Genomic DNA, 288,358 nt, shown 5'->3' on the forward strand with positions numbered 1-288,358 from the left:
ATCATTTTAGTTCACTTAATCCCACTTCAAAGGTTCACCTGATATGCATCTATTTTGATTTAACATCTCCTTTACCTCCCTTCTCATCCAAAAATGTTTGTCTTTCCCACCCTTTGCTACAAATGTACTGAACTGTAATGTCTTCTTTAAAATATAGTCATTGTTCAGATGTGGGTACATTTTCCCATCTAGCTATATTTCCATTTTACCTAAGTTAGACACAAAATGCTGGAGTAACTCAGCAGGACAAGCAGCATCTCTGGAGAGAAGGAATGGGTGACGTTTTGGGTCGAGACCCTTCTTCAGACTGGTCCGGCAGCATCTGAGGAGGGAATGGACAGACAACATTTTGGATCAGAGTCCTTCTACAAAACATATAAGAGTGGGGGGGAGAAAGCTGGGAAAGAGAGGTGGAGGTGGGCAAGGCCTGGCAAGTGATAGGTGGATACAGGTGAGGAGGTTTGTTTGGCAGATGAGTGGAGTAAGTGATAAAGCTTTGAGATGAACAGGAGACAAATTGGTATCAGATAAGGAGAGGAGGTGTGAAATGTAAAGCCGTAGGAATGGATGTGGGAGGAAGGCGGCAGAGATAAAACGATGGGATATGAGTGTACAAAGGAGTGGAAAGGATCAAGGTGATGGTGGGGGTGGGGTAGGGATGAGGGGTGGAGTAGACACAAAATGCTGGAGAAGCTCAGCGAGTGAGGCAGCATCTATGGAGACTCGCTAGAATTTAGAAGATTGAGGGGGGATCTTATAGAAACTTACAAAATTCTTAAGGGGTTGGACAGGCTAGATGTAGGAAGATTGTTCCCGATGTTGGGGAAGTCCAGAACAAGGGGTCACAGTTTAAGGATAAGGGGGAAATATTTTAGGACCGAGATGAGAAAAACATTTTTCACACAGAGAGTGGTGAATCTCTGGAATTCTCTGCCACAGAACATAGTTGAGGCCAGTTCATTGGCTATATTTAAGAGGGAGTTAGATGTGGCCCTTGTGGCTAAAGGGATATGGAGAGAAGGCAGGTACAGGATACTGAGTTGGATGATCAGCCATGATCATATTGAATGGCGGTGCAGGCTCCAAGGGCCGAATGGCCTACTCCTGCACCTATTTTCTATGTTTCTATGTTTCTATGAGAGAAGGAATTGGTGACGTTTCGGGTCGAGACCCTTCTTCAGGGTGGGGGTTGGGAGATGGTGGGAAAAATGAGAGTGTGTCAGAGTTGGGTGAGGTGCATGGGAAAGAAAAAGGGGCTAGTGGAGGTTTTACTTGAAGTTAGTGAATTCAACATTCACATTGCTGGGTTGTAATGTAAGCTACCTAAACATGATGTTGAGGTGGTGTTCCTCGAGTTTGACCTCCCACTGGCAATGGTGGAGGCTGAGAACAGAAAGGTCAGGATGGGGAGTTAAAATGGTTAGCAAACAAGAGATCCAGAAGGCCTTGGTGAATATATTGCAAGTAGTCAGTGAAATGTTTGCCTAGTCTAGGCTTGATCTCATTGTGGTAAAGGAGACAACAACAGGAACACCAAATGCAGTACACAAGGTTTGAAGATCAGAAATTTATCCCCTCTTTTTCCTTTATTCTAACAATATTCCAACAGATATTTGGGTAATTAAACTATCATCCCCACTATAATTAGTGCACATTTTGTACTTTCATTTGCTTAGATTTGTTTCTCTGTCGGTCTTTCACTATTGGGACCTACCCATGTAATGCAAACATGTTACAGTATATTTAAACTTTAACCAAATAGACTCTGCCCTTTCTCTCTCAAGAGAATCCTCCTCCACTCCTCCTAACACTGCAATAACATTTCCACTCAGTACAGCTGCAACATTCTTGTTTCATCTTTCCTTATCTTATCTGCACAATTTGTGACTGTAAATTTTAAATCAACATGCCCATCAATTTGTAAGCTACATTTCCGACCTTGCCATATAGCAATTTGTGTTTATAGTCACTAATCTTATTCACCACACTGAGCATGCATACTTCCAACTTACCATTTTAGTCCTCTTGTAATGTACAAGATATTGTAAATGTTATAACAAAAAATGATATAAAACAGATTTACATCAAGAAATTCATTGCTGAGGGAATTTGCATCTGCTGAAATTGATTTTCAAGATAAAATCCCAGGACTAAAGCAAAAGGCATTGTGAGAAAAATTATGTATTTCATTAGATACATATTTTGAGAAATTATTGTTAATGTAAGAAATAATTATCCCGGCTTGGAAACCACGTCCAGCATACAATTGCAGGTAGAATACTTTGGTTTGAAAATCTTCACAACTCTAAAGGAAGAATCTTTTCTTACACTTATGCTGCAATTTCCTGAATGTAAATGTCACCACAAAAACAATGTGAGGAACTCCATGTAAGTGCTCTGCTTAAAGCTTTATGTCTGTAAATCATAATCTTTGAAATTATCAAAGTGTTTGCTTGTCTTCCAAAATGCATTCGTCTGCACCATTGACTGAATTTTGTGGAATTTGTTCCTTGGCTTCCAACGCATCTTGCATATGCTCAATTAAGTGCTCACTATATCAATCAATGTTATTTTGAAGGAGGCCATTCTGTTTATTGCATTTCTGACAGCTTTTGGAAAGAGTATTTAATTAATCCTACAGGCCTTGTTCTTCCCCTGCAGCTATGGCATTTTTCTCTTCAAATATTTATTCAATTCTCTGTAAGTTACAATTGAATCTGTTTCCGCTACGTATTGAGCCAGAATGTTTCTGATTATAACTGCCGTTTTAAACAATTTTTGCCTCAAGTTATTTCTGTTCTTTTGTAATTTTTATTTTATTTGCATTCTTTGGATATTAACTTTCCTGCAATATCAACAATTTCTCCTGATTTACTCTAAACACGTTTTATTTTGGATTATTAATAGATCACCCCTTAACATTTTCTGTTTTACTGAGGACAACCCTAATTACTCTTATCTCTGCTTCTTAAGAAGTCCTTCACCCTCCTGTCCCATTGTAATAAATCTCGATAGAGTTTAATTTAGAGATACAGCATGGAAACAGACCCAGTCTGAAGAAGGGTTTCGGCCCGAAACGTTGCCATCAGTCTGAAGAAGTGTTTCGGCCCGAAACGTTGCCTATTTCCTTCGCTCCATAGATGCTGCTGCACCCGCTGAATTTCTCCATCACTTTCGTCTACCATGGAAACAGACCCTTCGGCCTAGCGAGTCCATGCTGACCATCTATCTCCCATTCATGCAAGTTCCATGTTATCCCACACCCTACACCATAAGGGCAATTTACAATGGCCAATTAACCTACAAACCCACCTGCCTTTGGGATGTGGGAGGAAAACCGGAGGAAACCAATACTCTCGCAGGGAAAATGTACAAACTCCATACAGACAGCACTCATTGTCAGGATTGAACCTAGGTCTCGGGCACTGTGAGGCAGCAGCTCTACCAGCTGTGCCATTGCCACACAGTCTCTTTGGCCTTAATGTCATTTAAAAATTGTAACACCCAACATTCACCCCAATAGGTGATTTACCATTTATAAAACCAAAGACACATATTTATATTGAAGAGTCTCAAAATATGTGACGACTTTGAAGATTTTATAATTATCTCTTCAGGACTCTTGAGTTCAAGAGTGAAGAGTCAAGAGTGTTTTATTGTCATATGTCCCGGACGGGACAATGAAATTCTTACTTGCTGCAGCACAACCGAATATGTGAATATGTAAACATTGTAGATAACGGGGAAAAAAAGAAAAAGTTCAATAAATATCAAGTATAGTGCAAATAACAAATAATAATATAGTCTTTTGCAGTTCAGAGCTCATAGCTTATTTGTTGTGTCGTCCTGATGGCTGTGGGGAAGTAGCTGTTCCTGAACCTGGACATTACAGTCTTCAGGCTCCTTTACCTTCTTCCTGATGGCAGTGGTGAGATAAGTGTGTGGCCAGGATGGTGTGGGTCCTTGATGATTTTGGCTGCCTTTTTGAGGCAGCGACTACGATAGGTCCCTTCGACGGTGGGGAGGTCAAAGCCGGTGATGGACTGGGCAGTGGTCACAACATTTTGTAGTCTTTTTTCGCTCCTGGACGTTCAAGTTGCCGAACCAGGCCACGATGCAACCAGTCAGAATGCTCTCTACCGTGCACCTGTAGAAGTTTTGGAGAATCCTCTTCGACATGCCGAATCTCCGTAATCTTCTCAGGAAGTAGAGTGTACAATTGCATCGTTGTGCTGGGTCCAGGAAAGATCTTCTGATATATGCACGCCCAGGAATTTGAAGTTATTGACTCTCTCCACCATCGTCTCATTGACATAAACAGGATTGTGGGTCCTTATCTTTCCCCTACTAAAGTCCACAATCAGTACATTGGTCTTACTGATGTTGAGAGCCAGATTGTTGTGCTGGCACCATTTGGTCAGTCGGTCGATCTCACTTCTATACTCTGAATCTTCCCCATCTGCGATTTGTCCAACCACAGTGGTGTCATCGGAGAACTTGATGATGGAGTTCGCACTATGACCAGCTACGCAGTCATGGGTATAGAATGAGTAAAGCAGGGGGCTGAGCACGCAGCCTTGAGGTGCTCCCATACTAATTGTTACTGAGGATGAAGTGGTTCCTCCAATTCGAACAAACTATGGTCTGTGGATGAGGAAGTCAAGGATCCAATTGCAGAGGGATGCGCAGAGGCCCAGTTCCGTAAGTTTGGTAACCGGCTTAGAAGGGTTGATGGTATTAAATGCCGAGCTGTAGTCTATAAACAACAGCCTGACGTAGGTGTTTTTATTGTCCAAGTGGTCCAGGGCGGAGTGGAGAGCCAGTGAAATTGCATCTACCGTTGACCTGTTGTGACGGTAAGCGAACTGTAGTGGGTCGAGGTTCTTGTCGAGGTAGGAGTTGATGTGCACCATAACCAACCTCTCAAAGCACTTCATCACCACAGACGTTAGTGCCACTGGTCGATAGTCATTGAGGCACGTCATCTTACTCTTCTTGGGCACCGGTATTATTGATGCCCTCTTAAAGCAGGTGGGAACTTCATACCTCAGAAGTGAGAGGTTGAAAATGTCCGCAAAAACTCCCGCCAGTTGGTCCGCACAGGTCTTGAGAACTCGACCGGGTATACCATCAGTTCCAGATGCTTTCCGAGGGTTCACCCCCCCTGAAGGATCTTCTGACGTCGGCCTCTGTGACTATGACTGTAACACAGTCAGGGCAAATAGGGTCTCGGGAAGGTACATCAGTGTTCTGCCTATCGAACCATGCGTAGCACGCATTGAGCTCGTCAGGGAGTGATGCTTCACTGTGATTTGAGCTGCCTCCTGATTTTGCCTTGTAGGAGGTGATGGTATTCAAGCTAGAGCAGAAGTCCTTTTTAATGGCCCTACAAAGGTTCTATCTGGACTTCTTATAGACTTCTGCATCGCCAGACCTGAATGCCCGGGATCTTGCCTTCAGAAGAATGCGGATCTCATGGTTCATCCAAGGTTTCTGGTTAGGAAACACTCGGAAGGTTTTTGTTGGAACGCAGTCCTCCACACATTTCCTTATGATGTCTGTAACAACTGTGGCGTATTCATTCAGGTTCATTGCCGAGTCCCTGAATATTGCCCAGTCTACCGACTCCAAGCAATCCTGGAGTTGTTCCTCTGCGAGTCCCATACGCATCAGTCTTACTTGCGGTCCTGCCCAACGACCACATTTCCGTACTCCATGAAGCCTTCTTGGTGTTTAAAGGTACAGTACTTGCGAGTCTCCTTGAGGTCGGGGATTCCCCTGAGGTCGGGGATTCCCTTACAGTTGGCACCTCCAGCTCCGTTGTTGCTGGGAGATCCTGCCCGACACCCTCGATTGCAGACTCCATGAAGGCCTCCCCGGTGTTTACAGGTACAGTACCTGCTGTACCTGCGTGCCTCCGCAAGGTTGGGAATTCCCCTCCGATCTGGGATTCCCTTACAATCGCTATCTTCGGGAGTTCGTAGTAGCGCTAATGCATGTAAATGCGTTAGCAGCTCGCTACTTACATCGTTGATTTCTGCAGATTCTGCCCTCAGTTCCTGCCCTTTTTTGAAATGGTGACATTTAATGTATTTTGCTTCTCCTGAGACCTTACACTCTGAATGAATCAAATCATTACTCCATTCAGTTAAGTTTCATTTTGCAAATATTTGGCATTTTATCAATGTGCCTACATCTTCCTAAATTCTGCAGCCATTGCGGTAAATGTTTGAAGTCATGGCCTGTGCACTCAACTCCTATATATTAATACTTATCCAAAGTGGCAGTGGTCCCAACCTTAACCTATGAAAGTTTCCTGAAGAATTGTTCACCTCTGCACTGAGTATTCTGTTCCTTGGCTGTTTCCTTCCCAGCTAATCACAGCTCCCACAGGCTTCAATGTTGCTGGCAATGCTTTACTTTGGTACATTATACTGTAAATGCCTTTTGAAAGTTCACGTATACTTCAACCATATTTTCCTCATCAACGCTGTCATTTGTCCTCAGAACATAGCTGATAAGTGAATGTTCACTGATTGATGGGTTTATTCCTTTCGCTCATGCCCAAAGTGTTATTTACTGATATTTTTTTTAATCAAAGTCCAATTACTGTTGACATCTTGATTGGAGTTTGCTTCAGTATAAAATGAAATTTAATTAAAATTAAGATCTGGTGGTGCTGATCCCCCACCTTTTAGACTTTGGACTTTGGAGATACGAAGTGGAAACAGGCCTTTCAGCTCAACGAGTCCATGCCGACCAATGCTCCCCATACACTAGCACTATCCTACACACAAGGGACAATTCCAATCTTACCAAAGCCAAGTAACCTACAAACCTGTACATCTTTGGAGTGTGGGAGAAAACGGGAGCACCTGGAGAAAATCCACAGGGAGAACGTACAAACTCCATACAGACAGCACTTGTAGTCAGGATCGAATCCGGGTATTTGGTGCTGCATGGCAGCGACTCTACCACTGCGCCACTGTGTTGCCCTGTGAATGACGGTGAATTTAATTTAATTGTTCTTTGTCCACCACTGGTGTAGCTTCTGTGGTTCAATAGGTCTTGCAATTCTCAGGTTAAGAACAATTATACTGGTGTTAAAAAAAACAAATAAATGACAACAGAAACACTGCAGAATGTTGCTATTTATTATTGAGTTTTATTATTTACTATTATTGAGGTTTACTCGGGGTGGGGGGGGGGGGGGGGGGGGGGGGGGTGGGGGGGGGGGGGGGGGGGGGGGGGGGGGTGGGTTGGCAGTCAATGAAGCTTGGTAGGGCCATAAACATGGTTGCAGACACCATCCTGTCAACTGGTTGAAAAGTACTCCACAAATAAAAATCAAAGAGCTACAGTCATTAGTTTAAATTTAAAAAATTAATTGCGACAAACTCTTTCAATTTTTAATACTAGATTTTCCACATATCTATATTACTAAAACTCTGTTCTTGACCGTTTTTGGCTTTCTGTGCTGCGGTTTCCGAGAGTACGCCGCCACCTACGGCCGTCATTTTTGGCCACTTCGCTCAGAGCCCCCCTCCGCCACATGTATGCCGAGGATTTTTCCCGTCGATGAAAATTGACAGAGATATTAATGTTTTTACAACATTCCCCATTCTCTCTGCTGTCCCTGCTGGAGGGAAGGGGAGGGACCAGGAAGTGGTGTGCCTCAATCCGTCTCTGCAAGTGGTGTGCCTCAATCAGAGCTTTGAATGACACTGACAAATTTCTACAGCACTGTGAGTACCCTTAATTTGGTTTGAAAATGAAAATATGGTTAGAGGTAAAAAAGCACTGCCTGCAAATGGTGGTTTGGGTTTGGGTTGAAGTAAAAAGGCACTCTCTCTCCCCCCCTTCCCTCTCCTCTCCCCCCACCCCCCTCCCTCTCCTCACCCCCCCCCCCCTCTCCTCTCCCCCCCTCTCCTCTCCCCCCCTCCCTCTCCTCCTCTCCTCTCCCCCCCTCTCCTCTCCCCCCCTCTCCCCTCCTCCCCTCTCCTCCCCCCTCTCCTCTCCCCCCTCTCCTCTTCCCTCCCCCTCTCCTCTCCCCCCTCTCCTCTTCCCCCCTCTCCTCGCCCCCCCTCTCCTCTCCCCCCCCCCTCCTCTCCCCTCTCGCACTCCCCCTCTCCTCTCCCCCCCTCTCTCTCCTCTCCCCCTCGTCGCCCCTCTCCTCTCCTCCCCCTCTCCTCTCCTCCCCCCTCTCCCCCCTCTCCGCGCCCCGCCCTCTCCTCTCCCACTCTCCTCTCCTCTCCTCCCCCCTGCTCCCCCCCTCTCCACCCCCCCGTCTCCTCCCCACCCCTCTAGATCCCCCCCTCTCCTCCAATCCCCCTCCTCCTCCCCCCCCTTCTCCTCCCCCCTGTCCTTCCCCCCTGTCCTTCCCCCCTCTCCTCCCCCCTTTCCTATCCCCCCTCTCCTCTCCCCCTCCCCCTCCCCCCCTCCATCCCCTCCCCCACTGTCCCTCCCCTAAACCCCCTCCCCTCCACACACCCCTACCCCCTCCCTGCTCCCCACCTCTCCCCTGCCCCTCATCTCACCCCCTCTCAGCACTCCCCCTCTCAGCACTCCCCCTCTCTCCCCCCCCTCTCCCTCCCCCTTTCTTCTCCCCCCCCCCTTCCTCCCCCCCTTTCTCCCCCCCCCTCCCCCCCCTCCCACCCCTCCCCCCCCTCTCTCCCCCCTCTCCGTCCCCCCTCTTCTCCCCCCCTCTTCCCCCCCGCTCTCCCCCCCCCTCTCTCCCCCCCTCTCTCCCCCCCTCTCTCCCCCCCCTCTCCCCCCCCCTCTCTCCCCCCCTCTCCCGCCCCCCTCAGTCTCCCCCCCCTCATCGCCCCCCCCTCTCTCCTCCCCCCTCATCTCCCCCCCTCTCCTCCCCCCCCGCTCCCCCCCCCTCCCTCCCCCCCTCATTCCTCCCCCTCTCCTCCCCCCCCTCTTCCTCCCCCCCTCTCCTCCCCCCTCTCCTCCCCCCCTCTCCTCCCCACCCTTTCCTCTCCCCCCCTCCCCCTCCTCCCCTCCATCCCCTCCCCCCCGTCGCTCCCCCTAAAACCCCCCTCCCCCTCCCCAACCGTCGCTCCCCTAAACCCCCCTCCCCTCCCCTCCACACACCCCGACCCCCTCCCTGGCTCCCCACCTCTCCCCTGCCCCTCATCGCACCCCCCTCTCAGCACTCCCTCTCTCTCCCCCCCTCTCCTCCCCCTCTCTCCTCCCCCCTCTCTCCTCCCCCCCTCTCTCTCTCTCTCTCTCTCTCCCCCCTCCTCCCCTCCATTAGCATGAGTGCGGGAGGGGGGGGTAGTTAGTGTGTGATGCTGCATGCCGCCTCCCCCCCCACAACCGCACGTTGGGGGAACAGACCCAACGGGTCTGCACTTGATCTAGTTATCTAATTATTAAAATTAGGGAAGTCATTTGCATTCAAATAGCGTCTTAAATTTCCAAATCACTCTACATCACATAAATTACAATCAATGTAGAGATCACTGAATTAATCAGAATATCCACTTTCGGTGATGAGAGTTAAAGAAGTGAAAATTGTTATTCTTTTACATGTTGTGCCATGGCTGTATATTTTTTTCCAGCCATTACGAACAGGTAGACAAAGCTCGGCTTGAGATTCTATCTGAAGACAGCATCTACAATACAGAAGCCTAGATGGTTGCTCAAGCTGAACAGCAAAAAACTGCAGGCATGGTGGCACAGCGGTAGAGTTGCTGCCTTATGGCACTTGCAGTGCCGGAGACCTGGGTTCAACCCCGACTACAGGTGCTATCTGTATGGAGTTTGTACGTTCTCCCCGTGACCACATGGGTTTTCTTTGAGATCTTCGGTTTCCTCCCACATTCCAGCGATGTACAGGTTTTCAGATGTATAATTAGGCTTGGTGTATGTGTAAATTTGTAAATTTGTCCCTAGTGTGTGTAGGATCATGTTAATGTGTGTGTGGATCGCTGGTCGGTGCGGACTCGGTGAGCCGAAGGGCCTGTTCTCTAAACTAAACTAAGATGCTTAAAATCTAAAGTTAAACCAGAAAATGCTGGAAATGTTTAGTAGGTCAGGTTGCATCTGTGGCGAGAGAAGCAAGTTGCCATTTCACACAATCTGATGACCTGCTGAGCATTTCCAGCTATTTCTATTTTTATTTTTTGTGTGCTCCTCTCTCAGTGTGACTTGCAGTCACAACCTTTTGACTAGTGGGAAGAATGTAACAGCAGAGTCAAGCTGATTTAGCTTCCTCTCCTGCTCGCTTTAACATATGGCCTACCCCTCCGTCTCAGCTATGTGACTCATGCTAGCCTGCTGGTAAATGTAAACTAGTTCAATAGTAAGAACTGCCATCATCATGTGCAAACAAACGGAACCATCTGCTCTGCAATGTACAAATGACAAAGATTGAATACAGAAATCTGGTTCATATGCCTGTGGCTTTTCCATTGTCTGATATCCAAGAATTCTAAGCCACATATTTTAAAATGGCTTGCAGTATTTAATGGAGGGGTTTCTTTCATTATTTCTCACTTGTATTAGTGAAGAGGACCTCCAGATTGATGCCACAGAGCAGTTGACGTAAAGGAGGAGAGAAATTAACATTTAATAAAATGAAGGGAGAACTTAGATTTCAAAGAAGACAATTTCCCAAAGCAAATTGAAACAGTAAAATAATTTAGTTTAGTTCAGTTAATAACACAACAGTGCACTTTTTCGCAAATAGCAATTCAGGTTGCACAAAGGTGAGTGCAGAAAGCTGAGCCAATATTACATACGGATAAATGGCAATTCCACCTTATCTCAGACTGAAGAAAGGTCTTGACCCGAACCGATCACCTATTCCTACCCTCCAGAGATGCTGTCTGACCCACTGAGTTACTCCAGCGTTTTTTTACCATAAACATAATTACATAACTCATCTCCTTCTGCCTTGGCAGGGAGCACCAGCCAGGAAGTGCACACAAATTTACCCCCAAAAAAAACATTTTAGATTCCTGCTGGTGCAGGTTTACACTGACTCACATCCTGTGTAATATTGGTTGTTAACAACCAATGCTCTTTTTAGACTGTGCGTTTTTAAGGACTGTTGTGTTATAAAATGCTCTCTGTCGCAAAAGATGTTTAATGTGGAACATTGTAAATTCTGTATCTTTCTGTGCAGAAAGCCACAGGAAGAAATGCTGTATCTTTGTTGTTAAGGTCAGGTCAGGTCAGATCGGGGGGAGTTCCCCCCGCCACGGATACCATGTAATCCCGTGCTACTTGCTCCATGGTCAGATCGTCGGCGACTAAACCGTCTCCCCCACCTGGTTTGCCAGGTGAGGAGGGGGCTGTGGATCCCCAGCAGGACCAGAAACAAGACCTGTCAAAGGGTGGATGAGCTCCTAGCCAGCCAACGGCCATCCACACTTCAAGTTGCGATCATTGTGGTACTGTACATAGCATTGTAAGCAATGCCCGTTGAAACGAGCACCACTGCCTCGCTAATGTTTTCAATGATTTAATAAATAAACAATTGTTGTTAAAACGCAATTACTGACTATTTTTCACCAACTCAGAGATATTGAGATCACAGGAGTAAAATTGTCCCTAGTGTGTGTAGATAAGTTAATGTGTGGGAATTGCTGGTCGGCATAGACTTGGCGGGCCGAATGGCCTGTTTCTGCACTGTATCTCTAAACTAAGCGAAACTAAAGAAACAACCTGCAGTTCTGCCTCAAATGCAAACAGTAAATGCCAAATCCTTCAGCAGATCAGGCAGCTTACAGAATCAATGAACTTTGCTGGTCTGAACTAACCGGCCTATAGATTCCCCTCTTTTGCTTTGCTCCCTTCATGAACAGCGGAGTAACATTTGAACATTTCCATTCCTCTGAGACCACTCCTGACCCTTGTGATCCTTGAAAGATCACCACTAATCCCTCAACAATCTCTAAAGCAATTTATTTGGGTACTCTGGAGTGTGGCCTATCTGGTCCACCTTTGCAGTGTTTGGTGGAAATTAAGGTGGAAATTAAGATGATATTGGCCAATGATCAAGTTGCCAGTATTTCATGCAAAATAGTTTGAATTGATTTGCTGGGAACTGCAGCCATTATCTCTGGTTTACACCTCAGGGATGCCATTTCATTGAAATTGCCCTTTGAGGACCTCATTGACTTTTGATGAAGGAGTTTTCTAAGTCGCTCCCAGAATGTTGTAATCAAGTCACCTGCTATCTCCTTCCATCCACAGTTGCCTTGTCTTTCACCTGCCTGGATGAAAGTGATGTCAGTCAAACACGTACACATTCCCTGATCTCCCTGTTTATCCCCCTCGCCCGCAGGTTGTTTCTCTCACTGTGCAGGGGTAAGAATTCATTTCCGGAGGCGAGGAGTGAAGAAGTTTGATCTCGTCGTCTCTTTGTGGCTTGTGGAACAATTACCATTTTGCCTCTGAAGTTCCAATGACTCAAGTTGAGTTTATTATCGCGTGCATCAAGGCACGGGGGCAATGTAAATCTTGCTCGCAGCTGCACCACAGGTACATAGACAACACCCAAACCCATAAATTATACATAGATTCTACAATATAATGGGCAGAAAAAGTCTGTTCAAAAAGCAAAACATTTGTGTAAAACACAATTGGAAAGTCGGTAGTGCAAGGAGTGGTCTGGAGGCTTTTGCTGCCAATGTTAGATTGAGGTTGTGCATGTTGGTTCAAGAACCTGATGGCTTTATGAAATTAGCTACTCTTGAACCTGGTGGTGTGGGACTTCTGTGCCTCCTGCATGACAATATCAGTGAGAAGAGGGCTTAGCTCAAATGGTAGGGTTCCCTAACAATAGATGCTGCCTCCTTCAGGCAGCACCTCGTGTAGATGTGTACAATGGTGATGAGGGCTGTGGCCATGATGGACTGGGCTGAGTCCATCACTCTTTGCAGCCTCTAGCATTCCTGTATATATATCTTTTTTTAACTTCAAAATATACTTAATTCGAGAAATAAATATATGCAATTCATGATCATTAGAAAACTCCATCCGACATTCTTGCATTCCTGTATGTTGATATTGCCGTACCAGGCCGCGATCACCTGTCTTGTGAAAGTTTGATCTACAACGAGGTCCAGGCTCACGCTGTGTCTCTTTCCATCCAGGCTGAGTCACATGATTCAGCAAATGCAGCAAATCATCTTGTCTCGTAAGCTCCTTAAATTCCTTCAATAGGCTAAAGGGCCTGTCCCACGAGCATGCGACTCCATGCGACAAGCGCGACCTAAAGGGTCGGTCCCACCAGCATGCGCCTGCATGCGGCAAGCACGACCTAACCAGAAGCGGGGCCGCGCGGAGGTCGGGTGAGAGACATGAAGTTCGAGCGAAGTCTGCGGGAAGTTCGCACGTGACGTACGGCGTCGAGGCGGCAAGCCGTAGCCGCGCAGAATTTTTGAACATGGTCAGTTTTTCGGAGCGCCGCGCGATGTCGGGACCAGCTCCGCACAACTCCATACGGCTCCGGCGATCGAAGTGAGACTGGCCCCGTGAGGCCGTATGGCTAAAGCGACCACGTTAGGTCGCGCTTGCCGCATGCAGGCACATGCTGGTGGGACCGGCCCTTTAGGTTGCGCTTGCCGCATGGAGGCGCATGCCCGTGGGACAGGCCCTTTAGAGAGTGGACTTTTTTCGGGATGCTGATAGTCTCAAGCGGAGTAAATCAGCTTTTTTTGGGGGGGGCTCGGCTAATCCCATCAGTTACATGCATATCTTTGGCCAGACAGTACTGAATCTTTAATGTAATTTACCCGAATCCTTATCAGCAACCTCTGCACCTTCTATTGTGCTTACTGAAAAACATCCAACCTTTAAATATGTTAGGGTAGCACAATGGTGCAGCGGTAGAATTGCTGCCTTACAGTGTCAGAGACCCAGGTTGGATCGTGAGTACCCCTTGCTGTCTGTATGTGGTTTGTACATTCTCCCTGTGACTGCGTGGGTTTTTGAAGGGTGTTCCGGTTGCTCCCCCACTTCAAAGACGTGCAGGTTTGTAGGTTAATTGGCTTCTATGAATCATCCTAGTGTGTAGCATAGAACTAGTGTTTGTTGGTCGGCGTGGACTTGGTGAGCCGCCGAAGAGTTTGTTTCCATGCTGTGTCTCCAAATCAAAACTTAATTGAAAGTGCAGACCAGCTTGTTCCAGTGCTGGCTACTTGTAGGATTGGGTTGTGTGGTGATGTGTTAAGGCAATAAACAGCATAGTCAGTGTTGCCTGATTGCTGAAAGCGTGATCAAGAACAGACAGTAACTTGTGTACACATCAACAGGCACAGATTCATTGCACATTACAAACCCAACGTTTTCCATTATCCAATGTATTCCCTTTCATGTTTGATTACCTAATTTGTTGGGGAGATTCATGATTCAGCCAAATGGATTACAAAAGTACCAGTTAACTCATGATAGAAACATAGAAAATAGGTGCAAGAGGAGGCCATTTGGCCCTTTGAGCCTGTACCGCCATTTATTGTGATCATGGCTGATCATCCGCAATCAGTAACCCTTCTCCCCATATCCCTTGATTCTGCTAGACTCAAGAGCTCTATCTAACTCACTTTTAAATTCATCCAGTGATTCGTCCTCCACTGCCTTCTGTGGCAGAGATTCCACAAATTCACAACTCACTGGGTGAAAAAGTTTTTTCTCATCTCAATTTTAAATGGCCTCCCCTTTATTCTTAGACTATGGCCTCTGGTTCTGGATTCCCCCAACATTGGGAACATTTTTCCTGCATCCTGCTTGACCAGTCCTTTTATAATTTTAAGTTTCTGTAAGATCTCCTTTCATCCTTCTAAATTTCACTGAATTTCAGCCTTTCCAATCTTTCTGACAGTCCCGCCATCCCAGGGATTAACCTCGTGAACCAACGCTGCACTCCCTCAATAGCAAGGATGCCGTCCTCAAATTAGGAGACCAAAACTGGACACGATACTCCAGATGTGGTCTCACCAGGGCACTGTACAACTGCAGAAGGACCTCTTTACTCCTATACTCAAATCCTCTCGTTATGAAGGCCAACATGCCATTAGCTTTCTTCACTGCCTGCTGTACCTGCATGTTTACTTTCAGTGACTGGTGCACAAGGACACCCAGGTCTCATTGCACTTCCCTTTTTCCTAATCTGACACTATTGAGATAATAATCTCCCTCCTTGTTCTTGCCGCCAAAGTGGATAACCTCACATTTATCTACATTGTACTGCATCTGCCATGCATCTGCCCACTCACTCAACCTGTCCAAGTCACTCTGCAACCTCCTAGCATCCTCTCCGCAGTTTACACTGCCACCCAAATTTGCTAGTGTTACTTTTAATTCAACATGTAAATCATTAATATATTTTAGCGGTGCAGAGACGACGACCAGTTTATTTAAACAGATTTTATTACGAAATCGTTTTATGGTCAAACAGGTCCACACACATGCGATTGGCCACCACGGTGGTCAGTGCTGAACTGCTGCGCGAAAGCGAAACCGCCGAAAACAATAGCCCCTCCCGAGTCACGTGACCGCGGCTTTCGAACGGCGGGTTCGATACCTGCATGCACCTACATGCCCCCCCCCCTCAGAATCCGCGGTACGGAAACGCACGGGTAATCGGACGGTTCAACCGGAACGCGTAGTCCGAGGTTGCGGGGCGAGCGTAACATTCGGAGCAGGCAGAACAGAACCGGAGGGGTGCGAAAAACCGAAAGAGGGACGGGCGTAATAACGGGGACCGGTGAAACAAAACCGGGAGTAACAGGCCCTCTACGCCGTGGGGTAGCCACAGTCACCGGGCTATCCTCGTCCATGTAGGCTGGCTTAAGGCGGCTGACAGAGACGAGCTCCTCCCTGCCACCCATGTCCAATGTGAACGTCGAGGTAGCAGTCTCTAACACCCTGTACAGTCCTTCGTACACCCGCTGTAACGGCGAGCGGTGAGCGACCCTACGAAGGAAAACATAAGCACAATCCCGTAGCATAGTAGACCCATGTCTGGAAGTAGAGACCGGGACCAACGCGCGCGCCCGCTCGCGAAGTTCAGCCGGGACCTCCTGATTGTGGGTGGCGGGTATAAAATCCCCTGGTACTCGCAAAACCGAGCCGTAAACCTGCTTGGCTGAGGAGGCGTCGAGGTCTTCCTTAGGCGTAGTTCTGATGCCTAGGAGAACCCAGGGCAACTGGTCAACCCAATCGGGGCCGGTGAGCCAGGCCTTCAACGCCGACTGAAGGTGTCTGTGAAACCGCTCGACTAAACCATTCGCCTCCGGATGATACGCGGTGGTCTGGTGCAGCTTTGCACCGTACAGCTGCGCCATACCACACCACATGGAGGAAGTGAACTGGACCCCACGGTCAGTAGTGATATCTGATATGTAGGTGAGGTGCCGTTGTTGCCTGGCAGACCAGGTGTCGGTTACTTTATTAAAAGTGAACGTGAGCGGCTTGTGGTCCATGAATGCGGCGAACACGCAGCCCTCGAGGAAGTAGCAGAAATGCCTGATCGCTAGGTAAAGCGCGAGGAGTTCCCGATCGAAAGCGCTGTACTTAATCTCCGGGGCCCATAGCTGCCTGCTGAAAAATGCCAGTGGCTGCCAGCGGTTATCTATCCGCTGCTCGAGGACAGCACCAACCGCGACGCATCCATGGTGAGAGCCGTGGGGGCGGATGCCCTCGGGTGTACCAGCATGGTGGCATTGGGCAGCGTGGTCTTAACCCCCTCTAAAGCTACGTTAGCATCATGGGACCAAACCAGGTCCTTGGGCTTGCCTTCCACGCATTGAAACAGCGGTCGCATAATGGCGGCCGCCGACGGGACGAATCGTTGGTAGAAATTGACCATGCCGATGAATTCCTGCAGGCACTTGACGGATTGTGGCCTTGGGAAGCGACGGATTACGTCGACCTTCTCAGGGAGCGGTTGTGCGCCTTGGCAGGCTATCCTGTGACCTAAAAAGGAGATGGAGCGCAACCCGAACTGGCACTTCGCCAATCCGTGCTTGTGCAGCCATTCGAAGAGCAGGCGGAAACTGCGAGCTGCTTTCCACCAGAATATCATCGAGGTAGATGAATATGAATGGCAAACCCCGCCCGACCTGATCCATTAACCTATGGAACGCTTGAGCAGCGTTCTTCAGGCTCAAAGGCATTCTTAGCCATTCAAAAAGGGTGATGGTGGCCGTCTTAGGGGCGTCATCCGAATGGACCGGGCTCTGATTATACCCCCAGACCAGGTCGACCTTCGAGAAGAAGGTAGCGCCCTCCAAATGAGCCGAGAAATCCTGGATGTTTGGGACTGGGTACCGATCTGCTGTGGTTACCGCGTTTAGACGCCTGTAATCACTGCATGGTCTCCAACCCCCAGACGCTTTGGGCACCATATGCAACGAGGAAGCCCAAGGGTTATCCGACCGCCGGACAATCGCCATGTCTTCCTTAAGCTGGAACTCGTCTCGTGCGATGCACAGTTTATCAGGCGGGAGGCGCCGCGTGCGGGCGTGAACTGGTGAGTCCTCGGTGGGAATGTGGTGGACCGTGCCATGACGGGGTGCGGCTCCGTCGAACCGGGGCATGAGCAACCCTGGGAATTTAGCGAGAAGAGCTGTGAAAGGTTGTTGGATCTCAGCTACCTCGTCGAGTTGCTGTTGGGGCGTGAACGGATTATGCGGCTTAGGCAGGGCACAGGTCCGACAACGGGACCATTCGCCTACCCCGCACATCTACTAACAGGGAGAACGCGCGCAAGAAATCGCCCCCAATATCGACTGAGCGACGTCAGCAACGGTAAATTTCCACCTATACGGGTGGGGGTCGAAATTTAAGTCCAGGGTCCGCGCACTGTAAGTGCGAATGTCGCTCCCGTTAACGGTCAAGAGGACGGGTCCTACTTTTCCGACGCGGGTATCTCGGGCGGTTGGTGGCAGGATGTTGGCTATGGCACCGGAATCGACCAGGAAACGGTGGCCGGAGTGGCGATCACGGACGGAGAGGCGTTCGTTCAGGCCGATCGCGTTCGCCTTTGTGGCCGATCAGCCGAGGCATTTCCCTAAAACGAACAGGGAATGCAACATATTCAGGCTGGGCGATTTCTCCTAGGCTGCACCCTGGCCATGGCAGCGGGGTGGGTGAAGGAGCAAACGTCTCGTCGTCTGGTGTTCCATAGCTCATCGGCTCTCTCCGCGAGGTGCTGGGGATCGCTGATTCATGTGAAAGATCTTCGCCGCCCTGCCTCGGCGGCTGAGCCTGAAGGTGTGTAACAGGACAGCCCTCAATCCCTCGTATTTGGTGTTGCCGGCAGGTCTCTTATGTAAGGCAAGAGCCTCGAGGCATAGTCCTGTGGTAGAGCTGTGATCGCAATGCCCAGAACAGTGCCATGTTTATAATGTCCTGCGCGGGGATTGTAATGTCGGACAGTTAGTAAAGACCAATGCGGTAATTGTAATGCCCAGCACAGTGATTATAATGCCCACTGATTGTGATGTCCAGTGTGGTGATTGTGATGTCCAGTGACGTGTGATTGTGATGCGTAGTGATGTGTGATTGTGATGTCAGTGTGGTGATTGTGATGTCCAGTGACGTGTGTTTGTGATGTCCAGTGATGTGTGATTGTGATGTCCAGTGATGTGTGTTTGTGATGTCCAGGGACGTGTACATCAGGGATGTCCCACGTCCGGCTAGCTGTATTCCATCTGTGTAGAGCCATTCCTCTGCCTTCTCTGGAGGATGACTACAGGGTGGCGCCGTGAGCCGGCAGCTTCGCCAGCAGCTGTTCGTCCTTTCAACTTTTTTTTGTTTTTAGTATGTCTAAGGTGCGTTTAGTGTGTTCCCGGCAGCGGGCATCAGTCGACACGCTAGGTGGGAGTTGCCTGGCTTTTATTGTGATCTACTTTTATCTGGTCACCTTCAGCCAGGGTGCTGCTCCTCAGGGGGAGGGGGATGTTGTGGCTGCGAGGGTGGCCGGTCCTCATCCTGTCAAGGTAGAGATCGAGGAGTGTCATGTGTGTGGAGCGATTCTGGCTGAGATTACCCCAGCTCCATCGGAATTGTTCATAGGACCGACAGCCCGGGTTCCTTCCCGAGAGCCGGCCCCACGCAACATGAACCGGTTCACGGATTCACCAGGCGCCTGTCACTTCTGCGGGGAGGAAGAGACCATGTTCCATATGTACATGCAGTGTGAGAGGTTGCAGCCCCTGTTTAAGTATTGGCTACATGTTAGTCCCACGTTCCTGATATTTGGGCACCGACCAGGAACCTCGGTACAGAGGGGGAGGGTCAGGAGGGAGAGGGGGATCTCCCCTGTCGGTCTGCTCCTGGGCCTGGCCAAGATGGTCCAGGCAGCGGGGGGTCGACGGCCGCTCCAGGGTTGACTGCCTGCCCCTTTTCCGGGCCTACGTCCGTGCCCGCATGTCCCTGGAGAGGGAACACACGGGGACTTTGCAGGCCTTCCGTGAACGCTGGTCACCGTGGAAGGCCAAGTGTATTGTTATTAAAGTTGGCGATATATTAATTTGATGATTGTTTGTTTGTAAACTCAATATAGGCAGCGTTTGATCCTATTAATACCGTTGGTTTTTATTTCCTGAATAAAAGTGTTTGTATATAAAAAGAGAAAAAGTGCAGTGATAGTGACGTCACTGACGTGTGATTGTGACGTCCAGTGACGTGTGATTGTGATGTCCAGTGACGTGTGACGTGTGATTGTGATGTCCAGTGACGTGTTTTGTGACGTCACTGACGGCAACAGCCTCCGATTGGCCGGTGAGCGGGCGCTTTTTTGTGACGCGGAGGGACGCCGACGTCACGACCTGCGACCACGCGTGGCCGATGCATGAACGCCGGTAAGTGGAGATAACGGGCACGGATCACACGTGGGGTGGAGGGGAGAGAGGAGAGGGGAGAGAGGGGAGAGGGGAGAGAGGGGGGAGAGGGGAGAGGGGAGAGGGGAGAGGAGAGGAGAGAGAGGAGAGAGGGGGAAGGGAGAGGAGAGGAGGGAGGGAGGGAGTGGGGAGAGGAGAGGAGGGGGAAGGAGAGGAGAGGAGGGAGAGACGCATGGGGACAAGGAGACACGGACACAACAGGGACCGGCTGCCGGTCACCCTGCGCACCTGGATGCCTGAGCTTCTTTTCCCCCGGCTGAGCTTTCTGCTTCTTCCGCATGGACCCGGCCGCTAGCTGTACGTGGCAAAGCCGTTGCTGTGAACGCGGGCCAGGCACTGGGTTTACAGCGCACGATGCTCTGGCTCCCATCAAATAAACAAAACTTGAGTGCACGTTGTCCAGTAAATCTTCCTGTACATGAATACAATCAGCCAATGAACAGGTAGTACAGGTGGTGCAAAGAGAAACGTCCCAGAACACAGAATATAGTGTTACAACATTATGCCATTGCAATTAGAGTTAAAAAGTGCAATATCTGCAATGATATAGGTTGGAAGATCGAGTCTATACTGTAGCTTAAGGGAGGACCGTTCAGTAGTCTGATAACAATGGGGAAGAACTGTTTCTGTATCTGGAGGCATGTGTAACTCCTGCCCGGTTTGAATGAGGAGGAGGATATTCAAGTTTTGGGTTGAGGCCCCGCTTCAAAACTGGGAGTGTAAAGAGATACCATTATTTTCACTCTACAGATACTGTCCTACTGAATTAATCCAGCCATTTGTTCTGTTTAGCTCCTGCATTTTTGTCATAGAGCCAAACATCTCCGATAAAGATCCTTTGGCCCACCGTGTTCTTGCTTGCGTGTTGTGAGTTACGTATCCACTAATGCTAACGGGGCCAGGTTACCTGAGGACGGTCTAGACCTTCCTGATGTTGGATAGCTACTAATATTTATTTTTGTTGATTGCTATCAAATCTAGATGCAATATAATCCTATGTAGTGCTGTGGGATGTATAATATATATGGCACAGCATACATCAAAAGTGCTGATTGTATTTTTAAAACCTTTCTCTTTGCCTTTAAGGTTTGGCTCTGAATAAAATATGGCTGACCACAGCGAAAATAATGATATTCAACTACACGAAAAGACAGATGAAAATGACGAAGGAATAATTTGGCAAAGCAGTTTGCCAACGGAAGACAGTACTGATCTAGCTGTTGAACAGTCTAAACCATCTGAAGGAGAATTTTGTCATCAAGCCTTTGAAGGGGAATCTCTTGTGGCTGAGTCTGACGTTGGTGTGGTAAAGCAGACAGATTCTCAAATTCAGCAAGAGCTTTGTCCTCGTTCTCCACAAGGCGATGGAAGTGAAGTTAACGGCAAAGCAATGCCCTGTGTTATCGCGACGACACTTGATGCTGGAAGTAATTTGGATGCCAGGAATCCATCCGAATTCAGGGCTACTGAGAAGGGTGATGCATTAGTCAGTTCTCCCACGTTCACGGATAATCAAGAGATGGAGTTATCGGTATCTGCTCAGCTAGAGATTTTATCTTTTGGAAGATTGCAGAACATGAGCCAAAACCCAGAAGATGAACCAGGCCAACAATCAGACCGTTGCAGTGATTTACCCCAGGTAGATGCTGCAGCTGAGGTACAAGACAGCGAAGGTGATAGCTCTTCATCTGAAGACACTTCATCAGAAAGGTGAGCATTTATTGACAGTAATGACTATATGACGAAGGATAAAGTTGGTATAGCAATAGAATATTAAGTTTGTTTATAGTGAAGAATCTTACAGGACATCTATAATAATCGATAACCAACGATAAATTGTGATCTGTCATTACTATTTGAGGATCCGTTTCTCTAAATAATGTGTAGAAGGAACTGCAGATGCTGGTTTACACCGAATTGCTGGAGTAACTCAGTGGGTCAGGCAGCATCCCAGGATAGAAGGAATGGGTGATGTTTCGGGTCTAGACTCTTCTTCAGACTGAGAGTCAGGGGAGATCGATATGGAGCGATACAAAGAGCATGTAAGGTGTGAAAAGAACAGATCAAAGCGGACGATGATCAAGGAAGTGTATGATGGTTCATTGTTGGATGAGGGGGAAGATGACAACGAGGCATACAAACAGTAAAATTAACCAGGAGGACAGTGAAACTAGTAGAACTAGGGTGGGGGAAGGGTACAGGGAGAGAGGGAAAACAAGGGTTAAGTTAGTTACAATTGAAAGTACAGAAATCAATGTTCATACTGCTGCCCAAGTGAAATATGAGGTGCTGTTCCTCCAATTTGCATTTGGCCTCTCTCTGAAGGGGGCGTAAAATGCTTTTTAAAAAAGGGTATGAAGTATCATGTAGTTAAAGTTGTTTCTCTCCAGAAACATATTTGCTTGCAGATTCATTATATTTCTGCAATTTTGCCTGTCATGTCTGAAACTCTATTGCATAATTCATGCTGTAATTAAAGTGGTATCTTGTAATTGATTCATAGATGTAAAATAATAGTTGTGGGAGATTTTAATAACCCTAACATATAGTAGCAAGAGATGATGGTGAAAGATATTTTATATAAAATCATTTTTTTCTCTCCTTAAGCAGCTTTGAACTTGGCTGGTAGATCCATTGGAGGATCTAATTATCCGATAATGGGTTCAGAAAAAAAAAAAATAGGGATGTCAAGGATTATTGAAATTCCCCTGCAATTGCAGGAGATGTGACAATTGTCCCAACATATCTTTCACTTCCATCCAGGGGTCACGTCACAGCAGGTGAGAAAGGACTATGAGGTCCCTAGATAGAGGTGAGGGAGGAGGTATAGAGATGGGTGTTTTGACCTGGGTTTTTGTCCCTCGCAAATTGGAGGAACACGCATTGGGTAGCCTAGACATGCCCCCTCCTCCCCCTCCCCACACACACATGCACACAGATTTCTCCCACCACCTCCTTACCCAGTTCCTTTCCTCTTGCTGTGGGCTCAGCTTCCACCCCGCTCGTATTCATCCCCGATTTCCCTTTAATCCTACCTCCTTTTCGTCCCTCTATCCCCTTCCACCCACATTCCTCCCTCCGGCCTTACATTTAATTCCTCCTCCTATTCCCTAATATTTAGTTTAGTTTTGAACTACAGCATGGAAACAGGTTCTTCGGTCCACCAAGTCCATGCCGACCATTGATTACCCATTTCACACTAGTTCTATGTCATCTCACCTTCATGTCCACTTCCTACAAATTAAGGGGAATTTACCGAGGCCAAACTAGCTTAGATGAGGCATCTTGATTTTTGATAGAGTATTAACATAGAGTTTGATTCACTTCACACTTCTGCAGAAGGCTCAATATGGAGTAATCAAAAACAGAAACGTTCCTACTTTTTGGAATATAAGGTTGCAGTGATATCTCGAGAGTGGGCACAAACAAGGTCAACTAATTGTTTGTAGGTTGAAGCTCAGTTCTTTTCTCATTTTGCATGGCTCAGCTGCTTACTGGGAAAAATTCCAGTATCAGCTAAGTTTCTGTGCATCTGGTTTATGCTGGCTGATCTGTTTTTCCTGTTGTATATATCACAATGAGTGTTGTTTTGAAATTGTTAAACAATGCCACATGGATTGTTCAGAGGTTCGTAAGTTATAAGAGCATAATCGGCCCGTCAAATCTACTCCGCCATTCAATCATTGCTGATCTAACTTTCCCTTTAAACCCCATTCTCCTGCCTTCTCTCTTGGTGTGGGAGATTGAAACCTTCACGTGGTCCGCCCTGTTTCAACAAATGCAATCAACCTGGCGTGCACAATCAAATAAGATCAAATAGAACAAGTTGTCCTACAACTTTAGGTTGTGCACGCCATACGCAAGAAGAAGAAGAAGATGAAGATGCCTTCTGTCCATAACCCCTGACACCCGAACCAATCAAGAATCTGCCAATCTCCGCCTTAAAATTATCCATTAACTTGGCCTCCACAGCCGTCTATGGCAATTAATTCCATAGGTTCACCATTACGAAAGAAATGCCACCTCCTCTTCTTTTAAAAGGTACGTCTTTTTATTCTGAGGCTATGGCCTCTGGTATGAGACTCTCTCACGAGTGAAAGCCTCTCCACATCCACTCTATCCAGGCCTTCTCTCAGGCATACAATAGATGGTCAAAGCTCTGTATCTATTTTGATGGTTTGGAACAAGATTGACCAACAAGCACTGAGCACGTATACCTGCAATTAAATTGGTTCATATTAGGACTTCTTTACACTTGTTGAATTACTTGGCTCCAACTTGTCCTGATTCCTAAATGCTCTTGATTCCACAGTTGAATTCCAATAGCTGGGATCTGGCTAAAGACCTACGTTGTCATAATCAGCTACTCTCATAGATCAATTGTCTGGGGTGTAAAGAAAAGAGTATTTGTGCCTTTGGTCGGTCAAAAATCTATTGTTAATTATTGCATCTAATAACTAACAACCGAACATGCGGATTGCTTGGTGCGTAGTAGTTTGAACTTCTTTATCCAAACCGACTGGCTAGTTCTGCCAACGTAATACTGGAATCTTTGCAAAAATATATATTTTAAGGCTAAAATTTAGTAGAATGGGTCTGCAACTTGGCCTGATTCACACTCGCATGTAGTGAGGTAAATTATTACTTTGGCTAACAGCCTCTTGCATCAGACAACCCCGACCAACTGCTTTTATGTTTTCTGATCGAAACAATTTTACATATCCATCGTCTGCATTGATCAGGTTTAAATCAGAATCAATTTGATACGTGTACAACCCTGCTTGGCCAAGATGACAAGGTGTAGAAATGAACTGCAGATGCTAATTTAAACTGAAGATAGACACAAAATGCTGGAGTAACTCTGCAGGACAGGCAGCATCTCTGGAGAGAAGGGATGGTGATGTTTTGGGTCGTGACCCTTCTTCAGACTGCGAGTCAGGGGAAAAGGAAATGATATAAAGATGGGGGATGTAAAGAGATATAGAACAAATGAATGAAAGATATGCAATGATAAAGGGAACAGGTCACTGTTGGCTGTTTGCTAAGTGAAAACGAGAAGCATATCTTATTCATCAATATTCAGTGGTATGAATATTGATTGCGCTAACTTCAAGAAACCCCTGCATTCCCTCTGTCTCCATCCCTCCCCCATCCAAGTCGCACCAGCTTCTCGTTCTCACCTAACAAACAACTAACAATGGCCTGTATCCTTTATCATCATTACTTTATAGCATTTCTTTCATTCATTTGTTCTATATCTCTCTATATCCACACCCGTATCTCTTGTTTCCCTTTCCCCCCCCCGACTCTCAGTCTGAAGAAGGATCTCGACCCGAAATATCACCGATTCCTGCTCCCCAGAGATGCTGTCTGTCCCGCTGAGTTCAGCATTTTGTGTCTATCTAAGACTAAGAAGGTCTTGGTAAAGCAGTAAGAGTGACAACTCTTTGCTGTTAACTCGTGACAAAATTACCGATACATTTGTCTTCAACTATCATTAAAGGCCTCACTAAAGGGTCTGCCCCATTTGGCATTTTATTTCAGCGACTGCCGGCGTCATATCAGAGTCGCCAAAAGATTTTGAACATTTCACAATCCAGCGGCGACGAAACAAAATGTTGCGACACTTGAGGAAACACCATACGTCAATACGCCATCATCACGCTGCGTTACGCCGCATCACGCTGTGACTTTTTCAGTGACCTGCTACATCAGTCAATGATGCAGGCAGTCGCCGAAAAAATCGCCAAGTGGGACAGGCCCTTAAGAGTTCTACAGTCATAGCGTTGTGTTTGAAATTAAGATTTCCCTTTGTGAATGCAGAGTCAGTTTTATAAAGTGTCCGCTGTGTGCGTCAGTTGTTTATTGTCAGATGCAATAATTAAATATTGATTTTTGACAGCCCAAGGCACAAATAAGCTCTTCCATGTTCTGAGCAATCAGTCTGTGCGAACAGCTTCTTTTGGTGCAGAATTCAGATTTGAAGCTTAATTTTAATTGACAAATTTGTTTGCGTTTTAGAATCATATATAAATTAGAATATTTTTTAAAGTTTTGCATTAGAAATTGGATACTTTAGTTGCAAACGTTGTCTATATTGTTGAAAGGGGCTTGGTGCTACACAGTATTGCATTATAGTGGTTTTGAAATGAACTGAAAGGTACAAGTGCCATGGCATTGTTTTTAAATATAAAGGCTAATGGTCAGCGCATATGATAAAGTTTCACAAATCCAGGCTTGCAATTTATATCAGGAAAATCCATGGCATGTTTATTTCTGTGTTGAATCTGACAGTATTCTGAGTTACTCTAGCATTTTGTGTCTATGATTGGTTTAAACCACCATCTCAGTTCCTTCCTACACAGTTTTGTGAAACATGCCTTTCAGATTTGGATTTATCTATTAGATTTGCTGATGTCTATCCTTTTTTTCTGGATCTGAAGAAATTTTGCATGAACTGTGTTTCTGATTGTTTATCTGATGCGTGACCTTGAAAATTAATTGTTTTGCTAGGTGGATGAAGGTATCATGCTCTTGAATATAATTTACAATTCATGCCATCTGTTATGTTTCTGATGTCTGAGGCCAGAGGAAAGAGCTTATCTAATTTTTATTTGTAATTTAGTATCTTGCAAGATACGTTCAGTTTGATCACACAGGAGAGTATTTCATTTCCCTATTTCAATCTCCGAGCAGAATCTGTTACCAACTAGGTTGGTGATTGATAAATTTTGCTTGTTCTTGATTGATCTTCAAACAAATTGATTTTTTCTTTAGCTTTCTGTGCTGATTTATTTTCGAATCCCACTGTTGCATGACCTGTGCATAAGTACTTGAGCATTTAGTTTGACACGGTGCCTTCTTTCAAAGTTATTATGTGATTGCATCTACCACGAATGGTATTGAACTCTTATTGCTTGAGACCGTGATAATTGGAAGCTTCTCTTGTTTTTTTCACTGTTGGTTCAACAAGATGCCTTGACTTGTGCCCTTATTCCTGGATTCTTCTTCTTATGCCTGGATCTTTTGTGGCTGACGGAGATTGACATGAATATTAAATACGTAGCATCATTATTGTTGCATGTACCCCCAAATTGGTAAAAAATTTCGTCTTGGGTCACACATAAAAGGTCTCGGAAAATGTTTGGTCTTTAAAACAAATATCTTTTAGTTTTCGCTGGTTTCGCCAGCTTGATTGTAATAAGCCATGTTGTTACAAATTGTGGTGGAATACAATTTTTCTGCTACTTGCCCTCAAGACTTTAGAGCTGCTCGATCCACTGTGAATGCACTCCATATAGCATGGTGATTGTGTAACAATGACTTCCAAACTGTCTTGACATAATGGTTGAAAAGATGACATTGGTTTGTATAGATGAAACGAATAGATTTTTATCAATGTGTTGGTTTTCTTAATACCACAAAATATGCTTGGTAGTGGTAGTTACTTATTTAAGACTTGGCCACCTCTGACAATGGTGGTGGTACCATTGAATCACATTCCCATCCCCTGCATATTCATTTTATGTATCGCATCATCTTGCCTTGAAAATATTTTGGCATTCCTACATCATTAGACTAAGTTTCTGGAGCTCCCCAGGCTTTTGAAAAACACTAAGTCTTTTTCTTTATAAATACGTCATTGAATATGTTATAGAAAAAGGATAAACATTTGCGAATCATTAATTTGCCCTCAGCTAGAATGTGATTATTAGCACTGCATTTCACAAATACAGTGTTGGAGATTGAGTAGATGCTGCAGAGATTTACTGGCATGAAGTGTGGATGAAAATTGCAGGTGTATATTAGAATAGAACAGAGTGTAGGAAGGAACTGCAGATGATGCTTCAAACCGAAGATAGACACAAAAGGCTGGAGTAACTCAGCGGGTCAGACAACATCTCTGGATAAAAGGACTGGGTGATGTTTCGGGTTGAGATTCCTTCAGACTGAGAGTCAAGGGAAAGGGAAACGAGAGTTATAGATGATGTCTAGAGATATTGAACAAATGGATGAAAGATATGCAAAAAATTGGCTGTAGTAGCATATCTGGGTTAAAACGTGATCGGAGAGCAGGAGGAATCACAGAGGGTGAGCAGCAAGAGAGGATGTTACAGAACTCTTGTTTGGCCTACAATATCTGTGCTGAACACTATAAGCAATCTTATCTACCTGCACATGGATCCATATGTCTCCATTCCATGCATCTATCTGTCTATCTATCTAAAAGCCTCTTAAATGCCACTACGTCCACCACCACCACCCCTGGCAGTTGGTCCATGGTATCCACCACGCTCTGAAACAAAAAAGGAAAACAAAACTTACCCCGAACATTTATTTTAAACTTTGCCTGTCTCAACTATATCAAGGGACGAGAGAAGATGACATTTTTGGATTGGAGATTAAAGATAAATTGGAAGAAATTGCAGCATTAGATAGTATTTTTAAACCGAATTTAAGATTACTTGTGTCTGAAGTAGGGTCTTGACCCGAAACGTCACCCATTTCTTCTCCAGAGATGCTGCCTGCCCCGCTGAGTTACTCCAGCATTTTGTGTTTACCTTTGAGATGACTTGAATGGCAATAATTACACGGCTGTGGCAAAACAGAGGAGTGGGACTCATTAGATAACTTTTCCAAAGAGCCAGCCTCAACACAGTGTAGATCCCTACAGATATTTTGACTTGACGAATTAGAGAAGGTAACACAATGAAATAGTCGGTTGGAATTCTGCAATATCCGGACCCAATGAAGTTTCATTACCTTGTACCAAATACAGGTTAGAAACCCTCGTGCTGATTGCCACTTACTCCCCTATTCAATTCGTGAACCCACACTCCTTCATATTGAATACCATTGTGGCTGGCAAGGCAAACATACCGGCAGTTCTTTTATAACATGCGTGTCCACTATTCATGTTGGATTTAACACGATTGATGAATTAAGAAGCACTATTTATTATGTGGACCTAATTGAGGATTGTGATGGGGAACTAGAGATCCACTTAAAAGTTACTATGGAAAATGACAAGTAGAAAACAAAACCGTCTTGAAAGAAACCTGTTTCCATGTTGCACCACTGCATTAATCAGACACCATTGTCTCTTATGAACATAATTGCTACTTTCACAGTGGGAGGCTATTAAAATTGACAAGTGATCTTTCTATTTGTCGTTAGTGCAATTGTACTCTATTAAATAATGTGGCTTATAGCTGCAGGTAATAGAAATGTTGTTATTGCAATCTTAAACTTCTCTAGTCCCTAACCCCCTTTTCCCATTGACGCGCTTTTCTGTAACACAAGGTCTCTTAGGAACACAACAATCACGTGATAGTGGAACTGCTTCTAATCTAAGCAGACTGCAGTGGCTGGATTCTTGAGCAAAACACAATGTGCTGGAGAAACTTAGCGGGTCAGTCAGCATCTAGGGAAATATGGCTGGTGACTTTGCAGATCTGGACCTTCAGACTGATATTGGGGGGTGGGGGCCGGGCAGAGAAAGTTGGAAAAGAGAGGTGGGGGCAGGACAAAGCCTGGCAAATAATAGGTGATACAGGTGAGGGGTTGGCGGGTGGGGAGAATAAGTGATAGAGGTTAAAGGTGAAAAGGACCGAAAACTTCACTTGTCCAATCCCTCCCCATATGTTGCCTGGCCCGCTGAGTTTCTCTGGATTTATTTGTGATACAATATGAATGTAGACTTATTTGTATTATTCACTGACAGATCCAGCATGACAAGGACAATATTCATTTCATGCTGGCATCCTTCAGTGACCTACATGTCTGAATTGCAAGGGTAATCTTCTTGCATTTGTCTTGGAATTATTACATTTTAAATTGCATTAGCTCTCTTCATGTTTCCTTCCAAAATGCGTCACTTTGCATTCCTTTGCATGAACTGAATTGTCACATTAACCACTGGTCATCCCATCTGTGATAAAATTCATATTTTGTTATATTACAAAGAACAGTCCCATCTTCTTTTCTGAGGGTCATTACTGTATACATTCTACCAATCTAATAAGCACATTTTCATTGGTACTCTGCCTTCTGTTCCATGGGTCCTTTAGTATCCAGGTTTCTGCTGTTAATTTACCCCCAACTTCAATTTTGTATGTGGCTTTCATGGGTATCTTAGTCAGATACATTTTAGAAGTCCAAAAGCACATCTTCCAATCATCAGCTCTTCCTAATATATCAAAAGAACTGAGTGTAATTGTATTTTAATAGTTTTATGATGTCTAGAAAATTCCCTCCATTGACCTCAGGTTTGTTTGCATCCATTTTTTTCTAATTTTATTTTACACAGTGAAAACATTTGTAGATTGCCAGTTCTTTGGCACCATTTTCCTACCAAATGGCAAATGGTGTCCACATGTACTGATAAGTTTATTTTTCTATAATGTCCGTTACTTGTCCCAACACCTCACCTCATCTCTAAGACAATGAATCTGACATCAAACTAATAATACACCTTTGTCTTAAGTAGACACTGTAAATGTCCATTCTGTTACCTTGACTTTCGTGCTCTTCTGTTTGAGATAGACGCAGCATACAGGAAAGGTACATTTTTCTGAATGATAGGAAGGGCAACGTTTCAATTTTTGAAGCCTGGTTTTTTAATATTAGTTTTTCTGTAAATCTGCAATAATTGCTACTGCCAATTCCAAGCTAAAGCTGAATTGTTTTAATTTTTCACTGACTTGCTCTAATTTTGGTGCTAAAAAACAATAATATGCCATTCAGTGCAGTTCCTGTATTTATTATAATTCAATGGGATTTTCATTGTGGGTTATGCTAAAGTGAAGTAGCACCAATAGTTCCGCATGCAATAATATTTGATAAATTGTAAATATTTGTTGGGGTTCTTGGTATTGTGATGTTCAATTTGAATTGTATTTTACACAGCGATTCAGATTCTACCTCGTCTTCCTCTTCCTCGTTATTATTGGCCATTATATCTGAGGCTGAAGATGACGACCAGGAACCAGGAGAAAAGAAAAAGCCCCATCCAATAAAAACCAAAGATGAGCTTATGTTGGAGGCAAGTACAACTCTCATGTTTTGTTGACGGTTATATTAAGACATAATCAATGACAAAAGTAATGATCAGAGCCAATGAGATTCCAAATTGTACTTCAATACATTGTTGACTTACCTCTTGAAGTTGAGGCTTGGTCATTGTATGCGTGGGGTTAGTTAAATTATCGAAACTTTTCATTCTTGGTACTCTTTGACCCATGCTTTTAAACACCCAATGCACCTTATAATGATGATGTGAGTGGAATTTTACAAGTGGATAGTTTGTTTGCCAATAAGTTGTCACTGTAGCCCACCAAGGAAGTTGGACTACATTAAATGTGAGGGTATTGGTTACTGTAATTCTGTTTTAACTTTCTTTTGCAAGCTTTTATCTCAATGCAGGGACCAAATTTCCCTGCATTGTTTTGTATGTTGAATATCCTGCAGTATTTGTAATCGTGCCAGAGAGACAGGTTCGATCCCCATCTCTGGGACTATCTGTGTGGATTTGCACATTCTCCTTGTGACTGTGATGTGGGGTTTCCTTCCACATCTCAAAAGACATGTAGGTTAATTGGCCTCTAAATCTCCCTGCGTGTGTGTAACATAGCACTAGCGTCAATGGGCGATCAGTTTGTCTACGTGGACTCGGTGGCCGAAGGTCCTGTTTAAGGCAACAGTACAGCATATAAGATTTGGAATCACATGATGGCCATTTGCTGAGATCTAGAAAATTATATGATGGGAGATAAGACAAATATTTAATGGCAGTTGTGCTTTGTTGGATGATGTGCTGCCAGAATTCTTAAATATCTCTTGGCAATGGTCCAGACATATAACCTCAGCAGTGTCTGTACAGGTTTTATTTCATTCTATTTTAAAACTGCTTGTTGAACACCTTTAATAGACGCAAAATGCTGAAGTAACTCAGCGGGACAGGCAGCATACCTGGAGAGAAGTAATGGGTGATGTTTTGTATCGAGACCCTTCTTCAGACTGAGTCAGGGGAGAGGAAGTCTAGAGATATGGAAGGGTGAGGTTATTGATAACTGAGGGGAAGGTGACAAGAAGGCATACAATCAGTAAAATTAATCAGGACAGTGAAACTAGTTGGAGAACTAGGGTGGGGGAGGGATGGAGGGAGGGAAAGCAAGGGTTACTTGAAGTTCATACTGCTGGATTGTAAACTAGGCCTCATTGATGAACATTTCGCCATACCATGAAATATTTTATCATTTACACATTTATTGGCGTAGTTGTTCCCATTATGTCACTTTATGACTTGGTTTATTGTGTGTCTTCACTGCCAACGTTCTATAAATGAGGGAGGTCCTGTACTTTGAGGTCTTTGTTCTACCATTCTTAATTGGCATAAAGTTATCAAGTCCTTTTGCACAAACAAGTTGAGATATGGGTGGAGACGTTAATATAATTATCTTCACACATAAATATCTTTACAACTAAAATGTCAAGAAAAACATCACTGTACGTTTGGGATGGAACATTTTAGAGGGATTTTGGTATATCTTTAATATAGATATAGGCTTTAATATATAGAGTGGGTGAACAGCAGTTTGATCTTTACTGAACCAAAAAGGTAATGATTTAAGATAGGTGGCCAGAAGTCAGTAAATGATAAAGACATCAATAAAGAAATAAATGGCCAGGTACTGTGGAACTGCTGAAATTTTACCACGTAGAACTGTCAATGTTTCCCTATGTAGGTGATAGTGGAACCATGATTTCTGTGTGTGGGTGAGCAAACGTGGAAGTCCTGAAATGACTCTTTCTATTTCTGGCAAATATCCTGTTTGCACTCTGATTGATGCCAGACTTGTCGTGACAGAGAAGTCTAGTGGAAGAATATGAAGTTGTCGCAGCTGATCAGCTAGGGATTCTGCAGTCAAAATCTCGCTCGTATTCACCAGCTTGAACTTGGCACAGGGATCATGGGATGTGGGATTTAAGACATTGATATTATTTTTAATTTAATTGATTTCTCCGATAAAAAAAATGTTGACAGCCCTCTGATTAATGACAAAATATCCTTGAATGTTCCTTATGATCAGAGGCAAATACTGACGACTGTTTGTTAGTAGGTGTTTGCCAGGGATTACTCGTTTTCCTTTTAACTATTTAATTTGGGTATTGTACTGTGCATATTCTTCAAATTAAAAATGTTACTAAAATGGCAGCAGTAGAATTGTTTTACAATTGCTACTATATTATACATAAATAAGACCTTTGGTTACCTGCTGATGCACAGGTTACGTTTCACCAATGGATCATCTCTGTGACAGAGTAATTGTTTCAATTCCCACAAAATTTTCATCACATTTCATTGGAGTACTGAGATTGCTGTTCAGATGTCAAATTGATAAGGTAGATGCAAAAGATTTGATAATACCATTTTGAAAAAGGTTAAGAATTATATCCGCGGTTTTGACCAGTGCTTATGCCTGCTTGAACCTTATGAAAGTAGATTATCTGGCCATTTTCACTAATGATGCTGTTTATATATGATGTGGTCTCGTTTCCACACCTTACCCTTCCATATCTCTATGTCTCTCTCTCCCCTGACTCTCAGTCTGAAGAAGGGTCTCGACCCAAAACATCACTCATTCCGTTTCTCTCAAGAGATGCTGCCTGTCTCATTGAGTTACGCCAGCATTTTGTGTTTATGCACCTGTCCAAATGCCTGAGCAAACTCACAAGTAATTTATTTAGTCCATTTTCAGAAGCTGCTTGGAGAGTAACCTAAACCAAAACAAACTTTGGTTGGAATAGCTGGTGAAAGTTACAAATGGTAATTAAATGATAGAAAGTGGCATGTTGGAGACCATTCATATAATTATTTTTAGGTTTATTAGCAACTTTATTGTGCTTAATGTGAGGAGAACAAGGAATTTATCAGTGCATCGTGATCCAGATAATTTTCCTACAATAGATGTTTGACATCTGGTATATCTAGAAGTGAAACTCAAAAATCAGACTTTTATGTTTTCGCTGATGGGTTATTTCACAGGTTTACAATACTCTGAGGATAAACCTTCAGCTGTTCATGCTGTTGAAACACCTACGTGACACCCTGGGGGAGACTCGTAACCTGTCCCTTTCCTTCATAAATGACACTGGAGATATCAGAAAAAAAAAAGATCATTTTGTTAATGTTATTATCTTTGACAAATTAGTTCCCCTCTTGTTATCACCAGCACTGAACAGACACTCACTCACCAGCATAAACAACATTGCTGTAGTAAATAGGGGTACAAACTCTCAATTGTACTGGGGATGCAGGGGAACACAATATTAAAATATTTTCACGTGAACTAGACTATACAGTGACTTAACATTAAATGCAGCTAAAGTGATGAATGATTTAAACAAGAATTGGTCAAAAACAATCAAGAGGAAAGGGATAGTGTTCAGAGCAAAGGAATGAAATATCAAATGACAGTAAGATTTTGAAAACTGCTATGCAATTTTAAAAATACTGAATTGTGCAGATTTCAATACTGAGAATATTCAATACTCAGTTTTTGATCTAATGCTTATTTTCTACATGGTAACAAGTTGCCTTACCAAATATAGACACAATATGCTGGAGTAACTCAGCGGATCAGGCAGCATTGACTCGCTTGTATCAGGTGTCCGAGGAACTCGGGCTGCACGGTGGTGCAGCGGTAGAGTTGCTGGCTTACAGCGCTTATAACGCCGGAGTCCCGGGTTCGATCCCGACTACGGGTGCTGTCTGTATGCAGTTTGTATGTTTTCCCCATGACCGCGTGGGTTTTCTCCAAGACCTTCGGTTTCCTCCCCCACTCCAAAGACGCACAGGTTTGTAGATAAATTGGCTTGGTGTATGTGTAAATTGTCCCTAGTGTGTGTAGGATAGTGTTAATGTGCGGGGATCGCTGGTCGGCGCAGACTCGAGCTGAAGGGTCTGTTTCTGCGCAGTATCTCTAAAACTAAAAAACTAAAACTATTGCGCTACAATGCTGAGAACTATATTCTGCACTCTGTATCTTCCAGTTTGACTACCCGTTGTACTTGAGTTTGACAAGATTGTATTTGTGGATAGAATTATCTGATCCGATTGGATAGCATGCAAAGCAAAGCTTTTCAATGTACCTTGTTACACGTGACAATAATGAACCTCAACCTTAGCAATGGGTTTATATATACTTACTGATAGCTGGGAGTTCTAGAGATGGTTTTCAGGTGTCATGTCTTAGGACATTGAAGACATGTACCAAGAGCAAGAAGTCTTAGATGTCTTTAAAGTTGGGCGTCAGCACATCTGATTGTCCACACCACCATTAATTCCAACAGTGTCTCTTTAAAAGGGGATCTAGATGCACACCAGCCCTTGGTTTCATGCTATGGAGCATCAGTGAACAGTTGGGACGCAAGAGCTGCTTACTGTTGAAAAAGATAAAGCAAGTGTGTATTTGTTTTAATAGTTCAAATTATTTTTTTGTATTTTTCTGTGCTTTGAATTTGAAGCAAAATAACATAGCTCTTAGGGCTAGCGGAATCAATGGATATGGGGGGAAAAAGCAGGAACAGGGTACCGATTCTAGATGATCAGCTTTGATCATATTGAATGGCATTGCTGGCTCAAAGGGCCGAATGGCCTACTCCTGCACCTACTTTCTATGTTTCCATAATCTGTTTAAATATTTTTAAAATATCTCTGCCTTCTGGAAAGAGTTATTGTTAAAATACCTTTGACGTGTTGGTAGATTGATTGGTCGATTCTGCTTCACCGGTGACTGGAAGCTGGTATATTGTAAGCATGGTGTGTGTGCCTCCATGACAGTGAGTTCAGTTTCTGGACTGGACTCAGGGTGATGCAGCCCGAGATATGCCAACTCTAAAATGATGAGGCACATGAGTTGTTTAACATTCCATTTCAGTGCTCATCTTAAGAAATGGCAAAAAATGAACCTTCAAATCCTCCATTAGTAAGCCATTTCCATCTTTAGAAGAGACACAAGAAACTGCAGACGCAGGAATCTAAACCAAAACCCAAAGTGCTGGAGTAACCCAATGAGTCGGCCAGCATCTGTCGAGGGAATGGACGTTTCGGGTGAAGAAGGGTCCTAACTCAAAAAAAGTAATCTGTCCATTCCCTCCACAGATGCCACCTGACTCGCTGAATTACTCCAGCATTTAGTGTTTTCCTATCATTAGGATATGTATTTGCATACAACAATATTAAAACTCAAACTAAAAAGATTCATTATGTCAGGCAGAAAAACTGTTAAAGTTTCAGGCTGATTGTCTTTCATCGGAACAAGAAATGTTGTGGACAGATACAAAATGCTGGAGTAAATCAGCGGGCCAGGCAGCATCTCTGGATAGAAGGAATCCGTGACATTTTGGGTCGAGACCCTTCTTTTATCCAGAGATACTGAGCTACTCCAGCATTCCAGGTGTGGACTCCTGTATATCAGCGTGACTAAGTGCAGGCTCGGCGATCATTTCGCTGAACACTTCCGCTCAGACTGCCTGAACCTACCTGATCTCCCGTTTGCTGAACACTTTAACTCCCCCTCCCATTCCCACACTGACCTTTCTGTCTTGGGCCTCCTCCATTGTCAGAGTGAGGCCCAGTGCAAATTGGAGGAACAGCACCTCATATCTCGCTTGGGCAGCTTACACCCCAACAGTAGGAACTTCTCTAATTTCAAGTAACCCTTATTTTCCATCTCTCTCCATCCCTCCCCCTTCCCAGTTTTCCGACCAGTCTTACTGTCTTCGACTACATTTTATCTCTGTATGCTTTCTCCCAGATAACAATGATCTATTCGACATTTTCCTTGATCCCTATTCCCTTTGCCCTGTTTTCACACCTTCACGCTTCCTTATCTGTTTATCTCCCTCCCCCCCCCCCCCCGACGTCTGTCTGAAGAAGGGTCTCGACCCGAAATGTCACCCATTTTTCTCTTCACAGTTGCTGCCTAAGTCTAAGTCACTCCAGTATTTTGCGTCTATCTTCGGTTGAAACCAACGTCTGCAGTTCCTTCATACACATTGGGATGAACAAAAGATGTGCTACCAGGGTAAAATAGGATTGAGGGTAAAATAATGGGAAAGTTATGCTCTCAGGAAAAAGGGGAGTGGAGGGGTGAACAAAAGGGCTCACAAGCAAAAGGCAGGTGTAATAAAGAAACATTTAAGATACTTGTCCAAAAACAAAAACTGAATGGTAATGATATAAATGATGAGTCCAAAGGGGGTAAATGATATGTCTTAATCATTAGCAGCAATTAATTACTAATATGATAGGTTATAATGTACTTATTCAAATAATATATTATTTCCTGAGCCCTCCCTCCCCCCCCCCCCCCCCCCCCCCCCCCCCCCACCCCCCCCCCCCCCTCCCCCCCTGTTTGTCAATGGAGCCTTGATCTGAGGAATGCAGGAAAGATGCCCGAGAGTTGGTGTCAGCCTCTGCAAATAGAGATCTCTTTTATCACTCAAGAACAACACTGACCCTTTCAGCAACATAAATTCAATCTGATGTTTTTATCCAGGTTTAGTGTAGTGTCATTTGCTTTTTTATATGTATAACACTTTCCACTTCGATGTGCCTCGACAATCCAACTATTTGAATTTACACAATTAATTAATTGCTTGAAAATGTATAAATACAAAAACAGCGCGAAACTTTGCACCCTGTCACCGACAACAAATCACAGGAAGTTTATATCTCGAGCATTGGATAATTGTTCATCCTGTTATAATGACAGATTAGATCTTAATTTCCAATCATTGTAATGAAGTAACAGCTTGCATTTTGAGCAGCTCCTGTAATGTTCCAGGAAAAATTCCAAGGATGAAACAAAAGAGAACGGTAACAGGTCCAGAGAGACAATGTCTAACCAACAGTTCTGAGAGATGAAGCCAACAGATTAATCGAATTTCAGTTGGGATTAGGTGTGAGAAGTAGGGGGTGCAAATCTGGGGGAAATTTCAAGGATAGTAAGCTTTCGATGTGATTTAATGTGTTAAATTTGCTACTTTGCAAGTCATTAGACCAGATATTTGGAAGTCATTAGACCAGAATTAATTAGGTTTATGGAGGGTTCTTCATTCAGAGCCAGCAAGGATGATATTTGGAAAAAAATTAAGTGTCTTATCATTAGAGCATGTAAAGGAAATTGTGGGAAGAGGAACCAAGCTTGTGTATTGTTGGACACAATTGTTGAGAAACAAATAGGTTTTTATGCCAGAGTGAATTTACTGTTGGAGCAGGATTTAAGGTTTTAATTTCATGCCAACTTTTTAAAGGAATTGGTGTTGATGGAGTCAACAAACAGCAACTTGAATTCATAAAACAGCTAAATGTCCCAAGAAGCTTTATGAACAGAATTTGAAAATTCCACAAATTGGACTATAAGGACAGATGGCCAGTAGTTCAGACGGAGACGGGTTCTAAGAATTAAGGAGGAGAGGTTTAAGGAGGGAGTTGCAGAGCATGGGCTACATTTACTGGAAGTGAGGCAGTTAAATTCCATGGTGGTTATTGTGATATTTTTGAAATGTATATATTTTTAAAGAGCATGAAGGAATTTGGATGTAGATTTTGAACATATGGAGGCCAGAAAGAAGCAAGCTGGCCAGGCAGGCTTTGCTGCAGTCAAGTCGAGATGCGATAAAAGTGTGGATTTTCAAAACCATTCTAACACCAGTTATGTCCCCAAGGATTTGTCCTTGGCTCTTCTGGTTTGTCATCTACATTCTGTTCGGCATTACATTCAGAAACATGTTGTCAAATTCTATTGTAGGGTGACATCACCAAGTTTGACTTCAATGGCACTTCTCCATACCCTTCTGTTCCCTCTAAATTGTCAGACCATTTGACCCATGTTCAAAAAAATGACACATTGCTGGATTAACAGTGGGTGAGGGAGCATCTCTGGAGAACATGGATAGGTGACATTTCTTGTCCTCACCTATCCATATTCTCCAGAGATGCTGCCTGATCCCCTGAGTTCCCCCAGCGACATGTGTCTTTTGTTTTGTAAACCAGCATCAGGCAGAGTAGCTGCCCTACAGCGCCAGAGACCCGGATTCGATCTTGACTACGGGTGCTGTCTGTATGGTGTTTGCACGTTCTCCCTATGACCGAGTGAGTTTTCTCTGGGTGATCTGGTTCCCCCCCACATTCCAAAGACGTACAAATTTGTAGGTCAATTGACTTCTATACGTACAAGTTTCTAGGTTAATTGACTTCTATAAATTCTCACTAGTGTAGATAGAACTAGTGTGCGAGGTTATGGTTGGTCAGCATGGATTTGGTTGGCCGAAGGACCTGTTTCAAGTCAAGTTTCACATTAATTGTCCCATGTTATATCTCTAAACTAAACAGCTTCTACAGTTCCTTGTAGTCAGATTTTACTGGTTAAATTTTTATCAAACTAAATATCACAAAGACCAGTGCTAGTATCTTTGGGCTCCATAATAAACTCTATTCTGCACCCACTGACTCTCCTGGGTCCTCAGTTTGAAACTTTGATCAGATTTTTTGAAACCTTAAGGCCACATTTCTGCATAAGAAGAAGGTTATAAGGAAGACTAGCAATTCCAACTGCCCGAAGTTGCCTGAAACCCAGCTTCTATCCCCATTGGGAAAATAGTTCAAGTTCAAGTTTATTGTCATGTGTCCCTGATAGGACAATGAAATTCTTGCTTTGCTTCAGCACAGAACATAATAGGCATTGACTACAAAACACATGAATAAATAAACTGATAAAGTGCAAATAACAAATAATGGGTTATTAATGTTTATAATGTATATTAAAGTTTTGTCCGAGCCAGGTTTAATAGCCTGATGGCTGTGGGGAAGTAGCTATTCCTGAACCTGGTCGTTGCAGTCTTCAGGCTCCTGTACCTTCTACCTGAAGGTAGCAGGGAGATGAGTGTGTGGCCAGGATGGTGTGGGTCTTTGATGATACTGCCAGCCTTTTTGAGGCAGCGACTTCGATAAATCCCCTCGATGGAAGGAAGGTCAGAGCCGATGATGGACTGGGCAGTGTTTACTACTTTTTGTAGTCTCTTCCTCTCCAGGGCGCTCAAGTTGCCGAACCAAGCCACGATGCAACCGGTCAACATGCTCTACTGTGCACCTGTAGAAGTTAGAGAGAGTCCTCCTTGACTAACCGACTCTCCGTAATCTTCTCAGGAAGTAGAGGCGCTGATGTGCTTTCTTGATAATTGCATCAGTGTTCTCGAACCAGGAAAGATCTTCAGAGATGTGCACGCCCAGGAATTTGAAGCTCTTGACCCTTTCAACCATTGACCCGTTGATATAAACGGGACTGTGGGTCCCCATCCTACTCCTTCCAAAGTCCACAATCAGTTCCTTGGTTTTGCTGGTGTTGAGGGCCAGGTTATTGTGCTGGCACCATATGGACAGTTGCTCAATCTCTCTTCTATACTCGAACTCATCCCCATCAGTGCTACGTCCCACAACAGTGGTGTCGTCAGCGAACTTGATGATGGAGTTCGCACTATGACCGGCTACGCAGTCATGAGTATAGAGTGAGTACAGCAGGGGGTTGAGCACGCAGCCTTGAGGTGCTCCCGTGTTGATTGTTATCGAGTCTGACACATTTCCACCAATACGAACAGACTGTGGTCTGTGGATGAGGAAACATAGAAACATAGAAAATAGGTGCAGGAGTAGGCCATTCGGCCCTTCGAGCTTGCACCGCCATTCAATATGATCATGGCTGATCATCCAACTCAGTATCTTGTACCTGCCTTCTCTCCATACCCCCTGATCCCTTTAGCCACAAGGGCCACATCTAACTCCCTCTTAAATATAGCCAATAAACTGGCCTCAACTACCTTCTGTGACAGAGAATTCCTGAGATTCATCACTCTCTGTGTGAAAAATGTTTTCCTCATCTCGGTCCTAAAAGATTTCCCCCTTATCCTTAAACTGTGACCCCTTGTTCTGGACTTCCCCAACATCGGAAACTTCCTGCATCTAGGAAGTCGAGGATCCAATTGCAGAGGGATGCGCAGAGACCCAGTTCTGCGAGTTTGGTAACCAGCTTGGAGGGGATGATAGTATTAAATGCCGAGCTGTAATCAATGAATAACAGCCTGACATATGAGTTTTTGTTGTCCAAGTGGTCCAGAGTGGAGTGGCGGGCCAGCGAGATCGCATCCACCGTTGATCTGCTGTGGCGGTAAGCAAACTGCAGTGGGTCCAGGTTTTTGTCGAGGTAGGAGTTGATTTGCGCCATGATCAACCTCTCGAAGCACTTCATCACCACCGGCGTTAGTGCCACAGGTCGGTGGTCATTGAGGCACGTCACCTTGCTCTTCTTGGGCACTGGTATAATTGATGCCCTTTTAAAGCAGGTGGGGACCTCATACCTCAGTAGTGACAGGTTGAAAATGTCCGTTAAAACTCCAGCCAGTTGGTCCGCACAGGTTTTTAGAACTCGACCGGGTATACCATCAGGTATTACGTTGGTGCCAAATGGATGGTCTCAATTCTCCTTTTTCAATTAGAAGTAGTTTTGACTCATTGATATTAATATGTCTTTCTGAAGCAAGAACATACCGTATTTCCCGGCAATGAAGACGTTATTTTTCACCCAAAAATAAGGCACAAAAATTTACCTGCGTCTTGGAGGCCGAAGGTTAGGTTGTTAGCCAAGAAAGATAGATTTGGTTATCCCTCAGTACAGCAACATCAAGAACGATGTTGTTGTACTGAGGGATAGCCAAGTTTATCCCTCATTGCTGGCAGCTGATGGGAAGTGGTTCTACAGTGGGAAGCGGCTGTAAAAGGACAGCGCCGCTGGGGGGAGGGGGGGGGGAGAGTTCCTTTCACCGCATGCGGGGAGTCTGGCCTGGGTCAGCATGGGCAGGAACGTTGAGAAGGAGGGGGTCGAGGATCATGCCAGCAACTCACTCACTCTCTGCTTGCAGCGGAACTCTAGGCACGGAGCCACCGCATTGTGGCCGGGGAGGAAAGTAGCTCGGATGGCTGCGAGCAGCCGCCAGGACCTCAACACCTTCTGCCGGCCCGCTCACCTCTGGCAGTGCTCTCCGTCTGAACAACTCTCCCCTGCTGCTCGCCGGCCTCGCTCATGTCAGCTGCTCCCGCAAATCCTTAAATTCTGACTGCCGCCGGGAGCAGGACATGGCCTCACTTGCTGCACTTGCTGGGTGACACTGCACGGCATTCATTGCCCGCTCAATGTCTTTCAATGTAGACCAGACAGTGAGGGGACCAGCTCAAGAGCAAAGATCATAGAGGGTCAGCGGGCGATGGATAATAGGACAGCTGGTGGTGGAGCATACTCCTGTGTCAGCGTGAGTAACCTCAATTGGCCCCGTGATTGCGCTGACAAAGGAGTAAGCTCCACGTCCCGCTGTCTTATTATCCATCGCCCTCTGACACGATTTACTTACAGCATTTTGATTTCTTCATTGATTCTAGTTTTGTTTCTCTCATCTTATGTGGAAGACTATCCTTATGATCAGGTTTTTCATAACAAGATCTGAATTTGCCATCTACCTGTAGGCGCTTTAGACTTTTATCCTATTCATCAAATGTGCAGGTTTTGTTTGTAATAATGCTCAGAGCTAGACTTTCCCTATTCCATTTGGTATCTCTTATGTATTTTTCATAAGTTGGACGTATCAGAAATCTTCTGGCATTTACTGCAGTATGTCTGCTTTTAGTAACTTGAATTGGATGTGGTGTTCAAAGTTTGACCTGTATGGTTCCTGATTGAAAACATCAAATCTGTACTGATATTCCTTTCTTTTTTTTTTGGCTGGTCTTCAGTGCCTTAATTAATCCTGTGCTACTGACCCATCTCCAATTCTTTATTGTTAATATAGTTCAACTATAGATCGTCCTGTTGCCAAACACTTTAACTACCCTTCCCACTCCCATGCTGACATTTCTGTCCTGGGCCTCCTCCATTGTCAGAGTGAGGCCAAATGCAAATCGGAGGAAGGGCGCCTAATATTTCACTGGGGCAGCTTACAACCCAGCGGTATAAATATTAATTTCTCTAACTTCAATAAACCGTTGTATCCTTTTGCTGTCCGTCCCTCCCCCACCCTAATCGTTGTACTTGTTTCAGTATCTGTATGACTCGATATCACCTACCCCACAGCCAACAAAGGACCGTTGTGGGCTCCACACTTCCTTGATCATCCTTGCTTTGTGTATACCTTTCATTCATTTGTCCTATGTACCTTCTATATCTCTCGTTTCTCTTTCCCCAGACTCTGTCTGAAGAAGGGTCCCAACCCGAAACATCACCTATTCCTTTTATCCAGAGCTGCTGCCTGACCCGCGGCGTTACTCCAGCTTTTTGTGTCTATCAACTAATCCAAAGCTGCATTGCCTGCACCAATTCTTGATTGTCCCAGTGCTCGAAGGCAGACACAAAATGCTGGAGTAACTCAGCGGGACAGGCAGCATCTCTGGAGAGAAGTAATGGGTGACGTTTTGGGTCGAGACCCTTCTGCAGTTCTTTCCTACACATTTTGTCATGGTGCTCATTGGATCCCAAATCCTGTTATTATTTCCTAAATTAATCTGTTCTTATCACTTTGTTTATTCCTTTCCATCCATAAACTTCCAGAACCATCTGAGCTTTCTCTTCCTTTAGCTTCATCTTCCTGCTCATCCTCAACATTTTCATCAGATGTCTATTACCCAGGCTCTGCAGTTTCCTCTCTAGACCTCTCCTTTTCTTTTGTCTTTTTTTGGTTTTCTTAAAATTCTTTTTCCGATAAAGGCTTTTAGCCATCCTTTCTGATATCTTCTCCATGCTTCAATCCTAGTCTTTATCTCATTGTGCTTCTCTCCATGCACCCTCTCATTTTTTAAATATTCTAGAAATGTTAATCCAATATACAAGTCCTACTCCAATTTATTATTATTTTTTTAATTACTTTTCATAAAAATGAATAGTGCTGTTACTGTTGGAAAGACCCCCTGTACTCCTCCAGGAACTTGTCTGTACATTACATTTATTCTTGAAAGGTTTTTTACAATACAATACAATACCGTTTATTGTCATTTGAACCTCAAATGAATTTCAAACAAAATCTGGTTTCTGCAGTTATACAAGAAAAAAGCCAAGACACACAATTTACACAAACATCCATCACAGTCAATCTCCTCCTCACTGTGATGGAAGGCAAAGTCATTGTCTCTTCCCTGTTTTCCATTCTTCTCCCGATGTTAAAGCCACCGGCGGGCGATGGCAAGTCCCGCGGGCGTTAAGGCCGCGCTGGGCGATGTAAGGCCTTACTCCGGGTCTTGATGTTAGAGCCCCTGGTGGGCGATGGCAAGTCCCGCGGCCTTGAAAGCTGCGCCGGGCGATGTAAGGCCCCGCTCTGGGTCGTTTTCAACCCCACACTTCGGGCGGGAGAAGTTGCCATTGCGGGAGCTCCGAAAAGCGGTCTCCCACCAGGGACCCTCGAACTCCCGATGTCACCGTCCACCGGGCCTGTTGCTGGAGCCTCCGAAGCTCCGAAGTCGGGTCGCAGCCGCGCACCACTACAGCTCTCCACACTCCGAAGTCGGCCAGCTTCACGATGGTGAGTCTGTAGGCTCCGCGACTGGAGCCCCCAGGTTGTTCCGGTTGGAGGCCGCTCCACGGTGCTGGGCCCTAACGACAACGGAGACCCGACAGGGAAAAGGTCGGGTCCCCGTACAGGGATAAGATTTAAAAGTTTCTCACCCCCCCGCCCCCCACATATTCATAGCTAGAAACAATATATAAACTACAACTAAACTATGCACTCAACAGGACAAAAAAAAAAAGACCGACGAACAGCAATGGCCGCTGTCGCGCGGCACCGCCATCTTTACACCAACAGTTTCATCCCATTCACAACAAAAGTCGTCACAGCTATCTTTGTTTATGACTACACATGTGATTTCCCATCACTGTCGTAAAGTACTGATCAGGAGTGAGGAACTTGGCCAGTTTGCCTTTACCTTAAATTAAACTGAAACCAAAAAAACCATCAAGCTGAAGAGACAAGGTTAACAAATTCCACCCCACCCCCCCTTCCTCCCACATCCTACTGCCCCCCTCCCTTGCTAGTTTAACATGTGTGAAAGGGATTTGTAATTATTACTGACCAAACAAACTTGGCTTCTAGTGTAGGAATTTGACTCGTGGCATCAGCAAGCCAGCTGTTGAATTTAATGAATAAAAACCTTGTTTTTGTAAACAAGAAATTTCTGTGCTGTGAACTATTCATTTTTATTCTATTGACATCATCAGCTTTTTCTTTCCCTTTTTTAACTCCGGTATATACCAAAGATCTTATAGCGAGCGTTGGTATATACTGATTTGGAAACGGATCAGTATAAAGGACACTTACATGAGAACCCAATTTATCTCACTACACTAAGGAAGAGTTTTTTTTGTAAGGGACTGCGTTTTTCTGAAGTTAAAACAATTTTTAAATGACATTTGAACAGACACATGGGTAGGAAAGGTTCAGAAGGATATGTGATAAACGCTGTGTGTGGGACTAGTGTAGATGGAGCATCATAGTCGGCGTGGGCAAGTTGGGCTGAAGGGCCTGTTTCTGTGCTGTAGGACTCTGATGAAATTCCGGATTAGCCATTACTAATGAAAGTTGATCTTTGTATCTTTGTCCTGGGTCCTGAACTGAGCTGATAATGCGAAATGTTAAATGAAATATGATTGATTGTTTTCTAATTTTCAGAAACACTGAGAGAAACAAGAAAGCAACAATAAGAATCTCTCTGATAGTTTAGATATTGCTATGGTTTGGCATCTATGTCATTCGAGTCTGATTTTCAATGCTGACTTAAACTCTTTGGGACTTCATTTTCTGTGCTCCTTTAAGCTCGCCTAGCTCATTGAGACATAGAAACATAGAAAATAGGTGCAGGAGTAGGCCATTCGGCCCTTTGAGCCAGCACCGGCATTCAATATGATCATGGCTGATTATCCAGAATCAGTATTTAGATTAGATTAGATTAGATTCCTTTATTTGTCATTCAGACCTTTCTGTCTGAAAGAAATTTCATTGCCTGCAGTCATACATATAATAATAAATAACAAAACACACAATAAACACAAATTAACATCCACCACAGTGAGTTCACCAGGCACCTCCTCACTGTGATGGAGGCAAAAGTCTTAAAGTCACTGTCTCTTCCCTCCTTATTCTCCCTCTGCGCTGAGGCGATCCAGGCCTCTGATGTTGTTACCCCACCGGGTGATGGTAAATCAGTCCCGCGGCTCAACCGAGCTCCGCGAACGGGCCGGTTCAAGCTCCGCGGCCCGGGGTGGTCGAAGTTGCCGAAGTTGCCGCCCTCCAGTCCAGCAGACGCAACCGTAGTTGTGGGAGCTCCGTAAAAACAGGTCACCAACCTGTGACCTGCGAGCTCCCGACGATGTCGTCCACTGGCCCGCGGCCGAACCCCGGATTCAGGTCGCCGCCGCCGGTACGCCGCCTTAGCCACCGGAACGCCGTCTCAGCCCCGAGTCGGGTCGCCGCCACCGGAACGCCGTCTCAGCCCCGAGTCGGGCCGCCACCACCGGAACGCCGTCTCAGCCCCGAGTCGGGCCGCCGGAACGCCGCCACATCTCCGAATTCGGCCAGCCTTGCGTAGTCCTGGCTGGCTCTGCTTCCGGAGCCTCGAGGTCGGTCGCAGTTGGAGGCCGCCAGCTCCGCCATTAGGCCTCAGTGCAGACGGAGGCAGAGAAGGGGGATACGACAAGAAGAGTCGCATTCCCCCGAAGGAAGAGACAAGAAAACATGTTTCACCCACCCCCCCCCACACATAACACACCTAATAAACTAAAATTTAACTAAAACAAGACAAAAAAAAACAACAAAAAAAGTAAAAACAGACGGACTGCAGGCGAGCCGCAGCTGTTCAACAGCGCCACCACTTCCGCCACTTTAAGAAGCAACTGCAGATGCTGGAAAATCGAAGGTACACAAAAATGCTGGAGAAACTCGGCGGGTGCAACAGCGTCTATGGAGCGAAAGAAACGGGCAACGTTTCGGGCCGAAACCCTTCTTCAGACTATGGAGCGAAGGAAATAGGCAACGTTTCGGGCCGAAACCCTTCTTCAGACTGAAGAAGGGTTTCGGCCCGAAACGTTGCCTATTTCCTTCGCTCCATAGATGCTGCTGCACCCGCTAAGTTTCGCCAGCATTTTTGTGTACTATCCAGAATCAGTACCCTGTGCCAACTTAACCCTCGAGCTGTCTCCTCCCATCCCCCCGCCCTCGGGCTCCTCCTCCTCCCTTTTTCCTTCCTTCTCCCCCCCACCCCCCATCAGTCTGAAGAAGGGTTTTGGCCCGAAACATCGCCTATTTCCTTCGCTCCATAGATGCTGCTGCACCCGCAGAGTTTCTCCAGCATTTTTGTGTACCTTCTCCCCATATCCGTTGATTCCATTAGCCTTAAGAGCTATATCTAACTCTCTCTTTAATGCACCCAGTGAATTGGCCTCCACTGCCTCCTGTGGCAGAGAATTCCACAGATTCACAACTCTGGCTGAAAAAGTTTTTCCTCGTCTCAGTCCTAAATGGCCTACCCCTTATTCTTCAACTGTTCTGGACTCCCCCAACATGGGAACATTTTTCCTACATCTAGCCTGTCCAATTCCTTAAGAATGTTATATGTTTCTAAAAGATCCCCTCTCATCCGTCTAAGCCCAGTCCATCCATTCTTTCATCATATGTCAGTCCCGCCATCCCGGGAATCAACCTGGTGAACCTATGTTGCACTCCCTCAATAGCAAGAATGTCCTTCCTCAAATTAGGAGAACAAAACTGCACAAAATACTCCAGGTGCAGTCTCACCAGGGCCTGTACAACTGTAGTAGGACATCTGTGCTCCTATGTTCAAATCATCTAGCTATGAAGGCTATAATGCTATTAGCTTTCTTCACTGCCTGCTGTACCTTTCAGTTACTGTTGTACAAGGACACCTAGGTCTTGTTGCACCTCACCTTTTCCTAATCTGACACCATTCGGATAATAATCTGCGTCTTGTTCTTGCTACCAAAGTGGATAACCTCACATTTATCCACACTATACTGCATCTGCCATGCATCTGCCCACTCACCCAATCCATCCAAGTCACCCTGCAGCCTCGTAGCATCTTCCTCGCAGCTCACTCTGTTACCCAGCTTAGCAAACTTGAAGATTAATTACTTTGTCTAAATAGTTAATATATATTGTAAATAACTGGGGTCCCAGCACTGACCCACTAGTCACCGCCAAAGATCCTATAGCAAGCAAGATAGACCACTCCTTCTAAATGCAATGGGCGTGTAGTACAAAACGGAGCAGAACGTGTGCCTTTTTTTCATCCATTTCAGTAACCCGACCCGCTGTGTAATCATCGTTGCGGGGGAACAGTTTGTGTTAATAAATTATTATTCTGAAAATGAGGAGAAGATTTTTACCAAATAACTTTTCTGTTTACGAGGATGTTTCCGTAACCGGCTTCCGTCTCCGCACTAGTTTCTTTGGGATCTTTGGTGCGGAGACGGAAGCCGGTTACGGAAATGGGGCCGAAAATTATCCATAAATCTGCCCATGACCGTACTACGTCTTTTTCGTCGAGTGATCTATCTTGTTTGCCATAGGATCTTTGGTCACTGCCTGCCATTCTGAAATGGACCCGTTAATTCAAACTCTTTGCTTCCTGTCTGCAAACCAGTTCTCTATCCATGTCAATACCCTACCCCCACTACCATGTGCTCTAATTTTTGCACACTCTTGTATGGGACCTTGTCAAAGGCTTTTTGAAAGTCCAGATACACCACATCCACTGGCTCTCTGTTGTGGGCCTGTCCCACTTACGCAACTTTTTCATCGACTGCCGGTACCCTCCGTAGGTCGTTACAAGTCCTCGAAAATTTTCAACATGTTGAAAATCCAGCGGCGACCACGACTCTTTGTGCCCTGCGACATGTCGCCAGGGTGTTGCCTGTATGGTCGTGAGTAGTCTCCTCGGTCACCCAAAGAGGCGTAGCGTCCTTCTGGACGTCGCTGAATCTTCAACATGTTGAACATTTTTGGCGACCTGCAATGGCCTATGACGGGTGCCGGCAGTCGCCGATAAAGTTGCGTAAGTGGGACAGGCCCATTATCCATTCTACTTGTTACATCATCAAAAAAATTCCAGAAGATTAGTCAAGCATGATTTTTTACACAACATCCGATAAATAGATTATACAAAGTGTTTTGAGGTATTATGGGAGTAATTCTGGAAAATCTACTAGTCTGGCAACCACCAACACCTCAAGTGTGCTGGGCAAGGTGCTAATCTGCACCTATTGAAAAGGCAGTGTTTGAGAATACCATTTGTGAAAGAATTCTCCTGAAAAGATGAATTTGCATTCCTTGGTTTCCTTAAGAGGAAACAAACTCTGTTGCCTAGAATTGGTGCATGATAATGGCATAGACATGCCCATTTGTTGTAAGCACTTTGCATAAAATGTTATAGTCATGCAACACAGTTCTTTATCCCCTCCAATTGTTCTTATTTGCTAGCATTTGGAATACTGCCACCTTCATATTCTCGGGCAGTACATTTCTGATTCAATTCAACCTTTGGTTGGAATAAATTCCACCTCACATCCTCTCTAAACCTCATATCCCTTAATTTAAACCTATGTCCTCTAGTTTAAGACACCTCTGTTTTTGTTAAAACTTAAAGCTCAGTGTGTTGGATAGATGTTCCAAGGGTTTAATCCTGTACGAGTCAGAAATGGGTGAGGTGACAGCAAAGACAATGTTAGAATTGAGTGTGCATTGGCGTTGGTGTGGTGTTTGGGAAGGGATCAGAATCCTAGACCAGATCAGAATTGTTGGTGACTAGGAAGGGTGGGGGTGCAGGAGCTGATGAGGATTTAGATTGCATAGCATTTTTATGTGGACGAGAGATATTAAGATTCAAATTGCACCAACATTGTTGAAGTATTTTCCTTTTCAGTAGTCTCCAGCATAGACACCTAGATCACTTTCAGCCACATTGTATATGTGCTTGGTGCCAGAGTGCCAAATCACTCTGTCCTGAGTTCCGTCGTGACGAGATGTCCATGAATTCAAAATGCTTCAAGAGTGTTCTCCGTCTCCTTGCGGGAGAAAATACTAGTTCTCACCAACTGATGGGACTAATTGTTGCTGGAGAGGAGCATCCATGGAAACACAGCATAATTATTTCTCCATGACCAAGCACATTGAGGCCATGCATAACCAATGAGAGGAGCACATAACATTCCAATTAACTTACCCATCCACCCCTTCAAGCGTAATCTGCCCCATCAGTCCCAGAATCTGCAGATTCAGCTTCAGACTATTCATCTATTTCTGAATCCATGGAACTGAAGTTGGAAGCAAGTTATCCCAAGAGGTTGCTGCAGAAAAAAGATAAATTCAAGTATTTAATTTTTCATAAGGTCATGAGTTCATAATTCATAGGAGCAGAATTACACCATTCAGCCCATCGAGTCTATTCCGCCATTCAATCCATTCAATCTATCTTTCCCTCTCAACCACATTCTCCTGCCTTCTACCCATAACCTTTGACACCCTTACTAATCAGGTACCTGTCAATCTCTGCTTTAACATTGTCCAAAAACTTGGCTTCCAAAGCTGTTTATCGCAATGGATTCCACAGATTCACAACCGGATGGCTAAAGAAATTCCTCCTCATCTCCTTTTAAAGGTACACTCTTTTATTCTGACGCTGTGGCCTCTGATCCTAGATTCTCCCACGAGTGGAAACATCCTCTCCACATTCACTCTATCCTTTCATCATTTGGTAATTTTCAATGGGATTCCCCCTCATCCTAAACTCAGATGCGGCACCTTATCAAAGGGCTTCTGAAAATCCAAGTAAACACCATCCACAGACTCTCCTTTGTCTATCCTGCTATTTACTTCCTCAAAGAATTCCTACAGATTTGTCAGGCAAGATCTCCCCTTCACAAAACTATACTGACTTTGGCCTATTTTATCATGTGCTTCTAAGTACCCGGCAGGTTACAATGAAAGTTGTGGTCTTGCTACAGAGCTTTGTTATTTAAAAAATGCCCTAGTTCTTTATGAAGTAAGTAATTCCAAATGATTGCTTAAGGAATGATACATTTTCATTGGAAGGTGCTCCCCAGAATTAAACCTGAACTTGCTAAAAGGCTGTACAAATTCAGGTGAATTTCCTTGAAGCCCAATGTAATCAAGATGCCTCCTTAATGAATGCATTTGAACAGAATCATAAAAGAAAACCGCATTGTCTTCCGGCAGGAATGTTCAGTGGAAGAGAATTTAAGTAATTGGAATTTTCTACTCATAAATCTTCCACATTGATTTTAACAATAAGCAGGGCTGCCAACTCTCACGCTTTGAGCGTGAGACTCACGCCCTCAAGCAAACTCTCACGCCCTCACGCTCATCAGAAATTTCTCACGCTCAGTGGTGAGAAATTTTGTGATCAACGAAAATTAAAAAACTCGGATAAACTGCATGGTCCACGGGTGTTGGAGAGCCGGGGCTGCGGGAGGGATGGAAGCAGAACCAGCGGCGGGAACAGATGCGGGGAGCCGGGACGGACGAGTGTTTGCCGGGGCCGGCGTGTCGCTCGCTGCAGCTCTGGCTATGGAGCACTCTGGACAGTGCATGTCCCAGGCTTCGGAGGCGTCGGAAGCGTCGCTCCGCTGACGCGAGAGTCTCTGTGCCGAAGGGACAGACTCTCAAAGGGAGGTGGCGAGAGAGAGAGGGGAAGGAGACAGGGAGACAGTGGGGGGAGAGAGAGGGGGGGTGAGAGGAGAGAGAGGGGAGAGACGGGGGGAGTGAATGGAGAGAGAGAAGAGGGAGGGGGGGAGAGAGAGGTAGGGAGAGAGCGAGGTGGGGGGGGATGTGAGAGAGGGAAGAAAGAGGGAAGAGAGAGAGGGGGTGGAGAGGGAGGAGAGGGTAGGAGAGAATGGGAGAGAGCAGTGGAAGAGAGAGGGGTGGTAAAAGAGAGGGGGAAGAGGGGGAGCGGGGGGAAGAGAAACGGGGGGGGCAAAGAAAAAGAGATAGAGAGAGGAGAAAGAGGGGAGAGAGGGCAAGGGGAAGAGTGAGGTAGGAGGGATAAATGGGGAAGAGAGGAGGAGAGGGGGGAAAGAGAGAGGTGAGAGGAGAGACAGAGAGAGGTGAAAGAGAGAGGGGAGAGTGTGTGGAGAGAGGGGAGATAGAGAGGGAGGTAGAAAGAGGTTGGGGGGAAGCAAGGGGGAGAGAGAGGAGAGAGAGGGGAAGAGAGAGAAGAAAGAGAGGGGGAGAGAGAGTTGGGGGAAAGAGGGGAGAGAGAGTTAGGAGAGGGAGAGGGGGGAGAGAGAGGGGGGAAGAGAAGGGGAGAGAGAGAGGGGGGGAGAAAGGGTAGAGAGGGGGAGACGAGAGAGAGGGGGTGAGAGGAGAGACAGAGAGGGAGAGAGAGGGGAAAGAGAGGGGGAGGGGAAAGATAGAGGGGGGGAGAGAGAGAGGGGGGGGGTTGAGAGGAGAGAGAGCGGAAGAGAGGGGGGAGAGAGAGAGAGTCTCTGTGTCGAATTTGCCCAGGTGACCGGCATGGATCAGGCTGTGGCTCTGTGCATCCTGGAGGACAACCAGTGGCTGCAGGAAGTAAGTACCAAGCACTGGGAAGAAACGGTGGAAGGTAGTGGACTTCAAATGGGGGTGGTTGGTGAAAGCATCCTGCTTGCCTGCTAGATTTTCACTTACTTTAATTGCAGGAAAAATGTTCCCGATGTTGGGGGCGTTCAGAACCATGGGTCACAGTTTAAGAATAAAGGGGGGGGGCAGTTAGGACTGAGATGAGGACAAACTTTCTTCACGTAGAGAGTTGTGAATCTGTGGAATTCTCTGCCACAGAAGGCAGTGCAGGCCAATTCACTGGATGTTTTCAAGAGAGAGTTACATTTAGTTCTTGGGGCTAACGACATCAAGGGATATGGGGAAAAAACAGTAAAGAGGTACTGATTTTAGATGAATAGCCATGATCATATTGAATGGCAGTGCTGGCTCGAAGGGCCGAATGGCCTATTCCTGCACCTATTTTCTATGTTTCTATGCTTGAGTATATGGCAATAAAACTCGATCACTTGATTTTGAAGCATTCATGCATGGTGGAGGTATAATGTAGTCATAGAGTGATACAGTGTGAAAACAGGCCCTTCGGCGCAACTTGCCCACACCCGCCAACATGTCCCAGCTACGCCACCTGCTTTTGGTCCATACCTCCAAACCTGTCCTATCCATGTAGCAGTCTAACTTATTCTTAAATGTTGGGATGGTCCCTGCCTCAACTACCTCCTCTGGCAGCTTGTTCCATACACCCTTCACCCTTTGTGTGGATAAAGTTACCCCGTACAAAGTTACCTCTTAAAAAGACTTCATACAAAAAACATTGAAATCATACTTCTACAGTGCACTAAAACATGATTTAATACATCATTTAATACACCCCCCCCCCCCCCCCCCCGGTCGCGATGCTCCCTCGGGCTTGGTCTCTCGCAAATTTCTCACTCCCAACTCTCACCCAATGTTGGCAGCCCTGCAATAAGTTACATCAGTAAACTTGTAAACGAGGAATCCTTTTGACGGCCATTTGATTTAAAATAAAAGTGGGATGTAATAGAAATGAAAGCATTCTGCTTCAGATATTATCAGTATCCTAATGATCACCAATGGACGACAGTGTTGTGGATTAGTTTTTAAAACAAAAGGTTATTTTTGAAACCTTTTTATTCCTCTTCATGAAGCTTTCACAAGGTAATTAGTTCATCCTGCAACCAATGATCATAATATTGTTTTTTGAAACAAGAGAATGATATTCTTGATGGGCTTAAATGTTGTATAATGATATTGCAATTGAGTAGTTGATTGGTAATTGATTGAACAATTGATGGAGTAATAGCATTATAATTAGATAATTATTCAACTTCACTTTGCCAAATGTTCATTTTAATTGTAATCAGCTCTTCAGATTTCTTCGTTGCGATGTTTTTTGTGGATGTCATTAATGATTTTTGGCAAAATTAGATAAGATTGTCTGAGATTTTCTTTAAAATAATTTCTTCCACCAGTAGCAAATGTTTTCATTGTTGATGTTTTACCAAACATATCTCTTTGGTATTTCTGCAAACATGCCATTTTCATGAAGGCAGCCTTATAAAAACATAGAAACATAGAAAATAGGTACAGGAGTAGGCCATTCGGCCCTTTGAGCCTGCACCGCCATTCAATATGATCATGGCTGATCATCCAATTCAGTATCCTGTACCTGCCTTGTCTCCATACCCCCTGATCCCTTTAGCCACAAGGGCCACATCTAACTCCCTCTTAAATATAGCCAATGAACTGGCCTCAACTACCTTCTGTGGCAGAGAATTCCAAAGAGATTCACCACTCTCTGTGTGAAAAATGTTTTTCTCATCTCGGTCCTAAAAGATTTCCCCCTTATCCTTAAACTATGACCCCTTGTTCTGGACTTCTCCAACATCGGGAACAATCTTCCTGCATCTAGCCTGTCCAACCCCTTAAGAATTTTGTAAGTTTCTATAAGATCCCCCTCAATCTTCTAAATTCTAGTGAGTACAAGCCGAGTCTATCCAGTCTTTCTTCATATGAAAGTCCTGACATCCCTGGAATCAGTCTGGTACTCTCTGTACCCCCTCTATGGCAAGAATGTATTTCCACAGATTAGGAGACCAAAACTGCACGCAATACTCCAGGTGTGGTCTCACCAAGACCCTGTACAACTGCAGTAAAACCTCCCTGCTCTAGGTCCTATGCTAGGTGGCACCTGGCTTAATTTGTATCTAACAGCTTATACTCCTGGACCTTGCTGGCAACACTGTTGGATCCAGGTTTTCGACAGACTGCATGGACTTGTTCACTGAGCATCTGGGTTTGTGACCTGTGCTATTAAGTTTACAGAGTGAATTGAGCTACATGTCTGAAGAAGGACCTGACCTGACATTTTATCTATCCATGACCTCCAGAGATGCTGTCTGACCCACTGAGTTACTCCAGGAGTTTTTTTTTAAAACTCGTATATCAGCAGTTTCTTGTGTTAACATTCGCTGTATATTTTTCATTCAGGGGGATGTTAAGGCTGCAGATTGGTGACAGAATGGCCCACAAGAGGAATAGCTGTACAGATTTACTCTCATTATCTTGCTGTGCTTATTTTCTTTAATTCTTGACTAATTAATGTCCAGACTGATTTAAATAGGAGGTTTTCTGTGTGCTTACAATCTCCACATTAATTGTCATATTACATCCCCCAATGGATACAACAAACATTTCAGCTTATCAACCAGTTATGATAGTGATTCAGTCTTAATTTGAACATGAATTAATTAAAAATATGTTGTTTATATTGAAATTTTGTGGCAAAAGCATACGGTGCTGTTTTATTAAACGGGTTAATTTTATACTGTTGCATAATTTGAGTATGAAACAACCGTGTTAATAAGAGTAGCCTGTTTACTAAAAATAATCTTTTGGTGTCTAGATTTTGCTGATTAAATTTACTCTACAGTACCAATCAGTAATACGTATCATTTTCAGGTATCATTTAAAGGATAACTAGCTATGTAGTTATCATGTGCCTCGTTTTATATTTCAATATTAAAAAACAATTATTACAAACAATGTTTTCTGATTCATAGTAACAAAAACTCATTATTTGCGAATATGCATTTGAGCCAGTAAATTGTGAATTCAAGCCCCCCCATTTGATAGATACATCATTTTACTTCAGGGCAGATCGTGGCCAATCACCCAGCTACTTTACACGGAGCTGAACTAAGCGTGTATAAATTCCTTTTGGCAGTTCAAATGAACTTGAGGCTTTATTACTGTGGCAGGCCTCTACCATGTAAAGCTCTACTCGTAGTCTACCCTGCTGGCCCTTTGACAAACATCTTTGCTTTGTGACGTTGATAGCTAGTTTAAAATATTTTATTCACATCTATATTTTAAAATACATTTATTTCATGTGAATTCATTAAACCCTGAATATTTATTTAATATAACATTTAGCTTTCCCACCAACAATGTCAATCCCTTCAGATACAAGCTAGTATTTGCCAGCCATGGCATAAAGTTGAGAGGTCAGATCTGCTGAGTATCCAGTCCCTCAACTTAGGTTGTTCAGGAACAGCTTCTGGCCTTTGTGATGAGTCCAGAGGTCAAATGTGCGGGGTATCGGACCTTGAGTATGTTAGTTGTCGACATTCCATGGAATCATCTACAGACCTCAAATACGACATTATCTTTTGTTCCAAAATAATTCATCCAATAACCTTGTCAATGCATTTCAGTCCTGAATCCATGTAAGAAGCTTTATGACAAATGAACATCCTACAATTTTTCCAAGCTCAAATGTATTCAATATGATTATATATATATATTGGTATATATTGGTATGCAAACATGTTTAAAGGAAGTGGCGGCGCTGCCTTGCAGCTGCGGCTCGCCTGCAGTCCGTTTGTCTTTTCTGTTTTTTGTTTCTCTTGTCCTGTTTTTACAGTTTATTTCGGTTTATTTAGTTGTGTGTGTGTGGGGTGGGTGGGTGTAACATGTTTTTTGACTCTTCCTTCGGGGGGGATGCGACCTTTCCTGCCGTATCCCCCGTCTCTGTGTCCGTCTGCGCTGAGGCCTATCGCGGAGCTGGCGGCCTCCAACTGCGACCGACCTCGAGGCTGCGGAGGCAGAGCCAGGACTTACCAACGCGAGGCTGGCCGACTTCGGGGCTGTGGTTGTGGTGCGACCCGACTTTGGAGCCTCGGAGGCTCGGCCACGGGCCAGTGGACGACATCATCGGGAGCTCGAGTTCTGTTTTCCGGAGCTCCCGCAACTACAGTGCGTCCGCTGGACTGGAGGACGGCAGCTTCGGCAGCTTCGACCGCCCCGGGCCACGGAGTTTGAACCGGCCCGTTTGCGGAGCACGGATTCAGCTGCGGGACTTACTTACCATCACCTGGCGGGGTCGCAACATCGGAGGCTTGGATTGCCTCAGCGCAGAGGGAGAGCAAGGAGGGAAGAGACAATGACTTTGGGACTTTAAACTGTGTTGAGTGTTTTGTTATTTATTCTATGCTATGACTGCAGGATAAACCATTTTGTTGCACTGAAAAGTGCAATGACAATAAATTGAATCCAATCCAATCAAATAAAACATGCATTAAGAAAAAAATATTGGGATAACTCAGCAGGTCAGGTAGCATCTCTGGAGAACAAGGCCAGAGATGAAAAGAAAGAAGGTGTTTCATTAGGACGTTGTGAATTATGAAGCCAGAGGAAGATATGCAGGTGGAAGGGAGAAATAGGGCATTGTGGGGAGAAGGGGTGATGGTTGGTTTATCCATTTCCTTAAATGAGCCCAGGGCAAAAAGGTCAGAATGGGGCTTACTTTACTTAGAATTGGTTCTTCCCACACTGTTGAGTGCATTGGGCAGCAAGCTTTCGCCATCTTCCACCCTTGATAGGTTTGCGATAGGAATGGGAAGGTGACTTAAAATGGTGAGCAACCAAGCGATCCAGTAAACCATGACAGAGCGAGCGCAAGTGTTCGGTGAAACATTTGCCAAGTCTACACTTGGCCTCGCTGACGTACAGGAGGCCACAACGAGAACACTGGATGCAGTAGATACGGTTAGAACATCTGTCTCACCAGGAAGGACTGATATCTTCAGGACCACACTGTCGCAGACATCCAGCCAGAATGATACACTTCCAACGCTACCCTCTGCCTTCTATGGGCAAGCCAGTTTTGAATCCAAACTAGCAAGCCACAGAGGATCCCATGCATTTTAATCTTCTCGATCAATCTGCCATGAGTAATCTTGTCAATTACCATACTAAGTACATGTAGGCAAGAACCACTTAAATAAAACTCATTCCAGTTTGTAAGATGACCTGCCTTGGACAAAGCCAGGAGACCAAAGAAGACAGCATACTATTGGGTTGCATCACAACTTGGTTTGGGACTGGTTTTGCACAAGACTGTGAGAAATTTCAGAGTTGTGTATGTTGCCCAGTCCATCACACAGATCAGCCTCCCCACTATCGACTCCATCTACACTTCACACTGCCTCGGGAAAGCAGTCAACATTATCAATGATCTTTTCTACCCATTCTTCTCCCCGCTCCCGTCAGGTCAAAGATACAAAAACTTGAAGGCATGTCCCACCATATTCAGGAACAGCTTATTCCCTGCCATTATCAGTTTACTGAATAATCCTCCCATAAACTGAGGGGTATAGTAGTATAGTCCTGATCTTCCAACCTAACTCATCGCAGACTGTACTGTTTTGTTTCTCCGTAACTGTAATGATATAACACTATATTCTGCACTCAGTTATTTTTTGTTTTGCACTACCTGTTGTATTGTGCACGGGTTGCCTGTGCTCGTGTGTAGTATGATTTGATCTGACTGGATAGCAGACCAAAACAAGCCCTACATAGTTTTTTAGGTACATGTGACATTAATAAACCAATACAAATCATGTGAAGACAAGTGAGGAATGACAGTGCCACCTGTTTAACTGGTCCGATATGAGGACAAATCCAGATTGTGAGTTGTCAGATCATCGTCCATACAGTGAGCATACTATGCCCTCGAGGTGCATTTCAGTGACAGCACAGCGATTCGCACCTCCTCTCTAAATTGTTAAATGGATTTCTAACCTTGTGGTCAGACCGAGTGTTCACTGTTGTCTTGTAGACAAAGGAAAACAAGGTCCTATAAATTGAAATATTGTGCTAAATTTCATTGATGTGTGATCAATGCTAATTAGAACAGCTGTCCTGCTCTTTAAATAGTGACGTGGCCAATTAAATGTGCAGCTTTTGGTCAATGTGTAAGTGATGAAGAAAGGGAAAAGAATTACATCCAGAAATGTTTTAAGATCAATAGAATTGTTTTGACATCTATTCTGCACAGCCTGAGCTATATAATAACAATACTGAACACTTTCGCTCAGTCCGCCTCGGCCTATGTGATTCCCCCAGTTGCCAAACACTTTAACTCCCCTTCCCATTCCCACACTGACCTGTCCGGGGCTGCCTCCATTGTTAAAGTGAGGCCAAACGTAAATTGGAGGAACAGCACCTCATATTGCACTTGGGCACCTTACAACCCAGTGGTATGAATATTGATTTCTCTAACTTCAAGTAGCCATTGCATTCCCTCTCTCTCCGTCCATCCTCCACCATAGCCATCGTACTGGCTTTACTATCCTGTTAAGTTCCACTGTCTGTGTTAACTCATTATCACTTATCCCACAGCCAACAATGAACCATTGTGGGCACATTTTCTTGATTATTGTTGCTTTCTGCTTATCTTCCATTCATTTGTCCTAGGTATTGTTTATATCTCTTGTTCCCCTTTCACCTGACACTCAGTCTGAGGAAGGGTCTCAACCCGAAACGTTGCTTATTCCTTTTCACCAGAGATGCTGCCTGACCCGCTGAGTTACTCCTGCTTTTTGTGTCTGTCTTCGGTTTAAACCAGCATCTGCAGTTCCTCCCTACACAATGAAGTAACAAGTAAGGTAATCTCTTTGGCATGTGATGTTCAGCCCACCGGGTCCAAGCCGACCAGCAAGCACACTCCTACACACTAGGACTAAGTTAGTTTTTAATGAAGCCAATGAACCTACAAACAAAACCTGTACGTTCTTGGAATATGGGAGGGAACCAGAGCACCCGGAGAAAACCCAGGTGATCACAGGGAGAACGTACAAACTCCATACAGACATCACCCGTAGTCAGGCTTAAACCCGGATCCCTGGCGCTGTAAGGCAGCAACTACCGCTGCGCCACTGTGCCGCCCCGATTGAAGGATGAATGGGACGGTGGGGATGGCGGGAGGGGAATCTTTTGTTGCTCTGAATAGACCAATAATTTTATCTACACCGGAAGAAGGATAGGGCATTGGTTTAATGCTTTGTTCAGAAAAATGGTACCTGAATGATGCAGCACTCTCTCAGTACTGCAAATGTTTCTTTCATGTTGATCACATTCCTGAGGGGTGCTGAATGTTTCAGAAATAATTATTTTTGACGTGGGGAGTCACCATTGTAGACAGTTATGCAAAAAGCATGGTTTCAGACAGCAATAAGAGGAACAACATTTATCATTGTGTAAGATTAGGCCAAAGGGTGGCACAGTGCTGCTGCTGGTAGGGTTGTTGCCTCACAGTGCCTGAGACCCATGTTCAACACTGACCTCAGGTGCTACAGCATGTGTGGAGTTTGCATGTTCTCCCTCTGACCACGTGGGTTTCCTCCGGATACTCCGGTGTCCTCCCACGTCCCAAAGACGTGCATGTTAGTAGGTAATTGTTCTCTGTAAGTTAGCCCTTGTGTGTAGGGGAGTGGATTAGAACATGGGATGATATAGACCTAGTGTGCACAGGTGATTGATGGACAGTGGACTAAAGGGCATGTTTCTATGTTGTATGACTCTGTCTCTATGAAAATTATGATGTTATTAATGAACTATTTTCCTACCTCATTTCAGAAGTCCCAGAATAGTAATGAAAAGAAAGCTATTGAGTTTCTATAACTGTTTTGTTTCTTCACATGAAAGAAGGTTGAGATTTTAATGATTTTTTTTCCTTCGGCTCTGGAAACAGACTAATTAATAAACATGGCCTTTCTCATCGATTTAGAGAATATAAATTGAAGATACAGATGAAGATCTAGGCAGTTTCATGAATGTGTTTGTAGAATGTGGCAAAAAAAGCTGACTGCTTTTGTCCATTTCACCATTTAATCTTTAGCCATGTCTATCTGTCCAATTATTCACATTTCTGAATAGTAAACAGCCTCCATCAGGATGCAAGGGGTTGAAAAGGTGAAGAGGTTTGAGCATGAACTAGTAGTAAGAAGCTATTTATTTTCATGAGACAATGTTCTTGTTTCATAGATACACAGACAATAGGTGCAGGAGTAGGCCATTCAGCCCTTCGAGCTAGCTCCGCCATTCAATGTGATCATGGCTGATTGTCCGCAATCAGTACCCCGCTCCTGCCTTCTCCCATACCCCTTGATTGCACTAGCCCTAAGAGTATCTAACTCTCTTTTGAATGCATCCAATTAATCGGCCTGCGCTGCCTTCTGAGGCATAGAATTCCACAAATTCACAACTCTCTGTATGAAAAGGTTTTTCCTCATCTCAGTTCTAAATGGCCTATCCCTTATTTCTTAACCCTGGTTCTTGACTCCCCCAAAATTGGGACCATGTTTCATGCATCAAGCGTGGCCAAGCCCTTAATAATTTTATATGTATCTACAAGATCCTCTCTCATCCTTCAAAATTCCGGTGAATACAAGCCCATTCGCTCCATTCTTTAATCATATGGCAGTCCTACGCTGTACTCACGCAATAGCAAGAATGCCCTTCCTCAAATCAGCAGACCAAAACTGCACACAATACTCCAGGTGTGGTCTCACCAGGACCCTGTACAACTGCAGAAGGACCTCTTTACTCCTATACTTAACTCCTCGTTATGAAGGTCAACATGCCATTAGCTTTCTTCACTGCCTGCTGTACCTGTATGCTTACTTTCAGTGACTGATGTACTAGGACACCCAGGTTTTGTTGTACTTTCCCTTTTCCTAACCTGACACCATTCAGATAATAATCTGCCTTCCCGTTCTTCCCTCCAAAGTGGATAACCTCACATTTATCCACATTCTACTGCATCTGCCATGCATCTGCCCACTCACCCAATCTGTCCAAGTCACTCTGCATCCTCATAACATCCTCTTCACAGTTCACACTGCCACCCAGCTTTGTGTCATCTGCAAATTTGCTAATGTTACTTTTAATTCCTTCATCTAAATCATTAATATGTTGTAAATAGCTGAGGTCCCAGTACCGAGCCTTGCGGCACCCCAATAGTCACTGCCTGCCATTCTGAAAGGGACCCGTTAATCCCTACTCTTTGTTTCCTGTCAGCCAACCAATTTCCTATCCATGTCAATACCCTACCTCCAATACCATGTGCTCTAATTTTGCCCACTAATCAATTGTGCGGGCCTTTCTGAAAGTCCAGGTACACTACATCCACTGGTTCTCTTGTCCATTTTACTTGCTACATCTTAAAAAATTCTAGAAGATTTGTCAAGCATGATTTCCCCTTAGTAAATCCATCCTGACTTGAACCGATCATGTTACTACTATCCATCTGCGCCGTTATTACATCTTTGATAATCAACTCCAGCATCTTCCCCACCACCGAGGTCAGCCTAACTGGTCTATAATTCCCTGCTTTCTCTCTCCTTCTTTTCTTGAGCCGCGCCGCCTAGTGGCGGCGTGGCTCTGGCTGCAGCGGCTCTCCGGCAGTCCTGTTTGTTTTGTGTTTTTTGGGTTGTTTATTTTCGTTTTGGTTAGTCTAGTTTTGGTTTTTAGTTTGTGTTTTTGGGGGGGGGGGGGGGTTGAAACGGGGCTTGCTGTCTCTCCCTGCGGGGGAATGCGACTTTTTTGTCGTATTCCCCTTCTCTGCCTCCGTCTGCGCTGAGGCCTGATGGCGGAGCTGGCGACCTCGAGGCTCAGGAGGCAGAGCCCGCCAGGACTCGCACTGAGCTCGCTCCCGTGAGGACGGCCCGGCCCGGGGCTGGAACAGGGCTTTCGTGAGGGGCTGTGACGGCCGGCCCGAGGAAGGAACGGTGCTCCCGTCGGAGTGGCCGAGCTCGGGGAGGTACGGCGTTCCCAGCCCGAGGGAGGAGAGGAGCCCGGTCGGGGAGGGCCCAGAAGAGGGGGAGCGGCGCTGGTCGGGGAGGCAAAGACGAGGGAGGAGAGGGCGAAGGTAGGGGCGGAACAGCCGAGGGAGGAGCGGAGCCCGGTGAGGGGCGCCCAGCCCGAGGGAGAGAAGCGGCCTTGGGAGGGGGGCCCAGAAGAGGGAGGAGAGGAACAGGTAGGGGAGGCCAGGCCGATGGAGGAGAGGAGACCGGTCGGGGCGGCCCAGCCGAGGGAGGAGCGGCGCCCAGTCGGGGCGGCCCAGCCCGAGGGAGGAGCGGCGCCCGGTCGGGGCGGCCCAGCCCGAGGGAGGAGCGGCGCCCAGTCGGGGCGGCCTAGCGCGAGGGAGGAGCGGCGCCCGGTCGGGGCGGCCTGGCGCGAGGGAGGAGCGGCGGCCTGGCGCGAGGCTGAGACGGTGGCAGTACTCACGTGAGGGCGATCCGGCTCGGGGCTGGAACGATGCTCCGGGGGCTGGGACGGCAGTTCTGGTGGCGGTGGCCTGAGACCGGGGTTCGGCCGCGGGCCAGCGGCTGCGTCAGCAGGTCTGGTGAGCGGCAGCTACGACCACCCCGGGCCGCGGTGTTTGAGCCGCAGGACAGGTTTTAACATCGCCCGGGGGGTATCGCCTCAGCGCAGAAGGAGAAGAGGAGGGAAGAGACTGCAGCCCTAAGACTTTTGCCTCCATCACAGTGAGGAGATGTTGGGTGGACTCACTGTGGTGGATGTTAATATGTGTTTATTGTTGTTTTTTATTGTATTGTATTGTATGTATGACTGCTTAAATTTCGTTCAGACTTCGGTCTGGATGACAATAAAAGGCTATTCTATTCTATTCTATTCTATTCTATAACATTAGCTACCCTCCAATCCACAGGAACTGATCCAGAATCTATAAAACACTAGACTAAGTGGGACCCGTTGGGTCCCATGTACACACGGGAGGGCTGGTCCCCCGACGCAATATTCCACCTCTCCACCAATTCCAATATTGGTGGCCAGTGGGAGTGGGGGGGGGGGGGGGGGGGGGGGGGATCTACTGATCTCCAGAGGGCTAGTATGGAAATTGTGGGCCAAATGGATTCTTGGGGTGGCAGCTCAGTCCCTCAATCCTGATGTGCTGGCAGCTCACTCACGGCTGGTGGGCTGGCAGTTGACTCACGGCCATTCCTTGAAATTCCATTTCAAGCAGAGTGCAAGGCCACCAAATTCAAATCCATTTTCCTACCATTTCAAGCAGGGTGCAAGGCCACCAAATTCATGTGCAGTTTCTTACCTCTTCGAGCAGGGTGCAAGACCACAAAATTCAAGTGCAGTTTCATACCACCTCAAGCAGGGTGCAAGGCCACCGAATTCAGGTTCAGTTTCCTACCACTTCAAGCAGGGTGCAAGGCCACCGAATTCAAGTGCAGTATCCAACCACTTCAAGCAGGGTACAAGGCCACCAAATTCAAGTGCAGTTTCATACCACTTTAAGCAGGGTGCAAGGCCACCGAATTCAAGTGCAGTTTCCAACCACTTCTAGCTGGGTGCAAGGCCACCAAATTCAAATGCAGTTTCATACCATTTCATGCAGGGTGCAACGACAACACATTCAAATGCAGTTTCATACCATTTCAAGCAAGGTGAAACCACCATAAAACCACACAAAACACCACACTCACAGTTCAGTAGACATTCAGTGTGTTCAGTTGATTCACAGCTCAGACAGAGTTGTGACCTCTCCCTCCCCCATCATGCAGAGACTGTGCCACACCCACACTTCCGGGTTTTATAATCACCCCCCCTTCCATCGGAAAAGGTGTGGCCTTCATGGCGTGATTGACAGGAGAGAGATTCTCAACATTTTTTAAAGACTAATAACACTTTTATTTTTCATTGATGGGAAGAATCCTCTGCACCTGATCAGCGGAGGGGGACTGAGTAAGATGGGCAAAAATCACAGCCGCAAGTGGTAGCGTCAAACAGTAAGTTGTCAAGTTTAGACAAACAACCCTTTGCAGTGCCTTTTCACTTCAGCCCAAACAACCCTTTGCAGTGCCTTTTCACTTCAGCCCAAACAACCATTTGCAGTGCATTTTCACTTCAGCCCAAACAACCATTTGCAGTGCATTTTTACTTCAACCCAAACAGCCATTTGCAGTGCATTTTTACTTCAACCAAACAACCATTTGCAGTGCATTTTTACTTCAACCCAAACATCATTTGCAGTGCATTTTTACTTCAACCCAAACAACCATTTGTAGTGCATTTTTACTTCAAACCAACCATATTTTCATTTTCAAACCACATTAAGGGCACTCACAGTTGAGTAGACATGTGTTCAGTGTTATTCAGAGCTCAGAGAGACGTGACCCTCTGGCTTCCTCCATCTTGCAGAGACTGAGTGAGGCACACCACTTCCTGGTTTTATAGTCCCTCCCCCTCCCTCCAGCAGGGGCAGCAGAGAGAATGGCAATTAAAAAAAAAACATTAATATCTCTCTGATTTTTCATCGATGGAAAAAATCCTCTGGTCCAGGAAGGCGGAAGGGGGCTCTGAGCGAGGTGGCCAAAAATGACGGCCGTAGGTGGCGGCGTTTTCTCGGAAATCGCAGCACAGTGAGCCAAAAGCGGTCAAGATCAGACTTAGTAATATAGATTGCTCAGATAATAACCTTCGTGTGAGGAACCTATCCCACAGTTATCCCACAGTTGCAAGAGAAGGGCTTCGAGTTGAGGTTTTCAGAAATACATGTTCCCAGGACATAGGCACCATTGTTCTTTCTTTGTGACACATCTCTGAGCTCTGGTGTGTCACAAAGAGGGTTTATGGTTGTTTATATGGGTCTTAGACAGCAAGGCTAGATAATAGAGTCTGTGATTTGGTTTGTGCTATGTTTTAAATGTACTTATGTTGAGATAAGGCATAGGTGATGGTTATGTGACCTTTGTATAAGGGTGATTTCTTATGTTTATAGAAAACTGAGAAAGTAACTCTGTTTTGATCTAAGCCAAACGATTGGGGCCTGCATATAGTAATCTTCCATTTGCTGTGGAATGTTATTAGTGAGGAGTCGTAAAAAGGCCTTACATTCCTCTCCTCTAGAGATAGTAGGGGAGGTTGTAATTCAGAATGAAACTAGACCTGAGCTTGGTAAGAAGCAATTATCATTTATCAAGTGTGACAAGTATATGGCCTTTGTGTGCTTGGAGTTGGGAATTGTCTGATTAGAAATAACTTAAGTCTTTACCGACTTTGTAAGAATGGGGCAAAACACATATTTAATGTTTGTGATCCATAAGTAACTATTTTAACTTTTAGTTGTAGGGAAATTATTGTGCATTGTATTGTGTTTTAATTAGGATTGTATTAAACGTTGTTTAAATCTGAAGTTTTAGAAATAACTTTATTTTCCAAAAGTGAAAATATGTGTTTTGTGTGTATGTATTGTGTGATTGCTGTATGATGTGTCTTGTATATTCTGAGAGGTGGTCTCTGAGAATTGATTTTATTTTTCTGTGGTTTTACTTCATTGAAATAAAATGATTTTGAACAAAGAGGGTAAGAAAACCACAAGGGTTGTAAAGAGGCCAGAAAAGGGAAAATCATGTGACTACACGTGTTGTCAATCACTGGAAAGGACTTAGTTGATTGGTTAATGCAAATAAGCTAATGTATGGTAAACCATAATGATTGGTTAATAGTTTGCCACACTTTCTGTACCATAATTGTCTAATACCTATATAATGCCTCGATTTTGTATTAGAGATATAATTCTCTGGACCTGCCTCAGAGCTTTCAGCTCTGCGTTGAAGATTTAAAGAATTATCCAGCGCTGTCAGAATAAAGAATCGATTTCAACAGCAACAAGGGTTTGAATCAAGTTTTCTTGAATTAGAGTGCCAAAAGAACTCAGTTTAACATCACCAGGGCTTTAACTTCTGCAGCCAATCCCCGCACTCGCTCCTTCACCTGCCGCTCCTCTGCCGACTATTGACGATAATGGCTTTTGTTTTAATGGCATTGGAATCCATTATCATCAATGCATGTCAGCCCCTGAGTTTATCACTGGCAGGGACTGATCTTTCCAGAGATTTTAGTTTTCTCCAGTTTTGCTCTCATGTGTGAATGCATGACAACAGTGTGATGTAGGGGTGAGTGTTTTGTGCAAATTGCACCTAAGTGGTGTGGTACAAGCTTTGTGGATGTCATTATTTGCTTTTTATCTTTGTATGCCCTTCCCTTGCTTGTTCCAGCATTTCAAAAGTCAAGAGTGTTTTATTGTCATACTAGACCAAGTGGGACCCGTTGGGCCCCGTCCCCCAACGCGCGGGGAAGGTGGGGGTGCGGCGTTGGCATTCACCTGGGAGGGGGAGGTGTTGGGGGGGCTGGGCGGGGGGGGGTGGGGGGGGGTGATGAGAGCCCCCCCCCCCGATCGGCCCACCCCACTCCCTGTCTTGTGGCCAATCACCAGGATCGTGGGGCAGCAACCTTGTTACTGTCGGCAACGTCCCATTGTGATGTCATTGTGGCAGTCGGCAGCTTGAGAGCCCATTATGATTGGTGCAGTGTGAGTGGTATTGTGACATCATCGAAAGCCTGGATCACCTCAAGGCAGAGGGAGAACAAGGAAGGAAGAGACAAGGACTTTAAGACTTTTGCCTCCCATCACAGTGAGGAGGTGCCTGGTAGACTCAATGTGGTGTATGTTAAACTGTGTTCATTGTGTGTTCTGTTATTTATTCTCTGTTATGACTGCAAGGTATTTAATTTCGTTCAAACTAACACGTTTGAATGACAATAAAGGATACTATATATACTTTATACTTTATCACTGGAAGCTCCTGGAAAAAGGGCTGAATGTGAGAAGGCAGTTTAAAAAAAAAATGTAATCATGAATAACATGAAATATAGCATGAAATGTGAAGTGAACCTGATTACAGCATGAAGGAGAATCAGAAGTTGAGGAGCAGTCCCTACAGATATTAGTACAGTGGCAGCAACCTCGTTACCATTGACAATGTCCCCTTGTGATGTCTTTGTGGCAGTTGATAGACAGCTTGAGAGCCCATTGTTATCGTTGGCAACAATCCCATTGTGATGTCATTGTCAGGATTTTGGAACCCTTCCAGGAACTTCATTCGGGGCTGCTACTTCCTGACAGATTATCAATGTGCAAGCAGGTCTGACTTCTGCCATCAAGATGTATGGTACCGAGACCATTCTTCATACTGATGGTGAATCTGTGGAATTCATTGCCAGGAAGTGCTGGAGGAATCCAGCAGGTCATGCAGCATCAGTGGAGGGAAATAGATAGGTGGCATTTCGGGTTGGATCCCCTCAGACTAAGGGAGGAGAGTTGAGGAAGCTGGCAAAGAGAGGTGAGGGGAAGGGGTGGGCAGAAACTGTCATGTAAAAGGTGTGAGAACTGTGTGAATGCAGAAAGAAGTAACTACAGGTGCTGATTTACAAAAAAAAAAAAGACAAAGGAATCTGGATGTCTTGTGTACAGTTTTGGTCTCCTAATCTGAGGAAGGACATTCTTGCCATAGAGGGAGTACAGAGAAGGTTCACCAGACTGATTCCTGGGATGTCAGGACTTCATATGAAGAAAGACTGGATAGACTCGGTTTGTACTCGCTAGAATTTAGAAGATTGAGGGGGGATCTTATAGAAACTTATAAAATTCTTAAGGGGTTGGACAGGCTAGATGCAGGAAGATGTTCCCGATGTTGGGGAAGTCCAGGACAAAGGGTCACAGTTTAAGGATAAGGGGGGAAATCTTTTAGGACTGAGATGAGGAAAACTTTTTTCACACAGAGAGTGGTGAATCTCTGGAATTCTCTGCCGCAGAAGGTAGTTGAGGCCAGTTCATTGGCTATATTTAAGAGGGAGTAGATGTGGCCCTTGTGGCTAAGGGGATCAGGGGGTTATGGAGAGAAGGCAGGTACAGGATACTGAGTTGGATGATCAGCCATGATCATATTGAATGGCGGTGCAGGCTCGAAGGGCCGAATGTCCTACTCCTGCACCTATTTTCTATGTTTCTATGGATGGGTGATGTTTCGGGTCGGGACCATTCTTCAGTGATTGTGGGTGGGGTGGGGGGGAAAGAGAAGCTGAAAGAGAGGATGGGCTGGGCGACGCAAAGCAGGTATAGGTTGATACAGGCGAGGAAGGTTGTTTGATAGGCAGATGGTTGGAAGAAAGCCATCAAAGGATTCTGAGACAAGGATTCAAGAGTCGCGATATGTGAAGCTAGAAGAAGGAATGTATGTGGAGGGAGAGGGGGAAATAGGTGCAAGTCCAGGTGGGTACAGGGAGGGGGCTGAGTGTTAGGGAAGAAGAGGGGAAGGCTGGTTTGTAGTTACCTAATATTGGAGAGTTCAATGTCCAATCCGTTGTAAGATACCCAAGCGGAACACGAGGTGCTGTTCCTCTAGTTTGCCTGTGGCCTCACTCTAACATTGGAGGAGACTCAGGATGGAAAGGTCGGTATGGGAATGGGAAGAGGAGTTAAAATGCTTATCGACTGGGAGAATAAGTCGGCCTTAGCGCGAGTGCAAGTGTTCAGCAAAACTGTAGCTGAGTCTACGCTTCGTCTCGCCGATGTACCGCAGGCCACATCGGTTCAGTGGAAGACAGAAAGGTGTGGAAATGGGCAGATGGGACACCTGTCCCATCTTCCAATAACACCCCTTTCTGTCTCCTGTAGAATTGCAGGAGATGTAACTCCTGTCCCTTTATGTAGGAGATGTACTTTCTGTCCCTTTACTTCCTCCCTTACCAAAATTCAAGGACCCCACAAGTCCTTTCGGGTGAGACGGAAGCTCACATGCACCTCCTCTAATCTTATCTACTGCATCCGGTGTTCCCGAAGTTGCCCTCTTATACATTGACATGCATAGACGGCAATCGTTTCTAAGGAAGGGATTGGAGGGGGGGTGGGGGGGTGTGGAGAGGGAGGGGGGGAGGAGGAGGAGGGGGGGATTGTTGTTGTGGGTAAGGGGGAAAAAACATCCTTTCCCATTCACCCCACTGTGTGAAAAAGCTTCCCTACCTGAAACGTAATCTGTGCTTTTTTTCTCTACTGAGTTCTTCCAGCAGTTTATTTTTTTTCCCTCAATTTCCAGCATCTGTGGTCTCTTGAGTCTCAAACAATGAAGTGAAGCTGAGCAAATGTTTAGCGCAGGCATTGTTACCAACTAGGTGCAGGAATTTGTGTAGCAAGTGTTACAGCAAAATGTGTTACTAGAGAGATGAGATGTTATGTTATTTAAGTAAAAATTGCTAATTTTGTTTTTTTTGTTTACTATCTGCAGCTACAGGCAGTTAATATACAAAGACGTATTAAATTTGTTTCTTTTTAAATCAGGATTTGCCAAACGTTGAAGAAGTAAATATTGTTCTTCCTGAAGAGGTACAAAAGGAGCCCATTGGGGTTGTTTGCAGTATTATTGATCAATTAGGTAAGTAAATTTCTGCATCCATTAAATAAATAACCGTGTTTGGTAGCATAGAACATAATAATGTCCTCATTTCTATCAGTCCCTTTATAATGGTGTAAAATATGTATTTATATTTCAACACGCTCCTTCAATTTTAGGGTCTGTAGATCAGGCAAGTCTGGAGAAATGTTAACTGGCAGATTGCCTTTAGCCATGTTCAGATCACACTTTTTTTTCCCTTCTGTGCATTTGCCTAAGAAAACTCATATTGAGTAATGTTTTGTTGGAATGGAAAGGCCTATGGCAAGAAAACATACCTTCATTAAATGGCCCTACTTTAATTCTGCAAATGTTTTCTGGCTATTGGGAAGCTTGTGGTTTGATGTGCTTACCTGTGGAGGGTTTAACTTCTTTAAAAAACATTGTAAATACAAAAAAATTAAACGAGAAGTTACAGTTTGAAGTTTGATCTTTATTTTATGAGAAGTTGAAGTGAGGGATTACGTGAAGAGCCCGCCAGCCCGCATGCGCGTCAATCTTCAAAGTAGCTGTATGAAACCACAGAATAGTTGCTGACCTAAGCTATAGGAAGATTAAGAGCTAGAACTACCGAATGATCTTTATGAGAATAGGCTTGGGAGTGGAGGGCACGTAATCCCTCACTTCAACTTCTCATAAAATAAAGATCAAACTTCAAACGGTAAGTTCTCGTTTAATCTTTCTATTTTATTTCGAAGTCACGTGAGTGACTACATGAAGATTTCAAAGCTCTGTGATTTCATGCAGTGACACAATCTGTGTGTGAAACACTTAAACAGATAAACCATTAATGGTAGGAAAAACATGAGTTATTAATATCATGACGCTAACTTGCATACATGGCCATTGTTCTTAACTGGACCGTAGTCCCAATAGACTGTTGAATTAGACAATAACTCATGCACCATTGTGCATAATACTATCTGCAAATATCCAGACATATTCCACCAAATTTTATAATTTATTAACCTGCACTATGTAAACCTCATGCTGTATGATGAAAGGGAAATCCATTCTATATGCTACTAATGAGCCATCAACAATATCTTGAGACTATTGAATAACAAAATAACTATTCATAGGCACTAACAACGGAGTGCACTTGTATACCTAATGAATCCCTGATCTCTGCTCTGGTGGGTATGCTGTCAATCTCAAATGTACGCAATCCTGCTCATTTGCTTATGAGATTATTTCTATAACAAGCTTCCCTAATGTCAGTAAGACGTAGAGGCTAAGCCAGAGATTGAGTAAAGGCTGTGTTCTTTATGCTGAGATCAATTGCTGAAAGCATAATCATTTTAAGATAATGGTCCCATTAGGAAAATTTAGAGGAATATTTGCATAACAATTTACTGATATACATCGCACATTACAATGAGTGTAGGCTATTAGAGTGGTAAATAAAAGACACCCTGCATAACATTAGAGAATAGTGGGTGAAGAACCAATCATTTATGTCCCACTTATGGTACTACAGAAATGATAAAGCAGCACAAACAATGTCAATTGTGCTATCACATAAAAGCTTCTCTAGGCTCAAACTGGAAGCCACTCAAACCTCTGTTACTTCCGTTAAAATTGACTCACATATGTTGTTCACAAGCTTCTTATACAATCGTGCAGAGCTAGCTGCCCGAGAAGACAGGCTGCCCCAGCCGCCACTCATGACTGAGCAAATAAGAGTTGCTTCAGCCGCCTACCATGGCGTGATTGAATAGGCAAGTTGGTACTGTTAAATTTCATGTTGCCTCATTTGTAATATCTCAAAAGATATCTACCGACAATCCATAAGTTTTATCAGCTGCAATTTTGCATATTACCTAAAACTCGATGACAGAATGCCCTTCACCACTAGCTTTGTTATCAAAACAGCAGAATCTGTGCCTCATGTGTATAGATATGACAGAGTATGCAACTACAGGATCGATTCGGAGTGGTGGCGCGGCTCTGGCTGCAGCGGCTCACCGGCAGTCCTGTTTGTTTTGTGTTTTTTGTGTTTATTTCGTTTTTGGTTAGTCTAGTTTTGGTTTTTAGTTTGTGTTTGGGGGGGGGGGTTGAAACGGGGCTTGCTGTGTCTCCCTGCAGGGGAATGCAACTTTTTTGTCGTATTCCCCTTCTCTGCCTCCGTCTGCGCTGAGGCCTAATGGCGGAGCTGGCGACCTCGAGGCTCAGGAGGCAGAGCCCGGCAGGACTCGCCCTGAGCACGCTCCCGTGAGGGCGGCCCGGCTCGGGGCTGGAACAGTGCTTCCGTGAGGGGCTGTGACGCTCCCGGGAGGGCGGCCTGGCCCGAGGAAGGAACGGTGCTCCCGTCGGAGTGGCCGAGCTCGGGGAGGTATGGCGTTCCCAGCCCGAGGGAGGAGCGGCGCCCATGTCGGGGCGCTCCCAGCCCGAGGGAGGAGCGGCGCCCATGTCGGGGCGGCCCAGCCCGAGGGAGGTACGGCGCCCATGTCGGGGCGGCCCAGCCCGAGGGAGGAGCGGCGCCCATGTCGGGGCGGCCCGGCCCGGGGAAGAAGCGACGCCCAAGTCGGGGCGGCCCAGCCCGAGGGAGGTACGGCGCCCATGTCGGGGCGGCCCAGCCCGAGGGAGGTACGGCGCCCATGTTGGGGAGGCCCAGCCCGAGGGAGGTACGGCGCCCATGTCGGGGCGGCCCAGCCCGAGGGAGGTACGGCTCCCATGTCGGGGCCGGCCCAGCCCGAGGCTGAAGACGGCACGATACTCACGTGAGGGTGGCTGGGACGGTGTTCTGGCGGTGGTGGCCTGAGTCCGGGGTTCGGCCGCGGGCCAGCGGCTGCATCAGCAGGACTGGTGGGCGGCAGCTTCGACCACCCCGGGGCGCGGTGATTGAGCCGCGGGACAGTTTTTAACATCGCCCGGTGGGGGATCGCCTCAGCGCAGAGGGAGAAGAGGAGGGAAGAGACTGCAGACCTAAAGACTTTTGCCTCCATCACAGTGAGGAGATGCTGGGTGGACTCACTGTGGTGGATATTAATATGTGTTTATTGTTGTTTTTTATTGTATTGTATTGTATGTATGACTGCTGCAATTTCGTTCAGACTTCGGTCTGAATGACAATAAAGGCTATCTAATCTAATCTAATCTAATCTAATGATTCTCTGAGTCTTAAATTGCAGAAACCCAATCATCCATCTGAAACTGGGTAAGTAAACCCATAATCTGATTAGCCTAATGCTAACCCGATTCGGCCTGCACCATATTTCTGTAATCTTGAGAAGTATCAGAAATATACCCCTCTAGTCCTTGGCCAGAGCACTCATCCTCGGATGAGCTGTCACTGATTGCACTTGGAACCGCTGTTCCTCTATTGATCCTACGGGCGTAAAGAAAAACATTTTGGGCTTTCCTACCCGCGGAAGATGCATTATCTCGTTATTCATACATATCGCTGATAATATATAATCAGCAGCTAATGACTAGAGCTGAAACCACAGTCTCCCTTAGATGTGGGCATACGAGTTCCATGTCAACTCTTGACTAAGAGTTACCATGAATACTCAGCGTTTTCCTTCAGTGGAGATTAGTATAATGCAAGGCTGGATCAAAGATCTTATAGCGGAGCAAGATAGGCTACTCCTGCGAAATGGAATGGACTGACGTGTAGTACGCTATGGAGGGGATCATGGGCATTTTTCCACGCCCATTTTAGTAACCTGAGCATACCTTACCCGACCCGACTCGCAGTGTAATCAATGTTGTGGGGCAAAGGTTTGTGTGGGTTAGATTCATAAATCTGTCAGTTCACACTTCTTGTCAACAATAACATTTGATTCTGGTAATTGTCTTTTTTAATGTTTTTTAAATCATTTATTTTTAAATGGTCCACAAGCAGTGTTTGAGTTGATTTTGTAGTAACCGGAAGCGACACGACTCGCAGGGTGATTGACATTGCGAAACTTTTTGTGCGTGATATAGGGTTAGATTCATAATTCTGTTAGTTCATAATTCTGTTAATTCTTGTTAAAGAATAAAATGTTTATAAACACACATACATGAAAATTATATAAATGTATATAGTCATATAACACACACAATTATATTTCTTCTGATCCAATAATGAACTTTATTTCAGACTAGACAAGGGACGTTAAATAAGAAACATTGTAAATAAGAAACATTGTAAACCTCCCCGGAGCTTCACACACACTAGGCCTTATCCCCCCCGGCACTCCCTCGCCTGCCCCCTCACTACAATGTCTCCCTCCCTCCTATGCCCCTCTCCCCTGGCCCCACACTCCCTCTCCCCGCTGCCCCGCACTCTCTCTCCCCGCTGCCCCGGGCCCCGCACTCTCTCTCCCCGCTGCCCCGGGCCGCGCACTCCCTCTCCCCGCTGCCCCGGACTCTCTCTCCCCGCTGCCCCGGGCCCCGCACTCTCTCTCCTTGCTGCCCCGGGCCGCGCACTCCCTCTCCCCGCTGCCCCGGACTCTCTCTCCCCGCTGCCCCGGGCCCCGCATTCTCTCTCCTTGCTGCCCCGGGCCGCACACTCCCTCTCCCCGCTGCCCCGGACTCTCTCTCCCCGCTGCCCCGGGCCCCGCACTCTTTCTCCCCGCTGCCCCGGACTCTCTCTCCCCGCTGCCCCGGACTCTCTCTCCCCGCTGCCCCGGGCCCCGCACTCCTTCTCCGCGCTGCGGATCCAATCTTTGGCCGGAAGCAAGAGGGCGGAGCAAAATGGCGGAACAAGATGGCGGAACAAGATGGCGGAACAAGATGGCGGGGGCAGGTTGCTAAAATGAGTCATAAAATCGCCCATGAATCCGCCCATGAGCGTACTACACGTTTGTGTGAGAGTAATCCATCTTGCTCCGCTATAGGGTCTTTGGGCTGGATCAGGAATTACCTCGCAGTCCTATGACTGAAACATACATGTCTAAGTCGCCAGAGTGCACAACACAATATCTTCGACCCGCCACTCAATCAGGAATACTGGTATTGAGAGCCTATGGATTATTATAATTACATTGTTGATTCACAACATGAACCTGCAGGTCAGATAAAGTTATATTATATGCTAGACGAGCTTCCTTCTGGGAACTACCTGTCCCAGAGAGGATGGCAATGATGATACCAAATAACAGTAACTCTACTAACTGAGGAGAAATAAACCATATGTTGAGAAACTTCAACTACTTTATTCTATTGAGCAGTCTGATAACCTCAATCACAGATGATGAAGCAGTGCTTTCCTCGTCACTATGACTCCTATGGCCAGTCAGTTCCATGATGGTCTACCCTGATCCAGGGTAACCAAACTGTTCCTACTTGGAACTTACAGAGGTTACTGTGCAAGGCACCTTGCCAATGTCTCTACATCAACCTGATCTATCCCAGAGACAGTGACACTGACTAGACAGCCCATGCTGGCAGTAAACCCCACCTGGGCTGACAGACTGCTCCATTTCGGAGTTTACGGAGGTTAATAACGAGACCTTACTTACCAGCGTCTCTAACCACGGGTCGATTTTCTTTGTTGGAGCTTCAGCAAAGTTCCATTTGAGGACCCTGTCTATCATGCTTGTCATTTCTGTTAGATAGCTGATGCCGCTGGCCATCTCCTCCTGTAGTGGCTTGTCCGTCCCCGAGGGAACAGCAATTTTAGAGGCAAGAGCACACAGCTGTTCCTCATGCGATTGTCGCACATCATGCATTAAAGCATGGGATCCCGGCACATAGTCATGTTCGGGGTCATGTTTGGAGTCAGTCCATACTGATCTCTGACACTCTCTTAGAGTGGGAGAAATATTGCACCCTGAACCAGGCGTTGTCATATGCGTATGCCTCGGACTGTGCATGCTTCCATAACACCGAGCATATTTTGTGACACCATCTCCCGATAGTCTTTCGGGTGGGAGGAATAGACCAACCCTGAACCCAGTGGCAGCTACAGGCATATGACTTGAACTGCCTGTGCATGCTTCCGTAATACGGAGCATAATATATATGGCACCGTCTCCCATCACTTCATACATCCGAGTGGGAGGATTTATGCAACCCTGAACCAGGAGCTGCTTCAGGCATATGTGCATATATTTTGGCACCATCTCCATTACTCCTTTCATCCGAGCGGGAGGAATATTGCAACCCTGAACCAGGAGCTGCTTCAGGCATATGTGCATATATTTTGGCACCATCTCCATTACTCCTTTCATCCGAGTGGGAGGTAAATTGCAACCCTGAACCAGGAGTTGCTGCCTGACATGCCTTTGTAACACGGAGCATTTCTTGTGCTACCATCTGATTCATCAGATGTTCCAATTGAGACAAATGCCCAATCACATCTGCCATAGATGTCCCAAGACTTGACTATGACTTTGCCCCGACATGGGTTGTCAGACTGCTCCCTTCAGCAGCCGAACTGGGACTAGCTGTGCAGATCGGTGCTATGTTGGTATAATTATTTACCAAACAGATTGCAACTGTTAGTGACTCTGAGTCCTTGCTCCATTCTGGAGCCAACGGAGTATTACAGGGAAGGACTGGAGTGCCTCTGGCCCCCATACACCAGACAGAGTGGGAGAAATACTGCAACCCTACAAGGTGTTGCCATAGGCAATTACATTATATGATTAAAAGAAGCCTATCCCTATAAAATCAGAGATTCGACTACTTTATTGATATGCATATAGTTGGAGTCTCTTGTAAAATAATCTTCAACAGTCCCCTCTAGTGAGCGGAAATTACCATGATGCCACCAGGTGCAGCTCCCACAGGTGTCTGATAGGCGCAGCTCAAAAAAGGGCTTCCTAAGCCAGGAACTCTGGACTGCAATGGCAAGTCCAATTTCACTACACCATTGGTGTATGTGATAATAAATGTCCTTTGTAATTATCTTTTTTAACATAGCATGATAAGACATATTGTTATATTGCCAAAGAATTAAACATGACTTTAGAATGCTATCGACTACGATAGTCACAAACGTGACCGAGTGGCAACTGTTATTAATGCCAACACTATTATAGTCGCCCAAAAATAAAGTATACACTATATGCTGCTGCTACTATTGTTCGGTGCTACGGCAGCTGAGCTTACCTAAGCAGTAACTTTTGGTCGCGGCTATTTTTAAACTTACCGGCTGCTGGAAACCTCCTGCAGCGATAATAGACCTGGCTGCCGGCAGCCGCAATTTATGAATTCTAGCTCCTTACGGAGCTCCACGGCTGCCTCCAACTCTGGCTGCCTGCTCCCATATGGAGCTCTGCTGACAGCAGCTATTACGGCAACAGCCGCAATCCCAACTCCAATGGCAGTCTCCACCTACAGCGGTCTCCAATTTCAGCCGCCTGCTCCCGTGGAGAGCTCGAACTGCGGCGCAAACATTTTCCCTTACTCTAGCTCCCATGGAGCTTCCACGGCGGCCCAAACCCTTGGCAACCTCCATAGCTACTCTGGGCACGCTATAGAGCGGCCCGGACAAAATTGACTTACCTGGCAGAGCAGTTCGAAACTGCTCCAACTCGCGCCATGCGCTAGACGTATTGGTGCGCATGCGGGCTGGCGGGCTCTTCACGTAGTCACTCACGTGACTTCGAAATAAAATCCTGCATCGTTGCTATACTGACAATAATGAATTCACAGAGTGCAACCATCAATGCAAATGATCATCAGATTCCTTTGCTTTGGTGAAAAGCTGTGGAAAGTACAAGATACAAATTTATCCTTTCTTATTTATAAGTGTGTTCACAGTAAATCATATCAATACGTTTCAGTTATCCACCATCTCTGGTTCAGTCCAAAATATTTGGCTTTGTGCTTTCTTTTCCATGTCACTTTAATTATCTATTCCATTCGGGGCACAGTGGTGCTGTGGGTGGTACATTGGCACACCTGGTAGAGCCACTGCCTCACAGTGCCAGAGACTTGGGTACGGTCCTGACCTTGGGAGCTGCCTGTGGAGTTTCTACGAGTTTGCACGCTTGCACATTGTACATCTCCATGGGTTTGGTCCCGCATCCCAAAGACGAGTGGGTTTGTAGGTTAATTGGCCCCTGTAAATTGCACTCGGTGTGTAGGCAGTGGTTGAGAATGTGGGTTACAATAGAATTAGTATTAATGGATGATTGATGGGCTGTGTGGAGCTGGTGTGCCGGAGGCTCTGTTTCTACACTGTCTAGAGTAAACTAAGCATTCTCATATTGACCTTCGGCTCTTGGCTTCCTGCACAGTTCTAATGAAGCTCAATGTAAGCTTGGGAAACAGCACGTTTTTTTATTTAGGCACATTGCAATTTTCCCGACTCAATAATGAATTCAACAATATCAGATACTCAGCTCATCCAGCCTAGCATTTCACATTTTCAAATACAGTTAATTTCTATCTCGTAAATTCAGATTTCAATATTTTTTCACCTTCCCCAAACATACCTTTTGTAATTCTATCTATGCATATGCCAGATGAAGGCCTGCACTGTTCGGAGCTTATTTGAGTAAGTTCGGAGCTTATTTGACAATAACCGTAACTCTGCATTCCCATCTACCCGTGGCAACCTTCCATCTGCCCTATCAAGAACCTATGCCTTTAAAAAAAAAAATCAAGCACTCTGCTTCCATCATCCTGTGCGAAATTCAGGATCTGCGGAGGGAACTTCTCCTTACTTGGCCTTATTAAGCGGATCCCCAGTTCCAGATTCTCCCATAAGAGTTAATGTCCTTTCCACAAGCAGTCTGCTGAGACCCTTCAGGACTTTATAAGTTTCAATCAAGTCTCTTTTCAATCTTTTGAACTCCTCTCGATGCAAGCACAACCTATCCAACCTTTTTCCACGGCTTTAGTCTGACAACCAGCACCATCATCACTTGTTATTCAGTTTCATCTGGTTGGCATCCTTTGTGAACCGTTTTTTCCTGTTCTCTGCTTTCTTTCCTCCCACTTCTTTCTCTGAGACTTCAACCATTTAAAAAAAAATCTCTGCATTTTCCAGTTCTGCTGATAGGTTTTTGACCCAAAACATTGATTCTCTTGCTAGCTGCATAGATCCCTGCCTGACCTAGAAAGTATTTCTCTATTGTATTGCAACATCACCAATGCTGGTGCTACAGGTCTGTAGTGGTATTATTTAACCAGGTTTTGACCATTCAATGGGAAATTTATGAAGTACAGAATCACGTTGATCTTTGCTGTGTTCCATTTTCCCTATTATTGTTTGATGACACTTAAGATTAATTGTGACTATAACATGCTACCTGGCAACAGCTTCTGTTTAGAGGGACCTGTATGCATCTCCAAGGAAGTTGTATTTGAAATAGTACTTCAAGCATATGTGGTCCACTTTGTAGGAGGAACATTCCAGAAATCTTGTTTGTTGAAGTGAGAAATATTAACTTAATTACAATGACCCATTTTTATGATCCTTTTCATACATCAGTTGGCCTGAATAAGCTGCAATCCTTAATGAGATAAAGTGACTTGTGTTGTTTGAATTTTTAATTGTTAGAATTTTGAATCATAACAAGCACAGAGTTTACTCTAGTTTATTTACTAGATTACATGCTTGCGATCTATATTTGTATAGTCTGACACCGAATGTTTGCACTCTTTATTTTTGCACAGGTAATTCTTCTAATAAATTGTTACCACGAATCGCTCCTCTGATGCGTGTTTATTCACAGACTAGAATAGAACATGCCAAACACATTATGATTGTCCTAACTGGTCACTAAATGGCAATAAAGAACTGTATTATAATTAAAATGTAGTTGTCTGGTTTGTTAGAGTTGTGAAATGTTATTTTATGCAATAAAGGCTAATTAAAAGCTTATGCTTGGTGTTCCTTATCCTCAATTTTATTTGTGCTTATTCCAAGTTGAATTGATGATGGGGACCTGATTTTTTTTTAAATTGTGCGATTGAAAGGTTTATTTTCAAGGGATATGGGGAGAAAGCAGGAACGAGGTACTGATTTTGGATGATCATATTGTAGGTATGTTACAAAACTTACATTCTGCAGCGCTGCAGTTCTGCCACTGGCCGTGTGCGTGACTTTGGCGCCTTTGGGGGGGGGGGGGGAGGTGGGGGTTAAAATGCAATTTTTCTCCTGCCTGTCCGAGATATATTTTCTCGGGCTGCAGCTAATGTGGAAGAATTGTTCCGACTGCCGTTCTGTGAATTAAAAAAAAAAATCGCGGGACAATTTCAGCGCTGGAGTAAAATTACAATACAATACAATATTTATTGTCATTTGAGCCTCAGTGAGGCTCAAACGAAATTCCGTTTCCACAGCCATACAAACAAAGACAATTTCCTACAGACATACACACAATTTAATTCACACAAACATCCATCACAGTGAACCCACTGTGATGGAAGGCAAAGCCTTTTCTCTCCCCTGTTCTCCATTTCTCTCCCGATGTCCAAGCCCCAGGCGGGCGATGATAAGTCCCACGGCCATTTTAGGCCGTGCCGGGCGAGTTACGGCCCCGCTCCCGGTCTAAAAGTCACAATGTTGGAGCCCCCGGCGGGCGCTGTAATGTCCCACGGCCATGAAGCCGCGCCGGGCGATGTACGGCCCCGCTCCGGGTCGTTCCAACCCCGCGACACGGGCTGGAGAAGTCGCGTTGCGGGAGCTCTGGGAAGCGGTCTCTCCACCCGGACCCGCGAGCTCCCGATGTCCCAGTCCACCGGACCTGCGGCTGCATTGCTGGAGCCTCCGAGCCCCAGGAGTCGAGTCGCAGCAGCGAGTCACCACCGCTCCCCACGCTCCGAGGCTGGCCAGCCCCACGATGGTGAGTAGTTCGCAGCTCCGCAGTCTCCCGAGCCCCCGGGTCGTTCAGGTTGGAGGCCGCTCCACGGTGCTAGGCCCCAACGACAACGGAGACCCGACAGGGAAAAGGTTGGGTCTCCCGGACAGGGAAGAGATTTTAAACAGTTTCCTCCTCCCCCCCGCCCCGCCCCCCACATATACACATTTAAAACCAGTATTAAAAAACACCAACACTACATTTAACTAGACAAAAAATTAAAAAAAGACAGACAGGCTGCAACGGGTGAGTCGCGCCGCCAGAAAAAAATCCGCTTCTAATGCCGTTAACGCCGATAACGGGACGGATTTCACGTACGGGACAGCTATAAGGAAGCTGTTTATTTTTCATATAAACGTGCTTCTTAGGATTACCTTAATCCAAATTTTACATTACGAAAAGGTGATTTAGGCCCCATACGAACCGGCAGTGTTTTCCCTGCTGATATGGGGTTTAAATTCACCGCAACCGCAACGTTCCAATCGATCGCGTTCCACAAAATCCCACTCGCAAGATGGTTTAAATGGCCATTCATTTACGGGGATTAAACACTAAATTCCTTCCATTTGGCCTATAAATTCATGACAATGAGATTTAAAAATCATGTTATATTGTGAATTATTGTGTGAATGTTATTTGTACACTTAGGCTATTTAAAAATGTTAATCTTTTCTTAAGAAATGGATAGATGTTTAGATCTAGTAATTGAATTTTGTAATTAGCTACAATTAGGTTAACTAATTATATGCTTTAATTTCAGGTCATCCAAGTAAGATTGTTTCATATTTGTTTCAGAATGCTTCCATCTAAAATAACTGAACATTTCTTTCAGTTCTCTTAATTTTTAAGAAAGTTATGGGCTTTTGTCCTCGATCACAGCTTTTGAGTTAAGTCAATGGAAAAGCAATAGGGAACAAGATACTAATTTCCGAGTATGAAAATGGCCATAACGTTTTTAATACTGAAGCTATGAAAGTGAATTAGGTGTCAAATTAAACTTATTTTTATGCTTTATCTGATGGGATAAATTGCAGACTTGATTTTTAAAATCTCAAAATTTTGTAACATGGCTACATATTGGTGGTGCTGGCTCGGAGGGTTTAATGACCTGCTCCAGCACGTATTTTCTATGTTTTTATGTTTCTACATCAAAGAACATCACATATCAAGTAATTTTGAAGTACTGTTTTTGACCTAGATAAGGATGGCAGGTACCATTCCATGAACATTTTTTGTGAGCTGGTCAGAATTTTACAACAATCAGCAACTTTCTTGGTACATCTTCAGTATCTGAACAGCGGATCATTGGATGATTGAATTATTTTTCACAGGGTTAGCTATCAATTGAGTTTAGAAGGATGAGGGGAGACCTCACTGAAACTTACCGAATAGTGAAAGGCCAGGATATAGTGGATGTGGAGAGGATGTTTCCACTAGTGGAAGAGTCTAGGATCAGAGGCCATAACCTCAGAATAAAAGGATGTTCCTATAGGAAGATGAAGAGGAATTTCTTTAGTCAGAAGGTGGTGATTCTGTGGAATTTATTGCCACAAAAGGCTGTGGAGGCCATCAATGGATATTTTTAAGATGGAGATTGACAGATTCTTGATTCGTATGGGTGGCAGGGGTAATGGGGAGAAGGCAGGAGAATGGAGTTGCGAGGGAAAGAGAGATCAGCCACAATTGACTGACGGAATAGATCTGATGGGCCGAAGAGCCCAATTCTGCTCCTATAACTTATGAATTGTGCCTTTGTGTTTCAATTAACGTTAAAATCCGTCGTGTCAGAATGCATTGATTTAAAACCAGGAATCCATTTGGGGTGTGTGGTTCCTTAGTTTTTGTTTTTTAATCCTGGGGTTTTGTGTACTATTTCCCATTGTGTGGCAACCATTCCTCTATCTATGGAATAGTGAATGATGGCATCCACAATGCCCATAACCACACCTTCAGGAACAACTTCCAGTTCTTGGGATTTACAACCTCTCAGTCTCATTTAATTTATCCAATACTATTTTCTTTTGCTTACACTAATTTATTTCATCTTTACTCAAGACCTGCAGCTCTCCATTGTTTACAGGATGTTTTCTGTGTCCGTTTTTGAGATCAAGCTCATGATATTTGTTTAACTTTCATTTTCTTTTTCCTTAAGGTAATTTCTACTATCGGGACCAATGTTAAATGTTGCTAATCTTTTCTTTTTTACCTGTGTTGAGGTACTCCTGTAGTCTGTTATGATGTTTCTTGCTCTCCAAGTCTTATATTTTACATGTCTTCTTCTCAAAATGGTCGTGCCATCCTTTGGTACATTCTGATTTTTTTCCCCCTGATCTTCAGGCTTGTTCCTCTTGAACCTGCGCTGCCCCCACTTCAGACTTCAGAAACAAGTCTTCCCATTGTAATACCCAGCCATTTATATTTTTTAATATATTTTTCTATATATAGAGTCTGAAGAATGGTCTCGACCCAAGACTTTGCCTATTTCCTTCGCTCCATAGATGCTGCATCACCCGCTGAGTTTATCCAGCATTTTTGTCTACCATCCTAAAGGTTCCTTATAATAAAATGATCTTATCTCAAGTTCAACTGCAACCAAGAAATGGTGCATTATATTCCTCTGGACTTCCTGTGTTACATTTCCTACTTTATTGTCAGCCACAGTTGAGCTAGAAGAATGATAGGAAAGATAAGCTGCTCAATTAGTCTATTTTACTGTATATATGATATGCCGGGTAGCTTTTCTAATTTAACTCTGGCTGGGAGAGATTCTGAAGATACTTCCCTGTCAAAAGCAGCAAGGTTGGCTGAGGTTTCTTATTTTTTCAGAGTTGATGATCAACAATAAGATATAGTGCGATGTGGATCAGTGAAAGAAGGAGCACTGTTCTCACAGCCCCAAATGGCATTGCAATTGGTTGTTTATTGGAAATGATGTTCAAAGCAATGCCAGCTGCTTGGCATGATCAAAAGCTAATGCTACTGTTGATGATTTACCTCATATAACACCTCAGAGCCATTTGTGTTGTTGTATTGCTGAGATTCGATCCTTCAGAGTAGGTAAGTTAGCAGTTATCATTTTAACATGACTATTTTGCCAGGGAAACAAGAGAATGTATATAGAGTACAAAATGGCTGTGATAATAAACGTGGCAGATTTCTGATTTGCCACGATGGATTAATTCTGCTTTTTAATGAATATCTAGTGGTGCCAAATCATTTGTTGATATGTTTTCAGTTTACTTTTTGCTAGCAGAACAAGGCCTGATATGAAAGAAAGACACAAAATGCGGGAGCAACACAGCGAGACAGGCAGCACGAGAGAAGGAAAAGGTGGCGTTTTGGTTCGAGTCCCTTCTTCTGATTTGAAGAAGGGTCTCGACCCAAAATGTCACCCATTCCTTCTCCACAGAGTGCTGCGTGTCCCGCTGAGTCACTCCAGCATTTTGTGTCTATCTTCGATGTAAAGCAGCAACTGTTCCTTCCTACACACAAGGCCCTGTATGACTTCCTCGTCCTGAGAAAGAATTACCCAACAATTCTTTTCCCTCCCTGTAGCTCTGCAGATTTCTTCTTTTCAACTGCACAAATCCATTTCCCTTTTGATAGTTAGTAATAAAATTCCTTCCACCACTTTTACAGGGACTTCTGCTCAGGATACATTTTGGCAGGTTGCATGGAGCAATCAAATATTAAAAATTGTGCCTGCAATGCAATGAACGTGTTTGGTTTAATCACATACACATTTGGGTACCTGAAGCTCAATTTCAGTGTTTACCAATTTAACTTGTGTTTGTTGCCTTTCAGTCATAAGCAAAATCTGATTACTAGAGTGACGATCAGTAAAATGCTATGTTTATCCCCTTTTGCACTTAGTGATTCTAATAGACAATAGGTGCAGGAGTAGGCCATTTGGTCTTTCGAGCCAGCACCGCCATTCAATGTGATCATGGCTGATCATCCACAGTACCCCGTTCCTGCCTTCTCCCCATATCCCCTGACTCCGCTATCTTTAAGAGATCTATCTAGCTCTCTCTTGAAAGTATCCAGAGAACCGACCTCCACTGCCCTCTGAGGCAGTGAATTCCACAGACTCACAACTCTCTGGGTGAAAAAGTGTTTCCTCATCTCTGTTCTAAATGGCTTACTCCTTATTCTTAAACTGTGACCCCTGGCTCTGGACTCCCCCAACATCGGGAACATGTTTCCTGCCTCTAGCCTGTCCAAACCCTTAATAATCTTATGTTTTAATAAGATCACCTCTCATCCTTCTAAATTCCAGAGTGTACAAGCCCAGCCGCTCCATTCCCTCAGCATATGACAGTCCCGCCATCCCGGGAATTAACATTAACCACGATCCCTGATTGTGTACTGCCCTGCAATTTTTTTCATCTTTACTGATTTCCAGTTTAACATATACCAATGGGAAATTCCATGTTGAAGATACTTTCCTTGTGCACACCTACATTGCTAATTGCGTACAGTGTTAATGCACTTTAATCCAATAGACATCTGTGATATCAAACTACATGTCATAGCAGATAGGAGGGGTCAAAGTCACACTGTGTTTTTGATTTTCTGTTTTTGGAATGAATTCTGTTTTTAATTTGTGTCTCTGTGATGTCTTTATTACTTATTTTATTCTGATTATATGTTTACTATGTAAGGTGTCCTTGAGATTTTGTATGAAAGGCGCCCATTAAATATAAAATTTATTATTATTAAAGTTTTATTTTGAAGGAATGATGAAAGGTGATTGTTGTATTGAACATGATGCAAGAGGTAGGGATAATTGTTGCCATTTGTATACCTTTCCCTCGGGCAAATTCCTTCAAGCTGCTTTCATGAAATTCAAAAAAAATGTAACATAACCAGGCATCTTGGTAAAGTTTGTCCTAGTTCCATGAATTAAATCCTACCCTGCTATTCCCCTGGCTACATCTGAACGATCCACTCAGTTGCATTTGACTGTGGGCGCAGCACCTGCGATCAAACATAAACTAGTAGTTCCCCTTACCTTGAACCATGCATAGTGGTGTTGCACATTTGAGCCGACTCAGAGTCGACAACCATGAGAATGGTTCTTGCCTGCTTCTGAGAGTCTTTAACAGGTTGCAGCTTGTGTGAGAAGGATCAGGCGATGGAAGAATGGGATGGGTTGAGGAGTCCAGAGCATTTGTTCATGGTGAGAATGCATAGAGAGTTACAGTGCCCTTCATAATGTTTGGGACAAAGACCCATCATTTATTTATTTGCCACTGTACTCCACAATTTGAGATTTGTAATAGAAAAAAAAAATCACATGTGGTTAAAGTGCACATCGTCAGATTTTAATAAAGGCTATTTTTATACATTTTGGTTTCACCATGTAGAAATTACAGCAGTGTTTATACATAATCCCTCCATTTCAGGGCACCAAACATGTGTCCCAAACATTATGGTGCCCTGAAATGGGGGAACCATGTATAAACACTGTGTGATTTCTACATGGTGAAACCAAAATGTATAAAAATGGCCTTTATTAAAATCTGACGATGTGCACTTTAACCACATGTGATTTGTTTCCTATTACAAATCTCAAATTGTGGAGTAGATGCAAATAAATAAATGATGGGTCATTGTCACAAACATTATGGAGGGCACTGTAGCTGTCTTGTTGTATTATCAACGTTGGCATTGGTAAATCACATTTCTGGGCTTTATCTAGTAAATTTAATTATTTCCTTTTGAAAGAATAGATTATCCAGTTTTGGTTGTGAACTTTATCCCAAATCGGATACATCTAAGGTGGCTTCATCTGTTATCCTATTCTGTCAGAATGATTCTAACTCAGCTTTAATGCTTGTCGCTGTTAATGTTGATATTATACACAATTCTATGTTGACTGCAATTTCTGACATTCTGGATATCTTGAGAATTGCGTGAATATGCCCTGTGGAGTGGCATCTAATAGCCCTGACAAATCACTAGTTCTATAAATTCATTCAGAAAATGGTTGGAGCAATAATTTGATTTGTTTTATTTCCACTTGATCTGTTAGAGAGTTTTATGGTTTTTGTGTTTGTTTTGAAGAAAATAAGTTAAGACCATTAGGTTGGAAGATATTTTATTTATATTAGCATTTACAGTCTTTCTTTTGAAAACATGCTCAGCCACATCTTTGCATTGTTTCTAATGATTATTGATTTACCCATTAAATCTATTTGATTTAAATATTCTCAGCAGGATTGCTATGTTAAACCAGCAAGTTTGGCCATCGCAGCCAGTCCTAATCATCGCGCTTCATGAAGAAAGTGACTAGAGAGAGTACAGAAAACACTGATGCCAGGGATGAAAATGCTCAACTCTTAGATTACTTTGGGAAAACTGGTGTTGTTTTCCTTGGAACAAAATGAAAGAAGATCATAAATGATTTAGACAGCCTAAATAGAGGGAGGCTGTTTAATTTCTGTGTGGTTGTCAGTTCAACAGGAGCAGTTATAAAACTCCAAGCAAAAGATCAAAAGACAGACCTGAGGGAAAACTTCTGCTTAGTGGTTATGATCTGCCGATGGGGATGGTGGAAATAGAATGATTCGGGGCTTTTGCAAGGGGACGGAATAAGCACTTGAAAGAGAATCATTTGCAGGGCTATGGCACAAGGATAGGTCGCCGAGATTGACTGGATTGCTCTTCTTGTAGTTGGCACAAACTCAGTGAGCTGAATTGTATGATTTTGTGATTGATTCTGGAATTTTAGATTCTTTTTGCGTTTGTTAATTTGTGTTTTGAGACAGTTTTGCTTTAAGTTTGAGATGCAAACTACATGTTAGCAATGATCATCATCATCATCATCATCATCGTTGAAAACATCAACGGGCACGGTGCCTTACAATGCAATGTACGACAGTGATCGCAACTTCTACTGAAGTGTGAATGGCCGTTGGCTCACTAGAAGCCCATTCACCCTTTGACAGGTCTTGCTTTTTGGTCCTGCTGGGGGTCCACAGCCCCCTCCTCATCTGGCAAAACAGGTGGGGGAGAGGGTTTAGTCGCCGACTATCCGACCATGGAGCAGGTAGCACGGGATTACACGGTACGCGTTGCAGGGGGATCTCCCCCTGACCTGGGACCTGTTAGTGATAGGAAGAGTAAATCTTCTTTATTTTGTTAAATCCTGTGTCGACAGTTATCAATCATAGTTGAAAGCAAAAATAATAGCAAAAGAACTGGACCAGTTGGGCCAAAGTGCCTGTTTCCATATGGTGTAATTTCTGACTATGACTAAATAGCTGAATTATGTCGGTATAGTTCAGAAAAGGTTTACTGTTACTCTTATGCCCTTGGTGTGACGCCCATCAGGCTATATTTGTACAAACTCTTTAGTTTAGTTTATTGTCATGTGTATTGAGGCACAGTGAAAAGCTTTTTTCTACATGCTATCTAGTCAGCAGATAGACGAAACATGATCACAATCAGGCTGTCCACAGTGTACAGGTGCAGGATAGAGGGAATACCATTCAGTGCAAGATAAAGTCCAGTAAAGTTTGATTATAGATAGTCCAAGGGTCTCCAAGGAGGTAGATGGTAGGTCAGGACTGTTCTTAATTGGTTATAAGATGGTTCAGTTGCCTTATAGCAGCTTGGAAGAAACTGTTCCTGAATCTGTATGCATGGTACTCTGTAAACAATATAATAAACAAGGAAAAAAATGTTCCGTGTATCAACACACACGCGCGCACACACACATACACACACACACACACACACGCACACACACACACACACACGTACGTGTGTGTATATATATAATATGTGTGTCTGTATTCATATTTAAAAAAAATAAATATATATATACATATAATATGTGTGTGTGTGTGTGTGTGTGTGTACATATATATTTATACATGAATCATTTTTAAGGTTCCTATATCTTCTACCCGACGACAGTGTGTGGGCAGAGTTGCGTGGGTCTCTGATGATGCTGGTAGCCTCTTTGAGGCAGCGACTCCTGTAAAACTCTTTGATGGTGGGGAGGTCAGAACCCGTGAAGGACTGATGAGTGTTTAGAGTGTAAATATACACATATTTTAGAAATAAATGCAATATTATAAGTTAATATTGATAAAAACACCTAAGAAAAACACTTCGGTTTTAAATTGATAGCAAATAAAGAATGGAAATCTTTTGGCGATTTTTCATTGGTTTGTTTAAATATTAAGGAAGCCAGGAGGATTCATGTTGTTATAGTTATTTCTGATGAAATGACAAAGGTCAGCATATTGTGTGATGACTTGTTCCTTCAGGCATTACTTTTGTGTGAGCCTGCTTCCTGCAGGTTTAACATTTTATTCTAACTGTGGGCCAAATACATTTATAGCTCTGTTTTTTTTAATTTATTTCACAAACTGGCACCAAGTGAAATACTTAACATTCCCCAAAAGCCTATCCTTGTGTTGCTATATCCAAACAGAGTAATCATCTGTGAATTAAAGGTAATTTCTAATATAACTGTCATGAGGTGTTTTAATTTTTTTAGAATTGATATACACTTCAATTTCAGGTTGTATAAAATTAGTTTTCACTGCCTTTTAAAAGTGAAAACTCATGCTTTACATCACAGCAAAAAATAAATAAAATGAAAATGAGTTAAGTTGATAAAGATTTCAGTAGAAAGGCACTGTGACATATAATTATAACATTGAAAAAGAATAATTTTATATTTGTGCTCTCACAGCAAACAATTTAGTATTATATTGAATTAGTGGCTACATCACTTAAACCAGTTTATTTCTCTAATGCAATTCAAATTAGCAAAATTAAGTACATAATAATTTCAATTGATGAAACTAGCTTATATTTACAACATGTAAAACATTGCATAATAGACTCTGCAAACAAGCTCAAAATTATTGTTATCTTTTTGAAGACATTTCAACAGATGGAGATTTTTATTTCAGCCAATTAGCTCTCACATGTTATTCATCTGAATGCACATTGTGAATGCAAATTCATTAAACCTTGATTTAAAAGGTAGCTCAATAATATGTTGTCAGTTGGATTATAACTGTATTGTTTTCCTGAAAGGGAATGCCGTGCTTTGAAATCATTGATTCTTGAATTTGTCCTTAATGAATGATTTGTCTAAATTCCCTCAAACTGAATATGTCATATTCTCATGAATTAAATCTGTTTCCAGATTTTTCGATAACCTTCAATACTGAAAATAAATCGTATTTGAAGTAATTTTTTTGTTCTTTGTCAAGAAGTCCAATGAATAAAAACAGCAACGTTACATTGCATGCGACAAGTGTCTTTGTGGAGGCCACGGCTTACAGCATGCTCCTGTAAAATGCGATGTGATTAGATTGGTAAATTTGAGATTTATTATAATAACAGTAGACCATGTAACTCCTGGAACCTGTGGTGCCAATCAGGCAATATCTTGGCTGAATAATTGGCAAACACCTTATAACGACTTTTGCCCAATACCTCTCAATACCAGGTTGAAAATGACCAATAGACATCACCAAGCCTCTGTTTGCAGGGGAGAAATCTATTTCCTCTAGCCCATTGGTGATAGAACTGTGCGTGAGCCTAGTTCATAAAACACCTGTTCTGATTTTTGGATGCTGTCCTCTCGTTTTGGAGAATTCAAGGGAGGGAGAGGCTCGGCAGACTAGGAATGCAGGAGAGTGGGGGTCTGACAGAGATGAATAAAATCATGAGGGGAATAGATAGGGTAGATACACCAGAATAGGGGAATCTAGAACCAGGACGCATAGGTTTAAGGTGAAAGGGAAAGGTTTAATCATAACCGGTGCGATGACTTTTTTTCCACACAGAGGTGGGTGGTTATATGGAATGAGGTGCAAGAGGAGGAAGTTAAGTTGACTATAACGACATTTAAAAGACATTTGGTTAGGTATATGCTGAGGACAGGTTTTGAGGGATATGACCGAAACAGGTGGGACTGGTGTCGATGGAGTATCTTGGTCGGTATGGGGAAGTTGGGGAAAAAGTGTCTGCATCCGTGCTGTGGGACTCTCTGAATATAAATGTGGCCAGGTTTGTCCTAATTGTTCAAATACTCATTCTCCTCTCGCATAGTGTCTCTAGCTCATGCTCCAGCCCTTGCATCAGAGGTTTGGGACAGACATCCACTGCTTTTTTGTTGCAGTTCAATCACACTGTAAGCACAGTAAAGGCTCTGTATGGCCTTCTACAAATTGGAATGCTGTAGTAAATGACATTTCAGTGGGTCAGGCTAACAATGGGATGACATCGAGTGACGGAAGATCTAATGGAGAAAGCCACACCAAGGGTGTTTGATTTTAGAATCACCCAATTAAATGTTAGGCTGCCATTCCAACGATTTACGGCAACAACAAATTGCTTCTATTTGTGACAAGGGCCAGGTTACATTGTGAGAGGATGGCTGCGCCTCATCAACTGCATTAGCAGCTGCCTTTTAATTCACGGGGAGTGTCAATTTGAATTAATTAAGAAGGAATAGTTGTTTTAATAGCAAGTCACTTTTTCTTTCAAGTGCATGGTTTTATTCAATTTTATTTAATAATCACATGATGTCCATGGCCAGGCAAGCAGTAGGGAGCACTGATGTAGCGTTCAAGTGGATTGATTAACGGGTATTCAGTGCCCTCCATAATGTTTGGGACAAAGACCCATCATTTATTTATTTGCCTCTGTACTCCACAATTTGAGATTTGTAATAGAAAAAATCACATGTGGTTAAAGTGCACATTGTCAGATTTTAATAAAGACCATTTTTATACAATTTGGTTTCACCATGTAGAAATTACAGCTGTGTTTCTCCATCGTGCCGTCCCCCCTATTTCAGGGCACCATAATGTTTGGGAATCATGGCTTCACAGGTTTTCGTAATTGCTCAGGTGTGTTTAAATGCCGCCTTAATGCAGGTATAAGAGAGCTCTCAGCACCTAGTCTTTCCTCCAGTCTTTCCATCACCCTTGGAATATTTATTGCTGTTTATCAACAGGAGGACCAAAGTTGTGCCAACAATAGTCAAAGAAGCCATTATGAGACTGAGAAGCACAAATAAAATTGTTAGAGACATGAGCCAAACCTTAGGCTTGCTAAAATCAACTATTTGGAACTTCATTAAGAAGAAGGAGAGCACTGGTGAGCTTACTAACCACAAAGGGATTGGCAGGTCAAGGAAGATCTCCACATTTGATGACAGAAGAATTCTCTATAATAAAGAAATATCCCCAAACACCTGTCTGACAGATCAGAAACACACTTCAGGAGTCAGGTGTGTATTTATCAATGACCACTGTCAGCAGAAGACTAGATGAACAGAGATACAGAGGCTACACTATTAGCCGCAAAAATAGGATGGCCAGGTTACAGTTTGCCAAGAAGTACTTAGAAGAGCAACCACAGTTTTGGAAAACGGTCTTGTGGACAGATGAGACGAAGAATAACTTGTATCAGAGTGATGGCAAGAGCAAAGTATATAGGAGAGAAGGAACTGCCCAAGATCCAAAGCACACCACCTCATCTGTGAAACACGATGGTGGGGGGTTTATGGCCTAGGCAAGTATGGTTGCTGAAGGTACCAGCTCACTTATCTTCATTGATGATATAACTGCTGATGGTAGTAGCATAATTAATTCTGAAGTGGATAGACACATCCTATCTGCTCAAGTTCAAACAAATGCCTCAAAATTCATTGGCCGGCAGTTAATTCTCCAGCAAGCCAATGATCCCAAACTTACTGCTAAAGCAACAAAGGAGTTTTTCAAAGCTAAAAAATGGTCAATTCTTGATTGGCCAAGTCAATCACCCGATCTGAACCCAATTGACAATAGGTGCAGGAGTAGCCATTCGGCCCTTCAAGCCATCGCAGCCATGTGATCATGGCTGATCATCCATAATCAGTGCCCGGTTCCTGCCTTCTCCCCATATCCCCTGACTCTGCTATCTTCAAGAGCTCTAGCTCTCTCTTGAAAGTATCCAGAGAACCAGCCTCCACCGCCCTCTGAGGCAGAGAATTCCACAGACTCACAACTCTGTGTGAAAAAGTGTTTCCTCATCTCCGTTCTAAATGGCTTACCCCTTATTCTTAAACTGCAGCCCCTGGTTCTGGACTTCCCCAACATCGGGAACATATTTCCTGCCTCTAGTGTGTCCACACCCTTAATAATCTTCTATGTTTCAATAAACACTGATGTAATTTCTACATGATGAAACCGAAATGTATGAAAATGGACTTTATTAAAATCTGACAATGTGTACTTTAACCACGTGATTTTTTTCTATTACAAAATCTAAAATTGTGGAGTATAGAGGCAAATAAATAAATGACGGGTCTTTGTCCAAAACATTATGGAGGGCACTGCATTTAATTTAACCATCACCTGTCATGTCTGGCATATATCAGATATGCACATTATGGTAAATAAAAACATAAAAAATAGGAAAAAAGTCATTTGGCTGTTTGGTCCTGCTCTGCCATTCGTCAAGATCCAGACTGATCTCGGACTTGAATGACATTTTGCAGCACAAGGCTTGTATCACTTTCATCCTTTAATAGCCAAAAATTAATTAACCCCTGGTTTGAATGAAGCCAAGAACTGACCCTCCACAGCACTTTGGATAGAGAAAACCAAAGATTTAGCACATTTTGCATGAACAATTATTTCTTCATTTCATTCCCTAAACATCTTACCCCTTTTGAAGTGACCCTTTGGATTTGTAGTCAAGGGAAACCTTCTCTTTGCAGTCAGCTTATCAAGTATTGTAAGAATTGTATTCTTTCTTTAGACTCTAGACTTTAGAGATACAGCACGGAAACAGGCCCTTCAGCCCACCGAGCCCATGCCGACCAGCGATCACCCCACACAGTAACACTATCCTGCTGGGGACAGTAATACGAACACTGGGGACAATTTTACAATTCAATTATCCAACAAATCTGCACGTCTTTGGAGTGTGGGAGGAAACCAGAGCACCAGGAGAATATACATGTACAAACTCCGTACAGACAACACCCACAATCAGGATCGTACTTGGGTCTCTGGCCCTGTAAGGCATCATCTCTACCGCTGCGCCACTGTGCCCACCCTGTAGACAATAGACAGATCCGGTGCAGGAATAGGCCATTCGGCCCTTCGGCCCTTCGATCATGGCTGATCATCCCCAATCAGTACCCCGTTCCTGCCTTTACCTATTTCTTTCTATGAACGGAAATTTTTAAAGTGTTCTCCCATTTATTGAACTCTAGAGGACACAGGTGTAGTAATCTCAATCTCTACAGCAAACCTTGCCTCCTTGTAACTAGTCTAGTGTAACTTTTCTGCAAGATCTCTTTGGTCACTACCTTTTTTTGGAAAAAACAATACTGTGATATCACAAAGCCCTGTATGGTTGCAGTAAGACATTCTCATCCAAACTCCAACCTTGTAATAAGCTCCAACATTTACCATCTCAGTTGCTTGCCTCACCTGCATGTTGCCTTTCAATTACTCTGGTGCAATGACTTTTTAGACCCTTGGGTACAGAATCTGCACTGCTACTTGTCAACCTTTATTTAATTAAAGTTATTATCTTCTAATTTATTTTACAATAAACTCATGGATAGGAAAGGAAAGGTTTTTTTTAATGGATGTTTAAGGTTTAGAGGACATATCTGCAAAATGAGGGTAAATGGAACCAGCTTAGATGGGATGTCTTGTGTTCAAAAGGGAACTGCAGATGCTGGAATATCGAAGGTACACAAAATTGCTGGGGAAACTCAGCGGGTGCAGCAGCATCTATGGAGCGAAGGAAATAGGCGACGTTTCGGGCCGAAACCCTTCTTCAGACTGAGTTTCGGCCCGAAACGTCGCCTATTTCCTTCGCTCCATAGATGCTGCTGCACCCGCTGAGTTTCCCCAGCAATTTTGTGTACCTTAGATGGGATGTCTTGATCAGTGTGGAAGAGTTGGACCGAAGGGCCAGTTTCTCTGGTGCATGACTATGATTTGTTACAAGTTGCATGACTACAACTTGTAACAAACGCTGTCACACAACAGAATTTTAAATATCACTAGACCAAGTGCGGACCTGTTGGGCCCATTGCCCCAACGTAATATTCCACCAAACTGCGCATGAGCGGCTGACGGGCCCACACTAACGGCAGAAATTAAGTTAAAGTTATTAACTTTGCGTTTAATATTTCCATTACCTCGCCATCCCACTTCCTATCCCTATCCTCCTCCATTCCCCCTCATCCCCCAGCACTCATTCCCCCTCCTCATCATCCTCCCTCTTCTTTCCCCTCTCCTCCTCCCCTCCCCCACTCTGTCTCCCTCCCTCTCCTTTCCCCATCTCTCTGTCACTCCCTCCCTCCCTCCATAACCCCACTCCCATCCATCTCCCCTCCCTAACCCCCTCTATCCTCCTCACCTCCCCCTATCTCACCCCCCACTCTCCCCCTCACCTCATTCACTGCCCTCCTCTCCCTTTATCCCTCACTCCGTACATCCCCCCCCCCCTCCTCCCCCATTCTCCCTCCTCACCTCCCCCACTTTCCCCTCCCTAACCCATCCTCTCCCTCAATCTCTCTCCCCTCGCTACCTCCCTCTATCCTCCTGGTCCCCCACTCCTCACCTCACCCCTATCCTACTCCTCCACAATGAAAATTGCGATGTATTTATTTTAAATGAAATTCTCAATGAAAATCTTTTTCTTTAAAATAACCTAAACACAATGTAAGCTGTTAATGAAAATTGAATTTATTTGATAAAAACGGAGTTTTTTTGAAAATCGCGATTTTACATGTAAATGAGATTAGGGATCCGATTGTGACGTCGAACACAGCTGATGGGCAAGGCAAGTGGAAATATGGTTTGTAAAGTGATTTTTATAAAGTTTAAAATGTCAAAAACTTGTAAAATATAACACCAATCCGAACAAAACTTGTTTCATTTACATCCCAGGCCAATGGTGAGTAAGGTGGGCAATATTGTAGTGCTATCGTGTACCATTTTGGCGGGGTTTTGTGATATCACGCACACGCACACACGCATACAAACAAACAAACAGAGTTTTAGTAATATATAGATTTCATACTTAACAAACCATTACAGGAATATTAAAGAAACTAAATCCCTCAAACATTTATTCCACATTACATTTCCACCTTTCTAATTTGGTTCAATTTTTGCTCTTCGTTGAGCATTGTGTTTTCAGTACAGTATTACAGTCTTATGATCAAGTGCAAGAGTAATACTCTGCAATTTCCTTTTATTTGTTAAGTGCAATGTGAACTCATACCACAAAGCATCGACAGAACATCTGCAGGAGTGACAACAGTATTCCTGGCCATTAGAATTTAATTTGCTAAAGTTCACAGTTCATGGTGGCTGATTAGGAAAGGGGTAGATGCAACGAGACCTGGGTGTCATGGTACACCAGTCATTGAAAGTAGGCATGCAGGTGCAGCAGGCAGAAAAGAAAGCGAATGGTATGTTGGCATTCATAGCGAAAGGATTTGAGTATAGGAGCAGGGAGGTTCTGCTGCAGTTGTACAGGGTCTTGGTGAGACCACACCTGGAGTATTGCATACAGTTTTGGTCTCCAAATCTGAGGAAGGACATTATTGCCATAGAGGGAGTGCAGAGAAGGTTCACCAGACTGATTCCTGGGATGTCAGGACTTTCTTATGAAGAAAGACTGGATAGACTCGGATTGTACTCGCTAGAATTTAGGAGATTGAGGGGGGATCTTATAGAAACTTACAAAATTCTTAAGGGATTGGACAGGCTAGATGCAGGAAGATTGTTCCCGATGTTGGGGACGTCCAGGACAAGGGGTCACAGCTTAAGGATAGAGGGGAAATCCTTTAGAACCGAGATGAGAAGAACATTTTTCACGCAGAGAGTGGTGAATCTCTGGAACTCTGCCACAGAAGGTAGTTGAGACCAGTTAATTGGCTATATTTAAGAGGGAGTTAGATGTGGCCCTTGTGGATAGAGGGATCAGGGGGTATGGAGAGAAGGCAGGTACGGGATACTGAGTTGGATGATCAGTCATGATCATATTGAATGGCGGTGCAGGCTCGAAGGGCCGAATGGCCTACTCCTACACCTATTTTCTATGTTTCTATCTTATGTAGTTACATTGTCATTCAGCAGCTTTCAATATGAAGATCTGTAATGCAGCAGAAAATAAAGGATGCTTTATTAATCATCCATAGTTTAATGCCAATGTCATTTATAAAAATCAATTACTAGAGTTGTATATCTTTTTTACACAACCCACACATAATCTGATTCAGGATGCACAAATCAATGTGGACTTTAATGTAGATTCTTTTTCAGCAGTTTGTGCTTATTAATTATGATTTTTCATTCTGATCTTATTTCAATGACTGGCAGACTTGTTCCAGATTCATCACTCTGCTTTGGTTATTTAATCTTGCATTGTTTTCTTTGAATAGACTGCAATTAGGTGGCACAGTAGCACGGAGATAGTGTTACTGCCTTACAGCACCAGATAGCTGGGTTCCATCCTGACTATGGGTGATGTCTGTACGGAGATTGTACGTTCTCCCTGTGACCACATGGGGGCTCTCCGGGTTCCCTCCCACATTCCAAAGACGTGCAGGTTTGTAGGTTAATTGGCTTCTGTAAATTGTCCCTGGTGTGTAGGAAAGAATGAGCGCACGGGTGATCGCTGGTCGGAGTGGACCCAGTAGACTGAAGGTCTCGTATCCATGCTGTGTCTAAACTAAACTATTCCAATAAGATCCAGTATGTCATATATTTTTCTTAATGTTACCATGGTTTGAAATATGACACAAAGAATAAATGTTATTACAAAACAAAAATGAAATAGTGCTTTAAAACAAAATGGGCAGCAAAAAAAAATATGAATGAAGGGCTACTTTTGAGATTAAAAGTAAAATAAATCATGCATAATCTATGAAGTTTCAATGAAACCATGGTTTTCCAGTGTTCCTGGAAAATATTCAAATGAGATCAACAAGAGGCTGAATGCTAAATTTTGCCTTGTTATAAGTTAAATCATGTAGTCTGCTGTGTTGGCTCCTCCTGTGTTGCAAACATTTCACACAGCTATTCGCACAGATATTCGCATTGATTTCTTAAAGCTGATCTTGTTTTCAGAACCTATGTTTTCAGCAGGACTGACATTATTGCCTTTTACAGTTGTCTGCAAACTGGTTAGTAACTGCTGCTATCTGTATGATAACCTAGAGCAGCTAAGAAGGAAGATAAGACTCAATCATACTGATGTACATTTTGAGTTGCACCTAAACCAGATTAGTTAGAATAGCAGAATTCTTTCTCAGCACAATCTTATCAAAGTAGTAAGGTTTTTTATTCAGTCAAATATCTTAGTCGGTAGCTTTGTAACTGGGAGAATATTTGTTGTTTATATTTTCAATCGTTTCCTTGCATCAAAGACTCTTGATCCAGTAACATCAGCTGTAATGTTGTTCAATGAAGATGCAGCGGTATCTATTTACCCATGAGCAATGTACTAGACTTGTTATTTCTGCAAAATGATTCTCACCCTCCCTGGCCTAATTCTGAAACTGTTTGTAGAATTGTGGAGCTGCCTTTCAGCTAATAAGCTACAGAGGTTGTTATTTTATAATTTCTAAAGAGATGTTAATGGATTTTGAATAGGCAAAGACATTAATGACTGCAGAATCAAGGCAAGGCGATTGAATAATTTACTAGTTTGCCAAGGTTGAATTTAATGTTGGATCATGCGCAGGTCACATGTTATCACTGAATGGTAATCTTGGCTAATTTTTCCTACCAAAATAATAACTTATAACTAATAAGTGCAAACTGCTGAAAAAAAACTATATTAAAGTCCACAGAATTTTTGGCCACAATTTGTAAAATAAAGTGAATGAGACTTGGGCAATTATTAGAAATTTGCTAAGACTTCTGACCTTCAGTTCTTGATATTATGCCATTTGGTGAATAATTCCATAATGCACTGTGACAACGTCAGAAGTAGATTGTGGAAACGTTGCTGCCTTGTGATCTAAATATTAGGATTGTCTTTTTTTAAATGATGCACTAAAAGATTAAAATTGCCACAAGCATGAATCATTAATGCCTTGGTTATTTCTTCCACATAAGATAAAAAACATTTTTTAATGAAATCAAGCCATTTTTGCTGATCCTAATGAATGTTGTGAATAGAATGTGTCAATTAACAAGAGAATGCATTCTTATCCAGCAGATAGCATTGCTCAACATGTTAACTCATCGATGCTGTTGAATTATTGGATACATAGCTCAGGTGACAATTCACAAGATTCCTTGCTGACCCATTTGCTGATTTATTAATGTGGTAGTACATTTTTCAAGTAGATAGCTGCTGGAAATGAAAACAACTTCCTAGAAATACTCAGCAGGTCAGGAATTATCATTGAAGTGAGAAACGGAGTAAATCTTTCACTTTGATTTCTGCATTCATTTATAATAAAATGTTATTAACATATAAATTGACATTTCCAAGTAGACTTTGGTTCAGAGTACATTTAAAGATGGAGGCACCACACATTTGTGATACTGGAATCTGTAGCAAAAAAAAATGAACATGGTGGGATTCAGTAGGTCAGGGCAGCATCTGTGGAGGAAATGGGCAGGTGACGTTTCCTTCTGCAGATGCTGCCTGGCCAACTACGTTTCCACAGCTGCTGCTCTTTTTTTGTTACGTTGAAAGATGGAATTTGTTTTTTATGTGAATATTTTAATGACACTCTGAATTTGTCTCTTTATTTGCAGTAATCGTTGAATCACGAGAGAATATGCCACCAGTGAATGAGGAAACTATCCTTTTCAGAAAGAACAGGAGCTCAATTGGGCAGGTAATTATACAAGAACAAGTAACATCTAATGTATATATTTTGCTACGGTGAAAGTTCTCAAGCATTGAAATTTATATTTAGTTAATCATGAAAGAGGTTAATTAGAATTAGAAGCTGAGGTCACATATGGCTTGATTGGAATTTAAAAATGATTGTTGCTGGTCAAACACTGCCAGAACAAAGGCTTAAAATACTACTTACTAGACTAAGTGGGACCCGCTGGTCACCAATACTGCTCGCCAGTGGGGGGGCTGTCTGTTGCGCTAGTATGGGTGTTGCGGACCGAAGGTACTGGTTTCCAGAGGGCTAGTATAGACATTGTGGGCCGTATGGATGCTTGGGCAGGCATCCAACTGTTGCAACGATTTTAAAAGCCAAGCCAAGGCAAATAATTGGGCTGCAGACACCCGACAACCAAAATTCATTTTGTGAACACAAACTTGTTTAAAAAAAGGCGAGGCAAACAATTGGGCTGTAGACACCCGACAACCAATATTCACTTTGTGGACACAAACTTGTTAAAAAGGGCTGCAGCCACTTTACAACCGCATCGAGGGTACTCACCGTGGAGTAGACGTGCCTTCAGTGTTATTCGCAGCTCAGAGAGCTGTGAGCCGTGACTCTCTTGCTTCCTGGTTCTGGCAGAGACTGAGTGAGACACGACACTTCCTGGTTTTATAGTCCCTCCCCCTGTCGCCAGTGGGGGCAGCAGAGAAAATGGGGAATTTTGTAAAAACATTAATATCTCTCATTTTTCATCGACGGAAAAAGCCCTCCGCACTCATACGGCGGAGGGGGGCTCTGAGCGAGGTGGCCAAAAATGACGGCCGTATGTGGCGCCGTTCTCTCGGAAATTGCAGCACAGTCGGCTAAAAGCGGTCAAGATCAGAGATTTAGTAATATAGATTTTGGTGACTAGTAGCTTAAGAAAGGTCGGAATCTGTGTTGGCATCGTTCATTGCTGAGTTGAGTATGGCAAAGTGAAGGTCACATCACGTATTGTTTATTATGCACTGGTATTTGATGCTGCATGAAAATAGTACTGTTTATTATTTAGTACCATTAGATCATTGAGATTGTCTTACGGTAAATGGACGAAGGGAAGAAAATCAGTGTCATCTATAACATGAGAGATGGGACACATATAGCACTGAACATATAGCAGGACAGTGGGAGACTGGCATCGTTGCATGATGAATATGGTTGCTGGTTGGTGCGTAATGTAGACTAATGGATTAGTCATTATTCAATGGAGATTAAGTAGGTGCTTGAGAGGCAATAAAATAAAGCGCAGGATGCATAAAGGTCGAGTTAGATGCAGTATATAATGAGTGATTGAGAGCCATTTCTGACTCCTGAAAATATTGAAGTAATTGAGAAGCATCTTTGAGTATAGTGGATGCATGAGATTTTAAAGCCAGATTCAGTAAAGTATACAACAGATGAGAATCATGTTGCGTAACATAAGATTTAGAGAGATAAATGGGAATCTGCACAGTTAGATGCATATTGAGTGTTGAATTCAGGGGGTGTAAAATCTGGCTTTCAGTGAGAGCAGTGGTAGGATACCAAGATACCAGGATGCATAACTAATAGAATTCAGTGGAAAACCGAAAGAATACTACTGTTCTTCTACAAAATTCCGCTTATATGCCATGTTGAAGTTAGATTCACTTGTCTGCCACAGTTGTCATTGAGATACTTTTTTCTGTTGCCCTTTGAAAATGTTGACTTTTGGAACTTATATGTAAGCAATTATAAGGACAAAGGGACTTTTGATGCCTCTTGTGTGGACAAGCTACTTAACGTAGCTGGATTGGGAAGAACGGGGAAGTTATTAGTGGCTTTTCTTTTATACTTGGGTTACTTTCTGAAGCAAGTTGTATTAATGTTACTAATGTTATTATATGCAGAAGTCAGAATGAATCTGGCTGAGTTCAGTGTGGAAGCTGATATAGAACATAGAACAGTACAGCATGGGAACAGGCCCTTTGGCCCACAATATCTGTGTGGAATATGATGCCAAGAGAAACTAATAGACAATAGGTGCAGGAGTAGGCCATTCGGCCCTTCGAGCCAGCTTCGCCATTTAATGTGATCATGGCTGATCATCCCCAATCAGTACCCCGTTCCTGCCTTCTCCCCATATCCCCTGATCGCAATTTTTGTGCCCTGTCTAGCACTCTCTTGAAAGCATCCAGAGAACCTGCCTCCACCGCCCTCTGAGGCAAAGAATTCCACAGACTCACAACTCTTTGTGAAAAAAAGTGTTTCCTCATCTCCATTCTAAATGGCTTACTCCTTATTCTTAAACTGTGGCCCCTGGTTCTGGACTTCCCCAACATCGGGACCATGTTTCCTGCCTCTAGCGTGTCCAAATCCTTAACAGTCTTAATGAGATCTCCTCTCATCCTTCTAAACTCCAGAGTGTACAAGCCCAGCCCCTCCATTCTCTTAGCAGCTGGGCTTGTACACTAATCTCATCTGCCTGGACATGATCCATATCCCTCTATTCCCTGCATAATCATGTACTTTTCTAAAAGCTTCTTAAACGCCACCATTGTATAGGAATGTTACAAAATTTAGAGATTTTAAAAATCAAGCCTGTAATTTATCCCATCAGATAAAGCATAAAAAGAACTTTAATTTGATACCTAATTCACTTTCATATCTTCAGTATTAAAAACGTTATGGCCATTTTAACACTCGGAAATTAGCACCTTGTTCTCTATTGCTTTTTCATTAACTTAACACAAAAGCTGTGATCGAGGACAGTCAAATGACATAAAAACCCATAACTTTCTTAAAAATAAAGAGAACTGAATGAAATTTTCAGTTATTATAAATTGAAGCATTCTGAAACAAATATGAAACATCTTACTTGGATGGCCTGAAATTAAAGTATATAATTAGTTAATTACTTAATTAAGTAGCTAAATACAAAATTAACCGTTGTGATGGAAATAGTAGTAAACACCCAGACTGCCTTGAAAATTCAAAAATGTGATATTCTCAAGATCAGAACTTTAATATTATTGTAACGTTAAAACAAATAGTAAATACCCAACAAAAAATCATATTCATCAGTGTTATCAAATCAATTAAATTCTTCTAAATGCAATTACTAGATCTAAACATCTATCCCATTCTTAAGAAAAGGCTAAAAATACATTTTTAAATAGCCAAAGTATCCAAATAACAAACTGATCCCATTCACATAAGAATTCACAATTTAACATGATTTTTAAATCTCACTTAGTCATGAATTTCTATGCCAAATGGAAGGAATTGAATGTTTAATTCCCATAAATTTTACTCTTTCTCACTCCATAGGCAAGGGCCGTTTTACACAGATATTTGTTCAAAATCCAGAAACATTCACTCTCAAGATAATCAAAATTGTTATTTTTTACACAATCATGGCATAAGAACATCTAAATTATCTATATTTTGTGTTATTATCTATCCACGATCAATGTTTTCATACTAAACATCTCTCTAAAACGCTACTGTGGGAGTTTTCAGATATTTAGTATGAAAATATTGATCATGGATAGACAATACCACAAAATATAGATGATTTAGATGTTCTTATGACATGATTGTGAGAAAAAATAATGAATCTGATTATCTTGAGAGTGGCTGTTTCTGGATTGTGATTGATTGGAATGTGGCCGCAAAATTTATGATTTAAGCCCCTATCGGCAGGCAAGAGACGGCCAATATCGTATCGGGGCCTAAATAGCATTTTTCGCATCATCAGATTAAAATGAAACCACACCAAAAAAGCAAGAAAAATATGTTAAATAAATGATCTTTTTGTTTTGTCCTGCACTTGAGATCCGTGATGTTGAAGGCGTTAGAAGTTGCGTTTAACTTCAATCCAGCGATGCAATTGACCAGCAACTTTAAAAAAAACGGGGGCGGGATCGCAGATCAATTTTTCTTCATCCGAGCAAGTCCGAGCAAATTCCTCTCCAACAACCAATCCAAACCTGCATTTAATCCCCCCCCCCCCCCTCCCCAACAGCCTCCGGAATTGCACGCACAGGCAGTGGACAGACCTGGAGCGCCACTGATGGTAGGGTTTTGTAACAATGCTACATTGAATCGACCTCCACCACCACCACCCCTGTCAGTGTGTTCCAGGCACCCATCAAAACAAGAAAAGACTTGGTCTGCACATCTCTTTAATCTTCGCCCCTCTCACCTTAAAGCTATGGCCTTTAGTCTTTGACATTTCCTTAACCTCTGGCATTCCAGAGAACTGCAGATGTTGGTTTACACAAGACATCTGATAAACCTCTTCTGAATCCTCTCAAGCCTCCATTTCCTTGCTATAATGGGATGATCAGAACGGCACACAAAACTCCAAATGTAGCCTAAGCAAAATAGAAAGCTTGCGGTCGGTGGGGGCGCTGCGAGTCGACTGCCCCGCTAGCAGCGAGTTCGTCATTTCTACTCTTTTTGTTTTTTTTAGTGTGTCCAAATGTGTGTTTTAATGTCTCTAGGTGTGTCTTGTGTGGGGGGGGGGGGGTGAAGGGGAGTAAGGGGGGAACTGCTTTCGGTCGCCTCCTCCATGGAGAGGCAACTTTTTTCCATGTCGCCCCCCTCGCGGCCTAACACCATGGATTGGTGCGGCCTTTCCAGAGTCGGCCTGGAGTTTCAGCAGCGGGCGCAGCGTGGACTTCTCCTCGCGGAGTGGGCCAGCCCTTGCCAGGGTCGCCAGAAGGCAGTGCTCCGATCGCTGACCCGCGGATTTTAACGTCCTGAAGCCGTGGTCTGCGGAGCTTCTAGCCGCGGGCGCGGTGTCCAGAGCCTGGGACCCCTCGTTAGGAATCGCCGGAGACAAGCTCCGATTGCCAGCCCGCGGCCGATAACATCCTGAAACCGCGGTCTACGAAGCTTCTAGTAGCGGAGTGGACTTACCAACCGGAGCGGGATCCCTAGCCGGGGATTCCCGGAGAAGAGCTCCGACCGCTGGCCTGCGGCCTACAACATCCTGAAACCGCAGTCTCCGGTAGTGAAGCACCGATTCAGGACTTACCGAGTCGTAGGGGGCGCCGTTGAGTATGGCTGCCCTACCAGCAGCTGTTAGTCTTTTCACCCTTTTTTAAAATTTTTAGTGAGTAAAAATTGTTTATTTTGGAGGTCTTTTAGCCTTTTTAGGTGGGGGGTGGGGGGGAAAGGTGGAAACTATTTTTCTCAGTCCCTACCTGGTCGGAGATGTGGCTTTTCTCCGAGCCGTGTTTTTGCCCCTTCCTCGCGGCCTACCAACAGTCTGGAGCGGCGTTTCCTGCCGGGACCGGCCAGGACTTCAGCTTCGGCAGCGGCACAGCGCTGAGGCACCATCGTGGAGCGGGCGATGCCTTACCCGGGTCGCCGTGCGGTGGGCTCTGGAGTGTTGAGACCGCCGACTCCAACATCGCGAAGCTGTGGTCTGTGGAGCTTCCAGGTGCGGGCGGCGCTGAGCTTTAAACACCGCAGAACCTGGGATCTCACGCCGAGGTCGCCAGTGTCGGAGCACCGACCAACGTGGCTCGTGGACTTTGGGACGCGGTCTCCGGGGAGGAAGCGGCCGCTCCAGACACTCCGAGCTGCTGAGAGTGTTCACCCGACGCCAGAGGTTCACCATCCGGCGAGAGGTCCTGAAGCATCGGGCTGCCGTAGTGGCGACGGCGGAGGCCTCAATAGGCCCGACTATGGGTGAACTTTTGATGCCTTCCCCCACAGTGGAAACCATTGTGGGGGGATGTTTTTATATTTATTGTTAAATTCTTTAATGTTGTGTCTTATCTTTATTTGTGTGCTGCAATGGAAAGTCAAATTTCATTACACCAATTGGTGTATGTGATAATAAATGTCCTTTGTACCTTTGACAAGAGGGCCTGTACATCCGGCCGCCCGCAGCGGTGACTGGGGGAACAATGGAGGAGGACTGACTGTACTTTGTGCCTTTGACCATAGTGAAGAATGCTGTGGTGGATGTTTGTGTTAAATTGTATTGTGTGTTCTTTTTGATTGTATCGCTGCTGGCAAGTTCATTTCACTGCACTTTATTGTGTATGTTATGGCGGCAATTGCGTGCTGCTGAGCCCCAACGCTGGTGGTAAAAGCACCATTCCCCTTTAAGGACTTTCCCTTTAAGAACTTTCCCTTTAAGGACTTTCCCTTTAAGGGCAGGCTCCAGCTGCTCCGTGGAGCCCCTGGTGGGCGTGGCTCTAGGCCTCTGTGCCTTCCAGGGCACTGTGGACATCCGATCCAGCTGGCCCACTTTCTGCCGTCTGGACAGCCACAGCTCGTCGGCACGCTCCGCTAGAGCCCGGGGGTTTTCAAAACTTATCCCTGCGAGGAGTGGGCGGATGTCGTCTGGAAGCTGTAGCAGGTAGGCATATTCAAAAAGCATGTAGTGGTGGTGGCCATCCATGAGAGAGAGCATCTCGCTCATTAGGGCCGATGGTTTACGGTTGCCGAGCCCGCCCATGTTGTAAATGCGGGCCGCTCGGTCCATCCGACTTAGGCCGAAGGTTTGGAGCAGCAACGCCTTCAGACCGCCATATTTATCGGCCGCTGGTGGATCCTGCAGGAAGAGGATGATTCGCCCGGCCGTTTCTTGATCGAGTGCACCGACCACATAATGGTAGCGGGTCTCATCGTTTGTTATCCCACGGACGAAGAATAGGGTTTCCGCCTGCTGGAACCATACCTGCGGCTGGTTGATCCAGGAGGTCAGCAGCTTCAGGGCGACGGCGCTGAGTTGGGCCTGGTCGTCGTTGGCGGCGGCGAAGGGTTGAATAAAAACTGATTGATTGATTGATTGAATTGTGCATAGCTTCATCATGATTTCTTAACTGTTATATCATTGATATCACTATACAATAAAGAAAATAATGTTATGTGTATCTCTAAGAATTGCTGTGATCTTGGAAAAGCAGTTGTCCCAGCCATTCTCCGGGACAAGTACTTCAATGCCTTCGACAGGGGCCACCCCGGTGTGGAGGCAACCTTACAATGGGCACAGAGCATGTTTTACTGGCCTGGTAGGACCAAGTACATACGTGACAAAACTGAAGTCTGCGCCATCTGCAAAAGCCTGACGCCACACCAGCAGAAGCAGCACTTACTGCCCCACCCGGTTCCTCCTCTACCGTGGTCCACGGTAGCCACCGACATATTCGAATGGCATGGGAAGCACTATCTGGTTCTCGTCGACTCATATTCGGGCTGGTTTGACATTGATCTAATAATAATAATAATGGATGGGATTTATATAGCGCCTTTCTAATACTCAAGGCGCTTTACATAGCATTATTCATTCACTCCTCAGTCACACTCGGTGGTGGTAAGCTACTTCTGTAGCCACAGCTGCCCTGGGGCAGACTGACGGAAGCGTGGCTGCCATTCTGCGCCTACGGCCCCTCCGACCACCACCAATCACTCACACACATTCACACACAGGCAAAGGTGGGTGAAGTGTCTTGCCCAAGGACACAACGACAGTATGCACTCCAAGCGGGATTCGAACCGGCTACCTTCCGGTTGCCAGCCGAACACTTAGCCCATTGTGCCATCTGTCTACTCCAAACCATCACATCTGAAGCAGTTATCCAGAAGTTACAACGCCATTTCTCCGTGCACGGCTCCCCTGCACGCCTTCTATCCGACAACGACAGTCAGTTCACCAGCCAGCTTTTCAAAAACTTTGCTCAACGATGGGACTTTCGACATATCACCAGCAGCCTTGAGTTTCCGCAGTCTAACGGACTCGCCTAACAGGCCATCTGAAGCTCAAAACAACTAAAGGAGCGTTCTTATCTTGCAAAATCTGACGTCTATCTGGACCTGCTGAATTTAAGGAACATTTGCCGGGATCCCATACTGGGTTCCCCAGTCCAACGACTGATGTCTCGTCAAACCCGTGCTGCCCTGCCTGTACCCCAGCAGATATTGGATCTTCAAATCCAGTATTAAAACACATTTATACTCCCTGGCTTTTGACCATGCATGAGACTTTGCTCCTGCTTGTAGTGTTTTTAATATTTCTTTATTTTGAATATCTTTACTTACTCCATCTTTTAACTGTTATTATTGGTGTGTATTAACTTTTTTGTCAATGATTAGTGATGTACAGCACTTTGTTGCAACTATGTTTGTTTTTAAAGTGCTCTATAAATAAAATTATTATTATTATTATTGCAGTCACAGGTCCGTTCTCCGCCCGCGGTCCAGAAATAACTACAAGTCAAGGGCGATGCACAAAAATATTTATTTGACAAGTCCAGTAAGTCCCTGAAACCTCTTTCCAGTGGACAGGTTGTTCGCCTCCAGACCACCAAGGGTTATGGCCGTCTGGGTCACATCCAGTGCCCTGCCAAAGAACCCCGCTCCTACTTGGTAAGCACTGACGGGGCCATTTACATAAGCAATGTCACCATCTCCTTCCTGTGAAGGAACCGTGTCCTGCGACTCTGCATCCAGAGGTCTCTCGTCTTGTATACCCTTCCACTACCGGGCCGACTGCGCCACTGCCAGTGACTGTGTCCCTCACGGCCTCTTCACCGCGTTCAGTGCCCAGCGCGCCTCTACCTCCATTCGGGGGTCTCTGGTGCCATCCCCGGTCACATCCCCTGTCCCCTCCCCAATCACTTCACCGGTGAAAGGAGGAGATGCGGAGTCATACCGGACAGGTCAGCAGGCCACCCATTAGATATGGCGATTTTGTGTAACCATCTATACTTCCCCATATGCGTTATTAGCGTTTCTGCTACTGTATTGTTTATCCACCATGTATCCACGAATCTATGGTTTATTTTGTTTCTACAAAGAAAGATGTAGGTTGGTTATTTACTACTAACCAATTGTAGTGCTTGTTAGTAGTAGCTCCGCCTACTATGCAATTTATATTACCAAGAGCTTGCTTATGTAATTCAGTCTGAGTAGCTGCTAGTTACTGTAACGTCCTGCAGACCAATGCTGTAAGTGTACTTTAATAAATATGTGTTGTACCTTGACGTGTGTACGACTAGACTCATTGCATCTTCCATGATATTCGGGACAAAGACCCATCATTTATTTATTTACCTCTGTACTCCACAATTTGAGATTTGTAATAGAAAAAATCACATGTGATTAAAGTGTACATTATCAGATTTTATTAAGGGGTCTTTTTATTCATTTTGGTTTCACCATGTAGAAATTACAGCAGTGTTTATACATAGTCCCCCCATTTCAGGGCACCATAATGTTTGTGACACATGGCTTCACAGGCGTTTGTAATTGCTCAGGTGTGTTTAATTGCCTCCTTAATGCAGGTACAAGAGAGCTCTCAGCACCTAGTCTTTCCTCCAGACTTTCCATCACCTTTGGAAACTTATCAACATGAGGGCCAAAATGAAAGTCAAAGAAGCCATTATGAGATGGAGAATAAGAATAAAACTGTTAGAGACATCAGCCAAACCTTAGGCGTACCAAAATCAACTGTTTGGAACATCATTAAGAAGAAAGAGAGCACTGGTGAGCTTACTAATCGCAAAGGGACTGGCAGGCCAAGGAAGACTTCCACAGCTGATGACGGAAGAATTCTCTCTATAATCAAGAAAAATCTCCAAACACCTGTCCGACAGATCAGAAACACTCTTCAGGAGTCAGGTGTGGATTTGGTCAGGTTACAGTTTGCCAAGAAGTACTTAAAAGAACAACCATAGCTTTGGAAAAGGGTCTTGTGGACAGATGAGACGAAGATTAACATATCAGAGTGATGGCATGAGCAAAGTATGTAGTAGAGAAGGAACTGCTCAAGATCCAAAGCATACCACCTCATCTGTGAAACAAGGTTATGGCCTGGGCATGTATGGCTGCTGAAGGTACTGGCTCACTTATCTTCATTGGTGATATAACTGCTGATGGTAGTAGCATAATGACTTCTGAAGTGTATAAACACATCCTATCTGCTCAAGTTCAAACAAATGCCTCACAACTTTGGCCGACAGTTCATTCTACAGCAAGACAATGATCCCAAACGTACTGCTAAAGCAATAATGGAGTTTTTCAAAGACAAAAAAATGGTAAATTCTTGAGTGGCCAAGTCAACCACCTGATCTGAACCCAATTGAGCATGCCTTTTATATGCTGAAGAGAAAACTGAAGGGGACTAGCCCCCAAAACAAGCATAAGCTAAAGATGGCTGCAATACAGGCCTGGCAGAGCATCACCAGAGAAGACACCCAGCAACTGGTGATGTCTATGAATCGCAGACTTCAAGAAGTCATTGCATGCAAAAGGATATGCAACAAAATACTAAAAATGACTACTTTCATTTACATGACATTGCTGTGTCCCAGACATTATGGTGTCCTGAAATGGAGGGAGGGGAGTGGGGGGGGGGGGATTATGTATAAACACTGCTGTCATTTTTACATGGTGAAACCAAAATGTATAAAAATGGCCTTTATTAAAATCTGACAATGTGCACTTTAACCACGTGTGATTTTTTTCTATTACAAATCTCAATTTTTGTAGTACAGAGGCAAATAAATAAATGATGGGTCTTTGTCCCAAACATTATGGAGGGGACTGTAAATTGCATTGGAGAGATAGGAGAATTTACTGTTTTTGTATTGAACTGTTCTATGAATTATTCAATGCAATTTTTATTTTCCCTTTGCCCAGGAGGTTATGTGCTTAAGGGATGGTACTTTGGTTTGATGTTTTGTGGCTGGGCTCAACTTGTCTTGTACCATTTGTAGTTATGTGTTTTAGCAGGTGTAATTGTGAAATAAAATGGAATTGTGTATTCTTTCAATGATTTGTGAGCTTGGTCGCATTATTATTCTTTGCCAAGTATCATGAAATCTTTCAAATTCTATATGGCTTTCCCTGCAACTTTAAGACCACAAGGCAAGGAATGTGCATTAAATGTTATTATAAAAATATTGTTGTGTATCTCTTGATGCTTTCAGTTAAATGTAAAGTCAGCATATCTGTTAGGTGTGTCATTTATTAACTCAAGGTACATGACATGATTCAGAAAATAGTGGATCTCTATTAAGCCCAGAGGATTTTCTCTGCCTGTTAAAATCATTCTGACAATAGTGCATCAACTGAATAGTACTATTAAAAAACTGTATTTTGATGTATTGGAAGTGGAATATTGCTAAAAATCCTTTATATTTGATTAATGTGTTTATGTTAATGTATTTATGTTAACTATTATTCACTGTTCAGTACACAGATACTGCTTGCTGATTGAAATGTATGGGGCAGTGTTAATTAAAATGGAACATTGGATATATTTAAAAAAAAAACAGAATGCAGCTGTTGGTTAATTTTCTAGTAATTGAGTAAATAGCCAATTCTAATTCAAACTCATTCAATTAAAATGGTCTACTGAATGATGTCCAATTATAGGAAGTGTCCCCTCAAATTCACTGATTGCTCTGATTTGACCAAGAAAGTGTCACAAATGCGTTTTTCCCCAGGTTAAATCAATGTTTTAGTCATTTGAAATAATAAAGACTAGTCTCTAGCAATGCTATTTATGTCCTAGGGTTTGCCCTTATTCCTTTCTTTGAATGTTATCTGGTGTCACTCTATAAGTGATTTTGTCTGAGCAGTGTTCGTCATTGGGTTGTCAGTTATCTGGCAGACAACAGTATTCCAGAACAAGGGGTCACAGTTTAAGGATAAGGGGGAAATCTTTTAGGACCGAGATGAGGAAAACTTTTTTCACACAGAGAGTGGTGAATCTCTGGAATTCTCTGCCACAGAAGGTAGTTGAGGCCAGTTCATTGGCTATATTTAAGAGGGAGTTAGATGTGGCCCTTGTGACTAAAGGGATCAGGGGGTATGGAGAGAAGGCAGGTACAGGATACTGAGTTGGATGATCAGCCATGATCATATTGAATGGCGGTGCAGGCTCGAAGGGCCGAATGGCCTACTCCTGCACCTATTTTCTATGTTTCTATGTTTCTATTTCCGGTAGCTTTCTTATGCGTAGCAGGCATATCTGTTATTTTTTTTGGCAATTTGATCTCCTGACCATTGTGGAGATAAGAAAGCAGGCTTTTATAAGCATGGGTTAAAATCATTTCTGAAGAGGACTTAAGAATGTTCTGATGAAACATACATAGGTTAATTGAATAGGCAAAGAAATTCTACATAGCAGATAATGTGAGAAATCAGGAAATTGTTCATTTTAGAAGGAAAAATATTAAAACAGTTATATTATTTAAATGGCGAGAGAATGTAGAGCTCTGAGATGTAGGTGGATCTGTGCATAATTCACAAAAGACTAGTATGCAGGGTATTGCAATTAGAAATACTAACAAAATGTAATCACATATTGGTGGGGAGATTGAATGCAGAAGTGGGGTTGGTATATTTCAATTTAGGGCATTGGTAAAATCACATCTGAAATACAAGTCACAAGGTAGAAACAAGGAACTGCAGATGCTGGTTTACCAAGGGAAGATACAAAATGCTGGGGTAACTCAGCGAGTCAGCCCTTCGGACGAAGGATCTTCACCGGAAACGTCACCTATTCATGTTTTGTTGCCAGACCTGCTGAGTTACTCCAGCGTTTTGTGTCTTGCCTCACACCTGCAGCACTGTGTACGGCATTTATCTGCTCTATTGATGCAAATGGAATGATGCAAATGCATTGGAAGCTTTTCTAAAGTGATTTATTAGAATAATATCTAGACTAGATGGGTTGCTTTTTAAAAGAAAAAGGTTGGACTGCTAGGTTTGTGGCCAGGAGAGTTGGGAAGAGAGAGATTGGTTGAAGCATGCAGTCTTTAATAAACATTTCTACAGTAGAGTTAGATTATTAATAAATAAGGGGAGAATGGTTAACATGCTGGACAGCAGTTCGGGATTGAGGTTACAGTCAGATCATCCATGATCATATTCAATAACAGAGTGACATGAGGGCCAAGTGACCTACTCCAATTTCTAATTCATATGCTGTACTTTGGAAAGTGGGATTTTAATGTTTGAGCTGATTTATATGAAATGAATATTGATATTTTTTTTCTTGTGAAAATATCTTGAAGTGAAAATATTTACCATAAATTCCCACAAACCTTTCCCAATGGTACCCTATAAGACTTGGTAATACCAGTTCTGTACTTGTTATTTTCTCGTCTTTAATTCTAAATAATGCAATAAGCTTGTTTCATTGTCTCATTTAATTAATAGGTGTTTGAAGTGTTTGGTCCAGTTTGTCATCCGTTCTATGTTCTACGATTCAATTCTCCTGAAGATATCTGTGCAAAGGGAATTGAGCTGCAGGAGTTGTTATTTTTCGCCCCTGCTGTGAAAGATTTCACACAGTACATCTTTGCAGAGCGACTGAAGTAAGTTAATTACCAAGCATTTTCAATTACGAATTTATTTGGTGAAAGAAGGAATTACCATTTATCCTCTCGTTTTATTTTCCATTTTATATTTTACACTTGTTAAGTGTTTGATCATGTTGTCCAGTTGTAATTATTTAAAACTGAAAAATACTGTTCAATATCTTTGAGGATTGTTTTGACAATATGGGACAAAATTAGAAAATAACGTGACTTTTTTTAAGTTAAGAAATCTAACTTCAGTGACCTCAGATCATATTTTATTTATTTAAAAGTAATGCAATGGATTGATCTTCCAAGTTTCTATAAACTTTGCTTGAGATGATAAAGTTTCCATTGATTTGGAGGTTATCTTCTGACACTTGAGCCAAGGTTGAGTTTTAATTTTGGCTTGGTGAATTTGGGGTGTATGTTGAATTTGGAAACCTGAATAAATGCATTGTTGTTGTTGAGTTTTGTGTTTCAAGTCAGACATGACAGTGAATGTTTCATTTGTTCCATTCTCGATCTGGTACAGACATCCCTGGCAAATGCTGTTTATTGTCCATGTTGTTCATTGTCCATTACTTATTGCCTCTGAGAAGTGTACAAGAAGGATTCTATCTGGAACTGCTGTATTTGTATTGAGTTATTGCTAGTACTGTTGGATTGGAAATTCCAGATCCAAAGTAATCAGGATTGAAACCCCTTCCAACCCTTCGTAAGAATATAGGAGCCAAGAGCAGAAGTAGTTCTTCTGGTGATTTGTTTATGAATGGACACAATCCAGAGAGTTCCAGGTAGAACATTTCAGATTTACCACTCTCTGAGTGAAGCAAATTTGCCTCATCTTAGCATACCCCATATTTGAAACTGTGTCCCCAGCTCCTCGATATGACAAAACATCCCTGGATTTAGGTTTTCAGGTGCTTCAGGAATGTTGTATATTTTGATGACCCGTCTTCTCTTAATTCTAAAAACCAGAGCAACAATTTTAGTTCACTAAATCTCCACATATGAAAACCATATTTCTTGGAACCAGTCAACTGAATTTTCACTATGCTCCATCAAGCCCAAGTACATCATTTTTCATGGGAATAAACATCTCTGATGACCTGCTCTGGGCCCAGCACATTGATGCAATCACAAAGAAAGCTCACCAACGCCTCTACTTCCTCAGAAGTTTGAGGCGATTCGGCATGTTCCCGAATTTGGCACATCAAACTCCTACGGATGTGCGGTAAAGTGCATACTGACAGGTTGTATCATGACTTCATTTGATAATTTGAATGCTCAAAAATGAAGGTGGCTGCGGAAAGCAGCAGGTGATGATAAAATGCATGAGCCTATGTCATGGTTATTGGAGGAGGACTGAGGGGTTCATGTGCATGGAAGAAGGAGGATGTCAGGAAATGTGAAAAGGGTAGCTGGCTCAATAGTTAGCATCTTGGGCTGCATTAGTAGAAATACTGAATGTACAGAGTAGAGGCATTTTGCTGAACTTTTATACGACTGGTCAGACCACAGATAAACTATATTTTCCAATTTTGGTGACAGTACTTTAGGAAGAATATGGACATCATTGAGAGGATGCAGAGGAGATTTCCGAGAAAGGCTTCAGGGATGAGTGATTTAGCTGCAAGATTAGGGTTGAGCTGTGAACAAAGGAATGGGAGTGTTGATGGAGGTGCGAAAGATTATATGACAAGTTTACGTTGATTGTTTACGCTGATTGATGGTGCAAGGGCTGGGGACATTTTAAAACTTGGGATAAGAGATAAAAAGGGATGTGAGCAAGAATTGTTTTACCCAATGAGTGGTAACAATTTAGATCTCTGCTTAAAAGGTAAGATAGAAGGAGATGTAATGATTTCTAAAGGAAATCAATAGACATTTCAAGGAGATGAATTTGTTGAGGCTATTGTGACATAGTGAATGAATGAGACAGGCTATATTGCTGTGGAGACAGTATAGTTTTGAATGGCTGAAAGCTTTTCTTGCATCATGGTGATTGTACTGAGAATCAGAAAAGCCTGCTTGAATTTCCACAAGTGACCTGGAAATTGTCATTATCAATTTTCACTCTGGGGAACGAAAATTTTCATTTACGTAGCACTGAAGTAAACGCTGCTGCATGATCGAATATCTAGGCCATTATGGTTTTATCTTTAATACTTGGCTTGAATGCAGCCGGACTAGTGCCTTTGTTGACAGCTTCTTTGCACATATTAAAATACTATTGCATGATGTTTAGTGTAAGACGAATAATCATAGGTTTAATTGATCTACAAACCCCTGCTGCTCTGCTCCTCATTCCTTAAACTTTATAGTAAATTAACACTTGACTCACGTCCTTGACACATTTGCAACACCCAAAATGGAGCCTAAGCAAGAATATATAAACGGTTAACATAGCTTCCTTTCACTTGTGCCTCTACTTATCAAGTAGTATTTTATTTTTGATCCTTATCTCTTCTAATTTTGTTTCTGTATCCATACACTCCATCTTCTGTTTCTTCAGAAGGTACAGATTTCATTAACTTTTATCTATAACAGTCAAATATCATCCCATATCTTCCCTGTCCAATCAGTCATTTAAAAAAAAAAAGCACCATCTGTCTAAAATTGTTCTCACCTGGCCACATTGCTTGTATTATGACGTTGAGGAAATACTTGACTTTTCTAGACTTTATGGAGGATTAAATTTGCTTTTTAGCTTAGTTTATTTTTCAGTTATTCTTCCGATGTGCCATTTGACACAATGAACCTATTATGCACTGCACAATTTATGCAATTTCATGCGTATATCTATAAAATGATAAGAATGTGTAACGCTCTACGATGGAGTCGTTTGTGTATTTAAAGAGAAACTTGGTAAATATGAAGGAGAAGAGGAAATAAAAGGGACATCTTGGAACAGGTTGAGAATAGTTTAACGCATAATGTAATTATTCAAGATATACCAAATCCACGCGGTCCATTGAATACCCATTCACATGAGATTTATGTTATGCCGTTTTTTCATCCTCTCTACACATTAGGGACAATATTACAGTGTCCAATTAACCTAAATGCCTGTACATTTTTGGGATGTGGGAGGAAACGAGCATATGGAGGAAACCCACGCAGTCATAGGGAGAACATGCAAACTCCACAGACATCACTCGAGTTAGGATCAAACCCAAGTTTCTGGTGCTGTGAGGCAGCAGCTCTACCAACTGTGCCACCTACGTGCTCTCCAGTCAAATCATATTAATGTGTATAACCAAGCCCTAAGCAAGTGCTTAGGGAAAAATACTAGAATGCAGAATATAGTTTAATACAGTGTTACACTTTTACAATTACAGAGAAAGTACAGATAAAAAATAAAGGATTAATGTATACAACAATGCACGGCATATACATCTGGTGGACTTTCACCAAGCGTCTGAAGACTTGCATATGGTATCTTTTTTCTTATACTCCAGTCCTTTGTCAATTTAAAAAACTCCATATAATTTGCCTTCCCGATTGCTTCCTATAAACGGATTCCAAATGCAATCATACTGATTTAACTGAAATGCTCTAATATAAACTGCAATTATTTTGGTCTTGCTCTGTTTTGTCAATGCCATTTGTATTCACATCACTTATAAGCAAGTGCACACTGGAACGGCAGGGTAGAAAATGGTGCTCTTCAATTTTGATTGTAAATAGAAGTATTATAACAGCCCTTGAGAGATTTAATGAGATTGTGCCGAGGTTTATTATGGCGAGGTATTACTGAAATAATGAGGTAAACAAAATAAATGTTCCTGAAGTCGTGATGAAAGGTCTACAACTGACTGTTAACGGAAAAAAATCCGTAAACATTGAAGATAATGAATTGATGTCATGAGATGTGGTCACGTGGAGAGGTATCAGACTTCCTGAAATAAACATTGTTGAGACGTACTTTAGTTTAACTAAATAGAATTACATTTTATTCGCCTACCTTAAGATTGCCACTCGTAAGTCCCACATTTACCTTCATCCCAAAATACCCACGAGAAGCTGCTATCTTCTTGAGTCCCTACTCTCCACATTGTGAAGGTATTCCCACACTTATGTCTACTGTTTTTTCAAATTTAGAGATACAGTGTGAAAACAGGCCCCTTGACCACAGAACCCATGCTGACCAGTGATCCACACAGATTAACACTTTGCTACACATAGACTAGGAACAATTTACAATTTTACTGAAGCCAATTAACTTACAAACCTGTACGTCTTTGGGATGTGGGAGGAATCCGGAGCACCCGGAGAAAACCCACGTGGTCACAGGGGGAATGTACAAACTCCGTTCAGACAGCAGCCATGGTCTGGGGCAAATCCGTGTCTCTGGCGATGTAATGCCACTGAACCACTTAGGAAACCCGAACAGAAACCTCTGGAGACTTTGCGCCCCACCCAAGGTTTCCGTGCGGTTCCTGGAGGTTGCAGGTGATTGCCTGAGGTTGCAGGTAGTGGAAGCAGGTAGGGAGACTGACAAAAACCTCTGGGAACCGCACGGAAAACCTTGGGTAAGGCACAAAGTCTCCAGAGGTTTCCGTTCAGGTTTCCTAAGTGGGACAGGGGCATAAGGAAGCAACTCTACTGCTGTGCCGCTGTGCTGTCTTTACTTCTAGCTGCAAGTTCCTGCCAACTTGCAAGCAGTGTTCCAAAATTCTGTGGATAAACTGCTTTGTATTATCCAGTAGTGCACAACTTCACATTGGTAATAAGATGATAGTCCAAAAGATTCCTAAATAAACAACTGAAGGACTGCACAATCTCCAAAACTACCTTCCACTCACCCCTTCATCCCGATAAGCATGGTAGGATCGATTGTGTTTACATGCAAGATGATAAATATTTTGATTATTTGAGAATTTGCAAAATAATATCTGAATTATATGTCCAAGTACAGGAATAGACTGAACCACTGGTCTGGGCTATGAGATGGTAGGCTAGAAAGAGTGAAAGGAGTTGAAATGAATAAACCAGGGCTAGATGACAGTTATCCAATGGGTTAAAAGATCAGGAAGTATACCCATGCATGTTAGTCAGTCTCAGTTCACAAAGAAAGACATTGAATATGGCAGATCCTAATCTTGCCAGCATCCTGTTTGCCAATGTTACGTTCTGTATTTTTATGGCCAGGTAGTTCTGCTATAATGCTATAATTATATTCCTAAGAAAATGTGTTATTGCAAATTGTGTTATGAAGACAAATGTGTCAACCGGGGGGGGGGGGGGGGGGGGGGGGGGGGGGGGGGGGGGGGGGGGGGGGGGGGTTCAGGCTCCCAATAACAACATATTTTCACAATAGTATTTTCAAGAATATGCATCCTTTCATCCTTTCAATGACAATACATTTATTAACATACCAAAGGCTATGTTACATTGTTTAATAGAATCTCGTTGCACAATTATCAATAAAATAAACTGCTTCTCAATTTCAGTGGCGACATGTGGTTAAAGTAGCAGCAATGTTCTTGGTGTCTGATTACTGCTGGGGGGCTACAAAGAAACAGGACAGCTTTTATTTTCTGCTTGTCCATTTCCAGTGTCATTTTTAAGTGATTCTCCAGTGTCAATCAAAATTGGGTTTGAACTAATTTGGCCTGCATAATGCCAGTTGGGTTACTTAATTCATCACTTGAATGATAGTCAATTTGTGTTGTGAAAACACATGTTGTAAGAGAATTGCCTGAATGATTAGTTTTGCTCTTTGGAATACAGGATGTATAGAGTCATAGAGTGATACAGTGTGGAAACAGGACCTCCGGCTTACATGTCCCAGCTACACTAGTGGAAATCCACATGGGATATGTTATTTTCTAAATGGTAGCAAGTTGTCTTACCAAATATAGACACAATAAGCTGGAGTAACTCAGTGAATCAGGCAGCATTGACTCGCTTATACCAGGTGTCCGAGGAACTCGGGTGGCGCGATGACGCAGCGGTAGAGTTGCTGGCTTACAGCGCTTATAGCGCCAGAGACCCGGGTTCGATCCCGACTATGAGTGCTGTCTGTATGGAGTTTGTACGTTCTCCCCGTGAACACGTGGGTTTTCTCCGAGATGTTTGGTTTCCTCCCACACTCCAAAGACGTACAGGTTGATCAGTAAATTTGCTTGGTGTATGTGTAAATTGTCCCTAGTGTGTGTTGGATAGTGTTAATGTGCAGGGATCGCTGGTCGGCGCAGAGTCGGTGGCCGAAGGGCCTGTTTGCGCGCTGTATCTCTAAAACTAAAACCTACCCGTGTTTGGTCCATATCTCTCCTAATCTGTCCTATCCATGGACCTGTCTAACTGTTATGTTGGGATAGTCCCTGCCTCAATTACCTCCTCTGGCAACTTGCTCCATACTCCCACCCACCTTTGTGTGAAAATGTTACCCCTTAGATTCTTATTAAACCTTTTCCCCGTCACCTTAAACCTATGTCCTCTGGTCCTCGATTCACCTACTCTGGGCAAGAGACTATGTGCATCTACCAAATCTGTTCCTCTCATGATTTTATACCCATAATTTATGCATAATTTCATGTAGTTTAAACAAATTGCCTGGACTGAGCTCTTCCAATGAGAGAGCACTAATGGTGTGCCATTAGTTTTTTTTTTAACTGGTCAGCACCTTTGAAACTGCAGTAATTGCATTGAAATTATGCACATTGAATCCAATGCAGTTTGATGAGAAGAATCATAGAAGGAGGTTTCTTGGGAAATCTAATTATGTTGAAGATTGACTTCTGCAACCAGGCAGTTATATCTATTGATACTGGAAGTGCCTGAGAAAATCACCTTTGCAGGCTCCTATTGATTAAGATGGTGGTTAGGTTGAGCTATCTGGAAATGTATTGATTAGGATGGCGGTTGGGTTGAGCTATCTGCAGATAACCTTGGTAAGACACAAAACAGATTAATAGGACATGACCGATTATTTTCTGAATCTTAATAATCAGAAAAACAAGTAACCTCTACCATGTCTGAATAACATTGGTGTCCTTTAAGAGTCGCGACCATTAATCTTAGCATGTATATGTGTGCATCCTTTCAGGTACCAAGATAAGCATCAGCAGTATATTCTCATATTTGTTGTGCTATTGCATTTGTATAGTAAGTAAAGTAAGTAAGTAAGTTTATTGGCCAAGTATTCACATACAAGGAATTTGTCTTGGTGCTCCGCCCACAAGTAACAACATGACATACAGTGACAGTTACGAATGACTCAGAAAACACTAAACATTAATAATCATAAAACATTAATGATAAAACACCATTGATCAAGCATGTGAACCAACAAAATACCAGATCAAGGGAGGCTACAGATTTTTGGCTGTTTAGACCAACTACTCATGGATAAAAACTGTTTTTATGTCTGGCTGTGGCAGCTTTGACAGTCCGGAGTCGCCTTCCAGAGGGAAGTGATTCAAAGAGTTTGTGGCCAGGGTGAGAGGGGTCAGAGATGATCTTGCCCGCTCGTTTCCTGGCCCTTGCAGTGTACAGTTCATCAATGGAGGGAAGGTTGCAGCCAATAACCTTCTCTGCTGATCGGATGATTCGCTGCAGCCTCCAGGTTTCGTGCTTGGTGGCTGAGCCAAACCAGACCATGATGGAGAAAGTGAGAACAGACTCTACGATGGCCGTGTAGAATTGGACCATCATTGCCTGTACAGATTGTGCTTCCTCAGCTGCCGCAGGAAGTACATCCTCTGTTGTGCCTTTTTGACTGTGGAGTCGATGGTAAGGCCCTTGGAGATGATGGTTCCCTGGAACTTAATTGACTCCAACAGATGTAAAGACTCCACAGATGTGGTGAGGGGAGGGGGGGCTCTCCTAAAGTCTACAATCAGTTCCACTGTCTTGAGAGCATTGAGCTCTAGGTTGTTGCGATGGCACCAGTATACCACTCCCCATCCTGGATCAGTCCAATCAGGGTTGTGTCATCCGCAAACTTGACAGAGGTGTCTGTGGAGGTGCAGTCGTTGGTGTAGAGAGAGGAGAGGAGAGAGTACGCAGCCTTGCGGTGCTCCTATGCTGAGTGTTTGCGGGTCCGAGATAGTGACGAATGCATTCATTAATCTATAGATTCAGAATCAGTTCCTGTGGATTGGAGGATAGCGAATGTTATCCCACTTTTTAAGAAAGGTGGGAGAGAGAAAACAGGGAATTATAGACTAGTTAGCCTGATATCGGTGGTGGGGAAGATGCTGGAGTCAACCATAAGATGAAATAGTGGCACATTTGGATTCCACCACCAGGATCGGTCCGTGTCAGCATGGATTTACGAAGGGGAAATCATGCTTGACTAATCTTCTGGAATCTTTGGAGGATGTAACTAGGAAAATGGACAAGGGAGAGCCAGTGGATGTAGTGTACCTGGACTTTCAGAAAGCATTTCATAAGGTCCTCACATAGGAGATTAGTGGGCAAAATTAGAGCACATGATATTGGGGGTAGGGTGCTGACTTGGATAGAAAATTGGTTAGCAGACAGGAAACAAAGAGTAGGGATTAACTGGTCCCTTTCAGAATGGCAAGCAGTGGCTAGTGGGGTACACAAGGCTCAGTGCTGGGACCACAGCTATTTACAATAGAACAGCGCCAGGGCCTGGAACTCGGCCCGGCCCTGGCTGTAGACTACAGCCGTCAGCTCGGCTGCCGCCTGAGTTCCAATGCAGGCCCTGACTTCATCTTCAGGCTCGTCCTTGGTTCCAGCGGCGGCTTCTTTCTCGGCCCCATCCCAAGACCCGGGCTCGGCCCTCACTCCAGCTCCAGCACCACCCTCCCCACCGGGCTTCGGCAACCGCCTCCATTCCTTGTTCACCGCGAGAGCTGGAGTGCCCCTCCCTCCTAGAGTGTCCCGTCCTGCCTTGTGAGTACATTGTGAAGTCACTCGGGTTTTTTTCTGAAATGGGTGAGTTTTCAGAGTGTTTTTAAACCTTTAAACGATTAATAACTTCGGAAATATAGGTCGTAATGCGACGGGATGATGTCTATCGCCTCGACGGGAAAAATGTGAGTAGCATGTGTGAAAATGGGAACGCTGTGGCCTAGTGTTTGCAAGAAAATAGGAGGTAACCAGATTCACACACACACACACATTCGCGCACCAACTCACACACGCGCACCAACTCACACACGCGCACCAACTCACACACGCGCACCAACTCACACACGCGCACCAACTCACACACGCGCACCAACTCACACACGCGCACCAACTCACACACGCGCACCAACTCACGCACGCGCACCAACTCACGCACGCGTACCAACTCACGCACGCGCACCGGCTCACGCACGCGCACCGGCTCACGCACGCGCACCGGCTCACGCACGCGCACCAGCTCACACATGCGCACGCGCACCCGCACCGGCACGAGCACAAGCACCGGCACAAGCACCGGCACGAGTACTGGCACACGCACCAGCACACACACACCAACACACACACACACCAACACACACACACACACCAACACACACACACCCACATTCCCTTTTTTTTAAACGTCGATCCATTTTTTGAATAGTAGTGTTAAATTTGTTGTCCCAGAATTGAGGGAACTTTGAAAGATAATGGAAAATGCAGCGTCCACCTCTGCAGCTACTTTCAGAATCCTGGCATGCTGCTTATCAGGCCCAGGAGATTGCCTGGTATACTTCCACTTTTCTCTTCAGTGATACTGATAGCATTCATTTCCTCTCTATCATTTAGATTGTTCTTTTTTTTACTGTACTAGTATCTCCTGCAATGAACACAGATACAATTAATTTGCTCACTGATCCAGCCATGGCCTTATTCCTTATTTTAATTTCTCCTGCTTTTGTCTCCATCGGTTGCGTTCTTTTTGTTTTCATTGTTTCAGAAGCCCCTGCGATCCTTTTATTATGTTTCTTGACAATTTGCATATCATTTATCTTCTCAATTATTTTAGCCAAATATTTACCGTCCTCAAATTTACTTTTCTTTGTGCTATTAAGCTATTTATTTAAAAAAAAGGAAGGTGATCTAAATCTAAATGCAATCTTATTTTGCATGATGTTTCTTTATCAGTGGATTATAGATCTGATAATCTTGAATTTTATCTTTAATTATTTTGTTTATTTACTCTGGTATGTTAGCACAGTCGTATTTAATCTATTTCTTTCTTGGACGGAGTAGTAAAAACAATCTACTGTTTTGTGATCATTTTCCCTTAAGTGATTTCATTACAAAGTCATTAATTTGTATCTCATCATTCTAAGTAAGGTCTAGGGGTATTCAGTTGCTGTGTCCCGGATACATTCTATGGCATTATGATTTGGCTGCTGTACGCAATGATTAAAGCCCCACCAGAGTTCCTTTGATATTCACTTTTTAGTGTTATTCTTCAAATAATTCCATTGGTATTGTTATTTTTTAAGGGTTCTGTTTCTCTGCATTTTTTTTCTTGGTGTCACTGAAGACTGCTGAGAAAAGAAAATGTCTTGCTTCCTCTAGTGCATAATCAAGAAACATTGATGCCTCATTTTCACAGCTTACTCTTCTATATCTCTGTGTCTCCATCTCCCCTGACTCTCAGTCAGAAGAAGGGTCTTGACCCGAAGTGTTGCCTATTCCTTCTTTGCAGAGATGCTGCCTGCCCTGCTGAGTTACTCCAGCATTTTATGTTTATCTCGGGTGTAAAGCAGCATCTGCAATTCCCTCCTACACAAGGTGTATGAGGCCATGAACTAATGCCGTCTCTAACAAACAAGATCTCTTGACAGTGTAATATCCCCTCCTTATTGCAATGTGTCAATTTAAATTATTGTGCTCATGTTTCTCGAGTTGGACTTGAGGATGCCTTTGAGGTAAGATTGCCACTGACAGAGGCAAACCAATCATTTAAATCTGAAAATCCCAGTCTGGTAATCTTTACATTATTTTATTTTAAATCCTGATATTTAATGTAAACTAGACGAAGTGCAGACCCGTTGGGTCTGTTTCCCCAACGGCGTTTGCGGGGGGAGGCTGCGGCATCACACTCACACTAACCACCCCTCAAACACACAGGTGGGGGAGGGGGTGAGAGGGAGACGGGGTGAGGAGAGGGGAGGGAGGGGAAGAGGAGGAGGAGGAAACGGGAGAGATTTGGGAGGGAAAGGAGAGCGGTGAGGGGGTGAGAGAGGGGGATGGGGAGAGTGGTGTGGGAGAGGGGTGGGGGGGGAGGGGAAAGAGTGGAGAAGGAGGGGGAAGAGAAATGGAAGAGTGGGGAGGGAGGGGTAGGGGGAGTGATGGAAGAGGGACAGAGGGGTAGGGGAAGGGGTGGGGGGAGAGTGAGGGGTGGGAGAGGGATGGGGTAAGGGGGAGTGGTTGAAGAGGGACAGAGGGGTAGGGGGAAGGGGGCGGGGGAAGAGCGGGAAGGGGTGGGGTAGAGAGGGAAGGGGTGGGGGAGAGAGGGATGGGGTGGGAGTAGGGGAGGAGTGGGAGAAGAGTGAGGAGAGGGAGATGGAGAGGGAGGAGGAGGAGAGAGGGGAGGGGTAGAGATACGTGCGGGTAGGGGAGAGAGGAGGAAGAGTGTGGAGGGAGGGGGAAGAGTGGGAAGGGGTGGGGTAGAGAGGGAAGGGGGTGGGGGAGAGAGGGATGGGAGGGAGAGGGGTGAGGAGATGGAGAGGGGGAGGGGAGAGGGGTGGGGGAGGGGAGGAGAGAGGGGAGGGTGAGAGGTGTGGGGGAGGGGAGAGGGAGGCGAGGAGGGAGATGGGGTAGGGGGTAGAGGGGGAAGAGTGTGGATGGAGGGGAAAGAGTGGGGAGGAGGAAGGGGGTGGGGGAGAGAGGGATGGGGTGGGAGGAGGAGGGGGAGGAGAGGGAGAGGGGCGAGGAGAGGGAGATGGAGAGAGGGATGGGGAGGGGGAGAGAGAGAGAGGGAGGGGGAGGGGGGAGGGATGGGGAGGAGGGAGATGGGGTAGGGGAGGGAGGGGGAAGAGTGTGGAGAGGGGAAATAGTGGGGAGGGAGAGTGGGAGGGGTAGGGACAGTCCATCTGTTCCCCATTCCCTATCACCCCCAATCCTCTTTCTCTATTCCCACACACGTGATGACGCGCTTCGACACAGGCGGTGGGGGGGAGGGGCTGGGGCTGGGGCTGCTGCAAAGGCATATGTAAATGGATCCATTCCGATTGGACATCTGTGAGCATTGGGCATTGTGACATCACACGATGGAACATTCACCAACATTCTATAGCTGAGGGTTGTTTTTTTGTGGAAATTTTGAGGGGGGGGGGAGAAGGATTTTATTTAAGATGTGTACATAAACACGACGAAATTTAATCAGGAGTGGATACTTGGAATGAAAAGTGAAATCTCTACCGAAATGGAATAAATCTGGGCGTTTCTGCGTCTGGTGTTGGCCTGGCAACGAAACAAAGGCTGGCAACCACAAGTCAGGCAGAAACACAGCCGGCCGGCAGTCAGGCAGCCACAGAGTTTTATATTATAGATAGAATAGATATTCAAATTCCCCAATTGCAGTGTTGGAATTTGAATACTGAATCGCACCATATTACTTTGTTAACACAGGGTTTCCTTATGATAGGTGCTTATCTGCGTCCTTTCAATCCACATTATTTTATAATGTATGTTTGTACCTTTTTGTCTTCAATATCTATTCTACATTTTACACCCTATTCTTTTCTCCTATCCTTGCACCAGCAAATTCAATATTCATCTTTTGATCTGGCATACTTGTGGAGGAAGATGCTTGAATTAGTTTAGTTTATTTTCACGTGTACTGAGGTACAGTGAAAAGTCTTTGTTGTCAGCATAAAGACTATGCATGATTACAATCAGCAGGCCAGTCAGCAGAACGCTATACATGATTACAATCAAGCCATCCACAGTGTACAGATACATGATAAAAGGAATAATGTTTTGTGCATAATATTCCAGTAAAGTCCGATTAAAGATAGTCTGAGGGTCTCCAGTGAGGTAGATAGTAGTTCAGGACCACTCTCTAGTTGTGGTAGGATGGTTCAGTTGCCCGATAACAGCTGGGAAGAAACTTCCTGAATCTGGAAGTGTGCATTTTCACATTTCTGTACCTCTTGCCTGGTGGGAGAGCAGAGAAGAGTGAGTGACCGGGGGTGAGACTCATCCCTGATTATGCTGGTGACCTTGCTGAGGCAGCGTGATGTGTAGATGGAAGGGAGGTTGGTTTGTGTGATGGTCTGGGCTGCCTCCACAATTCTCTGCAATTTCTTGCGGTCTTAGAGGGAGCTGTTCCCAAAGCATGCATTCTGATAAAATGCTTTCTTTTTTTTAATTTAAAAAAAAAAATTATTTATTAGAAGTAGACATATTATAAAATGTAGTTACATATTATAGTAAAAAAAAAAACTTTTCATATACATCAGTCATACATTATTAAAATTTTCCATTATCAATTACTTCTGCTTCTAGTATTTTTATTTTTTATAGAAAGCGAGAAAAAGAGAGGGTAGAAAGTTACAAATAAAAAAGAAAGCAAAAAACAACACAACAGAAAAACAAGGGAGGTGGAATGGGTTACCTGTAATACATCAATGGAGATAGGTTCGTAGGTTATAAAGTATAGAGTATAGTTTTTCATCTGTTCCTGAGTTCAAGTTTCAGCTGGGTCCTCGTGCTGTGCCAATCTATCCCTTCAGATAGTTAATGAATGGAGCCCAAATTTTATGGAAAAGATCTTGTTTGTCCATTAAGACAAGTCTAATTCTTTCTAAGTATAGGGTCTCCGACATTTCCGTAATCCACATTTTAATTGTGGGGGTTGTAGGGCCTTTCCAAAATTTTAATATTAATTTTTTTCCGGTTATTATACTGTAATTGAGGAAGTTTCTTTGGTTTGTTGTGAGTGTTAAGCTTTGTTCTGATATTCCAAGTATTATTAATTTTGTGTCTGGGTCCAGTTTTGTATTAATAACTTCTGAAGTTATTTCAAAAATATCTGTCCAGAAATGTTTAAGTTTTATACAGTTTGCAAACGTATGTGTTAAATTAGCCTCTAAATGTAGACATTTATCACAAATAGGAGAGATTTGTGGGAAGATTCTATTTAGTTTTATTTTAGAGAAGTGTAGTCTATGTAAGACCTTGAATTGTATTAAAGTATGTCTGGCATTTAATGAACATTGATGTATTTGTTGTAAACTTTCGTCCCACATATCTTTCGTGATAGGATGACCTATTTCATTTTCCCATTTGTATCTATATGGTTCGGTCGGTGGTACCTCGTTATTTAGTAGGGTGTTATAAATATAAGCTATTAGTTTTTCAGTATTAGGATGCTTGTTCAGACATTCATCAAGAATTTCTGATTCCCTATTCCTGTAAACTTGTGTATTAGATTTAACATAATCTCTAATTTGTAGATATCTGAAGAAATTATTTGAGTGCAGTCCATAATTCAGTTGTAACTCTTGAAATGAAAGAAAAGTACCTTTCCCATAAAGATGTCCTATATTTTTGATTCCATGATTTTTCCATTGTGTGAAACCTTTGTCCATAAAGGATGATTTGAATAAAGGATTATTTACAATGGGAAGGCAGAGTGGTATATTATTCAATTTTAAATCTTTTTTTATTTGTTTCCAAATTCGCATTCCACTATGTATTATGGGGTTTTCTTTATAGGTTTTTTTGTGCAGTTTTGTGGGGGCAAATATGATTGTTCCAATTTCAAAAGGTAGACAGTCTTCCTTTTCCATCATTAGCCAATCTCGTTGTTGGTCCATTTCTTCCAGCCAAAAATTAATGTTTTTAATATGGACTGCCCAAAAATAAAATAAGAAATTTGGCAAAGCCAGACCTCCATTTATCTTTGATTTACATAAATGTTTTTTACTTATTCTATGATTCTTATAATCCCAGACAAAACTTGTAACAATGGAGTCGACTTTTTTGAAAAAAGTTTTTGGGATATATATCGGAATTAATTGAAATAGGTACAGCAGTTGCGGTAAAAAAATCATTTTTATAGCATTAATTCTCCCAAGCATTGAAATGGGGAGTGTTTTCCGGTATTGAATATTCTTATGTAGTTTATTCAGTAAGGGTGGGAAATTTAGTTTAAATAAAGAGGTATATGTCTTAGTTACATAGATTCCTAAGTATTTAAATTTATCTTTAACTATTTTAAAAGGGGATTGTTGTATTGTATGTAAATTGCATTTTGTTATTGGCATGATTTCGCTTTTATTCCAATTGATTCTATATCCCGAAAACTGACCAAATTGAGTTATTAGATTTAATAGGTTTGGAATACTAGTTTCTAATTTTGTAATATATATTAGTATATCATCTGCATATAAGGAGATTTTATTCCTTGTGTCTCTAGTATTGTATCCAAATATTCCTGGATGGTTTCTAACGCTTTCTGCTAGGGGTTCGATTGCAAGAGCAAATAATAGTGGGGATAGTGAGCATCCTTGTCTACAGCCTCTAGAGAGATTAAATTTAGTTGATAACATTTTGTTTGTTAATATTCTAGCTGTTGGGTTAGAATATAACAATTTAACCCATGTACAGTACTTCTCTCCTAGTTGAAATTGATAGGGAGGTTGGTTTGTGTGATGGTCTGGGCTGCCTCCACAATTCTCTGCAATTTCTTGCGGTCTTAGAGGGAGCTGTTCCCAAAGCATGCATTCTGATAAAATGCTTTCTACGGCACATTTGTAGATGTTGGTGAGATTTGGTGGGAACATGCTGAAATTCCTAAGCCTTCTAAGGACGAGAGGCATTGGTGTGTTTTCTTGGCCATTGCTTCAATATGGGTGGTCCAGGACATATCCACCTTCGATATTGGAATAAATGTGACTGTATTACTTATACACTAGATACTTTTTATTTGAACGGGAGCCTTAATGATGAAAGTTTTAGGAGGCCCATTTAGTTTTAATACTTCATGCACATTTGCCCTTTTTAATTACAAAGGGAATTTCCTTTGTCCTAATTAGAGATATTTCTAGCACTAGTCATATTAGAGTGTCTCATCTACTCAAATTTGATTTTCTGAAACATTATCTTGTCATAGTCCCGTAACACACCCAAAGTTCCTGATTCCAGTTGACCATCTGGAGTCACGAGAATGTATGTGTATACTGCTCAGGCTGTTAAGCTTACTGAAATGATAAATTATTAATTATAGATACTTAGACATTAGGTGCAGGAGTAGTCCATTCGGCCCTTCGAGCCAGCACCGCTATTCAATGTGATCATGACTGATCATCCACAATCAGTATCCTGGTCCTGCCTTCTCCCCATGTCCCTTGATTCCGCTAGCCCTAAGAGCTCTATCTAACTCTCTTTTGAATGCATCCAGTGAATCGGCCTCCTGGGATGTCGGGACTGTCTTATGAAGAAAGACTGGATAGACTTGGTTTATACTCTCTAGAATTTAGGAGATTGAGAGGGGATCTTATAGAAACGTACAAAATTCTTAAGGGGTTGGACAGGCTAGATGCAGGAAGATTGCTCCCGATGTTGGGGAAGTCCAGGACAAGGGGTCACAGCTTAAGGATAAGGGGGAAATCCTTTAAAACCGAGATGAGAAGAACTTTTTTCACACAGAGAGTGGTGAATCTCTGGAACTCTCTGCCACAGAGGGTAGTCGAGGCCAGTTCATTGGCTATATTTAAGAGGGAGTTAGATGTGGCCCTTGTGGCTAAGGGGATCAGAGGGTATGGAGAGAAGGCAGGTACGGGATACTGAGTTGGATGATCAGCCATGATCATATTGAATGGCGGTACAGGCTCGAAGGGCCGAATGGCCTACTCCTGCACCTAATTTCTATGTTTCTATCGGCCTCCACTGCCTTCCGAAGCAGAGAATTCCACAAATTCACAACCCTCTGCTTGAACAATATACTGGAAATATTTTCTATTTGTTTTCAAATAATCAAAATTGAAATGACGCAGTGTTTTAAAAAAGACACAGAATGCAGGAGTAACTCAACAGGTTAGGCAGTGTGTCTGGAGAACATGGATAGGTGACATTTTGGGTCGGGACCCTTGAAATTAAGTTGTTCAGTATATAGGTTATATAAAAAGGCACATTTTAAAATGACGATTGAATTTGAAATGACCTTTTAAATGTTCGCCTATTTTTAATGCTTCTTTTGTCCATTTTGATTGGTTACATCAAAGATGTGGATATCAGGGTCGTGTGCCTATTTGTCTGACATGTTAGTCCAAATAATGGTCTTAAAATTTTTTTTGCAAAATACTTATCTAAAAATGAAGCAGCAGAATAAATTTTGCCGAATTATGAAGAAATATGGCATTGTGTAGTTGTCATGCACCAACCAAGTCATTAATAGTCTAATCATTCAGGAGCGTGCACCTTGCTCTCAATCCAGTTCCCTTCGAGTTGTTGAAGAGAGGCATTTTAAAATTCAGTACACATAAATCAGTTGACTTGCTTCAGAGAGACTTGTTCAAGTCAATTCTGCTTGCATTGAGATACTATATATATTAGTTATTTATTTATGCGATGATGCACAGATAAATTGTAAGTGTTGTCGAAGGTGAATAAGTTTCATGGAGTAATTGAATCATGCCTTACCTAATTTAATTTCTTTACACGGAGAGGTAGAATGTGATTGTGAAGCTAAGGAAGGGAAAAGGTTTGAAAGCAGGGTAGAAAGTGCAGGAAAGTTGTAACATTTTCAAGTTCATGGTCAGAAGGCAAAGCAGCCCTAATGCATTCATCATTATAGCAGCAAAAGACTGATTCAGCTTAGAAAGAAACATGGTTCACCCATGCGCAAAGAGACAGTTAAATTTTGTACCATTTTAAATTCTCGCATGGATTTTTTCTTTGCTTTAATTAAAGCAGCTTTTCACACTTAACATAAAGATCAGTAACTAGGGTTTTGTGTGTGTTTGTGGGAGGGAGGGGAAATTGAAAGAATTGTAGGTAATTAATTATTGATAGACGTGTCAGACAAGAGTTGAGGGAACTTTCACACTTGCATTACATTACATATTTTAATGTAATTTGGCAGCACAGTGGCGCAGCGGTAGAGCTGCTGCCTCCTCACAGTGTCAGAGGCCTAGGTTAGATCCTGACTATGGGTGCTGTCTGTGAGGAGTTTGCACAATTCTCCCTGTGACCACGTGGGTTTTCTCCGGGTACTCTGGTTTCCGCTCGCATTCCAAAGATGTGTAGGTTTTGTAGGTTAAATGGCTTCCGTAAATTGCTCCTAGTGAGTAGAATGTGAAAGTGGGATAGCATAGAACTTGTGTACGGGTGATAGTTGATCAAGGTGAATTTGGTGGGCTGTAGGGCCTGTTTCCATGCTGATCTCTAAACTAAACTAAACTAAACCTGAAGAGAGATTGGTCTGAAACACAGTAGAAAAAGATGGTGAAGATAAAAAAAGTCTCACCATATTTTGAAAAGCAGAAACCAAAAAAAACTAAATGATGGAAACTTGAAATTAAAGCAGAAAATGCCTGAAACACTTTCCAGCTACATAAATAATTGCGCAGAGAGAAAGTTAATGATGCAAATTAATGACATCATCAAAACTGAAATGTACTGATAACTGGAAATGTTTATGTGTTCAAAATGAATAAATCAGCCAGACATTCACTCAGAAAGCAAATAGCCTAGATGTATTGCATGTTTTTGTCTGTCTGTGCAATCACATTTCTCTGGTATTGTGGCAGAGCTATAGCTTCAGTCCCATGTTCCAGATGGACAATTTCTCCTTTGCCCCTGAAGGCAGCTGAACATTCACCCTAATGCTCAAGCTGACCCGACTCAAAGCATGTGTAGGAAGGAACTGCAGGTGCTGGTTTAAACCGAAGATAGACACAAAATGCTAGAGTAAAGGGCCTGTCCCACCAGCATGCGATAGCATGCGTCTAGCGCGACCAAACGTGGTCGCTTGAGGCGTATGGCCTCGCAGGGTTTGTCCCACTTCGATCGGCGTATGGAGTTGAGCGGGGCTGGTCCCAACATCGTGCAGGGCTTCAAAAATCTTGCGCTGTCCGAAAATTCCGCGCGCCAACGGCCTGTCGGCCCGCAGGCGCATTGAGGCCGTACGCAGCGTCTCGACGTCGTATGCAGCCTCTTGACGTCGTACGCAGCATCTTGATGGTGTACGCCTAGCGCGTGGCGTTGCGCAATGACATCACCGCCCGACGCGTGCGACATCCAAATTCAGTCGGCCCGCCTCCTGCCCAGCTGATTGGTGAGTTTGACGTAAATCACGTCACGCATGAACTTTGTGCGTAATTAACGCGTACTTACCGCGAACTTAGCGCGAACTCCGCTTCTGTTTGGTCGCGCTAGACACATGCAATCACAAGCTGGTGGGACAGGCCCTTAACTCAGTGGGACAGGCAGCACAGACATTTTCTCCAGAGATGCTGCCTGTCCCGCTGAGTCACTCCAGCATTTTATGCCTATCTCCGACTCAAAGTATGATCTTTTTTGTTTTCCATTGCACTATGACTTTGGCAACTTCCGTTTTTCTACCACCTTGACATATTTTTTTTATCCATCTTCCAACTTGGCCTATTATGGTCTTTGGGACTTGACGTTGAATGAAACAATTTCAGATAATCTGCTTTCCCAGTGTGTATCACAACTGAAGCCACATGGAATTGATGATGCTGAAATCTTGGGCAAAAACTCAAAGTTCTGGAGGAACAACATCTGCCGAGGGAATGGACAGGCAGGGTCTTGAGAATGGTCCCGTCCAAAATGTCATCTGTCCATTTCCTCCATAGATGCTGCCTAAGTTCCTCGAGCACTTTGTATTTTGTATCAGAACTGGTTGGTTCTAACAAAACATTATCAACCCATAAAATTGACTAGTTTTCTATCTCCACTCAGTCAGCGCCGTTAGTGTTTTATATATCACAATTGTGGGATATTATGTTCCTCTCTGCCTGTGCTGTTTTCATTGATCTTATATTTATGTCGTCTCCGGGCAGATCAGTTACGACTAACAAGCTTTCACCACTCTCATCCAACATCATCACCAATCATCACCCAACACAGTCATTCCCATGGTTCTCTCTATCCATGTCCCTTCTCTGCAATTTTAAACATTTTATTTATTTAGCTTTATTCTGTACTGATGGAAGGTCATTAGCCTGAAACATGAACTTCTCTTCATGGCTCCTACATTTTGGAATAAAGCCTGAAAGAGGAATTACTTACAGGGCAGTTGACCAATAATTAAAAAGAGAGGTTAAATTATCTATTCTTGATAATTAATTTTATAATATTACTAGACCAAGCAGGACCCGTTGGGTCCTGTCCCTTAAATGCGCGGTTGCGGGAGGTGGGGGGGGGGGGGGGGGGCCTGCATCGTCACACACACACTAACCACCCCCCACATACACACACTAACCACCCCCCTTGATATTATATTAATATTATTAATTCGCTCCTTTTACCCCATCCCCCACCCTATCCACACGTATAGCCCGCAACTCGCAGGCATGGCTAGAGAGGGAGGGGGCATAGAGAGGGAGGGGGGCATAGAGAGGGAGGGGGGCAGAGAGAGAGGGGGGCAGAGAGAGTGCAGGGACAGAGAGAGGAGGGGCAGGGGGGGGGCAGACAGAGGGGGCGGCAGACAGGGGGGGCGGCAGAGGGAGGGAGGGCAGGGAGAGAGGACCTGACAGCTCGGTCCCGTTCCCTCAACGAGGGCAGAGAGGCGGGGACGCGGACTCGGCGAGCGGGGCAGGCCCGACTTGCTCGTTCTTTCTGCGTCTTTTGGAGCGGGGGGTGGGCAGAGTCTTGAATAATGGGGGGGAGGAGGGAGAGGTCGGGGGGGGTGACGTCACTCGCAGCGCGAGGAAGAAGGGCACGCAGACCCATTGTGACGTCATCAGTGAAAGACAGTCATGTTTAAATTCAAAATTTTGTCAGATTTTTAAACATTTTCAGTAATAATTTGAGAAATAACACATGAGATTTTCAGATAAGGCCATTTCGGGCTCCACGGGAAAAATCTCTACCGGAATATGTAAATATTTTACCGTTAGCCCGTCCTTTTTTTTTTTGAGATGTGATCACACACACACACACACACACACACACACACACACACACACACACACACACACACACACACACACACACACACACACACACACACACACACACTTTTAAGTATATAGATTTGACTGCACAGCACACAAAGTTTTTCACCATATCCTGGTCGGCATGGCAATAATATACCAATAGGATAAAAAAATTTTTGTTTTCTTTAGCACAATGAACAATTGTAATATAACTTACTGCATGATTTAAACGCTTTTATTTAGGCTGTGTAAAACATTACAAGAGGATTTGTTGCTAGCAACCATTGCATTTACTATATGGCAAAAATATTACTTACACCCAGTTAGATGGTGAGTAATCAGATTCAAATCATGTGCAATTTGGAGAGTCTTGCTAGTGGTAGTGTACTCATGGGCCTGTTGCCCATCTTAAAGGCAGATATTTTGAACTTGGAAAGGTTTGCTGAAGAACCCTTGGTGAGTTGTTGCAGATCATTCTGTGGCCATGCTCGTGCTTTTAATGGAGAAAGTGTGCATTTTATGTGTAGGAAGGAACTGCTGGTTTAAACAGAAGATAGACACAAAATGCTGGAGTAACTCAGTGGGACAGACAGCATCTCTGAACAGAAGGAATGGGTGACCTTTCGGGTTGAGACCTTTCTTCAGACTCCGTTTTGGGTCGATACCCTTCTTCAGACTTCAGTGTGCATTTTAGATGATGGATAGGGTATCAGTCTCATGGATTGCATGGTCCTGGATGTTGTCAAACCTTTTAAATGCTGTTTGCATTGCTCTCATCCTGGCAAGTGAGCAAGTATTTAATAAAATTTACAGCTACTGTGTAAAAAAAAGTTTCAGGAAGTGATTTGCGGAATGCTTAGCCTCTGACTTTTGTCATCTTTGAACTTGATGTGGTTGGACCAATTAAGTGTCTTCTCTGTGACAGTACCCAGGGAGATTGCTGGCACTCTTATTTGAGGTTCCCCCTCTGGCGGAACTTGTCCACACTGTCAACAACTTCTCTTTTGACTCAAGTTAAAGATGTAGTCACGGGCACCCGATTGGACCTCAGACATGTCTGTCCTTGTGTTGCATTAATCAGTCCTTGTTCCAAAGGTGGACTGGCACCATCCCCCCAACTCTTTCTTTGCTCCATTGACTACTGCATCGGGGCGACCTCCTGCATCCATACAGAACTTGTTGATTTCATCAATTTTACCACTAACTTCCACCCTGCCCTCAAATTCACTTGGTCTAACTCCAATAACTTTCCTCACTTGATCTCTCTCCTTCACAGGGGACAGATTATCGACTGATAGAAACATAGAAACATAGAAAATAGGTGCAGGAGTAGGCCATTCGGCCCTTCGAGCCTGCACCGCCATTCAATATGATCATGGCTGATCATCCAACTCAGTATCCCGTACCTGCTTTCTCTCCATACCCTCTGATCCCCTTAGCCACAAGGGCCACATCTAACTCCCTCTTAAATATAGCCAATGAACTGGCCTCGACTACGGATGTCCATGGAAACCCACTAAAGAAGGGTCCCGACCCGAAACCTCGTCTGTCCGTATTCTCAAGAGAAGCTGCCTGACCCACGGAGTTACTCCAACTATTTTTGTAAACCAGTTCCTTGTAACTCCCACAGTTATCTGGAGTATATCTCCTCCCACCCTACATCTTGCAAGGGCTCCACCGCTACTCTCAATTTCTCAGTGTCTGTGTATCTGCTTCCAGGATGTTGCTTTCCACTCTAGGACAATAGGTGCAGGAGTAGGCCATTCGGCCCTTCGAGCACATTCAATGTGATCATGGCTGACCATCCCCGATCAGTACCCCGTCCCTGCCTTCTCCCCATATCCCCTGACACCGCTATTTTTAAGAGCCCTATCTAGCTCTCTCTTGAAAGCATCCTGAGAACCTGCCTCCACCGCACTCTGAGGCACAGACTCCACAGACTCACCACTCTCTGAGAAAAAGTGTTTCCTCGTCTCCGTTCTAAATGGCTTACTCCTTATTCTTAAACTGTGGCCCCTGGTTCTGGACACCCCCAACTTCGGGAACATGTTTCCTGCCTCTAGCGTGTCCAAGCCCTTAACAATCTTATATGTTCCAATGAGATATCCTCTCATCCTTCTAAACTCCAGAGTGTACAAGCCCAGCTGTTTCATTCTCCCAGCATATGACAGTCCCGCCATCCCGGGAATTAACCTTGTAAACCTACGCTGCACTCCCTCAATAGCAAGAATGTCCTTCCTCAAATTAGGGGACCAAAACTGCACACAATACTCCAGGTGTGGTCTCACTAGGGCTCTGTACAACTGCAGTAGGACCTCTTTGCTCCTATATTCGATTCTTCTTGTTATAAAGGCAAACATGTCATTTGCTTTCTTCACTGCCTGCTGTACCTGCATGCCTACTTTCATTGACTGATGTACAAGGACCCCCAGATCCCGTTGTACTTCCCCTTTTCCCAAATTGACGCCATTTAGATAGTAATCTGCCTACCTGTTTTTGCTACCAAAGTGGATAACCTCACATTTATCCGCATTAAACTTAATCTGCCATGCATGTGCCCACTCCCCCAACCTGTCCAAGTCACCCTGCATTCTCATAGCATCCTCCTCACAGTTCACACTGCCACCCAGCTGTGTGAACTGTGAGGAAGATGCTGTGAGAATGCATCTGAGAGTTTGCTCCATGCTGTTATAGATGAATCACTCACCTGTGTCTCTTCTGTGTCCCACAGTTCTGTTCTTTCTCCCCCTACCCCGAGACAGAACAAGGATAGAGTTCTCCTGGTCCTTACCTTTCAATCCATGAGCCTCAGCATTCAACACATAATTTCCATCACTTTTAACGTGATCGTGCCACCAGTCATATCTTCCCATCACCAACCCCTTTCCACTTTCCATAGAGACCGCTCCTTCCGCAACTCCTTGCTTCACTCATTCCTTCCAACTGAAATCGCCCCATCCCAAACACATTTCCCTCGAAATGCAGGAAATGTGACACCTGTCCTTTCACCTCCTCTTTCGCATCCATCCAGGAACCCAGCAGCCCTTCCAGGTGAGACAGAGCTTCACATGCACCTCCTCTAACCTCAACTACTGCGTTTGATGCTCCTGATGTGATCTCCTTCACATCGGCGAGACCAAGCTCAGACTTGGTGACCATTTTCCCAAACACCTACTCTTGGTCCTAGGCGTGCTGGATCTCCCAGTAGGTAACCATTTTATTTAAGAAGGAACTGAAGATGCTGGTAAATCGAAGGTAGACAAAAGTGCTGGAGAAACTCAGCGGGAGCAGCAGCATCTATGGAGCGAAGGAAAGAGGCAACTTTTCGGGCCAAAACCCTTCTTCAGACTGATTTTAACTCCCCCTTTCCATTCACATACTGACCTTTTTGGCTTGGGCCTCCTCCATTACCAGAGTGAGAATACACACAACCAGGAGTAACGGCACCTCGTACTCCACAGGGGTAGCTTACAACCAAAGAATATAAACTTTGAATTCTTCAATTTTAGGTAATACCCCCGCCCTTCAGTGCTTTGATTGTATTGTAAACCTGCATCTGCAGTTCCTTTTGCTTCTCTTGTCAGAGATGTTCATTGTCTGTCATTTGTGAATGTTATATGCCGTTTATCTGCTCAAGAATTTTGTCCAGGTTCTTCTGTAAGCAGTAACTCATTCCTTCATGTCAGAATAGAACAGAAAGCAAATTAATTTTCAATGATCAGTGAAAATCTCCCCATCCGACCTTGTGATAACAGGAATGTCCTTGCTCATCCAGATTTATAAATGTTACCTGTTGAAGGTGTAAACTGGACTCAAGTGGATAATATAAACAATAATATTTTGGTGCTGAACTGTTAAGCTTTTCCAGACTACAGAATGTTTGAGGGAACCCACTGGGCAAAAAAACATTAATGCAGAAGTATCTTGGTCTAGGACTGGGCTAGATGTTAGTCATTTATGGGCATTAAAGATTCAGTGCCACAACAGCACATTGGAGCTTCCATAGCAATGTTGTCCATACATGGGACCAGGAGCTATGCCTCAGAACTGCATTTTCAATATAAAATGTTGAGTCTATAAACGAGTCCCTGTAAACTTCAAGGACCCCACTAAACTACTTCTTGTGGGTGCATAAAAGCCTCTGCATGTTTGAAATGCGATCTTTAATTCACTGTGCATCTCTTGATGGTGTTGCTGGGAGGCTCGAAACTTAGAATTGCAGCAGTTCACATTTACTGCATTTATAACATAGGGTTCTGCATTCCTCCTGGAATTGATGAACTGAATGTTATGCTTTAGAGCTAGAGATGTTTTTCTTGCTTGTTCTGTTTTCTTAAATTCTGAACTCCTGTGATATACTTCCATGCAAACCTCCCAGATTTCTCCCATTCATTCCTAAACATAAATATCAAAAAAAAAGTGCGACGCTCAACCCAGATTTAGGAGGTGCCAATTAAATGGCTTTATAATTCTTGACTGTATATGTATCAGCTGATTGTATAGTATAAGGAGGATTGAATTTTTTTGAGAATTGTGAAGCGTTCATCCATAACACCACTTGGGTAGGCTGCAACCCAGTGGAATGGACGTTGAATTTTCCATTTTCAGGTAAATTCATTCCTCCCCCCCCCACCCTGTGTTCCTTTACCACTCCCTCCTATGTTCTGTCTTCCATTTTCACCACTCCCTCCCCCCAATTACCAAGACTCAAAATCTTCTCCCACCTGATTCCATTGCTCATCATCCCTCTCTTATCTGATTCCACCTGTCATCTACCATCTCTGTAACTCCCACCAACTCTCTTCCCAAGCTCCCTCATCTCCCCTCCCAAAGTCACTGGCTCCATCAACCCATCATGCCCCCACCTTTCCCTCTCATTCCTATATAATGGCTATCTACCCTCTACGCTCTTAGTCCTGCTGCAGGGTTTCAACCCAAAGTTGTCGATTGTCCCTCCATAGATGCTGCTTAAGCCAATTAGTTCTTCTCGCAGTTTGTTTTTGCTCCAGATTCCAATGCCTGAAATCTATTGTGCCTCTAGCCATATTAACAAATTGTGTTGGACTTATTGGGGTTTTGAGATGGAAAACGCATAGAATTCTAAGAAATAGCATTGACCATGAAAATGTAACAAATTCAAACTTTGGAGGTACTTTGCAATAATTGAATATTCATTTTATTTTTAACATCTAGAAGTTTCATGAAACTGAATAATTCATCAGTTCTTTCCTTAGAAATGCTGAAGTGCTTTTTTCATAAATGTTAATACAAGCATTGGTACTTCAAAATATCTTGAGGTTGCCCACTTCATTACACAAACATGACTGTCCTAACACTCAAACGTCTCAAATGATATTAATTTGCAAAGATCCAGATGCTGCCACATTAATGAGAGGAGTGAAATTAATTGCAATAGGCAACAACTGTAAATTAATTCAGTTTGCAATATTGTAATATTTCCTGGACCAATAACATTTGAAAATAGTTCTTTGTTGTTCAATATTATTGGATGCTGTACTCTCTTTGTTGCCTTTGGTTTTAATTTGTGACTTAAACATGATTCAGATATTTAAAGAAAGGCAACATGTGCTGGAGTAACTCAGCGGGTCAGGTAACATCAATGTCTGGAGAACATGGATAAGTGATGTTTCGGGTGGAACCTTTTTGATTCAAAATCAAACAATTTTTGATTCCCAATTTATTTCCTTTCTTACAATATTTTCACATAAATCTACAGTTTGTGCTTCATTAGTTACTTATTTTGTACTTGACACAGCACTGACTTTAGGCATGTTGCCCTTTAGTTGCACAAAAGCTTGAGAAAATACAATTTCAGAGCTTTAAATGTAGTGAATTTGCATAATTTGATGAAAAGAGATCAAAGGTAGGAATAAGACTGGCTTTCAATACTCGAAGTTGAAGCAGACGTGAGCATTTCCTATATTTTCATAAATGTGTTTTTAAAAGACTGTTTGGCACATTGTAAATGGGAAAATACTAAGGTGAAGGAACTTGTTATTAATCTTAAATGAAATCATAGAAAAGATTAATCAGAAATGTGATAGATCATGCTTGGTTGATTCTTTTTAGGTTTATATCATTAAAAAGTAGAAGGGAGCTATTATAACTTTATTAAATAGAGTAAATATGGAGGTATTTCACATTCCATTCCCTGCTGCGGTTGATCTAGCTATTTTGAATTATAATGCCAACCAAGTCAAGCACCATGCTAAAATGTATACTGTAAATAGAAGCTGTCCATAGACTTGTCATCAAAATAAACTCAGATTCAGATTCAACTTTAATTGTCATTGTCAGTGTACAGTACAGAGACAACGAAATGCAGTTAAGCATCCCCCTGGAAGAGCGACATAGAATATGATTTCAATAAATAAATATTTGTATATGTATACAGACATAGTGTTTTTCCTGTGGGAGGAGTGTCCGGGGGGGGGAGGGGGTGATTGGCAGTCACCGAGGTACATTGTTGAGTAGAGTGACAGCCGCAGGGAAGAAGCTGTTCCTGGACCTGCTGGTTCGGCAACGGAGAGACCTGTAGCGCCTCCCGGATGGTAGGAGGGTAAACAGTCCATGGTTGGGGTGAGAGCAGTCCTTGGCGATGCTGAGCGCCCTCCGCAGACAACGCTTGCTTTGGACAGACTCAATGGAGGGTAGCGAGGAACCGGTGATGCGTTGGGCAATTTTCACCACCCTCTGCAGTGCTTTCCGGTCGGAGACAGAGCAGTTGCCATACTGTGATACAGTTGGTAAGGATGCTCTCGATGGTGCAGCGGTAGAAGTTCACCAGGATCTGAGGAGACAGATGGACCTTCTTCAGTCTCCTCAGGAAGAAGGGACGCTGGTGAGCCTTCTTGATCAGAGTTGAGGCATTGTGGGTCCAAGAGAGGTCATCGGAGATGTTGACCCCCAGGAACCTGAAGCTGGAAAAACGTTCCACCTCCGTCCCGTTGATGTGGATGGGGGAGTCCGTGCCGCCCCTAGACTTCCTGAAGACTACAATGAGCTACTTGGTCTTCTTGGAGTTAAGGGCCAGGTTGTTGTCAGCGCACCATGCTACTAGGCGCTGGACCTCCTCCCTATAGGCCGACTCATCGTTGTTGCTGATGAGGCCAATCACCGTTGTATCATCTGCATACTTGATGATGGTGTTAGTACCATGTACAGGTGTGCAGTCGTAGGTGAAGAGGGAGTAGAGGAGGGGGCTCAGCACACAGCCCTGTTCAGGGTGAGGGTTGAAGAGGTGTGCTTGTCTAACCTAACAGACTGGGGTCTGTTGGTTAGAAAGTCCAGTATCCAGTTGCAGAGGGAGGGGTCGATGCCCAGGTCACCGAGTTTGGTGATCCGTTTAGATGGTATAATGGTGTTGAATGCTGAGCTGTAATCGATGAACAGCATTCTTACGTAAGTGTCTCTGTTGTCGAGGTGGGAGAGGGCGGGGTGAAGTGCCATTGAGATGGCATCCTCCGTACTCCTATTCTTGCGGTAGGCAAACTGATAGGGATCCAATGTGGGGGGTAGGCAGCCTTTGAGGTGTGCCAGGACCAACCTCTCGAAGCACTTGGTGATGATGGGGGTAAGTGCAACTGTGCGGAAGTCGTGGAGGCTTGCCGCAGTGGAGTGTTTTGGCACTGGCACGATGGAGGCGGTTTTAAGGCACGTGGGGACAACTGCTTGGGCAAGTGACAGGTTGAAGATGTCAGTCCAGACGTCTGTCAGCTGCGCAGCACAGGCCCTGAGGACGCGCCCGGGGATGCCGTCAGGGCCAGCAGCCTTACGTGCATTAGTCCTACTCAGTGCCATGTACACGTCGTATGGGGTGAGTGTGAGGGGTTGGTGATCAGCAGGGAGCACAGCCTTGATGGCTGTCTCTAGATTGTCCCTGTCGAAGCGGCCATAGAAGTGGTTAAGCTCCTCAAGGAAGGAGGCGTCGCTGGATGTGGGGGTGGTATTGGTGGGTCTATAGTCCGTGATGGCCTGGAAGCCTTGCCACATGCGTCGGGGGTCGGAGTTGTTGTTGAAGTGCTCCTCAATCCTGAGCTTATGGCAGTGCTTGGCCTTCTTGATGCCCCTCTTCAGGTTAGCCCTGGATGAACTGTAGGCTCGAACATCGCCTGACCTGAAAGCAGTGTCCTGTGCTTTCAGCAGTAGCCTGACCTCGCCGTTCATCCATGGCTTCTGATTCGGGAATATGGTCACCCGTTTGAGGGAGGTGACACTATTGATGGTGGAGTTTATAAAGTCCAGAACAGAGGATGTGTAGGAATCAATGTCCGTGTGGGAGTCAAGGGTGGCCTGGGCTGCAAACGCCTTCCAGTCAGTGTTTCCAAAACACTGCTGAAGTGTGTAGTCCGCTTCCTCTGACCAGACTTTAACTGTCCTCACAGTCCAAACTGAAAGTGATAATGGGATATGTTTTTGTTCCATCAATCCAGGAAGATCATGTGAATACATTGTGGTAGGGGGTGGGGGTGGTGGGAGGGGTGGGGGGAGGTTGGATGGGTGGGGTGGTTGGATGGGGTACAGTAATGGGTGACTAGGCGGGAGAAAGGAAAGGAACAGATGACATTGACCTGGACCAGATGTTATTTAGAGTCAAAGAGTGATGCGGCGTGCGAACAGGTCCTTCAGCCCAACTTGCGACACTGATCAACATGTCTCAGCTACACTCGTTCAACCTGCCCGCCTTTAGCCCATTTGGGCTCTCCAAACGTGTTCTATCCATGCACCTGTCTAATTGTTTCTTAAATATTGGGATAGTCTCTGCCTCAACTGCCTCCTCTGGCAGCTTGTTCCATACACCCACCACCCTTTGTGTGAAAACATTACTCCTCAGATTCCAATTAAATCTTTTCCCTTTCACCTTAAACCTATGTCCTCCGGTTCTCGATTCACCTACTCTGGGCAAGAGACTCTGTGCATCTACCCGATCTATTCCTCTCATGATTTTGTACACCTCTATAAAATCACCTCTCATCCACGATGGCACGGTGGTGCAGTGGTGCAGTGGTGGAGTTGCTGCCTTTCGGCGCCAGGGACCCAGGTTCGATCCTGACTACTGGTGTTTATATGTGCGGAGGTTGTACGTTCTCCCCATGACCTGCGTGGGTTTTCTCCGGGATCTCCAGTTTCCCCCTACACTCCAAGACGAACAGGTTTGTAGATTATTTGGTTTGGCAAAGATATAAATTGTCCCAAGTGTGTGGTGGATAGGGGATCTCTGGTCCGCACAGACTTGGTGGGCCCAAGTGCCTGTTTCCACGCTGTATCTCTAAACTAAAACTAAACTAAATACGTTGACTTCATTTTTCACTGAAGTTCATAAAGAGCTTTTAACTGGCACTAGTGATGTAATGCTAATCAGCCTGGTGAACAGTGGCAAACCAATTCTACTTTTGTATCATCCTGGGGCAGCAGCACTTGGGAAGCTGTGACACCATGCATGAAAACACAACTTTGCCCCGAAGAGAAAATAATAAATAAGCAATGTTAATATATTTTTATTCTGTTGCCCATTTGTTTGTGGATGGATGCATAGTAAGAATAGTAAGAATGTTGTACTGCCTTGGGGTAATTGGTGAATTAAACGGTTTAGATGTAGTTAAGGAGACATTAGACAAGTGTGTAAATAGATAAGGGATAGAAAAATGGGTGGTGGGGTATATTGAAGTAGGGCTGCTGCTGTGCTACTAATTTTGTGCACGTACCAAGCGGTCTTCCAAGTCTGTCTATTGCAACTCTAAATGACATTTCTATCAAAAGAAGCAGAAACAATAGTTACTTTCTGATAAAACCATAGCGAGAAAAGGAAAGGAGGGTTTTTTCTGCAAGGGTTTGGGGAGAAGACAGGAGTGAGAGAAACAGAACTGCTCTTATGTACTGACAACACAGCCATGATATCTGAAGAAGGGTTTCGATCCAAAACGTTGCCTATTTCCTTCGCTCCATAGATGCTGCCTCACCCACTGAGTTTCTCCAGCATTTTTGTCTACCTTAGATTTTCAAGCATGTGCAGTTCCTTAAATATGATGGACCAGTTGATTTCCTTTATACTATAATCATAATGATTCTGCAAAGCAGTCATACTGATTGAAAATGTTGTGTAATAATGGCTTTTGTTCCCTTCATCTTTGAAATTCATGGACTATAATATAAATAAGATGGTTTCGCAGCCATTTTGTGTTCCTAAGTTTCATAGACAGCAAATTTGTTTTCATGCAAATCTTGGGTTTGTAACTTTTCTTTGTCTAAAACTAAAACTTCACCTAGAGATGCTTAGAAATAAAGATGAATGCAAATGTCCATTGTCAACATGTATTATTGTGCATATATAATATGCAAATATATTAAATTTTATTATTTAATATTTATATTAAGTCTTTCTTAGAATGAATATTTCATCAGATATTAATAGAGAATTGAGGTGCTTAAAAAATATGTTCCCAAAGGAGTTTAGTTTAATCTTCCAGCATGGGAACAGGCCTTTGGTTTATTGCAGTCGTGTTTTTGTTTTTTTGCACAGCCACCAAGACCTGATTCTATATTCCCTATTCAACAAGTAACTGTCTAAAGGAATTGTGAACTCTTTAACAGCTTTTATGGTAGAAAAATGTGCATTCTCAGAAATCTCAGTAAAAATTGTTTTCCGGATCTTATCTTTAACTACCTCATAACGATCGCTACGTTTTAGAAGTGTGACTTTTACTGTAAAGTCCATAGATTTCTTCAGATTTGGATGTGGACTTTATTAAAAAGAAACCTTTCTTTATTTAAGTTTAGTCCCATATTGGACAAATGCTTAAAAGAATGACCAGTTGAGTCTCACTCAACATTTTTAATTACTATTCTTTTTTTCTTTAAACAGGGATAAAGGTTCAGATGCATCGTGGAGAAATGATCAAGAGCCACCAAATGAGGTGAGTTTATTCCAGTTGATTGTTTTCCTTCATGATTACAGAGCGATGCATTTCCAGTTCATTGTATAAAGTACATGACTCAAAAAGTAGAGGAATAAAAATGTCTCTGATGTACTTTATGTACCATCTGTCCCGATTACATCTTTTGTAAGCATGGTAAATCTGTTCTGAGAGAGGCGGTCTGAGTAAGAATTCCACGGATTTATCATTCATTCTTATATTTTGCCTGTATCATTCCCCAGAAAGGCATGAGCAGTTTTGAAATATAGCATTCACATCTAGTTCTTCAACATGACCCAAAAAGCAGAACCAAATGTGCACGATTGCACTACTTTTATTTGTTCCAAGTTGTAAGTTATAAGTTCTCTCTAAATTAATTGCTGGCCTTTATTGCAAAGGATATGGTCATAAAAGTAGGTTTGATGCAACTTTACAGGATATTGATAAATCTACTCCTGGATCACGGCACACTGTTTTATTTTTCATATGTAAGCATGGATGTGCTTGCTTTGGAGACAGTCAGAGGAGTTGATTAATTGGATCAAGAGGTTGGCGGATTAAAAAAAGGTTGAGCAAGTTCGGGCTATATTCATTTGAGTATAGAAAAATGAGTGGTAATCTTTATGACGAATGCTGGAATCTGTGGGATAAGGACACAAGATTATTTCCCCTACGACCTAGAACTAGGGAATATAGATTTGAAGGGGGTGCAATGGACTTGAAAAGGAATTTCTCCTCAGATTATGAATCTGTGATTTTTTTTTTTTTTTACTCCAGGAATCTCAGGAGATATCATTGGCTCTATTCAAGAAATGGATTTGCTCTGTGAGCCAGCATAAACATAATGGTTTGAAATGGTCTCCAATGTTATAAGGAAATTACAGAAAATACAAGGTGTATGGATGGGCCTCTTGTGTCTGCTCTGTAATTCAGTAAGACCATAGCTGATTCAATCTTGGCCGCAACATTACTTTCCCACTCTGTCCTTATACCCTCCTGACTTTCTTATAATTTAAATGTCTGCCAATTTCCACCTTGAGTAGCACCAATGATTGCCACCTGAGATCTCTGGGGTACAAAAAAAAATAAAGATGGAGATTGACAGATGTTGAGGCCAACATTGAATCAGCCATGGTCATAATGAATTACAGAGCAGACACAAGAGGCCCATCCATACCACACCTCATATTTTCTATATTTTCCTTATGACGTAGGAGACCATTTCAAACTATTGAGTTTATGCAGGCTCACAGATCAAACCCATTCCCACACACTAACTTGCTTCCTCGTAATCTATTATCCCCTCATTCCCATCAATCCTGCTCCAGATTGCACCCCTTATCTTCACACTAGGGATGATTTGCATTGGACAATTAACCCACCGACCTGCACATCTTTAGGATGCTGGAGGGACGAAAGAACCTGGAGGAGAATCATGTGATCACGGAGGCAATATTCGGGTCCAAGGTAGGCTAGGCCAGTGATCAGGATTGATCCTGGGCTGCAGGAGTAGTGAGGCAGCAGGTTCACTGACTGTGCTACTGTGGTAACCCAAGGGTCACGGTGGAGGGTGGTTCTTCCTTCCGCACCAGTTTCTTATGTTCTTGCTGGCAGTCAGTTCTAAGTAATTTGTTTTTTTTTCATGAATTTGCACCTGAAGTCATAACAAAATTAAATTGCATTAAATTGTTCCGATGAAAGGTCTTTTACATCATATTTCTCTTCCAATGGTGTTCCTTGACCTGCTGAGTGCTTCTATGGGCGTTAGAATTTTCTATTGCTCATACGGATTTCAAGCATTTGCAGTTTTGTGCTGCACTCTATTAAATTTAACATGTTTTATATTTCATAAGGGTCTCGACCCAAAACACCACTATCCATGTCCTCCAGGGATGCTGCCTGACCCAATTAGTTACTCCAGCAATTTGAGTTTTTTTCTGTAAACCTGTATCTGTAGGTCTTTGTATCTCATTTATGTTTTACTTGTTGCTTTGATTTGAAGATACCTTTTTAAACTTTCAATCCTTTTAGCAGAATGCACTAGTCCCTCCTTTTTCAGCAGGTTTGATTTTAAATCAGGTACATGTCAACTAATTATCTTTAAAGTGATATTTTTCACGTAACTGACATTTTATATCAATGATTTGGATGAGAATATACATGGCAAGATTAGCAAGTTTGCAGATGATAAAGTAAGTGGTTGGTTTTGCTGATAGTGAAGATGGTTGTGAAAAATTGCAGCACGATCTATTGGCCAAGTAGGCTGAGGAATGGTTGATGGAATTTAATGCAAAAGATTGTGAGGTGTTACATTTTGGGAAGTCTAACATGGGCAGGACCTACAGAGTGAATGGTAGGGCCCTGGGTAGTGTTGTAGAGCAGAGGGATCCAGGAGTGCAGGTACATGGTTCCTTGAAGGTGGATTCGCATATAGATAGGGTGGTCAAAAAGGCCTTTGGCACATTGGCCTTTATCAGCCAGAGTATTGAGTAAAGTTGGAAGGCCATGTTGCAGTTGTATAAGATATTGGTGAGGCCACATTTAGAGTGTTGTGTTCAGTTTTGGGCATCGTGTTATAGAAAATATGTTGTCAAGCTGGAAAAGGCGCAAAGGTTTAAGGATGTTGCCAGGACTAAAAGGTCTGAGCTATAGGCAGAGGTTGAATAGGCTGGAATTCCTTGGAGCGCAGGAGGATGAGGGGTGATCTTATAGATGTGTATAAGATTATGAGAGGAATAGATCAGGTAGATGCACAGAGTCTCTTGCCTAGAGTAGGTGAATTGCGGACCAGAGGACAAAGGCTTAAGGTGAAAGGGAAAATATTTAATAGGAAACTGAGGGGTAACTTTTTCACACAAAGGGTGGTGGATGTATGGAACAAGCTGCCAGAGGATGTAGTTGAGGCAGGGACTATCCTGGCATTAAAGAAGCAGTTAGACAGGTACATTGATTGGACAGGTTTGGAGGGATATGGATCAAATGCTGGCAGATGGGACAACCATAGATGGGATATGTTGGCTGGTGTGGGCAAGTTGGGCCGAAGGTCTATATCACTCTATGTCTCTATGACTATGATATACTTTGGCAACCCTTGAAAGAACAGAGTTAGTATCCCTGAAATATCTCTCTTTTGTTTCATGAGGTGCCAGTTTTATCTCAGTTTGATTGAAGTGGTCTTATCAAAGGAAATGTTTGACTTGCTTTTGGGAATACTGAACTTGGTAATTTCACATAACATGGCAATCGTTAAACACACAATTGCCCTGAAGCAACAGAAATGAGCAACGAAAAGGAAACTAGTAACCACAATTTATTTTAGTGACCAGACTAATGTAATCACTTTTGAAGTATTCAGTATTATGGTGGAATTGAATGTGTTGATTCGGGAATTTAATATCTTCACCCATTGGAGGCTTGATATATCAAGAAAACACATATTTTTCCAAATACACAATAAAGGGGAGAGATCATATGTTCATTCACACTGAAAAATCCAGAAATACTGATAAAAATCTGAATGCTAAATATAACTGATGTTACATGTTATTTGCTATCAGAAAGGACGAACAATTAAGATTCCAGGAATAATCTTGCATCATAAGATCATAGTAGATGAAGCTAAACTACCTAGCCCATTTTGTTTCATGCACCTACATATCTCTAATTCGTTCATACATTTTGCCTTCACTACTCCGTCTGAAAGTTCATTCCAGGCTTTGATCATTCTGTGAAGAATTTTCTATTATGCCTCCTGAAATTTTTTTTTCATATGTTTTATAAACCTAGTAGTAATTTGAGTAAAATACTGAGTTACATTTTCTAAATGGTTTTACAATCTTGCATTCCTCTGGCCTATTTCCAGCCAAAGTTCAAGTAACTCCATTCTTTCTTTGGAATCAGACCATAACAATTATTTTGAGGGGACTAGATTATAAAAACAGGGATGTAATGTTGAGGCTTTCTAAGGCACTGGTTAGACTGCATTTGGAGTATTGGGAGCCGTTTTGGCCCCATATCTGAGGAAGGATGTGCTGGCATTGGAAAGCATCCAGAGGAGGTTTACAAGAATGATCCCGGGAATACTTGGGTTAACATATGATAAGCGCTTGTCGGCACTGGGCCTGTACCCGCAGGAGTCTGGAAGGATGAGATGGGACCTCATTGAAACTTACCGAATAGTGATAGGCTTGGAGAGAGTGGATGTGGAGAGGATGTTTCCACTAGTGGGAGAGTCTAGGACCAGATGCTGTAGAATTAAAGGATGTTCCTTTAGGAAGGAGATGAGGAATTTCTTTGGTCAGAGGGTTCATTGTCACAGAAGGCTGTGGAGGCCAAGTCAATGGATATTTTTAAGGCCGAGATTGATAGATTCGTGATTAGTACAAGTGTCAGGGGTTATGTGGAGAAGGCAGGAGAATGGAGTTGAGAGGGAAAGATAGATCAGCCATGATTGAACGGGGGAGTGGGCGATCGACTGAATAGACTAATTCTGAAACCTGTAACTTATGAACTTGAACTTACAACTCAGCTGCATAAAATTATGAGCGGCATTGGTGGGGTAGATAGTCTTTTTCCCAGGGTAGAGGATTACAAAACTCAAGGGCACATGTTTAAGATGGGAGGAGAAAGATTTACAGGTGATCTGAAGGGCAGGTTTTTCCATGTAGAGGGTAATGCTGCTATGGGACGAGTTTTCAGAGGAAGTGGTCGAGGTAGGTACATTTACAATGTATAAAATATTTCAATAAATAAGTTTAGGAAAGGTTAAGAACCTAATGTTGGAGTAATTCAGCAGGACAGGCAGCATCTCCGGAGAAAAGGAATAGGTGACCTTTTGTGTCGAGACCCTTCTTCAGACTGAGAGTCGGGGAGTGAGACCTGAAACGTCACCTATTCCTTTTCTTCAGAGATGCTGCCTGACCTGCTGAGTTACTCAAGCATTTTGTGTCTATCTTCTATAGAAGTCAGGCAGGTGCATAAAATATTGTGCTACCGAGTTACTATGGTTTCCTGGGACGTAATTGATTATCTTCTGGAAAAAAAAAGAAATTTCTCAGCGTTCATTTAAATTGGCCTGATATTGCTATCACCGTATTTTTGGCATTTTCATAATCGGACAATAAAAGGGATTTGATGGTTCACTAGAAATTATGTCAGCTTACTCAGCCAAGCTTGATGAGATGGATACTTTAAACCTCTTTTTACATATTGCTTTGATCATTTAAATTAAATCTCATCAAAAATGTATATGTAATATCTAGTCATGTACTATTGAAATAAAACAAGTAATTTTCTTAACCTAATTTTAATTGCATGTCTGCAGAGTTTCAACCAAAATTAAGATCTTAATTTCTTACTCTAACTGTTCATCAAGATATTGAAAGCTTTTGGTTCCTCCATCGGTTCTTTATATCAAGATTAACGTCTTGTGATATCAGTCAAACACTTGCTATGTAGATAGACCAACCTCTTGTCTTAGTGAAGCATTTATGGCAGCTCTCTTATTTATATATGTCTTTCTGTGTACATAATAACTAAAGAGCATTTTAACAGTAAAATCTATTAACGGTTTAAAGTTTTGTCCAGTAACTCTTCATTATCTTAAATCTGATATGGCATTTGAGTGTGCTTATAGTTGATAATTAGCTTATACTTCTTGTATTGCACTCTGTATGATTACTCAGCTAGATTTATGCACAAGCACAGACTCACGCACATTTATTTATATAAGCTCTCCAGTGTACGAAATCACATAATGGGGCGGCGCAGTGGTAGAGTTGCTGTCTTTTAGCATTTAGCAAATGCCACAAATTTAACTCGTGGTAACTACGTCCAGTGATGGGACACCTGGGTTCGATCCCAATTACATGTGCTGTCTGTTGTGTTCAAGAAGGAACTGCAGATGCTGGAAGATCGAAGGTACACAAAAATGCTGGAGAAACTCCGCGGGTGCAGCAGCATCTATGGAGCGAAGGAAATAGGCGACGTTTCGGGCCGAAACCCTTCTTCAGACTGAAGACGGGTTTCGGCCCGAAACGTCGCCTATTTCCTTCGCTCCATAGATGCTGCTGCACCCGCTGAGTTTCTCCAGCATTTTTGTGTACCTACGTGTGCTGTCTGTACTGTGTTAGTACGTTCTCCCCGTGACTGTGTTTTCTCCGAGATCTTTGGTTTCCTCCCAAACTCCAAAAACATACATGTTTAACCCCTGTCTCACGGTGTGAGTTGACCCACGAGGTACCCCGAGTTTAAAACAAATTTAACTCGTGGTAACTACGTACAATTGACGTAGCGGGAACGTCGGAACTCGTGGACGCAACTTAACGACTCGTGGCGCTAACGGCAGGTACCCGTGAAACTTGTACTCTTGGAAAAATTCAAACATGTTTAAAGTTTTCCACGAGTAAAATGTACTGCTGAAGTTAAAAATTGAAACATTTAAACTCGTTTTTAGAACGTAGTGGCCCATGCGTTTACCTTAGTGTCTCGTGAATCTACCGTGGGAACTCTTTAGGGATTTAAGCAAAAAGCACGTCGTGAATGTGTTTGTGTTTTCCATACTTTATAACCACACTGGAATTCATGTAGAGATCTTCACAGAATTCATACTGTGAAGATTTTTATAGATCAGGAATCCATCATTTTTGTTAGTTCAATTCCAATAAGCAGAATCATTTTGGGGGAACCCCCCCCCCCCCCCCCACGTTATATTCTTGCGGGTAGAGCAAATGACATTGTAAAATTAAATGGAACTATTTAAGCATTGATTTTTAAAATAAGATTATCGTGGTGTGATAGGAGAATTGACGAATTTTATTTTCCGTTACTGTGCAAAATAGTAAGATTAAACGAGAACTTACCAGTTTGAAGTTTGATCTGTATTTTATGAGGAGTTACGATGAGGGATTACGTGAAGACCCCGTCCAGCACGCATGCGCGACATACTTCAAAGCAGCGGTATGGAATCACAGAAAACAACACAGTAATGGAAATAAACATAGTGAAGATAAGGAGAACTAAGTTACCAGTTGATCTCTATAATTGAGGGTGGGCGCGGAGGGCACGTTATCCCTCATCGTAACTCCTCATAAAATACAGATCAAACTTCAAACTGGTAAGTTCTTGTTTAATCTTACTATTTTACTTCGGAGTCACGTGAGTGACTACGTGAAGATTTTAAAGCTCTGTGATTTCAAACCGTGTATCAGTCCATGACTCGCTGCCGAAGTCATCCAAGGGAGGAAGTATGTTATTGTAATCAAACATTAATCTGTTTGTAAAACAATGGTATTATTTGAAAATAATAACAAAGAAATTAATGCTCCCCCGGGCTTAAATTATATATATTTTGCAGCGTCTAAAATTCTCTCTGCAAGTGAAACAGGTTTAATAACGGCTTGTTGTAGAATGTTTGAAAAGTTCTTTCCATGGACCACCCTGCTGTTACCAGGGTAGGTCTAATGGCACATCCATACTGTTTAGCCGCCGACGTGGATGCTGCTCTGGTGGAGTGAGATGTGTAAATATTGGTATCCACTCCAGCAGCTCCCAATACCTGTTTGAGCCATCTAGAGATGGTTTGACTCGGTACCCTGACTTAGTGGCTTTTTTGTGGCTGACCCATTGTGCTTTTTGTCTCCCTCGGGAATTTTAGGTTGTGTTGATATATTGCAGAAGGTGAGTCATGACACATAATGGTGGTCAGGTGGGTACGCCCGGAATTCCATAATGAGTCCTGAAGTTCCTGGTCTACTCTGTTTTATCAGCTCCTGAATGGTGAATGTTATTTGGTCTGATGTTACGACCATATTGTCCAGTTTCAGTGGGTAAAAGGACTGGACCCTTATGCTGAGACTAAGCCATCAGCATGGCCGTATACAGGGTAGCTGTTTCAAAGTAAAGGATTTGGCTGGTGGCCATCCCTAGGTATGTCAGGACACGCTGACATCCCAGATCTTGGTATATCTAGGTCTAGGGTTTTTTTAATAGAAGGTACCTCTCATTAATTTGGCCACCAGTGGACGAGACCCTATGGCGTGTTTCCCTTGGTGCCTGTCTTAGATAGGCTGACAATGCGCTTCTAGCACATTTGATAGTGCTATAGTTCAGACCTTCATCGTGGTGAAGGTTGGCCAGGAACTCCGGTACATAGATATGGTGGTTGATTAGTAGGTTGTTTATGTTCTTGAGCAGTATGTTCCCATTTTCTTATACTGGAGAGATATTGTTTCTTGGTGGAAGTCGGTGAGATGCTGTCGTCGTGTCCATGGTCCTATTTGACAGTCCTAGGTTCATCAAAAGGTCTTTTTGGAATCTGCAACCCAGTAAGCTTATTCTGTCATGGCATGGGTGACTTTCGCCTGATACAGGGTGGATCAGTAGATCTGGTCCGCTGGGAATGGTCATGGGTTTCAATGACCCTGTCAATGACCACTGGGAACCATGGCTGTGTAGGCCAGTTGGGTACTACCAAAAGTCTGAAGCAAAGTTCATCTGTATTTTGCGTAGTACCTGACTGATGAGGCAGAAAGGGGGGGAAAAACATAGAGATTAGTTCCCCCCCCACCAGTTCAGCGGAAATGTATCCATCGCCGTTGCGTCAAGGTCTGGTTCCCAAGCGACATACATCGGTACGTGGTGATTCAGTCGGGATGCAAAGAAATCGATATCTGGTGTTCCATATTGCTTTGTAATTTCATCAAATATATTGGGGATTAACATGTCTGCCACAGTATTTAGCTTACCTGGTAGGTAAGTTGCTGATAGCCAAATATGTTTGTCGACACACCATTACCAGATTGTGTTGATCAATTTGTCACAAGATATCGATTTTATCCTGCCCATGTGGTTAGTATAGGCCACCACTGTGATATCGTCAAATTGTAAACGAACATGCAAAATGGTGCACTTTTGAACAATATGCTTTTAACCCATAGAACGCACCCAACATTTCCAACTAGGTTTTATGTGCAGTGTCTGTAGTAGTGATGACTCTAGATTAGTCCATCTACCACCTGTTCTGGATATGGGTTATTGATAAATGATGGGACTGGAACTATGCCGAATGTTCTCTTTCCATCATTATAGGTCTGAAATAGGCAATTTCATGGATCAGTGAAAGTGACGTGTATGTTGTTTAAAACGCTAGCATCTTTGCTCTAATGCAAAGGTCCAGGTTAAGTGGCTGGTAATGCTGCTCCTAATTCCCAATTACTCTTGCCACTTTGTCGAATGGTTGGTTGATTGTTAACCATTAATTTGTTACAGGTTTGCGCCAATTCTGCTGACTTTTCTTTTGGCAACGTTATAGACATGTGGACTGAGTTAATTGAATACCAGATAGTCCATAGTTGTGGATGGTGTCAACGTAGATTTATCTGGATGTATGTCAAAGCCCAGGTTAAATAAGTTTTTAGTAGCTAATGTTGCTGAATTAGCTAATTCCATGGTTTTGTCTATTGTTAAATATCATCGAGATATGCCATGACAATATGTTTCCTTAAGTGTCAGGGCTGGTTTAAATATCTTGGAAAACAGTTTTGGCTCATATTAGTTCATTAGTCTATAATTTGTACTGCCATAGTTACCCCATCCAGGTAAATTTTTAGGTATCTTCGATAATCTTTATGAATGGGTACTGAATAGTATGCATCTTTTTAGTGAGGGGGTAAAGCCCCTTTGGGGTGCATGCTGAACTGGTGGCAAATTTTTCTTAAATTCAATTTTTATCCTTGAATACTTTTTGGTATATAACTACCAAGTGTGATCGTTCTTTATGCTTCCACAAACAGGTGTAGTCCCCCCCCGTCCCCCCCGTCCCCCCCCCCTGTTAGCACAATCCCCTCACCTTTTATGTGATGGTGGGAACCAGACCCACCTACCTCCACTGTTGTTTGGTGGTGTTCATTTCTTCGGTTTCTGGTTCCTTGTCTGTCGGGGTGGTGCTGTTGGGGGGTGGCACATTTTCCATGGGGGCCGCTCTGGGCCCTGTCCCGAAAGACTTGCGGGGATGGCATGCGGGCCCCGAGCTTTCACCAGTACCATGAAGTAGACGCCTACTGGTGGATGCATAGAGGTACTGCTGTCTGGTTTTTGTGTGGTTTGCTCATTCCAGGTCCTGCCCTCCTGAGGCCGAATGTCTTGGATTCTTCGTCCAGATTTTAGGCTTGATTTGGTAATTTTGCCAAATAGCAGGATCTGTGGTTCTGAGGCATTCTCACAGTCCTGCGAATTTTTGAGGTTGAGGGCAGGTTTTATGACCTCCTTCCAGAGGTTGCCAATCACATACTGTGTTGCACAGTAGCGTCAGGGTGTTTTGGCATGTCAACCCTGTCTCTGGAATGAGCATGTGAAGTGATAGCCGACGTCAGGGTTATCAACATTGCAATTTTAAGTTTTTGGGTTTAAATACCCTGCTCAATGTACCCCCAATGTACCCCCAGGCACATTGAGCAAATGCAATTTTGGGGAGGCGTGATATCCAACGCCTCAATGACTGTCAAGTCTTCTAATGTTTTTGTGCAGATTCCCCGCTTGAAATGGATCTGATTCATCCACCCCGAAATGATGAACTGGATTTCACTCAATGACCAAACCACTTCTTTTCCATTTTTTTTTCTCCTTTTATTTTGGCAGATTCAGCAATTAATTTACAGTTTCACTTGATTTATTGCTTCAGCCATTACTTTGAAGGCATTTGGATGTTGTAGGTCTTAAGGTATTTAACAGTTTAGTCTTTTAGCAGGTGAAAAACTGGCTGCCAATCGGGTGCTGTAGATAATCAGTCCTGCATGCCTTTGCTGACGATTGCGGCAGTTTTTAAGACAGTCTCTTAGATTATACTGTTCAAGTTTTTAGCCGCAAGTCAACTTCCGTCTTTTTCCTCGCTTCCGGTGCTGTGTGCCCTTTTTTAAAGCCTCGGGCGGAACTCGGCTTATCTCCACTTCTCTGTTCACGGTTGGGCTGACTCTGCACCCGACCGGGTTTTCTCTGCTTTCTCCCCCCACCGGGTTGACTGTTCCCAGTTGGGCTGAAGACTCAGCCTCTTGTCGGTGGCTTTTCTGGACCTGTCCGTGGCCTTCGCGGTACTAGGCCCCCACCCGACGTCTGTGGCTGCTGCTTGGGCTTGGCTGTGGGCTGCACAGCCCTGGATACATTCCAGGTAAGCTGACACCGTGCTTGGTGACCCTTACTGCCCCTGCTTGTTTTCCTAGCTCTTCCCTGAGCTATTGCTTCCAGTTCCTACCTTTTTTCTTTTTGGCGCCAATTCAAAACCATTTGGCTTGGTGCTGTTCCACTTGTTTCCAAATACTACTTCTATTTTTAACTTTTGTTTTCGATTCTTCTTGCTGGCCTTGTTCTTATCTTCGTTCTTTTATCCTCGTCGCCAATTGTTGTGTATTCGGATGCTTTGAACAGTCTTGAATAAAGGCTCGGAAACGGGAGGAATCATACAAGCTTCTTTACTGCAGGACGCCACCTTGTCTTTTTTTTGCTCCTGCGTACTTGCCCCAGACATCACAAGACACCAATTACTTATCCTAATTATCCCATAATTAACACTCCTCCCCCTTTAACTTGGAGGCAGGTAATACCTTTCATTACAGTTTGACTTGACAATGACTACCTGTCTTGGAGAGGTTTAAAGGACAGGTAGTAAGCTGGCCGCCAGTTTAGGCTGAAACGGCCGTCTCGCTCGTGGTGTTGCGACATAGCGGTTCACCACAACCCAGCAGCTCTTCCTGGTCCTGTACCTCAAGCATACTCCCGATGTTGTTCTGCCAGTGACCCCTCTTCTTGACCAGCCCAGCCCTGGTCGCCAACGCTCCCCTCTGTTGAGGAAGATGCGATGGCCAGTGCTGTTAGTGCACTGGAGCGGGAGTGTTTGTGCTCCCCTGGCGAGCTTGCCCCATCTCCCGGAGCAAGTCTCGCTGGAGTTTTTGTTCCATGAGCCTTTTCATAAGGCTTGAAACGGTCACCTTCTCCCTCTCGGGCGGTAGTCTGCCGTGCCGGGCTCTGCTGAGTGAACCGGCCGGTCCGACTTAATAATAATAATAATAAATTTTATTTTTATAGCGCTTTTCTAAGACTCAAAGTCGCTTTACAATAGTAACAGACAATAGCAAACGGAGAAGCGGCGAACAAACAGCGCCAGCGTCCTCTCCGTGCAGCACATAAAGAAAGAATACAGACATAACAATAATAGACATTTAATCGGAATAACATATAATCGGAATATAACAAATAATAAAGACATCACAGAGACACAAATTAAAAACAGAATTCAATCCAAAAACAGAAAATCAAAAACACAGTGTGAAGAGAGAGCAGCGGCAACCAATTCGTGCCAGCGTCCACTCTCCCTTCACGGCAGCCATCTTGGACACAGACCTACAAGACTACAGTTAGACAAAAAAAATCATCCCCCCACAGTGGATAGCACTGTGGGAGAAGGCACAATGTCCAGTCCCCAACCCATGTTCACCCCAAAGTCAGGCCTATTGAGGCCACCGCAATTGCCTCTACGGAGGCCCGATGTCCCTGGCCGTTCTCACCGGGTGGTCTTGCCCCGGCGTCGGGAGAGTCCTTTTGGCGGCTGGGCCACCTGGAACGGCCGCTTCCTGGTTGGAGCCCGCGGCTGCCGAAGCCGACAAGGCCGCGCCGGTGTGGAGCACCCAGGCTCCCGTTGTTGAAGTCGGCGCCTCCTCTCCGCTCCGCAGCCCGCAGCCCGCAGCCCGGAGTTGTTGCTCTCGGCGGTCCAGCTCGCCAGAGCTCCAGCGCGTCGCTCCAGCGCGGCGACCCAGGCAAGGGATCGCCCGCTCCGCTCCGCTCCAGCGCTCCAATGCTGTGCCGCCGCCGAGGCCGAGGTGCTGGGCGGTTCCCGCCAGGAAACGGCGCTCCAAGCCCGCAGGTAGGCCACGAGGACGGATCGACGGATCGACGGATCGACGGATCGACGGATCGAGAAGAAGCTGCCTCACCGACCAGGTAGGGACCTAGAAATTAGGTTTACACCTACCCCCCACATTAAAAAGACCATATCCCCTACAAACAAAAAACAGGACTCAGTAAAAACTATAAAAAAAACGGATTTAAAACGGACGGCTGCTGGCTAGCAGCCGTTCACCAAGATGGCTCCTCCTCCTCTTCCGTGTGCCTATCTCCAGCCCGCTGCGGTTGGTCGCCAACGTTACTTTGAGCTGTGCTAGCGGCGCTGGGCTCGGCTCGGAATGCTGTAGGTGACTGTGGACCGCAGCTTTGTGCGGTCCAGGTGCCGCCGGTCGCCCCCCACTGCTGGAATCCTCCTGGTCCGTAGCAGCCCGACGGGAACGACCTTCCTTGGTGTTTTCCCTGTTCTGTTCCTATTTAAAATAAAACAGAACAGGGTTTCGAAAACACCATGTCCTCAGAGTAAGATTTGCTTACCTGAAGGTCCGTTTTCAAATTGTAGCGGGAGAGCTCGTACTCCCGTCCGTCGCTGTGCACTGCGTGAGACGCTATGTCGTGCATGCGTGCTGGACAGGGTCTTCACGTAGTACCCCATGTGATTTTAGTCAAGACATGAATTTCAAATTCTAGAGGTAATTGTACGACTTTTCCTTGTTGAAAACGCATAACTAAAATGCGCAAGCTTCCCGTTTAAAATCTTGCGGTTGTTATTAAATCGAATTTCGCAACAAATTTGTCGCCCCCTCGGTCCAACTTGTTCATGCCAAGCTAGGTCCTTCCTGGACGGCTTGGGTTGCAAGAAGAAGGTGGATAGGTTTGAGGTTTTTTTTCTTTGCAGTGCAGGAATCTGAGGGATGACCTCGTCTCACATTTGGCCTCTATCCCTCTAAACCTCTCATACCCACCAGGTTTCTGCAGAGTCTACAGTACAGCAAGGCTTGTGTTCCATTCAATATTTCCGCCACCATCTCCCACTACCCTGGTAGTTACTCAAGAGTAACTCGGGAGAGGAACTTAGTAACACGGGAGACGAACTTGGAACATTGCAGAAATGACAGGTAAATGGCAAACTAGTCAAACCCGTGGGAACTCGGTTGAACTCTTGATCATACACTTGGAATCTCGTACACAACCACGAGCCTTTCGCTCGGGGTACCTCGTGGGTCAGCTCGCACAGTGTGACAGGGCTATTTGTAGGTTAATTCATGTATTGTGCTTTTTTAATATCTAATTTATGATGCTTTTAACTGATGTACTATGATTTTTTTTGTATTTTATGTTTATATGTGCAATGTATTTTTATGTAATGTTGACCCTTGTGTGGACCTTGAGTCCGAAATAAAGTTTATTATTATTATTGTTAATTGGCTTGGTATAAATGTATAAAGTGTCGGATAGTGTTAATGCACGGGATTGCTGGTTGGTGCTGACTCGGTGGGCCGAAGAAGGGCCTGTTTCGCGCTGTATCTCTAAATTAAACTAATCACACGTTGATGCCACTTGGCCCCTATTATGGGAAGAGTTGATGAGAATTTGAGGATATTCTCCTCAAATTCTCATCAACTCTTCCCACAATAGGGGCCAATTTACACCTGCCATTTAACCTACGAATCCTCACATCAATATGACCTTTGCACACCTGAGAATCTTTTATGGTCATTTTTGTCTTGATACTTGATCATTGGGATAATTAATTGAATGAAAGGGAAAGAGTCAAAATTAGTTGCTCATGTCCAGTGAATGTGCTTATGTGCCAAATTAATTTTCTTGATTGTAATATTTGCTAAATATAAAGACTACAACTTCCAAATAAACTCCGAACTACATGTACTTGGGAGGCCTTTTTTTGTCTTTGCACTATTATTCTTTGTTTGGTTTTCATTTGTGAGAATGTGTGTGTATTTATGTATGTGTGTATATACACACACACACGCACGCACACGCACACACACACAAACTTATTTATATAAGCCCTCCAGTGAACATGACCAAGGAGCATTTTAACAGTAAAATCTACTAATAGTTTTAAGATTTGTTCAGCAACTCTTCATTATTTCAAATCTGATGGGGCATTTGTGTGTGCTTATCTTGGATAATTAGCTTACATATCTTGTGTTGCATTTATAACATTTGCCCTGTATGATCTCTCAGCTAGGTTTCTGCATCTGGGTGTTAACCCAGTGTAATTTAATAAAGTTAATTAAAACTAAGAGGTGGGCATCTTAATGTTAAGGCTAATTAACTAATTCTTCTAAACCCAAGTGAAAGTCCTGTGCCATGGTTCATTCACATTCTCCAGGTTGATTTCCACTTTGCTGTTTTTTTAATTTGCATGGTGAATGTCAAAGTCACAGATAAATACAGCACTTAGTCCACACAGACTATCAACCACTATCTACACTAACCCTCCATTGATGCCACTTTATTCACCTCACATTCTCATCAACTCTTCTCACAATATGGGCCAATTTACACTTGTCATTTCACCTCCCAACCCACACATCAATATGACCTTTGTCTACATGGGAATCTTCATGGTCATTCATTTCTTGATACTTGATCATTGGGATAATTAATTGAATGAAAGGGGAAGAGTCTAAATTAGATGTTCATGTTCAGGGAACGTCTGCATATGTGCCAAATTAAATTTCTTAATTCTAATATTTACTAAATGTAAACACTACACCTTCCAAATAACCTCCTAACCACATGGACTTGGCGGGGGCTTGTTTTTGTCTTTACAGAATTATTGTTTGTTTTTTAGTTTTTCTTTGTGTACATGCACACAGACACGAACACACGAATGCATGCACAGACAAACACACTGTACTGAGCTTTTTGTTGTTATGGTGTTTATGGTACTTACAATATATATTACTGTGAACTGTGAGGAGGATGCTATAGGGATGCAGGGTGATTTGGACAGGTTGGGTGAATGGGCAGATGCATGGCAGATGCAGTTTAATGTGGATAAATGTGAGGCTATCCACTTTGGTGGCAAAAACAGGAAGGCAAATTATTATCTAAATGGTGTCAAGTTGGAAAAAGGGGACGTACAACAGGATCTTGGGGTCCTTGTTCATCAGTCACTAAAAGTAAGCATGCAGGTACTGCAGGCAGTGAAGAAAGCAAATGACATGTTGGTCTTCATAACAAGAGGAGTTAAGTATAGGAGCAAGGAGATCCCACTGCACTTGTACAGCGCCCTAGTGAAACCACACCTAGAGTATTGTGTGCAGTTTTGGTCTCCAAATTTGAGGAAGGACATTCTTGCTATTGAGGGAGTGCAGCGTAGGTTCACAAGGTTAATTCCCGGTATGGCAGGACTGTCATATGTTGAAAGAATGGAGTGGCTGGGCTTGTATACTCTGGAATTTAGAAGGATGAGAGGGAACCTTATTGAAACATATAAGATTATTAAGGGTTTGGACACGCTAGAACAGGAAACATGTTCCCGGTGTTGGAGGAGTCCAGAACCAGGGGCCACAGTTTAAGAATAAGGGGTGAGCCATTTCGATCAGAAATGAGGAAAAACTTTTTCACTCGGAGAGTTGTGAGTCTGTGGAATTCTCTGCCTCAGAGGGCGGTGGAGGCCGGTTCTCTGGATGCTTTCAACTCGGAGTTAGATAGAGCTGTTAAAGATAGCGGAGTCAAAGGATATGGGGAGAAGGCAGGAACGGGGTACTGATTGTGGTTGATCAGCCATGATCACTTTGAATGACGGTGTTGGCTGGAAGGGCCGAATGGCCTATCCCTGCTCCTATTGTCTATTAAGGGGTAGTTTTACATATTTGTTGCACTGCTGCATGTATGCATTTCATTGTTCAGTTTCGGCTCGTATGACAATAAAACACTGTTGAGCCTTGGTTTTAATTTGAGTCAACTATTGGACCTGTCCCACTTAGGCGACTTTTTAGGCGCCACATGGTCGCCACATGTTCGTGGGTGGTTGCTGGGTAGTCGTCTTCATTGTCGTGAGATGTTCCCGCATTCTGGGAACTAGAGTGTTCAACATGTTGAAAAATTAGCGGCGACCAGAATGGAGCGGCCATGGAGAGTAGCGAGAATTCTCGTGTCGTAGGTGCAGTGGTAGTGGATTGCCAGGATGTCGAAGGTTGTCGTAGGTTCTCATGGGTTGTAGCTGGTGCTGACCGGTGAATTTCATTGATTCATTGGGGAAAAAAAACGTAAGCAGTTGTTTTCAGAACCAAGGATAACCGACCGGTAATGTTAAATGTCCGCCGAGCTTCACAGCCGTGTATCTCTGGCTTCTTAAAAGTTGTCTCTACTCCTTCTCCCCCTCTTCGCCGCCCTTCTTTTAAAAGACTTACGTGACCCTTCCTGTAAACTATGCTTTCATTGTCTTAATTACAGCGTCAACCTTCTTGTTCATCGTGGTGTGTGCCTCTATCACATTGGCTTTGCACCGTGTGAATTTCACTCAGACAGCACTCCTCCCGCTTGCCCTGTCCCCGCCTGCATAATGGGCTGGTGAGGGAAGCGGTGTATGTGTGTGTGTGTGTTCCACCCTGACAGTCCCCGGCAGTCGCCTGAAAAATCAGCAAAGTGGGACAGGCCCATATCTCTTCTAGTTAAATGAGAGCATCAGCAACATGCACAACTAATGCTCCAGCAGAATAAACTCATGTCATTCAAATTGTTTTTTGAGCAATAAAATTGGTAATTGCTGTGGAGTTTTTATTGTTTCTGAATATCTCATAAATTTAGTATGAAGAGGTTATGAATAGATTAATATGTGACCAACTAATCTATTCACTGTCAGAGTGAGTAGTGCAAATGCTAGGATTTGCAGTCCAGACACATGGTTGGGCTGCACAAATGAATTTGGGGACACACTTCCCTTTCCAAATACCCATGGTAGAACAATTACAAATTCCCTTCAGAGAGTTTATAGAGTAAGACTAATATTGAACATAAAACTCCGATGTGGATTTGGGGAAGGGTAGATTATCAGCATCCTTCTGAGGAATGCCTTTGCCCGAAATGAATCACTCCTTGCATAATGATGGCAGCCGACAAGATCCGCTTTTGCTCAGAAATTGTTACAGAGAATGGTTATGAATAATTCTTTCACGAAAGCTTCTATTAAAGTCATGAATAATTTATCTATTACAAAGAGTCTTTTATACTGCAGCAGTTAGTTTTTGAGATGGAAGGGTTATGTAATATGACAATCATGGCCTCCCATCATATTTGACATTCAATGAAAGAAGTGATCAATTTGTTTCTTCCTTGACCTTTGTATTGAAGGTGGTATTAAAAATCTTGACTTTGGCAGCACAGTTTACAGAACCTGTAGTCAGAAGGCAATTTTTCAGCATTTGTGGAAATAGTTTGACATTTTAGTGGAATAACTTGGAGGTACTTTCTGGAAATTTAGGTCCTAAACATTATAGAAACATAGAAAATAGGTGCAGGAGGAGGGCCATTAGGCCCTTCGAGCCAGCACCGCCATTCATTGTGATCATGGCTGATCGTCCCCTATCAATAACCCGTGCCTGCCTTCTCTCCATATCCCTTGACTCCATTAGCCCCTAGAGCTCATTCAATGTTCAGAGGTAGATGGGGAATTGTTCAATTAACTGACAGACCATGTACTGATATTTAATAATTTAATCATCTTAATAAATTCCTTTGTTTTTGTCATTGAGTCATACAGTGTGGAAACAGGCCCTTCGGCCCAACTCGCCCACATCAGCCAACAATGTCCCAGCCACACTAGTCCCACTTGCCTGCGCTTGGTCCATATCCCTCCAAATCTGTCCTACTCATGTACATGTCTAACTGTTTCTTAAATAATGGGACAATCCCAGCCTCAACTACCTCCTCTGGCAGCTTGTTCCATACACCACCACCCTTTGTGTGAAAAAGTTATCCCTCAGATTCCTATTAAATCTTTTCCCCTTCACCTTGAACCTATGTCACTAGCACTGTCATACACACTAGGGATATTTTATAATTTAGAGAAGCTAATTAACCTATAAACCTATACGTCTTTGGATTGTGGGAGGAAACCGTAGCACCCGGAGAAAATCCATGTAGTCACAGGGGTAACATACAAACTCTGTACAGATAGCACCTATAGCCAGGTCTATGGCACTGTAAGGCAGCAACTTTACCAATGCACCACTGTGCCTCACCAGAAGGATTTAATTACTTTTTCATTCAGCCCGAGCACTGCTTGCCCATCCGCCAGAGTTTTATTTCAAATTTACATCATCTGCAGTATTTACTTTTTCAGTTAGGTTTTACTGTGGTTCAATGTACAGTTTGTGCATTGGAGAGGTTTTTTAAAAAGGCATTGCCTAACAATGCTCAATTACTAATTTGGGAAACAGTTAGGAACAACTAACTGCCTCGATAAGGTGCTGACCAGTTTGCATTGTCCCACCATTAGCTTGGCAAAAATGATAATTTGCCTTGAACCTACCATGAGTTTTCATGCAAGTCCTATACATTGCATAGGAGTTGCCCATTAAACTCATCATAAACTTCTCTATTAATTGATTAGAAAATTCTGAATATCCCTGACCAGCTTTCTGCCTCTGTATCTATATAACATCATATAACAATGTGTTTCACTTGTCCAGATATCTGTTAATGTGGCACAGAATGCTGATGATGTAGCATGGGACCTTTTCTTACATTAAAAGTAGAAAGTAAATTGTTATGATGTCACATATATCCTTTAATGTGAAGACACAACAAATTACAGATGCTGACACAGTACTGGTGTAATTTGGCGATTCAGGCAGCATCTCTGGAGAACATGGATAGGTAACATTTTTGGTCAGGATCTTTCTTCAGACTTAATATTGTGACAATTGTTGGCTGATAATACATCTCTCTGGCAATGAGGTTAATGTTAACTACATGGAATTGCAATCATTGAGATAAGAAGTGCAGATGGCTATTTAAAAAAATTAAAATAAAACTCCTCTTTCAGTAGTTTACGCCAATTTGAGTAATGCCAAATTGCATGTTTTTCTCCACCCCTCTGTCAAATGCAGAGGACTGGTTGGGATGATTCAGGAGGTTTGCAGTGGGTCCGGAGGGGAGGTGCGCTTTAACAATGATCAGGCCTTGGGCAGTGTCTTGCTGAGGTCCTGCTTTTGGAATGCAGTCACAACCTTTGACAGGAGGCAAAGGCTTTGTCTTTTGTCAAAATGTTCTTTGATTCAGAACATTAAAAAAATGATATTCACGTATTTGAAAATTATTTAATTAGCTGTAATTATAAAATCCAATTAAAAGACAAAATAATTTTAAAAAAAATGTTTCCTTGCAATCTTCAGACACTGAATCTACATTCAAATGAAAGGAGTCTCCATCTCTGACTGGAAGAGGCAATTTTACCTGCATAATACTGAGGTGTCCCAACGAAACGACTGGCGCAGCTCATCTGTCATTCTGCACATCTTGGAGTTAGCAACAAGTTCCCGTTGTCCAGCCCCTGCTTAAAGTGGGGGTGTGAAAAGCCTCTGACCTCTTCCAGCATTGTTCAGTCCATTCTTTCTGTCCTCTGTTTCTTTCCATGTCTGTAGCTGGTTTGACATTGAACTTTCCCAAACACATTTGTCCTTCTAAGCCCATCCTCCCTTTATTTCTCAGTGCTTAAATGTCATTAGCTAGGGAAATAAACTGTTAATCCTTTTGTTCACCCAAGTTTCAGTTGCTCGTTGGCCTTCCATTAGACCCCGGTGGACACTTCCAACAAGTTAAAGGGTATTAAGAGTTAAGATGAAGAGTGTGTCATGAATAATGAGTATGTTATGAAATGTCCTACTTAACCATGTTATGGGCCACTAATTCTAATCCTGCTTAATGCTGCTCCCATAAAGTTAAAGAATAGCAAAGTTCCAACAATTGCAAAGTTACAAATCAAATGTTCTGCTCCATTTGGGTTTTATTTTAACTTTGGAAGATATAACGTACTATTAGTCATCAGTAGAATGTATTTCCTTGATATTTTCATTTCCAGGCTTCACTGGAAGTAAAAGTTTGCAATGATTTAGCTGGTGATTGATATGGACATTTTACACTATCGTGGAAATACTTACAAGCATATGTTCTTTAGGACAAGAAACATTAATATAAGCATTTCTCAATCAAATTTTTGAAGTTGCCCCCACTATTTTGAAAGGCAAGTATGCCGAAACTATGAGAAATGAAAAACAAATATTACAACAGTTCATCTTGAGTATATGGGGCTGGTGCCATGAAATTGTATGCATTGTGCCTTCTGTGGTCAGCTAATAGAATCACAGTTCTGGACAAAAATATCAAATTCATTCCTGGTCTTGGACACATGAACCAAGTCTATCATCTTTCACTTTTCTGACTGAAGTTCTGTGAATGAAAGAGTCAGTACAGGTTTCATCAGCCAACTGGCCATCCTCTGGGAGAATCTAGGACTAGAGGTCATAGCCTCAGAATAAAGGATGTTCTTTTAGGAAGGAAATGAGGTGGGATTTTTTTAGTCAGGGGGTGGTGAATCTGAAATTCTTTGCTACAGAAGGCTGTGTAGGCCAAGTCAGTGGACATTTTTAAGGCAGAGATAGATAGATTCGTGATTAGTATTGGTGTCAGAGGTTATGGGGAGAAGGCAGCAGAATGGAGTTTGGAGGGAGAGGTAGATCAGCCATGATTAAATGGTGGATGGGCCAAATTGCCTAATTCTACTCCTATCACTTATGACCTTATGACCTTACTGTAAGATTTTTTTAATCCTTATGTACCAAATCTGGTTGCAGTATCACAGATGGACAATTGAATTTGGCAGGGGGTGGAAGATTGCAACCTTCACGTGGTCCGCCCTGTTTCGACGAATGCAATCAACCCGGCGTGCAAATAAGATCAAATAGAACAATTTGTCTGACAACTTTAGGCTATGCACGCCATACGCAAGAAGAAGAAGAATTTGGCAGCATCTCATTTGTTTGTTCTGGTGTTGATTACATCATCCTTTAAACTACTGGCAGAATCATATAATTAGTATCACAGCAAGGTTACTAGTATCAGTTAAAGATTATGAAGTGATTAGAATCAGGTACTGATATAAAACTAGCAAAGTTGAGAATAATACTGCATCAAGTCTTACATGAATATAATAAAAATCTCTTTCGTTAACTAACATGAATATCAGTCTGACAAATAAAGTTATCAAAGGTATGTCTTATGTTGAAAGAAAGCTTTAACATCAACTCCACAACAAGTCAAAAGGGTTCACAAAATGTAAATTATTTTCACGTACATTGCAAGATGTAATGCTGTTATAATAGATCTTTTCCGCATTAGCACTCTGCAAGTTATCTTTCCATGTTCTTGGTTGTAGAAGGAATATTGGTCAATACAGTGGAAGTACTTTGACTTGAGCATTTGGGCTAATTCTGCAACAACCATTTAAATTTTTTATTTTTTTTTATTAGAAGTACAATAAGTTACAGTAATACACACCACATATATCTTATTACATTTGTTGTACCCCTTCATTTTTTGAGCTTTAAGAAAGATAGAAATAAAAGAAGTAAGGAAAGTGAGAAAGAGTCGTGAAAGTGCAGAAAAGTGTTGGAAAAAGAAAGCCCATAAGAGAGATAGTTAGAGAAGAAAATTAAGAAATAGACCCTAGTACAACCATTTAATAATCGCCATTTTACTCAGTTATTTCTCTCATACAAAACATAAAGCAGGTAACTCAGTGGGTAAAGCAGCTTCTCTGGAGGGCATGGTTAGGCGATGTTTTGAATTGGGACCCTTCAAAATACATCACACTTTTTTCTGTCAAAATTATCAGAGATATAAATCTTAATGATGAAAGAAAGAACGCGCACTTATCTTGTCAAGTCCAAAAAACTTGAAAATGCAGTCAGAAGAAGGATTCAATCCAAAACAATGCATGTTCTTTGGAGATGCTGCATGACTCGCTGCGTTACTCCACCACTTTGTGTTTTAATTAGGATTCCAGCACCTGTAATTCCTTATGTCTCCAGTTATTCATCTCACCTGAAGGATAACAACATGTAGTATTCACACATGACTGTGTCATCTTGGAATTGTCACACTGTGATCCCATAACGGTAAAATTGTGTTGTTGCCTGTTCTACATTGAACTTAATATTAATGGTGTCTGAAACCAACCACATACAGTGCCCTACATAACAGACATTAGACAATAGGTGCAGGAGTAAGCCATTCGGCCCTTCGAGCCAGAATGGCTGTGCTGGCTCGAAGGGCCAAAAGGCCTACTCCTGCACCTATTGTCTATTACGGGTTGGATTGACATATTTGTTGTACTGCTGCATGTATGTAAGAACAGCATCTCATATTTTCCTTGGGCAGCTTGCAACCCAGGGGTATAGTCATTGATTTCTCTAACTTCAAGTAACCCCTGCATTCCCCCTCTCTCCATCCCTCCCCCACCCAAGTCACAGCAGCTTTCATTCTCACCTAGCTACAGCTAACATTGGCCTGTTTTCTTTATAATTGTTACTTTTCTGCAAATCTTTCATTAATCTGTTCGTTATCTCTCTACACCATCATCATCTATATCTCTCGTTTTCCTTTCCCGTGACTTTCAGTCTGAAGAAGGATGGCGACCTGAAACCTCACCCATTCCTTCTCTCCAGCGAATGCTGCCTGTCCCGCCAAGTTACGCCAGCATTTTGTGTCTATATTCGCAATAACCAAATGTCTGTTTTATAAGGGAATATTTACTATTATTGGAAAAGTTATTTTTTCCTTGGAGGAGGAAAATGATTTTGTTCACAGTATAACATTGGGAGGAACCTTTAGCAACATGTGTTTGAGCAACACTTTTATTTCTCAATAAAGCTCATAACACCTGTCTTGAGATGTTCCATGTTAACAGAATGAACAAAATTGGTCTCTTGTATATATATTTTTGAATCCAGAATAGAGGACGTTATATTACTAAGCACATAATTGTTTTCTTATCGAACATAGAGTACAACATGGGAACAGGTCCTTTGGCCCACAACATCTGTGTCGAACATGATGCAAAGACCATCTCTGAGCTGCTTGTACATGATCCGTATTCAACCATACCTTTCATATCCTGTCTAAAAGCTTCTTACATACCACTACCATATCTGCATCCTCCAGTGTCTCCAGCAGCACATAAGTGACATTTACCACCCTCTGTGTAAAAAAAGTTGCCACATCTCCTTTAAAAGCTATGGCAACTTTTGTTTATGGTAACTAATTTGAACAGATAGTAGCTTAATTGAAATTTGTTTTATCGTAAATATTCAAATGGTGGTGTACCTTTCATGAATTAAATAGTTTCCAAATAACGAAGGGCTGCTTTGAGTGATGCATAGAAACATAGAAAATAGGTGCAGGAGGAGGCCATTCGGCCCTTCGAGCCAGCACCGCCATTCATTCATATTGATCATGGCTGATCGTCCCCTATCAGTAACCCGTGCCTGCCTTCTCCCCAGATCCCTTGACTCCACTAGCCCCTAGAGCTCTATCTAACGCTCTCTTAAATCCATCCAGTGATTTGGCCTCCACTGCCCTCTGTGGCAGGGAATTCCATAAATTCACAACTCTCTGGGTGAAAAAGTTTTTTCTCACCTCAGTCTTAAATGGCCTCCCCTTTATTCTAAGACTGTGGCCCCTGGTTCTGGACTCGCCCAACATTGGGAACATTTTTCCTGCATCTAGCTTGTCCAGTCCTTTTATAATTTTATATATTTCTATAAAATCCCCCCCTCATCCTTCTAAACTCCAGTGAATACAAGCCTAGTCTTTTCAATCTTTCCTCATATGACAGTCCCGCCATCCCAGGGATCAATCTCGTGAACCTACGCTGCACCTACCTAATGCTTTGGAACAATTGTTTTTGAAAGAAAGAGACGTCACAAATTTCTTCAGTTGATCCCTTGTAGGTAGTGGGTAACAAAAGTCCTCAGGGAACATCCATATGATATTTACCTGGATGAGTCATGGGCAAACTTTGTTTCCACTATGAATTCATAAATATCTATTCCTACCAGCAGCAGCTTTCTAGCTAACTGAAATCCAAATCTTGATTGAATGTTGTTTTATAATCTATGAAGGTACATCATTGTACATGTAGTGAAGGTTATATCTGTGAACCATTTTGCCAGGCAACTTGTTAAACAATGTTTGTGAAAATGCAGGGAACCAACTGTCTACAAATATATACTTATAATCATCTAAGCCTTAGCTCTTAACTCTGACTATTGCACCCAAGGGATTTTAGTTGTATATGTTGATAGAAAATAAATTTAATTTCAGTTGTGATAATACTATAATGAATCTAAATTTCAAATATATGGGATTTTGTTCACATAAATACCCTTCCCTATACCTAATATTCTTGAACTTAGCATTCAAGGGCAGTAATGCCCTTAAAAGGATGTTAAGGGGATTATAAATAACACAGATGTCTCATTTAAAGCCATGTGTGGTTGATTACGGACTTTCTAAGTGTGACAGGAAGGCATGAAATGTAAGAATTAATTATAAAACAAACAATTATGGTCTTTAATAGGCTCTGGATTTCAGTGATGATGACAAAGAAAAAGAGGCAAAGCAAAGGAAGAAGAAGAAACCACAGAATCATGGAGATAAAAACACTCGAGCTGGTGAGTCATTGTAGTCGTTGTTTATTTGTGAGGGATTTAACTCGAATCCCCTGCAAATCAAAGTTCAAATTAAAGATATCATGTGCTGTAAAATAAGGATCTCTTGTCAATAAGGATATTGTTTACAGTTATTTAATTTTAATTGTGGAAAACAAATATACATCTGTTATAGCGTAATCAGATTATCTTTCACAGTAATGGTTATTTCATCTTGCAGCTAGGCAATTTCCAGAAGTGTTTTGTGGCCCATCAGCAATACCAGGCTTTTGCATCCTCTTTCTTTTCCAGCAGAGGACTGAAAAATATGTGCACAGTTTGAATTTTAAGCATGGCAAAGCAAAAATAGCAGCAAAAGCAATTTGTACTTTAGTTGATGAAGCACTCCTCCAGAATTGTCAGCTGAATTTCAGAACTGCACCGAGAAAGAAAACCAAAATAGTTCTGAAGTGTTTAACCCGCATTTGATGGTTGCCATTTTGGCACGGTCATGAACAGTTTTGTCTCGTGAGAATATGAGGACATGTCTATAGATGTCATTTGCACAGCCTTCTGGAAATCGTATCACAAGTTACCTGCAAGAAACTTAACAGAATTGAGACAATGCACTGATTAACTTAGTTGAAGAATTGGTTCAGAGCTAGGAACAAATTATAAGGATCGTAGGCCTATATGTGACCAGTGATCATAACTAGTGCTTGCTTTCCCAGTGCACATATAACATATTTAAATGGAAGAACTAGAGAGCAGTTTGTCAAAATCTGTCAGTACAGTTAATAGCACATGTTATAGACTAGAGTTGTAAAGAGACATTGAGAGACTGCATGAGCAGAATTGTGGCATATGCATTTCAATTAGGGGAAATGTCAGATATCCACTTCAGAAGTAAAAGCTAGTTTGGGGCTGCTTTCTAAATGGCAAAAAACTGTGGAGAAACTGAGATTTAAATGTTCCAAATAAAGAAATTATTAAAAATAAATGCGTAGAAGCAGCTATCATCCATTTTACCAGATGTTAAGAGCAGTGTTGGTTTGAGATGCAGTTACATTTTGCTTTAAGTCCCCACAGAACAGTTTGGAATCACAGGCCAGCTGTTTGGTTCACTTGGAACAGTTTTAATGATGAACAGCATTTCTAATCAAATTCCCCAAAATCTTCAATATCTTCCGAACCCATGTTTACCACTCTTGGTCTAAAATTAACAATTGACCCAGCAATTATTGGTTTTATTGATCATAGGTTGGACAAATACATTCTCACATGTAACTGCCAAGTGGTTAAGTTGGCAGAAGGAAACATATTGTTCTTGGATAATTGAAATGATAAACAAGTGCAATTTCAAAAATTCTCCCTTCTCTGAAGGATCACACTCACACACTAAGGATAAACAAACAGTTTATTGAGCTTCAATTATAATCCATCACAAAATAGCGAAAACAGGATTTCTCTCACAATATCTATGCCTTACTTTAGGGGCAAGTGAACGTCTCAGTAAATGTTTTAAAAGATCCGCCCAGTCGGTTGTCCAATAACAGGGGGACAGCGTACACAAAGCCGACTCCTTCGTGTTTAGCGTGCTAGCCTTGGGATAGGTCAATGACTGGGATCCCAAGCAATCACGAGGGAACACGATACATGAATGAAAGAGTGTGCTGATGGTTTTCTGGAAGGTAGTCACTTTTGTGATATCTTCACTTCCATACACAAAAATAGCTTCTTCTCACGAGCGGTAGCTCTACTTAACAGCCGCACTACACTATCTCATTCTGGTCTGTAAGCCAAACACTTATGGACTGTTCAAATGCACTTTAGATATCTTGATGTGCAATATATATCAAAGCTGCCCCATTGTTACTCTTGCACTTTATTTTTTACATTTTTAAACTATGATGGGTTTTTTATTGTCTGCTGTATATTGTGTACACAATACTTCAAATGTGACCTAACCCAAGTCTTATAAAGCTGCAACATGATTTCCCCACATTCTCCCCGCATTTTCCATCAATTCACCTCAGATTCTACCACTCAATTACATATTGGAAGCATTTTACAATGGCATATTACTCTACCAACCTATGAAATGGGCAGTTACAAAGCATATCACATTTATAGTACACTAGACCAAGTGCAGACCCATTGGGTCTGCTCCGCAATGCAATATTCCACCACTCACCCGTTCCCCCAACGCAACCCGTTCCCCCAACGCAATATTCCACCACTCACGCATAGCCCCCAACTGCGCAGGCGCGGCTCATTTCTCCTCATCCCCAGCACTCACTCCTCTTCACCCTCCCTCTTCAATCCCTAGAGAGGGAGGGGGTAGAGAGGGAGGGGTGCTAGAGAGGGAGGGGGTAGAGAGGGAGGGGTGCTAGAGGGGGAGGGGGGTAGAGAGGGAGGGGGAGGGGTAGAGAAGGAGTGGGTGGAGGGGAGGGGATAGAAGGAGGGTAGTAGAGAGGGAGGGGAGGGGGGTAGAGAGGGGGAGGGGCAGGGGAGGGGCTAGTGTAGAGGCGAGAGAGGGAGGGGGGTAGAGAGAGTGGGAGTGAGGATAGATAGGGAGGGGGTAGAGAGGGGGAGGGGGGCGAGAGAGGGAGGGGGCGAGAGAAGTATAGATGTGGCAACTACCCTCCCTACCCCCTCCTCTCCCTCAATCCCCCCCCACTCTCCCTCCTCACCTTCCCAGGATCTTTCCCCTCCCCTCCCCCTCTTTCCCTCTCCTTTCCCCTACCACCGCCGCGGACCCTTCGTCGCGACGCCTCACCGCTGCAGTCTTGATGTCTCCTTCACTGCTGCAGTCTCGATGCCTCCTTGATTGCCGCGTAAAACCCCAGCCTGGGCATCGCAGGGAAGAAGGCCGGGTCTGAAAAATTGGAATGTTAATTTTAATGTGGCCCTCCCCCTGATGTCACTGGTGGCTGCCCACTCCCCCTTTGTGATGTCACTCGAAGCGGTTTGAAGGAGGCTAGCCGTATAAAAAGTTGGTTTTCGCTATTTTTAAAACGCTATAACTTGTGAAATATAGCATGAAATGTGAAGTGAAACAGTTTATTTTGTCAACGGGGTTAATGTAATTAATAATCTGAAAATGTCTGTGCTAGCACGTGGCGTTTTAATGAGGGTAGAAAGACACATGGGCATACACGCGCGCACACACACGTATACATACATACAAGATGAGACTCGTAATAAGTACTAGACCAAGTGCAGACCCGTTGGGTCTGCTCCCCCAATGCACCCGTTCCCTAGCCGTTGCCCTCACGGGAGGTGTAGTCCTCCAACTCAAGCCGTTCCCGAACGTAAGTGAAGCTGATCACCGCTAGCCGAGCCATTGTGATGTCATCAGTTGAAGCTGGCTGTTTTTAATTCAGTCATTTGATTTTTTTTAAACTTTTAATCAGTAATGAGTCGAGAATAAGTTGAGAAATAAAGCATGAAATGTTCAGTGAAGGTGGCCTGCCTCGAGGGGAAAAATGTCAATCAGAATATGTAAAAATGTAATCGTTACCGTGTAGTGTTTTTGCGGAGATGTATAGACAACCACATATACACACTTCCAAGATCAGACTTTTCTATGATGATTTATTTTCCTGAGAAGCAGTATTCTCAATATTTTACTTGGTAAACTAATATGTCCCAGTAAAAGTGATGCTGTTGTAAGGTTAAAGGATAGTAGCTACACATCTAGTGTGTGGGTGTCTTCATTTTCTACCAGGTGCAATAGATTGGCTTGTTATACAAAATTATTATTGTTTATTAATTGTTTCTGCTGTATTTTGTGTAACATTTGTGTAACATTTGCAAATGCAAAATCAGACAAAATAATGGTAGGATAATGTTCCCAGCTATATTCCACCATACTCTACTCATGGCGGCGCGACTCTTGTCAGCAGCGGCCTCTGCAGTCCGTCTGTCTTTTTTTATTGTTTTCTGTCTTGTTCTATGTAGTTTTTATTGTTTTTTTTGTCGGGGTATGTGTGTGGGGGTGGGGTGGGGTGGGGGAACTTTAAGGCCTTTCCCCTGCACGGGAGACCCGACCTTTTCTTTGTCGGGTCTCCGTTGTCGTTGGGGCTGCAACGTGGAGCGGCCTCCAACAGGAACGACCTGGGGCTCCAGTCGCGGAGCTGCGGATTTACTCACCATCACGGAGCTGGCCGAGTCCGGAGTGGGTGGAGCTGTGGTGGACGCTGCTGTGACCCGACACCCGGAGATTCGGAAGCTCCTACCGCAGGTCTGTGGACGGTAATGCCGGGAGCCCGCGGGTCCCTGCTGGGAGACCGCTTTTCGGGGTTTCCGCAACGGCGACTTCTCCCGCCCGAGTTGCGGGGTTGAAGATTACCTGGAGCGGGGCCTTACATCACCGCCCCGCGCGGCTTGGAATGGCTGCGGGACTTTGTGAGCGCCCGCCGGGGCTCCAACACCAAGAGCCCGCCGGGGCTCCAACACCAAGACCCGGTGCGCGGCCTTGCATCACCCGGGGTGGCTTTAATGGCTGCGGGACATTTAACATCGCCCGCCGGGGGCTTTGACTCTGTCTTTGACTCTGACATGGGGGGGAGAGGGGAGTGCAGGGGAGAGATATGTTTAAGTTTTGCCTTCCATCACAGTGAGTCCACATGTTTATGTGAATTGAATTGTGTTGGTGTGTGTCTTGGTTCTTTTTTTTTTGTATGGCTGCAGAAACCAAATTTCGTTTGAACCTCATGTGAGGTTCAAATGATAATAAAAGGTATTGTATTGTATTGTATTGTATTGTATACTTCCAGTTTTCATATTAAAAAGCACAGGAAATTAACGGATTAATTGCTCTTTATAAACTGTTGAATTCTTCAGCACTTACTGCAAATTTCATTTTAATTACATTGTACTGCTACCAACACACTAGCTCAAATCTGTTACATACCCATATCTCTACTTAATTATTTTCATTTTGGAAATTCAAACTGCTTTAATGTAATTCCCATTTTTAGTAATTATGCTGAAGAGGTTGAGTAACTGGTTACATTTTGGATGTCAAATTTGATAAGTTGTGTATTTGAAAAATTTATTGCTGCATATCTAAAATGAAATTGTGAATCACTAGATATACTCAGCATGTCGGGCCGCATCAATGAAAAGAGGAACAAAACTGGGAAAGAGAGCTGTAGGGAAGGGCGGGGGGTGGAATGGGGGAATTTGTCTTCTTTGATATGGTAAAAATGGGAAGGCAATGGGAAAAAGCTGTAAACCAGAAGAGACTGCAACTGGAATCTGGAAAAATAAACTGTTGGAATAACTCAGAAGGTCAGGCAGTACATGTGAAGGGAAATGGACTGTAGATGTTTCTCCCAACAGTTTCTTTTAAGATGTAAACAAGGATTTCTGGTCAATGAGTAAATGGGGAAGTTAGAGATGAGGTCGTGGACAATGGAATGTAGCCGTGTAAAATGCAGAGCAGAAAGATGTTGTTGACCTAATGTTGTAGAATTCTGTATTGAGTCCTGAAGCCAGCAGCGTGGCCATTCAAAAGATGATGTGCTGTTCCTCAAGCTTCAGCAGGCCTCATTGTAACAACACAGGAGGTTATGCACCAGTATCAGAGTGGGCTTGCAATGGAGAATTAAAGTTCTAGGCAATATAAAGTCTAGAGCCACCCATGTAGACTAAATGCAGTTTCTCTGCAAAGCAGTCACCCCGTCTGTGTACGGTTTCTCCATTGTAATTACTGAATATAGATTGGAAGAAATGCAAGAAAATTGTTGCTTTCACCTGCAAAGATGGTTTGGAAGGGAAGAGGTGAAGAGACGAAGGTGCTGTGTCACCTACAGTTGTAAGAAAAAGTGGTGTTAGAAACAGTGGAATCACAAATCCTGCGAAATGTTGACAGTTAAGGATGTGGGAAAATGTACTTACTTCTGGAATTGGTGCTTCCCCTCAACCAAAGTTAACAGAACCCATGACCACATATCATCCATTTGCCATGCCTCGGTTCTCTGGGTTAGAACAAGAATATGGTTTCCATTGTCCTTACCTTCCACCTCGTCAGCCTCCACACCACCTCCGCACAATTTACACCATTCTGCACAATTTACACCATTTTCAAAGAGTTTCTCTCTTCCTCTCTTCCACTTTTAACCTAGTCCCATTGAGGTTTTATGTCACTAACTTACTAACTATTAAAATAGGAAATTGTAAATGCACGACAGATTGGTGGACATCTGGAAAATGAGAAAGATTGACAATGTTTTAAATCCTTTGGTACGACCATTCAGTTTCACCATATGAATTGATTGAACCTATAATGTCAATTGAGCTACCATCACACACAATGATATTATTTTATGTTTTGCATTTTTTAAAACACTAATCCTTTGATGGCTTCTCGATTGCAAATGTTTCCAAAGGGACAAATAAAATGTTTTGCATTAGGTACATTCAATTTCATTTGGCAAGGTGATTTTATCCGTGTGCAGCCAAACAGAAATTAACTAAAACCTGCCCATTATTTAGGTAGTATAATTAAACTTGAATTTCATGAACTGAGAAACCAATGAAAGCTCTGTACTAGCCTTGTATCAATCACTGATACTCAATTCCCTAATGCGATTATACTCTGACATTTTGTGAGCCAATTACTTCATACAATTAGTCAATATTTTTTTTAAAAGTTATAATGAGTTGATTATAATCAACTCAAGTTCATTAAGAACTTAAAAATTCCACATGAGAAAAATCTCTGAAATAGGCAGGCAAAAAGGCAAAATGAAATTACAAAAAAGGCACAAAAGGCATTTATTGACAAAAAGGCATAAAAAGGCATGTATTTCCACCACCAAAATATGGTTAAAAATGATCATTATAAAGGTATACTTCATTATTGCCTGGTTGCAAATAACTACTAGCATTTTTTTCAAATTATTTGGTGTTAAACTATGCCGTCTATCAGACGGAATATGCTTCAGTTGTGAAAAACTTCTTTCTACCCCAGCTGAGGTCACTGGTGCATTCCTGAAACAAGCTACAAACTCTACATTCATGTTGATATCTTGTGCATTACAACTACCTTTGAGAAATTTAGCTACGTTTTGTATTTCATCATGATCTTTGTTAGCTAAAATCCCCCTCTCACATTTTCCTTGTATGTCTTTACCTACATCACCAGGAAATTTAAGTACAAAGTACAGCGAGTGAAGATGTAAACAATTGAGCAATAGTTGTGCTTTTTTGAGTTCTACAATACTTCCAATGTCAAGAAATACTCCTATGATGGTTGACCTGCCTCCAGAATCTAAGGTTGGAAATCATTGCGGAGATAGGGCACAGTGTTCACAAGCTTTGCTCAGTCCTCAAAATCTTAAACTTTTGCCGCACTGTTTTCAGGGGATTAAAACAAATGTTTGTTCCTAAAGTAAAAGTTGGAAAGGGAGAATCCCGCTTGGCGATTGGGCTAGGCTACTTCATTTATAAAAAGGTGGGATAGAAGAGTGCTCTCCAATAATGTAGGAGTCTATAGCTGACAATGTTGTCCAGTTGTAGTCCTGGTCTTTAGTATTTACAGTAACACAATAGATTTAGCTGGTGTTTGAAAATTTATATTAACGGGTGATTTTTTGACAATGAACAGAGGGAACTATATTGTTCTGTTGAGTAGCTGTGGCTAGTGAATTATGTCATAAATCATAGGACAATAATGTGTACCAAAATAGATTAGAGCAATAAAATTAGAGAAAAAGAAGATTTTGATCTCGTACATTAGTTATTCTCTAATGGATTCGTATTGAGTTGAAAATATTGAAATGCTTGAAGAATATTTGGACAGTTTTTATTTTTTATACACTTTGATTTTTATCTCTTGGCCCAATTTTTCATATTACTACAATTCATTTCTAACAATTCATCATGCTGTAAGTCGTAATTGCTAATAAATTTACATCATTGATCTTTATTGCAGGTGGAAAAGAAGATGGTCAGGTATCACAACAAGCACGTGTTAAGTCAATACGTGGGAGAGGGTTTCACCACAATCCTGGCCGAGGATTTGACCCCTATTCTTCAGCCAGGTTTGAAAACCCAGCAAATTATGGATTTCCTCAGCCAAGTGGATCCTATAATCCACCATTTAACCAGAGGCCACCTGGTGCACCACCAAGCTTGCACCCAGCTAACAGCACAATGCATTCGCAACCAGCAATGCACAACCCAATGATGTCTTATCAGTATTCTCCTTCATTTTGGCCTCCTATGTGCAATGATTTACCACCCTTTCTATCCCCTCCTCCTCCTCCGCCGCCACCACCACCACATATCCCCCCTCCTCCTCCTTCTTTTCCCCCTCACCCAATCAGCTGGCCAGAATCAAATGTAAGGCATCCTCCTTGTTTCCCAAATTCCTCCTTCTCTTGCTATCCCAATGCTTCTCCCTCGCGGATGCCAAATTCTCAGTTCTCACCGCGGCTACCTCCACAAGGACAGCCAGATTACAGACCACCCTATTAGAACCACGTCTGCGTTATGCCTCCATTGTATGACGACAATCATCACTCAGCGAGGAAACTAGGGCAAGTGAGTGTGAATTCTTTAAACATTGAATAGCATTTGATAGATGGAAGTGAATAATAATGCGACTTGTGGTTTCCAAATCTATATCTATTTAAAAGTGTGGTTGTACTAACATGGGAATGGTATCATTTAGTGGTCGCTGTGATCATAATCCATCGTGACCTGCTGGCCATTTTATCCAATCAAAATCCTGAACTCAACTAAAACACAACAGGGCAGCACTGTGGCATAGCTGGTAGAACTGCTGCCTTGCAACACAGAGTCCTGGGTTTGATCCTGACCTTGGGTACTGTCAGCCGGGTTTCCTTCAGGTACTCCGATTTCCTTCCACACCCCAAAGGAGTGCGGCTTTGTAGGTTAATTGGCGAATGTAAATTGTCTCCAGTGTATGTAGGGAGTGGATGAAAAAATGGGATAGCATGGAACTAGTGTGAACAAGTGATCAATGGTCGGCATGGACTCGTAGAAACAGAAACATAGAAAAATAGGTGCAGGAGTAGGTCATTCGGCCCTTCGAGCCAGCACTGCCATTCAATATGATCATGGCTGACCATCTAAAATTAGTACCCCGTTCCTGCTTTTTCCCCCATATCCCTTGTTTCCTTTAGCCCTAAGAGCTAAATCTAACTCCCTCTTGAAAACATCCAGTGAATTGGCCTCCACTGCCTTCTGTGACAGAAAATTCCACAGATTCACAACTCTCTGAGTGAAACTCAGTGGGCTGAAGGGCCTGATTCCATGCTGTATCTCTAAACTAATTTTGGTCATATTAAAGACTGAATTTCAGTTTTCTAAACTGTTGAGGTATAAGCAATGTTTGTTCCAAGCAATCACCTTTATTTGGAAATGGTTTTCATTGCTCTGCAAAACAAGCATAAGCAAATTACGAACCCAATTATCCTTGTTTATAAAATCAATGTAAAATAAATCTCAAAACATTTGAAGTCCGGTTTCACCACCTTCTTACCTGGACTTATTATTTGTATTCTGTATTTTGTAAATATAATGGTTCTGGTTCTGTTGTTAAATTTGTGATCTGTAATATAATTAGACCTTCCATCTGTAATAATAAACCTAATATCCAGAAAATAATTGGCAGATTTGTAATCAAAAATGTCTCAATTCTGAAGAACAGTCCAGCTACTTTATTTTTTATATTATGAAGCTAATCCTTGTTCAGTCTTTGTCTTTTTACATGCAAGTTTAGAAGGATTTGAATTAAAGATTAAATTCAGTTTGTAACCTTCATTAAACCCATTACATTTTCATTTATTTTGTGCTATAGCAATAAATTCACTTCATTCTGATGTATATTTTTGTATTTGCTTTTCATTAGGAAGTAATTCTAATATCTGATTCTGTGCATGAATTGTAGAGAATTCATTGATTAATAACGTGTAAAATTCAGACAAAATAAAATGTTCTTTGGTAATTTACATATGCTTGTTTGTTGTGTCATGTTCTCAGATGGAACTATTAACATTGGCATAGTCCAGATAATTACGCGGTTCCCCAATCCTAGAATTTTTGGTTATATCAGTGAGAAATTGAGTAAAATCTGAGCATTATGCTCACAGCCTGCAAAGCAATCTAAGTGAAGTCCTCCAGTGGTTCAGCGGGTATGTGCACTGCTTAGTGATTTTTAAGCAGCACAAAAACAAGGATCATATATTTAACCCCATGGGGTGGTGGTCTACTTCAGAACTGTTGCTGCATTACCCAACTGTCATTCTAAGAAAGCTCATGACTTCCAATGGCCTAACCATTGATATATCTACATGTTTTGACCAGACCCATCATTTATTTATTTGCCAAAAAATACTCCACAATTTGAGATTTGTAATAGAAAAAAATTCACATGTGGTTAAAGAGTACATTGTCAGATTTTAATAAAGGCCATGTTTATACATTTTGGTTTCACCATGTAGAAATTACAGCAGTGTTTATACATAGTCCCCCCCCATTTCAGGGCACCATAATGTTTGGGACACAGCAGTGTCATATAAATGAAAGTAGTCATGTTTAGTATTTTGTTGCATATCCTTTGCATGCAATGACTGCTTGAAGTCTGTGATTTATGGACATCACCAGTTGCTGGGTGTCTTCTCTGATGATGCTATGCCAGGCCTGTATTGCAGCCATGTTTAGCTTAAGGTACACAAAAATGCTGGAGAAACTCAGTGGGTGCAGCAGCATCTATGGAGCGAAGCAAATAGGCAACGTTTTGGGCCGAAACCCTTCTTCAGACCCTTCTTCAAATCAGTTTAGCTTAAGCTTGTTTAGGGGGCAACTCCCCCTTCAGCAAATAAAAGGCATGCTTAACTGGGTTTCATAGATGAGGTAATATTCTTTGGATCTTGGGCAGTTCCTTCTCTCCTCCATACTTTGCTCTTGCCATCACTCTGATATTTTAATCTTTGTCTCATCAGCCATGATCACAATGAATGGCAGTGCTGGCTCGAATGGCCTCCTCCTGCACCTATTTTCTATGTTTCTATCTGCCCACAAGACCTTTTTCCAGAACTGTGGTTGCTCTTTTGAGTGCCTCTTGGCAAACCAACCTGGCCATCCTATTTTTTTGCAGCTAACTGGTGGTTTGCATCTTGTAGTGTAGCCTCTGTATTTCTGTTCATGAAGTCTTCTGCGGACAGTGGTCATTGACAAATCCACAACTGAAGTGTTTTTGATCTGTCGGACAGGTGTTTGGGGATTGTTCTTTATTATAGAGAGAATTCTTCTGTCATCAGCTGTGGAGGTCTTCCTTGGCCTGCCAGTCCCTTTGTGATTAGTAAGCTCACCAGTGCTCTTTCTTCTTAATGATGTTCCATGCAGTTGATTTTGGGAAGCCTAAGGTTTGGCTGATGTCTCTAACAGTTTTATTCTTGTTTCTCCGTCTCATAATGGCTTCTTTGACTTTCATTGGCACAACTTTGGTCCTCATGTTGATAAACAGTAATAAAAGTTTCCAAAGGTGATGGAAAGACTGGAGGAAAGACTAGGTGCTGAGAGCTCTCTTATACCTGCATTAGGGCAGCAATTAAACACACCTGAGCAATTACAAGCACCTGTGAAGCCATGTGTCCCAAACATTATGGTGCCCTGAAATGGGGGGACTATGTATAAACGCTGCCCCCTCCAATTAAATCCAAGTCCAATTAAAGATAGTCCAAGCTTCTCCCACTCTAGTTGGTGAGAGGATGATTCAGTTACCTGATAAAAGCTAAGAAGAAACTCTCCCTGAATCAGGAGGTGTGCATTTTCACACTTCTGTACCTCTCGCCTGATGGGAAAGGGGAGAAGAGGGAGTGACCGGGATGAGACTGGTCCTTGATTACGCTAGTGGCCTTGCCGAGGCAGCGTGAAGTGCAGCTGGAGTCAATGGAAGGGAGGTTGGTTTGCGAGATGGTCTGGGCTGCGTCCACAACTCTGCAATTTCTTGCGGCCCTGGATGGAGCTGTTTCCAAACCATGCTGTGATGCATTCTGATAAAATGCTTTCTGCGGCGCATCTGTAGAAGTTGTTGGGGACATGCCGAACTTCCTAAGCTTCTAAGGAAGCAGTGGCATTTTGGTGTTTTCTTGGCCGTTGCTTCGATATGTCTGGTCTAGGACAAGTTCCTAACAACATTGACAGTACCTTACTCAAGGCTGTATACCCCACCCAGTTCCTTTGCTGCTTCCTCACCCTGTCTTGGCTAACCTTTCTTGGAGAATACCATTAATGTCGTCTGATTGGAAAATTAGCTGGGGTCCCTCTATTGACTACTGGTCAGTATCCACTGATAGGAAGTGTACCTATGAAGAAAAATCAGTCGAGGAATCACTAGGTCAAAAATTCTTCCTGCATCAAAAAAAAGGTTATTGGGCCACTTTTCTGTAATGCTGCTATGTAAGCATATCCGCATCCCCTCTGCTCCCAAAATAGGGTGTGATTGGAGACTGAGGAAATGTGAACAGGAATCATTGACATGAATTTCCCTTTGTCGAAGTCTCTAACTGTAATAGAACTGAAGGACTCGAATCATTAACCATCAGCAGTAGGTGAGATGTGTCTCAGTCAAAGGCTATGATCACATCTCCAAAGTTTAGAGAGAGAGTTAGATTTAGCTCTTAGGGCTAAGATACGGGGAAAAAGCCAGAACGGGGTACTTTTGGATGAACTTCTTCTTCTTGCATATGGCGTGCACAGCCTAAAGTTGTAGGACAACTTGTTCTATTTGTTATTATTTGATTGTGCACACCTGGTTGATTGCATTCATTGAAACAGGGCGGACCACGTGAAGGTTGCAATGTTCCACCCCATTTTGGATGATCAGCCATGATCATATTGAATGGCGGTGCTGGCTCAAAGGGCCGAATGGCCTACTCCTGCAATATTTTCTATGTTTGTTGGCACAACAAGGTTTATATACACAGAGTACGACTCATGTGATGTACGAAGGTCAATTAGTTAAATGATGATGTAGAAAGGCTAATTAGTTCATTGGTGATGTTCAAAGGTTAATTAGTTCAATGTGTTGATCATCAGGTTTGCCCCCCGGCTAGGTGTGTGTCAAGTATCTCATTCGGCTTTGTGACACTGCAGCTTTACTTCTACACCCCTCCCTGCAAAGCTAGCTTTGAAAATTCCATTTCCAGCCTTCTTCATTCAATGCTATTACTTTCCTCTCTGTTGTAGCCTCTGCACTTCCACAACAACTGATTTGCAACTAATCTGCCGACTGTCTTTAATTCTTATTGACATATCTTCTTCTTCTTGCGTATGGCATGCACAGCCTAAAGTTGTAGGACAACTTGTTCTATTTGATCTTATTTGATTGTGCACGGCAGGTTGATTGCATTTGTCGAAACAGGGCAGACCACTTGAAGGTTGCAATCTCCCACCCCATTGACATATCAATCTCTGTGATTAGTCTTGGTGAAAATGAAGTTGAAATACTATATTGCCTCTGCCAAAAGCACGACCGGCCACCATTACAGACGAGCTATCTGTCGCCTCAAGCTGCCGCCCCTCTGCTTCTGTATGTGGGGTTCGCCATGACTTCCTTCCCAAGCTGATCACTGACCTTCACGGAGAATTCTGAGGGTGTAGGAGAAGAGTTTGTGAGCTGTTCACCGCTGCCTACTTTCCCCTTCACCTTCCTTTGTAGTTTAAGTAGCATCCAAACGGAAAGGGTTGTTTCAAGGTTAGCTGGTTCATTGTCCCCTATTTTGTATTACCCACCAAATCAAACTTTCACCAGCTCAGAAAAAAATGGCGTAAAGACGGAAACAGCTTAGCCATCATTGGCCAATCTGCCTGTGCAACACTTCCAACCATTGCGAAAATAAATCATTTGTTTTATGGTTTAGAATTATGAACTGCAAGAAGGGGCCATGTTTGTATTCATTATGGTTTTAATTTCCACTGGGCAAAGTCTAAGGATACCAAAGTTTATTATAGGAAGAGATAAAAATGTAGAAAAGATTTTAGCCAAACAACTTGTATTTATAAAGAGTATTGCACATCTTTCAGACAACATGATATGACAGTTTATAGTCATTAAAATGGAACGAGGCTGCAAGTTATAGCAAACAATCTGTATGCTGCACTCTCTCAAAAAGACACAATTTACTGGAGTAACTCAGCAGGTCAGGCTCTATCTCTGGAGAACATGGATAGGTGACTTTGGGTTAAATCCTTCTTCAGAACCTGACGAAAGATGAGATATTTAGAGCCTGTCCCACTTACGTGTCCTTGGCACACTAATCACGTGACCTCGTGGTCGCGTTGAGGCGAGACGGTCCCGCGAAGATCGGGCGCGACTTCATTTGACCGCACAGCTGTCTGGAGCGCGTGATGTCATTTGAAGATGGACGCAAAAAGCTGGAGTAACTCAGCGGGACCGGCAGCATCTCCGGAGAGAAGCAATGGATGACGTTTCGTGTTGAGACTTCTTCAGTCTGAAAGAAGCAGTCTGAAAGAAGGATCTTGCCCCGAAACATCACCCATTGCTTCTCTCCAGAGATGCTGCCGGTCCCGCTGAGTTACTCCAGCATTTTGTGTCTATCTTCAATTTTCTTGGCCCCGCTCTGGGAGGAGAAGTGAGGGCAAATCCAGACCGCAACGACCGTGAGCCCCAGGCCGAGCTCGGCAATTGTTTGCCTGCTTCTGCTGCTGTTAAAGGTGAGACGTTGTGTCGCGCCAGGGTCTTGGGCTTGTCCCACCTTAGCTGTCAGTTACACGACAGGCCGTTGGCGCGCGAAGATTTCGTTCGCTACAAAAATTTCGGAGCCCCGCGCGATGTCGCACACAACTCCATGCCCCTCCGCGCTTCTCAGTGGGACCGGCCCTGCGCGGCCATACGACGCCCGTGCGCCTCAACGCGACCATGAGATCGCGTAATTTGTGTGCCAAGGACACGTAAGTGGGACAGGCCCTTTAGACAACTAGATCCGGTGACGATTAAATTCAACTTTATCCACTGTTTCTAGGTATTTAGCAATTGAGTGGGGTTGCTGTTCTGGTTAAATTTGGCTATCTGCTCAAGCTAGTTCTGGCCTTTGCTCTTTTCTTCCTCTGTTTGGTCTTGGCTGCTTTCTGCAGAGTGAGCTGCCGCACAACTTCTCTGCAAACAAACCCTATCCTGATTCTGGCTTGTGGTTGCACATCTGACCCACCAGTCCCAGCATTTGCTGAATCATCTCACCATTGGCTTGTCTGGGGTCTTCCCTCCTTTGTCACCTGGAAATCAATGGCAACACAAGTGATTTTGTCGAGAGCAGCTTGGTTTGATATGAGAAGATTGGCCTATCTATTCACTCCTCCTCCATTCTTATGATCAGCCATGATCATATTGAATGGCGGTGCAGGCTCGAAGGACCAAATGGCCTACTCCTGCACCTATTGTCTATGTTTCTATTCCCGCACCACTGAACATTGAGCTGAAGCAGAACATGTTGGCCTCGAGTGCTCTCAACTTGTCCCTGCCTAATAGTGTCAGTTTCTGAACATTGTCTGCTTCAATTAGCACAGTTGGCTACCCTATACCCTTGGGTCCTGGCACACCTCATTTCTTCCAGTTCTTGCTAGACGTCTCTTGTGTGTGGATAGCAGAAGTTGATTCGTGATTTATAGGACTTTTCCGTAGTGACACCTATGGGTATAAAACTCCATTACAGGCAGTCTGATGAAGTATCTGCACTCATTGCAGTGTCCTGACTTTAACTATAGCTGTGAACTGGCTGCAATATTTAGTCACGATGCCATGCATGGCATAGTTGGAGGCAGAGGAGCATCTTTGGATCATTATTTAAACAAGTGTTCGTCAATATTACAGTTAACCACAGTGGCAGACAGAGCACATCTCTGTTTTACTTTGGAGTCACGTGTGTGACTACATGAAGACCCCGGCGGTTCGCATGCGTGTCAATTTGACGCTAGCATGGCGAAGCACCGTATGGCAGGAACGTCGCTCCTGCCAACGGTAAGTTTAAACTTCAGGTAAGCTTGTATTTCTTACCTGTTTTTGATTTCTTGCAGGAACCTCTTGTTACAGAGGTTTCCTGCCGGATGCTTCGCGAAGGCCGACGAGGGAACCAGCTATGGGCTGTGGGGAAACCCTGGTTCTCACTGCGGAAGAGGAAAGCTGGGGAATGTCGGGTTTCGCGATCTCAGTCACTGACAAGGTGGTCAGTGACTTCCAGGCGCTAGGGTTCCCGGGAAGGGGACATCCAGCAGACCGAGTGCCGGGAGGGTTTCCCTCCGATATGCAGATAGACGCTGGGGTTCCCGGGGAGGGGACATCCAACAGACCGGGTGTCGGAAGGGTTTTTTCCCTCCGATATGCATATTCACGTTGGGGTTCCCGGGTAGGGGAAATCCAGCAGTAATGCAGCTCCCAGACCGCAGGGGTCCCCAGGATAGGGGTTAAACAGACCGGAACGGTCAGCCCTGGTACCGGTAGGGTTTCCCTCCGGTAATACATATAGACGCTGGGATTCCCGGGGAAGGGATATCCAGCAGTAATGCGGTGCCCAGACCGCAGTGGTCCCCAAGATATGGGGTAAACCGACCAAAATGGTCAGCCCTGGTGCCGGGAGGGTTCCCTTCCGGTAATGAGAAAAAATTTGGGGGTTGGCCAGGATGGAGCACCTAATGGAGAGGAGGCTCCATCTAGATACACTCCAACAGCAGGAGTTGTGTCAGCGCGGGACTATGGGAGAGCCCGCGCCAGCAGCGCCTTGGACAGAGCTGTTTAATGGGGATGCTGCGTCTATGGCAGTGCTGGGCATATGGGAGAGCCCGCGCCAGCAGCGCCTTGAACAGGGCTGCTTAATGTATGGCAGCAGCACCTGTAGAAGGGCTGCATAATGTCTCCCTCGTGGAGGAGGTGAGTTTACCGGGGCAGTTTTGTTCTGACCCTGAAGTTGGAGGTATTGCAGAGCAGAATACCCCAAGGCATGGAAGCCACCGGGTCAGTATTAGGCTGACGCAGAGTACATGCCAGCGTTGGCCTGTTGCAGAGGCCGCGCCAGCAGCACCTTGTAACAGGGCTGCTTAATGTCTCCCTCATGGAGGAGGAAAGCATGCCGGGTCAGTGTAATCTGATGCCGAGGCTGAGGGTATAGCCGTGGAGCATACTCCAAGGGATGAAGGGCTCGTGTCAGAGGTACCATTCCTGGCAGCAAGGTTGCCATCCCAACACAATGCAGTGAACACCGCTACCAGGGGACGTTAGAGCCAGCCGCCGAATTTTCTATTCAGGTAAGACCTATTCCACAGGCAAAACCTGGAGTACGAAGCATAAGCTGTTGGACCAATTAGGCCAATGACGAGCAAGGCTTCATAGTTTCGGTGACAACGCACCCCACGGCTTCATCGGCAGTAAGCGGTTCACTGAAGCTGGTGGCAGCATGAAAGCTGGCCAGAGGGTCCACGCACTCTATCAGTGTTACTCTACAACTAAGGGACCACTTACAAGTTGGTAAGATTTACACTTGGTTGTACAATACACAAATGATTAAGACATTGTCATCTACTCAGAAGCATTTAACCAGGTAAAACTGGACATTACTAGCATTCCAAGCAGGTTGGAATTGGGCCAGAATTGTGTTGAGGCAGGCTCAGTATTTTAGCCAGGATTGCCTTTGAGACAGGCTCGGAAATATGGGCAGAATTGTCTTTCAAGGCAGGGTCAGAATTGTGGCAAGAATTGTCTTTTGAGGCAGGCTCAGAATTATGGCCAGAGTTGTCTTGGGACAGGTTAGAATTATCGGTAATCAAGCCAGAGTTGCCGTTCAGGGCAGACACGAAATGATGGCAGGCGTGGACTGTTCATTATGAAAGATGGCTGATTAAACTGATTTCATAGGGTGTTTCCATTTACAGTGATCATCTGAGATATTTGGAGGCATTGCTATGATGAAGCAATTTAACAGTATGATGACAATAAATCATTCAAAGAGGACTACTCAGAGTTCAAAAACACTTGTTATGTATTGTCTGGATGATATTTTGACGCTGTAATTTGCTAAAATCCACTGTTTCAGTCTCAAGCTATTTGAGAAATTGGGCTCCTCTATCCAGTTAAAATTAAGTTGTTATCAAATGGACTAGTTGGTCATTGGGATTTGCCTTTGGCTATTAGTTGGCCTGTGACTCCACCCTGGGCAACAGATTGGAGTCAATAGAAACCTGGAACAGCCTTGTTGGTATAAAGCAGCTTTCTATTCATTAGACTAATTGGCAATGTAATAGATGTGATGCAGCTGTGCAAGTGGGAGAACTGACAGCATGCTAAATGGCAAACTTTAAAGTGCCATGTAGGTCATAGTTAACACACCTTTGGTATTACCAGCTGAAGCTACTAAAGTCACAATGATGGACAATCAGTATTCAGAATTGCTCCAGTAGTTTGATCAGTAAATATTTCATTTTCATTATATTGCAAAATGATGCTAATGGCCTAAGGTGGGAAATTGCGAATGTCATCTCTAGTTGGAGGTGGAGGAGATTTGCATGAGTTATTAACTCTTCAGTTATTGGTATCAACTATCTAAAGACCCTACGTGCATTTTATAGGTTAAAGAGTGATGAGCGAATATGCATATCTGCCTGCTCAACTTCATGTTGATACACTATGATGGTGGCATATGATAGTCACGTGGGTGCAATCAAGTAAAAGAATCCTGTAATAGGTACATAATCTCATTTGCCACTGGAGTATCATCAAGTACAGATCAATGACAACATAGAATGGGTGTGGGACCACACCGTATTTATGAAATTCTGATTCAATGCAACACCGAATATAGATATGTTGTTTTCATGCTAATTCACAGGTTGCAAAAATATATGGCATAACAGTGGCGAAAGATATTTTCTTGCTACAAGCAGGAGGAATGGTCTTTTATGTCTTCCTCCATTTTGCTTCATCAGTCGGGTCTTCAAATAAAGTCATCAAGAGCCCGCTTTAGGTTTCCTGCTTTGTGATTGGCCTATGCAGTTTTGATTCCCGATTTGTCAGGAATAATAATACAACCTTATATGGTTATTCTAAACGTAACTTTGCTGGTTCAGCCTGGGACTCGGGAAATCAGCCGTTGCATAATAAAATCAATTTATGTTCTACAGATTCTCAATAGACTGCCTATGGCTTGGGTTGTCACACCTATCCTTGTATGTGTTCAGAGTGCTTGGATAGTACCAAAAAAGCAGTACTTTGCTTCTTCAGGAGATGGGAAGCGTTTGTTTAATGCTCATGTTACATTTAAAATGGTACAGATTACTGACGTCTTGGAGTTCATTTTAAATGGTCTTTGACAATATTGAGTTATAGGGTCATTAACTGTGCCAACGTGCTTTCCATCAGATTTGCTGCAGCAAACGAGATCCACTCTGTTGGGTTCACCCCGGATATCGAGTTAGTAAAGGATATCTTTAACATAAGTTCTCCCAGGGCAAGTACAATGCAGTATGGGATGTTGACATTGTGTTAACACTATTTCACCAGAGGGTTCCAGCTACATTCTTAGCTTTGGCCGGATCTCATTAGGTAGTTATCCTCTTGCCGCTGGTGTAGCACAACAGGTCAGTCGCTACATAATTGCGACGGGACAGGATGATTACATCTGTAAATAATATGTATAGTACTTTATGTTTATAATTTACTTAAGCAGAGCAGTAGGGGTGTCAGGTCTCAAAATAGGTCAAGGCATACCCAGGGACCTTTTGTTATATGAGGGCACACATATACAACAATGCGTCAAGGTCACCAAGAGCCTTCGAGGTTCTTTTTTTATTAGAAGTAGACATATTATAAAATGTAGTTACATATTATAGTAAAAAAACTTTTCATATACATCAGTCATACATTATTAAAATTTTCTATTATCAATTACTTCTGCTTCTAGTGTTTTTATTTTTTATAGAAAGAGGGAGAAAGAGAGGGAAGAAAGTTACAAATTAAAAAAAATAAAAAACACAACAGAAAAACAAGGGAGGTGGAATGGGTTACCTGTAATACGTCAATGGAGATAGGTTCGTAGGTTATAAAGTATAGCTTTTCATCTGTTCCTGAGTTCAAGTTTCAGTTGGGTCCTCGTGCTGTGCCAATCTATCCCTTCAGATGGTTAATGAATGGAGCCCAAATTTTATGGAAAAGATCTTGTTTGTCCATTAAGACAAGTCTAATTCTTTCTAAGTATAGGGTCTCCGACATTTCCGTAATCCACATTTTAATTGTGGGGGTTGTAGGGCCTTTCCAAAATTTTAATATTAATTTTTTCCCGGTTATTATACTGTAGTTGAGGAAATTTCTTTGGTTTGTTGTGAGTGTTAAGCTTTGTTCTGATATTCCAAGTATTATTAATTTTTTGTCTGGGTCCAGTTTTGTATTAATAACTTCTGAAGTTATTTCAAAAATATCCATCCAGAAATGTTTAAGTTTTATACAGTTTGCAAACGTATGTGTTAAATTAGCCTCTAGATGTAGACATTTATCACAAATAGGAGAGATTTGTGGGAAGATTCTATTTAGTTTTATTTTAGAGTAGTGTAGTCTATGTAAGACCTTGAATTGTATTAAAGTATGTCTGGCATTTAATGAACATTGATGTATTTGTTGTAAACTTTCGTCCCACATATCTTTCGTGATAGGGTGGCCTACTTCATTTTCCCATTTGTATCTATATGGTTCGGTCGGTGGTACCTCGTTGTTTAGTAGGGTGTTATAAATATAAGCTATTAGTTTTTCAGTATTAGGATGCTTGTTCAAACATTCATCAAGAATTTCTGATTCCCTATTCCTGTAGACTTGTGTATTAGATTTAACATAATCTCTAATTTGTAGATATCTGAAGAAATTGTTTGAGTGCAGTCCATAACTCTGTTGTAACTCTTGAAATGAAAGAAAAGTACCTTTCCCATAAAGATGTCCTATATTTTTGATTCCATAATTTTTCCATTGTGTGAAACCTTTGTCCATAAAGGATGATTTGAATAAAGGATTATTTACAATGGGAAGGCAGAGTGGTATATTATTCAATTTTAAATCTTTTTTTATTTGTTTCCAAATTCGTATTCCACTATGTATTATGGGGTTTTCTTTATAGGTTTTTTTGTGCAGTTTTGTGGGGGCAAATATGATCGGTCCAATTTCAAAAGGTAGACAGTCTTCCTTTTCCATCATTAACCAATCTGGTTGTTGATCCATTTCTTCCAGCCAGAAATTCATGTTTTTAATATGGACTGCCCAAAAATAAAATAAGAAATTTGGCAAAGCCAAACCTCCATTTATCTTTGACTTACATAAATGTTTTTTACTTATTCTATGATTCTTATAATCCCAGACAAAACTTGTAACAATGGAGTCGCTAATAGTTTTTGTGGTTTGTCACCAAATTCAAAATTTAATTGTTTTGTATGTTGATAAAGTTTTATAACTTGGTCTGAATAAATCTTGTTTAATTTATATTTAAATACTGCAATTTTATTGTGTTTTATCGTGGATGGTGCTGCTGCATTTTCTGTGTCTAATTGCTTTATTTCCATTTCCAGTTTCTGTTGTTTGGCCCTATTCTCTTTATTAAAAAATGATTGGGAAGAAATTAATGCTCCTCGTACAAATGCTTTAATTGTTTCCCAAAGAAGGGAAGCAGAGATTTCAGGGCTGTCGTTAGCCTCAAAAAACATTTTAATCTGTTTTACTAGGTATTCATTACATGACTTATCTTTTAAGATTTGGGGATTAAATCTCCATTGTGGCTGTGTCTCTGCCATTCCGTTTACTTTGATCATAAATGTTAATGGAGCGTGGTCTGAAATTATGATGTTATGATATTGTAAATTATAGGTAAATGGGATAAGTTTTGAATCTACTAAAAAATAGTCTATCCTTGAGTAAGTTTTATGTACTGGTGAGTAAAATGAATGTTCTCTGCCCGATGGATTTTCAATTCTCCAAACGTCCTTAATATTAGTAGTATTAATGTATGAATTTAAAAATTCATTTGATCGAGATTTTAGTTTTCTTTGAGTTGATGATCTATCCAAACAAGCATCCAATGTACAATTTAAATCTCCACCGATTATTAAGTTTTGTTGTGTACCTTCAGGGATATTGTTAAGAATTCTCTTAAAAAACAGAGGGCTATCAAAATTTGGTCCATACACATTGAGGAGAGTCACCTTTTTTAAGTATAACTCCCCTATTATTACAATATATCTGCCTTCAATGTCTTCTATCGTTGATATATGTTTAAAGGGTATACCTTTACGAATTAATATTGCAACACCTCTAGATTTATGTGAGAATGAAGAGTGGTACGCTTTAGCAATCCATTTTGCTTTCAATCTGTGTTGTGCTTCCTTTTTAAGATGTGTCTCCTGGAGAAATATTATATCTGTTTTCAATGATTTTAAATGAGCTAACACTTTGCCTCTCTTGATAGGTTCATTAATTTCCTTAACATTCCAACTACAGAATTTAATTCCCTCACCCCCAATTTTTATATTCATGTCTTGCATCTTGTGATTGAGTGGTAGAGCAGATGATTCAGCACACTCAACCCTACCTTATACTTGAACATCAGGTAGATGAATTTTAGGTCACGTCTGTTTTCCATCCGAACATATCGCCTTAAATAAAATATGCAATTCCATTCCAAATACAAAATATAATATGATATAAGATAAAAAAGGTGATAGCAAATTGGGTTAGTAAAGTGTGGAAAGTAAAAAAGAAAAGCAACTACAACTACAATTAGTGCAGTTAGTGATAGCCACCCTAATGTGGCTAAGCATCTATGGACTTCCGTAGCTTTTGGTTAATAAAAATACTAGCTCCGTACTTTCCTTGAAAGGAAAGTTTCCAATTCGATGCAAACAATTTGTGGGGGGAAAGAAATCATGATTATATTCCATTAATGGTATAATTAGTAGTCTCAAATTGAAATGTTAGTTTTGTATAATATAAACATTTATCAAAGAATAATCAAAAACAAAAACATCAGAGAGAGAGCCACCATACATTTCTCATTATAAAATACCGGAATCACACTTTACTTATATTTCATTATTTTAGTTAATTCTTAAATAATCTAAATAATCTTATTATCAATAGTTAGTGTTAGTTAGTATTCTTGATTATTAATAGTTGTTAGAGGTTAGTACTAGAATGTAAGTATTATATATCCGTTATTGCGAATTTTTATTGCGAATTTTAGGCAATTCTTAAATATAATAGTTTAAAGTTTAGAGTTCCATATCTTCTCTGCGAGATAGCAGTATCCAGGTAGGTGTTAAGTGTTGAATATTTTTCAATCTTCGATCTTGTCCTCGATGTTCTTGGCAAATTCAAATGCTTCCGTGTGTTTGATGAAGAAGTATTCCTTCTTCTCGTAACTGACTCTTAGTGTTGCGGGGTATAACAGTCCATATCTCAGATTCTTTATGTTCTTCAGTATTATTTTTGTTTCTGTGAACAACGCTCTTTTCTTAGCAACTTCCACAGGGTAATCTCTGAATACGCTAATCTTGTCTCCTTCATATACAAGATTTCTGCTTTTGCCAATTTCCCTCATCATGTCATCCAATACATGGTCATATTGGACCTTTACTATCATTATTCTTGGTCGGTCGCCCACCTTTGGGGGACGTCTCGGCACTCTGTGCGCTCGGGCAAGTAATGGCGCCTGGTCCAGGTTCAAAATTGTTTTCAGTACATCTGCAGCAAATTCACGGGGGTCACGAGTCCCCTCTCTGCCTTCCTGGATGCGCACGATTCTTAAGTTCTGACGCCTCTGTCGTCCCTCCAAGTCTGTACATTTTTCAGTTATTTGATGCAATAACTTTGATAGGCGTTGGTTCTCGGTAATGAGTTGTTTTGTAGTTGCGGTGCTTGTCTCAGCAAGTTCCTCAAGTTCTTTTACAATCTTGTGGTGTTGATTTAATGTCAGGAGGATAGGTTCAATTTTAGAATCAAATCTGGCTTCCATCATATTCAGTTTTTCATTTACTTCTTCAACATTTTGAGTCATATTTCTTTCCATATCTAATTTCCAGTCTTCAAGGACTTTGTGTACAATCTCTGTAACATCTTCTTTAATTTGTTCTTTAATTTCTTTTTTAAAAGATGTCAGCTCCTCTTTAAAGTTCTGTCTAAGATTTTTAAGTTCCTCCTTAAGAAACGTTTTTAATTCTTCCAACTCAGTCTTTTTCTTCTTCTTCGAGATGTCTTCTCGGGATGCTGTTAAACCTGAGGCCGAGGCTTCAGTTGGGCCTACCTCTTTAGTCTTGCCGTTTTTTGTCTTGTGGGGGGGAGTATGCTGAGTCGACATACTGCCGGTGTCGCGCGCCTGATGACGTCACGGGCTTACTGCAAAACAATCTGTGCCGTTTTCTGCTGGTAGGCTCTGTCTTTTCCCCCCATTTTTTCGTTTTTTTCACGGAGCAAGTTGGCGCGAGTCCCTCCTACTCCATAGCGCCACCGGAAGTTCTGATAGCGCCTTCGAGGTTCTGATCTAGCTATGATTGTTAGTTACAAAAAACCTTATAAGAACGTATCTGTTCAGACCATTTCCAGGTGATAAACCGGAGTTGAGTTATGCAGGAGTAGATACTGATTCCAGATCTCACTCCACCAGGGCTGCTACAACAGCAGCAGCAAGGGTTAATTACGTTCCACTGGACCACATCCTAACGGCTGCAGCATGGTCAATTGAACGAATTTCCAAACATTTTATAATAACCCGTTGCCAGACCAGAGGTATTTGTCAACTTTATTTTACGTTCTGTTATAGGTTCCATCCGGATGAGAGATGTGACTATTATTATTACTTCATTTAACAGCGTCAGCATGTTTTAAATCTATGTCATGACTGTATGCATTATGAATTTTTTCCCTCATTTGTCAATGGAGCATTTGTGGTTGTGTACACTCGTTTCTCACGGCATGAAATCACACAGCATGAAATCTTCACGTAGTCACACGTGACTCCGAAGTAAAATAGTAAGATTAAACGAGAACTTACCAGTTTGAAGTTTGATCTTTGTTTTATGAGGAATTACGATGAGGGATTACGTGCCCTCCGCTCCCAACCCTCATAAAGGTCATCTGGTAGTTCTAGTCTTCTCTGATCTTAATATGTTACTTCAATTGGTGTTATCTGTGATTCCACACCGCTGCTTTGAAGATTGACGCGCATGCGAACCGCCGGGTTCTTCACGTAATCCCTCATCGTAACTCCTCATAAAATAAAGATCAAACTTCAAACTGGTAAGTTCTCGTTTAATCTTACTATTATTCAGTCCCCTGCATCTGCCATCTTCTTTGTTATAGTGAATCAGAACCCCTCTTGCCCCTAATCCCTCTTTACCCCATTGGCACAATGGGGTAAAGTGATACAAGTGATTTTCTATAACATGAGGTTTTTAGTAATGCGATTACCATGTTATAGCAGTGTGATGATTTATTGTAAGCAGTAATAGTGGACTCTAACAGATTGCTCAAAGGTATAATAATGAAGCAGAGTTTTCTCAGAAATCCAACAGCAGTCCATAATGAAATCTATGATGTCCAATCCAAGGGCAAAACCAGTAGATAGAAAAGCAAGATGACATTAAATGTAAGGATGATTTCAACTGAATGAATACAAGCAAAGATAACAATTTTAAGAGGCTCTCTGCAAGTTCCAATGCAGGGGTTACTTGAAATTATAGAAATCATCGTTCATACCACAGGCTTGTAAGCTGCCCAAGTGAAATATGAGGTGCTGTTCCTCCAATTTGCATGTGACCTCACTCTTGACAGTGGAGGACGCCCAGGTCAGGAAGGTCAGTATAGGAATGGGAAAATGTTCAGTGAAATGATCGGCATATCTGCCTCGCCTGAAAGGACAGCTGGGGTCCCTGGTTGAAGTCGATGGAGAAGGTATAAGAACAGGTGTTGCAACACCTGTGGATGAGTGAACCAGGGAGTTGCGGAGGGAACGGTCTCTGCGGAAAGCAGAAATGTGTGGAGATGGGAAGTTGTGACTAGTGGTGGGATCCCGCTGGAGTTGACAAAAATGTTAGGAGGATTCAACACAGGTGGTCCTCAAGGCTACGAGCTTCATCCCCTGCTCTACTCTCTTTACACCCATGACAGTGTGGCTAAACACTGACCCAATGCCATCTACAGATTCGCTGCAACACCACTGTGGTTGGCTGAATCGTGGATGACATTGAGTCAGCGTGCAGGAGAGAAATAGAACTCCTGTTTGAGTGCGGTTGCAACAACAACCTCTCGCTCGATGTCAACAACAGGAATTAAACGTTGACTTCAGAAAGGGGAAGTCAGGAGACTTCAGAAGGGGGAAGTCAGGAGAGCGTGTGTCAGTTTTCATAGATGAGTCTGCGGTGAAGACTTCACAGGAATATAAAAAGATTCAATAGGAATCTGAGCGGTAACTTTATCACAAAAGGGTGGTGGGTGTATGGAATAATCTGCCAAATTCCTGGGTATTAATACTCCAAAGACGTACAGGTATGTAGGTTAATTGGCTTGATAAATGTTTTAAAAAATGGTCCCTAGTAGGTATAAGATAGTGTGCATGTGCGGGGATCGCTGGTCGGCGCGGAGTAGGTGGGCCAAAAGGGTCTGGTTCAGTGCTGTATCTAAAATAAACTATACTCTCATTCACATACGACTGACCTTCTGTACTGGACCACCTCCATTGCCAGAGTGAGGCCACGTGGAAACTGGAGTAGCTTACAACCCAATGTTATGAACACAGAATTCTTCAATTTACGTAAAGCCTGCAAACTTCCCCCACCCTCTTTCTCCCCAACATCCATAGAAACATAGAAACATAGAAATTAGGTGCAGGAGTAGGCCATTCGGTCCTTCGAGCCTGCACCGCCATTCAATATGATCATGGCTGATCATCCAACTCAGTATCCCGTACCTGCCTTCTCTCCATACCCTCTGATCCCCTTAGCCACAAGGGACACATCTAACTCCCTCTTAAATATAGCCAATGAACTGGCCTCGACTACCCTCTGTGGCAGAGAGTTCCAGAGATTCACCACTCTCTGTGTGAAAAAAGTTCTCCTCATCTCGGTTTTAAAGGATTTCCCCCTTATCCTTAAGCTGTGACCACTTGTCCTGGACTTCCCCAACATCGGGAGCAATCTTCCCCTCTTTCCCTCCCATGTCACATCTGGATTCATACCTATTTCTCCCCTCCCCCTGGCTTCCTATCCACATTCTTTCCTCTAGCTTCACAATTCACACCTCTTCAATCCTCTTGTCTCGTACCTTCAATTTTAATCTCTGGCCATTGTTCCAACCATCTGCCTATCAAGGCACCCCACCCCACCGAATACCTGCCAGGGTTTGTCCTGCCCCTCCCCACCCCCAGCTTTCTATCCCCCACCCCAACAAACAGTCTGAACAAGGGACCTGACCTGAATACCTATCCATGTCCTCCAGAGATGCTGCCTGATCTGCTGAGATACTCCAACACCATCTGTCCTTTCTCCTGATGGGTGGCAACATCCGGAAAGTGATATAGTCACATTTAAACCGTGTAATAAAGAGGAACCAAGAGTCAAATATGAATGTTAATGCCAAACTGGATTATAAGTTACAGTCCCCAATCCTGACACTTCCTAGCCAATAACACAATTCCAAAAGCTGCCCAAATTGGGATTGTATTCCAGATATCTAGCAATCTGTGGGGGAAAAAAGGAATCCTTTGCTGATAAATCTTCAACATTAAAAAAATTATTTATTGTACACTTATTGTTGCATCGTATGATTTTTAAAAATTCTCTTCTATGGCATTGGAATATGGTTGGTCATTTTAGTTTCCCTTACTTTACTGAAAAAGAGATGTGATCTCGAGTCTTTTCATAATTCAGAGCTTTAACTCCTGTTACTTTCTCCTGAATGCTCAACGGTTATATCTGTGGATAATACGGCTCAAAACTGGCCTCAAAGATTTATGGTTGGTAATCTATTGTCTATAAAGGTGCATCGCTAAGCAGTCCTCATTTCTGCAGTAGTGCTTTCAGCAGCCTGTACCTGAAAATGTTTATTTCAGCAAATGGTTACATTCTACCTTTTACTTGCAACATTTCCTGCCACATGGTGCACAAAATCATGCGAGGAATGGATCAGGTAGATGCACAGAGTAGGGGAATCGAGGACCAGAGGACATAGGTTCAAGGTGAAGGGGAAAAGATTTAATAGGAATCCGAGGGGTAATTTTATCACGCAAAGGGTGGTGGGTGTATGGAACAAGCTGCCAGATGAGGTAGTTGAGGCTTTCATCGTTTAAGAAACATGGATAGGACCGGTTTGGAGGGATATGGATCCAGCGCAGGCAGGTGCCACTAGTGTAGCTGGGACATGTTTGTCGGTGTGGGCAGGTTGGGCGGAAAGGCCTGTTTCCACACTGTATGACTCTATGGTCTCTCGTGAATTAGTGAACCAGCAGTGTTCTTCACTGCAGCTCTCCAACCGGAGTGTGAAGAAAATTGTGGCTGCACTAAGATCTGAATTGGTGGGGATTGAAAGATATGAAAGGGAGAGTCTGGCCATTTGTGGCTGTTAGTCTCTGATGGGCAAGATTGATTAATTTTGTAGGCAAAGGACGAGTCTCTGCTTCTGGCATTTTTTGGTACAGCTGGACATTGTTTGACGGAGAATCAATATCTTGTTGAGAGTGCAACATCAGTAAATTTGCAGGAGCCCCACGAGTCTGCAACTCCACTAGCTTGCAAAAAGAAGAAAGCACAAAAGACACAGACACACATCACAAAATGGTGCTGTAAACACATGAAGTGTTGCACATCACATCTATCCCCACGAAGATAAGGAATAACATTTAGCTACTTACGAGTTCAATAATGTCACACAAGATGGAAAGATGGAAGTTAACAATAACAAAGAACACCTTCATAAATAGGACCACCAAAAACCCACTGTCTTTTAGATTTTCAACTGATATTTAGTGTTTGACTGCATATAGTTTTGGCGTTTCTGTCTTCTTTGGAGCTGAGAGGATTACAAGGATTCTCACCAGAAAAGTTAGTAACTCAGCCGGTCAGGCAGCATCTCTGGAGATCATGGATATGTGACGTTTTGGATCAGGAACCTTCTTAAGACTGAGTCTAAAGAATGGTCCTTGCCCGAAACGTCACATCCAGGTTCTACAGAGATGCTGCATGACCTGTTCAGTTACTCTAGCATTTTGTGTCTGCCTTTGGAATTAACCAGCACCTGCAGTTCCTTTTTATTACTTCAGTGTCAGTAGTTTTGCTGACAGGTGGTTCATCACCATAAATGAACTGATGCTGATTCCCACAGAATAACAAGACTCTTGACTTGCAAATCATGATTTCTCAGACTCGCCATACTTCTTCAAGTACTCAAAGTACTCTGTCTGGAGAGATTCATCCACACTCTATCTCCAGAATGTTTTACTTGAAGTGTTTTTTCCCCCAATTCAGTCATTGTGATACTGATGACATTGCCCCATGATGGATGACAAGCATGTGTAATTTACTCGTATATTAAATCTGTCAAAGCGAAGACCAAATTGTCTCATGTCTATGGCCTGTGGCAATCTATCCCTTAGCGTTCACTGGGAGTTTTGTGCCAATCCGACAGAACCCAAAACTCTCTGTTAAAGTCTGTGTATCGTGAAGCCTTTCTTTGTGTTGGGAGCAGGGTAATAATGGCTTATGTCCTAAATATAAGGTTTTATCTCCATTGAAATCCTTGCCAAATAATGCTCTCATGGACTCCATAGCTATAGATTGTTTACATTTAAATGTGGACAATGAGCCACTGATGTCATTGCCTTATATAGCACATACATGTTTGTTTGGAACTGGTAATGCATAAATGACATTGAAAAGTCATGTCCAAGCAATGATAAATAAACACTCACAAAAACACACCTTTCAGCCAGTGTCACAGATTCTTCTATTGCTATCATTAGGCATGTCTTAACTAGATGTGACAGAACAGGGAGTGGTCCTGTGTATCAACATTGGATACCACAAAGTCTCTTGATGTAAGATCCCTGCCTTTAATCCATGTGTCCCATATCCAACATTGAAAATGCGGGAATTGGCCACTCATAGAAACATAGAAAATAGGTGCAGGAGTAGGCCATTCGGCCCTTCGAGCCTCCACCGCCATTCAATATGATCATGACTGATCATCCAACTCGGTATCACATAACTGCCTTCTCTCCATACCCCCTGATCCCTTTAGCCACAAGGGCCACATCTAACTCCCTCTTAAATATAGTCAATGTACTGGCCTCAACTACCTTCTGTGGCAGAGAATTCCACAGATTCACCACTCTCTGTGTGAAAAATGTTTTTCTCATCTCGGTCCTAAAAGACTTCCCCCTTAAACCTTAAACTGTGACCCTTTGTTGTGGACTTCCCCAACATCGGGAACAATCTTCCTGCATCTAGCCTGTCCAACCCCTTAAGAATTTTGTAAGTTTCTATAAGATCCCCCCTCAATCTTCTAAATTCTAGCGAGTACAAGCCGAGTCTATCCAGTCTTTCTTCATATGAAAGTCCTGACATCCCAGGAATCAGTCTGGTGAACCTTCTCTGTACTCCCTCTATGGCAAGAATGTCTTTCCTCAGATTAGGAGACCAAAACTGTACGCAATACTCCAGGTGTGGTCTCACCAAGACCCTGTACAACTGCAGTAGAACCTCCCTGCTCCTATACTCAAATCCTTTTGCTATGAATGCTAACATACCATTCGCCTTCTTCACTGCCTGCTGCACCTGCATGCCTACTTTCAATGGCTGGTGTACCATGACACCCAGGTCTTGTTGCATCTCCCCTATAGGACTCACCTAAATAGGCCTGCTCTGACATTTAATAAGACCATGGCTGATCTGAATGTAAGCTCAATCCTGACCCGTGTGATGACTTTTCACCTTCGCCCCATAGCAGAAGCGTCCACGTCACGGGGCTGGAAACTAGAAGTATCCAGAGCTAATTCCGCTACTACCATCATCTATTGCGACAAGTGATGGCTCCCACTGATTGTCGCCGGAAGCTTGCGTCCTGTTCAAGACGGACGATGACAGCGAGGTCAACATTTGTAGCAAGATGGGCACGAAAGAAGAAGACCCCTTTGTCAAATATTTATTTACCTAGGCCTTAAAAATATTCAGTGACTCTGCTTCATCTGACAAAGACTCCCGAATATCCAATAGAAAAGCCAATTCTCTTCCTTAAATGGGTGACCTGTATTATTAATTGATGACTTCTAGTTCCACGTTCACCCACAAAGTGAAACATTCTCTCCACATTCATCCTGTCAGGACCCTGCAGGATCTTATATATTTTCAATCAACCCCCCCTTTCACTCTTTTAAATGCCAGCAGATACAAGCAGAGTTTGTGCAGCCCTTCCTCCTGCAATAACACATCTATTCCTGGTGTTAGTCTAGTAAACCTGCTTGCAATCCAGTAACACATTTCCTTAAATCAGACCAATGCTATACAGTAGTCCAGAGGCAGTCTCTACTTTGTCCTTCATAACTGTAGCGTTAACACCCTCCTTCTATATTCTATTCCCCAAGTAATAAATGATAACATTTTATCAGCTTTCCTAATTACCTGTAGTGCCTGGATACTAGCCGACAGCGATCTCTCTGCTGTTTTCATTGCACTACCATATTTTTCTATAACTGTGGTATAAGAATAAAATTATAAATATGTTACGCCAGTAATAAACCATGATGAGATTTTAAGGCAAGGAATTTTTAATACTGAAAGGAAAATATAAAGGTAGCCCCAAAATGCTGGAGTAACTCAGCTGGACAGGCAGCATCTCTGGAGAGAAGGAGTGGATGACGTTTCAGGTTGAGACCCTTCTTCAGACTGATGGGTCGGGAGTGGGCGGGACAGAGATAGAATGTAGTCGGAGACAGTAAGACTGGTGGGAGAACTGGGAAGGGGAGGGGACGGAGAGAGAGGGGAAAAGCAAGGACTACTTGAAGTTAGAGAAGTCAATGTTCATACCGCTGGGGTGTAAACTACCCAAGCGAAATATGGTTAAGAAGGAACTGCAGATGCTGGAAAATCGAAGGTAGATAAAAATGCTGGAGGAACTCAGCGGGTGAGGCAGCATCTATGGAGCCGATGGAGAAACTCAGCGGGTGCGGCAGCACCTATGGAGCGCTGGAGAAACTCAGCGGGTGAGGCAGCATCTATGGAACCACTGGAGAAACTCAGCGGGTGAGGTAGCATCTATGGAGCCGCTGGATAAACTCAGCGGGTACGGCAGCATCTGGAGAAACTCAGCGGGAGAGGCAGCATCTGGATAAACTCAGCGGGTACGGCAGCATCTGGATAAACTCAGCGGGTGCGGCAGCATTTGGAGAAACTCATCGGTCTGAAGAAGGGTCTCGACCCGAAACATCGCCTATTTCCTTCGCTCCATAGATGCTGCCTCACCCGCTGAGTTTCTCCAGTATTTTTGTCTACAAGCGAAATATGAGGTGCTGTTCCTCCAATTTGTGCTGAGCCTCACTCTGACAATGGAGGAGGCCCAGGACAGAATGGGAGGGGGAGTTAAAGAGCTGAGCACCCGGGAGATCAGGTAGGTTAAGGCAGACTGAGTGGAGGTGTTCAGCGAAACGATCGCCGAGCCTGCGCTTGGTCTCGCCGATGTACAGGAATGACTGAGTGGAGGTGTTCAGCGAAATGATCGCCAAGGAAAATATAAATATCTGCTAAAAAAGAAACAAAATGCTGGAGTAAGTCAGTGGGTCAGGCAGCACCTCTGTAGAACATGGATAGGTGATGTTTCGGGTCAGCCTTTTTCCAACCCAAAATGCCATCTATCCATGTTTTCCAGAAATGCTTCCTGACCCACGGAGTTACTCCAACACTTAGTCTATTTTTGTAAACCAGCATCCGCAGTTCCTAGTACCTAAGTATCAGCTAAATTTGAACTGAATACCATTTCATGTTTTCATGAATTTTAACGCTGACATTTCCATTTATATAATATAAATAAAACACAGTGACTGGAGTGATTAGTTGTTTAAGTGGTAAAACAAATGTTTAGGAGTTCTTCTTAGGCCTGCTGCTTAGAATCGTTGAATTGCTTCGGTTCCAGTTCTATGGGTTCAGATGTGGCTGAAGAGGTGAGGGTGGAGAGGCACACCAGCTAGCTGGGACAGGTGAGTAGGAGGTACACTTCCAACACCACTTTCACTGGATTTAAGTCCATTTCCAGGGTTTCCATTGCCACCCTTCCAACTACAAGCTGGTGATGCTAGTAGATATATTTGAGGAAACTTTCTATCCTAATTTGACTAAATATACCCATAAATTGTTGAGTTTTCATGCACAAAGGAAAGTTCTATCCAAATCATCTTTCTCACAGCAGATTCATTTAAGAGGAAGGGTACCAGCACATTGCAGTGAAAACAAGGAAGAATGCACACAAAGAATTGGGATCAGCAGGCAGAATGTGAGTAGTGTTATGGTATTAAGCCAGAATAGATAAAAAGAGAAATCAGAAAGGCATGGGCAAGTTTGTGCAGATGCACCAAATTCAGTTGGTGAAGTTGGTGAACTGAAGGCAAAAAGCTTTGCTCTACCAATTTATTTCCAAACTTCTTTGCTACTCTTATCTTTCCTCATTTTGATAGATCTCGGAGCTGAAACGTCAATTCTGTTTCTCTTGTTACCGATGCTGCCTCACCCTAATGAGTGCTTCCAGCACTTAAAAAAAACATCAGCTTTACAACATCTGCAGTTTTTGTTGATTTTCATGTACTGTGAAGTTATACATTTTGGCAAAAAAAACCAGGGAGAATCAATGTAGACAAAATAGCTTGCTTCAAAAGTATGTGCAGGAACAGAAGAGCCTTAATCTGTATAACCTGTATCTGTATCTGAATCTGTATAACCATTTGAAAATGACAGATCATGTTGTTTAGGAAACTGGCATTCATTAATAAAAGAAGAGCACAAAGGCTAGTAAGTAATGGTGCACCTTACTGAAACATTGGTTAAATGGCAAAGGGATAATTCTATCTAATGTTGGTCATAACAGATCAGGCAGGACATTGAATCCAGGAATGAGGGGTTTGGCTGTAAGTTTAGAATGGACAAGCCAGGAGTGTTCTCCTTACAACAAAGAAGGTTGTGAGGAAATTTAATAGAGATGCGCAAGGTCACAATGAGTTTGTAGTGATTAAATAGAGCCAATCTGCTCCTAGCAACAGATGTTTCAAGGACCAGCGCAGTGGCGCAGCTGGTAGACCTCACACCACAAGAGACTGGGTTTGATTCTGACCTCGGTTCCTGTCTGAGGAGAATTTGCACGTTCTCCCTGTGCAATCCACCGGGTGGAGCCCGCAGTGGCCGCTTCGCCAACAGTCTGTCTCATCCCATCCTTCTTTGTTGTTTTATAGTATGTGTTAAATGTATGTTTTAGTGTTCTTTAGCTTGTTTTATATGGGGGGTCGGAGGATTGGGGGAAACTATTTTTAATCTCTTACCTCGACGGAGATGCGACCTTCTTCCGTATAGTATCTCTATCCGCACTGCGGCCTATCATCGTAGAGCTGGAGGCTTCTGCTAGGGACCGACTTCATGGATCTCCAACCGCAGGAGCCTGCGGACTTAACATCGTGGAGTTCGCGGTCCCTGGTTAGAGACCGACTTCCGGAGCTCCAAGCCGCGGGAGCTTCGATCGCCGGCTGCGGGAACTTCGATCACCCTGACCGTGGATGGTTCAACTCCCTTGACCGTGGGTGAATAAAGAGGAAGAAGGTTAGACTTTATTGCCTTCCATCACAGTGAGGAATGTGGGGAATCTGCTGTGGTGGATGTTTATGTTAACGCTTCAAGTTCAAATTGAACCATAAGGTGCAGTGAAATGTAATTTCCCATGCAGCGTTACAATTAAAAAAGGACATAATACACAACATAATTCAACACAGACATCCACCACATAATTCTTCACTGTGGTGGAAGGCAATACAGTTCAGACAGTCCTCCTCCTCCTCCTCCTCCCCCTCCCCCTCCTCCCCCCCCTCCTCCCCCTCCTCCCTTGTTCACCCGTGGTCGCGGCCCTGACCGTCCGTAGTCGTCGCTGCAGATGGCCCGATGTTCAAGTCCTCTGGTCAGAATGGTCGGAACGCCGACATCGGGACAGGTCGAGCACACCGCACGGCTCATAGCTCCCAATCGGCCACTTCCTTTACGGAGACCGCGGCTTCCAGACGTTGTAGGTCACATGCCGGTGGTCGGAGCTCTTCCCCGGAGAGCCCCGGCGAGGGATCGCCCGCTCCACGATGGAAGGTCTGCTCCACACCTGCCACCAGAAGCTCCACAGACCGAGGCTCCAAGATGTTGTAGGCCACAGGCCAGTGGTCGGAGCGCTTCTCCGGCGACTCCCGGCAAGGGGGTCCGTGATGTTAAAGTCCCCGCTAAAAAATCTGGGCCTGACTCCGGGAAAGGCCGCACCAAGCCAGCTGTAAGGCCGCGAAGGGGGGCGAAGAAGAGACAAGGAAGAAAGATGCATTTCCATCGAGGTAGGTGCCTGAAAACGGCTTCCCCCTATTTCTCCCTCCCCCTCCCAAGACATACAGAGAACATTAAAACATACTTTTGGACATACTAAAAAAAACAAAAAAAGTTGAAACTACGAACCCGCTGCAGGCGAGGCAGCCGACTCGCAGAGCCACCGGAACAGGATTGCAACAACCTTCATGTAGTTGCTGCTTTTTTTTAGTATGGCGGTATGGTAATCGAGTACCTTTATTGATACATGTGACAATAAACTGACCGTGAAACCTTGTAACCGTTGACTGCGTGGGTTTCCTCTGGGTGCTCTAGTTTCCTCCAACATCCCTAAGACACGCGGGTAGGTCGGTTAATTGGCCTCTATAAAATTGCTCCTAATGTGTAGGGAGTGGATGAGAAAGTAGAACGCGTGCGAACTGGTGATCGATTGTTGGCATGGACTTAATTTACCAAAGACCCGAAACGTCACCCATTCCTTCTCTCCAGAGATGCTGCCTGTCCCGCTGAGTTACTCCAGCTTTTTGTGTCTATCTTTAATTTACCAAATACCCTGTTTCCATGCTGTATCGCTAAAACAAAACTGTATGACCCGGGGCTTAATGGATGCAAGGCCCAAGGGAACTGTTCAGATAAACTGTTTTTACTATTTTACACAGGCAGTGATTGCAAGTTGCAACAATGCCTGGAAGGGAAGGTTGATAAGAGAGTCAATCAAGTTCTTCCAAGTACATTCACAGGGTTGCAAGCCTAAGTAGTTGTGAGGAGTGGCATTGTCTAAAGGGCTGAATGGCCACCTTCTATGATATAACATTTCAATGAAATCTGTTCATTTTCCAGAAACTGGATATCATTTTCTCAGTGTTAGCTATCAATTGAGTTTAGATGAGGGGGGACCTCACTGAAATATACCGAATAGTGAAAGGCCTGGATAGAGTGGATGTGGAGAGGATTTTCCACATGTGAGAGAGTCTGGGACCAGAGGGCACAGCCTCAGAATAAAAGGACGTACCTTTAGAACAGAAATGAGGACGAATTTATTTAGCCAGAGGGTGGTGAATCTGTGGAATTCATTGCCACAGAAGGCTGTGGAGGCCGTCATTTGGTATTTTAAAGGCAGAGATTGACAAATTCTTGATTAGTAAGGGCGTCAAAGGTTATGGGGAAAATGCAATGGAATGAGGTTGAGAGGGAAAGATAGATCAGCCATGATTGATTGGCAGAATAGACTCAATGGGCCACCTGGCCTAATTCTGCTGCTATGAATTATGAAGTTATTACGACATTGCATTGTTGGGTGAGCCTAAGTTAACAGCGCAGGTATTAATAATGGAGAGGCATCCTGTAGGCTAGCTGAACCTTGAAAACCAGCAGGACTTCAATGAGACATCAGGACATAAGACATAGAAGCAGGAGAAGGCCATTCACCTGTTACACCCATTCCACTGTTCAATTGAGGTATTCTTTAGAAACATAGAAAATAGGTGCAGGAGGAGGCCATTTGGCCCTTCGAGCCAGCACCACCATTCATTGTGATCATGGCTGATCGTCCCCAATCAATAACCCGTGCCTGCTTTCTCTCCATATCCCTTGATTCCACTAGCCCCTAGAGATCTATCTAACTCTCTCCTAAATCCATCCAGTGACTTGGCCTCCACTGCCCTCTGTGGCAGGGAATTCCACAAATTTACAACTCTCTGGGTGAAAAAGTTTTTTCACACCTCAGTCTTAAATGGCTACCCCTTTATTCCAAGACTGTGGCCCCTGGTTCTGGACTCACCCAACATTGGGAACATTTTTCCTGCATCTAGCTTGTCCAGTCCTTTTATAATTTTATATGTTTCTGTAAGATAGCCCCCTCATCCTTCTAAACTCCAGTGAATGCAAGCCTAGTCTTTTCAATCTTTCCTCATACGAGTCCCGCCATCCCAGGGATCAATCTCGTGAACCTACGCCGCACTGCCTCAATCACAAGGATGTCCTTCCTCAAATTAGGAGACTAAAACTATACGCAATACTCCAGATGTGGTCTTACCAGAGCCCTATACAGAGCCCTATAGTTTATCCTGAACGATGTATTTCTGCTCTATCCCAATATCCCTTGATTTGAAATATCTATTGATTTCAGTTTTGAGTGAAATGATTGACTGAACCTCTGTAGTAGAGAAATCCAAAGATATACCACCCCCTGAGTGAAGAAACGTCTCTTCATTTCAGTCCAAAATGGCCTAGTCCTTGTTTTCAGACTGTGACGCTCCATTCTGGACTCTTCAGTGAGGGCAAGCATCCTACCTCTGTCTATCTTGTCAAACCCTTTGAGGAATTTGTTCTAATACAGTCACCTCTCATTCTTCTGAACTTTAAGGAATATAAGCCTGGCCTCATTATTATCTCGAATAACATACATGTCATCCAGGAACCAATCTGCTGAATCTACATTGACTCACTCTGTACCAAATATATCCTTTAATAGGTGATATGTGGTCTCACCAATGGCCCTTGTAAGTGTGGTAAGGTACTTTTCCTTTTGTACTCAAATCCTCCAGCAATAAAAAGCAATATAGCATTTACCTTCTTAATTGCATACTACAACTTATTGAGATACACGCAACGACATCTAGGCCCTGTGAATAGCATCATTTCTCAATCTCTTACCATTTAAGAAATGCACAGTATTTCTGGGGGGTTTTCACCGAAGAGCATACCCCCAGAGTTTTCCGCACAGTACTCCAAGTGCCATGTTGTTGTCCATGTACCGCTACATTCTTTGCATCCTGATCGTTGTTACATTCCCACTTAGTTTCATTTCATTAGTCATACATTGTTAAAAATTGTGAATAAGTTGGGCTCAGGCGCTGATCACAATGGCACCCAATTAATCTTAGCCTCCCAAAATGAGAATAGCCACTCTTCTCTTAAGATAGACATAAAGTGTCTAATTTTAAGTAACTTCTCTTTACACTCCCATACCCTCCCCTTCCCCCCCTTATCCCCATCCTCCACCTTAGTCATTTTACCAGTTCCATAGTTCGCCACATTATTTCCCTCTTGAGATCATACCTTCCCTAACCATCAATGATCCAAGCCGGCACTGCCCTGCCCGAGGTCATTTGTGTCCTGGTCTCTTTTCACCTCCAGCTCTTCACCCCCCCCCCCCCTCCCCCTCTCCTCCACCACCTACTCTCAGTCTGAAGAAGTGCCCCAACCCGAAACATCACCCATTTTTTTGTCCAGAGATGCTGCCCGAGCAGCTGAGTTACACCAGCACATTATCTCAATCTTTGGTATAAACTAGGATCTGCAGTTCTTTGTTTCTACATTAACTCTTCTCTTTGTTTCTGTCTGTTAACCAACTCTTAACATGCACAAATATATCATCCCAATTCAATGTTCTCTGACATTGACATAACTCTGTTAGTTTACAGACTAAAGAGTTGTTCTAAAGATTTTCAGCTCAACAGAGATCTCACCATTTAGCCTTTCCAAAAAAAAATACTGGAAGAACTCAACGAGCCAATTAGCATATTTGGAGGCAAAAAGGATAGATTGACGTTTTAGGCCAAAATCCTGCATGTGGACTGAGAGGGAACAGGAAGGATTGCCAGTATATAACTATATGTAGGGGGCGGGGCAGAGGTAGGTGATAGGTGGAGCTGCATAGGGAGAGGATGATTCATGTTCACAAGTATAGAACTAGGCCATTTGGCCCATCGAGTCTACTCCGCCATTCAATCATGGCTGATCAAATCCTATTTTCCTGCCTTCTCCCCATAACCCTTGATACCATTTCATGAATGCAGATGAAAGCGTGAACCCAGGGTATTGGAATGATGAAAAAAGAGAGAAGAAAACTAGTTGGACAAGGTGGTAGACAAAAATGCTGGAGAAACTCAGCGGGTGCAGCAGCATCTATGGAGCGAATCCCTTCTTCAGACTGAAGGACAGGTGAGTGTGTTGGGGAACACTGGGATATGAGTTACCTGAAATTGGAACATTCAATGCTCATGTTACTTGGTTGCAATCTATCCAAATGGAAAATTAGATGTGGCTCTTCTGATCTTGTTTGGCCTTGCCACAGTAAAGAAGAATGCAAAGAGCAGACAGGTTAGTGTAGGAGTGGGAAGGAGAGTTAAAATGACATGTAGCCAGAGAGTGGAGATGGCCATTGTGGACAGAGTGCAGATGCCCTGCATTTCAGAGCCCTGGTCACTGTCTAATGAATTTCATTGCTTTTGCGAGTCACAGGGACCGGAAACCTTGGTGCCCTGATGGCAAACTGGGTAAGTACTTTTCCTCAAAACACAAAGTGCTGGGAGAACTCAACAGGTCTGGCAGGAACAGAGGAGGGAATGGATAGGCGACCATTTCAGGTCGGGACTCTTGAGTCTGAAGAAGGGTCCCAATCCAAAACCTTTCCATTGAGTCTGAAGAAGGTCTGCAACCCGAAAATTCACCTGAAGATACCCACCTCCGATTCTGACTGACCCACTACGTTACCTCGGCACTTTGTGCTTTTCCAAAATTCAAGCATCTGCAGTTCCTTGTGTCTTCATGTGCCCTCACTGCACAGCTGACCTGACGAATATCCTATGAATCTGATTGAGGTTTTTTGAAGAAGTAACTCAAAATATTGACACAATCAAATCTGTAGACGTTGTCTATATGGACATCAGCAATACATTTCATGGTTCCGCGTGGTAGGCTGCTCTGGATGGTTAGATCCAGGGAGAGTTAGCCGAATGGATAGAAAATAGGCTTCAAGGAAAAATGCACAGAAGATTGTTTTTCAGACTGGAGGCCCGTATCTAGTGGGTTGCCTTAAGGATCAGTGCGGGGCCCATTGCTGCTCATGGCTTACTGCTTATATCAATAATTCGGACGAGAATGTACAAGCCCTGATTAGTAAGTTTGCAGATGACACTAATGTGGGTGCTATTGTAGACAGTGAAGATGGTCATCAAACCCTACAGCAGGATTTTAATCAGCTGGACAAGTGAGTGGAGGAATAGCAGATGGAGTTTTATGTAGATAAGTGCGAGGTGGTGTATTTTGGGAAGTCAAACCAGAGCATGACCTTCACAATGAATGGCAGGGTTCTTGAAAGTGTTGTAGAACAGAGGGATCTAGGAGTGCAGGTACATAGTTCACTGAAAATGGTGTCACTGGTAGATAGGGTGGTCAAGAAGGTTTTTTTTTTTACATTGGCCTGCATCCATCAGGGTATTAAGCATAAAGGTTGGGGTACTACGTTATAATTGCACAAGACATTGGTGAGGCCGCACTTCACTTCACTTGTGTTCAGTTTTGGTCACCTTGCTGGAGGAAGGTTGTCATTATGCTGGAAATAGTGCAAAGAAGATTTACAAAGTGCCAGGACTTGAGGGGATGAACGAGGACTTTATTATTTGGAACGCAGGAGGCTGAGGGGGGATCTTATAGAGGTGAATACGATCATGAGGGGAATAGATAGGGAGAATGCACTGAGTATTTTACCCAGAGTAGGGGACTCAAGACCAGAGGATCTAGGTTTCTGGTGAGAGTGGAAAGATTTAATAGGAACCTGAGGGATAACTTTTTCATACAAAGGGTGGTGGGTGTTTGGCATGAGCAGCCGGAGGAGGTAGTTGAGGCAGGTACAATCGCAACAGTTAAGCAACATTTGGACAGGTACATGGATAGAACAGGTTTAGAGGGGTATCAGGCCAAACACAGGCAGGTGGGACTCATGTGGATGGGACATGGTGGTCGGTGTGGGCAAGTTGGACCAAAGAGCCTGTTTACATACTGTTACACTATGGCACTATAACCCAAAGGACAATCTTTTTCATGCAGTGAGGATGTTGGGTATATGGAACGAGCTGCCAGGGGAGCTAGCTGAGGCAGATACTTTAACAATATTTAAAAGACATTTGGACAGGTACATGGATCGGGAAGGTTTAGAGGGATGTGGGCCAAAAGCGGCAGGTGGGATTAGCATAAATGGCCATCTTTGTCGGCATGGGCAAGTTGGGCTAAAGGGCCTGTTTGTGCGCTGTATGCCTCTGTGACTATGACCAGCCTTGTTAAAGAAAGTACAGTTTGTTATGATTTTCCTGTAAATATTGGCACATTTTGATTTCCTTTGTTTGCAAAGACATTATCCAAAGATTTATTTTTCTGTGCTGCCTAACATCTGAGTGTCTGCCTGCAAGAATAAATGCTTGGAAATGCATAAACAGAAAACCAGTGATTGGTTTTCAGAGCGGTTTGGAAAGTCAGCTTGCACAATATACAATAATGATGTTGTGGGATAAAGTTCCATGTAGAAGATATTGTGGTGATTTCCTGCACTAAAAGACATATCAGGATTTGTCAGAAGAGCAGTATAAAAACAGTCTTATCAAACCATCAGCAATTTGCTCTCAATCAAGCAGTTACACCCTGACTGCCTGCAGTGACTACGAAAAGCCCATCTGGATATCTGTTTGCAATCAGAAATATAATCAGATCACATTCTGCCTATTTTACCAACAAGGAAGTTTACCCAAGCTCCCAAGTAAACAAAAGCACAATTTCATTTGTAAGATGCCATTAATGTACTTATATTTAATATCCTCCTGAATACCAAGTATTTATTCCGGTATTGGAAAGCTCATATCTAAAATTTGTTAGCTACTCTAATCCGTAAGATACATCAAATATTTAATCTTGCAAAATTTGTTTTTCTTCAAAGTCCCTTGCAAGTACAGTGTGTGTAATATTAACTGTTAAAGAAGACATGAATGGGCTTATTGTGAAACAAGAAACGGCAAATTCTAGAATATTGAGCACAAAACAAACTGTTGGAGAAACTCGACATGCCAGTCAGCATCTGTGGAGGGAAATATACACACGGGTTTTTGGATCAGGATCCTCGTTCCGGCTGATGGAGTAGAAGGGTGATAACTGGAAGAAAGTGGTGAGTGAAAGGGGTGGGGGGCAAGAGCTTGCAAGGGGCCGGACTATTTAGTTTAGTTTAGAGATACAGCGCGGAATCAGGACCTTTGGCCCACCGAGTCCGAGCCAACCAGCGATCACCCTGTACACTAGCAATATCCTACACTTGGGACAATTTACAGTTTACAGAAGTCAATTAACCTACAAACCTGTATGTCTTTGGAGTGTCACAGGAAACCGGAGCACCTGGAGAAAACCCATGCGGTCACGCGGAGAACATACAAACTCCATTCAGACAAGCACCCGTAGTCAGGATCGAACCCGGGTCTCTGGCACTGTAAGGCAGCAACTCTACCGCTGTGCCACTGTGCCGTCCACAAATACTGACTGACCCACGCGTTCAAGAGTGAAGATTGTTATATGTCCCCGATAGAATAATGAAATTCTTACTTGCAGCAGCTCAACAGAATATTTAAACAGAATATGTTCCTCCTTCAAATTTTTTTTTTTTGCACACATACATTGGGCTTATTAGTTTATATTTGCAAGAGAGAGATGAGGCAGGATGAGCTTAGATTATTTTGCTCATCTTTTATTAATATTTGCATGATTATTTGCACGACTGTGGCATCTATATTTGCACGATTAATTGCTAGAGGTGCTAGCGGATAATATCGTGACAGAGCCAACAAGGCACCTGTGATCTTCAAGAATGAATGAACCCGTTATGTTTCTCTTCAGCCATGCATGTAAAGGTCAAGAAATAAGTAGCAAATGAGGAAAAGGGATGAAGGTAAAATTCAATTTAATTAGATACAAAAGGACAATGAAAATCCATTGGTGACCCGCTGACCCGCTGAGTTACTCCAGCATTTTGTGTTCTAAGGAAAATGAAAACTTGGATTAAGAGAGGATACAATGAGGGAATGGGAAATAATGACTTTCTAAATATGAGTGGGTTAACATATGAGCGTTTGACGGTACTGGGCCTTTACTCGCGGGATTTAGAAGAATGAGGGAGGACCTCATTGAAACGTACCGAATAGTGAAAGGCCTGGATAGAGTGGCCTCAGAATTAAAGCACTTTCTATTAGGAAGGAGATGAAGAGGAATTTCTTTAGCCAGAGGGTGGTGAATCTGTGGAATTCTTTGTCACAGAAGGCTGTGGAGGCCGTCAATGGATATTTTTAAGGCAGAGATAGATAGATTCTTGATTAGTACGGGTGTCAGGAGTAATGGGGAGAAGGCAGGAGATTAAGGTTAGGAGGGAGAGATAGATCAGCCGTGATTGAATGGTGGAGTCGACTTGATTGGCTGAATGGCCTAATTCTGCACCTATCACTTATTACCTTATGACCTTATTCTTTCTATCTATCTATCTATCTATCTATCTATCTATCTATCTATCTATCTATCTATCTATCTATCTATCTATCTATCTATCTATCTATCTATCCTCTCATCTTGACCACTTCCAATCTGTGTTGTTTTTAAATTTGCGCAAAAACAGTACCGTATATTGCTAGGATATTTTCGCCACCATACTCACCATTCTCTTCTGCTCCAAGCGCACCAAGTTTAGTTCCGATCGGTGGAATATTACAAAAGTTATGAAGGTTAAAGAAATCGTGAGATGAGCAGATTGGTCTTCTCGCCTGTCAGTCATCATGAAGTTAACGCCTCTTCCGGGTGCAAGGAGAATAAAGCCCCGAAGTCCAGAGGTCCGGCGTGAGTCAGTCAGGAAGACCGGAAGCTCAAAGCCCGGAAACCCGGCAGTCCGGAAGCTGTGAGTGAGAGTCGAGTCCAGAAGCCGTGAGTGAGTGAACTGTGGGCCAACCAGCCGTGGGTGAGTGAACTGTGGGCCCACCCCCGCCCACACCCCCCATCCCCCTCCCCGCGCACACCCCCCCCCCCCCCCCCTCCAGCATCAGGCCACAGCAGCTGTAGGCCATGGCAGTATTTCCCCCCCCACCGGCCCCTGCCTGAAGCCATCCCCCTCCCCGGCTACAGAACGCTCCCTCCGGCCCCCACCTGAAGTCTCCATGTCCCCAGCTGCAGGACTAGCCCAAGAATCCTTTCGGCCTACAATGTCCATACTAGCCCTCTAGAAACCAGTGCCTTCTGCCCACAACATCTATACTAGCCCTCCAGAAAGCCCACACTGGCCACCGCCTGAAGCCGTCCCCTTCCCCCGGCTGCAGGATGCTCCCCCCCTCCCCTACCGGACCCCGACAGCCCCGCCTGAATCTGTTCCCCTGCCCAGGCTGCAGGACGCTCCGCCCACAGGCCGCCGACAGCCCCCGCCTGAAGTCGACTCCCACCCCGGCTGCAGAATGCAACGAGAGACGCAACAAGAAAGAATTGACTGAATAAATCTCTTTAACGTTTAAATTGTTGTTATATTTTAAATTATTCACATTTTAAGCTTTAATAAATCCCTTTTCCACTTGCTGTGCCCGTCAGCTGCACCTGCGCAGTAATACCTGCATGTTCCACGTCACAATGGGAACCCAATGGAGGGAATGGTTGCGCCTCCGGAGAGCCGCTAAGAGTAGATGGGAGGGGATTTAAGGGGGGATGGAGTACGTGGTAGGGGGAAGGGCAAGGGGCAGAGTGGGGGGGGGGGGGATGAGAGGAGAAGGAGGGATCAGGTGCATCACAACGGGACCCCGTCAACCGTGCCAGCGCAGTTGGGGTCTATGCGTGAGTGGTGGAATATTGGAATTGGTGGAGAGGTCGAATATTGCATTGGGGGACCAGGCCTCCCATGTGAGAATGGGACCCAATGGGTCCAACTTAGTCTAGTATATTACTAAAACTCTCATCTTGTCTGTTTGTTTGTTTGTTCCCGAAAAGCAGGGCAAACGGTACACAATAGTGCTACAATTTTAGGCCACCTTACTCACCATTGTCCTGCTGTGTGCATGAGTAAGTTTTGTTTAGATTGATGTTATATGTTATTGATGTTATTGACTTTTTAAACTAATAAACCTGGCAGTCGCGCTCCCACTTGCCGGCCACACTGACGCAGCTGGGGTAGGGTTGCCGTGCCCGGTATCCGGGCATGCGCAGTTGGGGGCTAAGGGTGAGTGGTGGGATTTTGCGTTGGGGGCCGAAGACCCAACGGGTCCGCGCTTGGTCTAGTTGATTATAAAATCCGATTGGAAACATTTTACTCCTTATAAAACTGCAACTCTACAATTTATTGCCAATTGTTCGACCTTTAAGGTTGAGTGGCACTTCAGAATCATAACTTGTCCATTAAAATAGATTTTAAACAAGAACATTCCAGCTCAAGCTTGTTTAATTCAAATTGTGAAGACCAGCAATTTGCTGACGTTAATGGAGCGATTAACATCAAACTTCTGCTCTCATGAAGCTAAAAACAATAGAGACAAAATTGTCTCAAAATTGGCAGAGATTTGAAGAATAATATCTTATTTCAGTGGTTTCTAAAACAACGCAGTTATAGTCTCTCATGAATTTTCTCTCATGTTTTCAGAAAATTCCATCTATATAAATTTCCAACATAGAAGGAAATTGCTTTTCTCCAGAGATGCTGCCTGAAGCGCTGTTACTCCAGCATTTTGTGTCTATCTTTAGTGTAACTCAACATCTGCAGTTCCTTCCCCACACTTGGGAGGAGGCCATTCAGTCCATTGAGTCCATGCTGACTTTCACAGCAAACTCACCCCCCCAGCACTTTCCTGTTAAACCGTTCGTAATCATACGGCCATTAGTTAGGTTCTTCGTCCACCCACCTACAGCAGTCAATAAACCTCCCAGGATCGTTGGGATGTGGAAGTAAACTAGAGTACGGGGGAGGGAAACCCGCATGGTCACAGAGAGAACATGTGGAGAACTTCAAAGATCAAAGCCAAGTTGTTGGAGTTGTAAGGCAGCAGCACGCCTGCACCCACCCCTAGACCATTAGGGAGGGAGCCATCCGCCAATTCAAAAAAAGTCAGAAAAACCCTATTTAAAAAAATGTAATATGTGATATTGAACATTTTTTGTAGCCACTATAAAATATGGAGTGACATAGAAACATAGAAAATAGGTGCAGGAGTAGGCCATTCGGCCCTTCGAGCCTGCAACGCCATTCAATATGATCATGGCTGATCATCCAACTCAGTATCCTGTACCTGCCTTCTCTCCATACCCCCTGATCCCTTTAGCCACAAGGGCCACATCTAACGCCCTCTTAAATATAGCCAATGAACTGGCCTCAACTACCTTCTGTGCAGAGAATTCCAGAGATTCACCACTCTCTGTGTGAAAAATGTTTTCCTCATCTCGGTCCTAAAAGATTTCCCCCTTATCCCCCTAACATGTCATGGGGCCAGCCATTTCTGCCCAGACATAATGAACCTTTTTCGCTCACCATTATTTATTAATTGGAACATGCATTATTGTGAAATTGCAGATGCATTATTGTGAAATTATATACATATGTTGCTGAGTTGTGCCTCTGCAGCTTTAGCCTCCCAGTAAAAGCATCCTGATTATTTGCTTTATCATTAACATTCATTGAATAAAATGAATTTGTTACATTTGAGAAGAAGTTATAAATGGAACATATCAAAAGATGTTAAGGCTTGTTGATATCAATGTAAATACCCTTTTAATAAGCTAGTAATTGTGTCTTATTTGAACAGTTGGTTGTGTTTTATTAGCATCATCATTGGCTTTAACTTCTTTGCCTCGATGTCCTTCAGGACATCCATTTGCAGAATGTTTTACTCAGTGGCAAGAAAATGCATAAATATGTATATGATTTCACAGAAGGCAGTGGAGGCCAATTCACTGGATGTTTTCAAGAGAGAGTTCGATTTAGCTCTTAGGGCTCGAGGAATCAAAGGATATAGGAAAAAAACAAGAATGGAGTACTGATTTTAGATGATCAGCCATGATCATAATGAATGGTGGTGCTGGCTCAAAGGGCCGAATGGCCTACTCCTGCACCTATTTTCTATGTTTCTATGTCTAAGTTGGTAACTGACTGCTTGTTTGCTAGGTTAGTCTGTTCTTTGTGGCCATTCGGAGTGGGCAGGCTTGTGGATTTGTCGCTCTGACTCTTCAATGGCTCGTGGATACGGTAATGGAAGAGACAACCAGTCACCCCAGGGAAGTTCATCAACAGTAATGTGTCCCACCCCATCCATCTGCAGTTGGCCTGCAACCATGAGAAGATATTTCTGCATTCAATTTATTTCCGGCAATTGTCAGAATGTCTTTGTCCACTCTCCCCAGTTTCTTCACTCCTCCAAGTAGCTGACCATATGATTGCTTGAAGCCAGGAGAGACATTGACGGTCGTGATGTATAATGAGCATAAATTGAAATAATAAGAAGGAGGAAATTGAACAAGGATATTCAGGAGAACCATCGAATAATGGGACGGCACAGTGGCGTAGCAGTAGAGTTGCTGCCTTACAGCACATGAGACCCAGGTTCGATCCTGACTACGGGTGCTGACTGCATGGAGTTTGTACATTCTCTCCCTGACGTTGTGGGTGCTCCAGTTTCCTCCCACGCTCCAAAGATGTAGAGGTTTGTAGATTAATTGGCTTCAGTAAAGATTGTAATTTGTCCCTAGCGTGTAGGATAGTGGTGGGTGTACAGGAATTGCTGGTCAGCGTGAAATGGGTGGGCTGAAGGGCCTGTTTCCGCACTGTCTCTCTAAACTAAACTAAACTAAATGCTATCGGTAATTATGTCATTTCACCATTTGATCTGTATGGATGAATTTTCTTTCCTCCCCACCATTTCTCCCCACCTGACCATGAACATCAGGATGAAGGTGAATGTGTCAAGAACTCACTTTCTCTGCAGAGATGAGAATAGTAAAACATTAGGAACCATGACTCCAAGAGTGCATCCTTCACTGCTGTGATCACGACTCTTCATAGAGCTGGCCGCCCGGCCAAACTGAACAATCGGGGGAGAAGGGCATTGGTCAGGAAGGTGACTAAGAACCCGATGGTCACTCTAACAGAGCTCCAGAGTTCCTCTGTGGAGATGGGAGAACCTTCCAGAAGGACAACTATATCTGCAGCACTCCATCAATCAGGCCTTTATGGTAAGAGTGTCCAGACAGGATCCATTCCTCAGTAAAAGGCACATGACAGCCCGCTTGGAGTTTGCAAAAAGGCACCTAAAGGACATTCAGACCATGAGAAACAAGATTTTCTGGCCTGATGAAACCAAGAGTGAACTTTTTGGCCTGAGTGCCAAGTATCACGTCTGTAGGAAACCAGGCACCGCTCATCAACTGGCCAGTGCCATACCTATGGTGGCAGCATCATGCTGTGGGGATGTTTTTCAGCGGCAGGAACTGGGAGACTAGTTGGGATCGAGGGAAAGTTGAACGGAGCAAAGTACAGAGAGATCCTTGATGAAAACCTCCTCCAGAGCGTTCAGGACCTCAGACTGGGGCTGAGGTTCACCTTCCAACAGGACAATGACCCAAAGCACACAGCCAAGACAACGCAGGAGTGGCTTTGTGACAAATCTGTGAATGTCCTTGAGTGGCCCAGCCAGAGCCCGGACTTGAACCCGATCGAACATCTCTGGAGGGACCTGAAAATAGCTGTGCATCAACGCTCCACATCCAACCTGCCAGAGCTCGAGAGGATCTGCAGAGAAGAATGGGAGAAATTACCCAAAAACAGGTGTGCCAAGCTTGTAGCGTCATACCCAAGAAGACTTGAATCACTGCCAAAGGTGCCTCAACAAAGTACTGAGTAAAGGGTCTGAATACTTATGTAAATGTGATATTTCAGTTATTTCTTTTTAATTACTTTGCAAAAATTTCTAAACACCTGTTTTCGCTTTTTTTTATTAAGTAGTATTGTGTGTAGATTGTTGATAAAAAAAAAAGAATGTAATCCATTTTAGAATAAGCTGTAACGTGACAAAATGTGGAAAAAGTAAAGGGTTCTGAATACTTTCTGAATGCACTGTAAATTGGAATCTTTCCTTCATCAGGCTCGCCAAAGCTGAACACAATACACCAAGTGTATTTTTTTTTGTCTAATTGTAGTCCTGTAGGTCTGTGTCCAAGATGGCTGCCGTGAAGAGAGAGTGGACGCTGGCGCGCTTTGGCTGACGCTGCTCTCTCTTCACACTGTGTTTTTGATTTTTCTGTTTTTGGATTGAATTCTGTTTTTAATTTATGTCTCTGTGATGTCTTTTTTACTTGTTCTATTCCGATTATATGTTTTTATTCCGATTACTATGTAAGGTGTCCTTGAGATGTCTGAAAGGCGCCCATTAAATAAAATTTATTATTATTATTATTATTATTATTAAGTGTGACCTCACCAATGTCTTATACAACTGCTACTTAACATCAAAACTTCTATACTCATGACCCTTACTATCGACCTTGTGTAGCGCTTCTTTGCCCTCTACATGAGCTGCGCCCCAGGTTCGTAAACTTTAATTCCCTTATAGGTGTTTTACTGGTGTTTCTCACACAGATATTCAAAAAAAAACAACACTCAATAAATCATTCTTTTATAGTACCTTTAAGTACTAATTACTATGTGGGCCCACACACTCACTCACACAAGCCGGCAACATTAAAAACAACAAGAATAACCCCACGTTGCAGGCCTGGTCGAAGCTGGAGAGCGTCGCGGCCAAATACAGTGGAAGCCGACAAGTGCACCGTGCAGAAGCTCACAAGATGGCGGGGAGTTGGCTGACCAGAGAGGACCCCATGTGGCAGAAATCTTCCTTCTCCCTCGTTGTCTCCAGGGCTCAGCTAACCGCTGCTCTCACTCTCCTCGTAATCACAAAGTCCACACAGCGACCGTCTTTAATCCACCCCTCCGAGCTGAAGGGGTAGCAGTTAGCCTAGGCTTCTTCTGTCTTCTTCTCTCTCTCTCCTGGACTTCGATTACCCACAATTCCCAGCTCCCGCCCCCAAACCAATCACCACACAGGAAAAATGATCTAACTCATTAACAACAAATCAAATGCAGAACACATATTCACAGCAAAACTTATATAAATCTCTTAATAAGAAAAACTAATATGAAGTTACACAGGGCTACACCCTCCCCCTGCTAAACGTCTGATGTCCCTATCAGGCTAACCTACTGTGCACTAAACACATCTGCTTACTTGGGCTCTTTAGATGGATTCTGAACTTAACGTTAATCTTGGTTCACTAGTGTGTGTGGTCTCTGTGTCACAGCATATTTGAATAATCAGGCCTCTATAAACTATCGTCACAGGTCTGTCAGTCAGCTGTCCAAGTTTGTCATAACTGAGGCGTAGGACAGGTTTCACAAGCTGTTTGGCACAGGGTGTCTGGGAGGACTCAGCAACCACAGCCGAGGTGCTAGGGGTAGGGACGTCTCCCTCCCCCAGCTCTGTGTCCACCACAGAGTCTTGGTGTGGCTGTAAGGGTTCTTCCAGATCTTCTGTTGCTACTGGCAGTTCATCCACTTGATCCTCCTCTTCAGGAGAGTCATGATCATTGGAGCAGACGCTGATAGCTGCATCTATCATGACCGGACCATGTCTGTGTTCAGCCTCCAGGCCTTGGGTTTGCGGACGTAGACAGAGTTTTAGCTGGGGTAAGTAGTAATTACTCTGCTCTTCAGACTCTGAAGTCTGGTCCTCTTGACTCACATGTTCTGGGTTTTGGGTTTGCGGACGTAGACAGAGTTTTAGCTGGGGTAAGTAGTAATTACTCTCCTCTTCAGACTCTGAAGTCGGTGGCTCTTGACTCACATGGTCTGGGTTTTGGGCTTGACACTTTACTTTCTGTGCTCTGGTTACTGGTTTCTTTGGTTGTGTTTTCCTCTCTGCAGGAGTAGGCAGTCTTACCAAGTAACCAATGGGAAGCAAGTGATCTCTGTGCATTGTTTTCACTATGCCTGTTTCTCTCTCTGGTTTCACACGATACACCGGAAGATTGGGTAACTGTGCTATCACCACATAGGGCAAGGGGTTCCATCTGTCCTGTAGCTTGTGTTTTCCAGTGATGCCAAGATTGCGAACCAGGACACGGTCTCCTTCTTGCAGAGTCTGATTTCTCACTCTTGCATCATAGAGTCTTTTGTTCCGTTCGTGGTTTTTGGAAGCTGCTTCAGCTGCTAGCTGGTAAGCATCCCGCAACTCTTTTTTCATTTTGGCCACATATTTGTGATGCTTAAGACCATCCTCTTCCTCCCAACCAATGCCAAAACAAAGATCCACTGGTAGCCGCGCCTCTCTCCCGAACATTAAAAAGTAGGGTGAGTACCCTGTTGCATCATTTCGGGTGCTGTTATAAGCATGCACTAGCTGGCTTATGTGTTGGCTCCATTTGGGCTTTAGAGTTGGATCAAGGGTGCCAAGCATGGACAGGAGAGTACGATTGAATCTCTCAGGTTGGGGGTCTCCCTGAGGGTGGTACGGAGAGGTTCTCGACTTGCGAATGCCCAGCATGGTCAGGAGCTCTTTGATAATTTTGCTCTCAAAGTCGCGACCCTGATCTGAGTGGATGCGGGCTGGCAGTCCGTAGTGAACAAAGAACTTTTCAAAGAGGACTTTAGCCACGGTGAGGGCCTTTTGATCTTTGGTCGGGAATGCCTGAGCATACCTTGTGTAATGATCAGTGATGACCAGCACATTGGCAATGCCTTTGGAGTCGGGCTCAATAGAAAGGAAATCCATGCAGACCAAGTCCAACGGTCCATTATTCGTGATCTGTTGCATAGGGGCAGCTCTGTGTGGAAGGGACTTCCGGGCCACACATCTCCCACAGTTCTGGACGTAGGTTGCACTCTCAGAGGCCATTTTGGGCCAGTAAAATCGGTTTCTGACAAGCTCTGTGGTTCTTTCAATGCCGATGTGACCAATGTCGTCGTGCATGGACTTCAGAACCATTGATTTGTACTGAGCAGGTAAGATAAGCTGACTCACCTCTCTTCCAGAGGGTCTCTTAATGACTCTGTACAGGAGGTCACACTTTATCCGAAGCTTGGAACTTTCTCGCTGCAGCAAGGCGACATCAGCATTTGGATGTTTAGGAGCTGGGTCACATTTGCCTAGCTTCACTTGAGACATTACCACACTGATGACAGGGTCTAATCTCTGGGCCTCTATCAGTTCTTTACGGCTCAACTGCTCAAGCTCATTTCCCTCCACTTGAGTGAGGTAGGAATAAACAGCAGGAATAGCATCGGGGGAAGCACCTAGTTGGTCGACACATCTAGTGGTGCTTTCGCCGGGACCACATGCAGCGATTCTTTGGCAGAGAGCTTTCATCCCAGAAGTAGGAACATCCACCCATCCATCCTCTGTCTCCTGATGATTTCTGGAAAGCAAGTCCGCATCAATGTTTTCACGACCAGGCTTATACTGAACGTTGAAGTCATAGGTGGAGAGGGCAGCTAGCCACCTGTGGCCTGTGGCGTTAAGCCTGGCAGTGGTTAAGACATACGTGAGCGGATTATTATCCGTTCTCACAGTGAATTTGGTGCCATACAAATAATCATGGAACTTATCGACTACCACCCACTTCAAAGCTAGAAATTCTAGCTGGTGGATGGGATAGTTCCGCTCTGACTGGCTGAGCTTGCGACTGGCGAAAGCAACTGGACGGAGTCCTTCAGGATGCTCTTGATTCAATACAGCTCCCAGGCCATTCAGGCTTGCGTCTACATGCAATATGTAGGGCCTTGTCGGGTCCGCGAAAGCCAACACAGGAGCATGCGTGAGTTTGTGGATGATGGTGTAAAAGGCGTCATCACAAGCTGAGGTCCAACGGTTGCTGAACGGCTCTGAGACTTTAAAGTAGTCTTTCTTGTCCTTGAAGGTGGCTTTGTTTTTGCGTTGAGCTGGAGGGTACCCTTTAGTTAGGTCTGTGAGAGGGCGGACAGTGGCAGAGTAGTTCTCAATGAACCGCCGATAGTACCCACAAAATCCTAGAAACGACCTCAGGGACTTTAGGTCAATGGGTTTCTTCCAATTGGTGACGGCACTAACTTTCTCCCGGTCGGTTGCGACGCCGGCGGCGGAGACAATGTGCCCCAGGAATTTCAGTTTTGGTAGACAGAATTGGCATTTGTCAATGGAGATCTTGAGTCCACATTCCTCCAGCCGATCCAAAACTTTGAGGAGACGTTCTTCGTGTTCCTCTAGTGTTTTTCCAAACACTATGATATCATCAAGATACACAAGAACTTGGATCAGGTTCATGTCTCCTACAGCCTTCTCCGTCAATCTTTGAAAGGTTGCAGGAGCACCTGTGATGCCTTGGGGCATCCGCTCAAGCTGGAAAAAACCAAGAGGGCAAATAAAGGCTGTCTTTTCTTTGTCTGCCTCAGACATTTCCACTTGGTAATATCCGCTTCTCAAATCCAGCACAGAGAACCATTTACTGCCAGTCAGACAATCAAGTGCATCATCTATGCGCGGCATGGTGTACTGGTCTGGGATGGTTCTGGAGTTCAGCAGACGATAGTCAATGCACATTCTCACTTTGCCATTCCTCTTCCGCACTATGACAATGGGAGAGGCATACGGACTTCGGGATTCTTTGATTATTCCGGCTGCCAGCAGCTCTTGGAGATGGCGCCGAACATCCTCAATGTCTGCAGGTGCGATTCTGCGGGATCTCTCTCTGAATGGTCTAGAGTCTCTGAGTCTTATGTGGTGTGTCACACCTCTCGCTAGACCCACATCCCATTCCTCCAATGAGAATACATCAGCTCTCTCTGACAACTTGTTGGCTAACCTAGCTCTCCATGCTTCGGGAATGGGTGAATCCCCAAAATTGAGGAGCTCAGGGTCAATTGACATTGTTTTCGGAGACTTCTTTGGCTCAATGACAGAGTCAACCAGGTACACTTGGGCTAGCACTGTACCCGCAGGAAGAGCAGTTTCTTTTTGAGATTCATTTCTCAGCATGAGTGTGAAGCCATTGGTATCCATAGCTGAGGGTGGCAGGACTACTGGTGGAACCAGCACACCAGCAGGAAGGTTGGTACTTTCATCAGCCTCCACCATTAGGATGCTTTTATCCATAGGTTGCTGCTTCTCCACTTCACAGACAGCATAGTGTGCTCCTCCAGGTGGGATTCTTAGAGTCCCAGGGCCCTGCCATTTCACTTGGCCGACCACATCCATTGGTGGATTACAAGGTGATGGGGATTGTTCCGAACGAACAGTGTTTATTCTCAGAGAGTGAACCTCGTCGTTGCCTTTGAGTTCCTCACATTGGTACAGCAGGGAGCGCAGTTTTGTTGTATTAGTGCCAATGACAACAGGAACTGGGTCAGGACTTGGTGGATCAGGGCATATTAGAGCCACCACGGGAACTATTTCTTCAACTCCCTTGGAATTAGGAGGCAGTCCCAGCTCACCTGCCACATAGCCTGTATATGGATAGCTAGTGTCACTCAGTCCCAATATGGCAAGGTCTTTGAGTGGGTGAATGGGCACATTGGGAAGGAACCTGGTGTGCCAACTCTCAAAGGTGATAGTGACTCTGGAGCCGCTGTCTAAAATGGCTCTACAGGGTTGACCATCAATTTTCACATCAGCCATCATGGATGGGCCAACCAGTCCTTGTGGCAGGTTATGAGGCGGCTGTGTGTAGACTGGACCAACCTGCTTCCAGTCAGCAAACCTTTTGTGTGACCCTTTATCTTCCTTACTTTTGCGCAGAGCACCGAGTAATTTTTGGATTACTTTTGGGCTGTTCTCTGGGGCTGTGCAGTGTGTGGCAATATGACCATTTTCTCCGCACCTGTAACAGAAGAAGCTCTCTGAGTCTTTGGCATTATGTGGTTTAGCTGCTGGGCTGGGTCTGGCCTTCCCACCCCTCTTTTTAGGGTCTGCAGTCACAGGACTGTGAGATACAGACATCACAGTTAGCTGATGTTGTAGCTGCAGCACCTGTTGCCTCAACATTTGAACTTTGTTTTCTTTTTCAGTGTCTATAGTTTTCTTGGTGGGTTAGAATTTTGGCTCTGTGTGTGTCTTGCTGCTTTTCCCTTAGCTCACCAAGCTCTGCACGAAGCTCTTGAATCTCTGCCTTCAACTTTCGGTCTTCTGTAGCTTTGGTATTGGCTTGGTCTCTGACTTGTACTTGTCTTACTGTTGTAGTTAATTTTTGTCGAGCTGTCTCATATTCCTCCTCTTCACGAATCTCATTTAGGAGCTTTAAGAAGGTAGGAGGTTTCTCTTTTCTTTCTCTCAATCTCAGCGGTGCCTCCATTTTGTGTAGCGCTTCTTTGCCCTCTACATGAGCTGCGCTCCAGGTTCGTAAACTTTAATTCCCTTATAGGTGTTTTACTGGTGTTTCTCACACAGATATTCAAAAAAAAAAAACACTCAATAAATCAATCTTTTATAGTACCTTTGCTATAGACAGATGGCACAATGGGCTAAGTGTTCGGCTGGCAACCGGAAGGTAGCTGGTTCGAATCCCGCTTGGAGTGCATACTGTCATTGTGTCCTTGGGCAAGACACTTCACCCACCTTTGCCTGTGTGTGTGGATGTAATTATGTGAAGCACTTTGGGGTCAATGCAAGTTGACTAAAAATGTGCTATATAAATAAAGACATTTAATTTAATTTAATTTAATTTACCTTTAAGTACTAATTACTATGTGGGCCCACACACTCACTCACACAAGCCGGCAACATTAAAAACAAAACAAGAATAACCCCACGTTGCAGGCCTGGTCGAAGCTGGAGAGCGTCGCGGCCAAATACAGTGGAAGCCGACAAGTGCACAGTGCAGAAGCTCACAAGATGGCGGGGAGTTGGCTGACCAGAGAGGACCCCATGTGGCAGAAATCTTCCTTCTCCCTCGTTGTCTCCAGGGCTCAGATAACCGCTGCTCTCACTCTCCTCGTAATCACAAAGTCCACACAGCGACCGTCTTTAATCCACCCCTCCGAGCTGAAGGGGTAGCAGTTAGCCTAGGCTTCTTCTGTCTTCTTCTCTCTCTCTCCTGGACTTCGATTACCCACAATTCCCAGCTCCCGCCCCCAAACCAATCACCACACAGGAAAAATGATCTAACTCATTAACAACAAATCAAATGCAGACACATATTCACAGCAAAACTTATATAAATCTCTTAATAAGAAAAACTAATATGAAGTTACACAGGGCTACACTTGTATTGACTGCGTCGCCAACAGTCTGTCTGTCCCTTCCTTCTATGTTGTCCTATAGTATGTGTTAAATGTATTTCTTAGTATTCTTTAGCTTGTTTTATGTGGGGGGGTTGGGAAAACATTTTTTTTTAACTCTTATCTCGACGGAATGCATTTTTTTTCCCGTATCGTATCTCTGACCGTACTGCGGCCTAACTTATTTTAACTTTTATGTAGTTGTGTGTCTAGTTGCTTTTTTTAGTCTGGCTGTATGGTAATTCGGATAACACTGTACCTTAAAGTACATAAACTTTCAATGGTTACAATACATCAAGCAGTCATAATAGTACCATGGTGCAATCTTTATCTACAATGCTCTCAACCCCTCGCGGCGGCCAGCTTTCACGGAAGACCTCCAGCGCCCCCGTGAACACCGTGTGTTCCCTCTCCAGGGACACGCGAGCACGGACGTAGGCCCGGACGAGGAGCAGGAAGCCGACTCTGGTGTGACCATCGACCGCCCGCTGCCTGGACCCGCGAATGGCCATTTTGGCCAGGCCCAGGAGCAGACCGACCGGGAGATCCCACCTTCCTGATCGGCCCTTCCCACTCCCCGCCCTGTGCCCAAACACCAGGATTGTGGGACTGAAATGCAGCCAAAACTTGAGGAGCAGCCCCTTCAGATATTCGTACAGGGGCAGCAACCTCATACACACGTGGAACACGGTCTCTTCCTCGCCACAGGTTACAGACGGCATGCGAGCCCCTCTTCCCTCTCTCTCCCCCTCCCCCTCTCTCTCCCCATTCTCTCTCTCTCTCCCCATGCTCTCTCTCTCTCCCCATTCTCTCTCTCTCCCCATTCTCTCTCTCCCCATTCTCTCTCTCCCCATTCTCTCTCTCCCCATTCTCTCTCTCCCCCCCCTCTCTCTCCCCATTCTCTCTCTCTCCCCCTCTCTCTCCCCATTCTCTCTCTCTCCCCATTCTCTCTCTCTCCCCATTCTCTCTCTCTCCCCATTATCTCTCTCTCTCCCCATTCTCTCTCTCTCCCCATTCTCTCCCCCTCTCTCTCTCTCCCTCTCCCTCTCCCTCTCCCTCACTCTCTCTCTCTCCTCTCTCTCTCTCCCCCTCTCTCTCTCCCCCCTCTCTCCCCCCCCCTCTCACTCTCTCTCTCTCTCTCTCTCTCTCTCTCTCCCCCCCTCTCTCTCTCCCCCTCTCTCTCCCCCTCTCTGTCTCTCCCTCTCTCTCTCACCCTCTCTCTTCACTCTTTCTCTCCCCCCCTCTGTCTCTCCCTCTCTCTCCCTCCCCCTCTCGTTCTCTCCCTCCCCTCCCTCTCTCTCTCCCTTTCTCTCTCCGTACTTTCTATCTCTCTTCCTCTCCACTCTCTCACCCCTCTATCTCCCACCCCCCTCTCTCACCCTCACTCTCTATCTCTCCTGCACTCACCCTCTCTCCCTGCTTTTCTCTCTCCCTCTCCTCCCCATTCTCCACTATCTCTCTGTGCTAGCTTTCGCCTTGAGAATCTTTTCTAATGCCTTGACGATGATCAAAATTCTGTACTGGATCTGAATTCTTGAATTTATGTTCATTAATTTTAATTTTCTACCATGGAAGCAAGCGTGAACTTGTGGATGCTAGTTTTCACCCGATTCCTAAATCTTCCTGCAACACTCTTCCAGGTTTGGACATGATTGAGGTTAATGAGCAGAACATGAACAGAGTGTGCTGTAATTCTGAAATTGTCCAGCAAGGAAGCGAGCAATATTATAAAGAATCATAAAGCAGATATGTATAAATAATGCAGCTGAAATGCAATGGAACATCAATCAATGGCAAATTCCTACCACCGACAGTAATTCTTTTGAAGTGCTGTTATTGTCTAGATAACAAAGCTAATACAATATGTGATTAATAAAACATCGAGTGTCATGCTTGTCAATACATAATGATTGCAATATAAAAGGTACTGAAAAATATAGCAACTAAAATTTCATGCTGTCACAATTGCCAGCAATGAGAAGTTCATTGGCACTTTTACAGAAGCGATATGCATGGGTCTTTTGATGCTCTCCTTTCATCTCTCCTTGTGCTAGTCCCCCTGGATCTTCAGACAGCAAAACCATTGATGTCTTAAGGCTGCGATAAATAATATATGACACTCATGGGTTATTGAAAATCCCACACGAGGCCACATCATCAATATTTCTACTTTGGATTTTTATATCTTCAGGAATTCACACTTTCATTTTCTCCATAAGTGGCCACTGAGTCTTTTCATTCTGGCTGAATGTTGAGAGACATCGCTGCTTGCCATGAATACGGTTCTGAAGGTATCGACGTTCCTGTATTCTGAAAAAGAATATGTTGGAATTATAGAACAACCTTATATATATATATCCAACAAAGGATGCAGTCTGAAGTAAGGTCTCGACCTGAAATGTCACCTACCCACGTTCTCCAGAGATACTGCCTGACCAACTGAGTTACTTCAGCACAAGGTGTCCTTTAGTGTATTAACCAGCATCTCTAGTTCTTTGTTTCACTATTTTTAAAAAAAAGACAACTAAATAAGAATCTGAAAATTCTCTCTGATTTTCCTCAATTTCCTGTTGTAATTTGCGCAACATTTTCACTTGATGTTCAATTCAAATCTTGAAAGATTTGTTGCTGTTTAAGGGCACATTATCAGTTCTGGAGGAGGCACATAGAAGATTATTAAGGGTTTGGACACGCTAGAGGCAGGAAACATGTTCCCGTTTTTGGGGGAGTCCAGAACCAGGGGCCACAGTTTAAGAATAAGGGGTAAGCCATTTAGAACGGAGATGAGGAAACACTTTTTCACCCAGAGAGTTGTGAGTCTGTGGAATTCTCTGCCTCAGGCGGTGGAGGCAATTCTCTGGATACTTTCAAGAGAGAGCTAGATAGGGCTCTTAAAGATAGCGGAGTCAGGAGATATGGGGAGATGGCAGGAACGGGGTACTGATTGGGGATGATCAGCCATGATCACATTGAATGGCGGTGCTGGCTCGAAGGGCCGAATGGCCTACTCCTGCACCTATTGTCTATGTATTTATGTATCTATGTATCTAGGGCCTATTTTTGCAGAGACACACCATTATGCCGATGCAACCTTCAGAAAGCACTCTCAAGTGCTCTTCCTCCGCATCTTGATTACAGAGATAATCCAGAAATACCTGCAGGATTAGGTCTATAAAAGACCTTTTGACTGGTCTTCCTCCAGCCTGTAACCTTTTGTCTGTACACAATATTCTCCATGTTTTTATCATCAGGTAGCCTTGGCCATCCCCGTTAGCAATATGTTTGGTATGTGCATAGGACAAGTCTTCCTCTATTTCAAGGCAATTCATTCATAAAAACATTAATGGAATATACAATACAAACAGTGCATGTCCTTTACATTCACAGTGCTTTTGTAGTGATGCCAGGTCATTCTTTTCTCTTCTTCCACCTTGTGGGACAAGATAAAGGAACTTGAAACCCTGGCTGTTCAGACTTACAAACAGTTTCTTCCCCCCTGTTATCAGACTCTTGAACCAATCACCTTGTTCTCATTCCTTTCCAGGAGGTGCTGCCACATACACTCACTCTTAACTCTACCTCTTTCAGTTATTCCATTTTTGCACCAGTCATTTTTTTTCATTACTTCAGATTGTAACATATCTTTGCACCATTCTGCTGTTATGCACACATCGTTGTATTTATGGATGGTTCTATCAATATCATGTATACAACGTACTCTGTGAGTTTTATGCAAGCAAGGAGTTTCATCGCATTGACCTAATCCGAGATCATTATAGGCAAAGTGTTACTACCTTAATACATTTTATTTACAAGGCACCAACTCCACTCACGTGTTATCTTTGAACAATGCATCCAACAAGTGTTTGAGAGATACATGTACTGTACTTGACTGAACACTTCGAGATTTAATGTCTTCAGGAAGCTAGAATTTGCACATTATACATTTGGTTGCACCAAACTTCACTGCATGCTTGAAAATGTATTACTGCAGCTTAGAATGTGCCATTCAACAGAATTCACTGATGGACACCTGGAAGGCAAACAATTTTCGACCAGACAAAAGTATGTCTTTCACCGAGTTCTTGGTGCTTGGGTTCAGATTGCCCAGTCACCTATGGCTTGTGTGGGAAAATGAACCCCACGCTCCCATCTCCCCCTTCTCTCTCCCCTCTTCTCTCTCTCCCCCTTTCTCTCTCCCTTCTCCCTCTCCCTTCTCCCTCCTCCTCTCTCTCTCTCTTTTCTCTCACCCCCTCTCTCTCCCCTTCACACCCCCTTCTCTCTCCCCTCCGTCTCCACCCGCGGGAGCGTCCCACAGTCGCTGATCTCGAATCTCAATGCACCGCCACACCAGGGTGATCCTCCCCCTCCCTGCCCCTCCGACCCCCGGAACCCGACACCCAAATATGTCCCGAAACGCCACCCATTCCTTCCCTCCAGAGATGCTGCCTCTTCAGCTGAGTTACTCCAGCATTATGTTTCTATCTTTGGTGTGACAGTTGTGTCATTTCATCGGCTTCGTGTATTGCGTGCCCAGGACAGAATCTGGACATGCCGCTTGCATCTATTCAAACAAGTGCGCTCAAATTGAAATCCCACATTAACCATGTTCCCGAATGTAAGAACGATTTATACATGTAATAAATGATATACACCAGTTAATTAACCATGTATAGATGTATATCATGTATTACATGTATAAATCGTTCTTACATTCTTTATATTCTGCACCCTCTATTTTCCCTTTTGCTCTACCTATTGTATTTGACTTGTACAACTTGTATGACTTGATTACATTGATGTTTTGATCTTCGTGGATAGCATGCGAAACAAAGATTTTCACTATACCTCGGCACACATGATAAAAATAAACCTAAAACTAATTTGCTATTGGAAGTGCATGAATACAACAACCATTCCAGCCTCTTCAAACCTCTCCCCTATTTCACTGTATTTGCTCCTTCTTTAACTTAAGGGTGATTGAACCCACAGGAAATAGTGAAAATATGGACTGATTCAACTTTGTGAAACAAAATCTGAGAGCAGTAACATGGAAGTAGCAAAGTAGCATCGGGAAATAGCTAAGCAGTGAGATAAGAAATGTATTATTTTAGTAAAGCAAGAAGGAGCTGAACCTCTAGGATTCACAGAGAATTGATTTTCATAGCATTGGTTTCCTGTTTTTGCTTTGCATTTGACTGGACACCAGGGAACGAGGATTTTAAACATGTATCATACCTGCAGAAGTACATTGCAATTTTTGTTTTCTTCCAGCTTTAATGGTGACATTCCCCTGCCAACATTTGACATTTAGTACCCAAACGTTCATATCCAAAGCAGAGTGCTGCATTTTGTAATGAGTAACAGTTTCCACGTACTATTTGACCCATGTATCTGTGATTTTACTTCGGAGTCACATGAGTGACTACGTGAAGAAGCCCGCCAGGCGCATGCGTGCCATTGCGCTACACGCATTGCAACTCGTCATTGTCGGGAGGAAGGCAGGTTTCGAACCTGCAACAGAAGGTAAGGGAACATCGTTCTATACTTACTTTTTTTCTACAGAAGGCTGTTGAAAGCTGGCGGGGGAGGAGTCTGCAAGCAGCAGGCAGCCAGCAACGGCCGGTGGCACGACAGTCTCCCTTAGCGGGAGTCCGTGCGAATTCAGCTCCGGTAGAGAACGCCGACAAGGGAGCCTCCGGAGCCGTCAGTCCGACAAACTCGGACAACAGCCACAAGGACCGACGCTACAGGGGTCTGTGGGCTGCGGAAATCACAGCGGGAGGAAGGACGTTCCTCCCGAACGGCAGGTTGAGAACCAGCAACACAGGTAAGAGATTTCCTTACCTTTTTCTTGATTGCAGGAAGGCTCCCGAGCTGCCGCTGAACAGCAACAGGCAGCCAGCAACGGACGTCGGCACCACCATCTCCCATAACGGGAGCGAGTGCCAAACTTCACCCCAAACGGGTGGAGGAAATCGGAGCCAACAACCCACAAAGACAGTGGGTTGTATTTGTGCTCTGTCCCCTTTTTAATATTAGGGGACAAAAGGAGATTGCGCTCCTGCCGTGGCTAAGCCAGGTGGAGTAAGCGCAACAGGGGACAACAGCTGCGGCCGGAATCGGCTCCCGTAATGGGAATAGCTGTGCCCGACTTTCGCTCCCGACTCGCTCCCGCACCGGGCCGGGCGGGACAGGGAGCAAAACTAATGTTTCCCCGCGCTAGGTCTGTACAGGAGGGGAAGCTGGACAAAGGAGTGTCCACAGTGCTGCTAGTGAAGCTGGCTGGGGAAGACAGCAGAGTTGCAGGCAGCCGGCAGCAGCAGCCAAAGGCACGTTTGTCTCCCGTTATAAGGAGAGCAGTGCCGACTTTTGGTCCCGCGCGGGCCAGAACACCACGGCCGGGCAGGAGACCATTCAAACTTTGACCGTCATTAACGGCAGCAGACGGGTTAGAATGACGCTCACCCGTAGCAATGGACCTGCAGGTAAGAGCTGCGGGTTTTTTTTTTTTTTTTTTTTTTTTGCATTTCTATGCTGATTGCAGGTGCAGAAACAACGGGCTGCGACAAAGCTGGTGGGCTAGATGGAATCAGCTGTGCCAGATGTCCTCCACACCGGCCATATCCACTCCACGGAAGGTCAGTAAGGACAAAGCTGGAGAAGGAGGACCGTGGAGCAGCGGGCAGCCAGCAGCAGCCAGCGGCACTTGGATCACCCATAGGGTGATTTCACGAAAGGTCACTGGAGCGTAAATCCCCACTCACGTGACCGAAAATTTTAACTGGGGGACAAGCGTCACTTCCGGTACATGTTAGTGAATGGGAAAACACGCACTTTCACACCCGTTAAAAACATCGAAAACGGCCCGTTTTTGAGCTGCAATTAAGTGAGCCAGTCGGGGTGACCGTGAGGAACAGCTACCTAAATTTACAGTCCAAAAAAAAGATAGAAACTAAGGTAAATACAAGAGGGAGCTGAAGGTGTAAAAACAGCGGAAGTTGATTGCCGACATTTTTCGTGGAGATTTAAAGATCCAAAATATCGGGAATTATCGCGTTTGCTCGCTGCATTTCATCAAAAGTGGCATTATTGACTTTGTTATCTTTATTCATTTGTTAGATGAAAAGTATTAAAAGTTAGAAACCCGTCAGTAAAATTGCAAAATCGCCCATGGATCTCGGGTGGGTTTTAACATGCAAAATGAACACGCTTCTGAAGCTACATTTACCATTTAAATAATCGTAAACTTGCATCTCAGTAAAATTGATTTCCAAACGCATTGAGAGTTCACGATTATTTAAATGGTGAATGTAGCTTCAGAAGCGTGTTCATTTTGCATGTTAAAACCCACCCGAGATCCATGGGCGATTTTGCAATTTTACGGACGGGTTTCTAACTTTTAATACTTTTCATCTAACAAATGAATAAAGATAACAAAGTCAATAATGCCACTTTTGATGAAATGCAGCGAGCAAACGCGATAATTCCCGATATTTTGGATCTTTAAATCTCCACGAAAAATGTCGGCAATCAACTTCCGCTGTTTTTACACCTTCAGCTCCCTCTTGTATTTACCTTAGTTTCTATCTTTTTTTTGGACTGTAAATTTAGGTAGCTGTTCCTCACGGTCACCCCGATCGGCTCACTTAATTGCAGCTCAAAACCTGGCCGTTTTCGATGTTTTTAGCGGGTGTGAAAGTGCGTGTTTTCCCATCCACTAACATGTACCGGAAGTGACGCTTGTCCCCCAGTTAAAATTTTCGGTCACGTGAGTGGGGATTTACGCTCCAGTGACCTTTCGTGAAATCACCCTATAGTGGGATCAGCTGTGCCCGATGTCGCCTCCGCACCGGCCAGATCCACGCGGCCGGGCGGAAAGGCTAGACACAAAACAAACAAGGTCGTGGACTCAGAGGAGTCCGACTTTGAATCACCGCCGGCGGCCAGCGCCCAAGAGCGCTGGAACGGGAAGAAGCGGCGTATGGAGCTTTGCTCCAACGTGACAGACTCCGGGACATGGAGTCGGGTCACTGTGGGCCCTGTGATAAACCCACAGCAATACCTCTTTGAGGGCTGCACAGTGCTTCTACCTCATCAGAGGGACACACTGCGGGTCAGTTCTGGGCTGACCTGGAAGAGGGATCTGCAGAAGAAAGTGTGCAAGGGGTGCAGGAACAAGAGAACCTACTGGAACCTAGCACCCCCACGCACCCACCAGCAAAACTGGTGAAAGCTCGAAGGACTCAAAAAACATGAGTCTTTTAGGCCATGGCCCAGACCGGCCTTCTCAGAAGATGCGGGACCTCCAACGCAAACCAAACCGTAAATCCAGACCCCAGCGCTACAACAGCGAAGAACTTACAAAAAGCTAAACCTGCCACTGGTAACTATGGAGGTAGGTGGGTCTGGTTCCCTACAAACAGTGGGCACGGAGATTGGGTGGAGATAACACTCTTTTCTGAATGCATGGAGCATGATAACAACCGATATGTACATCTTAAGCAGTATCCAGGGATATACAACAGAGTTTATACACAAGTACAGCCCTCCAGTTCAACATATACTGAACCGAATGTTCGTGCTTTCTGATAAAAGAAATCAAAAGCGCAAGCTGAACTGAAGCGGCTTTACATAAAAGGTGTAATTGAGAAAACTCAACACGAACCATTAAAATTCGTGTCTAATATATAAACAAAAAGATGATGGTCATCGCATCATCATAGATCTAACAAAATAGATACCTTTGTTACTGCTTAACAATTAATTCCCAAAGGTTACTTCAATGGCCAGCATCATTTTAAAAGATGCTTACTATTCAGTGCCTATACGAGGTGACCACAGATGTTACTTAAATTCAACTGGATGGGACAACTCTAGCAGTATAAAGCACTGCCAAATGGGTTATCATCAGCCCAGGCTGTTCACAAAAAAAAAAAATGTTGAAACCAGCCCAAGCGTTTCTACGGAAACGTATACACATGGTCATGGCATATTTAGATGACATACTCATTATGTGCAAAAACTTTGGAATTGGCCAAACAAACTGTAACAGCCACAAAAAAGTTATTTGGGGAACTGGGATTTATTTCATCCAGTTAAATCTAAACTAACGTCTTCCACTACTATGGACTACCTGGGGTTTCACCATTGACTCAGTTCACATGTCGGTGACTCTGCCTAAGGGAAAGGCTACAGATTTAATAGAGGCTTATAAAAACCTCACTGACATCAGCAAACCATCCATCAGATTGGTAGCCAAAGTAATTGGCTTAATGATGGCTGCCTTTCCAGCCACACAATTTGGACCTCTACTTTACCAAAACATACAGAGAGCAAAAAACAAGCACTCTAAATTATGCAGGTCACTTTGACAGATCTGTGAAATTACCAATCAGGCTAAAATGGAACTAAAATGGTAAATAGATAACTCTGGCCTTGTTCCTATCCAAGCATTGTTAGTAACCTTTTCCATGGTACTACAAACTGATGCCAGTACAATTGGTGCGGCGCCACCAATACCAATACCACCATGGTAGCATACATTAACCACAGGGTGGAAACAAATCGACATCATGTGACAATCTGGCCATACAAATTGGCAATGGTGTCTCCAGAAAGATATTTGGATATCAACCACTTATCTACCAGGAAGACTAAATTCAGTGGCAGACACCAGGTCCCAGTTATCAAGTTATGTTACACAGGAACCAGACCCTGGGGCAGCGGCGACAGATGCATTTTTCGCTGCATTGGAGGGGAGGGGAAATTGTTTATTTACGCATTCCCTCCTTTCCTGCCTCATCAGTCGGGTATTAAGGAAATACAACAGACTCTGCATCTGGAATTGGTAGTACCCAATTGGCCTACACAACCATGGTTCCCTGTGGTATCAAACATGGAATCAGAGACATGAACATCTCATCTGTTCTGGAATATCTGGCAGGCCTCCACTATGATGAGGGGCTCAGTTACAGTGCCATCAACTGCGCCAGAAGTGCCCTATCGACTTACCTATGGCAGGGGACAGACCATTACACTGTTGGGACTGACCCACTGGCACAAAGCCTATGAGGAGTACCAGATACTCCCATATATGGGATGTGAGTATAATCCTGAAGATGCTCAGGAGTGGTCTCCAGCAACAGTTCTGTCTTTACACAGACTGACATTAAAACGGTCATGCTATGGTATTGGTCACGGCACAGAGGATACAGTCACTGCAAAACAAGACTGGACAACATGACTTTCTCAACGGAATATATTACGTTTCATATTTATGAGATAGTAAGCAGAACAGAAAAAGGGATCAGTTGGCCTCTATATACAATTAGGTCATACCCAACAGATGACCGTCTGTGTATAATAAAACATCTGTCGTTACACATGGAGAAAACGAATATCCTAAGAGGCAATGAAAAGGCACATTTTTAATCAGCCACTAGCAACCACACCAAGAGTGACGGTCCAGACCATCTCAAGATGGCTGAAACAGTTGCTAAACACAGGCTGGGGTGGATACTAAAATTTTAAAAATCTCTTTCCACCAGGGCTGCAGCTACATCGGCAGCGATACAGTTGGATGTACCAATGGACCAAATCCTCAAGGCAGCAGGATGGTCTGGAGGGGAAAAACATTCCAATTATTTGTAATAAACCAGTAATGAAACCTGGAACATTTGCAGAAACAATTTAAGTTCTGTAAATTAATTTAAACCCATATAAAGGGGTTATAAACTTGTGTTAAAAAATTTATGATTTCAATGTCGAATTCATGTCCAAATTATGTTAACACAATCCTCCCAACAGTCAAGGGCAGACGTGATGCATGGACTCGTTCCACGGCATGAAATCACAGAGCTTTAAAATCTTCACGTAGTCACTCACGTGACTCCGAAGTAAAATAGTAAGATTAAACGAGAACTTACCAGTTTGAAGTTTGATCTGTATTTTATGAGTAGTTACGATGAGGGATTACGTGCCCTCCGCTCCCACCCAGATCATATACTTAACTGGTACCTCTTCTCTAATCTTACTATGTTTAGTCATTACAGTTATCTGTGATTCCACACTGCTGCTTTGAAGAATGACACGCATGCGCCTGGCGGGCTTCTTCACGTAATCCCTCATCGTAACTCCTCATAAAATACAGATCAAACTTCAAACTGGTAAGTTCTCGTTTAATCTTACTATTAATTACATGTACTTTTCCTTCTGCCCACAATATTGAATATGTAAAAGAATATGTGATTCTGTTCCATTCTGTTTGTAGTTTGTTTGGTTCTTTGTTTGTTTGTCTTTTTGCACAAAGTCCGCGAGCATTGCCACTTTTCATTTCACTGCGCATCTCGTATGTGTATGTGACGAATAAACTTGACTTGACTCGACTTGATACTCACTAGTAAGTAGGATGTAAATAATGGCTGCCTTCTTCATTTTTCACATTTGAGATATAAGACATGCTCAGAGCTACATGCGGTTAACGTGTTTGTCTTAAAAGGAAATATAAAAACAGTATACCAATAACATAAATTAACAGCACTACATCTTTGAAATAAAGAATTAAAGAAATATTCTCATTTTTAAAAACGTTTTATAATCTTGTTACAATGTCATTCTGACACAAGAAATATTCTACTTGTTTGATGAATAATGTTGGGTTTTTTCCAGGAGTGGAGCTGTTCTCTGTTGTGGATGAAGTGACTATTGAGTTTCTTCAGGTTATCTGTTTTGGATTCACTGACAGTATATAGTTTTAAGCTTTGAAGTATGATACATTTCAAATGATGCATTAAGAATGTCATAATACTGGGCTCATGGATCTATTTGTGGTGCATATTTCAAACGCTTCATGTTAAATGGAGTAGTTTGCTTCAAAGGAACTCCACCCTCAAGCTGTAATGACATTGATCTGAATTTCATGTTTTTCTCTGCGTTTGCTCTCATGCAGGTCCTCCCCAAGTTATAAATGCTTGACGTGTATATAGGAATGAGTGTTGGAGTACAGTGGAATGGGTTGCAGGGCTGAAGGGATTTTCTGCTGTGTGGGAACTCAGTTTGCGACACTCGGAATAATAATAATAATAATGGATGGGATTTATATAGCGCCTTTCTAATACTCAAGGCGCTTTACATCGCATTATTCATTCACTCCTCAGTCACACTCGGTGGTGGTAAGCTACTTCTGTAGCCACAGCTGCCCTGGGGCAGACTGACGGAAGCGTGGCTGCCAATCTGCGCCTACGGCCCCTCCGACCACCACCAATCACTCACACACATTCACACACATTCACACACATTCACACACATTCACACACAGGCAAAGGTGGGTGAAGTGTCTTGCCCAAGGACACAACGACAGTATGCACTCCAAGCGGGATTCGAACCGGCTACCTTCCGGTTGCCAGCCGAACACTTAGCCCATTGTGCCATCTGTCGTCCCGATGGAATGGTTAATTAAAATGCCCCTAGACTACAGGTTGGCTTTGCTAGGTCTATGTTTTAATTTAAATATGCTGCCGGATGGCTGCATTTCCAACATGTGAACTGTTCAGGTTACAAACAGTTCCCAGGAATGGAACTCTGCCTTAAGGTGGGGAGGACCTACATATTTTTTCTTGGCCTTACAAGGAAACTCACATAAGTCATCGATCTCACAGGGTTTAATTCGAAGATAAGTGTGCAAGAGTTGTGCAAGAGTTGTGCAAGTCTAGGCGAGCGGGCAGCATCACTGTGTCTGTGTCGAGTGGTGGAGCCATCGAGTGTGGCAGCCTCGCCAGCAGCTGTTCGTCCTTTCATCTATTTGATATTTTTAGTCTGTCTAAAAGTTTTGTTTTTGGAGATCAATTAGTCTTTTTTATGTGGGGGGTGGGGGAGGGGGAAACCGTCTTTCTCAGTCACTACCTGGTCGAGGGTGCGTCTTTTCTCTGAGCCGCATCTTCGCCCACCCCCACCCCCTCGCATCATCTGGATTGGCGCGGCCTTTCCTGCCGGAGACCGGCCAGAGCTTCAGCAGCGGCGCAGCAGTGGATTCAGTGCACCAGTGCCCCAAGATATTTTTCTGTATGAAACATTAAATGAATTCTGAAATCTCAAAGATCAACTGGTTCACTTTTTATCTATCCTACCTTGGTACAATTTAAAAAAAACACATTATTTCAGTTAGTTCAGTCTGGATTGGAGATACAGTTTGGAAACATTTTTGGCCCCCTGAGTCCGCACCTACCATCGATCACCTGTTCAAGCAGATGCAGGAATGATGAGCAGAACCCAAAGTGCTGGATTAACTCAGCAGGTTAGGCAGCATCTGTGGAGGAAATAGACATTTTGGGTCAGCGCCCTTCTTCAGACTAATTAGATGAGGAAACACACATGGTTTTCGCTACGAGCCTCAGTCAGAACATAGTCAAACAGTAGGAGAGCAACAGGAAAAACAGAGGGAGCAGTAATAGAGGGTTTCCGTTGGAGAGTGGAGGAGAACGTCTTCAAGGTAGACATACTTTAAGGAGATTTTTCAGTGGAGCAATAAAATGGGGAGACAAGGAACTCCAAATGGTGTAATTTTGAACAAACCACAAAATGCTGGAATAACTCAGCGGGTCAGGCAACATGTATGGGAGGAATGGATGGGCCATGTTTCTGGTCAGGACCCCTTTTCAGACTGAAACGAGAACCAGGTACGTTAACATTTATTAGCATGGAGGTATCACAAAATGTGGTTCAACTTAAAACAGGTGATTAACCAGGTCCACCAGGTCTAGGATTTTTAGTTAAGTACGTGAAGAAATAGCAGGGCCATTACATAATCTTCCAATTTTCTTTGCATAGGGTGTGATGTCTGAGCTCTGGAGAATGGCAAATGTTACTCCCTTGTTAAAAACAGCGAGTGAGACTGGTTCAGCAACCACTGGACAGTCAGTTTCATCTTAGTGCAGGGAAATCAATGATCTGGGACAGGATTGATAGTCAACTGAGGAAAATTAATTTGATTAATTATGACAGGCCAACATGGATTTGTTATTTTGATCAAACTGTTTGATGAGGTAATTGATAGGGGTGATTTGGGTAATGCATTCAACATGATGTTCATGGACATCCAGAAGAGTATTGATAAGGTGCCACACAAAGTTAAAGCACATGGCATAAAAGGGACCTTGACCAAATGGACACGCTGTTGTTTAAACAATAGACACCAGAAGATAATGCTGAATGATAGTTTTTTTCAAACTGGTGGATTAGTTAACCTGAGATCAGTGTGAGAGCCATAGCTTTTTCTGATCTGTATGAATGATGTGGTTGTAGGAATACAAACCACAACTTCATAATTTGTGGATGACACTAAATTTGACTGTGCTGTGAATGTGAAGGGATTGAGATAAATTACAGTAGGTAATAAATAGGCTGGGAGAGTGGTCGGAGGCAAGGTTGATGAAGTTCAATACAAAGAAATGTAATGCGTTTTGGTCAGAAGGATGAGAAGAGGCAATGTAGAATAATGGATACTGTTCTAAAAGGGTTGCAGGCGCAAAAGTATTTGTGGGAATGGGATTTTATAATTAAAAGTGGCAGACTAGGTAGAGAAAGTGGTTAAGAAAGCATGCATGATTCTGACGGTGAAAATGTTAAAAGACTAGAGGGATAAAATTTATAGGAGGTGTGTAAAACAATCTTTCTACACTGAGAGTGAAGGATGCCAAGAATGCACTGGAGGCAGAATGATGTGGGGTCTGGATGTATGGACAGTGGAAGGCTGTTCCTGTTGGTTGAATGTTAATGACCAGAGGTTAGTATATACGATACATGATACATTTTATGCAGCGTATGACTGGCATCTGGAATACAGTGCATTCAGATTTGATGGAGGCAGGTTCCATGTAGCTTTCAAGAGAGATTCAGATAAATATATAATGAGGAAAAAAGTAGAAAGTCTATGGAAAAGGGACCAGTGATTTGCCCAGGTAGTGAGCCAATGTGGACTTGTTGGGGGCAAATATGATTCTATGATATTATTTGTGATCCAAATATTAATTAATTAAATCTTATGCTTTTTCAGTATTGCTTTTCTTGGTGGATAGATCCTGGAACTTGATTTTTAATAGTTGTTATGCACATTAGCACAGTGTAGTGTAGAACAAATATATTTTTCCAGATGATCTCTTAAAATTCCAGGGTCATTTTTGATTGCTAAGTATATATTTTACTTTACTGATTGCTCAGCAAATTATTTCACAATTTGATATTTATTACAGGGAGAAACTCAATAATGCAGGCGTCTCCGGGTAACAAATGGATTCCATTTTTACAGATGTCTAGAAGGCGATTTTTGGCTGTAAGTCAGGAAATACACAAACATCGGTCAATAAGGTAACCAGGTCTCCACAGTATGGCAATACAAGCATATAATAGTGATAAGCGAAAACAATTAATAAAAGTGAAGGGAGGAAACCAGTTCTACTGTTTTTAGGAATTAATACATGTACGTACATCAGACTTTCTAATTTAATAATCCAAAATTTAATAATGCATCAAGATGGTGGTGGGACAGGGTGAGGGGGAAAGTTGGTGGCTGTGAATGTTGGTGGCTGTGAAAGCCCCCCTAGAAAGCAGCTTCAAGTCTCGAGAGGATACAGGAACATTTATGCTGTTCTTTCCGTGGGACATGGCTACACCAGTGCATGGAAGCGGAGGGGTGGCTGCGGGAGGCGTTGGAACGGGAAGACGAGGTGGCCGCTGGAGTCCCTACGGCCGCTGGGTGAGGCAGCGCAGACTACAGCAGTGGCACAGAGCAACGGCGATAGGAAACGACAGCATTGTGCTGGGCCAGGCTGACCCCCTACATTGGCAATCTAGTGCCACCAGGACACTGGGCTTAAAGGGAGAACATAAGAAATGCATACCCCCGAGGCCAAGATTAGACATGACGACAGAGACTTGGGACTTGAAAGTTGCGAGATGGCACCTAAATAGATGCTTCTTTACGTGCCGTCTCACATATCGTGCGGTCCTGAACTCCCATCCATCACACTGGAGACCTTTGAACTATTTTTAATCTGACTTCAATGTTATATCTTGCACGAAACGTTGTACCCTTTATCCTTTATCTGAGTACTGTGGACGGCTTGATTGTATTCATGTACAGTCTTTTCACTGACTGGATAGCACGCAAGCTTTTCACTGTACCTCGGTACATGTGACAATAATAAACTAAACTAAACTAAAGAAGAGGATCTACTGTTATTCACTACAATTGTTTGACACTTTTACTTGCAGTATTCATACTCATGGTATGATTTGACCGGATAGCACGCAAATAGAACCATTTTCATATCTCTTGGTACCAATGACAATAGTATACGAAACTCAACCAAACTCATGAGAACTCGTTTCAATGTAGGAGTGTCCAGAGGCCCACAATCATAATTTGAGAATTGCCTGCAAGCATGACAAAAAATCTTGAGTGTATAACTCAGAATTTTCTGTTTGTTACTTTTAATCAAATGTAAATCATGGACAACGTGTACAAAGGAAGAATCTCCTTTTCAGTTCTTTCCATCTTATCTTGGTGCCACGCAGTGGAGGCTTGTCTTTCGATGCAACCGGGATCCCATCCAAAGACTCATCGGGACCTTTGCGGAAAGCTCATCAGCGCCTGCCCGAGCGCTCGTCCGGTTGGCAGGACCTGCCCAAAGACTCGTCGGTCTGTGGGACCTGCCTGAAGGCTTGTCGGGGCCCGCCCGAAGGCTCGTCGGACGGGGTAACCGGGTGGGAACTGGAGACATTGGGCGCTAGGAATGGGCCAGTAGGAGAGTGAGCCGGGCTTTGGACTTTGAATAATGGTACCAAAGATGGTGGCACCAGCATGTGTAATATATGCAAAAAGAATTTCACTGTGCAGTTGTACACATGGCAAATAAAACACCATTGAACCATGTTTCAGATATCATTACTCTTTGCTCTTTAAAATTCAGCATGCCATGCATGATTACACAGCATACTGCCAGCCACAGTGGGTAAAGCCCCTGTTACACAGATGGGCTGCTGACTTGTGTATTAACCATGTTACCTTATGCAACCTGCATCATGGATGCAGATTGAATGATCAATGTTTTGTACTTGAAACAAAAATAAATCAGTTCTGACAGTTTGAAATCCTTTTAATGTGCCAATTATGCTGCATGATTTAGATGAGATCATAATAGAAGAGGAAATGGATTTATGTTAACCCTGAGGGGTTTGCATACCATCACTTCCATTCCAAAATGATATTCTAAAATATTAAGATATATTTGGACACAAGAGGAAAACTGGCATTGGCGCCTTTGCTTTGTATGGAAGTTAGTCACAGTAAATCTATATTACTAAAAGTAAGATATTGACCACTTTCAGTTTTCTGTTTCATGATTTTTGAAAATACGCTGCCACTTATGGCTGTGATTTTTGGCCATCTTACTCAGTCCCCCTCCGCTGGCAAGGCCAAGAGAATTTTTCCCATCGATTAAAAATAAAAGAGTTATTAATGTTTAAAAAATGTTGACATTCTATCTGCTGCCCCTGCTGGTGGGAGGGGGAGGGACTATAAAACCCGGAAGTGTTGTGCCTCACTCAGTATCTGCAAGATGGAGGAAGCGAGAGGGTCATGTCTCTCTGAGCTGTGAATAACACTGAATACATGTCTACTCTACTGTGAGTGCCCTTAATGTGGTTTGAAAATGAGGTTGCTGAAATGCTGCACTGCAAAAATGGCAGTTGTTGGTGGTGGTAACTGCTTTGAAAGGCTGCTCTGCAAAAATGGCTGTTGTTGGTGGTGGTGGTAAATACTTTGAAAGGCTGCACTGCAAAATTTGGTGGCCTTGCACCCTGCTTGGTGGCATGCAACTGCACTTGAATTTGGTGGCCTTGCACCTTGATTGAAGTGGCATGAAACTGCACTTGAATTTGGTGGCCTTGCACCCTGCTTGAAATGGCATGAAACTGCACTTGAGTTTGGTGGCCCTGCACCCTGCTTGAAGTGGTATGAAACTGCACTTTTATTCGGTGGCCTTGCACCCTGCTTGACATGGTCGGAAACTGCACTTGAATTCGGTGGCCTTGCACCCTGCTTGAAGTGGTAGGAAACTGCACCTGAATTTGGTGGCCCTGCACCTTGCTTGAAATGGTAGGAAACTGCATTTGAATTTGGTGGCCCTACACCTTGCTCGAAATGGAATTTCAAGGAATAGCCATGAGTCAACTGCCAGCCCACCAGCCATGAGTGAGCTGCCAGCACATCAGGCTTGAGTGACTGAGCTGCCACCCCAAGAATCCATTTGGCACCCAATGTCCATACTAGCCCTCTGGAAACCAGTCCCTTTCAACCCACAATACCCTACTATAGCTCAAGAAAGCCCCCCCCCCCCCCCCCACTGGCCACCAATATTGGAATTGGTGGAGAGGTGGAATATTGTGTTGGGGGACCAGCCCAATGGGTCCCACTTAGTCTAGTATTACATAATTCTCCAGCTTTTATTTCCTCCTCCAGAAAAAAGGGTTACAATGTACAAAAGAGCATTCTAGTAGAATGTGCTTCCTTTAACTCTTATTGACTGAGGGACATTTAACATTTACATTGTCAAATTGTACAATGAGAGTATTCCCAATTTCTGTGAAGCATGGAAGTTTGTTATTTGTTGACATCACCCAAAGTGCATTTTCAACCGTGTCCTGATTCAAGGTTAAATTCTATCCGATTTGTCTTCTTCCATTTATACATCTGAAGATCTCCAAGATTAAGCTTAAGCCACATCCTGATACTGTTATGCTTTATTTATCCCAGATTGATGCCTGATTAAAGAGAATAAATCTACTCTCTTCAGACTTGAACAGGCCAGGCCAAACCCTGAATCACAGATCCAGTGCTGGCTCCAGGACAACGTGCCTCAAGGCCAAGATAAGACTATATATTTTTTTACAGAACTTTATACTTGAAAGCTACAAGATGACACCAGAAACATGGCAACACTTTGACTGAGGGACATTTACCGTCTACATTTCAGAAGAAAACTATTTTTTACTTTACAATCGTTGTACTATTTTACTTATTAATGATCGTGCTTATGTATAGTTTTATTTTACTGGATTGAATGCAAATCATTGCATTTTACTGTGCCTAGGTACAGATAGTAAAGCAAATATTGAACTATTGGTACTGTGTCCGCCGTTACCCATGTTCCTAGTAGCAGAAAATCTTTTTGATCTCAGCTTCTGCTTCCATGCTCCTCTGATTTTAGGTTTAGCTTGAGGTTTAGGTTTAGGTTTATATTGTCACGTACCGAAGTACAGCAAAAAGCTTTGTTTTGCATGCTATCCGATCAGATTAGAGAATATTATATATAAATGCAATCAAGCCAAATTCAAGTACAAGTACAATAGGTAGAGCAAAGGGAAAGGCACAGAGTGAAGAATGTACTTATCAGCATTGTAGTGCACCAGTTGCAGAGACAAAGCACAATGTCCTCAATGGGGTAGAGGTGAATCAGACAACATCCTAGACTATGGGATGGATTCCCTTCAGCATGCTGTCTCTTAACACTGCCACCCAGCATTACAATACTGTTTTCCTCCCTCACACCAAGTACCCAGGTCTTTCTTGGTACCGCCTCTCCTGACCTCTTCACTGCTGGTAAAATGTTAGCCCTCTTGGCAGCCATCCATTTCTGGATGAGCAGAAATTGCTCCCAACTCAGATCTGGGAAGATATTGTATTCTTTTTGCTCCTTGCTGCAAATTACATTCTTGACCACCAATTCAATAAGCTCCCCCACACTGTTTGAAATTGAACCAGATTGTTCATGACCTTAGCTGAGCCTAAAATGAGCTTTACATTGCATATTCGCACCATATTCGCACCAACTATTTTCTCTTATATAATATCATCTCAATCAATCTTTGGTTTCAAATAGTTGAAAGTGGAAACCTTCACTTATCCCTTCACCTGTGCATTTATCACTCCTCCTCATTTTACAGTCTCTTAAGGGCCTGTCCCACTAGCATGCGATTGGGTGCGTTTGGCGCGAGCAACCGGAAGCGGAGTTCACGCGAAGTTCGTAGGCTTGGTGATCGTTTCGCCGAACACCTCCGCTTGGTCCGCGTTAACCAATGTGATCATGGCTGATCATCCCCAATCAGTACCCCGTTCCTGCCTTCTCCCCATAATCCCCTGACTCCACTATTTTTTAAGAGTCCTACACAGCTCTCTCTTGAAAGCATCCAGAGAACCCGCCTCCACCGCCCTCTGAGGCAGAGAATTCCACAGACTCGCCACTCTCTGTGAGAAAAAGTGTTTTCTCGTCTCCATTCTAAATGGCTTACTCATTCTTAAACTGTGGCCCCTGGTTCTGGACTCCCCCAACATCGGGAACATGTTTCCAACCTCTAGCGTGTCCAAACCCTTAACAATCTTATATGTTTCAATGAGATCACCTCTCATCCTTCTAAACTCCAGAGTGTACAAGCCCGGCTGCTCCATTCTCTCAGCATATGACCGTACCGCCATCCCGGGAATTAACCTTGTAAACCTACGCTGCACTCCCACAATAGCTACTATCCCCTCATCCACACAGCCCTCTGGTAAAGCTCCTCTCTGCAACCTTCCACATTCTTCCTGTAATGGCGTGACCAAAAGTACACGTAATTTATAGACAATTCAAAAATGGGCAAGACATGGGCAAGACATAAAGTGCAGCAGTTAAGGGCCTGTCCCACGAGCATGCAACCTGCATGCGGCAGCGCGACCAAACCGGAAGTTGGGGCCGCGCGGAGGTCGAGTGATCCCTGTACAGGGCCGGTCCCACCAGCATGCGGCGAGCGCGACCAAACCAGAAGCGGGGTCCGCGCGGAGGTCGAGTGAGTGACGTGAAGTTCGAGCGAAGTCCGCGGGAAGTTTGCGCGTGACATACGCCGTCAAGACGCCGCGTATGCCCGTCAAGGCGGTGCGTACGGCGTCGAGGCAGCTGCGGGCCGGCAGGCCGTTGCCTCGTAGAATTTTTGAACACGGTCAGTTTTTTGGAGCCCCGCGCGATGTCGGGACCAGCTCCGCACAAGTCCATACGGCTCCGGCGATCGAAGTGGGACCGGCCCCGCGAGGCCGTGCGGCTCAAGTGACCACGTTAGGTCACGCTTGCCGCATGGAGTCGCATGCTCGTGGGACAAGCCCTTAACTCAGTGGGTCATGATGTATGAGTGGAGGGAATGGACCAGCTAACATTTTGGGTCAGGTCTCTTCTCCTTCAGTCTATCCATTTCCTCCACAGCTGCTGCCTGACCTGCTGAGTTACTCCAACACTTAGTTTTTTGTTCCAGATTCCAGCTTCTGCAGTTCTAATGCCAGCACTACTTCATTCATCATCAAGAATACAATGGGATTAGTGTGGGATCAATCTAACACACTAGGGACAATTTACAGAAGTTAATTTACTTACAAAACCTGCACATTGTTAGAATGCAGGAGGAAACCAGAGCACCCGGAGAAGACCCATGCGGTCACGGGGAGAATGTACAAACTCTGTACAGACAGCACCCGTAGTCAGGATCAAACCTGGGTCTCAAGGGGTGTAAGGCAACAGCCCTACAACTACACCACTGTGCTCCCCCCTTCGGTTCAGACCGTCTACCCTATCCATCGCAGATCTGAAAGTACAGCTTGATTGTCACAAAGAGTTAAATAAAACTTGCTGTAAGACTCACTTTATGTTAAAAAGAATGGCAAGTAAGCAACACAGATAGATCTTCAGCCAGAGTCTGTCTTTTTGATGCCTCAGGCATTTGACATCGTTGCCTCGGGCATCAATAAAGCACCATTCTTCATCAATATTTCAAATGCTAAAATATTTAAAAGAAAATACAGGTTGGAGTGCACTGATAACATTGAGGTAAAAGCAGATGTAATATAATCTTTGTAAGAAAAACAAACTCTATTTTAATATCCACCAGGGTTGAACAGTGTGCCCTTGTTTACATATTGCTAAATGTGCAGCATTTCACTTCTGGCATTTGGTTTCAATAACTCGTAAAGCTGTGTTCATGGCAAGGCACATCAATAAATCTTTGCTACGCTCAGCCAACAGTGATGTTTTCAGGGTGCGAGAATAGTTAAATAGAGATATTTGTTTTTTATGATGCTTGTTTCTTCACCATAATTGAGAATTGGTCTATCTCAGATTACATTAAAATGGTGACCATGACCAGTACAAATCATATCAATCATGACATTTCTATCAAAGATATACACTAAGTGGTGGAGTAACTCAACAGGTCAGGTAACACCTGTGGAGGAAAAGGATAGGTGATGTTTCGGGTCGGGACTTTTCTTCAGAGCCCGACTCGAAATGTAACCCATCCTTTTCCTCCAGAGATGATGCTTCACCTGCTGATTTACTCCAGCACTTTGTGCCTATCTTTGGTATAAACCAGCATCTGTAGTTCTTTGTTTCTACATGAAATTTCTATCATTGGATATGCTTGCAGTTTCCATGTGCATTCTCCACTCATTCTGGCAAAAGCAGGGAAACAAAGTCTTGGACTGTAAGGCACCAGGTAATACAATGATCTAAATGCCTGGGTAACACCACATCTCTGTCCACTAACCACCTGACCCCACAATATGTTGCCACCTCCTCTCCATAGATACCCCTACCCCTGAGCTTTAAAACTGATCCGTGATCCAATCCCGGCCGAACTCCTTCCCATATTCATGCTGCATCAATCCCTCCTTCCAAGTACAACTGCCCTCTGTTCTCCAATCTCACATCATGTGCTCCTGCTCTGCCATCCCGACCACATGGGAATGGCACGGTGGGGCAGTGGTAGAGTTGTTGCCTTTCATCGCTTACAGCGCCAGAGACCTGGGTTCAATCCCGACTACGGGTGCTGTCTGTATGGAGTTTGTACGTTCTCCCTGTAACCGCGTGGGTTTTCTCTGGTATTCTCAGTTTCCTCCCACACTCCAAAGACGTACAGGTTTGTAGGTTAATTGGCTTGGCATCAATGTAAATTGCCCCTTGTGTGTGTAGGATAGTGTTAATGTTTGGGGCTCGCTGGTCGGCGTGGACTCGGTGGGCTGAAGGGCCTGTTTCCGTGCTGTATCTTTAAACTAAGCTAAACTAAACACACGGCCTGCTCCTGTCCAATCTTCCCAACACACTATCTGGCTCCAGGTGTTCCGTCTACCCCTCCCCACCATATATCATTCTACTTTGTAATCCCTCCATGTCCCTCATTCCCAATTCCCACTCACTCCATGTGCCTTTCTGCAACCACTACCCAAATGATGCTACTCTGGTATCTGGGCTGCCCTCCCAAACTGTGCCTTTCCTTTTCCCTGGACTCTCTTCCCACATTGTCCCTGCTCCTTGATCCTCCCCTTTTCCCCATCCAACCACAGGCGGGAATAGACCCAATGCCATTGTCTTGAGGTGGCCTCGGGAGAAAATTGAATGGCACATGGAACATAACTGATGCCTGATATAAGAACGTGCAGTAAGCAGTCCCTGTTCCGCTGATCTGGAAGCTTTCAAGCTCACTCTGTTGAGCATATTGGAACTTCTGGGTATTTCAGATCAGTTATTTCACTTGATTGCGAAGCAGAGTAGTCCATGGAGGAGAGGAGATTCATTGCCAGGAGCTCCGTATTTCAAGTCAAGTCAAGTCAAGATTATTCGTCACATACACATACGAGATGTGCAGTGAAATGAAAAGTGGCAATGCTCACGGACTTTGTGCAAAAAAACAACAAACAAACAACCAAACAAACTACAAACAGAATGTAACAGAATCACATATTCTTTTACATATTAAATATTGTGGGCGGAAGGAAAAAGGGAAAAAAACAGCAATTAAAAATAAAAAGCATTTAACTGTACACATGTCATCCACAGGTTGCTGCCTGCGTACTATGTGAACAAAAGCTGACACATCCAACATCATTACAAAAGCTTTATTACTTTCAAGGTAGTCACGTGAAGTAATCTAGAAATCGTAAATCATTGTAGAATCGAACGTCTACACTCTTAACAGCATCTCGGAATTTTTTGATTATAATATGATTATATCGATCTATTTATAAGAAATAAAAAATTGTGCTTCACTTGAGGAATCTTATCCACATTGTTTAGAATAGCTTGTTCACCAATAACCTGCTCATAAATGATCATCTCCTGTTTCTGTAGAAGCACTGGGCGGCACAAGCAATAATCCAGTGTCATTTTCTTCTGTCATTATGGTATAATATTTGTTTCTTACATTAGAAATGTTAGCTCTGCATCTCCTTTCTTTTTATGCCCGGAGGTTAGATTAGCCTGGGAGAGTGAGGGGGCTGCATCCTACTTATAGTCATTGCAGGTTGTGTATTGGAAATCATATAAGAAATAAAATGGCAGCCACCCAACTATTGCCAATGATTGTGTAATAAGATTCAAGTCCGAATAAATTGACAAATGATGAACTTGTTTCCTCATATACCAAATTCAATATCACTAGATGAATCTCAGAATGTAGGAGAAAGCAATAAGTTCTGCAGAAGCAGTTTCCCAAAGAGCATTGAAGCCTCCGACACAGATCATTAATTCATTGGTGAAATGCCAGTAAAGGCAACCAGACATTCATCGCATGTCCTTGGTGGACACAAGGGCTCCTCATACATAATGGAATAAGAAAGGAACTGTAGATGCTGGTTTATACCAAAGATAGACGCAAAATGCTGGAGTAACTCAGCGGGTCAGGCAGCATCTCTGGAGAAAATGGAATTCAGGCTTCTTCAGTCTGAGGAAGGGTCCCAACCTGAAATATCACATCCATTTTCTCCAGAGATGCTGCCTGACCCGCTGAGTTACTCCAGCATTTTTGTGTCTAACTTTGGCTCCTCATACGCATCAGGAGCGTGGAGGAAACTGTGCTGAAGATCACTGATTTTTACAGAAATTAGATCACAAAAACTCAGTAGTGTGAAATTCAGTTTTTTGCCACATATTTTCTCTGGAGTGAATACTGTTAACTCAGATTCAGATTCAAACTTTATTGTCATTGTGCAGTGTACAGTACAGAGACAACAAAATGCAGTTAGCATCTCCCTAGAAGAGCGACATAGAATATGAGCAATAAATAAATATATTTACGTGCATACAGTCATAGTAGTGCAATTATTTTTTTCCTAGTGGAAGGAGTGTCCGGGGGAGGGGGGGTGATTGGCAATCACCGAGGTACAGTGTTGAGTAATATAACAGCCGCAGGGAAGAAGCTGTTCCTGGACCTGCTGGTCCGGCAACGGAGAGACCTGTAGAGCCTCCCGGATGGTAGGAGGGTAAACAGTCTGTGCGTGGGGTGAGAGCAGTCCTTGACGATGCAGAGCGTCCTTCTGTTATAGTACCTGCCTCAATTACCTCCTATGGCAGCTTGTTCTATTTACCCAATTTTCTGAGGAAAAATACGTTGCCCTCTAATTAATATTGTCCTATTAAATTTTGCACCTCGAACCTTAAACCTATGTCCTCTGGCTCTTGATGTAAAATAATTCACCATGACTACTTCCCTCATTATTTTTTTCACAGTCAATAAAGTTCAAATGGTAACTGATAAACTGCAGATGCTGGAAACATGAAATAAAACAGAAACATTCAACGGATTAGACTTCAGCTGCTCCACAAATGCTGAACTTACATCAGTTGCTGATGGAGCTGCTGCTTCACAGCCACAGAGACCTGGGTTCAATCCTGACCTTGGATGCTGTCTGTATGGAGTTTGCATGTTCTTCCTGCGTCCTCGTGGATTTCCGCTGGTTGCTCTGGTTTCCTCCATACTCCAAAGGCGAGCATGTTTGTAGGTTAATTGGCCTCTGTAAATTGCGTAGGAGGTGAGAGAGCAAAGAACTAGTGTAAGCGGGTGATTGATGGATTTGATGGGTCGTAAGGCCTGTTTCCATGCTCTATCTCTGAACTAAACTCTAAACTAAACCAAACATACAGTTGCCGACCACAGCCATTACAGGGGACAAAAGAGCTGAATTCCCAAGGTGATTTCAGAGTGGCATAAAGAAGTAAAGCTACAGTCAATACAAATTTGGAAGAGTCTCTCACTCGACCGAGCTATGCTGGCACCAGCTAGCATGTTTGTCACTGCTGGATGTCTATAATCCCACCACGGCATGGCTGCTGCTCAAGCAGCTTCACAAAGTCAGAGTGTGGATTTTGGTGATGATTGCACAGTGTTCATTTCCATCTGCAGTTCCTCAGTTAACGGAGCTGTCTAGTCAGCCTGCAACAAAACCCAGAAGGGTGGCCTTACATTTGCACCACACAAGTGCTCAGTAAATTCAATCTTCGATGAGGGAAATTCTATCTCCCTGCATTTGAAAGACAGTGATTGGACTGCAACCGATGTCTTGGATGGTAGGGGGGAGTGAAAGAGTGATGCATTATTGGTCGGCACTGACCAAAAGTCTAAGAACACCAGCAAAATAAACCCTGGCTTCTAAGAGCAGGTCAGAAGCTGGGTTTTCAGAGCGGAGTGACTTGGCCCTGACTTTCCAAAGCTTTTCACAGCCTAAAATGCACGTTGAGAGTGTGATGAATATCATTCCCTTGCTTGGATGGACGGAGCTCCAAAGATTCTAGTCAAAGTGACGTGGGGCAGCTGGTAGAGCTGCTCCCTCCCAGGACCAGAGACCTGGGTTCATTTGTGGCCTCAGATACTGTCGGTGTGAAGTTTCCACATTCTCCTTGTGAGGGCATGGGTATCCTCCAGGGGCTTCGGTTTCCTCCCACATCAGAAAGGTATGCGAGTTTGTAGGTTAGTTGGCCTCTGCAAACTGGCCTTAGTGTGTAGGAAGTGGGTGCGAAAGTGAGATAACATAGAACTAGTGTAAATAGATGATCAATATTTGTGTAAGAAAGAACTGCAGATGCTGGTAAAGGTAGACACAAAATGCTGGAGTAACTCATCTCTGTGTATCTCTGAACTAAAGTACACTAAAACGTATGGGTTTTGTGGGTTAATTGGTCTCTGAAAGTTGGTGCTAGTGTGTTGGCAGTAGATGCAAAAGTGTGAAAGGATGATCGATGATCAGCGTAGACTTGGTGGGCTGTGTTTTTCAAGAACTCAATCTAAACAAAAGAGCAATTTTCCATCTGTAGCTTAAGCATCTATACTATATACTATAAGCTTGTAGCTTATAGTATAGCTGCAGAATGCACCATCTGTAAGATGTGGGGCACCAAATACACAAAAATGTTTTGGCAGCACCTCTGTGGCCTGCAATGGCTGCATAGAAGTGACAGGCTCGGCGGGCATTTCGTTACATCTTTTTCCCCCAACTTCAAACGGAACACTATCCTGAATATGAAGTGTATAGCCGGTCCTTCATCACCAAATAAATAAATCTCTGTTGTTTCAGCACTATACAAAGACCGCAATGGTTGAAGAGACTCAGTTTCAATTCTCAAGACCATTTGTAGATAGTCAATAGTTATTGGCCTATCAATTCCCATTTTGCAAGTCTCTCTCTCTATATATATATATATAGGCTATGGACCAAATGTGGACATATGGAACTCGTGTAGTTGGGGCATCTTGGTTGGCAAGATGGGCCGAAGGGCCTGTTTCCATGTCTCTATGACGATGTATGACAGTGCCAGAGAAACAATTTTGATCCTGATTACAGATGCTGTCTTTACGGAGTTTGTACGTTCTCCTTGTGATCTCGTGGGTTTTCTCCAGTTGCTCCAGTTTCCTCCCTCACCCCAAAGATGTGCAGGTTTGTAGGTTAATTGGCTTATGTAAATTGCCCTGGTGTGTAGGGTGTGAAACAGGGATAACATGGATGTAATGTACCGGTGATCGATAGTCAGTGTGGACCCGGTGGGCCAAAGGGCCTTGTTTTCATGCTGTTTCTCTCCAAACTAAACCAAACTAGACTATTCTGATTCTCGTTGAAAAGTCTGAAAAATCTAATTCAACGAGAAGGCCATTCTTTCTCAACTCTTAAAATAAGTGAACTCACCCCTTAATCAGTGAACTGAACAGAAACATGTTATTTAACAGTTTAAATTGTGTGAAGTCTCATAAAATTAGATTTATATTTATCGCTTATGACTCAGTTAATGTTGGAAATTACATCCTGACCTTATTTAATTGTCAAGTACACTGCGAACACAAAAGCCAAGTTGAAAGCTCCACCTTCCTTAAAGCAGTTTTCTTCCTCTGACTAATACTGTTTGTCCGTGACTGCTGCAAATACTAACAGCCAGCCCCAGGCTCTGACACAAAGGGGCAGATCAGTTCTGGGAGACTTCCAGCAGGCACTAACCCAGTGTTATTTACTTCCTTCATTGTGGCATTATATTTTTTTCTATGGTTAGAAATTTATCTCTACATCTCGTTTCTTGAGCCTGGAGGTCGCATCAGTCGGGGAGAGTGTGGGAGCTGCCTGCTATTTATTGTCATTTCCAGGATATTCACTGGAAACATAAGTGGAAATATAATGCAACATAACTGAAGCCTGACGCAACATCCAAAACAATCTATGTTTCACAGCTTTCAAGCTCACTGTTTGAGCATATTGGAACTTCATTTCAGATTAGTTATTTCACTTGATTGCAAAGCAGAACAGCGCATGTAGGAGAGCGGATTCACTATTTAACTGTACATATGTATTCCAGAGGTTGCTGCCTGGGTACAATGTCAACAAAAGTTGGTGTATCAAACATCATTCCATCTGCAAAATCCAGCTTTATCACTTTCAAGGTAGTCAAGTGAAGTAATCTAGAAATTACGTAAATAATTGTAGAATCGACCGTCTGAACTCTAACAGCATCTCCTGGGAATTTTTGATGAATTGATGATTGTATCAATCTTTTTATAGGAAATGAAAATTTGTGCTTCACTTGAGGAGACTTATCCATGTTGATTAGAAAAGCTTGCTCACCAATAACCTGCTCATAAATGATCATCTCCTGATTCAGTAGAAGCACTGGGTGGCACAGGCACCAACTGTAAAATGACTTGCTTGTCACACAAAGTTTTTTACTAGATAACTTTATTATAAGCACTACACACACTATGCACTAGCTGTCCGTAGTCATCACTGGAGCTAGAGAGAGAGCTGGAGGTGGGGAAGCTACAATTATACAAGAGACAATGGGGAGTGGTTAGTAGTGGTGAGGTCACTATGTTAAAGGAGCATGCACTGATCTACATCCTTCCTCTTGGAAACAAAAGCGACCACGGCTCATACGCTAGAATCAGAAACCGCGCAGGGAACGGTTAGAGCATATCATGATACAGGCTACTCAAACACCCCGTACCGGACAGGCGGCTTGACCAACCGCCCAGAGCGGGTGCGCAACCCGCCTTCCCCTTCAACCGCAGGAGCTGCAGGGACGGGGGCAGGGACAGAGATGGGAGATCCGGGTGAAGAGCGCCCAGGGGAAGGAGGAGAACGGGGAGGTGAAACAGGTACACTCGCAGGTGAGGCAGGAGAAGGAGGCTGGTGTGTGCGGGGCACAGAGAGCTGAGAGGGCAGTTTCCGGGGCATGCGAGGAGTGACAGGGGCAGGAGGAGTTTCGGGCAGGGGGGAAGGGACAGGCGGAGAAAACGGGTCTGCGGGAGGCGGAGCAGGCTCATTGACAAGCAGCAGGTGCTGGCGGGTCCGATGGTACACGGTGCCCTCGTAGTCAACCAGGTATGACCGGGGAGAGTCAGCATTGCCAACGACAACGGCCAGCCGGTGGTGACCGGAGGGGGACTGCATCCGGACAACCTGGCCTGGGAACAGACGGGGGAGGAGACGGGACGACTTGTCAAAGGAGCGCTTCTGGATGATCTGCTTCTCGATGATGCGCTCCTTGACAGCGGCAGGGCTCCGGACCGTGGGCTTGAGGGATTGCTGAGAGACCGGGAGAGGAGGGCGAGTGGTGCGGGACATGAGGCGCTGGGCAGGCGAACCGAGTGCGGGGTCCCGGGAAATGTTGCGGAGGTTGAGGAGGGCAAGGTAGAAGTCAGAATGAGAAAGCCGACAATGTTCCAGCAGCTCCTTGGCGCTGCGGACAGCGCGCTCCGCAAGGCCATTGCTTTGCGGGTATTCGGGGCTGCTGGTGATGTGGCGAATGTTCCAATGGGTGGCGAAGGCACGGAACTCTGCGCTGGAAAACTGGCTGCCGTTGTCGGATTGGAGAGTCACCGGGGACCCAAAGGTTGAAAAGTGGCGGCGAAGCTTCCCGATGACGGCAGCAGACGTGAGGGAAGGCAGCTGATCCACCTCGAACCAGCTGGAGTAGGAGTCCACCAGGACCAGGAAGTGTTTGCCACGCCATTCGAATATGTCAGTGGCGACAGCCATCCACGGCAACTCGGGAGCCGGTCGCTGCATGAGAGGTTGGCGCTGTTGATGAGGCAGGAGACTGTTGCAGGCAGCACAGGCGGAGACCCTGTCCCCGTCCCTGCAGCTCCTGCAGTTGAAGGGGAAGGCGGGTTGCGCACCCGCTCTGGGCGGTTGGTCAAGTCGCCTGTCCGGTACGGGGTGTTTGAGTAGCCTGTATCATGATATGCTCTAACCGTTCCCTGCGCGTTTCCACTTGCGATGCATCTCAGTTCGGACTCGGTGCTGCCTGCCTGCAGCTCTATGACGACCAGCAGCTGCCTGTTTCCTATGCCTCTCGCACCATGACCCCTGCTGAGCAGCGCTACGCCCAGATCGAGAAGGAGCTCCTTGCCGTGGTGTTCGCATGCTCCAAATTCAAGGTCTACATTCTGGGCAACACCTTCACCATTGAAACTGACCACCAGCCGCTGGACTCTATCTTGAACAAGCCCATCCATGTTGCCTCTTCACGTTTGCAGCGAATGATGCTGCAGCTCCAGCGTTTCACGTTCCAAATTGTGTACCGCAAGGGCAAGGAGATGTTCGTGGCCGACACATTGTCCCGTGCGCCGCTCCCTTCCGTTGCCCGCCATCCATACAAATCATCTGACCTGATGGTACTGAACGTTAACATTGTTCCTTCTTGGCAGATGCAGTCCCTGGTCAAACACAGTGCCACTGATCTACACCAACCCAATATCATTTTCTTCTGTCATCGTGGTATTTGTTACGTTAGAAATTTTAGCACTAAATCTCCTTTCTTCTTATGCCCGGAGATTGCATTAGTCTGGGAGAGTGAGGGAGCTTCCTCTTACTTATTGCCATTACAGGATATTCACTGGAAATTATATTAGATACTAGACTAAGTGGGACCCGTTGGGTCCCATGTTCACACGGGAGGGCTGGCCCCTCGACGCAATATTCCACCTCTCCACCAATTCCAATATTGGTGGCCAGTGGGGGGGGGGGGGGGGGCAAGGCCACTAAATTCAGGTTCAGTTTCCCACCACTTCAAGCAGGGTGCAAGGCCACCGAATTCAAGTGAGGTTTCCTACCACTTCAACCCAAACACCCCAAACAACCTTTTGCAGTGCCTTTTCACCAACCCAAACCCCCCAAACAACCCTTTGCAGTGTTCAAAAGGGAACTGCAGATGCTGGAATATCGAAGGTACACAAAATTGCTGGGGAAACTCAGCGGGTGCAGCAGCATCTATGGAGCGAAGGAAATAGGCGACGTTTCGGGCCGAAACCCTTCTTCAGACTTTCGGCCCGAAACGTCGCCTATTTCCTTCGCTCCATAGATGCTGCTGCACCCGCTGAGTTTCCCCAGCAATTTTGTGTAACCCTTTGCAGTGCCTTTTTACTTCAACCCAAAAACACCAAACAACCCTTTGCAGTGCCTTTTTACTTCAACCCAAACCCCCCAAACAACCATTTGCAGTGTCGTTTTACTTCAACCCAAACTCCCCAAACAACCATTTGCAGTGCCTTTTTACTTCAAACCAACCATATTTTCATTTTCAAACCACATTAAGGGCACTTACAGTTGAGTAGACATGTGTTCAGTGTTATTCAGAGCTCAGAGAGACGTGACCCTGTCGCTTCCTCCATCTTGCAGAGACTGATTGAGGCACACCACTTCCGGGTTTTATAGTCCCTCCCCCTCCCACCAGCAGGGGCAGCAGAGAGAATGGCAATTTTTAAAAAACATTAATATCTCTCTGATTTTTCATCGATGGGAAAAATCCTCCGGTTCATCCCGGCGGAGGGGGGCTCTGAGCGAGGTGGCCATAAATGACGGCCGTAAGTTGTGGCGCTCTCTCAGAAATCACATCGCAGGGAGTCAAAAGCGGTCAAGATCTTACTTTTAGTAATATAGATAAAATGCAGCCACCCGACTTTTGCCAATGGTAGCATAATGTAGGGATGTTACAACATTTTGAGATATTAAAAATCAAGCCTGTAATTTATCCCATCAGATAAAGCATAAAAGAACTTTAATTTGATACCTAATTCACTTTCATATCTTCAATATTAAAAAAGTTATGGTCATTTTCATAGTAGGAAATTAGCACCTTGTTCTCTATTGCTTTTCGATTAACTTAACACAAAAGCTGTGATCGAGGACAGTCAATTGACATAAAAGCCTATTACTTTCTTAAAAATTAAGTGAACTGAATGAATTTTTCAGTTATTATAGATTGAAGCATTCTGAAACAAATATGGTACATCTTACTTGGATGACCTGAAATTAAAGTATATAATTAGTTAGTTACCTAATTAAGTAGCTAAGTACAAAATTAACCGTTGTGATGGGAATAGTAAAAAAACACCCAGACTGCCTTGAAAATTCAAAAATGTGATATTCTCAAGATCAGAACATTAAAATTATTGTAACGTTAAAACAAATAGTAAATACCCAACAAAAAAGTCATATTCATCAGTCATCAAATCGATTAAATTCTTCTAAATTCAATTACTAGATCTAAACATCTATCCCATTCTTAAGAAAAGGCTAAAAATAAATGTTTAAATAGCCAAAGTATCCAAATAACAAACTGATCCCATTCACACAAGAATTCACAATATAACATGATTTTTAAATCTCACTTTATCATGAATTTATTTGCCAAATCAAAGGAATTGAATGTTTAATTCCCATACATTTTACTCTGTTGGTTTATAACACTGCAGCAGGCATGGGCCGTTTTGCAGAAACATGTTTTCAAAATCCTCAAATATCCACACTCAAGATAATCAAAATCATCATTTGTTGCACAATCATGTCATAAGAACATCTAAATTATCGATATTTTGTGTAATTGTCTATCCATGATCAATATTTTCATACTAAATATCTGACTAAAAACCATGTATTGTGGAAGTTTTTAGTCAGATATTTAGTATGAAAATATTATAATTGACCATGGGTGAGCCTGGCAAGAGCATAGCTCCAGACAGTTTAGCTCTCAGCATCTTAGGCACACGCAAGCCTGTCCACCACAATAAGGGAGTAACCCTCGATGAAGTGGGGAAGAGGGAGGGTTGATAAGCACATAATGGAATACGTTACAGAGAAATAGTGGGAGAATGGAGGACACAAAGTAATGGAGCAATTCAGTGGGTCAGACAGCATCCCTGGAGAACATGGATAGATGATGTTTCAGGTTGGGACCATTCTTCACACTAGTGATCTTTCTAATAGTGGGAGAATAGGATGGATGGGAATGCTCTGAGGGCCAGCATTGTCTCTATGACCAAACGGCATCCTTTCATGTCATGAGAAAAGACAGAAATGGGAAATAGGACTGAAGGATTGAAATAAAATCTTCCATTATTTTGTAGGTAGAATTTTGAACTATTTCTTTAATGGATTTTGTTCTGCAGTTCTACAGAGGTACTTACATTTTATTCATTTAAACAAGTATCAAACTCAGTTATGCACAATATAAAACATTTCAGTTTTCCCATTCTAATCTCTGAATACCTAAAGTTCTCATGCGCTCATTAGTTTCTGTTGATTACACTGGCATGTCAGTATTGGATTCCTTGTTAGAGAGAGCATGGGAACAGGCCCATCGGCCCATCGGGTCCATATGGTCACATATCGACAGTCACATCAAATCAGTAACAAAATCGGCCTACTATCACCTCAAAAACATAGCAAGATTAAGAGGACTCATGTCAGCTCAAGATTTAGAAAAACTTGTACATGCCTTTATTAATAGTAGGCTAGATTATTGCAACGGTCTCCTTGCAGGTCTTCCAAAAAAAACTATCAGGCAGCTACAGCTTGTTCAGAACGCTGTTGCTAGAGTTCTAACAAAGACCAAAAAATTTGAGCATATTACACCAATTCTTAAATCCTTACATTGGCTCCCTGTATGTCAGAGAATTGATTTTAAAATCCTGCTGCTCACCTATAAATCACTACATGGTTTAGGGCCAAAGTATATCACTGACATGCTTCCACTATATAAGCCTTCTAGACCGCTAAGATCTTCTGAAACCAATTTGCTAGTGATTCCCAGAGTAAATACAAAACATGGGAAAGCAGGATTTAGTTACTATGCAACAAATAGCTGGAATAAACTTCCTGAAGATTTAAGACTTGCCTCAACTTTGACCACTTTTAAAACAAGACTGAAAACTTTTATGTTTACTTTAGCTTTCAGCTAAATCTTAACTACATTGCACTTTTAACTTTTGCACTTTTTATAATGCATTTTTAATTTTGCTTTTCTTTTCTTTTAGTTCTTCTATTTTATTTCATTTTATTATTTCATTTATTGTATGACATGTTTTTATGTGAAGCACTTTGAGTCTGCCTCGTGTATGAAATGTGCTATATAAATAAAGTTGCCTTGCCTTGCCTTGCCTATGGTCATGTGATAGACGTAGAATTAGGCTATTCGGCCCATCAACTCTACTCCACCATTCAATCATTGCTGATCGTTTAAGAAAGCACTGCAGATGCTGGAAAATCGAAGGTAGATAAAAATGCTGGAGAAACTCAGCGGGTGAGACAGCATCTATGGACCGAAGGAATAGGTCAATCATGGCTGATCTATCTCTCCCTCCTAACCCCATTCTCCTGCCTTCTCCCCATAACCTCTGATGTCTGTACTAATCAAGAACCTACCTATCTCTGCCTTAAAAATATCCACTGACTTGGCCTCCACCGCCTTCTGTGACAAAGAATTCCACAGATTCACCACCCTCCGACTAAATAAATTCCTCCTCATCTCCTTCCTAAAAGAACGCCCTTTAATTCTGAGGCTATGACCTCTAGTCCTAGACTCTCCCACAAGTGGCAACATCCTCTCCACATCCACTCTATCCAAGCCTTTCACTATTCTATATGTATCAATGTGGTCCCCCCCTCATTCTTCTAAACTCCATCGAGTACAGGCCCAGTGCCAACAAACGCTCATCATAGGTTAACCTACTCCTGGGATCATTCTTGTAAACCTACTCTGGACCCTCTCCAGAGCCAGCACATCCTTCCTCAGACATGGTGCCCAAAATTGCACACATATTCCAATATTCCAAAGTGTTTTTTTGTGTGTTTTTTTGGTGTTTTTATGTGGGGGAAGAGAGTACGGTGCGGGGGATACCATCCTTCAGCCGCTTCCTGGTGAAGACGCGACTATTATTCGAGTCGCGTCCTCGCCCCCCCCCCCCCCTCCCCAGCGGCCTACCTACTGGATTGGCACGACCATTCCTGCCGGGATCGACCAGAGCATCAGCAGCGGCGGGACAGCGCTGATACATCGCGGGGCTGGCGATGCCTTACCGGGGGTTGCCTTCTGGAGCCCGGAGTGCTGGACCTGCTGCACCGACATCCTGGAGCTGCGGTTTGCGGGCTCCCAACGCGGGCGGCGCTGATGGACAACGCGGAGTCCTGCGACTCTGCCCGGCTCGGCCTGCGGACTCGGGAGCTGCGGACTCCGGCTGCGGGAGGCGGCTGATCGGGAGGTCAGGGCCGCTGAGGAGGATGTTCACCGTCAGGGTTCGGCGTCGGCGGTCCACCAGCCCGGCGTGAGGGCCTGAACATCGGGCCACCCGGGGCGGCGACTGCGGGTGCTAGGAAGGCCTCGACCACGAGTGAACATCTGGGAAGAACGGAGGGGAGGCTGGCTGGACTATGGTGCCTTCCTCACCTTGGTGCCACTGTGTTATGTTGTGTCGTGGACTTTCAGTGTTTGTGCTTTTTTTTAAATTCTATTTTATTTTCAATATGTTTTATTATTTATTATTATTTATTTATTTTTATTTTTATGATACTGCCTAAGGGAAATTCATTTTGTTGTCTCTAACTGAGACAATGACAATAAATTTGAATACAATACAATACAATACAATACAATATGCGGCCTTTAGAGCCTCAGCATTACATTTCTGTTTTTGTATACAATCCCTCTTGAAATAAACGGCAGCATTAAGTTTGCTTTTTTTCCTACTGATGGTCCGTGCCATCCATCCTTCTCACATGTTCCATGTTATCCCACTTTTTACCTTCACTCCCTACACACGGGTCAATTTACTTCTCTTCAAATTACAAGTCAATAAATATACCTTTATTCTGTATCTGTACACTGTGGACGACTTGATTATAATCATGTATAGTCTTTAGGTGACTGGATAGCAACTAGAGGTTTTCCACTGTACCTCAGTATGGATGACTGTAGTAAACTAAACTAATATTTGAAAAGTCATTGTTGCAGCAGCAGAGTTGCTCCCTCACTGTGCCAGAGACCTGGCTTCAATCCTGACCTCGGGATGCTGTCTGTGTGGAGTGTGCACATTTTCCCTGTGACTGCAGGAGAATAATTGAAACATATAAGATTGTTAAGGGCTTGGACACGCTAGAGGCAGGAAACATGTTCCCGATGTTGGGGGAGTCCAGAACCAGGGGCCACAGTTTAAGAATAAGGAGTAAGCCATTTAGAACGGAGACGAGGAAACACTTTTTCACACAGAGAGTGGTGAGTCTGTGGAATTCTCCGCCTCAGAGGGCTGTGGAGGCAGGTTCTCTGGATGCTTTCAAGAGAGAGCTAGATAGGGCTCTTAAAAATAGCGGATATGGGGAGAAGGCAGGAACGGGTTGGGGATAATCAGCCATGATCACGTTGAATGACAGTGCTGGCTCGAAGGGCTTAATGGCCTACTCCTGCACCTATTGTCTATTATCTATTGTCTATTTCCTCTGGGTGCTCCAGTTTCCTCTCACATCCCAAAAACGGGCTTGTAGGTAGCTGGTTATCCACTGCAGGAAGCATGGTGGAGTACATGCCGTAACCAACATCAAAATAACTAAAGTGCAAATAGTTGAGGGCTTCAAGTTCCTTGGTATTAATATTGGCAATGGTCTCTCATGGACCAACAGCCAAGAATGCACACCATTGCCTCAACTTGCTGAATAGACTGAGGAAATTCAGCATGTGTCCAGCAATGTTTACAAACCTCTACAGATGCACCATAAAATGCATACTGTTGGATTACATCGCAGCTTAATTTGCGAACAGCTCTGCCAAAGTCCTACAAGATACAAGATACATTTATTTGTCACATGTGCCAGATGGCACAGTGAAATGTGATCATCATACAGCTATACAATAAAAATAAAGAACACACCACACGATAGAGTTCAACATAAAACATCCCCACACAGCAGAATCAAAGGTTCCCACTGTGAGGGAAGGCACCAAAGTCAGTCTCTTCCTCTGATGTTCACCCGTGGTCGGGGCCTCCGGAGCCCTCGCAGTCGCCGCCACGGGCAGTCCACCGCTCAATCCCACTCGCTGGGATGTTGGCACTCCGATGTCGGAACGGGAGACCAACCTCAGCAGCTTGGACCTCCGAATCGGCCGCTTCCCACCGGAGTCCGCAGCTCCTGACGTCCCAGGCCGCGCCGGGCGGAGATTCACGCTGGCAGCCCTCGGCAAAGGGCCCCAGGGACTCCGTGATGTTGAGATCAGCGCCGCCCGTGCTGGGAGCTCCACGTACCACAGCCCCGCGACTGTCGATGCTACAGGGCCCAGCGCTCCGGAGCTCCAAACGGCGATCCAGGTAGGTATTGCCCGCTCCGCGGTGAATCCAGCGCCGTGCTGCGGCTGCCAAAGCTCTGGTCCGGTCCATGGTCTCCGGTATGAAAGGCCGCTCTGATCCAGTGGTAGGCCGCGAGGTGGGGGGTGAGGATGCGACTTGGAGAAATAGTCGCATCCTCGCCAGGAAGCGACTGGGAAACGTTTTCCCCCTTACCCTAACCCCCTCCCCCACATAGAAAAACTAAAGAATCCCCAAAACAAACTGTTTAGACAAACTAAAAGAATAATAAGAGGGGAAATAACGGACAGACCGTAAGCGGAGGCGCCTTCAATGCAGCGCCCCTAGTGGTTCCTCAAGGAATTTCATAGAGTCCTGGATGTAGCTTGAGGTCATCTTTTACTGGCCCCGATTTGTCCTGTTTATTTTCCTTCATGCTTCCAGTTTCCCACCGTCCCCCCACTTCAATCAGTCTGAAGAATGGTCCTGAATTGAAACTTCAGCTATCCATGTTCCCCAGAGATGCTGCCTGACCCGCTGAGTTACTTCAGCATTTTGTGTCTACTATCAGCTAAAATACAAAGAAAGACACAAAATGCTACAGTAACTCAACGGGCCAGGCAGCATCTCTGGAGAGAAGGAATGGGTGATGTTTTGGGTCAAGACCCTTCTTCAGATTGGGGGATCAGGGGAAAGGGAAATGAGAGATAGGTTTCAAGGTTTCAAGGTCAGTTTATTGTCACATGTACCAGTTAAGGTACGGTGAAATTTGAGTTGCCATACAGCCATACCAAGTGAACAGCAACAAGACACACAACCACATAAAAGTTAACATAAACGTCCACCGCAGTGGATTCCACATTCCTCACTGTGATGGAAGGCAATAAGGCTCAATCTTCCTCTTTGCTCTCAGGGCAGTCAAGGCAGTCAAACCATCCGCATTTGGGGCCATCAAAGCCCCCGCAGCCGACGATCGAAGCCCCCCTCGGGGTGATTGAAACTCCCGCGTCGGGGCGGATGAAACTCTCTCCGCGGCATGGAGCTCTCGAGTCGGCCTCTTCTTACCAGAGACCACGGGCTTCACGAGACCACCGGTTGGAGCTTCGATCCCCAGCAAAGGGATCGCAAGCTCCGCGACGTTAACCTCCCGCAGACTACCGCGGCTTGGAGCTCCCGTCGGTCTCCAGGAAAGGCCGCACCACTCCACGATGTTAGGCCGCAGTGGGGACAGAGATACAATACTGAAAAAAATTGCATCTAAAAATAACAAAAAAGAAGAAAGGACAGACAGACTGTAGGCGAGGCAGCCACTGGTGGCGCCACCCTGTGCGAGACATAGATGGAGATGTAGAGAGAAATAGAACAGGTGAATGAAAGATATGCAAAAAGTAACATTAATAAAGGAAACCGGCCATTGTTAACTAAAATACACGGTTTCTGCACCAAAATTACAAAACTACTTGGACAATTGATTATTATACAAGTTTAAGATACATTTTGGACTTACTATAGTCACACTGCTGCTGAATGTAACATTTGATTTGTGTCATAATAGATCTTCTCTAAACTAAACTAAACAATCTAAACCAGAATAAACTAAAATAAACTAGATGCACTCACTGTGCCATTATTCCTCTAACCCGATTAGTTGGCACCTGAATCTCCCATCCATCATTCCTCTTCCCTTCACCCATCCCCCCAAAATATAAAATCTCACCTGTATTCACCTATCAATTCACCAGGCTTTGTTCCACCCACACCTCTTTTCCAGCTTTCTCCCCATGGTACAATCATTCTGAATGTGGGACCCAACCCGAAACATCAGCTGCCTATCTCCTCCAGAGATACTGCCTGACCAGCTGAGTTACTCCAGAAGTTCATAAGTTCATAAGTTATAGGAGCAGAATGAGGCCATTCGGCACATCAAGTCTGCTCCGCCATTCAATCATGACTGATCTATCTCTCCTTCTCAACCTCATTTTCCTGCCTTCTTCCCATAACCCCCGTTACCCGCACTAATAAACAATCTGTCAATCACCGCCTTGAAAATATCCATTGACTTGGCCTCCACAGCCTTCTGTGGCGATGAATTCCACAGATTCACCACCATAGCTTGTTCTATGCAACATCTGGAGTTGTTTGTGTCTCCAGAATCTAAACTTAGGTCTTGGCTGAGGCTGAAGCTTCAAAATAAAAATGGACTGAGCCCAAGTTTATAGGTGAGTCTAATCCTTCTCTTGTGAAATGCGCAGCGCTAATTGTTTTCGGTCTTTGTTATAATGCAGGAGAGATTTTCTTTGTTGCCTTGTTTCCTCAGGGGATGGAAGAAGAAAAGATAAGCACTTTGAAAATATTTTTACTCCTGCGACTAATTCAATTCTACATATAAATTGCTATGCGTTCATCATTGCTTATCATAATAAGGTACGCACTTCCAGATAATCACTATTGTGTCTGAATATGAAATTTGAATGACAGAGTTTTGAAATGAAACAGATAAAGCATGGAGCGATCTCTCATTATTTTGCTGGTAGATGTGGAAATGCACAATTGAAGTGGGAGTCGCAGCAGAAATTAAGCATGAACAATGTTTTCTCTCCTTTCTGACCTTTCCCATGAATTCTACCCGTGTGACTCGGGCATTACAAAGTGTGTATGTGACAGCACTTAGCTGGAAGAAATAAACCCTGAATTGCTAACATAATCAGCTCTGACGCCAATAAAACAGAATTGAATTTAACGTCGGAATATTAGATTTCTCTCTGACATTTTGAATTGGAGAGTGCCTGGGCTAAAGTGGATCTCTCCAGAAAAGGTGACTGACCAATGGTTTTGTTTTCAATGCTGACAGCATGCCAAGCTTAACATAATTGCGGCATGCAATCACAGCTGCCTAAACACAACGGCTGGATAGGACTCCCTGCTGTGAGCTACTTGCTCCTTTTTCCTACGTACCCATCTAGAATCTTGTTCTTTACTGTGTGCCCCCTCCTCATGTTCACAGTCAAGAGTCAAGAGTGTTTTATCGTCATATATCCCAGATAGAACAATGAAATTCTTACTTGCTGCAGCACAACAGAATATGCAAACATAGTACACTGTAAATAATATGATAAACAAGAGAGAGAAAAAATTTCAGTGTGTATATATGCACATACTCACATATATTTATATACACACATACACACACACTCAAAAAACAAACAATAATAATGCAATAATAACAATAATAGTTTATTGTAGTTCAGAGCTTATATGAGGTTGTAGTGGTTAATAGCCTCATGGCTGTAGGGAAGAAGCTGTTGCTGAACCTGGACGTTACAGTTTTCAGGCTGGTGTACCTTCTTCCCGATGGCAGTGGTGAGATGAGTGTGTGGCCAGGATGGTGTCGGTCTCTGATGATGCTGGCTGCCTTTTTGAGGCAGCGACTCCGATAAATCCCTTCGATGGTGGGGAGGTCAGAGCCGGTGATGGACTGGGCAGTGTTCACAACTTTTTGCAGTCTTTTCCGCTTCTGGACGTTCAAGTTACCGAACCAAGCCACGATGCAACCAGTCAATATGCTCTCTACTATGCACCAGTAGAAGTTCAAGAGAATCCTCTTTGACATACCGAATCTTTGTAATCTTCTCAGGAAGTAGAGGAGCTGATGTGATTTCTTTATAATTGCATCAGTGTTTTGGATCCAGGAGAGACCTTCGGAAATATGCATGCCCAGGAATTTGAAGTTTTTGACTCTCTCTCACAGCATGCTCCAGGGAGATTAGCTGCTGCATCGTCCATGTCTGGGAACAGCTAGTTTGTGTAGGAGTCAAGATAAAGTCTTCACAACTTGATGTCCCTGTAGATTTTAGCTGCTTTAAATAACTCTGGAGAACTGTGAAAAAATATTTATTTACAATCCTTCCCAATGCTAGACTTGCTCTCAGTGTCACTATCACATTGAACCCAGGTGCCCTGCCTAGACTTCACACAGTCATTACTATTAGTGGTGTCAATTAACAGCAGGTGAAGGCAAAGGAAACTTAACACCTTACATTTTAAAATGCATTCATTCCATCTGCTGAAGTCGGAAAGTCATACACATCTTTAGCAAATATGTGTGGTTTGCTACAGGATGGTAACTGGTCTGAGAAAGAGAGGCAAAGGAAGAACAGAGAGAGAAGAAAGAGTGAAGAGGGACAGGGAAGGAGGGGTGAGGAGGGAAGGGAGAAGGGACACAGAGTGAGATAATAGGTTTGAGAGAAAAAAAGTGGAAAGAGGAGGCGAGAGAAGGAATGGTGGATGCATTGTCTGTCAGTTCCTTTTTACTGTTGCTTGCTTAAGCAAGCAAAGAAATGCAGACAAAATGTCAACAAAATATCCTTCAAAAGAAGGCAGCAACTCTTAACTAAAACAGTGAGGTTTACTGTCAAGCTGTTTAAGAAGGAACTACAGATGCTGGAAAATCGAAGGTACACAAAAATGTGTCAAGCTGTTTGTTCCTGCAATGTCAAAAATGTTAATGCATTGTATAGACACAAGATGCTGGAATCTTGGGCAAAACACAAAGTGCTGGATGAACTCAGCAGGTCAAGAGAATCTGTGGAGAGAATGAATAGACAGTGTTTCGGATCTGGAGACAAATGGTTTGTAAAAGCATAATCTGTCCATTCCCTCCACAGATGCTGTCTGTCCCGCTGAGTTCCTCCAATACATTATGTAAAACTTTGAATATGTTTTCCCCTTCACAATCAGTTTTCATAAGGTAGTGTGATAGGAGTAGAATTAGGCCATTCGGCCCATCAAGTCTACTCTGCCATCAATCATGGCAGGTCTATCTCTCCCTCCTAATCCCATTCTCCCGCCTTCTCTCCATAACCTCTGACACCCGTACTAATGAAGAATCTATCCCCATCTCTGCCTTAAAAATATCCACTGACTTTGCCTCCATAGACTACTGTGGCAAATAATTCCACAGATTCACCACCCTCTGACTAAAGACATTTCTCTTCATCTCCTTCCTGAAAGAACGTCCTTTAATTCTGAGTCTAAGATCTCTAGTCCTAGACTCTCCCACTAGTGGAAACATCCTCTCCACATTCAGTTTTAGGTCTATTGGCTGAGAGGTGTCATCACCATAAAACACTTAATGGTTTGGGGCGGTGAGCGCTGCGGCTGCACCATAGGGAGCCCCCGGTGAGCTCTGTGGAGCCGTGCTGGAGGGATCCCGGTAGCCAATGCAGAGCCGTTCATGACCGCTGGCCTCCATGAACAGGGAGCCCAGCCGGCTGGTGAATTGACTGCTGAGAACAAGGGACAGGGATGAACCCTGCGGCCGAGCGAGGAGGGAAGTGGGTGAGCGAGGGGGGGAGGTGAGTGAGTGTAGAGGGAGATCAGTGAGAGTGGAGGGAGGTAAGATGAGTGTGGAGGGCGGTCAATGAGCCATTGTCCATGTGAGTCCCAGCGGTCGGTCGGTCAAGGATGGTCCGCATGTGTTCCGATGAGCTGTCGAGGATTCGCAGTTGAGAGCAGAGGGAGGCTGGGGAGTGAAGGAAGAGGGACCATTGGGACTATATTGAATACTTTTGTAACTTTGTTGATGCCCTAATCGTGGCAACTCTTTCACTGTACTCAGTGTTTGTGACAATAAAGTACCTATCAGTCTCCCTGTCTCTCTGTCTATAAAATAAGGCTATAAAGCTGCCATACAGAGCCTGTGGCATTTGAGGATATGCGGGGTATGGAAGGATATGGATCACATTCAGGCAGATTGAACATGGAACGTAGACCATAGAACCTGGAACACAGAACAATACAGCGCGGGGATATGTTATTTGGGCCACAATGTATGTGCTGAATGATACCAAGACCAAATCTGCTCTGCCTACACATGATCCATATCCCTCCATTCCCTGCGTATCCGTGTGCCTATCCAAAAGTGTCCTAAATGCCACCATCGATTCTGCCTTCAACACTGATCCCAGCAGTGCTTTCCAGACCCTCTCCACTCTGAGAAACCTGCCATGCAAATCTCCTTAAACTTTGTTCCTCTCATTTTAAAACTATGCTCTCTCGTATTTGATGTTTTCCATCCGGGGATAAAAGATTCTGACACTATCTGTGCCTCCCACGATTTTATATACTTGTATCATATCTGCCTGGAAACTCTGGTGTTCTAGAGAAACCAATTCAAGTCTGTCCAACCTCTCCTTGTAGCTAGTATTCTTCAATCCAGCATCGTTCTGGTAAACCTCCTCTGCGCCCTTTCCAAAGCCTCCACATCCCTCCTGGATTAAGGGAAACAGAACTGCATGCAATGCTCCAAATGAGGCCAAACCAAAGTCCTGTAAAGCTACATCATGTCTTCATGCTGTGAATTAATTTAACTCAGCAGTTTAACTTGCTTATTAGTTTGTCGTGATGAATTAGTTTATCTTGACATTATGTTTAGCGCAGACATTGTGGACTGTAGGGTCTGTTCTAGTGCTGCACTGTTCTATGTTCTAAAAATACAGTCCACTATTTAATATGCAGTTCATAGCTCTTATGCCATTCTCCATAGCCATAGAGAGACCACAGCTCTGGTGCACGGTGCACTGCCCTAATAACATTCCCATTCAGTTTTTGTTATGTTGTACATTTAATTGATGTCGTAGCATCAGGTTCTTGCAACTAACGGAGTATAAAACACTTCCCGTCATCATTTTGCACAAGGGCCTAAAAATGCAAGCACTTAGTGCACATCTTTTATGCCCTGCATGATTGAATTGAAGTGTGAAATTGATCTAAATATCCAAACCAAATCGCACAATGCATGATCATGATTAAACACTTCATGCGGCAAAGACTAAAGTGAAGATAGACACAAAATGCTGGAGTAACTCAGCAGGACAGGCAGCATCTCTGGAGAGATGGAACGGGTGACGTTTCGGGTCGAGACCCTTCGTCAGACTGAGAGTCAGGGGAGGGGGAGATACAGAGATCAGGAAGTGTAAGGTGTGAGAACGAGACATCAAAGGGGATGGAGATCAAGGAAAATGTAGGAGAGAACATTGATAGCTTGGAGAAGGAGGTCGGAGCGTAGGAGGGATCATAGGGGGAGCAGCGAGAGGATGTTGCAGAACTCTCGTCGGAGAGAGGAGGAGAACTTCTTTAAAGTAGACATACCTTGCGGAGATTTCACAGTAAAGTAGATGAAAAGCGGACAAATTTGAAATAGTGTACATGATTGTGGAGGGAGCTTGCACATATTGACTCCGGGCATGAAGAATGGATCTCTGGATGTGATTAGAACGGGGATTCAAGAAATTCAGGACAACTCGAACTTATCATGTGACCATGACTGATGTGTGGAGTGCAAAATGCATCTTTCAGTCACTGAATTTGCTTCCATAACGTATACAAGGATGATGGACAGAAATAATTTCATGGCGCCATCAATTCTCATGCACATTTGACGCCTTCTTTTTGAAATTGATTCACTAATGTGCTAATCGGCATTTCACAGGAGAGATAGATATGAAAACATACCTGACAGCAGTAGCTAGTATTACTTGAAGGAATGATCAATCATTTTCAGCTCATTGGGACGTAATATGAAGAAATTTGCAGCAGTAAACGGTTGTAAAATGTTCAGCCTTTCAGCTGTGAAATTACCTCTTTATAGCCCAAAGTATATGTATTGTTATGATGACCTTCGTAGGCTTTCATCATGAGAAGGAGCTCAGAGGAGTGTAGAGTCATAGAGTGATATATATAGAAACATGCTTTTCGGCCCAACTTGCCAACATGTCCCAGCTACACTAGACCCACCTGCTCATGTTTTGTCCATATCCCTCCAAACCTGTCCTATCCATGTTCCAGTCTAACTGTTTCTTAAATGTTGGGATAGTCCCTGCCTCAACTACCTCCTCCGGCAGCTTGTTCCTTATCCCCACCAACCTTTGTGTGAAAAAGCCACCCTTCAGATTATCATTCAATTTCTTCCCCTTCACCTTAAACCTATGTCCTCTGGTCCTCGATTCCCCTACTCGGAGCAAGAGACTCTGTGTATCTACCCGATCTATTCCTCACATGATTTTATACACCTTTATAAGATCACTCCTCACCCTCCTATGCTACAAGTCCCAGCCTACTCAATCTCTCCCTATAGCTCCCACCCTCTAGTCCTGGCAACATCCTCGTAAATCTTCTCTGCACCCTTTCAAGCTTGACAATATCTTTCCTATAGCATGGTGCCCAGAACTGAACACAATACTCTAAATGCGGCCTCACCAACGTCTTATACTAGCAATGTCACAACATTTTGAGATTTTAAAAATCAAGTCTGCAATTTATCCTATCAGATAAAGCACAAAAATAGGTTTAATTTGACACCTAATTCACCTTCATATCTTCAGTATTAAAAAGGTTATGGCCATTTTCATACTCAGAAATTAGCATCTTGTTCCCTATTGATTTTCCATTGACAACACAAAAGCTGTTATCGAGGACAGTGAAATGGCCATAACTTTATTAAAAATTAAGAGAACTGAAAGAAATGTTCAGTTATTGTAGATTGAAGCATTCTGAAACAAATATGAAACAATCTTACTTGGATGACCTGAAATTAAAGCATATAATTAGTTAGTTACCCAATTGTAGCTAATCCTAAACTTCAATTACTAGATCTAAACATCTGTCCATTTCTAACATTTTAAATAGCCTAAGTGTCCAAATAACATTCACAAATAACATTCATCTGGGGCAAAGCGGAATCTCCAGATTGCCTGCAATGCTCAGGCAAGTGGACGTTGGAACACATCCTGAGCTGTTGCCCCAAGGCTCTTGGGCAGTGCCGGTACACATGGCGTCACGACCAGGTTCTCAAACCCATTGCAGAAGCCATCAGCATGGGAATCAGCAGCTGCAGACGAGAACGCCCCACCACCCAGGAGTAACGTTGAGGGAATACATGAAGAGCCCGCTAGTCCGCTCTTCAAAGCAGCGGTGTGAATCACAGATACCTGTAATGACTTAAACACAGTAAGATTAGAGAAAAAGATACCAGTCAAGTTTATGATCCAGGGTGGGAGCGGAGGGCATGTAGTCCCTCAACGTTACTCCTCATAAAATAAAGATCAAACTTCGAACTGGTAAGTTCTCGTTTAATCTTACTATTTTACTTCGGAGTCACGTGAGGGACTCCATGAAGATTTCAAAGCTCTGTGATTCTTGCCGTGGACGAGTCCATGACACACATCTGCCTTGGTATAGGGGAGAAATATATTCGACATCCATACGGTATGTAGATGCAACAAACAAATTTGTTAACAAAATAAATCATAAACCCCGTATATTCATGGGGACAAATTATATTACAGAACTTAAAATAGTTTTTGAAAAAGTTCCAGTTTCCTCCACTGGTTTATTATAAAATTTACGGAAAGTTCCTTCTGATGACCATCCTGCCGTCTTGAGGATCTGATCCAATGGAACATCCAACTTGTATGCTGCCGACGTAGCTGCAGCCCTGGTGGAGTGAGATTTAAAACAATTAGTATCTATACCTGCTTCAGTAAGTACTTGTTTTATCCATTTGGAAATGGTCTGTTTTGTTATTCGTTTATGAGGCTGTCTGTGGCTAATGAGCAGTGCCTTTTCTGTGCCTCTGACGGTTTTGGTTTGTTTAATGTATTCTTTTAGATGTGTTACCACACACAGTCGCTCATCTGCAGGGTAGTTATTGAAAATCACTTTTAGGCCTGCCGACCCCTGTCTGTTCTGTTTTACCAGTTCCTGGATGTAAAAATGTAAATTTCCTTGCGAACTGGTCATGTTATCTAGCCTCAATTTGTGTAGGGAGTGCGCCCTTTGTGCTGTGACCAATGCCATCAGCATGACCGTTTTTAAGGTCAAAGTCTGTAATGACAGGCTAGTGGCTGGAGTCCAGTTCCTTAGTAGATTCAGAACGATGCCAACGTCCCATATATGGGAATATCTGGCCTTAGGAGGGTTAGCATTGAATATGCCCCTCATGAGCTTGGTTACCAAAGGGTGTGACCCCACAGGCTGTCGTTCCGTTTCTCTCCAGAGGTAGGTAGACAGGGCACTTCTGGCACAGTTGATGGCGCTGTACGTAAGTCGTTCGTCATGGTGTAAATTTACCAGAAATTCCAATACCGGTTGAATGTTCGTAGGTCTGTGGATAATGTTGTTCTGGTTGCAATACCTGTGCCATTTTCTGATATATACTAGGTATTGATTTTTTGTTGACTCTCGTTGGGCTCCAGCGATCATGTTCATAGCTCTCGTTGTTAAGCCCAGGTGTAATAAAGGAGCTTTCAGAGTCTACAAACCAAATCGTTAATGTGACGATGACAAGGATGACGTCCTAGTTGCTGGATTTACCAGTAGATCCGGTCTGTGTTGAATGGTGATGTGAGGTTCTAATATCATCCCCTGTACCACTGGGAACCATGGTTGGGTAGGCCAATCGGGTACTATTAAGATACCAGACGCAGAGTCTTGTCTTATCTTACTTAGTATCCGACTGATGAGGCAGAAGGGAGGGAATGCATAAAAGAACAATTTCCCCCAATGCAGCGAAAAAGCATCTGTAGCTGCTGCCCCAGGGTCTGGTTCCCATGATACATATTTTGGCACTTGGTGGTTAAGCCTGGATGCGAATAGATCGACATCTGGTGTTCCGTATCGTGCTGTAATTTCAGCAAATACTTTTTTGTCCAACATCCATTCGATGTTCTCATTGAATTTGCGTGACCTGGTGTCTGCCACTAAGTTTTGTCTACCTGGTAAGTAGGTAGCTGATATCCAAATTCCTCTGCGGATACACCATTGCCAGATCTTGTTTGCCAGATTGTCACATGATGTCGATTTGTTTCCACCCATGTGGTTGATGTATGCTACCACAGTGGTGTTATCAATTTGTAATCTTACATGCTGGTGAGATAACCCTAAGCAATATGACTTAAGGCCATGAAAAGCTCCCAACATTTCTAAGTAATTTATGCCCAAAGTGTGTAGTAATGATGACTCCTGTTCATTCCATCTCCCACCACAGCTGGTGATGGAATCCGTGGCACCCCATCCGAGAGCACTAGCATCCGTTTGTAGTGTGATAGACGGATTGCTGATAATGATTGGATTGGAACAATGCCTAATGTTTTCTTTCCACCATTGTTGTTCTAATATGGCTTCTTTTGGTAGTTCCATAGGTCTATCAAAATTACCTCCATTGTATTTTAGAGCTCTTATTTTTGCCCTTTGTAAATTCTGATAATATAAAGGTCCGAATTGTGCAGCTGGAAAAGCTGCTATTATCTTGCCAATCATTCTCGCCACCTGTCTAATAGATGGTTTTCTTGTGTCAATGATTTTGCTGCAATCCTCCTCGAGGGCTATTGCTTGGTCTTGTGGCAAAGTCACTGACATAAGAACTGAGTTAATGGTAAATCCCAAGAAATCCATTGTTGTTGAAGGTTTCAATTTAGATTTAATTGGATGGATAATGAATCCTAGGCTTTCAAATAATTGTATGGTGGCTGTTATTGTTAATTCTGCTTGTTTTACCCTTTTGCCCAATATAAGTATATCATCCAAATAAGCCATCACAATGTGTTTATGTTCCCGTAGGAAAGCTAAGGCTGGTTTTAATATTTTAGTAAATAACCTAGGTGCAGAAGTAAGACCATTTGGTAGTGCTCTGTATTGCCAGAGTTGATCCATCCAATTAAATTTCAGATAACGTCTGTGGTCACCTGTTATGGGTACTGAATAGTAAACATCTTTTAAATCAATGCTTGCCATATTGTAACCTTTGGAGATTAATAGTTTAGCAGTAGCAAAGGTTTCCATTTTGAAGTGAATATATTTTACAAAAACATTCAAATTACTCAAATCTATGATGATGCGGCAACCACCATCTTTCTTATGTTTAATAAAAATGTTGGACACGAATTCTAAAGGTTCGTGTTGGGTTTGTTCAATTATCCCCATTTTATGGAGTCTCTGCAGTTCAGCATGTGCTTTTGCTTTATCTTCGCCCTTAAGCCTGAACACTCTGTTCGGTACATGCTGGACTGGAGGATTACGTGGTTGTAAGAATTCTATCGTGTATCCCTGGATACTGCTTAGGATATAAGTATCTGATGTTAACTTATACCATGCATCCAGAAAAAAGTGTAATCTGCCACCAACACCCATGCTTTTGTTAATAAGTAAGGGACCAGACCCACCTACCTCTATGGTTACCAGTGGTCTTATTCCTTCCCTTGTCCCCGAGGACGTTGAGGCCCCGGTGTCTTGATTTGTGTTGTTGTAGATAGGTGCATCTTCCACGAAGGCCGGCCTGGGCCATGTCCTAAAAAAGACCGCTGTTGGATTGGTCTTGCCCTCGACTGTTCCCCGGAGTAGTCCTTGCGACCCATGAGTGCATAGGGGTGGTACTTCTGGGGGTGGCGTTTGGTTGCTTTTATGATTCCCAGGGCTTTGGATTCTTCGTCCAAATCTTTTACCTGTTTTGGTAGGTCCCCTCCAAACAGGTAAGTCTTTTCGGTGGTCGTTTCCGTTCTGCATAATCCTGCAAATTTTGGGTCTAGTACCGGCTGTATGCTCTTCTTTCTGATATTATTCAGTTCATATTGGGTATTGCAGAAGAGGGCCAGGGCATCTTTCTGGTGTTGATTCATATCGTCCTCATCCAGGGTTCGTGTGAATACTGTTATCCCTGCGGTGAGGGTTTTAAGTACTTTTTGCAGTAAGACATCCCTTGTCCTGATGCTTGCTCCTACATGCTTCCAAATACATGCGTTCACGGTTGGGACATTAAGGGATTTACAGTTTCCAGGTTGCAAGTGACGCCCCATGGTGTCAATTAGGGCTTGTCCCTGTAGCTGGTTCAGGGACATGTAATTAATACTTGCCGCTAACCTGGCTGGTAAATTATGCCCTGTGTCCTGGTTTTGCGAACTGAGCCACCATTTCAAGTAAGTTCCCACTCACCCCTTGCACTGAGTTTTCCATCAGTTCCTGTTCAGGGTCAGTCCAAATCTGCCCCGCTATGCTGTCCTGGGAGGCAATAGACGCCGAATACAGCCCTGAATAAGGTACTGCAGAGGGCTGAATGTCTGCCCAGTAGAGTCAGACCGCCTCTGGAGTATTGCCTCCATCAGCCGCTCCATTTTCATCCAGTGCTCTCGGGCACCTGGCTCTTGCGGCTTGTCCTGGACCAGCTGCCGCTCCAACGCGGTACAGAGCTTTCGAGCGCTGACCGCTCGCGGTCGCTGGTCCTGCAGCTCAAACGCGTTCCAGAGATCTTGGTCATTGGTCGCTTGCTGCTCCTCCAATTCCTTCAGCCCCACAGGCCCCTGAGCGTAGGTGGCGTGGGGCTGTTTGAAATCCGAGTCGTCCGAAAGAACGGCTCTGTTGGTTTTACGTTTAGCCTTTCCACCCGCCGGTGGTGAGGCTAGCTCTGGCACAGGTGCTCCCGACAATGGAGACAGCCCTGCCGTCTGCCGCCGCTGGCTGCCCGTTCCTGCACGGCTCTCCCCCGCCAGCTTTTTTGCAGCTTTGGTTCGTCTTCTGTCCATCCTAGAGGTAAGAAAAGCGTAGATCTCTTACCTGTCTTCGCTGGTTGTATACACCAGCCGTTTAGGAGGAACGTCCTTCCTCCATCGAAATGACTCGTGCAATGCGTGTAGCGTAAAGACGCGCATGCGGACTAGCGGGCTCTTCATGGAGTCCCTCACGTGACTCCGAAGTAAAATTCACAATAAAACATGATTTTAAAATCTCATTTACATTAATTTATAGGCCAAATGGAAGGAATTTAGTGTTCAATTGCTGTAAATTAATGGCCATTTAAATCAGCTTTCGAGTGGGATCCTGTGGAACTCTGTGGAACGCGCTGGTTTGGAACGTTCCCATTGCGGTGAATTTGTACCCCATATGCCCAGAAAAATACTGCGGGATTTAATGGGCCCCCAAATTAGCTACTCGCAACATAAAACTTTGTATAAAGGGATCTTAAGAAGCCCTTTTAAATGTAAAAATAAACAACCTACTTTCCGTTGTCCCCTGTATGAGATCCGTCCCGTTGTCGGCGGTCGCGGGTTTAGAGGATAATTTTTAACCTACTATAACAATTAAATTAACCAATTAAGTTTAAAATAGCTGCAGCGAATGAACCTCGCAGCGATTTTTCGTCAGTAACTAAGTAGGCTGAACAACCTCGATTTGAATAGCCTAGGGAAAATCGCGTTTTAAACCCGCTCCCCTCTCAACGGCGCCAAAATCGCGCACACGGGCAGTGACAGACCTGCAGCCCCGCTGAATGTGGGTTTTGCAACATACCTACATACACCTGCAACATGACCTCCCAACTTCTATACTTCAGATCCCAAGGAAAATGTGAGCAGTGCTCTGAGGGAAGGACCTATTTCCTAAAAGTCTTTCAGGAACATTAGTAGGCCACTGATGTCCTGCCACGGAAAAATGTGGTAGATATTTGTACCAAATCTCTGAAGGGAGGAATTGGGACAGGGAGGAAGAAGAAGAGTTGATGGGGGATGGAGAAACCACAAGAGGAGGAAGTGGAAGAGAAGCAACAGGACCTATGGCAAGAAGAAGAACCAGAGCAGAAGGAGCATCAGGAGGAGGTGGAAGGTGGAGGTTGTACTCCCTGTACACACATGACTGTGTGGCTAGGTTCAGCTCCAACTCAATAATCAAGTTTGCTGTTGACACTGTGGTGGTGGGCCTGATCTCAGACAACGATGAGAAGGCCTACCGGGAGGAGGTGGCTGATCTGGCACTCTGGAGCTGATCGTGGACTTTAGGAGGGCACATCATCCGAGGACGTACACACCATTGAGAATAAATGGGGATACTGTGGATAGGGTGAGCTGTTTTAAATATCTGGGAGTCCAAATCTCTGAGGATATGACATGGCAGCACTCGTGAGTAAGGCAAGGCAGCGCCTTTACCACCTCAGGCAATTGAGGAAATTCAGAGTGTCTCCGAGGATCCTCCAGTGCTTCTACTCAGCGGCTGTGGAAAGCATCTTGTCTGGAAATATTACAATCTGGTTTGGGAATTGCACTGCCCAGGACAAGAAGGCTCTGCAGAGAGTAGTGCGTTCGGCCGAACGTACTATGGGAACTTCACTCGCCCCCCTGCAGGAACTATACATCAGGAGGTGCAACTCCAGAGCCAATAAAATCATGGGAGACCCCTTCCACCCCTGCAACGGACTGTTCCAGCTGCTACGGTCAGGCAAACGCCTCCGTTGCCATGCTGTGAGAACGGAGAGGTTGAAAAGAAGCTTTTTCCCAGAGGCCATTCGGACTGTAAACTCCTATCTCACCAGGGACTAACTTTACTGCACCACTCTACTGCTTTTTTTTTAAATGGCTGTTTTTTTCCCTTTTTTTCTTCCGCCCACAATATTTAATATGAAAAAACATGTGATTCTGTTACATTCTGTTTGTAGTTTGTTTGGTTGTTTGTTTGTTTGTTTGTCTTTCTGCACAAAGTCCACGAGCATTGCCACTTTCCATTTCACTGCACATCTCGTTGGTGTATGTGATGAATAAACTTGACTTGACTTGACTTGAAGATTAGGAAGATGGATCAAAAGGAGGAGGAATTGGGAATGGGAGGACAAGGATATTAGTGACAACAGATAGAAGGAGCAAATGAAAATTTACAGAAGAAGGTGCTACAGGTGGAAGCACAGGGCTGCACAGCACAGAAATAAGCCTTCTGGCCCAATTCATCCATGCCAACCAAGTTGCTTAACTGAGCTATTCCAACTTGACTGCACTAGACCCATTTCCCTCCAAAACTTTCCTATACACGTACCCATCAAGGAAAAGAAACAGGAACCATAAAGGGAAGTGGAGAAGGAGAGGCAAGGATTGTCATCAGATGCATTACAGGAAAGGGTACACTGGAACACCAAAAACAATAGTCATTGCAAAGGTAAGGGCAAGAAAATACTAATGTTAAGGAAATTCATTTTAGTGGCTTGGAGTAAGCATAAATTATGTAAATTAATATCAGTGTCACATATCTGGCCCTAATTGATTGCAAGAAATAAAGAGGTTGTGTAACTGCTGGCATGGTTTGACATGAATGGACATTTTTATTAACATTTCATATAGTTAGTTCCAAATGGTGAGTATGTTGTCAGCTAGATTAAAATTGGCATGAGAGATATTTGCATTACTACAATGGATGACAATGTTATCCCAAGTAATAAGCCCACCACATGGAGTCTATATCTCATGCAAAACTATAAACTTGAACTAATAAAGCGCTGATGTTATTAATCACAGCTAATCTTAATAACACATGCATCTTGCTAGCTTTTGTTAATATAATTTTAAGGTGAGAAGATGAAGTTGTTCATGTTTCTTCATATCTATCTCCAGAATGGATGAATGGGAATTGTCAAATGGATGTAGTTGCAAGTATGTAATAATTTTAATAATTTGAATTAAAGCTGCAGGATTTTATTAATTAATCAAATATCTAGCCAAGAATATTAACTGCAGAATAGTGCGGCACAGTGGCCAGAGGTAGAGTTGCTGCCTTACAGCGAATGCAGCGCCGGAGACCCGGGTTCGATCGCGACTACGGGTGCTGTCTGTACGGAGTTTGTACGTTCTCCCCATGACCTGTGTGGGTTTTCCCCGAGACCTTCGGTTTCCTCCCACACTCCAAAGACGCACAGGTATGTAGGTTAATTGTCTTGGTAAATGTGAAAATTGTCCCTAGTGGGTATAGGATAGTGTTAATGTGCGGTGATCGCTGGTTGGCGCGGACCCGGTGGGCCAAAAGGGCCTGTTTCCGCATTGTATCTCCGGACTAAACTAAACTAAAAATATTTTCCTGAGGAACGAGGGATGGGCAGCAACTGGTAGTCTAGTAATTGCCACCCACATCCAAGAGCAATCATTGTGGCACTGCAACATATGTACAGTGCATTCAGAAAGTATTCAGACCCCTTCACTTTTTCCACATTTTGTTACATTACAGCCTCATTTTTAAATTGATTAAATTATTTATTTTGTTATCATCAATCTACACACAAAACCCCAGAATGAAGAAGCGCAAACAGGTGTTTAGAAATCTTTGGAAAGTAATTAAAAAGAAAGCTGAAATATCACATTTACATAAGTATTCAGACCCTTTGCTATGACACTCAAAATTGAGCTCAGGTTCATCCAGTTTCCATTGATTATCCTTGAGATGTTTCTATAACTTGATTGGAGTCCACCAGTGGTAAATTAAATTGATTGAACATGATTTGGAAAGGCACACACCTGTCTATATAATGTCCTGCAGTTGACAGTGCATGTCAGAGCAAAAAAAACATGTCTTGAAGACGAAGGAATTGTTCGTAGACCTCCGAGACAGGATTGTGTCGAGACACAGATCTGGGGAAGGGTATAAAACAATGTCTGCAGCATTACAGGTCCTGAACAGCATAGTGGCCTCCATCATTCTTAAATAGAAGAACTTTGGCACCACCAGGACTCTTCATAGAGCTGGCCGCCCGGCCAAACTGAGCAATCAGGGGAGAAGGGCCTGGGTCAGGGAGGTGACCAAGTTCCCGAATGTCGCTCTGACAGAGCTCCAGAATTTCTCTGTGGAGATGGGAGAACATTCCAGAAGGACAACTATATCTGCAGCACTTCACCAATCAGGCCTTTATGGTGGAGTGGCCAGACGGAAGCCACTCCTCAGGAAAAGGCACATGACAGCCCGCTTGGAGTTTGCCAAAAGACGTGAGAAACAAGATTCTCTGGTCTGATGAAATGAAGATTAAACTCTTTGGCCTGAATACCAAGTGTCACGTCTGGAGATACCAGGGGGGATGTTTTTCAGTGGCAGGAACAGGGAGATTAGTCAGGATCAAGGGAAAGATGAATGGAGCAAAGTACAGAGAGATCCTGGATGAAAACTTGCTCCAGAGCGTTCTGGACCTCAGACTGGGGCAGAGGTTCACCTTCCAACAGGACAATGGCCCTAAGCACATGGCCAAGACAATGCAGAGTGGCTTCATGACAAGTCTGTGAATGTCCTTGAGTGACCCAACCAGAGCCCAGACTTGAACCCAATCGAACATCTCTGGAGGGACCTGAAAATTAGCTGTGCATCGACGCTCCCCATCCAACCTGAGCTTGAGAGGATCTGCAGAGAAGAATGGGAGAAATTTATCCAAATACAGGTTTGCCAAGCTTGTAGCGTCATACTCAAGAAGACTTGAGGCTGTAATCACTGCCAAAGGTGCCTCAAGAAAGTAATAATAATAATAATAATGGATGGGATTTATATAGCGCCTTTCTAATACTCAAGGCGCTTTACATCGCATTATTCATTCACTCCTCAGTCACACTCGGTGGTGGTAAGCTACTTCTGTAGCCACAGCTGCCCTGGGGCAGACTGACGGAAGCGTGGCTGCCAATCTGCGCCTACGGCCCCTCCGACCACCACCAATCACTCACACACATTCACACACATTCACACACAGGCAAAGGTGGGTGAAGTGTCTTGCCCAAGGACACAACGACAGTATGCACTCCAAGCGGGATTCGAACCGGCTACCTTCCGGTTGCCAGCCGAACATTTAGCCCATTGTGCCATCTGTCGTCCCAAGTACTGAGTAAAGGGTCTAAAAGTTATATTTCAGTTATTTTTTTTTAATTATTTTGCAAACATTTCTAAACACATATTTTCACTTTTTTATTATGGGGTTTTGTGTGTAGATTGATGATAAAAAAAATGAATCAATTTTAGTATAAGGCTGTAACGAAACAAAATGTGTAAAAAGTGAAGGGGTCTGAATACTTTCTGAATGCACTGTAAATATATCTGATGCTGGAAAATTGCCCATAAAGAACTTCTCATAATTTCTAAGAATTTGGTCCAAAATATTTAGAGATAGCTATTCAGATTTATGCTGTATACTCCTTGAAACATATTACTTGTAATAAATACAAGACTAAGATGAAATTTGCAATAAATAGTTTCTATTTTATTAAAGAACACTGTAAATTACTAATGTTTACCATAAACAGTTACTGTGAATTGGGATATATTTTATAAACACATTGGGAATTATTTTTCCACAGTACATTGGACCAGATGACAATGAATTGGGAAGCTGTTGGACACGAATGGACCAAAAATGGTTCATAAACCATATGGTTTGAATTGCAGACGAAATATAGGCTGATGAAACAATTGGTATCATTAATTCTGCTGTATCATGATGGTGTGCAACACACAGATCTACAAAGTCAACTCGAGATTTTGTCACATATGCAAATATGGCGATGTACTGCAACAAGGAAAGTCTTGCTTGTTGCCACATCACAGGTACATAGACTCAGGCAAAGACAGTAAAGAAAAGATTGCAAAAAATCAAGGCATTAGTGTAAATCATAATGAGAATAAATAAATAGGGGGCAGCACAGTGGTGCAGCGGTAGAGTTGCTGCCTCACTGCACCAGGGACCTGGGTTCAATCCTCAGTAGCTATCTGTGACCGTGTGGGTTTTCCCCGGGCGCTCTGGTTTCCTCCCACACTCTAAAGATGTGCAGGTGTGCATGTGCAAGTTTATTGGCTTTGGTAAAAAAATATATATATATATATATATATTGTCCTTGGTGTTTAGGATAATGCTTGTGTACAGGGTGATCTCTGATCAGTGCAGACTTGATGGGCCGAAGGGCCTGTTTCCGTGCTGTAACTCTAAAGTCTACAGTCTTAAGTCCACGGTAATGCAAGAGGTGGTCCACAATGCTCTGTTATCAAGGTATGATTAGGGCTATGAAGTAAATTCAAGAACTTGATGATTGTAGGATAGCAGCTATTCCTGAAATTGGTGGCTTGATACTTCAAACTTCTGTGCCTCCTACCTGAGGGTAGCTTTGAGAAACGAGAAGAGGGTATACCCCAAATACTGGAAATACTTGAAGACATAGAAACATAGAAAATAGGTGCAGGAGTAGGCCATTCGGCCCTTCGAGCCTGCACCGCCATTCGATATGATCAAGGCTGATCATCCAACTCAGTATCCTGTACCTGCCTTCTCTCCATACCCCCTGATACCTATAGCCACAAGGGCCACATCGAACTTCCTCTTAAATATAACCAATGAACTGGCCTCAACTACCTTCTGTGACAGAGAATTCCAGAAATTCACCACTCTCTGTGTGAAAAATGTTTTCCTCATCTCGGTCCTAAAAGATTTCCCCCTTATCCTTAAACTGTGACCCCTTGTTCTGGACTTCCCCAACATCGGGAACAATCTTCCTGCATCTAGCCTGTCCAACCCCTTAAGAATTTTGTAAGATGTTACCTTCTGGAGAGAGCATCGCAAGAAGCATTCGTAATAAGGTGGATGAGTTGAATGTGCAGATAGCTATTAATGACTATGATATAGTTGGGATCACGGAGACATGGCTCCAGGGTGACCAAGGCTGGGAGCTGAACATCCAGGGATATTCAATATTCAGGAGGGATAGAGAGAAAGGAAAAGGAGGTGGGGTAGCGTTGCTGATTAGAGAGGAGATTAACGCAATGGAAAGGAAGGACATTAGTTTGGAGGATGTGGAATCGGTATGGGTAGAGCTGCGAAACACTAAGGGGCAGAAAACGCTGGTGGGTGTTGTGTACAGGCCACCTAACAGTAGTAGTGAAGTTGGCGATGGTATCAAACAGGAAATTAGAAATGCGTGTGACAAAGGCAAAACCGTTATAATGGGTGACTTCAATCTACATATAGATTGGGTGAATCAAATTGGCAGGGGTGCTGAGGTAGAGGATTTCTTGGAATGTATGTGGGATAGTTATCTAAATCAACATGTAGAGGAACCAACGAGAGAGCAGGCTACTTTAGACTGGGTATTGAGTAATGAGGAAGGGTTAGTTAGCAGTCTTGTTGTACGTGCCCCCTTGGGCAAGAGTGACCATAATATGGTTGAGTTCTTCATTAGGATGGAGAGTGACATTGTTAATTCAGAAACAATGGTTCTGAACTTAAAGAAGGGTAACTTTGAGGGTATGAGACGTGAATTGGCCAAGATTGACTGGCAATTAATTCTAAAAGGGTTGACGGTGGATATGCAATGGAAGACATTTAAAGACTGCATGGATGAACTACAAAAATTGTTCATCCCAGTTTGGCAAAAGAATAAATCAGGGAAGGTAGTACATCCGTGGATAACAAGGGAAATCAGGGATAGTATCAAAGCGAAGGATGATGCGTACAAATTAGCCAGAAAAAGCAGCAGGACTGGGAGAAATTTAGAGACCATCAGAGGAGGACAAAGGGCTTAATCAGGAAAGGAAAAATAGATTATGAAAGAAAACTGGCAGGGAACATAAAAACTGACTGCAAAAGTTTTTATAGATATGTGAAAAGAAAGAGATTAGTTAAAACAAATGTAGGTCCCTTGCAGTCAGAAACAGGTGAGTTGATCATGGGGAACAAGGATATGGCGGACCAATTGAATAACTACTTTGGTTCCGTCTTCACTAAGGAAGACATAAATAATCTGCCGGAAATAGCAGGGGACCGCGGGTCAAAGGAGTTGGAGGAATTGCGTGAAATCCAGGTTAGACGGGAAGTGGTGTTGGGTAAATTGAATGGATTAAAGGCCGATAAATCCCCAGGGCCAGATAGGCTGCATCCCAGAGTACTTAAGGAAGTAGCTCCAGAAATAGTGGATGCATTAGTAATAATCTTTCAAAACTCTTTAGATTCTGGAGTAGTTCCTGAGGATTGGCGGGTAGCAAACGTAACCCCACTTTTTAAGAAGATGGGAGAGAGAAAACGGGGAATTACAGACCAGTTAGTCTAACATCGGTAGTGGGGAAACTGCTAGAGTCAGTTATTAAAGATGGGATAGCAGCACATTTGGAAAGTGGTGAAATCATTGGACAAAGTCAGCATGGATTTACAAAAGGTAAATCATGTCAGACGAATCTTATAGAATTTTTCAAGGATGTAACTAGTAGCGTGGATAGGGGAGAACCAGTGGATGTGGTGTATCTGGACTTCCAGAAGGCTTTCGACAAGGTCCCACATAAGAGATTAGTATACAAACTTAAAGCACACGGCTTTGGGGGTTCAGTATTGATGTGGATAGAGAACTGGCTGGCAAACAGGAAGCAAAGAGTAGGAGTAAACGGGTCCTTTTCACAATGGCAGGCAGTGACTAGTGGGGTACCGCAAGGCTCAGTGCTGGGACCCCAGCTATTTACAATATATATTAATGATCTGGATGAGGGAATTGAAGGCAATATCTCCAAGTTTGCGGATGACACTAAGCTGGGGGGCAGTGTTAGCTGTGAGGAGGATGCTAGGAGACTGCAAGGTGACTTGGATAGGCTGGGTGAGTGGGCAAATGTTTGGCAGATGCAGTATAATGTGGACAAATGTGAGGTTATCCATTTTGGTGGCAAAAACAGGAAAGCAGACTATTATCGAAATGGTGGCCGCCTAGGAAAAGGGGAGATGCAGCGAGACCTGGGTGTCATGGTACACCAGTCATTGAAAGTAGGCATGCAGGTGCAGCAGGCAGTGAAGAAAGCAAATGGTATGTTAGCTTTCATAGCAAAAGGATTTGAGTATAGGAGCAGGGACGTTCTACGGCAGTTGTACAGGGTCTTGGTGAGACCACACCTGGAGTATTGCGTACAGTTTTGGTCTCCAAATCTGAGGATGGACATTATTGCCATAGAGGCAGTGCAGAGAAGGTTCACCAGACTGATTTCTGGGATGTCAGGACTGTCTTATGAAGAAAGACTGGATAGACTTGGTTTATACTCTCTAGAATTTAGGAGATTGGGAGGGGATCTTATAGAAACTTATAAAATTCTTAAGGGGTTGGACAGGCTAGATGCAGGAAGATTGCTCCCGATGTTGGGGAAGTCCAGGACAAGGGGTCACAGCTTAAGGATAAGGGGGAAATCCTTTAAAACCGAGATGAGAAGAACTTTTTTCACACAGAGAGTGGTGAATCTCTGGAACTCTCTGCCACAGAGGGTAGTCGAGGCCAGTTCATTGGCTATATTTAAGAGGGAGTTAGATGTGGC

At 43.7% G+C, this 288,358-nt stretch overlaps 1 protein-coding gene and 1 long non-coding RNA gene across 2 annotated transcripts; both read left to right on the forward strand.

Annotated features, from left to right (window-relative positions):
• Window positions 1–19,771: 19,771 nt before the first annotated feature.
• naf1 (nuclear assembly factor 1 ribonucleoprotein) lies at window positions 19,772–180,650 on the forward strand. Its single transcript, XM_033018250.1, has 9 exons — window positions 19,772–19,826; window positions 20,952–21,575; window positions 30,774–30,909; window positions 70,048–70,141; window positions 99,687–99,769; window positions 112,967–113,124; window positions 145,033–145,084; window positions 170,592–170,685; window positions 178,607–180,650. Exons 2-9 carry the CDS (start codon window positions 20,971–20,973, stop codon window positions 179,149–179,151), a joined length of 1,767 nt encoding a protein of 588 aa, XP_032874141.1. The 5' UTR covers window positions 19,772–19,826; window positions 20,952–20,970; the 3' UTR covers window positions 179,152–180,650.
• On the forward strand, window positions 78,127–79,753 carry LOC116971255. Its single transcript, XR_004411450.1, has 2 exons — window positions 78,127–78,628; window positions 78,866–79,753. It is a non-coding gene; the product is annotated as an uncharacterized LOC116971255 (long non-coding RNA).
• Window positions 180,651–288,358: the final 107,708 nt, after the last annotated feature.

Source organism: Amblyraja radiata, chromosome 1, assembly GCF_010909765.2.
Source record: "Amblyraja radiata isolate CabotCenter1 chromosome 1, sAmbRad1.1.pri, whole genome shotgun sequence".
In the NCBI taxonomy this organism is placed as follows: Eukaryota; Metazoa; Chordata; class Chondrichthyes; order Rajiformes; family Rajidae; genus Amblyraja; species Amblyraja radiata.

Excerpts from the sequence above, each read along its gene's own strand:
- naf1 (XM_033018250.1), top strand. The coding sequence starts at position 20,971 with ATGGCTGACCACAGCGAAAATAATGATATTCAACTACACGAAAAGACA. Across the intron at positions 113,125-145,032 it reads ATCTTTGCAGAGCGACTGAA|GGATAAAGGTTCAGATGCAT; the intron begins GTAAGTTAATTA and ends TTCTTTAAACAG. Across the intron at positions 170,686-178,606 it reads AGATAAAAACACTCGAGCTG|GTGGAAAAGAAGATGGTCAG; the intron begins GTGAGTCATTGT and ends TCTTTATTGCAG.